At 43.7% G+C, this 255,747-nt stretch overlaps 5 protein-coding genes, 1 long non-coding RNA gene and 3 pseudogenes across 13 annotated transcripts; 4 read left to right on the forward strand and 5 right to left on the reverse strand.

Annotated features, from left to right (window-relative positions):
* Positions 1–45,898: 45,898 nt before the first annotated feature.
* Positions 45,899–129,405, reverse strand: NPHP1 (nephrocystin 1). Of its 6 annotated transcripts, XM_053664702.1 has the most exons (20): positions 129,299–129,405; positions 124,551–124,624; positions 120,783–120,843; positions 119,564–119,688; positions 109,898–110,090; positions 106,723–106,824; positions 100,066–100,163; positions 99,704–99,746; positions 98,153–98,249; positions 94,631–94,725; positions 88,862–88,990; positions 80,604–80,678; positions 77,278–77,388; positions 74,841–74,923; positions 72,472–72,548; positions 71,573–71,672; positions 53,165–53,277; positions 51,220–51,293; positions 48,030–48,074; positions 45,899–46,260 (listed from the first exon to the last, which is right to left on the reverse strand). In XM_053664702.1, exons 1-20 carry the CDS (start codon positions 129,365–129,367, stop codon positions 45,958–45,960), a joined length of 2,067 nt encoding a protein of 688 aa, XP_053520677.1. In that variant the 5' UTR covers positions 129,368–129,405; the 3' UTR covers positions 45,899–45,957. The 6 variants fall into 6 exon arrangements, with proteins under 6 accessions (XP_053520677.1, XP_053520678.1, XP_053520679.1 ...); XM_053664703.1 differs by lacking the exon at positions 88,862–88,990; XM_053664704.1 differs by lacking the exons at positions 120,783–120,843; positions 124,551–124,624.
* A 3,209-nt stretch (positions 129,406–132,614) lies between these two features.
* MTLN (mitoregulin) lies at positions 132,615–133,541 on the reverse strand. Its single transcript, XM_037166316.2, has 2 exons — positions 133,243–133,541; positions 132,615–132,701 (listed from the first exon to the last, which is right to left on the reverse strand). Exon 1 carries the CDS (start codon positions 133,539–133,541, stop codon positions 133,371–133,373), a length of 171 nt encoding a protein of 56 aa, XP_037022211.1. The 3' UTR covers positions 132,615–132,701; positions 133,243–133,370.
* Positions 133,542–140,067: 6,526 nt separating this feature from the next.
* Positions 140,068–154,209, reverse strand: LOC128627325 (uncharacterized). The gene is made up of 3 exons (XR_008391489.1): positions 153,595–154,209; positions 142,456–142,517; positions 140,068–141,010 (listed from the first exon to the last, which is right to left on the reverse strand). It is a non-coding gene; the product is annotated as an uncharacterized LOC128627325 (long non-coding RNA).
* Positions 154,210–167,491: 13,282 nt separating this feature from the next.
* On the forward strand, positions 167,492–168,389 carry LOC119064526 (40S ribosomal protein S2-like; annotated as a pseudogene).
* A 626-nt stretch (positions 168,390–169,015) lies between these two features.
* Positions 169,016–185,769, reverse strand: TMEM127 (transmembrane protein 127). Of its 2 annotated transcripts, none has more exons than XM_037166314.2 (4): positions 185,626–185,769; positions 184,924–185,235; positions 172,208–172,372; positions 169,016–171,369 (listed from the first exon to the last, which is right to left on the reverse strand). In XM_037166314.2, the coding sequence occupies exons 2-4, from the start codon at positions 185,165–185,167 to the stop codon at positions 171,062–171,064; spliced, it is 717 nt and encodes a 238-aa protein (XP_037022209.1). In that variant the 5' UTR covers positions 185,168–185,235; positions 185,626–185,769; the 3' UTR covers positions 169,016–171,061. The 2 variants fall into 2 exon arrangements, with proteins under 2 accessions (XP_037022209.1, XP_037022208.1); XM_037166313.2 differs by having other exon boundaries at positions 184,924–185,239.
* Positions 185,770–185,909: 140 nt separating this feature from the next.
* Positions 185,910–191,788, forward strand: CIAO1 (cytosolic iron-sulfur assembly component 1). Of its 2 annotated transcripts, none has more exons than XM_037166312.2 (7): positions 185,910–186,218; positions 186,762–186,910; positions 187,042–187,153; positions 187,254–187,342; positions 187,576–187,777; positions 188,693–188,726; positions 189,589–191,788. In XM_037166312.2, the coding sequence occupies exons 1-7, from the start codon at positions 186,080–186,082 to the stop codon at positions 189,827–189,829; spliced, it is 966 nt and encodes a 321-aa protein (XP_037022207.1). In that variant the 5' UTR covers positions 185,910–186,079; the 3' UTR covers positions 189,830–191,788. The 2 variants fall into 2 exon arrangements, with proteins under 2 accessions (XP_037022207.1, XP_037022206.2); XM_037166311.2 differs by having other exon boundaries at positions 185,916–186,218; positions 188,639–188,726.
* Positions 191,789–192,518: 730 nt separating this feature from the next.
* On the reverse strand, positions 192,519–222,740 carry SNRNP200 (small nuclear ribonucleoprotein U5 subunit 200). Its single transcript, XM_037166309.2, has 45 exons — positions 222,550–222,740; positions 222,000–222,163; positions 216,233–216,404; positions 215,308–215,500; positions 214,800–214,855; positions 213,434–213,532; positions 212,929–213,081; positions 212,720–212,819; positions 212,450–212,586; positions 211,816–211,899; positions 211,549–211,722; positions 211,128–211,265; positions 210,735–210,890; positions 210,006–210,176; positions 208,406–208,599; positions 208,084–208,207; positions 207,422–207,571; positions 207,068–207,178; positions 206,392–206,523; positions 206,036–206,224; positions 205,505–205,702; positions 204,988–205,140; positions 204,803–204,883; positions 204,455–204,538; positions 203,754–203,860; positions 203,289–203,407; positions 202,874–203,028; positions 202,566–202,755; positions 202,218–202,391; positions 201,165–201,325; positions 200,622–200,849; positions 200,106–200,297; positions 199,840–200,018; positions 199,486–199,637; positions 198,609–198,717; positions 197,052–197,160; positions 196,420–196,609; positions 196,160–196,324; positions 195,833–195,954; positions 195,474–195,617; positions 195,189–195,365; positions 194,751–194,911; positions 194,567–194,648; positions 193,060–193,152; positions 192,519–192,967 (listed from the first exon to the last, which is right to left on the reverse strand). Exons 1-45 carry the CDS (start codon positions 222,592–222,594, stop codon positions 192,824–192,826), a joined length of 6,411 nt encoding a protein of 2,136 aa, XP_037022204.1. The 5' UTR covers positions 222,595–222,740; the 3' UTR covers positions 192,519–192,823.
* On the forward strand, positions 218,209–218,911 carry LOC119064538 (solute carrier family 25 member 16-like; annotated as a pseudogene).
* A 23,543-nt stretch (positions 222,741–246,283) lies between the features above and the next one.
* Positions 246,284–247,037, forward strand: LOC119064525 (40S ribosomal protein S6-like; annotated as a pseudogene).
* Positions 247,038–255,747: the final 8,710 nt, after the last annotated feature.

The raw sequence follows: 255,747 nt of genomic DNA on the forward strand, positions 1-255,747 counted from the left end.
GGGGGCAGGGCTGGGACAGGCGAGGGAGGGTCCCCTGCAGCCCCCACTCGGGCTCCGGGCTCCGACGGGCCCCTTGTCCAGTCCTCTCTGCGTCATTCCCCTCCTGGCCCTGGAGCAGTGCTGAGACCCACCGCCTTGAGGACAGAGCCGATATCAAGGCAGGAAAACCGAGCAGTTTGCCACGGTCCTGGTCATTTGTCCGGTGCTGACATCCGTCCCCAGTCTGCCCACTGGCAGTTTCTTCCAGAATCCAGATACCGACTTTTCTAATCTGTCCTGAGCTCATGGTTGTCATCAGTAGGGGAACAACTTTGCTAGGGGAACAAGTTTGATTTTCTGACAGTTCTGGGTGTTATTTGTTTGCAGATTTAGTTGGAATTCTTTTTGTGATTGTGCGAGGAGGCAGAGCCTGTCTACCTATGCCTACATCTTGACCAGAAATCTGATGAGTCACTTTCTGTCTCTCAACTTTGTTTAAACCCTGCTGACTGGGGCGTGTTGATTTCAACCACCAGCATTACTTTTTCTTCTCGCAGGCAAGTCGAAAGATAAATTGAGCCTGGTAGGAGAGAGCATATGAAGACAGGTTATCATCATTACCATAATTTTAAGCACCTTCTGCCAAGTACACAGAGAAAAATTATTAATCATCCCTTACCTTTGACAGAGCATAATATCATTTCTGCATTTGGGGGTCTGCAGATAATTGAAAAGCACAAACTCCTGCCGAATGTGCCTCCTTCTCTCTGATCATTGTGAGTCCTTGAGTAGTGTCACTCACTGGCGCTGGGCCTGTGATAGTGCCAGACAAGGCCAAGGCACCAAGAGGGTCTTTTACATCCTTGGTTAAACTTATTCTCGGGCCTTTTATTTCTTTTTTTTTTTTTGATGCAATTGTAAATGGGATTGTTCTCTTAGTTTCCCTTTCTGATAGTTCATTATTGGTATATAAAAATGCAACTGATTTCTGGATATTTATTTTGTATCTTGCTTTTTTACTGAATTCATTTATCAGTTCTAGTAGCTTTTTGGTGGAATTTTTAGGGTTCTTTATATACTGTATCATGTCATCTGCAAATAATGACAGTTTTATTTCCTCCTTTCCAATTTGGGTGCCTTTTATTTCTTCTTTTTGTCTGATTGCTGTGGCTAGGACTTCTAGTAGTGCTGAAAGCAGACATGTCTTATTTCCAATCTTAAGGAAAACATTGGGTATCTGGCTGTGGGTTTGTTATAACTGGCCTTTATTATGTTATATGTTCCCACTGTTCTCACTCTGCTGAGAGGTTTTATCATAAATGGGGTCTGGAATTTATCGAATGCTTTCTCTGCATCTGTTGATATAATCATGTCATTTTTAATCTTTATTTTGTCTATATGTTGTATAACATTTATTGATTTGCAGATATTGTACCAACTTTGCATCCCTAGAATAAAGCTCACTTAATCATGTTTATAATCTTTTTAATGTGTTGCTAGAACTGGTTTGCTAAAATTTGGTTGAGAATTTTAGCATATATGTTTTTCAGGGAAATTGGCCTTTAATTTCCTTTCTTTGTAGTATCTTTATTTGGTTTTGGAATTAGGATAATGCTGGCCTTGTAAAATGAGCTTAGATGTATTTCTCCTCTTAAATTTTTTGGAATAGTTTGAGAAGAATAGTTGTTAGCTCCTCTTTGAATGTTTGGTAAAATTCACCTGTGAATTTATTTCATCCAGGATGTTTTCTTTTTGGGAGTTTTTTGATTACTGTTTCAATTTCATTAGCAGTATCTGTCTGTTGAGATTTTCTGCTTCTCCCTTACTGAATTGGAAAGATAATAATTTTCTAGAAGTTTATCTATTTTGGCCAGATTATCCAATTTTTTGATGTACAGGTGTTCATAATGTTTTCTTACCCTCCTTTGTATTTGTTTGGTGTCAGGTGTTATTTCTCTTTCATTATAGATTTTATTTATTTCTGTCTTCTACTTTTTCTTTTTTAAAATTGATTTTTAGATAGGAGGACAGGCAGGGAGGGAGGAGGGGTGGATCAGAGAGAAAGAGACATTGGTTTGTTGCTCCACTTATTTGTGCATTTATTAATTGATTCTAGTATGTGCCCATACCAGACACCAAACCCACAACGCTGGCATATCGGGACAACACTCTAACCAACTGAGGTACCCAGTGAGGACTCTCTTTTTTCTTGATGAGTCTGGATAAATGTTTGTCAGTTTTGTTCATCTTTTCAAAGAACCAGCTCTTAGTTTCATTAATCTTTCGTATTGTCCTTTTTTACCCCATTTTAAAAATTACTACTCTGATTGTTATTCTTTTATTCTATTCACTTTGAGCTTTGTTTATTGTTCCTTTACTAGTTTATTTTTTAAATTTTTTATTAACTTATTTTAGAAAGATAGAGGAAGGAAGAGAGAAACATCAGTTTCTTGTTTCACTTATTTATGCATTCTTTGGTTGATTCTTGTAAGTGCCCTGACCGGGAATCTAACCTGCAACTTTGGTGTATTTGGATGACACTCTAACCAACTGAACTGTTTGGCCCGGGCTTCTAGTTCTTTTAAGTGTAAAGTTAGATTGTTTGTTTGAGATATTTCAGTTCTTGATGTAGGTTTGCAATGTTATAAATTTCTCTCTTAGGACTGCTTTCTCTGTGTCCATAGATGCTGGGTTGTTGTACTTTCGTTTTTATTTGTTTCAAGGTACATTTTGATTTCTTCCTTGATCTCATTGTTAACCCAGTCATTGTTTTGTAATATGTTACTTAGCTTCCATGTCTTTTTGTGTTTTTCAGTGTTCTTCTTGTGATTGATTTCTAGTTTCATGAAATTGTAGTCAGAGAAGATGCTTGGCATGATTTCAATAATCTTAGATTTATTGAGACTTGTTTTGTGTCCTAACATGCAGTTTATTCTAAAAAAATTCCATGGGCACTTGAAGAGAATGTAAATTTGCTGCTTCAGGGTAAAATGCTTTTAAAGATATCAATTAACCACATGTGATCTAGTGTGTCATTTAAAGCTGCTCTTTCCTTTTTGATTTTCTGTCTGTAGGATTTATCCACTGATGTCAATGGGGTGCTGCAATCCCCTACTATGACTGCATTACTGTCGATCTCTCTTTTTATGTCCATCAAGATTTGCTTTACATAATTAGGTGCCCCTAATTAGGTACATAAAAATTTACACTGTTTATAGCCTTTTGTTGGATTGTTCCCTTTATCATTATTTAGTGTCCTTCTTTGTCTCTTATCACAGCCTTTGTTTTATTGTTTTACTTGTTGTCTGCATTTTCCCCCCACCACTCCTCTGTCACCCCAGCCATCACCACCTCCCTCCCCTGATCCCACTCCCCCTTGGTTTTGTCCATGCGTCCTTTATAATTGTTCCTGAAAACTCTTCCCCCTTTTCCCTCCATTATCCCCTGTCCCCTCTGGTTACTGTCAGATTGTTCTTAATTTCAGTGTCTCCAGTTATATTTTGCTTCTTTGATTGTTTTGTTGATTAGGTTCCACTCACAGCCTCTGTTTTAAACTATATTTTGTCAGATATAAGTATTGTTATACCAGTTATTTTTTATGTTCTTTTTAAAAAGATTTTATTTATTTATTTTTAGAGAGAGGGGAAGGGAGGGAGAAAGAGAGGGAGAGAAACATCAATGTGTGGTTGCATTTCTTTCATGTGCCCCCAACTGCAGACCTGACCCACAACCTAGGCATGTGCCCTGACTGGGAATTGAACTGGCCACTCTTTGGTTCACAGGGTGGCACTCAATCCACTAAGCCACACTAGCCAAGATCATTTCCATTTGTATAAAATATATTTTTCCATCCCCTTACTTTTTTTGTCTCTTTAGGCACATTACTTTTTTTCCTTTTCCCAACCATCCCTTTACTTTTAGTCTGTGTATCTTTCATTCTGAAGAGAGTCTCTTGAAGACTGCATATGAATATATATGGGTCTCATTTTCTTATTTATTTGGCTACCTTATATCTTTTGATTGGAGCATTTTAGCTACTTTCATTTAAACTGATTATGGATATGTAAGTATTTATTGCCATTTTATTCTTTAAACTATGTTCCTCTGATTTTCTTTTCTTCTTTTTCTTAAAGAAAGCCCTTTAACAGTTCCTGTAATACTGGTCTGATTGTAACAAACTTTTTAAGCTTTTTTCTTGTTTTGGAAGTTCTTTATTTCTTCTTGAATTTTATAAGATTTTATTCATTAATTTTAGAGAGAGGGAAATGAAGAAATAAAGGGAAGGAGAGAAGTATTGATGTATGAGAGAAACATCAGTGAGTTGCCTCTTGCCCACCCCAAACTAGGGACATGGCCTGCAACCCAGGCATGTGCCCTGATCAGGAATTGAACCAGTGACCTTTTGGTTTGCCATATGATGCCCAACTTCTTGAAGCACACTAGTCAGAGCTGTTCTTCAATTTTAAATTATAGCCTTGCTGGTAGAATAGTCCTGTTTGTAAGTCTTTGCTTTTAAGTACTTTGAATATTGTGCCAATCTCTTGTCACCTGAAATGTAACTAACAGTCTTATGGGCTCTCCCTTGCACGTAACTGTCTTTCTCTTGCTGCATTTATGATTCTCTCTTTGTCTTTTATCTTTGCTATTTTAATTATGATGTATTTTGGTCTGGACTTATTGGAATTCATCTTGTTTGGGACTCTCTCTACTTCCTGTACTTGTATGTCTTTCTTCCTTACCATGCGAGGGGTTTTCAGTCATTATTTCTTCTAGTAGGTTCTTGATCCTTTGCTCTTTTTCTTCTCCTTTTAGTACCCATATGATGTGGATGTCGTTACACTTCATGTTGTCCCAAAGGTCCTTTAAACTATCCTCATTTTTTTTCATTCTTTTTTATTTCTGCTGCTATGACTGGGTGTTTTCTGCTATGATTTCTTTCAAGTCACTTATTTGATACTCTGCTTCATCCAACCAACTATTTATTCCTACTAGTGTATTTTTCTTTTCAGATATGGTATTCTTCATTTCTGACTGGTTATTTTTAATATTTCTATGTCCTTTTTCATGCTTACTATCTTTTTCTTTAAGTTCTCACTTATTTCATCCATTCTTGCCTTAAGTTCCTTGAGCAGCCTTATACCATTGTTTAGAACTCTATATCTGGTAGATAGCTTGACTCCACTTTATTTAGCTTCCCCCCACCCACCCAAATTTCTCATTTCATTTTGGGCTTGTTTCTTCGTCTTTCCATTTTTGCTGTCTCGTTTTGTTTGTTTCTATGAATTAGGTAGATCTGCTATGATTCCCAGTCTTAGTGGGGTGTCCTTATACAGTAGGTGTCCTGTTGGATCCAGTGGCACTATCTCCTTGATCACCTGAGCTGGGTGCTTTAGCAATGTCTTTTGTGTGGGTTATGTGGGTCCTCCTGTTTTAATCAAGTCTTGATTGCTATTGCCCTATACTTGTTGACCCTCATGCTGGCTGACTGTGAGGATCAGCCATCAGTGTATGCGCTGCTGTGCTGGTGCTGCCCACAAAATGCAGAATTTCCCTCAGCAGGGTCTGGTGCCTGCCAAGATTTCTTTTTGGATATGCCACTTGTAAAAGTAATTGGATCTTGTTCTGATGTTGTCTGAAGCTGGGCACTGGTGCATAGGTTTTGAAACCTCTTGGGTAAGATCTTTTGCTGGCCAATATCAGACACTGCCTGTGAGTGGCCCTAGGCAACTTGTTTGGAGCTACAGAGTGATCCACAGTTTTTTTTCTGCCTCTGCTGGGCCTAGGTGAGTGCAGGAAGGCCCAAGCTGCATACCAACACTGGCTTTTACCAGTACCAGGGCCAGGGGCAGGTCAGCAAAATCTCAAGGTACCCTGAGATTCACCTCCACCGTCCTGCTTGTTAGGCTCAATCACTGAAACAGCCCCGGATGGTACTCAAATTGTGTGAGGTATGTTCTCAGTGAGTCACCAAGTAGGAGCAAGTGGTGTTTAAAGACTGATGTAAGTTCAAACTCAGTGTCAGTGCTGGGTCTGAGGACATTGAACAAATGTCCCAGGGTATACAAAGTTTAACTGCCACCTGCTTGGTGTTTGTACACTTTTGTGGTTCTGTGGAGGTCTCAGGTAGTTGTTGGGGTGAGCCTGGCAAAGTTTATCAGACCCAAATAGACCAAGATTTGGCTGTGTGATGTGCAGGGTCTGCACCAGTTGAACATACAAGAGAAAAATGGTTCCTATTCTATAGCCATACAATCAGTCTGTCATAGATTCTGCTGGGAGATTGAGCTTATCAGTATGGTGTGGCCAGCAGTTTGGAGAGTGGACCTAGTGATCTTTTGTGAGTGGGAGTTGCCAGTCATGCTGCGGGAAGTTCCTTGCCTCAGAGCCACACAACTTAGTACAACTTAGTCTGTCCCTTTTCATAGCTCCACCCTTCCTACCAGTCTCAATGTGGCTTCTTCTGTAAATCCTTGACTATAAGACCTGTCTTCAGCTAGTCTTAAGTTGATTATTTAGGTTTCTTGCTTTACGTTTTAGTTGTAATTCCAGTTTGGTCCTAGGAGGAGGTGAGTGTAACATCCACCTACTCCATTACCATCTTGTATCTCTCATGATGTCCTTCCTTTTAAGAAGGAATAATATTCTGTTGTACAGATGAACTGCATTGGGTTTATCCTTTCATTCATTAGTGGAACACTGGAGTTGCTTCTAAATTTTTGCTATTGTCTATGACACTGCTATAAACATGAATATGCACATATTTCTTCAAGACCCTGCCTCACCTAGGAGAGGGGTTGCTAGATCACATGGTATTTATGTGTGTGTGCATGTGTGTGGTTTGGTTTTTTTTTTTGGGGGGGGGAGAATCTCTGCACTGTTTTCCACAGCAGCTGTACCCTTTTACAATCCTACCAAAAGCTGGGTACAAGGGACCCAGACCTAGTTTTCTTTTTAAAGAGTAGAATTAAAAAGTCAAAACAAGCCATAGCTCAAGACTTAAGGTATCCAGGATTCATAGTCTGAGATCAGCCATAACAGCTCAAGGGCTCTGCAGAAGGTCCGTGGGTTCTCAGAGGCCAGGGAGCTGCTTCATGCTGTGGGCAATAAATGGTTTCCTAGTAGGGAGAGCATGATGGCGTCATGCAGCCACAATTCTATCACTGTGTCATGAAAATTTTAGTTCCCTTGTGCATAACTAATCCCAGCAGATTCCTCCCTCTCTTTTTTTCCTAAAAGAACTGCAGTTTTGTTCAGACATCCAACCAGATGCATATTCACTGACTGTCCAGGCACCAACATCCCAGCCTTCTTCCCCCATAGCTGGATGAGCCAAGCTGACTGGGGTACAAGGATAAGGCAGGCAGGCAGATGAAGTTCCCCCAAGTGAGTTGAAAATGTTATCAGAACCATTGAATCTTTCTTTTTTCTGTGTCTGGCCCTACACTAGAACTTAGTAGCCAAAGTGAATGCTTAGCATACTCTCAAGGAGCATGGTTCTGCTTTGCACCGGTGCTAGATGCCACCTGACCAGTGATGACAGCACCTGGAGGAGGAAGACAGGACATTCCTCTCCCAGCAGTGTCACATCATCACAGCAATGATTCTGTCTGGACAGCTGACTAGTGGTGGAGCCATTAAAGCTTTTAGATATGAGAATGACAATCGGATTTATATATTTTTAAGATCACTCTGTGATTTGAGATTTAAAATGACATTTGAGATGCATCTTTTTAATTAAATTTATTGGGGTTACACTGGATAGTAAGATTATATAGGTTTCAAGTGTAAATTTCTGTGATACATGATCTGCATATCACAAGGTATGCTCACCACCCAAAGTCAAATTTTGCATCACCATATACTTGGCCTCCATTACCCTTTATTATCACCTCTCCTTCCCTCTGGGAACCACCATACTATTGCCTGTGTCTGTAAGTTTCAATTTTGTATCCCACATATGAGTGAAATCATCCAGTTCTTAGCTTTTTATGACTTAAATAGTTTAGCATAATGTTCTCCAGGTCCATCCATGTTGTTGTAAACGTCAATATTTTGTCTTTTTATTTGACTTTAGATATTTCTTGAGAGCACAGATGTGATTTAGAAAGATGAGGAGGGTGAGATGTGATTCAGATACAGAGATTGAGCACTTGATCTGCAGGTACAATAGATGAAGACCAGAGACCAGACCACATGCCCCTCAGAGGCCTGTAAGAGAGGGGACAGGGCAGGGAAAAGAAGACCCTCCACAGAAAAGACAGGGCAGAGGAAAATAGAACTATACGTGAATGGGACAGTGCAGAGGGGACAGGGGGCCCTCAGAGGGGTATAACTGAGCAAACCAGACCTCATGCATGTGGCACCTTGATGCATGACCCAACAATTACTGTTGAGGGAAACAAGTTTTTATTTACAAGGTTGAAATCTCAGGGGGACTGGGAGCACTTCTTTTTGGAGCCCTCTTCTTCCATGAGACCCAGTACTTCCCTTGCTATAAGCCAAAAAGAAGCCAAATAATTCCCCAGATTCTTATCTGTTCTTAAGTTGGCTGTGCAAACAGTTCTCCATAAGTGGAGAGTAAGTGGAAAGTACACTTCAAAGGGTTTCAAAGTTGCCATCCTCTTGCAGCGACTCTGTCCTTCAGGATCGGGGGTATGTTGTCCTCAGCCTCCATGTAATAATCCGGGAAAATATATGCCATGTTACAGTGGATCATGGTAAAGTCCAGAAGGCACAAGTCCCAACAGAGTGGCCACTCCATATATCCCAAGTCCCAGGAGTCCGTACAGAGTCTGGATCTGCAAGGCAGCAGGTCAGAGTCTTGCAAGGCAAAATCCTTGGTAGCTTCAGGATCAGCTATAGTGAGCATGATCAGAGCAGCAGCATGCCATTCTCTCCCTCTTGGCTGCTGCTTCCTTATTCAGACCTCATGGTAGAATCCTGACTACAAACTGCATAGCTGCTTGCTACTTCCTTACTTAGATTTCATAGCCAGATCCCTCCTGGCTACTCCTCTTTCTTACTAGCCCAGGCCACATGCCAAAATCCTCAGAGGAACAGATGTAGCTTCTCTCTCACTTCAAGTAGTGTGGTAGAAATCTCTCACATGGCTGCCTTCTTCGCTACAGACCAGCACGGCTGCTACCCAACTCTCTCAGCCCTCATGGCAGATCAGCCTCCCTTTTTCTGCCCATCCTTAGTTTAAATCCTGATCTGGAGTTTCCTATGTGACTTCCTATCTGGCTCCTCCCACATTGTGCTACACTTGCCAGTTTCCTGTATCTCGTACCTTCTCTCGGCAGCCATCTTTTGCCAGGGCGGGCATTCACCTTGCCTGGCTATGTCACAAGTCACTGAGTGCTCTCAGGGTCACATACTCCTTTGCCTGGGGTTGATACAGGGTGCAGCCAGGGTGGGGGGCAGGCCAAAAAATGGTGGAATGGTGTCCAGAACTCAAGGTGTATAGGAATATTGGAGAGACATATAAGATGTCCTCACCCCTTCCCCCACAGGTGTGAGTTGTGGGGGAAGGGACACATGGAGCAGGAACATGCAGGGCTGTTTTGTACAGCCACAGCCTTGCAGCTAATCCCTGGCATGGTCATTTAACATATCTATAGCCTTTGGTGGATCACTTGGATATGTTAAATGGCTGTGGCCAGGCTTGGAGGCAGGGGGATGAAGTCACTTGCCCCCCAAGATGTAACTGAGGGGCAGGTCCCCCAAGTTACAGTGCCTGTGTGGGAGCTTGGAGAAGATTGGCTCTAGGACATGGGGCCATACCTGCCCAGACTCACTATGGCAGCCCAGTAAACTTGCAATAATACAGAAATACTGGCAGGTATAACTGATCATGGGAGGAGTCAGAAGTAGGGGTACAGAGGAAGATTGGCATGGGGATTTAAACCCAGACATGGCAGCCATTGAAGGGGAGAGCCATACAGTTTTAGCAGAGTGACAATCCCCTCTTGGCAAGGTGAAAGAGAGCCATGTGGCTTTGCCAGAGTGGGGACCCCTGCAGCTTTGGTAGAAGAGGCCCATGTGGCTTTGGGGTGCTCTATTTGGCTGCATGGCCTGGGAAGCAGGAGAGACTTTGCCTGGAAAAATGGGTACAAAGAACTCTTGCCAGTGGACCATGAGAAGGTGCCGCATGACTTTGGATTAATTGGAGATCCTGCCTAGATGGATCTGATGGCAACACAGCTGATGGTACCAGCATCTGGGAAAAACGGACATGTGCTCTTTTCCTGATTTATGGTACCTGGAGTTAGGACAGGAGGAGAAGGGAGCAGTGTGTGTGTATGTGTGTGTGTGTGTGTGTGTGTGTGTGTGTGTGTAGATGGATATCCTAAAGGACTTTGATATTTTAATGAAGATGTTAGGTCTGTATAGCATTAAATAAAACATTTTCTTTCCTTTTCACAAATCTCTGGCATTAAGAGATGTCTTTCCAATTGGCGATGGACAATCAGGCCCAGTAGGGGGTCTGGACGGTATTAGTATACCATCCTCTGTAGTCTGGGCCCTGGTATATCTGTTCTGTAATAGTTTTTGGCATCCCTGGGTGGGCCAGATATTATCCCCCCTTGGACCTCTGTTCTGTAACAGGGTGGTAGCATAGCTTCAGGAAAGACTTGCCATAGTTATGCAAAGTATCTTAAGTGCTGTATCCTCTCCTTCCCCCATCCCCCAACCATGGGCTATGGGAACTTTTGGGACCCCTCACTCTGAACCCCATTATGAGGGGACGGGGAAACCCTCCATGGAAAAGGCAGGTCACGGGGGACAGGGACCATCCATGGAGGGGGCAGGGCAGGGGCTCTGGTAAAAAAAAAAAATAGGCCACATACTAAATTTGACAAGATCAAGGGAGGCCGGCATGGTGGCCATACAAACTCAGAGGCCAAAAGTAACCACCTACGATGGTCTGAAATCAAACCTTTCTAACTAAAAGTGAGCCATGATGGGTAGTCACGTCCTATGCCTGTATCTTCCTTTACAAAGGTCAATCTTTGCCTAAACTGAGCCTATCTGTTGTCTTTGTACATCTACAATAACATACCTTTGCGATGTCAACATAACTTCCTTTTTCCCAAACCTCTCACTGCACCAGGGCAGAGACCACAAAACCTCTCTTTGTTGTTGTTATTATGTTGATCATTAACTGTTAACTATCCTATATGCACCAACGTAAAAGAAGTATGTGTCTATTCGTTTTATGGGATCCCAGGGATTTCCCACTTTGCTTTCTCCCGCCTTTCTAATGTATCATCAGTGCATTTTATATAACCCCTTATGCCTCCTACTTTGACTGTAATGTATACTACAAGGTGCAAAACTGCCATTCTCCAGAACATTTTCTTAATTTGTTGAGATTTTGATTCTCAGCAATTGCTACCAGTTTAGCTCAAATAAACCCATAAAAATTCTTAGAGATTTAGATGTTTCTTGCATTGACATTTACCTGGCATAGTACAAAGGACAGGATTCCTGTGTTGGGTACTAGCAGGGACCCATTGTACCCCACTGGCTCCCTTTTTTGCATCTGGTGAACTTGGGCCACCTGTTGTGCACACACACACACACACCCTCTATATTGTCAGTCAGGAAGCGAGAGTTATTTCCCAAGATGCATCAACCTGTAACCCTCTGAACACCATCAAATGCCATATTCAGGTTTCCACACTGTAATTTTCGTGCTGGTCATATTATTCCATTCCCTTCAGGGTCTCATTCCCTGCACTGACCTGTGCAAGGATTCAGGGTGGGGCTGATTAATGGGAGCACTGACCTGGACAGGGTCCCTAAGTAGATGCCTTTCATCTCTAAGAAAGTAGAAATACGTATCTTCTCATCTCCTTGCTCGACCCCCACCCCCAGCCTCACAAAAAATTCATAGTGGCTTTGACAACTAGTTGCAAGGCTTTATTTTCCAGGAGTTACCACAAATGATTGTCAGGCAGTTGAATGGAGCTTGCAATGTGCTGGAATAAAGTGACTGGGGAAATGCTGTGGCTGGCCTTCAGCACAGAGCCACTCCGCACACCCTCACCCCTGCTCCCCTGGCACATTCCACACTTGCAAATTAAAATGTCAGTTTGATAGGTGCCTCTCACATGCAAAGTGGCTTCCTCCCCAGTTAAGTCTCAGTTTGGGGTTTAGACTGCTGAGACCCAGTCTATGCAGGGCCGGCAGGATTCTTCTCAACACGACTAGAATGTGCTTAGACTTTGGCAGGAAATTTAGATTTAATCACAGGGTACTTCCTCTTAGGGTTCAATTCATGTCAAATGGCTAGTCAAATACCTTCTGGATATTCAGCACTGTCCTCAGCTGTTTGCATTTCTGTAAGTCTGAGCCATATGGAGTCCATCCATACTTGTCCAGGCCTCATTTTCTTAAAGTTTACTAATTGTTTTTGTTTTAGAATTTATATAAATAGTGTCTTGCTCATGTGAAAGTGGGGTTCTTGTGGTATCACCAGGAAAGCATCCCAGGAGACCCACATATTGTGGTGTGGTAAGATTTATTTGTGGCACTCAATTCAAAACCAAAAGGCTGCCCCTGGGTTCCCAATGTGTAATCTCCAACCACTGTGCCATGGAAAAAGTCCTATCTTGTCTTCATCAAACAAAAGACAAAGGCGAAGATCCAAAAGTTCTGTGCCATTGGTCTGGACAAACATGTGTTACCAGGCAAGAGAGAGAGCTTCTTTGTTAAACTGGGATTCCATTATCTCTAGACTGGGAAGGACCAGGCACTTTTTTCAAACTAGCCAATCAACCTCCCAAGATTTCACAGGCTTCTGATATGTCTACCTCCTAACCAATCTATTTCCTAGATCTTCTGGGGTTGTGTGTTTTATCCAATCCAATGCTTTCCCCAGGTTAGATTGACAGCCTCTGTGGTCACCATCATGGCTCCTACCTACTGCGCATGTGCTTACCTTCTCTTTTACTGTTTTATACCTTTCCCCAGTGATCTGAGGGAACAAAACAGCAGTTCCCTAGGGAGTGTGTTAAGCTGTAACTTCCCAAAGAAGCAAGCATGTTTATGCATCCTAGCTGATTATATTTAATAATGTCTGATTTCCTTTGCTTCCTTCCTTTATTAATATTTAGCTACCTATGCTAACATTGCTAACACAGCTGTTTCAGTGACCCGAGAGATAGAACATGAGAGCTCCATCTGAACCTATTTATCAAGGAGCCCAGAGGCTGAGGGACCAAAATGACTTTGTTAAAAATCCTCTCCTTCCCAAGAGGTAGTTTCATACCATAGATCTTACAGCAGCCTGACCACACATCCCAGAAGGGCTGTCCAGATGTTGGTATCTTCTAAACTGAAGCACACATTGCTTTCTCCTCAGAGCTAAAGCTCGTGGCCTTGAGCAAGATTTCTGGAAGGCTGAGATAAAGTTGGGTCATACAAATCCTAGAACAATGTGACTGGACATGGAGGAAGTTAGCTTGCTATTCTGCAAGAATAATATGCTTTCCACTCAAGAAAATATCTTTAGAAATGTCTAAAAATATTAAGTCAAAACACATGTTTTTTCAACTGGTCTTTTTCAAAGACTCTGACTTTGTCCTAGTTTTTCCATCTATAAATAAAAATAATGTTCCTTATAGATAGAGACTATGAGGTCATCTCCACATACTCCATTGTGCCTAAAGCGAGATACATTGAAATATTCAGAGTGAATGAATGAATGCACCTAAAGTCACACTTCTGTGGAGCAGTCCTCAGTAAATAAACTCTTCTCTTGTTCCTGGATTTCTCACCTAGAACAACCCTGAAGAACAACCAAAAGCCACACCTAGATGTCATTAGGGACTCAGAAGTTCAGCAGCTACTGCTAAGATACAGAATGGAAAGCAGGACATACCTAGAAGGAAGTGGGAATACAGACAAGGTTCATGTTCTCTTATTTCACCATTTTATCCATGGAGACAAAAGTTGATGGACTTTCATTCTCTCACTGAAAGCTTTTCTTAGGCTCCGCTGAGGAAGAAATGCCATTCAGCCACAAAGTTAGGCAGTATAGAGCTTTATTGGGGTTTGCGCACCCGGGCGAGGTTCTCCAGTCCACAAAGTGGGGCTGAAGAAGTTGCGCCCAAGCAGGGAATGTGGCGGGTTTTATTTTGGTTGGCTCTCTTCATGGGAGCTGGGGATTGGTCCCCTTTGAACAAAGCGGCAGTATATCATTGGTGGTTCTCTTCGGGCTCTGGTTGCTATGCAGATATCCATTTTGGTAAAGCCCACCCTTTCAGCTCCCTGGTTTGACGTCAGCCGTCTTTTCTCAGTTGTAGTTCAGCCACCATTTTGTCCTACCCTGCCCATCCTGACACTCACTTTATTTATTATTTTATCTTTTGTCATTCACATATTTCCTCAAATCTAACTGAAAAGGAAAGGCTCACTCCCCACTGATGGCTGCCTTCCATTCTGTGTCCCTACCCTTGGTGAAAATGTTGGTGAACATATGTCATATATCACAAGACAGGGACACCAGAAAGTCTAAGGAAGTAAGCACTATCTAAAGAAAGAATAATGCCAGTGTTTGCTATTATTATATGCCTGGCAATATTCAAAAAGCTTTGTATATATGAATGCTTTTAGTCCTACATATAAGTTACAACCCAAAGCTAAGTTATAATTATCATCTCCATTTTACAGATGAGAAAACTGAGGCACAGCAAGGTAAAGTGACTAGGTGGTTACACAGCTAACAAGTAGTAGAACTGGAATATGATCCCAGGCAATCTAGCTTCACAGTCTGAACTACTTCCTCGCACTCCCTTTTACAGGGAAAAACTAGAACTCAACTTTTACACTTAGTAAAATTATGTAATCATTTGTAGACCCCAAAGGGTTGTAACAGTGGGTTTACTTATTCATTTGGGTTTTGTACCTTTCGGGAAAACTTAACTTTAAAGAAAGTCTGAAGAAAAACATTGTATTGTTAAAATCTGGGTACGATGCATATTATACAGTTGAGATGTCACCTCATAAAATCCACAGTTAATTCCTGTCCCTAAAATTCTTTACACATGCAGTGCTAAGCTAGAGGTGCGCAACATGAACCCCGTTAGGCCACTGAGGAGCCATCACACCAGCAGCACAACCACTCCTGGAAGACACGGCGGTGCTGCACTTGTTCTCGGGTGCGTTGTCCCCAGGAGCGAGCCGAGGTCAGCATCCAGGCAAGCCTCTCCTCTGGGCTTCATTCTTACAAACAAGAGCAGGGCAGTAAAACCTGTAGAGCAGCCAGAGGGGCTGATAACTCCTGGGCCTTTCCTAAACGCAGAGACACCCTAATCCGAGTAAAGTCAGCACCTGCAAAACCAGCCGCCAACTGCAGGCATCTCACATTCGCTCCAGGGCCAAGCCTGCTCTGACCTTGATTTGTCTGAGAAACCCAAAGGCTTCAGGGAGCTTACCTCAGGGTTCCTGAGACCAACACCCGCGCCCCACCCCCACCGCACACACACACACACACACACACACACACACACACACACTGATAAGGATGAAAATTCTGTTGAGATGTTACCCTAAATCGGCTCCTCCCCTCCTCCGGGGCAGAGTAAACAAAGCCAGGGCAACCCCAAAAAGAGCCTGAAGAGGCCCAAAAATTCCTCTCTCAAGGAAGAGCAGGTACACACAGAGGACCTCAGGCAAGCAGGCCCTCTTCCCAGATCCATAGTGCTGGAGACAAACCGGGCAGGTGCCAAACCTGTGTCCCACTCCCCCACCCTTCTACCTTCCCACACCCACCATACCACACAAACCACATCCAGAAGACAGCTTAAGAACATACCTATTTGCTACACACCGTGGACAATTCCAGTTTCCAGCACTTATTCTGTAACAGGGTGCTGAACCAGAGCTTCCCCGCCCAAGTGGAGAAAAACCCCACTGCTATTGTTTGGGGGGTGAGGGAGGTATACCAGGGTCACTGAGAGCTACTTTGCATGTCTGAAGAACTTGGCCAGTGTTTTAATAACATTTAAAGGCTGTTCCTGGCTCAGAGCCAGGGATTGCGCACGACTCTAACCTGTGATGCAATGCAGCAGGAAGGGCTTCCTACACCTGCGAGAGCGGGCTTGGAGGCGACTTCTGCGTCATGGCCGCACTTGCCAGGACTAACAGTGGCAGCAGAGAAAGGCAGAGGAAACCAAACTACTGAGGTGTAACCCACTGTGGGAGGAGTCGGAAATGGGGTTACAGAGGAAGATCCATACCAGGATTTAAACCCAGGTGCGGCAGACATTCTGGGGGTTTAACCCTGGGGTTTAACCATGGGGTTTGGGAGCTGAGGGGGCTCTCTTGACCACACAGCTTAGAAAGAAGCAGAAAAACCGCATGTAGCAGCTGTACAGAGCTCTCTCTCAGCCACGCGGTTTGAAAGAATGCAGTAGGACTCCCACTGGCCCTCCATGAGGAAGATCCACACGGTTTAGGATTAAGAACAGGACCCTGGCTGAGCTACTGACTTGTGTTTTCTTTTCCTGAGGTGCAGTACCCCTGACTAGCCTGGTTTGGCAAGGCAGGGGGCAGGACTCTGTGGCTGTTTCCTTGTTCTAAAGAGAGTGAGATTTAACAGCAGAATTCTGCCATTATTGCAAACCTGTATAACTTCTAAATAAAAAGTTCCTTTCCTTTTTCCCAAACTCTGGCATTAAGAGTCACATTTTTATCAGTGGTGGGCAAAAAAATGCAGAACAGAAGATCCCCAGGGCGGGCGTGTGGGGAGATTCTGTAACAATTACACCAGAAAAAAACCGTATTAACCCCATCTTTTATTCCCTCTTCAGCCACTTCCTAGAGCTGTAAAATTATTATAAACATTATATTTTCAAAATTATTATAAACATTATAAAATTCACCAGCCTAGGTGCAAGGCAGGTACTGTGTCCACGTTACAGAAACACCCAGTGAAACTCAAAGCTGTACTTTACTAGTGTCCAGTGGCAATTTATCCAGAGAGCCCTCCTCCTTTTATCTCTGGCATGCACCTCACCATCTCCCCATTAAAAGATAAACTAAGAAATATTAAGAATTAATTTGAACAAAAACTGATTTGAATTGGGCAGCATCCAATATAGCAGATAGAAAGGAGTTCCAGTGAACTATACAACAGTGAAAGATTTTTATATACTTTCCTTCAAGGATTGGCAGGTCTGTCAGGCAGATTACTTAACTAGTGCTGATCGGGCAGTTCCTGACCTAAGTGCCCATCGGAAGACAATTGGATGAAGAAGGATTGGCACATATATACAATGGACAATACTCAACCATCAAAAGAATGAAATCTTACCATTTACAATAACATGGGTGGACCTAAAGGCTATATTATTCCAAGTGAAATAAGTCAGACAGAGGACAACATATATTATTTAACTTATATATGGAATATAAAGAACAATATAAATGAACAACAACAAAACAAACCCCAGACTCATAGATACAGAGAATAAACTGATGGCTGCCAGATGGGAGTGGGGCTGGGGGACTAGACAAGAAAGGAAAAGGATTAAGAAGCACAAATTGGTAGATACAAAATAGTAACAGGAATATAAAGGACAGCATAGGGAACATAGTCGATGATATTGTAATAACTATGTATATTGCCAAGTGGGTACTGGGATTATTGAAGATACCACTTCTTAAACTATATAAATGCCTAACTACTATGCTGTACACCTAAAACCAATATAAAATAGTATTGAATGTCAACTATAATTGAAAAAAATAGTGAGTTTCTTGTAGGCAACATAAAGATAGCTCTTGTTTTGTTTTATCTTTGTTTTTGATTTATTTTATCACTCTCTGTCTTTGATTGGAGCATTTGGTCCATTTACATTTAAAGTAATTATATAGGTATATGTTTATTGCCATTTTGTTTATTGTTTTTTTATTATTTTAGCTGTTATTTTCTGTGGTTTTTTTTTCAGTTGATAGCTTTGCTTTTGATCAGCTAGTTTTCTGTAGTGTTTTGATTGAGTTCCTTTTTTTTCTTTTTATTTTTTAGAATATATTTTATTAATTATGCCATTACAGTTGTTCTATTTCCCCCTTCATTTCCCTCCACCCTGCACACCTCCTCCCCCACCATTCCCCCCCACCATTCCTCCCCTTTAGTTCATGTTCACATGTCTCAAGTTCTTTAGATTCTGTATTTCCCTTACTATTCTTGCCCTCCCGTCTATTTTCTACCTACCCTCTATGCTACTTATTTTCTGTACCTTCTCCCCCCTTCTTCTCCCACTCCCCTGTTGCTAACCCTCCATGAGGTCTTCATTTCTATGGTTCTGCTCCTGATCTAGCTATACCTTTAGCTTGCTTTTGTTTTAGATGTGGTTGTTAATAACTGTGAGTTTGCTGTCCTTTCACTGTTCATATTTTTCATCTTCTTTTTCTTAGGCAAGTCTCTTTAACATTTCATATAATAAGGGCTTGGTGATGATGAACTCCTTGAATTTGATCTTATCTCAGAAGCACTTTATTTTTCCTTCCATTATAAATGAAAGCTTTGCTGGATAGAGCAATCTTGGTTGTAGGTCTTTGGTTTTCATGACTTGGAATATTTCTTTCCAGCCCCTTCTTGCCTATAAGGTCTCTTTTGAAAAATCCGCTGGCAGTCTGATGGGAACTCCTTTGTAGGTGACTGTCCCCTTATCTCTTGCTGCTTCTGGTATTCTCTCCTTCATTTTAATCTTGGCTAATGTAATGATGATGTACCTTAGTGTGTTCCTTCTTGGGTCCAACTTCTTTGGGGACCTCTAAGCTTCCTGGATTTCCTGGAAGTCTATTTCCTTTGCCAGATTGGGGAAGTTCTCCTTCATTATTAGTTCAAATAAGTTTCCCGCTTTTTGCTGTTCCTCTTCTCCTTCTGGTACCCCTATTATTCAGATGTTGGAACTTTTAAAGATGTCCTGGAGGTTCCTAAGCCTCTCCTCATTTTTTTGAATTCTTATTCTTCATTCTTTTCCATTTGGTTGTTTCTTTCTTCCTTCTGGTCCACTCCCTTGATTTGAGTCCCACTTTCCTTTCCATCACTATTGATTTCCTGTGCATTTAGCTTCATTTCACTTAGTTTAGCCTTCATTGGTCCCTCTAATTTGTGACTAAAATCAACCAGTTCTGTGAGCATCCTGATCACCAGTGTTTTGAACTGTGCATCTGATAGGTTGGCTATCTCTTGGTCACTTAGAAGTATTGGCTCTGGGGCTTTGAGCTCTTCTTCCTGAGTCTTAATGTTTTGATCTGTTCATGCCTGTTATGTATGAGGGGTGGAGCCTTAAGTGTTCACCAGGGCAGGGCAACCCAGTAGCTGGTTTGTGATGCTGTATGTGGGGGCGGAGTCAGAGAGGGAGCAATGGCTTTTGTTCTGCTCTCTCTCAGATTTTGGTCCCCTCTGCTCCTTCCCATAAGCAAATCGGGCCCTCTGGTGCCGGTTCCTGGGTGTGTGGGCTTGGGCACCCTCCAGGACCCTGTGGATCTCTCCAACGAACTCTCCGTGAACCTGGGAAACTCTCCTGGCACCTCAATCCCCGAAAGTTTTTTCAGTTGGTACTTTTAGGCTTTAATTCCCGGCGCTGGGGCCCTGGTTTGCATAGTCTGTCTCACTGCTCATTTTTTTGCCTGGTTTATCTGCGCACGAATGTGTGACTGCAGTCATCCAGCCACCTTGCACCCTCACTGGGTTCGCCTGTTGCCACCCCACACCTGGGATCTGCCAACTACCGCCTGCACACCTGTGTCGGTCTGGCCACTTTTTCCTGCTCAACCCGGCTCCACCAGCAGCTGACTCTGCCCCTCTTACCAGTCTGGCTGAATGGTTCATTATTGTCGGACTTCCGTTCAATTTTCTGTGTTTTGGTTGCATTTTTGTTACTAAAATTTGGTTTTCTTTAAATTTGGTTGTGCAAGGAGGCACAATGTTTCCACTTACACCTCCATCTTGGCCAGAAGTCCTCATTTTGCTCTTCTGATTTGATGATTTTTACTACTGTCTTCCAGGTAGCTAATCCCTTCTGTATTAAGTTATCTGCTATTGATTTTTCTAATATACTCTTTATTTCACTTATGATATTTCTCACCTCTGATTGGTTCTCTATTACATTTTCTACCTCTTTCTTGAAGTCCTTTCTGAGTTCTTCTACTCTCGTTTGTTGAGCATCCTATGACTATTTCTTCGAATTCTTATCCAGAAAATTACTTATCTTCATTTCATAAGAGTTTTTCTCCGTTTTTTTCTTGTTTCTTCACTTGGGGCATATTCTCCTGTTTCCCATTTTGATTGACTTTTCTGTGTTTGTTACTTTCAGTTGGATGAGATAGCTCTCTCTCCTAAACTTGAAAAAGTGTGGCCTCTGTGGTTTTGGCAGGGCACCTGTAGGTGGGGTGGGCCTGTGTGGTGCCACTTGTGCCACCAGTCTGGGGTATGAGTTCCAGGTGGGGCAGGCTGATATGTGTACACTTAGTTGCCCAGGCAGGTCTGCTCAGTGTGCACAGCATGCCCTGTTGTTTGAATTGTCTGTTGCCTGAGCCGGGGAGTGTGGGACTGCTCTGAGTGTGTGTATCACACTACCCTACTAGCTCCACACTTTCTCTAAATGGGGCAGCCCTATGTGCATGTACTGTGGCACTTTGATAATTCTGTTCCCTCTCTAGGCAAAGGAGCCCTGCCTGCATGCAGCCCAGTGGGTGCATGCTGCAGTGCCCTACTATGCCCACTGGATCGATCTCTAGGTGCAGGAGCCCCCTTGGATGTGCAGTAGAGTGCCTTCCTATTCCTGCTGGATGTACCCATGCAGGTTAGCCAGAGACCCTAGGTAGAGCTCCCACCCACTATCCCAGTGCTGGGGCTATGTAAACAATGGTGCTCCAGTTTCTTCTGTCCCAAAGAGTACCCTCGGCTCAGAGAGTTCTCATGGTTCCTCAACCTTCTCTATGCAGCCTCTCTTGTTCATTGTGCAGAAGATGTTCAGTTGGCTCTCAGTTGTCTGAGGAGGAATTGCTCTAAACATAGGTGTACATTCAGCGTGTTCTTGGGAGGAGGTGAGCTCAGGGTCTTCACATGCCACCATATTAGCCAATTTTTAAACTATAGTTCAACTTGCCCATTGTCATTAGTCCTTACTATTTTCTGGGGTTTATTAGAGCTCTCCTTGTTTTAAATATCCTTCCTACCCAACCCCAACCCTGGATTCTTTGGATAAAAATGTTACAGTGCAAGCATATTCAAAGAGTTTCACTATGTCAACTTTGCACAATAAATGAAAAACTCACAGGCTGCCTTCCATGCAGAGAATCCTGAGACCTCTTTGCATTATGTAGACTTAAGTTTTCTACTTTATAGAAGAAAAATAGAAAATCTAAATGAAACCACGATAGGTTTACATTTCACTGCTGCCCTGAGTTTGTGAAACCATTTTTTGAGACTATGTGTTTACTATGTATGTATGTTAATGACAATAAATTGTCCCCTGCATTGCAATACATATATGATATACTTTACATGCTACTTTACAAGTAGTGTAATCCTCACAGTGTTCTTCTGTGTTTGATGTATTGGTTTAATTTTGTAGAGGAGGAAACAGAAACTCAGAGAAATTAATTGCTTGAAGTCACAAACTGACTAGGAGATAAAGCTGGGATTGAACCAGGCTTGCCTGGCTCTACCCACTTCTTCCTGCTGTGGAGCCCTTCCCCATCTTGTCTGCACCTGCACAGCCTCAGGCTGTTCACCTCGTATAGCCAGTCTCAAACTTTACAGTCTTCCTTTACATTTTTTTAAAAAATCATGCCAAAGAATTTTTAAAGATGTATTTATTAATTCATTTAAAAAATGAGTGACCCTATTGTATGATAGTATAAACATATTTTTATGAAGAATAACTATATTCCAATACAAAAAATTAGTGGCATTGTTTTACATTTTTGAAAATCAATTTAATTTCTGCTTTAGTAGAACACAATTGAATTTTTTTATCTAATTCTGCATTTAATATGTTGCACTGTTGTTTTGGTTGAACTGTATGAAGAAAATCCAGACACATATGTACATAGTAGTTGGAAAAGGAAAAAGTATTTTAGTAGCCTTTTTAGATGTTATCATTTTTTATACTATACCAAAATAAGTGAAAGTTTCTTAAAGGTTGGTTGCACTATGAAATCTGAAGCCATTAAAGAACATTTTGTACTCTGTTACATTAACATCTATGGGTCTATCTTGCCTTTTACTCTTGCATGATTTTCTACCATCATTTGGAAAATATTGATTTACTGAGGTACAAAGATCTTCCAAATGTTGACATATTTCCTTCAAATTTTGTATGAAACTTGAACATTCCTATGCAGAAACTACTTGGATGATTCAGAAGGCCGCAACTATGGGTAGGTGGTGATTGGCAGCTTCATCACAATAAGGTGCCTGCTCATGCATCTTGCGCACAGTTTTTTGGTGAAGCATCAAATCACCCAAGAGACTCAGCTCCCCTACAGCCCAGATTTGGTGTTCTGTGACTTCAGGTTTCTCCCAAAATTGAAGTCACCTTTGAAAGGGAAGAGATTTCAACCGTCAATGAGATTCAGGAAAATACAACAGGTCAGCTGATGGCTATTTGGAAAACTGTGAGGTCCCAAGGTGCCCACTTTGAAGGGGACTGAGCATATGCAATGTTTCTTGTATCGTATCTTCTTCAACCAACTGAGCCACACCAGCCAGGGCTAGTAAACCCTTTTGAGTATTGCTTTATTAAAAGATCTGTAATCTCTTTTAAAAATTCTCAAACTCATACAGAAAGATGTCCAGTCATTTGGCAGTTTTTCGTTTGTACATAAACTAACATAATGTTCAGCCTGGCTGTCATCTGAAATGGTGGTTTACCAGGAAAAGTCATGTCAATCATGTAGCCAGCCAATATTTAAATAATTTCTTAGATTAATTGATTTTCTTTTAATTATAGAAATGAAGCCTTGCTTTGATTAAATTTTGTTGTTTTAATCTGTTAGCATGGCTGAAAGCAATGCTGTGAACCAAACCAATTTATTCCAGCATGCATGTTGCCAAGTGAAAAATTTATTTGGCCCAATTTTTTAAAAAATTGACTTCTTGTGCACATTGTTCATGTATTTCATGAATGTATATTAGTCTAAGTGAAGACAGAGACAGTTTCTAAAATTTCTGTTTTTCATCACGAATGTGAAAAGTATGCTTATAAATTGAGTCTGGTAATTTTCCTTGAGGTATTTTGTTTTGTAGGTTGACTATAGGTTAGGGAAAAAAGTGAAACAATTATTATCTACTTGGTGCCTTACTGCTCTTGGGCAGTAATTAACAATCTTTAGAGATAATAAATACTAAATCACTTGATGGTTTTTTTCTTCTGCCTGTATTTTTTAAAAATCTACATTTCTTTTTAAGCATGTCACATGGATGACTTCAACTAATATTCAGATTTACTGAAACATCTCATGGTCCCTTAGGCTACATCATCTTCCTTATTTCTGAGGTATGATTTCCCAGGGACATTTTTCTTTTAACAAATAAACTTCCTTTACTCTCCCTGACATGATAATTCAAATGTTTTCAGGAAAATTAAAAAAAACTATTTTCTCAATACAACAATGTTAGGTTTAAAAAAACAACAACTGCCAAATACATAATTCTATAGTAGTCTGGTCAGTTGCTCATTTTGGTTTATTAAGAGTTACCATTTTGTGTTCTGTGCATAATATATAATTTCAAAGAATTAAAATACACAAAAATATGCCTGTTAACTTCCTGAATGTAGTTTATTCTGTGATAAATAAAGTACTTTATAAGATCCTTCAGAATGTCTATGTTATAATCAAAGTGTTACCATAGGTAGTTAAGTGGTTATTAATAAAAGGGAGGAGCACCTGGCTGGTGTGGCTTAAGTGGACTGAGTGATGGCCTGTGAACCAAGGGGTCACCGGTTTAATTCCCAGTCAGGGCACATGCCTGGGTTGCCCACCAGGTCCCCAGTTGTGGGCATGCAAGAGTCAGCCACACATCGATGTTTCTCTTTCTCTTTTTCTCCCTTCCTTCCCTTCTCTCTAAATATAAATAAATAAAATCTAAAACAAAAAATAGAACCTCGGCATGTTAACATGCTGCTGATATTAACAATATTTTTTAAAGCGGGAGCAAAGGGAGTTAGACATTGAGCTTAATAAACTGGGGAGCATAAGCCTGCTTGCATGGCCAGAAAGCTACAGCTTCACACTCCAGGGCATTATAACATCACTCCACCAAGGGGATTAACACTTTTCCCTTTCCCCTTCTAGTATCAGATTGTTGGGGAGCACAAGAGAAGGTAGCTGCCCATAAATGCTGGTCAGTCTAACTAGGGTGTGGACCCATCAGAAAGCCCATGAAAGCTTGGGAAGTTGATTGGTTCTTTTGAAAAAGCACATAGTCTATCCCAAACCCAGGCTAATGTAATCCCGGAGGAACAAAGGAGTGCTGTCTCTCTCTCTCACTCACCCCCATTGGTTAGTGTGTTCTCTCTCTCTCTCCCAGGAGCACTCAACCCTGTGCATCTAACAGCTACTGGGGCCCACAGCAGACTATGTGTGTTCCAAAAAACTAAGCTTTAATATTAAGCAGAGACCCTGGACACTGACTTTTGTTTTTGGCCTTATTGAGGACACAGTTGGACCTTTTCCATGGTGGGACCAAGTGAGATGGGACTTCTACCAGAATAAATCATATTACACCACACCACACCACAATCTCCCATGCATGGGTTCCTGGAATTCTTTCCTCACAATCCTACAGAAGAGCTTGAATTCCACTGACAACATATGGCAACCAGCTGGGAGAGGGAGAAACTGGTGCTCCTGATAAGAATTGGGAACTTGTTCCCTTGGACAAGAAGGTGGGAAAGTCTTTTCTTCACTCATCTCTCCCCACCTCCCTGCTACTGCCTGAGTGTCTCCAGTTTATCTTCTCTCTGTTACAGCCTCATGCAGTTCAGACCTCAGTTTAGGAATGCCCCATTCTGTGTGTGCAGAATGACCTCAGCGCTGCGGTTCCCTGTTGGACAATGAGTAGATAGGTGCCATGGGAACACAGAATACAGGAAATGTGTATGCACCTGCTGCTGCCTTGGGTTTGACCCCTGGCATGGGAAACCCCAAATGCACCCACCTGCTCCAACTCCCACACAGCTCAAATCCCCTTTTGCCTTTTCCTGCCTTCTCTCCAGCACTCAGACTGCGCAGGGCCCCTGCCTCCCTCCTATGGCTCAGCAGCGCTTGCCCACTGTCAATGTGGCTCAGACCTCACTCAAGTCTACCACCCAGAAGATGGCTTGGGAATCCCACTTCTTCCAGCAGTTGCTCACACCTCCACCCATGGGCTTAGGCCACAGCTCCATGAGCACCTGGCATTCTGCACCCTGGGGCTGAGTGCCATGGAAAGAGAGCTGCAGAGAAAGCCACTGCCTGGAGATTCTGCTGTGGCATGGACCCAAAGTCCAACCTCCTAGTATTTGCACACTGCTAAGGAGGCAGGAGTCACAGCCTCCACTGTGCAAACTGGAGTCCAGTAAATCCTAATTTCTTCAAACACAGCTGCTTGGCTGTGTCTCCAGGGCACCATATTTCTAGTCCTTACTAACTCTCCTGCAGGTATACCTAATAAGTAAAAGGGTCTCAGATGCAAGTGCTAATAGAAATGAAAGGATATGTTAATTAACCTTGAAGACTAACTAAATATTTCTTAATCCCTCCCTACATAAGGCCAATGGGATTTACCCCAAGGGCCCAGGGTCTTAAATCTGCTTGATCAGCTAAACAGGGAATGCTTCCTGCCTTCCTAGGGTAGGCTGCCTCACTTTGCTAGTCCTCCTGAAGGACCATAACTGTTGGAAATGTGAAAGTCAGGGCAACAGTTTGCTTGCCCAACTACTAAAGTTCAGAGGCCATCAGAATTGCTCCTGTGGAGTTAAATAAACTCAACTACAGTGCTTGATCACCACTGACTGTTGGTAAGGCTCCACACCTGGACAACTGTGTTGCCACATCAGCAAGACACCTGCCCCCAGTGTAGGAAGGGAGAGTCATGGGTCCAGGAGAGACCCCACAGCCTGCACAAGGCAGTAGCGGGCTGTGGGATTCCAAGGCCAGCAAAGGAGTCACAGGCCACCCTGGGTTTTGTTCTGTGACCAGGACTAGGGAGCATGGAGGATGCTAATGCTTCCCTCAGGTACCCAATATCTTCTACTTTTAGAATGAGGTTTTTATCTCCCTGTTTTATGAGGATAAAATTTTCTCTTCCTGAAGACAATAGGCAGTTCAATTTCTACCCACAGTACCCTAAGAGAACCTATTTTTAGGGTACATACTTACCAACTTGCAAACAACTGAACTCCAGGTTTTTCAAGAAGAGCGTTTATAGATAATTGCCTATATGAAAGCAAAGTTTGCCATTGAAACACAAATACCTGGTCTCCAAGTTATTTTATCTAGACCATCTTTGGAATGAAAATTTCTGGAAATTTATCTTATCAAAAAAGAAAAGCCTTGGTCATCTGAGTAAATCAATTTAATTTATTTCAGATGTTCAAACTTTCTAAATCAGTGAGTTTTGCTGTTTAATATCCATCTCGTGGAAATATCTCTCTCTTAAAGTGTATGTTTGCCAATCAAGAATCCTATGTTTCTAAAAGTTATGAAACATGTTTGCTGCTCTAAGGAATGCTAATTGCCCACTTTTAGCTATCTAATACAGAGTTGGAGTTTGATCCTTTTCACTCTGTTAAAAGGACAAGGATTTTACTTTTGCTTTACATTTTTCTCCCTACCTCATTCCTCCAGAAACTGGAAATTCTATGAACCCTCCAGAAATTGTCAGTTCTTAATGACTGAGACATGGCAGCATGTTTCTTTGCATAAATCCAATAAAACCAATTTCCAATTGTGGTTTCATTAACCAAGACTTTGACTGGAATGTCATGTCTAGGCATGGTTGGACTCTGAATGTCATCAGAAAGCCTTGACAAATTAAGATTGACTTTCAAAGGTAATAAAAGCCCACTGCAGAAATAGCATGTTACCTTTCTTGGTCACATGATTCATAGCAGTCTTTCCAGGTAAAGAACAAAGGTTGCTTTCCTGAAAGACAGCAAGGAAGGAACCTCAAGACATTTGGGGGAACCTCAAGAATTTGAGGAATTTACCCGAAGATATAGGTGTTGCAGGCAAAACCTGATGACAGCTGTAACTTGGCTTCTATTCCCTTAGGGACTAACTAAAGTTCAGTTTGAAGATTTCTTATGAAATTTCAGCAAAGAAGATTTGCAAGGGTCTATATGATCTATTGATATTCTTCTTGTGTTTATGAAAATAATCAGGTCAAATTAAAACTGGACTTAATGCAGTCTCTTGGATGAAAATGAGGGTGATTTTTAGGGAGAGAAATTGTGTTTTAAAGGGAATCAAAATGCCCAGTTGGGGATATTGGACTCTAGTGCAGTTAACTGTCTTCAAAGTTTGGTTTTCACCTGTAAGCTAAACTGGTTCTTGAATTCTTACAGCTTTCTTTAATCCTCCAACTAATCTTTCATTTTTCCTCTCACCTTTTGATAGAAATTATTAGAAATGCAACTTTTTCCCAAGGCTGTGTATGCAGTATAGAGTTTACCTCAGCAACTAATGATATCACCAAAGGTGTTCACACTGAAGACAGAGGACCTGTCAAGTTGTCACTGCTTGCTTTCATTTCAGCAAAGGCCTTGCATTTGGATGTCTTCTCAACTGACAGTCTTGCATCTCAGAACCTGGTTTATGGTTTGATGTGTTCCTTAACCTTTGTGTTCTTTCTTGTTTTCATAGGGTGTATGCCTATGACATTATTTACATGGTTGCTTGTTTACGCAGTATAGGCCTTGCTTTAGAAGCTCATTTCCTAAAATAAGACTCAACGGTTTGGCTGGATTGACTTGTCAGGACTGTATGGTTGACTTGGTGAAGTATGGAGCTGTCAGCTTCACTTGAAATTGCTTCTCTTTTTCTGCCCAAATAGTTCAGACAGAAAAGGCCCACAGTTCTTCAGGGGAAAATCTTAGAAAATTTCCTTCAGCATAATATGAATAAAGTATGGTAAATGAGAGGACTTTGGAAAGGTGTGACCCACCTTCACACAGGGAAGCAACTTCTCTGACTTAATCTGAGACACTGTAGAGTTAGTTTCTTCCTCTGTCACATAGTTCTTACTTCTCACCAGACCTTTAGTTGCTGTAATTCTCCTCATTTTTGGACTACATCTTTTAACCTCCTTGTCAAGTTTGTCACCTCTAGAGTACAAGAAGGATGCCTACTTGTCCAGCAGTGCCATCCTTTAACAATACTATCCTCTGAACATCACATATGCCACCTCCCAGGAACAGCAGACTGATCTGGACTTTGCAAAATCCCTCTTTCTCATGTAAATATTCCTCTTCCTTTTTGCTCCTTTCTTCCTTTAGCAGATAGGAAGACCCTCTGAGCCTGGGGATAAGCAGGACTACATCATTTTGACAACAAGAAGCAGCTATAGAAGATGAGATCTTCATTTTACCCTTGTAAGATTACAAAGTGGAAGATCTTCAGGATAGAATATTACCATCAGTAATTAACTAGTTATTAATTTAAAAAGGCAGAAAAGTTAATTAGACATTGAGTTTAATAAACTGGGGAGCATAATCCTGCTGCCTTGCCCAGGAAACTATAGCGTCACACTCCAGGGGATTATAACATTACTTTACCAAGAGGATTAACACTCCTCCCTTTCCCTTTCAGGTACCAAATTGTTCGGCGGTACAGGGAGAGGTGCTTGACCATAAAGGCCTGTCATTCTAACTAGGATGTGGACTCCTCAGAAAGCCCTTGAAAGCTTGGGAAGTTGATTAGTTCTTTTGACAAAGCACCTGATCTATACCAAACTCAAGCGATTATCGTCCTAGAGAAACAGAAGCAGCTCCCTCCCTCTCTCTCTCACCCATCCGGAGGCTCTCACCCCATTTGTTCATGTGCCCTCTTACCCATAAGCATGTGACCATGTGGGTATAGCAGCTCTCAGGACCCGCAACAGACTAGGTGGGCTCCAAAGGACTAAGCTTTTTGTTTATTGATTTTAGAGAAAGGAAAGAAGAAGAAAAACATCAATGTGACAGAGAAACATCAGCCAATTGCCTCCCGTATACATCCCAACTATGTATCAAACCTGAAACCTTTTTGGTGTATGGGACAATGTTCCAACCAACTGAGCCATCCAGCCAGGGTAGGATTAAGGTTTAATCTGAAGCAAAAATTCTGGACACTGGCTCTTGTTTTCACCTTGCTAAGGATACAGTTGGACTATTTCCATGGAAGGACAGAGGAAGATGGGACTTTGGAAACCTAGGGGCAGACTTCCACACAAATAAACCATCTAGCCACACCACAGTCTGCCACGTATGGGTCCTTGGAATGCTTTCCTCATGATCCCAATTGCCACCACCAACAAAAGGAAAATGTCAGGGTTCATAGAGATTTGTGGTAAATTAAAGACTGGTGACAGTTTGATATATTTACTTCTTACACTGAACTCATCTTTGCTTTGTTTTGAGGCTTTATTTATAAATGCGTATTGTGGATCCAGGATTTGGAAAAAAAATTGCCATGCATAGTTTAGCTTTCTACTCTCTTCTTGAATTTACTTTTGGAGCAGCTTTTTTGGTTTGTGACGCTGTAGGTGGGGGCGGGGTCAGAGAGGGACAATGGCGGTCCCCTCTGCCACTTCCTGCCACTGGGGCCTGCATGGTCTGTCTCACTGCCCCCTCCTTCACCAGTTTATCTACACACAAATGTGTGACCATGGTCAGCCTTCAGTGAGTCCGCCCGCTTCTCCACACCTGGGATCCGCCTACTGCTGCCGGCGCGCCTGGGTCGGTCTGGTGGATCTTTCCTGCCCGACCCAGCTCTGCTGCTGGTTCTGCCCCTCTTACTGGTTTGGCTGAAGGGTTCATTGTTGTCAGACTTCCGTGAAGTTCAATTTTCTGTGGTTTTGGCTGCATTTCTGTTGCTAAAACTCTGTTATTTTAAACTTGGTTGTGGGAGGAGGCACAGTGCTTCCACCTACACCTCCATCTTGGCGGAAGTCTTGGAGCAGCTTTTTTAATGCTAAAGTCTTCTACTGAAATTTTTGAAACTTGGTGTCGATGACCCATCATTATCTTCTGAAGTTTTCTTATAGAGAATAAAAGAAGACTCCTGATAAATTTATATATTTTTGTTTCCAATAGTTCTCTTAATAAGCATATAATACACATACATTCATACACACACACGTTAATTACAGAAGAGGTTCAAAATGGCAGCCCTGGATTAATACATCAACATAACAGCTATAGTTTGCCAAGATTATAGCAAAGCCATTTGTATTTAATCCTTATTATAGCTTTATAGAATAAATATTCTTATTAAGCCCTATTTTTCAGATGAAAAAATCTGAATTCAAAATGGTTCAGAGATTTATCTGATGTAGTAAATATGGGACTCCACCCTAGACCTTTGGACTTTTTCATTGCTTTCTTTCTAATGTTTTATTTTTTAAATACCTTTATACTTACCAATGTACTTTTGTTTCCTATACTAATAACAATTCTTAATGTGATTCATCAAGAATAATTACTCAAAAGAATTATAGAAATAGCACGTTAATGTGAATACTTTATAATCTGTATAACTATAAATACTTCCACAATTAGATATAACTGGCTTATGATACAAATGCCTCACTAAGATGACCCCTTGATTCATTCCACAGTCTTGTTGAAAGTCTCACAGAAAAATATAATGTCAAAGGTGGATGGGGGTGTGGTGGGGTTAAAATGGAGACAACTATACTTGAACAACAATTAAAAAAGCCTTGTCTGTTTTGACTGTAGAGGAATTGGGGAAGCAGGGAAAGGGAGGGAAAAGCAGCAGACCAAGGTTATCACCAATATGATAGGAACATTAATCAGTAGTTGAGGGACCAAAAGACATACCTTTTAAAAGAGTTGTGAAGAGTGATTTGGAGGATCAAGCACAACAAGTTAATGTGAGGTATTTTGTAAAACAGTACAGTGTTAGACTTCATCCAAGGTTACATAGTGAATGTCTGGTGAATGCAGGGACACGGGAGGGGGACTGAATGGGGTGCAGTCATCCTGCTGTGGACACATCTTTATTTCATATATTGGATGCCTGCTGTTGCCTCAACCCCTCATTTTGTAAAACCTTTTAAAAATATATATTATTGATTATGCTATTACAGTTGTTCCATTTTCCCCCTTTATTCCCCTCTGCCTGTCACCCAACCCTCTCAAATTCTCCCACCTTAGTTCATGTCCATGGGTCATACATATAAGCTCTTTGGCTCCTACATTTCCCATACTATTCTTAACCTCCCACTGTCTACTTTGTACCTACCAATTATCCTTATTCCCTGTACCTTTTTCCCCATTCTCCCCCTCCCCCTTCTCACTGATAACCCTCCATGTGATATCCATTTCTGTGATTGTTCCTGTTGTAGTTGTTTGCTTAGTTTTGTTTTTAACAAAACTTTTAACTCTTACTGCTTCTTACTTTATAGTGAGGACTTGGCTTTTATCACTACCGAAGCCAGTGTGTTCCTTTTCCTCTTTCTTGGTTAGTGAACACTTCGGATTTGGAAGTGTCTAATGTCTGAGTGATTACCTGAGAAAATGCAAATCCAGCTTCCAAAGTTGAATGAGGGGAAGTTCTTTATAAAAAATTCCAGTTAATAAATGAAGAAGGAATGATAGAATCAGAAATCAGTATTTTATTCCTTCATTGAACTACTAACCATCAACTGACACTAAAACTGTGAAGAGCTGATGCGACATTTTAAAACAGTGACGAAGCTGACCACTAGTAACACATATGACATGTAATATAGGGGCTGTCAAACTTTTCTCTAAAGAGCTGGGTAGTAACTATCACAGGCTTTTGGGGCAACACAGTCTCTGTGGGTGTAGTGGGAAAGCAGGTGTAGACAATATATAAATTACATAGCATGACTGTGTTCCAGTGAAATTATACTTACCAAAACACAGTTGATTGGTTATGGTCTGTGAACTGCAGTGGATTGCTAATTACACTTTTCAGGAAATATGGGGGGTAAAGAAATAATGTAAATGGTCTGCAAGTCCAGACTGTAGGACACTGTGTAGAATGACTAAATTTAGTTTCTCAAGTAAATCAGTGCATGAAAGGGGCTCCTAAGGGGAAAGGAGAAGAATCAAATGTTATGTAGAGTTTGAATTTTTTTCTTGGAGCACACCAGTTGTATAGTATATCTTGGAGGCAATCAGAGAAATCTGAATATTGGATGATTTTTTTTAAATTACTCTTAACTCTGTTACATGTAATACTGCCATGATAGTTATTTCTTGGCAGTGAAGTATTTAGGTGAAATAACATGATGTCTGAGATTTACTTTAATATAAAATATTCCAGTAAACAAGTATATGTAGTGGGTGGGTGGAAAATAGTTGAAACAATTGGAAAATAGTTGAAACGATTGGCAAAATGTTGAAATTGGGTGATAGATACATGGGAGTTTATTGTTTTTATTTCCATTAAAGTAATTGTTATATTTTATATTGTTGCATGTTTCAAAATTTTTACGTTAACATAAAGTTAAATATACCCTGAAAAGTGTGTGTGGATGGTATCAGGGTGGGAGGAGGTAGTTGTGTAGAAAAGGAGAGATGAACCAAACGAAAAAATAATTTTTATATAGAGAGATTTTTGTTTCTATTGCTGGTTATATTCCTTTTAGCACTAGCACTTTCTATATTTTCTCCGTTGAAGTTCCTTCTGCCACTTGAAAATGAGAGTTCCTATTTTCACATTCTAACAGCAGTCCCTGATTATATGTGCCTCTAGAATTCACAAAGAGAAGAAAGATCAGAGAGCAAAGTTTTTACTTTACTTTCCCAAGAGAGGGAAAGGGCTGGGTGCAGAGACATGCACCAGCACTGCAGGGTGGGGCTGTGAGTTTTTATTGGGTAATAGAAGGGTGGTGGGTGCTGTTGTGTGGCACCTGGGCTGTTGGGAGTTTTACAACACAGAAGATTTCTGGTGGTTTTGCAAAAGCTGCAGTTTGCTACAATGTCATTTTTTGCCTGTGGCTGTGGGATGCTCCTAGTCATGTTCTGTTTTTGCTTTCCAGCAACTTCCAGTCCTGGGGACACAAGCTCAGAAGAGTAAAATGGCAGTCACGTTAACAAGGTCACAGCTCTACTCAACCATAGCAAATAGTGCCGGCTTTGTCCTATCACCTTTCCAAAGCTTAAATTTTAAAAGACTTTTTTAACCTGACTGGTGTGGCTCAGTGGATTGAGCTCTGGCTTGCGAACTGAAAGGTTGAACAGAGTCGAACAAGCCGGTTTGACTCTGCTGGCAAGGGCTAAGGCAGAGTTCTGATAAGCCGTGTGCAGCATTTTAAAATCTTGTGTATTATTTTTACTTTATATATTGAAATTGTGCTTTAAATCTAAAAATATGGGCTTTATATTGTTTTTCATGTCATTTTGTCACAGGTGGATGAAAGGTTTTCTTAGGCTCCCCAAAAAGGAAATGGTAATCAGCCACAAAGTTAGGCAGTATAGAGCTTTATTGGGGTTTGCATACCCAGGCGAGGTTCTCCAGCCTGCAGGGGCCAGGGAAGTTGTGCCTAAGCAGGGAATATGGCAGGATTTCATTTTGGTTGGCTCTCTTCATGGGAGCTGGGGATTGGTCCCCTTTGAACAAAGCGGCAGTATATCATTGGTGGTTCTCCTTGGGCTCAGGTTGCTATGCAGATATTCATTTTGGCAAAGCCTGCCATTTCAGCTCCCTGGTTTGACGTCAGCGGTCTTTTCTGGGTTGTAGTTCAGCCGCCATTTTGTCCTACCCCACCCATCCTGACAGTGGGCACAGGTAACCAGGTTCTTGGTAATCGGGACAAAGAATTGAACCAAACACCCAGAGTTTATAGCAGAGAACATGGGAGTAGGACAACTCCAAGCAGAGATTGACCTCATGGGCTGGAGGGACTCTATTCTTATAGGGAATATTCTTCCTGGCTAGTTTTGGCGGGCTTTTACGGCACATGTGCAAGTAGTTGTATTACTTTAATGCTACTGCCCATTTGGTCTCCCATGGTTTTCCTTGATTGGCCACCAGAGAAGGGGTCGCACAATGTTACCAAATGGACCCCCCTTCTCTGCAGGTCCCCCTGTACTATGTTCGCTTTGCCCGCTGCCTAGGAATTATAGCTCTCCATGTCAGAGATTAGTGGAAAGGAAAGGAATTATTTATTCAAAAGTTATACAGACTTAAGAGTAATGACTTAATGTCTTCATTAAAATCCCAAAGCCCCTTAAAACTCCCACAAACACACACAGTCCTTCCTTCCCCTCTTTGCCCAGTCTGGGGTACTGTATCTTAGGAACAGAAACAGAAGTCCATGGCTCAGGCAGCCCCCGGTTCTTCCCAGTAATCAATCCGTGCTTGGCTAGCAGGCCTCCCTTGGTTCCCAGCACCATCAGCTGTGTCAGCAGGATCTCCAGTTCTTCAACCAAAACCACAATGCACCTCCTCATGGCCCACCAGCAAGAGTCCTTTCACTCCTTTTCTTCCTGCAGCACCTCTCCTGCATTCTTCCAAACTGCTAAGATAGAGAGAGCTCTGCATCGCTGCTACATCTTGCTTTCCAGCTACCTAGACTGTGTGGCAAAGGGAGACCCAAAGCCAATGGGTCTTCTCTGGTGGTTCTCTGCTAAAGCCGAGTGGTGATTCTTGTCACGGCTGCCACTCCTGGGTTTAAATCCCAGTGCCAATCTTCCTCTGCAGACCCATTTCCAACTTCTCCCACAACTGGCTACATCTTCCAGCATTTCTGTATTTTTCCAGCTTTTCTGGGTTGCCATAGTAAATCTGGGCAGGTGGCCCTGTGGTGCGGAGCCAATCATCTCAGGCTCTGTAACCAGGGTGAGTTGCCTCCCAGTTACATGCTGGGTAGAAGTCACTCCCTTCTCCCTGGCTCAAAGCATGGCCACATCTATTTAACATATCTATGAAACCAGTTAAAGGTTATAGATATGTTAAATGACTGTTCTAGAGGTTAGCTGCAAAGCTGTTGCTATGCAAAACAACTCTCAATGGCCCTGCTCCATGGGTCCCATCCCCCAGTTCAGACTTGTGGGGGTGAGGACATCCCATATTTTTAATATTTCCCGGATACCCTGAGTTCTGGACCCCATTACAAATCCTTCTTTTGGGGGGCCCCCTGGCTGCATCCTCTTATAATTTTAAAATAACTATTATTTTCCAAGAAACTGTTATCTTAGAATGTTATATCTTACAGAAAAGTTTTATCAGTTGCATTATAATCAAATCTATAACCATGTTATTTTAAGTTTTATCATTTATACACATTGTTTTACTCTAATGCACTTGCAAATGTTACATCTTCACAAATATTGATGAAAAGAACCCTGACTTACTCTAAATTACAGTTTTCTAAGCAGGTCAAATCTTTGAACTAGATGATTTCAGAACTTTAAGAAATAACTGGATTCGTAAAAAATACTGGTGAAATATCAGTATAAACAAAATGGTTATGGTGATACAGGGTTGCAGCCAAGGGGGGGGCCCAAAAAAAGATTTGGAATGGTGTCCAGAATTCAAAGTGCATAGGAATATTGGAGAGACATATAAGATGTCCTCACCCTACCCACCCCCCAAGGGATGAATGGAGCAGGGCCATTGAGAGCTGTTTTGCATAGCAACAGTTCTGCAACTAACCTCTGGAATAATTATTTAACATATCTATAACCTTTAACTGGTTTCATAGATATGTTAAATAGCTGTGGCCAAGTTTTGAGCCAAGGAGAAGGGAGTGGCTTGGACCCAGGATGTAACTAGGGACTGCGCTCCTGAGTGGGAGCTTGGAAAAGATTGGCTCTGGAACATGAGGGGATAACTGCCCAGGTGAGGAGAGGGCCATGTGGTTTGGGGCAGAGTGAGGACCCGTGCAGACATGTAGGGGAGAGCCACATGGTTTCAGCAGAGTGAGGACTCCCTCTTGGCCAGGTGAAAGGGAGCCACGTGGTTTTGGCAGAGTGCAGACCCCCTTTCCCAGGTGAAAGGGAAAACCACGCAGCTTTTCCAGAATGGAAATCCCTGCAGCCAGGTGAAGAAGAAAGCCACATGCTTTTGGTGGAGTGTGAACCCCTGCAGCTTTGGTAGAAGAGGCCCACGCGGCTTTGGGGTGCCCCCTTTGGCCGAGTGGCCTGGAAAGCAAGAGAGACTTTGACTGGAACTGGGTACAAAGAACTCTTGCCAGTGGACCATGAGAGGGTACCATAATACTTTATATTAACTAGAAAGAGATCCTGCCTGCACGGTGACACAGATGATGGTGCCAGCGGCCTGCAACGCAGAAGTGTGCTCTTTTCCTGATTTACCGTACCCAGAGTTGGGACAATGAAATAAGGGAGCGCTGTGTGGGTGTAGGAGTATACCCTAAAGGACTTTGATATTTTAGTGGAAGCATTAGGCCTGAATAGCATTAAATAAACATTTCGTTTCCTTTTCACAAATCTCTGGCATTGAGAGATGTCTTTCCAATTGGCGGTGGACAGAAGAGCCCAGTAGATGTTAGTATTCTGTCCTTGGGAGGGGCCCCTGTTATGTAGCAATATTTGGCATCCCTAGGTGGGCCAGATATTGCCCCCCCTCCTGACCTCTTGTTCTGTAACAATGGGATGGAATAAACTAAAGATAATTATTATTATGATGATTTTATTAAAAATATTGCTGATTTTTAAATCTTTTTGTTTTCTAAATGTAAGGAAAACTAAAAGGAGACATTCTGCATTATTACTAAGAGCTCATTAACCAGATTATAGGGACTGATAAATTAGTAGCATTCATTTCACAGTGTTCTCCCAGAACACAAAGTCTTCAAAACCTTTGACTTACAACCAAGAAACTTTTGTTCCTTCGAAATGATACTAATTAAAAACTCTCCAACATCATTAGAAGGGAACTTATCAGGTGCCTAACCATGAATAGACATCTGCCCCCGTCTCTGACAATTGCCACCACCTACAGCAGAGATCAAAGACTCTTGGGGGTGAGAAGCGGCAGGCATCAGAGGCAGACAGCTATCCCAAGACACCAACAAGGCCTGTGTACCAACAAACTGATGTTGAACTTTACTTATTTGATTGTCTTTACCTGTCTACTAATATTAATAATAATTATTACAATTGTTCTTTACTCTTTTCTCAAACCTTGTGTATATAGCCCAACTATTAATAATTGCTGAAGGTATATACAATTTGTATTATCAATAATGAAAGGGTAAAGTCAGAGCCATTTGCCATCATGGCACCATTTACTGAGCAGGCCTGTGATCTTGTTAAATAAATATGACTGATATTTTTCTCTTCTGAGCTTATGTCCCTAGGACTAGAAATTGCTGCAAAGCAAGAACAGAACTAACTGCTCCCTACAGCCACAGGCGGAAGATAACGTGGGAACAAACTGCAGCCTCAGTTACAACACTCCGGCAGCCCAGGGGCCACACAACAGCAACCCCTTTTTTATCAGATCGGAATCCAATAAATCCAATAAGAGCTTGGAGCCCCACCCCTCCATGCCGGTATATCTCTCCACACCATGCCCTTCTCTTCTCCTGCAGAGTGAATAAAAACTTCATTTTCTATACATTCTTCTCTTTTGAATTCTTTCACAACCTATGTCACTGACCACCCTAACAAATAATACTTCTTTATGGTTTCTCTTTTGAAATTTAGAAAAAATGCTATTATAAAAAGGAAGGAATATATATATTTTTAAGAGAAGTTAAAAGGTAGTAGTGTATCATAATATGTTGGTTATTTCTGAATAAGTACAAAGAGACAAATTAAGAAAAACAAAGGCAGTTGTAGAAAGTTAATTAAAAAAAATATTAAGAAAGAAATTTTACATATATACAAATGCCAGAACCTAATTACGGGAATGTGCTTACACCCTAACCTAACAAATACTACTAACTATACTAATTCATACACAAGCTGAAATGGCTATAAAATCATGACCCCTCTATAACTGCTGCTGAGGCACTGGAAATTTACTTATGCAACTCATACTGTCCTTCTGGCCTCTGGAAATTTCAATGGTAATTGTAAAATTACCATTGAAACAGCACTATGTTCTTCAAGTCTTGGCCCCAATTAAAACTTCAAGTTACAACTTCCAATTGTACAACCAGCAGGAACCAGAATAACATCAGCACCTGAGTGCTTCCAATGGGAAGTAGATGGGCCACAGTGAATAGGTACCCACCTCGTGGTCAGATTATGAAAACTGAAGAGATGTATGATGCGCCCTCAAACTACAGGTAAATATTACATTAGATGCAAAATGTAGAAAAGTGAGACAAGCAACAAAACTTGAGCCATAGTAGCCCAAAGATTAGAAATAATCCAGAGAGATGCAAATTAAAACCACAGTGAGATTCCACTTCACACCAGTCAGAATGACCATCGTAAACAAAGCAACAAAGAACAAGTATTGGAGAGTTTGTAGAGAAAAGGGAACCCTAGTGCACTGTTGGTGGGATTGTAGAGTGGTACAACCACTGTGGAAAACAGTATGGAATTTTCTCAGAAAACTAAAAATGGATCTGCCTTTTGACCTAGCAATTCCATTGCTAGGATTATACCCTAAGAACCCTGAATCACCAATCCAAAAGAACCTATGCACCCCAATGTTCATAGCAGCACAATTTACAACAGCCAAGTGCTGGAAGCAACCTAGGTGCCCATCAGTAAATGAATGGATCAAAAAAAGTATGGTACATTTACACAATGGAATACTATGCAGCAGAAAGAAAGAAGGAGCTCATACCCTTTGTGACAGCATGGGTGGAACTGGAAAGCATTATGCTCAGTGAAATAAGCCAGGTGGTGAAAGACAAATACCATATGATCTCACCTTTAACAGGAACCTAAACAACAAAACAAATAAGCAAGCAAAATATAACTAAAGACACTGAAATAGAGAACAGTGTCCAGAGAGGGGAGGGGAGAGAATTTCAGGGGAAAAGGGGAAGGGTTTACAGGAACAAGTATAAAAGACACATGAACAAAAACTAAGGGGGGGTAGAAATGGGAGGGAGGTGGGGAGGTCTGGGTGGGTGAGCTGGGATGGGAGTAAAAGACAGAAAATTGTACTTGAACAACAAAATGTTAAAAAAAAAATTCAAAATATATTTAATAAGGACATATAGGGTCTGACTGCCTCCCATTCACAGTCTTTTTCTTTTGAATAATAATAGTAATTTGAGCTGAATATGTGGACAAAAAGCAGCCACATACAAAAGCTGACTGGCTCAGGGGAGGCCTGCATGGCGGCCATGCAAACTAAGACACCAACAGTAACCATGCAGGATGGTCTGAAATAAAAACTTTCTAATTAAAAGCAGGTCATGGCAGGAAGTCAAGTCCTAAGCTGGAATATTCCCTGACAAAAGTCAATCTTTACCTTTATTGAGCCTGTCTATTGTTTTTAACTTATTTTTTATTTATTTACTTTTTTACATCTATGATAACATATCTTTAGAATTTCAAGGTAACTTCCAGGCACCAAAACTACACCAGAGTAGAGACCACAAATTCCCTCGTTATTGTTATCAGGTTAATTGTTGACTGTGAACTACCCTTCACCTATTTGTGTAAAAGAAGTACATGTCTATCATTTCACTTTTTACTCAATCCCAGAAGTTCTGCCACTTTGCTTTCTTCTATCTCCCTAATATATCACTGATAGATTTCCTGTAACCTGTTTACCTATTCTTTTGATTTTAATATATAAAATAATGTGCAAAACTGCCATTCTCTGGAGCATTTTCTCAACTCGGAGGTATTACTTTCCAGCAATTGTCAGTTTGGTTCAAATAAACTCATAAAAATTCTCTACAGGTTTGAATGTTTCTTATGCCAACTACTCATTGTAGTAGACTGCTCTGCCTAGTTTTAGGAATTGTATCTCTACCCCTGTGGCTAAGAGCAAGAGATGACCTTTGGAATGCCAGCTGCAGGAGACAAAGCTTGTCTCTGGTATCAAATGCTGCCTCAGTTCCTCTCCCTGCCCCCAAAGCTTGGTTGGAAGTCAATGACGGGTAAGACCCCGAACAGTGGGGGGGCAACCTAAGCCAGACTCATCACTTGGGAGGCCTTCATGGAAGGACTGGGTGGGGGGGGCTGCAACAAAGAGCAATAGACTCTTGCCCCCCAGCTTTGACAAAGCCCGAGTCCCCATGTCCTCTGGGAGAAGCGCTTCCTGGCTCTAATCCCCTTAAGCCTGAATACCTGTTGGGGAGAGGTGCAGCTCCTTGCCTTGCTAGAGCGTGTCCTGGGAGAAAATCTGGCATCACAAAGACTTCCTGATAAACCTGTGAAATCTTCTCTGCTAAGAGTGCTTCCATTCTTATGATAAGGGTCCAAGAGGAAATGAGTATGTTTCCCAAAGTTTCTGCAACTCTCTTCCTGACAGACACTGATTCAGACTCTAAAGCCCTCAGATTTCTTTGTAATGTTATCTACTGTTTGATCCTTGCTGCCCTGTATTCCTGAGTATTACAACCCAATAAAAGTCTATGGATGAGGGCGCTCAGGGCCTTTTTCTCCTCAGAGAAACTGGCCACTGCTGGCCTTTGTCTCCCCTGAGAAACTGGCCACAACCCACTCCCTCCTCCCCTAAACAGATCTCATCATGTCTCGGCCATATTTACTCATTCACGCGTGTCTGTGTCACCGGGGGGACTCGCAGAGAGAAGTCGCCCCCACAACTCATAAGTGGTCAATTAATAGTAATTTAAAAAAAGGTGATTCAAGGGTGAACTTTTAAAATCATAATCCAGAAATACAATGTAGGGTAAATGGAGGCAGTCTGGCTTCCCCACCCAGGTATATGAGTAACTAAGGAAGCAGTTTCCCATAACCTTGAACAGGCCTGATAAGTAATGTTCCCACAGCCTTGAGACTGGATCTGATAAACGGTTCCCATAATATGAAGTAAGCTCGCATGTGCAGAATCATGTTATATTATATAATGTTTTGGCTTTCTGCTGGCTTTGTCTGTCTCTAGTACTTAAGAAGGCACCTTGTAACGTGCATGGCTTGCCCGCCTGTGAATAAAGGCATGTCAAGCATCCCCGTGGCTCCAAACATTTTCTTCCACCTCCCTGAACCTGGAGTGGACCTGCCAGGCCTTGACCAACTGCAACACATATGACATGATGATTCAGTACTGAATCATAACACTTATCTGCTGCTGGTTTGGGTTTTTCTATTTGTCTCACTGAGTTAATGCTACTGAAGACCTAACTTTTCAAATAACAGTTTTTTACAATATGGTCATTAATAGTAAGTTTGTTTTTTATTACACTAGTGATATTGGACTCATGAATTGGAGAATTTTAATTTAAGATAAATAGTTATAAGCCTAATAGGTAATGTGTATGTTAAAGCTACTGTTTCAGGAACTGAAGGTCTGAGCCACCCTGATTCCAGGAGACCACAAGCAATTCCTCCTTTGTGTCTCAGGACTGCAAGCAATCAAGGTGGTATCTGAGCCGTTGTGCTCCAGGGTGAGATGACCACCACCCAGGACACAGCTAAAGACCACCAGCCAGGGCAAGAATACTGCAGTTTTCTTAATCCAATTAACTTTTCCCTGAATTCCAAATCCCTTACCTACACTTTGTTTTCCTCATAAGAGGCCATTTTAAAGTAGAATTTAATAAATGGTAGGTAGAAAATAGACAAGGGGAGGGCAGGAATAGTATGGGAAATGTAAAAGCTAAAGAACTTAAGACACATGGACATGAACTAAGGGGGGGAATGGTGGAGGAGGGGGGTGTGCAGGGTGGAGGGGAATGAAGGGGGGAAATGGGGCAACTGTAATAGCAAAATCAATAAAATATATATTTTTTAAAAATGGAATTTAAGACAGTGTGTTAGAGTACAAACCCACCATCTTCTCAGATCATCAGGCATCTGAATAAAGCACCCATAAAGATTCAATCCCTGTCTCTGCTTATCAGGTTCAGTGTGTGACAGGCAGCATGAACACTGTTCTCTTCCAGTGTCACTAGGAGAAATACAGATACTTAAAACAATGATTAATTTTAAACCATATGATCAGTTTGATAGTTTTGGTTGATTTTTTCTATTTTTTCACCCAGGGCCATTGTGTTCCCTAAAGACCTGCTACCACTTTAGGGGAAAAGAGGTTGTTAATGAAAGAGAAAACAAGTAAAAATGAATGTTATCTTTTTACTACAGACCTATTCACTCCTCTTCCTTTTAGTGATTCCCATCTGCTTTTCCTGTTTTTACTTAACACCAACAGGACTGGACAACCTGAAATACCTATTCTTTTAACTTTCTCATAATTTGAATTTACTGGTCTGACAAATGAAACATGGAAAGCAGAGAACAATAAATACTGATTTTCTAACATGCCACTCAAAATGGGAGATTATATTGGCTAAATACTACCTATTATTATCATAGGGTATATATATTATGAACTATGTCTGTTCTTAGTGACAACTTCAAATTGGACATTCTACAAAAGAAAAAAGGTTTCAGCTTTTTAAAAATAAAATCTGGGCCCTGGCTGATGTGGCTTAGTGAATTAAGCACGAGCCTGTGAACAGAAAGGTTACCAGTTCAATTCCCAGTCAGGGTGCATATCTGGGTTGTGGATCGGGTCCCCATGGGGGGCATGCGACAGATAACTGATGTATCTCTCCCTCTCTTTCTCCCTCCCTTCCCCTCTCTCTATAAATAAGTAAAATCTTTTTTAAAAAATTCTTTTTAAAAATAAATAAAATCTGGCCCTGGCTGAGTGGCTCAGTTGGTTGGAGTGTTGTTCAGAGCACCAATAGGTTGCGGGTTTGATCCCTGGTCAGGGCACGCACAAGAGGCAACTGATCAATGTTTCTCTCTCACATCGATGTTTCTCACCTCGTTCTCACTTTCTCCCTCCCTTCCCTCTTCCTCTCTCTCTGAAATAAAAAACATACCTTTGACTTCTGGCCAAGCTGTAGCATAGGTACACACACTGTGCCTCCTCACATAACCAAAATAAGGACAACGAAAATTTATAAACGACCAGTACTGACAGAAAACTGAATTGTATGGAAGTCTGACAACCAAGGAGCTCAGTAGAAGGGGTGGAGTTGAGCAGCCAGGTGTAGAGGGGGTTCTCAGCAAAAAGAGCGGTGGCTGGCAGACCCAACAAGGGAACGGACTGTGGAGGGGCATGGTGCGAAAGGCAGCTGGTAGACCGGGTGATCCCACATTCTTGCACACATAAACCAAGCGAAACTGGGGAGTGAGACAACAAACCAAGCAATCCAGGGTTCCAGCACACTGAAATAAAGCCTCAAAACCCTAACTGAAAACACCTGTGGGCATTGAGGTGCTGGGAGAGATTCCAGCCTCACAGGATAGTTTGTTGAAGAGACCCATAGGGTCCTAGAACATACACAAACACACCCACACAGGAATCAGTACCAGAAGGGCCCAGTTTGCTTGGGGGAAATGGAGGAAGTGACTGAAATCCAGCAGAGAGAGGAGCAAGCACCATTGTTGCCTCTCAGGCCCCTGCCCCACATACAGTGTCACAACCCAGCAACTGGGTAGCTCCTGGGTAAGGCTCTACCCCTCACTACATAACAGTCGCATTAAGACAAAAGGAAATGGCCCCAATGAAAGAACTGATCAAAGTTCCAGAAAAAATACAACTAAGCAATGAAGAGATAGCCAACCTATCAGATGCACAGTTCAAAGCACTGGTGATCAGGATGCTCACAGAATTGGTTGAATTTGAGCAAATTAGATGAAAAAAATGAAGGCTACACTAAGTGAAATAAAGGAAAATGTACAGGGAACCAATAGTAATGAAAAGGAAATGGATCCAAATCAGTGGAGTGGACCAGAAGAAATAAACAACCAAACAAAAAAAAAGAAAGAAACAAGAATTCCAAAAAATGAAGAGAGGCTTAGGAACCTCCAGGACATCTTTAAACATTCCAACATCAGAATTATAATGGGTACCAGAAGGAGAAGAGGAAGAACAACAAGTGGAAAAGTTATCTGAACAAATAACAAAGAAGAACTTCCCCAATCTGGCAAAGGAAATAGACTTCCAAGAAGTCCAGGAAGCTCAGAGTCCCAAAGAAGTTGGACCCAAGGAGGAACACATCATAATTACATTAGCCAAGATTAAAATGAAGGAGAGAATACCAGAAGCAGCAAGAGATAAGGGGACAGTCACCTACAAAGGAGTTCCCATCAGACTGTCAGCTGATTTCTCAAAAGAGACCTTACAGGCAAGAAGAGGCTGGAAAGAAGTATTCCAAGTCATGAAAGGCAAAGACCTACATCCAAGATTGCTCTATCCAGCAAAGCTTTCATTTAGAATGGAAGGACAGATAAAGTGCTTCTCAGATAAGGTCAAATTCAAGGAGTTCATCATCACCAAGCCCTTATTATATGAAATGTGAAAGGGACTTACCTAAGAAAAAGAAGATAAAAAAGATGAACAGTGAAAGGACAGCAAACTCACAGTTATTAACAACCACACCTAAAACAAAAACAAAAACAAACTAAGCAAACAATACAACAGAAATAGAACCACAAAAATGGAGATCACCTGGAGGGTGAGCAACAGGGCAATCAGAGGAGGAGAGGGGGGAAAGGTACAGAGAATAAGTGAAATAGATGGTAGGTGGAAAATGGGGCAAGGGTAAGAATAGTATGGGAAATATAGAAGCTAAAGAACTTATAAGTATGACACATGGACATAAATTAAAGGGGGGAATGTGGGTGGGAGGGGTGTGCAGGGTGGAGGGGAATGAAGGGGGGAAATAGGACAACTGCAATAACATAATCAATAAAATATATTTAAAAATAAATAAAAACGAAAAAACATACTATTGGTTGAGGATTTACAAGTCTATCTGAAAGGCAGCAAAAGCTATATTCTTTTTAAATTTTTTATTTATTTATTTTTAGAGAGGGGGAAAGAGAGAGAAACAAAAGGAGGGAAATGACACGAGAGAGAAATATCAATTGGTTGCCACTCACCTACGCCCTGACAGGGGACCGAAACTACAACCCAGGCAAGTGTCCTGACAGGGAATCGAATCAGCAACCTTTTGCTTTGCAGAGCAACACCTAACCAACTGAGCCACAGCAGTCAGGGCAGCAGTCAGGATGCTCACAGAATTGGTTGAATTTGGTCGCAAATTAGAATTTGGTTGTAAATTAGATGGAGGTAAAACCTATATTCTTTTGACATAAAGGTGGGTTAATTCATTTCCCAATACCTGAACTTTTTTTTAAGAGCTCCTACTATATGGATACAAAAAGGCAAAACTAGATATTCTTCCTTTATATCTAATTAGGATAAATCGTATTCAAATATTAGACTTAATTGATAAACAACACAGCTTCCTCAAATAGGTTATGCTGATTTCCCCTTCATTTCACAACATAAGTTCTATTAGCAATAATCATATATTTACATATTCTGGATACTAGAGTGTTACAAGATATATGATTTGTAAATATCTTCTCCCATTCTGTGGATTGTATTTTCATTTTTTTGATAATCATAAATTGTTTTTAATAAAATATTGCTTTTATACAAATTTATAGGTACAGTCACCTTAAATTTACTTGGTTTTTAAAAACTTCTCTTTAAATTTAGATACAACAGTGTTTCTCAAAAAAACTTATTTTATTGCATAAACATTCTTACAGAATGTGGCCTGCACAAAGAAGAGGAAGGCTGAGTTCAATGTGGCAGGCACTTCTGGTTCTGTACCTGCATTCAGGGCAGCTGAGGGTCATGGCCACCATCGTCAAGCTGCTTTCTTCTCACTTCATCCAGGAAGTCATAGGTCTGCTCTGAAATGTCAAAAGGTTCATGGACTCCCTCTGATGACAGCAGAGCTTGGAGGGCGCCCTGGTTTTCTTGGTTTTGCTTCAGGAAATCAGTGATGACTTTCCACCGCGCAGCCTCACTCTCCTCTTCTGCCCACCTGAATGGGGGCAGGAGTGTGGAGTGGAGAAGGGGGACTGCGCAGTCGTGGTAGACCTGGAGAAACACAGCCTTCAGGAATTCTCTGTCTCTCTGGGAAAACACAACGAGTTGCTGTGAATGGATCTGCGTGATTATTTGCTAAATGTTAAATCAATTAACTCTGTTAACTAAAAGCCATTAGGGTTGGGCTGGAGGTGACACAGTGCCCGGCAGGTCATGGGCTCCGCACCAGGGACTCAGTCAGAGAGCAGCCCCTCTCAGTGGAAAAGAGACCCCAAGTCATGGTGGAGCAGAGAGGATCAGTTCTCTCTCGGTCGACAGGGGACTCTGAGGCCCGGGCTCTCCTGAGCCCCACTGAGGGTGTCTCACCACTTCCATCAAGGAGAATGGGGTGCTGAAGTCTAATCCTGATGACAGGGGTGTGCATCCAAGTACATGCAGCAATGCGAAGTCAGCTGTAACTGTGTAATTCAATTACAGCACATCAGAGAGTTGTCACATTTTTGTAAGGGAAAGGCAGCAAGTGTTCTGCATGCAATTCAGAGAAAGCAGACCCCAGGAGTAAGATTTGCTGTGAGACTCTCCACAGATAACTAGAGTCTGCAGTGTAGACACTGTCTCACTCAGCCCCTGACACTGAAAGGCCGAGAGGGATCACAGAGCTCGCAGCCCGAAGGTGGAAGCATCCAAACACAGCGGAGTCTGCACACAGATGCCACCCCTCCCAGCACACCCGTGTGTAGAGGGCAATTTCCACAGGCTCAGGTCCCACAGCTTATTCACAGCTGTTCCAGGATAGCCTTAACTCTGCCAATTCTAGCAAAGGTCAATGTAGAAGTGCTGGTCAGAGGGAGGCTCAAATAAAAATACAATATATATATCCCTCCCCGCCTTTCAGGATTTTTAGTTTGCAGACAAGTAACACTTTAGAAGTCAAAAAAACATGGGCCCAATGTGGCACACTCCTTCTTTTTATAAGTGAAGTTTTATCGACACCGTCATGCTCAGACATTTACATACTGTCTATAGCTGCTTCTGGGTTCCCATGGCTATGCTGAGTCACTGTTACAGACACCACAGGGCCTGCAAAGCCAAAAATATCTACTAGGTGGCCCTTCACAGAAAACATTTGCTGAATCCTAGACTGGAGCAGACAAGGCGCTGCTCACCGATAGTGCACGTGCTGCTGGTTTGCAGCGACCATGCTTCTGTGGAATGTGAGCACGAGCCATGCGTTTTCCAATGTATGACACAGATGAGAACAAATTTTTAATTTAATCTTTATTGTATTTTTTCTCATTATCATTTAGTCCCTTTATACCCTCCTCTCCTCAGAGGCCAACTTTATTTTTCCCTCTCCTTGCCTGATAATGACTTTGAGAGCGAGAAGAAAAAAAATTTTTTTAAGATTTTATTTATTTATTTATTTATTTATTTTTAGAGAGGAAGGGAAGGAGAGAAATATCAATGTATGGTTGCCTCTCGTGAGTCCACTGCTGGGAACTGGCATGTGCCCTGACTGGGAATCGAACTGCCATCATGTGGTTCAGAGGCCCGTACTCAATCCACTGAGCTACACCAGCCAGGGACAAAAAAAGTTTTTTAGTAAGAGAAATTTGATAGTCAACCAGGAGACTTTGGTTTTGAAACTTCCCCTCAGCTAAATGAAATTCAGTGATCTGACCCCCAGACCATTCTTGGAATGTGTCTTTGCAAGCATAATGACCCAGTTTAACAGACTCAGGATTATGACAACGGCTACTTTCACTAAAATAAGAAAAAGCCATTATTAGAATGGGCAAGCACACACCAACACTGCAAATGTGATTTGCAGTGGAAAAGTGGAAAAAGCGCATTACCTTCTCTGATCTTTTTAATGTACTTTCCTTCTCAGCCCACGAACACTAAAAAAGAAATAGAAATGTTATATTAATCTGAGGATTCACAAGTCTTTGCCACATGCCTGCAACTTTATTGTAACTGAACCTATGGATGGGGCTTAAAAGAGAACTGACACATCGGAACTGAATCTGTGGGCACCTAATGCTAACGACCTGAAACCATACTGGCCAGGGAGGGAGAGATGCCTCAGAAACCCATGTTTCTTACCAGTTAAAATTAATTTAAGAGCAGAATCAGTGAAACACTAACACATGTATTCAAACTGCACAAACACGGCACTTGAACAATTAAATACTAGCAAGTTTTGAAGGTGAGAGAGTAAAGATGGTAGGAAATTCATTTGTCTACAATTCTGTCTGCTGGGAGGATGACAACGGTCAGGTGACGTAAATGCAGCACAGCTTTGCAAGCGAATATTTTCAATCTGTCCACCAGGACAGATCAATGCTTTTTTAAGAATTTTTAAAAATCCCGGAGTTCCATTAGCCCCACACAAGTCTGGATGGAGCTTTCCAGCGCCAGCTCCACAAACAGTAAACAAGGCGGCACCTGGCTCTGAGCTGCTGGGTCCTGGGCTCACAAACATGTCCTCCCACGGGTGCCTGATTGCATGGGTTCTGTGGATGCATCAGCCCCTCCCCGGTAGGGAGGCCTTCCCTAGAAAGTCCTGTGACTCCCTGGAAGAGCCGCCTTTGGGGGTATTCTCCTAAACCTGCTGAGGCTGCACCCGGCATCCTAGAGAGTGTGAAGAGGACCCTTCGAGCCCAGAGTGCTTCACTCGACAAGCCAGGTGCCATCATCAGCAATCCAAGCACCAACAGCAAACTGGACTTCACTGAGCTAACAATAGGAAGCTCACACATGGCACAGCATGAACTTTGTGAGGAGTCTGGCTTAACACGAATAGCACTCAGCAACTTTAGGCCTATTACCAGCTGGTGACATTTGCCCATTGTTCTTAAGTGTCAAGGTCCCGGCTCACTTTTCACTGAGTTACCAGGAAGCAGTGGCGTGTTTCACCTACTGTAACTTGGTGGGAACAGAGAAAAACCTGGGAGGCCATTACTATGCACCAAGATCACTCCTTCCTCCTCTGGAGCAAACAGGAGGCCACCTCCCAGCTCCCTTCCAGTTCAGTGGGGCTGTGTGACTGGCTCTGGTCAATAAAATGCCAGCAGAGCTGCTCATGCCACCAGGGGGCACAGGCAGAGGGAGGCCCATGGACAAGTCCCCATTCTCTCTCTCTCTCTCTCTCTCTCTCCCTGAGGGAACACAGGGAGCCACTCGTGCAGGTGATGCTATCAGCCTGCACCTTTGGGTGACTGTGTAGCGGGACCTTCCACAGATCCATGCTTCAAGGCACCAGGAGTGGGAGCAGAACCTGAGCTAGCCACCTTGCACAGCCCAGCTTCTTCCACATCATACAGGGTGCCACCAAGAGAAGCCACAAGACTGACTGTAGGAACAAAACTACTCTTTTGTTTTATCATTTATTATACAAATAATTTGCTGTGGAAAAATTAAGAACATACAGAGGTAGTCACTGTTGCCTTTCTAGAGTCTATTCTCCCAACCTGTTCACAGGCAGCTATATAAATATAAATGTATATACTTAAACAGACTTCTACAACAAATGGACTTTATTGTTTTCCACATAATAGTATCTGTGAACAACTTCACGCTACTTGAAAAGCCGGTGGTGTATCTGGACACACCCAGAGCTGTGCTGCATGGCCAGCCAGGTCACGGCCCTTCTCTGCTGTCTGCTCATCAGAAAGTGCAGAATTTGGACTGGACCAGCCCTGCGGTTCCTGCTAACACCAACGCCCAGATTCTGTGACTGTTACACACCTAGAGAAACCTCCCAGTGCCCAGCACAGTACCTGAGCCACAGTGGGCTCTCGTGAAATCTTTACCAAATGAGTCAATGTATGTATGTCCTGTATAACGAATACACATTATGATACTAATGACTTTATAAGGGAAGAAGGAGAAATTCTGCATCATCTAACTACAGTGCCAAATGAATTTGTCTGCAACTATGGGTAATCATATGCCTTGAACATTTGAAGTGATTTTGCTGGAAACTTTATTGTTATTGTTGACACCCCCACACCAGCCACAGCAGCACATGAAATCAGTTTCAAAGTCTCATAAAAATCTCCATTTCTCTGTCAGGCTCAAATGACCTCCTTCCTTACCAATAGAAGTCGCCTTCCAACACAGCTCACCTTCCTCCTGCAAGCGTGCTCCTCAACCTCTCTTGCTGTCGGGAGTTTTCCTAACAAAACCTTCACGCGTCACCCGCCCCTCCCACCCTCCCTTCCTGGACACGAGACCCACACAGGCCGTGCCCATCCACCGGCAACACTCGACCTGCCCCACGGGTTACTGCTCTGCTCAAGAACACTCTGTAGTCCTTCCAGCCGCAGTGTTTGTTCGTACTGAGCCCTCCACCTGTAGTGTCTCCCACTCCCATCTCAGCTTGTCAAAATCCGATGTGGCCCCAGCCGGGTATCAGCCAGGACCTCTTTAATGGAACAATTCCTGGTCCTCATTTGCTGCCTTCTTCAAGTCTCCAAGGACCTGGGTCATACTTCCCCTGAGCCCCCTACCTTGGTATCTGAGCATCAGCCTGGTAGGCATGGAGGTTTTCTAATGGTCATTGACCTTGATAAAGCAAGTTTAACTTTTTATAAAACTGACATTTTGAAGATGAAAAAAATGGCTGAAAATTGGAGATTTCATCTGGTTCAACTAGCTGCTATTTATGCAGCAGACAGTATATATCGAATTAATCAAAAATGATAGGCGCCCTGACCCTCCCCTGAGAGCTCAGTTCATTTATCTAACGAACCGTTTTGGATCGTTGCTCTTGGGCCACAGCTGGTGGCCATCGTAAGTCAAGGGACAGACAAGAGATAAGAGATCGCCACGGTGTGTGCAGCATGCACTCCACCTGCTTACCGGGTGGTGGGCAGCCTGGGAAAGTTACACTCACACTAGGAAAGGAAGGATGGGACCAAGTGAGCTAGAAAGTGGACACAGATCAGGAGATGTCGTCCAAATAGGGGGAAAACCCTAGAGCAGGTGTTGGAACCTGCCAGTGCATGTGCCCAACTGCTTCCCCCGCACCAGGCCACCCACCCGGAGAGCATCCATCACGTCGGGCTGCTGCAGGAGCTGGGGGAAGGTAGCCAGTACGGGATTACTGATTAAATCTGAAATACAAAGACCGAAAAGGATTTTATACAAATTTATCCGATGTTTTACTGCAGCAGAAAAGCATTCATTCTGATTAGGATCGGTGTCACAATATTTGTTGACAACACATTCTAACATTTAATCCTCTAGAAGTCAACCTCCGTCCTCCCCTACACCCATACCCCACAGGGTTCTGGAACGAGTCTGTACCAAGTGGACTTAAGCTCGAGTCTGTAACAAGAGCTTTTAGGGTAGAAGTAAAGTGGCTCTGAACAGAATAAGACTAGAAAATTGTGCTCTTCAGTGTTTTTTCCAGGCTCGCTTTCCTCCTATGACGGTGGTGTGGTATGAGGAGTCAGGAAGCACCAGCAGAAAGGAGGCTGCTGGTGCCTGAGTCCAGTCCCCCTGCACTTGGCGAGGAACCCTGGTGTCTGGGGGTCACGGGATGGTGGTGAATGAAACTGGAACGCATTGGGGGCTGGGAATTTGGCCACATGCCTACATACTGTGTAGGAGAATAGTGGTATTCCACAATAATGGCATCTGAAAGACCTGTGTGAGGAAGTCCATGAGGAAGAACACTTTGGAGATGATCCTGTGTCTTTAGCGGAGAAAAAAAAATCCACTCTCCAGATTTTTCTAGGATTATTCTGATGGTCAGGTTCAAATGAAGCCAATAATCTGAGCAACCTTCTCCAGGACAACAAATAAGCTTTATCCTTTTTGAGAGGTCATGTCATCCATGAATTGTTTCTAGAGTCACTGAATTAAATTTAAAGGCCGGTGATGATTAAAAGGCTTGCCTTAACTGTCCTCTCTTAGAATGATAATTGCTCCCTGAGAAATGTCTGTACTTCTCAGACTTGGAGTTGCATTTCCAGTACCCATCTAGGCGTCAGGTCCCTGGCAGAGGAGCCCTGTCTCACCATGAACTCTACTCGTCCAGATCCTAAGGCACCACAGGGCTCTCCCTCCCACTCCCTCTCTCTAGCCCCACTGGCCTGCTTTCAACTCCAGTCCCCACCGCCCTCTTCATAACTCGAACTCCTCTATCAGGGCTTATCTTAACGTTACTTGCCCAGAGAAGGCTTCCCTCATCCTACACATTAATTCAGGCTTCCTACTGTGTACTTTCTTGTGCATTTTTCTTCAGAACACTGATTCCAAATTGTGAAAAGGGTTACTTGGGTGATTTTGTGTTTAAGGTACATCACTAGGGTAGGAATGGCCGTGCCTGTCTCACAAGGCCTGTCATGCAGGAGGCACTCAACACCCACCTGCTTACAGATCTACTGAATTCAAAGACTGTCCAGTAAAGTTAAACTTTTTTGAGGTAATCCTTGTAACATGTGCATTCCTTGTTGTAAGTTCAATCATGTATGACAACTCATGTTTAACATTTTACTGGAAAAAAATGTCAAGTTTAAATAAAATTGCAAAAATAAAAAAAGTACACAGAACTCCTGAATACCTCTCACATGGATATGCCAATTTTAACTAATCTATTGATATTTAAAGTTTGTACATCAAGAACCAGTTATTTTGGGTGATTTCAGTCTCTTTCCAAAAAGATGATGTGAATACCAAACATGGTAGAAACAGACTTATTCAGAGACAGTAAGGAAAAATATGATTATATCTGAGTTTTAGGATCTCAAATCTCCAGAACTGGAAATAAGAAAATATGTATATGGTAAAGAATTAAATATGTACTGAGCTCACACAGGATATACACTAAGTATAATGCTTTGTATCTATAGTAATTTATTGACTTTGATGCTATTTTAAAATTTTTATTTCAAATGTCACTTTTGAAAAAAGATATAGGTTATATTTACTCAAAGCATGATGCATTATTGTACAAAAGGAAATTGCAAAGACCCCTTACCAGCACTTTGCATGCTCATCCTGTCTTTCAGGAGTACATCTCCAAGAATTTGGCGATAAAATATCAATAAATGAATGTAGCACATACTTCCAATTAATGTTTCCGGCAGTAGACTATTAAAGAAGAAAAAAATGTATTAACTAAACAATCTCCTACATTCCAACCTGCAATATTTATTTATTTATTTATTACTTTTTGTTTCATTATTGGAAAAAGTGAGACAATTATAAGGAAAATTCCCACTCCAGGCTGGCCACATTAAACTTTAGATAATCTACTTTTTTATGTGTACACTTTCAAGTCTCCACTCTATTTTGTCATTCCTATGCTTCCATTCATCTATCACCCATGTTAAATGTCAAATTTTTAAAAGTCATGAATTACATGTTTGGGAAATAAAGAGACCAGTCTGCTACAAGTTTTAACAAAGCCACATGGCCACCCCAGCTGATGGGATGAATGCAGAGGAGACGTGAGTCCAGACTGTTCACAGTGAGTTCAGACTGTTCACAGTGTTGGGTGGAACGTGGGAGGGTGTGGCAGACTGGACTGAACCCTGACTTTCCTGCTTCCCAGTGATGCAACTTAGGGTCAATTAATTATTCACCTTGTGTTTTGCTTTCCTTATCGGTGAACCGCAGATAGTAATACCTGCATTTTAGGAGGTTAATAAAAGGATTAAAATGAGGTGAGTGTGGGTTTTTTAATGCAATGCCTGGTACACATTAAGGACTCAAAAACAGAAAATAAACTGAAATACTGAAGTTATTATCAGTTTAAAATAATTTTCTCTATGATGTTATATGCAATCCTCATAGTAACCACAAAAAAAATATAGAATGTACACAAAAGGAAGTGAAAAGGGAATTAATGAGTCACTACAAAAGATCAAGTGAACACAAAGGGAGGCAGTAGGGAAGAAATGAGGAACAAAAAATATCTATGAGTCATGCAAGCACTAAAAAAATGGCAATAGTAAGTCCTTCCTTATCAGTAATTGCTTTCAATGTAAATGGATTAAACTCCCCAATCAAATGTCAGGGACTGGAAGAATAGATTACAGGATCCAACTGTGTACTACCTACAAGAGACTCTAGATCTAAGGACACTCATAGGTCGAAAATGAAAGGATGGATGAAGAAATTTTATATAAAGAGTAAACAAAAGTGAGCAGGGATGGCTAAAAATAATGTGTCAGACAAAATAGTCCTTAAGTCAAAAAACTGTTACAAAAGACAAAGAAGGATATTATGTAATGAAAAAAAGGGGTCAATTCACCAAGAAGATGTATATAAGATATATAGATATAGATATAAAAAATATTACAACTTCTAAATATAAAGCAAGTAAAAGAGAGAAACAGATCTATAATAATAGTAAAAGACTTCAATAACCTACTTTCAATAAAGGACAGAAGAACCAGGCAGAAGATTAATAAGAATATAGAGGACTTGAACAACACTGTAGACCAATTGTAGCTAGCAGACACACAAAGAACACTCTGCCCAACAACAGCAGAATACACATTTTTCTCAAATGTACATGGAACATTCTATGGGCTAGACCACCTGTAAGTCTTAATGATTTAAAAACTGAAATCAGAGGTCTGGCCAGTGTGGCTCAGTTGGAATGTCATCTTGTAAATTGAAAGGTCATGGGTTTGATTCCTGGCCAGGGCCCATGCCTAGGTTGTGGGTTTGGTCCTAGGTTTGTGGTATGCACCCCATCAATCAATGTTTCTCTCTCACACCCATGTTTCTCTCCCTCCCTTCCCCTCTCTCTAAAATCAATAAACATGCCCTCAAATGAGTATTAAAAAATTAAAACTGAAATCATACAAAGTATCTTTTCTGATCACAATGGAATGGAACTAAAAATCAAGAGCAGAAGGAAAACTGGAAAACTCACACATGTGGAGATTAAACAACACACTCAAATAATCATGGATCAAAAAAGAAATCACAAGGAAAATTAGAAAATACCTACAGATCAATTAAAAAGAAAATATAACATACTAAAATTTATGGGACAAAGTGAAAGCAGTGTGAAGGGTGACATGTATAGTTACATTAAAAAATAAGACCCCAAATCAACAACCTGAACTAAAATGAAGAGCAGAGGAGCGACATATGTTATCCACAGAGTAATATAGATGATGGTGATTGTTATCCACTTAGTAAGTGATGCTGACTATATTATCGTAGGGTGAACAGCATGACATTTCTCTTCATACACTTTAGGCAGGTGAAATTATTGGAAAACCCCTTGGAAAATGTTAAAATGGTCTTCCTACACTGCAAACTTTAAGCTAAAAGTTATTAAATATGTTAAAAAGCATGGAAACAGGGCTACCAAGAGACGCTTTGGACCTCCTCCCACAGGGAGTGTCATCAGAATGTGAGGCAACAGGAAGAAAAGCCCCTTCAGATGCCAGGAGAGAAGAAGGCAATGCCAGGGAAACCTCCAAAGTGGCCAGAGGTGGGGCAGGAGGCAAAGACCAGGATTCGGGAGCAGCGTCAAACTGGGATCTCTGTTTCGATCAAGAAGACAGAAAAAGAAGGTAAAAGGATTACCTAAGAAAAAAACACTGATGATCTCTCAGGGATACCTATATGGTGCTTTAACTTTATAAAGAGAGAAGGTTTGAGCATGAGGACATAAATGAAACTTGCCCAAAAACTTCAGTAGCCAATGATAATCAAGTTTTGGAATTTCATTCTTATGTTATTATTCTTTGAAAGACTTACAACTTTGAGCTGTCCCAAATCTCCAACATGGATAAGGTCCCACTCACATGTGATGTGCCATCCAACGGAACTTTGGACATCAAAGGAGCAAAGACCATGCTGTCAAAACTAATGGTCATGAGAAAACACATTTCACTGTTGGTCTAGCCTGCTGTGCAGATGGGACGACGCTTCCACCCATGGACATCTTTCAGTGAAAAACTTTTCTGAAAGAAAAGATTCTAAGTGGAGTTACTGTGCACATGCATGAAAAAGGATGGAGGAATGAAGAAGACATGAAAATCTGGTTTAACCAAGTCTAGTCACAAAGGCTTGGGTGATTACTTAAAAAAACAGCTTTGCTTATTTTTGCTCACTTCAAGCTCATGTTACACAAAGTGTGAAAGCAATCGCAGTGGGCTTGAAAACCCAACTTGCTGTGATACCTGCTGGGCTAATCAGCCAACTGCAACCTCTTGATGTGTCAGTAAACAAGCCCATTAAAGCCATAATGAAGAAAGAGTAGATGTCCTCCTGGATGCAGTCAGCTGGTAAAGATTTAACGCCTACAGGCAGAGTCAAGGAAGCATCCATTGCCCAGGTTTGTGATTGGATCCTAAGATCGTGGAACAGTGACAAGAAGGAAGTGGTTGTAAAGTCATTTAAAAAGTGCAACATACGCAATGCTATGGATGGAACTGAGGACAGTGATATTTACCAGGATGAGGAAAGTGATTTTTCAGAAGACACAGTAATGTAGAAATTGAAGACAACGATACTTCTGATATTGACAGTGACAAGGAGTTCTTAGCCTTCTGTGATGTGTAAATATCATAAGTTTGTTATTGGTACATAAAATTTCTTATACCTTGTATCTCTTCTTGTGTTTTGTAATTATTTGTAACATAAAATTTCTTGTACCATAATATGTTCAGAAATAAATACTAAAATTTCTTTATAATATAAAAACCAAGTATCTAAACATAAATAAATAAATAAATAACTTAATTTAAAAATTCAAACAAAAAAATTTGTTTTCCTGAAAGTGTGGGCCAAAAACGCGGGTGCACATTATACATGGCAAAATATGGTAAATCACAAAGTAAGATAAAATTTGAGTAGACCTATTACTGGTAAGGAAATTGAATCAGCAATCAAAAATCTATCAACAAAGAAAAGTTCTGCACCTGATGGCTTCACTGGTGAATTCTGCTAAATATTTAAAGAAGAGCCAATCCTTCTCCAACTTTTTCAAAAAGTGGAAGAGGAGGGAATAGCTCCTAAATCATTCTATGAGGCCACCATTACCCTGATACCAAAATCAGACAAAGAACTTACAAGAAAAGAAAATTACAGACCAATATCTCTTATGAACATTGATGCAAAAGTCTTTAACAAAATACTAGCAAACAGAGTCCAGCAGCATAATAAAAGGATTATACGCCATGACCAAGTAAGATTTATTCCTGGAATACAAGGATGACTCGATGTAACAAAATCAATCAATGTAATACACTATATTAACAGAATGAAGGAGAAAGCCCACATAATCTTATCAATTGATGCCAAAAAGACATTTGAGAAAATTCAACTCATAATAAAAACACTCAACAAACTAGGAATACAAGGAAACCACCTTCACATACTAAAGGTCATATATGAAAATCCTACAGCTAACATCGTTTTTAATGGTGAAAAACAGAAAGCTTTTCATTTAAGATCAGGAACAAGAAAAGGATTCGTGCTTTCACCTCTTGTATTCAACAAATCACTGGAAGTCCTAGCTAGAGCAATCAGGCAAGAAAAAGGAATAAAGAGCATCCAAATTGGAAGGAAGAAGTAAAGTCACATCTGTTCATAGACATGATCTCATATGTAGAAAACCCCAAAGATGGCACAAAAACCAGTTAGATGAACAAATTCAGCAAAGTTAAAGAATATAAAATTAACATTAAAAAATCAGTCATGTTTCTATAAAGTAATCTGAAAAATAAATGTAAACAATTCCATTTACAACAGCATCAAAAAGAGGAAAATACTTAAGAATTAAAAATAGGAACAAAATTTCAGTACTGAGATTTCGAAACAATAATGTGGGAACATGACAAACAAACGATTTAAAACCCTGACACACACAGACTGAACACCTGGGGTAGAATGAGCACAAGCGTCAGCCTAAGAAGATACTCAAGAAAATGTCTGGAATCATTCTAAACATACATTTTCTAAATGTTGCTTTTAGAAAGAAATGGACTCTGTCAAGAAGCATAAAGAAAGACCATAGAGATAAATCTCAGAACCCCTGCATACAATGTCCTCTATTAAAAAGAAATATGTCTTTGTGCTAAGAAAACCACTAAAGGTTTTAAAAGACACATTAACTTTTATAAATTAATTGTTTTCTTTTATTTCTAAAATAAAAATTTTTGAAGAAAAAAAATAAGAATCACAGAGGTAACAGTCTCCCAGCCTGTTGACAGGGAACAATGAATGTGACCGACCCCATGATGGTGCAGGAGCAATGATCCCCTTGGTGATCAGTTTAATGGAATTTAAATAATTGTCTTTGACCACTTCCTAACCTCTGCATTTCTAGAAACATCCAAAAATGTAGGACAGGTTCTCTTTCCAAACTTACTACTTTCATATATAACCTTTGGTGTACAAAGTTGGAAATCATCTCTTTCCAACCCTGCTAAATTCTGGTCTTGGGGATATCGGACCCAAATTTCACATGCTGGCTGCAGGGGCCATTTAGGCGGCCCTGACGGCTCCTTGAGCCTTCCCAGGGTTCATGCTGTGATCCCAGGGGCTGTTCTACATCCCGCCCTCTGGTCCAGGGACCACATGGGTGGTGTTTTAGCTGCAAGCCCAAACTCCTGTCTCCAGCAGAAGAACAGCCATTGGCGTGGCTAGGGGAAGGGGTGGAACCTTCCTCCTCTCACAGACCTACCCTGCACCCCGCCCCTCCCCAGCCCCGAAGTAGACGACTTCACTCCTCCCACAGTGCAGGCACCTCCCCACAGCATGAAGCCATGCTGCTCACTCTGTTTTCTTTAGGGAAATCCTCTGATTTTCCCAAACCCAACATGACTAGAAATCTCTGAGTCCTAGAAGGTTGGCTGAGCTGAAGAAGTAAAAATGGACCAACAAACGGCTGGTGGTAGAAGTGCAACGAACATAATACTGGGCCGCAGAGAAGCAATGCTTTTGTTTCATTTACTTTTAACAACAATACAATGGAAGTGAGAAAGAAAAGAGGTGAAACGCATTAAAAAGGCAAAGGAAAATAAAGAGACCGAGAGCAAACCTACCCACAAGCACATGCCTGCTTGTACGGGCCAGTTTCCTGGTTCGAAACTCAGGCACTGGGAGTCTGAGTCTCAGTTCAGGGCTTTCCCTCATCAGGAGCCTCCGGACAAATCCTGCCCCTTAACTCCCTTTGGAAAACAGCCCCAGAATTAGAGGCGAGTCTTGGTGAAACTGGAGGCTCCGCTTGCTCCCTCCATCTGATGCTGACAGGTCACCATCATCACACTGTCTCCACAAAACAAGACCTGTGGGCAGGATTCTGCTGCCACTATTTGGTAAAGTAGGTACGCCTACACCAATCCACTGTATTTTCACAGGTCTCCCGACAACCAGGGGTCCTCACACGTACACCTGCTGGCTGAAGAGAGGGCAGTGGGAGGCCAGCCAACAAGGATGCCAGGTGAAAATGGGCACTAATGCAGACTCGAAATAGGCTGCCCGTCCATGGCCCCGACACCACTGTTGTATGTCCTCTGGCATAATGGACAAAGCCCCCCTGTCCTTTCTCCTTTAAGCACAAAAGTTTGGCAAAACCCAGGTGAGGTTCATAAGCACGGGAGGTGGGGACAGAGGTGGGAGTCACCTTTGCAGGAGAGGAGAAGGGCTGATGTTACATTTCCGGTATTTGCCTTCTTCTCCATTCACTGAAGGCCAGGGGAGAGGAGACTGAGAAGATCAGTCCTGCCTTGTCTCCACCTTCAGGGCTTACAGGCTCAGGGCACTGATGTGCGAGAGCACTCATGTTGGTGCCCAGCCTTTCGCCTGGAACCCACGCACAGCCCGTGGCCCTGCAGCCACCCCAGGGCTTCTGGCTTCACTGTGCCCAGGACGTGGTTTCTGGGAGAGCCAGCCTGAGCCTGGGCCACACCAGCAGGCGCCCCAACCCACACTTGACACTGTCAAGAGGGTATGTCTCTGGGCCATGCAGAGTGGCAATTTTAAGACAGAGCTCAAGTCTCCGTGTGGTCTAGGAGGAGAGAAGAGCCAAGGTGGGGCTGGGACCGGCAGGGGCAGCAAGAGGTAGAGCACAGCTCCTGAGACAGACACTGGTGCACTAGAAGGAAGATCTCTACCTTGAAATTCTTTTATGATTTTTGTCTTAATGATATAAAAGTTGAGTTCTGGCCAAGATGGACATGTAGGTAGAAACCCTTCACTCCCTCGCAGAACCAAAAGAAGGATAACAACCAACTTAAAAACAATAAACAAACAGAAGTGCCAGAAAAATCAAACTGCATAGAACCCCAACAACCAAAGAGTTAAAGAAACATCCACCCACACCAGGAAGAGACGCAAAGATGGGACAGGGGCAGCCGAGCAGAGAGGATGTGCAGCAAGGCAGGGCTGGCTGAACAGGAAACTAAAGACTCAACGCTACCTGTAAACTACTGTGGGGGTTGCCACGGCAGTCGAAACTCCCAGTCTCACAGGAGAGTTCATTGGATAGTGGGGCTAGAGTGGAGCAAGCAAGTGGCATTGTTCTCTCTCTGACCCCTCCCCCCCACACAGCACCACAATGCAGCAAAGAGGATTCCTGGCTAATAACTAAGGCTCCGCCCCTTATAAAATAATAGGTGCACCGAGACAGAGAAATATGGCCCAAATGAAAGACCAGATCAAAAATCCATAAAAAGAGCTAAGCAATGAGGAGATAGACTACCTATCTAATGCAGAATTCGGAACACTGGTAATCAGGATGCTCACAGAACTAATTGAGCTCAGTCAGAAAATGAAGGAAGAAATGAAGGCTATACAAAGTGAAATAAAGAAAAATATACAGGGAACCAAGAGTGAAGAGAAGGAAACTGGGGCTCAAATCAATGATCTGGAGCAGTAAGAAGAAATAAACATATATACTTAACGGGCACAAACAGACCAAAAATGGCTCAAGAAGATCTCAAAGCCCCAGAACCTACAGATCTAAGCGATGAAGAAATAGCAAAACTCTCAGACGCACAGTTTAAAACACTGGTGATCAGGATCCTCACAGAACTGGTTGATTATAGCCACAAATTAGACAAACATATGAAGGCGAAACTAATTGAAATGAATGGAATTGCACAGGAAACCAATAGCAATGAAAAGGAAACTGGGACTCAAATCAATGGAGTGGACCAGAAGAAAGCAAATAATGGCCAAACAGAAATGAGTGAAGAAGCAAGAATTCAAAGAAATGAGGAGAGGCTTAGGAACCTCCAGGACATCTTTAAACGCTCCAACATCCGAATTATAGGGGTACGAGAAGGGGGAAAGGCACAGCCACCAGTGGAAAACTTATTTGAACAAATAATAAAGGAGAATTTCCCCAATCTGGCAAAGGAAATTGACTTCCAGGAAATCCAGGAAGCTCAGAGAGTCCCAAAGAAGTTAGACCCAAGAAGAAACACACCAAGGCACATCATAATTACATCAGCCAAGATTAAAATGAAAGAGAGAATTCTAGAAGCAGCAAGAGATAAGGGGACAGTCACCTACAAAGGAGTCCCCATCAGACTGTCAGCAGATTTCTCAAAAGAGACCTTACAGGCAAGAAGGGGCTGGAAAGAGGTATTCCAAGTCATGAAAACCAAAGACCTACAACCAAGATTGCTCTATCCAGCAAAGCTTTCATTTAGAATGGAAGGACAGATAAAGTGCTTCTCAGATAAGATCAAATTCAAGGAGTTCATCATCACCAAGCCCTTATTATATGAAATGTTAAAGGGACTTACCTAAGAAAAAGAAGATAAAAAAACGAACAGTGAAAGGACAACAAACTCACAGTTATTAACAACCACACCTAAAACAAAAGCAAACTAAAAGGACAGCTAGATCAGGAGTGGAAACAAAGAAATGAAGATCTCAAGGAGGCTTAGCAACAGGGGAGTGGGAGGAGGAGAAGGGGGGAGAAGGTACAGAAAATAAGTACATAGACAGTAGATAGAAAATAGATGGGGGGGCAAGAATAGTATGGGAAATATAGAATCTAAAGAACTTGAGACACATGGTCATAAACTAAAGGGGGGTAGGGTGGAGGGGAATGAAGGGGGGGAATAGAACAACTGTAACAGCATAATCAATTAAAAAATAAATTAATTAATTAATTAAATTAAATTTAAAAAAGAAATAAACATTCAACCAGAACAGAATGAAGAAACAAGAATTCAAAAAAATGAGGAGAGGCTTAGGAACCTCTGAGACAATTTTAAGTGCTCTAACATCTGAATCATAGGGGTACCAGAAGGAGAATAACAGGAGCAAGAAATTGAAAATTTATTTGAAAAAATAATGAAGGAAAACGTCTCCAATCTGGTAAAGGAAATAGACTTCCAGGAAGTCCAGGAAGCTCAGAGTCCCAAAGAAGTTGGACCCAAGGAAGAACACACCAAGGTACATCATAATTATATTAGCCAAGACTAAAATAAGAAGAGAATCTTAAAAGCAGCAAGAGAAAAGGAGACAGTTACCTACAAAGGAGTTCTCATAAGGCTATCAGCTGATTTTTCAAAAGAAACCTTATAGGCAGGAAGGGCTGGAAAGACGTATTTAAAGTCATGAAAGGCAAAGACCTACATCTGAGATTATTCTATCCAGCAAAGCTATCATTTAGAAAAGAAGGGGTTCCCAGATAAGGTCAAGTTAAAGCAGTTCATCATCACCAAGCCCTTATTATATAAAATGTTAAAGGGACTTATCTAAGAAATAGAAGAAGATAAAAAACTCTGAACAGTAAGATGACAACAAACTCATAACTATCAACAACATGAATCTAAAAAACAGAAACAAATACAAACTAAGCAAACAACTAGAACAGGAACAGAACCAGAGAAATGGAGATCACATGGAGGGTTTTCAGCGGTGAGAGGGGAGGGGAATAATGGGGTAGAGGGGAAGGTACGGGAAATATGAAGCATAATTGGTAGGCATAAATTAGACAGGGGGAGGTTAAGAATAGTGACGGAAACAGAGAAGCCAAAGAACTGATATGTATGACCCATGAACATGAAATAAAGGGGAAGGGAAGCTGGAGGATGGGGTGGGTGGGGAATAAAGGGGAGGAAAAATGGGACAACCTTAATAACATAGTTAATCAATAAAATATATTTAAAAATAAATAAATAAAACAAAATTACAACTAAAATATAGAATACTCATCACTCAGAACCCTCAGAAATCAAGTTCAGTGCAAGTCTGACAACTACAGAATTAAAGAAACCACATCCATCCAGACTGAGCCAGCAGACTGGTGCTGTATCTGAGACTCAATCAACCTTGCTAACACTATCTGACCCACTTTGGAGATACCCAGACACTCTGTCCCATCCAGCTTAACAGCCAACCCAAGCTGCATTTCTATAAGAATGGCTGGTCTTGGCTCTAGCTTCACATCTTCTTAAATCCCTCAAACAAGGGGCAGCTGGCCTCAGTGAGCCCCAGGCTGGACACTAGCAGGAGCCAGACTAGATTCACAGCTTGGCTTTGCCTACAAATCTCCAAGCTCAGCACAAGTAGCAGCCTTCTCAGATTGCTTTACTTTTCAGGCAGGGTGCCCCAGGCAAAACAGAGATGGGAAATGATCTTGGCCTATACCACCTGGTAAACTCCAAAGGCCAGCACACCCAGTTGACAGCTACAGACCATGTTGGAGCACCACTGCCCTGCCCCTGAAGAGCTGATCCTGTAAGGAGGAGGAAGGTTGGGAGTATGTGGTCATAGCCAATCCTTGCAGCTGACTGGCCTGGGTAAATCCCTCCCATTGATCTGCCAACAGCAACTAAGGCTCGACTACACAAGGAGGGTGTACTCAACCCACACAAAAGGTACACCTCGAGTACTCAGCTTGGGTAATAGGGGAGGCTGTGCCACTGGACCCTACATTAGGCCATGTTACCAAGACACAGAGTCAGAGCAGCTCTCCCTAATACACAGAAACAAACACAGGGAGGCCGCCAAAACAAGAAGACAAAGAAACATGACCCAAATGAAAAACAGATCAAAACTCCAGAAAAAGAGCTAAACAAAATGGTGATAAGCTATCAGATGTAGAGTTCAAAACACTGGTTATAAGGATGCTCAAGGAACTTAGTGAGGACATCAATAGCATAAAAAATACCCAGTCGGAAACAAAGGACATACTAACTGAACTAAAGAGCAATTTACAGGGAAACAACAGTAGAACAGATGAAGCCGAGAATCAAATCAATGATTTGGAACATAAGGAAGCAAAAAACAACCAACCAGAATGACAAGAAGAAAAGAGAGTCCCCCCCCAAAATGAGGCTGGTGTAAGCAGCGTGTGGGATGCCTTTAAGCAATCCATCATGCACTTTATAGGGGTGCCAAAGGAGAAGAGAAAGAACAAGAAATTGGCCATCTATTTCAAAAAATAATAAAAGAAAACGTCCTTCATTTGACTCAGGAAATAGACATGCAAATCCAGGAAGCACAGAGAGTACCAAACAAGATGGATGCAAAGAGGCCCATCCCAAGACACATTGTAATTAAAATGCCCAAGCTTGAAGATAAAGAGAGAATCTTAAGCAAGGGAAAAAGAAGTTAGTTACCTACAGGGGAGTTCCCATGAGACTGTCAGCTGATTTCTCAAAAGAAACTTTGCAGGCTAGAAGGGGCTGGAAAGAAGTATTGAAAGTCACAAAAAGCAAGGATCTACAGCCAAGATTGCTCTACCCAGCAAAGCCATCATTTAGAATTGAAAGGCAGACAAAGAGGTTCTCAGACAAGAAATAACTTAAAGGAGTTCATAATCACCAGACCATTATTAGAAGAAACGTTAAAGGGATTTATTTAAGAAGAATAAGATCAAAATTATGAACAATGAAATAGTAATAAGTACATACCTATCAACAATTGAATCTAACAAATAAACTAAGCAAACAAGAACAGAGATAGAATCATGGATACGGAAAGCATTTTGATGGTTTCCAGATGGAGGGGAAGAGGAGAATGGGTGAAGAGGTAAAGGGATTAAGAAGTACAAATCGATAGTTACAGAATAGCCATGGGAATGGAAAGTACAGTATAGGAAATGGAGTAGGCAAAGAACTTACACACATGACTCTCGGACATGAACAATAGTGCGGGGATTGCCTGAGGGAGTGGGGCTTGGGAGTGGAGGGTGGGGCAAAGGGGGAAAAATCTGGACAACTGTAATAGCATAATCAACAAAATATAATTTTTTTTTTCTTTTTTTTTTTCTCTTTTTTTATTTTATTTTTTTTTATTTTTTTTTTCCCCCCCCCCCCCCCCCCCCCCCCCCCGTCCCCCCCCAGTCCTCATCTCTGTGATTAAAAAAGAAAAGAATAAAAGTCTCAATAGGTGTATTGCATCAAATGCATAGTACCTTGAAGGTGACTTAAGTTTAAACACTTAAGAATAAATACACAATTTTTTATACATAAATTCCAGGACTTTTTGCTGGTGAGAGTATAAAGTGGTGTCATTTTGGAAAACAGTTTGGCAGCTACTCATAAAATGAACGAACACTAGAAGCCTTAGCAACCTCACTCCCAGGTGTCTGTACCCATGAGAAATGAAAACATACATCCACATACAAAAAACTCATATGCAAATATTTAGAGCAGTTTTATCCATAACTTCCCAAAATTAAAAACAACACAGATGTCCATCAACTAGTGAATGAATAAATACACTATAGGACATCTAGCCAATGAAGACAGGCGTGCCTTAATTTTACTGCATTTTGTATAAATTGTATAAATTGAAGGTTTGTGACAACCCTGCATTGAGCAAATCTATTGACCTTTTGCCCAACAGACTCATATAATGGTTAGCATTTTGAAATTAAGGTATGTACATTGGTTTTTAGACATATGTTATCAAACACTTAATAGACTACAGTATTGTGTGAACATACCTTTTATATACACTGGGAAACCAAAAAAATCATGTGACTTGTTTTATTGCAATACATGCTTTATTGAGATGGTCTGGATCCTAGCCTGTGCTATTTAAACAAAAAAGAACAAACTACTAACACATGAATTGGCACGGATGAATCTGAAAAGCATGACACTGAGTGAAGGCCAGGCTCACAAAGCTACATACTGTATGATCTGACTTATAAGGTACTGCAGAAAAGGCAGAACTGTTGGGAAAGAAAACAAAGGAATGATGGGCTGGGGTGCTGACGACAAAGACAAGGAGGCAGACACAACTGCTTAGAGTAATGGACACATTCTCTATGTTGCCTGTGGTGATAGTTACATGACTGTATACATTTGTTAAAACTCAAAGGGGAATTGTAAACTAAAAGGAATAAACTTAATTATACCTCAGCAAGCAGAGCATTAAAAACTTCTCACCCTGACCAGTGTGGCTCAGTTGAACATTGTCCCACAAAGCAAAAGGTTGCCGGTTCAATTCCTGATCAGGGTACATGCCTGGGTTGCATGTTCAGTCCCTGAGCAGGGCACGTATGAGAGGCAATCTATCTATTTTTTTCTCTCACATCCATATTTCTCTCCTTATCTTCCTCCCTCCCTTCCCCAGTCTAAATAAATAAATAAACAAACAAATGCATGAATGAATGAATAAAATCTTTTTAAAAAATGTTCTCTGAAGATAAGCTCACAGATTGGTAAAGTCACTTAGCCAGAAGTTTTCTATACTGTTTCCGACCAAATCTATCCTTCGTGTTAATAGTAAGTAGAAGAGTAAGTTAATCTGCCCTGACTAGTGTGGCTCAGTAGGTTGGGTGTTATACCTCAAACCAAAAGGTCACATGTTCAATTCCCAGTCAGGGTATTTGCCTGGATTATGGCCCAGGTCCCCAGTTGGGGGCATTTGAGAGGCAGCTCATCCATGTTTCCTTCCCTCTCATTTGCCCTTCCTTCACCTCTCTCTAAAAATAAATGAATAGAATCTTTATTTTTTTTAATTGATTATGCCATTACATTTGCTCTATTCCCCCTCCCTTCCCCTCCACCCTGCATACCCCTCCCCCACCATTTCCCCCTTTAGTTCATGAACATGTGTCTCAAATTCTTTAGATTCTGTATTTCCCCCTACTATTCTTACCCTCCCCCCTATCTATTTTCTATCTACTGTCTGTGCTACTTATTTTCTGTACCTTCTCCCCCCTTCCCCTCCTCCCACTCCCCTGTTGCTAACCCTCCATGAGATCTTCATTTCTTGGTTCTGCTCCTGATTTAGCTATCCTCTTAGTTTGCTTTTGTTTTAGGTGTGGTTCTTAATAACTGTGAGATTGCTGACCTTTCACTGTTCATCTTTTTTATCTTCTTTTTCTTAGGTAAGTCCCTTTAACATTTCATATAATAAGGGCTTGGTGATGATGAACTCCTTGAATTTGGTCTTATCTGAGAAGCACTTTATCTGTCCTTCCATTCTAAATGAAAGTTTTGCTGGGTAGAGCAATCTTGGTTGTAGATCTTTGGTTTTCATGACTTGGAATACCTCTTTCCAGCCCCTTCTTGCCTGGAAGGTCTCTTTTGAGAAATCAGCTGACAGTCTGATGGGAACTCCTTTGTAGGTGACTGTCCCCTTATTTCTTGCTGCTTCTAGGATTCTCTCCTTCATTTTAATCTTGGCTAATGTAATTATGATGTGCCTTGGTGTGTTCCTTCTTGAGTCCAACTTCTTTGGGACTCTCTGAGCTTCCTGGATTTCTTGGAAATCTATTTCCTTTGCCAGATTGGGGAAATTCTCCTTTATTATTTGTTCAAATAATTTTTCAACTGGTGGTTGTGCCTTTCCCCCTTCTGGTACCCCTATAATTCGGATGTTGGAACGTTTAAAGATGTCCTGGAGGTTCCTAAGCTTCTCCTCATTTTTCTGAATTCTTATTTCTTCATTCTTTTCTGTTTGATCATTTTTTTCTTCCTTCTGGTCCACTCCCTTGGTTTGAGTCCCAATTTTCTTTCCATTACTATTGGTATCTTTTGTATCAGCATTCATTTCAATTAATTTAGCTTCCATATGTTTCTCTAATTTGTGACTAAAATCAACCAGTTCTGTAAGGATCCTTATAACCAGTGTTTTGAACTGTGCATCTGAAAGACTGGCTATTTCTTCATCACTTAGGTCTATCGGTTCTGGGGCTCTGAGTTGTCCTAGAGCCATTTTTGGTCTATTCGTGCTGTTAAGTGAGCGGAGCGAAGCCTTAGTTGTTTACCAGGACGGGGCGACCCAGGTCGCTGGTTTGTGACGCTGTGTGTGGGGGCGGGGTCAGAGAGGGAGCAATGGCGTTCCTCTCCGCTAGCCCAGCGCATCCAGTCACTCACACGCCTCGGGCTTGCTTATCCGATCCTAATTGTGCGAGCCTGCTGCACCACGCGGGTTTCCCTTCTCACTGGTTTCTCCGCACGTAAATGCGCGCGACCGACCCACCGCGCCTCTTCCCTGTGCGCTCCGGCAGCCAGCTGGCTGGCGATCAGCGCCCTCGGTTGCCTGCGCGCACCGCCCCGGGAATTTTTTCTTGCTAACCTGCTCTGCTGCTGGCCTCGCTCCTCGTACCGGTCCAGCCGAGTATCTAGTTGTCCTTTGGACTCCTTATTGTCGATTTTCCGTGTGGCTTGGTTGTGACTGCTGTTAAAAATAGTTGTTCTTAGATTTGGTTGTGCACAGAGGTGAGGTGGATCCTCCACCTACTTCTCCATCTTGGCGGAAGTGAATAGAATCTTTAAAAAAATGAGTAAGGTAATCTGAACTTTACTACTACGTATACTTCACTGGTGAGTACCCATATAGAATTTTATATGTTGTTAAAATTACGTAGGTTTGACTTCCGCCAAGATGGAGGCGTAGGTGGAAACACTTTGAATCCTCACACAACCAAATCTAAAAACAATAAAGTTTTAACAACAATAAATGCAATCAAACCACACAGAAAATCAACAATACAGAGTCAGAAAACAATGAACTGCTCAGCTAAATTGGTGAGAGAGGTGAAGCCAGCAGCGGAGCGGGTCAGGCAGAAAAGATCCCCCGACCCAGGCAGCTGAGGGCACGGATCCTAGGTGCGGGCTAGCTATGAGTGGACACAGGGAAGAGGTGTGGCTGGCTGTCTGTGGTCAGTCGCCCATTTGCGCGCAGATAAACCAGTGAAGAAGTGAGCATTGAGACCGCATGGTACAGGGCGGTGGGCTGGCACATTTGCACTCAGATAAACAGGCGGGGGCAAGCAGTGAGGTGGACTGGGAGAGCAGAAAGGACCGCCATTGCTCCCTCTGTGACCCCACCCCCACATACAGTGTCACAAACCAGCGACCTGGGTGGCCCCACCCTGGGGAACACCTAAGGCGCCTCTCCTCATATGTAATAGACACAAACAGATAAAAACATGGCTCAAGAACAACTCAGAACCCCAGAGCCAATAAACCTAAGCAATGAAGAAATAGCCAAACTTTCAGATGCACAGTTCAAAACACTGGTGATCAGGATGCTCACAGAACTGGTTGATTTTAGTCACAAATTAGAGGAACATATGAAGGCTAAACTAATTGAAATAAATGGTAGTGCACAGGAAACCAACAGTAATGGAAAGGAAACTGGGACTCAAATCAAGGGAGTAGACCAGAAGGAAGGAAAAAATGACCAAACAGAAAAATATGAAGAAACAAGAATTCAAAAAAATGAGGAGAGGCTTAGGAACTTCCAAGACATCTTTAAACGCTCCAACATCTGAATTATAGGGGTACCAGAAGGGGAAGAGGAACAGCCACCAGTGGAAAACTTACTTGAACAAATAATAAAGGAGAATTTCCCCAATCTGGCAAAGGAAATAGACTTCCAGGAAATCCAGGAAGCTCAGAGAGTCCCAAAGAAGCTGGACACCAAGGCACATCATCATTACATTAGCCAAGATTAAAATGAAAGAGAGAATTCTAGAAGCAGAAAGAGATAAGGGGACAGTCACCTACAAAGGAGTTCCCATCAGACTGTCAGCGGATTTCTCAAAAGAGACCTTACAGGCAAGAAGGGGCTGGAAAGAAGTATTCCAAGTCATGAAAACCAAAGACCTACAACCAAGATTGCTCTATCCAGCAAAACTTTCATTTAGAATGGAAGGACAGATAAACTGCTTCTCAGATAAGATTGAATTCAAGGAGTTCATCATCACCAAGCCCTTCTTATATGAAATGTTAAAGGGACTTACCTAAGAAAAAGAAGATAAAAAAGATGAACAGTGAAAGGACAGCAAACTCACAGTTATCAACAACCACACCTAAAACAAAAGCAAATTAAGAGGACAGCTAGATCAGGAGTGAACCATAGAAATGAAGATCACATGGAGGGTTAGCAACAGGGGAGTGGGAGGAGGAGAAAGGGGGAGAAGGTACAGAAAATAAGTAGCACAGACAGTAGATAGAAAATAGGGGGAGGGTAAGAATAGTAGGGGAAATACAGAATCTAAAGAACTTGAGACATGCGTTCATGAACTAAAGTGGGGGAAATGGTGGGGGAGGGGTATGCAGGGTGGAGGGGAACGGAGGGGGGAAATAGAACAATGTAATGGCGTAATCAATAAAATTTTAAAAATAAAAAAAGAAAAGAAAATCATAAGGAAAAGAAAATACATTTACAGAACCATATGTATTTATTGAAAAACTCCACAATTAACTGACCTGCATAGTTCTAACCCATGTTGTTCAAAGGAAAACTGTACTTAAAAAAAAATAGGAAAAATAAATAAATCATTAGATACTAATTTTTTCTAAATACTTTTTAGATGCTGTACTTGAAACTACCATGGACTCTGATGCATTTAATACAATGCTTTAAAAAACATTGGTTGGCTGTATTTGGATTAATTATGGAAAAGAACTTGCTTTTAACTGTTGAGAGCTTACATGAAAATCTCTGTACAGGTATGAATCTTTCATTTTATTTTTAGCTGTGTTTTATTAAAGTGAGACTAGTAAATATCGTCCATAGAATGTGAAGATAAATTAATAAAAATGTTATCAGTTTAAAAAATTAAATAAATAAATAAATAAATAAATAAATAAATAAAATTACGTTGGTTTAAGAGTGTAGAAAATGTTTAAGAGCATTTGAAGTGTTTATAAGACCGTGAGAAAGGTTAATAAGGGAGTGGGAAAGGTTTATAGGAGTGTGGGAAGGGTTTATAAAACCTTAAAATATATACAAATAATAAAATAAATATAACGCCACTACTTCACAGATTTTCATCTATCACAGGGGTCTCTGGAACGTAACTCCCGCAATAGGTGAGGGATCACTGTATTGTATTTCCCTTTCCCTACTGATCTTTGGCAGACGAGTTAATAAAGAAATATAACCAACAGCAGATAGCCATGTGGGAGGAGAAGCTGAAAGCGGAGATGGTCTCACACACTGTGTCCCCCAGACAGGTAGGAGCTTTACCAACCTCAGTAGGTCTCTTGATCTTCTGTTCAAAGACCTCAGTTTTACTAGAAGCTGCGGTTGCCTCCTCATTGTCATCATCTGGTAGAAAACACTCCCATGTGCTTAATAAAAGGTAATAAGTGTAAAAAGTTTTCAGTGCTAGGGACAGTGAGTGTAACAAAACAAAGTATTTTAATTTTAATTTAAAAAATACCCAAAGTATTATAATACAATAAAGTATTTCAGCACCAGTACCTGCTCCTGAAAGTTACATTGTTGTTGCTGGATTACAGAGAAAAAGGGGAAGTTTAAAAAGCATGTCTGACTTTAGGTCAAACCACCTGCATCCCAGGCCCCCAACTCCTTCCTGTCCCAAGAAGGGGAGACTGGCACGGCTGGGACAGCAGCAGCGTCCTGAGTCATGACACAAGGCGGGCAGGTCTGAGCACCGAACAGGGAGTTTCAGCACCGTCGGGCTCTGAGCTGCACAAGGCAAGGACCACATTGGTCAGACTCTCCACTCCCACTGTCTGGGACTGTGCCAGGTCAGTGAACACAATAAATGAAGGTGCTCGATATTTCTGGAGGGCAGCTTGGCATATACAACCCAACTTCAAATGTCTACACAATTTGACTAGTGATAGGCAATCTCTGAGTTAGCCTGCTTATTAACGTAGCTGAGTGTTCAATGAGAAGGAGCAAATGAGGGTCCTCATACTTCCTCATTACCTACAGCAGAGTCTCCTGTGTGCTACCAAGAAAATAGGCACACGGATAAAACAACCAAGATTTTAATGTTGAATGACATTTTTAAATGCAAATTTACTATTTACATATTAGAATATCGCTAACTTCTCTGATGCCTCTTGTGTTTGCTTGATCTCAAAGGAAAGGAAGGAAAGTGAACAATAAGAGCTGTACCTCTTCTGGATACTGACGGGTCCACTTCTACACCTTTTTCAGCAGGGGTGCCACCATTCAAGAAGAGCTCGTAAGTCCTAAAAAGAGTGGTAGGCTGTAACGAACACTTTGAAACACTGGAGTCACAAGTCAATTATTTTTTAGCACAGACGCACTCACAGATATTTTATTTCTTTCACTGATCATCGAGAATGAAAGTTAATCCTTCTGTGGGGCATCATCTCGGTAAATAAGGTCTCTTTCTTTTTTAACTATTAACAGTAGAAATATATCTTTCCACATTAACATGAGAAAGATTATTGATGTCATTAAAGTATTTTGCCTTCAATGACTTATTTTAAATGATTTTTAAAACATTTTAAATCATCATTTCAATTAAAGCCATTATGATTTCATACTATTTTTAAAATATAAAAGTTACATGTGTGGGTCAGTGTGTTTCAGTGGACTGAGTGCCAGCCTACAAGCCAAAAAGTTGCCAGTTTGATTCCCAGGCAGGGCACATGCCTGGGTTTCAGGCCACGTCCCCAGTTGGTTGCCTACAAGAGGCAACCAGTCGATGTATCTCTTGTACATTGATGTTTCTCTCCCTCTCCTTCTGCCTCCCTCCCCTCTCTAAAAGTGAATACATAAAATATTTTATTTATTTTTAAAGAGAGGGGAAAGGAGGGAGAGTGGGAGAGAAACATCAGTGTGTGCTTGCCTCTCGTGCGCCCTCTGCTGGGGCCACAACCCAGGCATGGGCCCTGACTGGGAATCGAATCAGTGACCCTTTGGTTCACAGGTCAGCACTCAATCCACTGAGCCACACCAGCCAAGGTTGAATAAATAAAATCTTTTTTAAACAAGTTACATGTTGATTGTTGTAACAAATTTGAATGGCATAGAAACTGTAAGTGAAAAATGAAAGCTACCTCCCTCCCATCCCCCTCTAGTTTGGTAGCCCCTGGCCCTATCTTTCTCTTATGCAAATGCAAACGAATACACACAGCAGTTAATCTCAAACTGAACACTGTCTTTTCAAGTTGCCAATGGCTGAAGTGTAGAAAACAGAAGGTGAAAGGCCTGTTTAACCCCCACTCCTTGCTGCTCAGGGGCAGGCCGGGGGACCCATTCACACAAACCCACCACATATGCACAGTTTCTCATGAACTGAAGTGGAGTCACAGTGTACATACTATTCTGCTACTCGCTTTTTTCATATAATAATATACACTGGAAATGTTTCTGTATCAACACACAGGCCTCTACCTCATTTAAGAAAATAGCTGTGACTTCACTTTAGAAAAGATTGAATAGACATACCTTTCCCTCCAACTAAGTACAACTAAAACTCTGAACATTATTCAAACCCCAAACCCCAAATCATAATTAGGTTGGGCTTCTACATCTTCTGGGGGGGGTACAGAATAGGGATGATAAAGTCCCCCACCCCCTTCTGCGGGGGGACATGGGAGGACTAGTGGAGTCAGGGTTTCCACCTCTGTCCTGTGGTAAGGGTGTCCTGTCCACCCTGTGGCTTCAGTAGAGGTGGAGGAGGAAGCATATCCTGACTTAAACCTTTGGCGTTAGAAACTATGACACACCCCCCCCATTCTAATACTGGAGGAAACTGTGACTTAATTACAAAGACACAGGGGAACTAGAGCCCCAAATTTTGTGCAAATCTGGGTCTTCTTCATCCTCCTCCTGACTGCCCAGCTGTATCTCTGTGTGAATTTCCTGTTTATATCCCAGGCTTGGATTTCTATGTGTATGGCCACTTTAAAATTTAAACTGTCTTCTCGATTTTTGAGAGCTCTTTTTATATTAGGGATAATAATCTCCTGTCATGTATACACAGAGTATGGCAAAAGTAGGTTTACAGTTGTTCATATATAAAATAATACAGTAATAAATAATACAAGAATAGTTCTGTTTCACACACTCACACTGTAAACTAATTTGCCCCGCCCTCCAGTCTGCCTTTGGTGCTGAGTCTGCAGCCTTCCTGCGTGGCTGCCCTGCCGGTCCCGCTGCGCCTCCTGTGGGAGGGAGGAGGAGCCACACAGGGCGGACGGGACTCCGCTGTCCCTCCGTGGAGGGACCGGGGCTCTATGTCAGCGCTGTGAAAATTGCTAATTCCAGAGGCAACTACTGAAGATCGTCCTCGGCAGACAGCGGGTACAAACGCACTTCAACATCCCTTTGCGACATGTCACATCTCCTGCCTAGCAGGAGACTGTTTTCACATGCTGCCTAAAGGAATATTAAAATCATTAAATCCCTCTCCCCACAGGTTTGTGAAATGCTAATAGATACACTCCACAAACCTGAGGTATCTAGATTCTAAAAATTACTCATTTGCAAGGAATATACAGCCAACTTACTTTGCTGGAATAGGAATTCCACTTGCATCAAAAAGTTTAAGAAATACCCAGCCACAGCTTAATTCTCCTCTTTCACCAGTTGACTAGGAAATAAAAAAAGGCAGATGAAACCATATCAGAAGCAGTCAAATTTATAAGCACATACCTTTTAAAGAAAAAACCTAGTATTCACTTTAAAGTTCTTCACAAGAAAATGAAGTGAAGCACAGCAGAGTCCCTGTGCCTGCAGCCCACCTGGTGATGCCAAGGCCTGTCAAGTTAAATTACTCTTGAAAATCCTTAGGACGATGTGGCAGCTGCTGCTCCAGTCTCTTGAGTGACGTGTGTGATAGAATGTGCTCAGATCACATCGACACCATATGAGACCATGAAGCCTTGTTTCCCTGACAGATAAAGTCAAATTATTCAAGGGTCTTTCTGCTCAGAACTTTGCCCAGCTGTCAACTGTCAGAGGCCACTAGGGCTCACACAGGGGACACACTCTCTCCTGTCCTACCCATACAACAGATACAGAGGAATCTGCCTTAGAGAAATGCAAGGACGGTGCAACACCATCAGTGTAAGAAGAGTGGGCTCATGACCACCAGTGTACATGGAACACCTTCAAGCTATTAGACTACAGGGGTGGATGATTAATATTACAGACCAACACTCACTGGTTCAGTGGTTTATATGATGTTAAGTTAATCCAAGTTTCTGGAGTTCCCTTTAAAAACCACCGCCCTCCCAGAGCCCTTAGTTTGAACCCACATGCACAAAGAATAAATGGCCCATTAAGACACAAACCGCTGTGGTGGAATGCCACCAAAAATTTTCTACCACTTCCTGCAGAGTCCCATCCTTTCCATATTTTCATTCTTTTTAAAGCACTGGAGTTCACTCAAGCTATAAATATAAACAAATACACTCTTATTTATTTTTATTTTCTCCTGCTCAATATTTCCCCCCCTTTTTCACTACTATGAGAACACTGATTTTTTTTTTCAAGAATGGAAGGGCAATATGCCCAGCTAAAAAATACTTCCTTTCCAGATATTTTTCAGCTAGAGGTGGCCATATGTCTCACCCAGCTATTCAGATACTGATGAATATTTCTGAGTGGGGCCTCACAAAAATCTTTTTAATGGAAATACATTGGTTTGTTTTACTTTTTTCACCTTCTAAGCTCTTAGTCATGTTTAGGATTATAGGTAATAGCTGCTGAATTGTGGCATACTTCATCTAGGTGTAAATTATATATTATTTGCAGATGTCCTCTAAAAATTGAGCTATGGCTTTGTTGCCACTGTTCTTTCAGTAAATATTGAGGCTATTTTGCTTGTTTAAAAAGGTTCTTTCTTTTGGTCACAAATCATTGGATAGTAAGCCTTTCTGGTGTTGCTCAGTAATGACATCACTTTTTTCCTTTCTACATTTTCACACACCACACCTGGCAACCATCAATCTGTTTGTCATCTGTACCTATGAGATTGGTTTTTGTTATTTTTAGATTCCACATATAAGTGAAATCATATGGTATTCGCCTTTCTCTGTGTTATTTCACTTAGCATAATGCCCCTGAGGACAATCTATGTTTTTGCAAATATCAAGATTTAATTCTTCTTTATGGCTGAATAACATTCCATTGTATATACAGGGTCTGACACAAATAACACCCCTTTTTTATTTCAAAATCTTTTATAACAAAATTATAAGAATGAAATTCTGTAATATAACAATACCCTACTCAAACACACCATGTGACATTTTAGGTGCAATGTTCAAGTTAAAATGATAAATTATTACATCCATATTACTACCCTACCAACCACACTCGGGCAGGCATTACTTCTGCCGGACCCTGTAAGTACCACATCTTCTTTATCTGGTCATCTACTGATGAACACCCAAGTTATTTCCATATCTTGACTATTGTAAATAATGCTGCAATAAACACAGGGATGCATTCATCTTTTCAAATTAGTGGGTTAGATTTCTTTGGATTAAATGCCCAGAAGTTAAAGTGCTGGGTTACATGGTAATTCGATTTTTAATTTTCTGAGGACCTTCCACATTGTTTTCCATAGTGGCTGCACCAATTTACAGTCCCACCAACGACAACTACACGCGGGTTCCCTTTTCTCCACAGCCTCACCAACACTGCCTACTTCTTGTCTTTTTTATAACAGCCACCCTGACAGTGTGAGGTGATAGTTTGTGGTTCTGATTTGCATTTCCCGTGATTAGTGACCATGAGCATCTTCTATACTTTAATATTAAATGCTACCGCACAAGCAACACATTTATAAAATTTAAATCACTACCATTCCCATTCCTCAAGAACTAAAATTCTATCACACACAAAAATATCAATTATTTTACTTATAAATACAGGCTTTAAAAAATCTTTTTTAACTAATATAATACATTAGAAAGCTTTTTCTTTCAACTGACATACATTGCGAATATAAGAAATTCCAAGTTCAAATAATATGCCAAGATCTGGAGATGAAGAATTGGACCTGATAAAACAATCACCATCAAGCAAGCATGGCAAGGTGCCAGTAACCTGAAACAATAAGAAAACCAATGTTACCAATAAAAATTAAAACTGGGAGGGAAGTTTTGGCCCCATTCACCTGTACGTGGCTTATGCTTTTGCACCACCGTAAAGGTCTTTTGAAGGAAACAAAAAGCAGATGGACTAGACTTATCTACACCAATGATTTGAAACTTAAAACTTTAACTTTGTTTTAAAGGGAAATACTTTTAACTTCACTTACCCTCTCCTTAGAGAGGTTAAGTAAAACAAGTACTATGCCTAGATCCTTGGAGGTGTGACAAAAATCATCTGCACATATAAGACCTTTATACTAACCATTGTTCTTTGTAAACAGAACTAAGGTCACCTTTCCTGAAGCGTGCCCTGTAAAATCCCCTTTCCCTTACCTTATGCTCATTCTATTCCCTCTCTCAGAACAACCACATCCCTCTTTCCTGCCTATAAAATCTCACCCATCCTTCAAGGTCTCGTTTCTCTTCTACAAAACCTTCCTGCACCTATAATTAAGTTCACCCTCTTCTGTGCTTCCACAGCACCTGGAATCCCACAACTGTTACACGTTGTCATGGAGACGGTTATCAATAGCACCTACCCCATGGGGTACCCCAAGGATTACATGAGATAATGCACACTGTTAGATCTCCATAAATAAAGGCACTCTTACTATATGTGTATAGGTTTCTTCTCTAGTACCATTTAAGTTCCCACAATACCTAGAAAGAGTGCCTTGCACCTAACAACAGATGCTTAATTTCATTCAACAAAATAATATATACTTACTATTTATCCTTCCAAAAAGTTCAACTTTATGGCCAAAAAAAACATTAGAAAATTCTACCCGAACACTTCACACACAGAAATGTCATATCAGAATGGTGAAGTTTTGTGCCAAAATACAAGCAGAAGGGTGCTCAGAGGATGACGGGGTTGCAGGAGCTGTGTGCTAGGCACACGTGGACACCCAGCCCACAGGCACGGTGCCCGGTGCCCTCTCACCGAACCTCTGTCTTGTTTTACGATCTTTTGATCTTTTTTTATTTTTAGTCTTTACCCTAGGATATGTTTATTGATTTTAGAGAGGGGGTGCAGAGAGAGAGAAAAACATGGATGTGAGAAACATCAATCAGCTGTCTCCTGTACACCTCCCAGCTGAAGATCAAACCTATAGCCGAGGTGTGCGTCCTGACCATGGATCAAACCCACAACATTTTTGGTGAGGGGGACAATGCCCCAACCAACTGAGCCACCCATACAGGGCTTGGTTTACAATCTGTTGATGCCACGAGAAGTTAATAACCATTCTTAGGGGCAGTGACACACAGGAACTAGAGTGGCAGGGGAGTAAACACTAAAGCAATGATAACTTGGAGGAAGAAAAAAATAAAGTAAAATAAACTACAGACAACTGATCAAAAGAACACAGACATTATAGAAAATAAACATGACAATAAGGCAACAGATGATCCTAAATATGGTTACAGACACATGTGCATATATTTAGAAAGAAAAAAAGGAAAAAGGAGGCCTGACAGCTGTCTGCTGGGAGCTGGGTTGGCCCCACAGCTATGCCAGGGCTTCTCCTACTGAATAGAAACCATTTCACAGAACATCAGCATCAGAAAAGACTTCTCTATGACTAGGATGGAGCAAGACAGAGACAGAACCACTTTATAACCATGTCTGAGCACAGATAAAACAGATACACACAGAAAACAAACCACAAAAATGATCAAATATGGCACTCTCCCAGCTAACATCAATGACTGCTGTTCCTTTATCAGAGTTTTAAGCTCACTTGTTCCTTCTGCATCCCAGATAAACTTATTAAGATATCAAATTATAGAATTGCTCCACTTTCTGAGAGCACACAATTCAAAGCTTCAGTAGACACTCAAAATTCTAACACAGCCCTCGCTGGTGTAGCTCAGTGGATTGAGCACCAGCCTGCTAATCAAAGGGTCACAGGTTCAATTCCCAGTCAGCGCACATGCCTGGGCTGCAGGCTAGGTCCCCAGTAGGGGGCGTGGAAAAGACAACCACACACTCGTAATTCTCTCCCTTTCTTTCACCCTCCCTTCACCTCTCTCTAAAAACAAGTAAATAGCCCTGGCTCGTGTGGCTCAGTGGACTGAGTGCCAACCTGCGAATCAGGGGATCACTGGTTCCGTCCTCAGTCTGGGGCACATGCCTGGGTTGTGGGCCAGATCCCCAGTGGGGGGCGCACGGGAGGCAACTGCATGCTGATGTTTTCTCCCCCCCTCTCTCCCTCCCTTCCTCTCTCTAAAAGGTAAAATCTTTTAATAATAAAAATAACTAAATAAAACCTTTTTTAAAAAACCCTAACACAAGGTCTAATCCCATAACGAGCCCTTCCTAACACCTCTTTCCTGATTCCCCGTGTTGACTAGTCTCTCTTACTGCAAGAAGCACCAATAAACACAACTTAAACTACAAGAAAAAAAAAGAACATAAGACATCTTTGTCTTCACTGGCCCCTGTGCATTGACTCAGTGCTCTGGAACCACCCAGCCTCGCCCTGGGCCTGTTTGTCCTAGTCTGGACCACCTCTGGGCCGACATCCCAGTCGCCTAGGTGTTGCCCTTGATTTTATCTGCAAAAAGCACAGCTCTCATTAACACAGTGGGAGACTTCATTTTTTAAAAACGTTTCCTAAATGTTATCCTATTTTTATTTTTCATCAGAGGACATTTTTTAGAAAGGAACCCTGAAATCCATTGAATGGATTGATTCATAGGAATTATAACTTTGCTGAGTCAGGAATTTAAGTAATTTTTCTCAAAATTTCAAAGAACATCAAATAACTTAATAATGCAAAGTGACTACATACCATATTTTTTGAACTATAAGACACACTTTTCCTTCCCCAAATTTGGAAGGAATAATGGTTGTTAATGCTGCTGTTGAGTTCTGTTTACATTTACATTGGTGAAATATTATGTTATTTGTGTTATTAAATATTAAATATTAAATATGTTATTAAACATGTTTTTTGCTTCAGAATTTTTTTCCTATTTTGCTTCTCTAAAACCTATATGCATCATATGGTCTGAAAAACATGATATATTCTGTGCTAAATATAACTATGTCATTTCATAAATACTCTTTGACTTAGAGTATCCCAAACTTAGAAATTAATTATATAACACTTAACGGGGAAAGGAAATTCATGTTTCATTCCATTCACTCAGCAGATGACTCACCTGGGGAGAAAAGGTCCATGTTTTGGGCTTTTTAGTTTGCCACGTGGCTCTGACTGTATGAATGTTGCTTAGAACCTGAAATGAGAGTTTGCCATTTGAAAGCACGTAGAAAGCTCTCTGAAACATCACCACTTCCACACCCTGAACACTTACCTGTGGCTGTGCTGTGTGGAGCAGGGGCAGAGGGGATCTTTCACCTCTTACTTTGTGGAATTCTGCCATTTTTTTAACATCAAGTACATACATAACTTTTTCAATGATTAACAAAAAACAAGACTTAAAGCACTTGTTTATAAAACAAAGTAGGAACTAATAAAATAAATTCAGACTCTGATCAAATTTGTATTACATTAAATTGATATCTGAGCTAGAAAAGTAGCTTTCACCAAAAAAGTATGAAATTTCAGGTACCAATGCCCTCTTAAGAAACATGACTGTAACAGCATTTCGCGTGTAGTCTACCCCCTTGCCCCTAACACAGACAGGGTGAATAACTCTCACACACATTTCTGTCTTCTTCAAGGTCTCTAGGCCCATAAATTATAATCTTCCTGCAATTTATCTCACAAAATGCTACTAGAGAAGTTAATCCCACAATATACATAAAACAATGAAACACAAAAGGAGCCAAAGCTATAAAGAAGAGTTCAAATCTGTAAAATTATGGCCAAAAATTGACATCTTCAAAGGGACAAGTGACAATTATTATTTTCAATAAAAATATTTTAGTATAGCACTTCTAAAACTAAGCATTAAAACTAATTAGAAATCATCCCAAACATCATCTTAGGTCAAATTTAATTCACTACCCTGTAAGTCCCTAGTGGTAGGCAGTTAGGAGTATCTTATGGGCAGCCAAGTGGTTTTTCCACATCAGAAAGTCCCCATTTCTTTCAACACCTAATATATATGAATTTATTTGAACTATCCCAAAAATAACATATTTTCAAACTGGACTCCTGGAATACAAACTCCTTCTGATCATTACCTAGTTTTCAATGTGAGACTGTATTTTATTTGCTATAATGTCCCAGAAGAAGGGAGAGTGTGAAGCTGAAAAGTATCAGAGAAAATAATGGCTGAAAAATCCCCAAATCTGTCAAAACATATCAACTACAGATTTAAGAAGAGGAATAAAGCCCAAACAAGATAAACCCAAGAAATTTGTGCCATGGTTTACTCATCACAAACTTTTGAAAACTAACCACAAATATCTCAAAAGCAGCAAGAAAGAAACACCAGCTCAATTGATTGATGAGGGAACAATTCTAATGACAGTGGATTCTTGTCAGAAATCACAGAAACCAGAAGAAAATGGTACAATATTTGCCAAGTGCCAAAGAAAAGAATCGCCAACCCAAAATTCCATCTCCAGTGACAAAATCCTTCAGAGATGAGGGGTAAACAGAAACATTCTCAGATAAAGGAAAACTGGGAGGGTCAGCGGCCAGAGGCTTGTCCAAAAAGATGGTTAAAGGAAGTTCTCTAAGCAGGAAAGACTCGATAAAAGAAGGAATCTTTGTTTATTAAGAAGGAAGGAAGAGTAACAGAAAGAGTGGAAATAAGAGTACAGAAGATTTTCTCTTGAGGTTTCTCAGTTATGCTTGATTGTTGAAACAAAAATTATAAAACTGTGTGATGTGGTTCTCAAGGTATGGAAGGGAAGTGGTTACAGCAACTACATTAGAAAGGAGACAGAGCAACGACAATTAAAGGGAGGTGAGGGTTCTATTCATGACTCACACTGGAATGGAGACACTCAGAGACTGTGGTGAGTTACCTGTGTACAACTAACACCCGGAGCAACCACTAAAACGCCGAACAGAGAGATCCGCTGCACAGCACTACAGATAATTCAGAAGAGATGGAGAAAGTATGTCCAAGAAATATGCATCAAGGAAGGAAAAAGACACAGATAAATGAAAAAGAGAAGAGTTAAAGAGAGAAAATCCCAGCAGACTAACAATTGCAGACTCTTCCATAGCATCTGCCTTCTTTTAGATGCTTTTTGGTGACTTCAGATAGTTGCTTTTTGTATATCACCCAGAATTTACAGTTGTCACCACTGAGCGAGTTGTTCTGAGAAAAGATTACTCAGCCATTGTTAGAAGCAAGCAGTGTCTTGCTAATTAGTTTCACAAAAACACTTTTTATTTGTAACTAGGCTTAGATTTACTAAAGAAGTACTCTTTTAAGTCAATAGCATCAGTATTTGTTCTAACTTCTCAATTTGGAAAGTTGACATAAATTAATTTCATAAATTCTATTATTTTGGGATAAAATAACTTCTATCATTCTGAATAAAATTCCAATCTTCATTGTAGGTTCTCACAGAGGAGAACAGGGAAAGGTATAGTGAAAAGTATGGAACCACACCTAAGGACAAGATGGCAGTCACATCTTTTCTTGGTCACTGGTGACACCTACTGGCTCATTTAATGGCAGCGGTAAGGACTGTGCAGAGTGTGGAAGTGAGGTAGGGTCCCTGGAACACAAGTTCACTTATTTACTCCAGGTTGAGGTGGAAGAAAGGACGGCACTTTTCTCGTGCTACCAGTTAGAAGACTACTCAGGGTAATCAAGCGAAACCCACAAACTCCTCCAGACCTGATGTGCTTTTAGCATTCCCGACCTGACCGAATGTCACTACCACAGACACCCCACTCTCCCTCCCCTGCCATATCTGATCCATCACCAAATAGTGTTGGTTTTACCTCTCTCAGCTCTACCTCCACTTCCCGAGAGTCATCATCATCATCTCTCACACACCTACCACACTCACTCAGTAAATCATACTCACGCTGACCCGAGGTGTGTGCCAGATGAAGAAAATGAGAGCAAGGTCAAGAACTTTGGTCAGCATTCCACACTTAGCAGCCAGTGGAGACAAGGTTAATCCCAGGCAGGCTGGCTCTGGTTTTGTTTTCCTGAAGGTGACACTTGCTGCCCATTCACCACCACACTGTGCCATAACCCCCAAATGGTCTACTCATGTCCCTTCTGCCCCTCGAATCCAGCTGGAGAGGAGCTAGACATCTTCCCAAAATATAAATATAAATTGTATCACTTCTCCTAGTAATTCTCCTGTTTTAGCATGAAGACAAAACTCCTACCCCAGCCACATTTTTTTATTTTTTAAGAAAAAAAATGCGGACAAAAAAACCGCCGCTGGCCTACAATGTTTTATATGATACTTCTTCCTGCCGTCTCCCATTTCACCCCAGCCTGTACTTCCCCTCACTCTCCGCTCAGCCACAGTGGCCACCTGCTTCCCAAGTCCTTTTCCACTGCAACCTTAACCTGCGCTGCTCCTTTGGCCAGGTGCACGCTTCCCTTTCGTTGCGCCTTGTTAAGGCCCGTTCACCCCTCAGATCTCCACCCAAGCATCACCTCCTCAGGAGAGCCCAGCCATGCATCTGGGAACTGCCTCAGTGCAATCAGCACAGCTTCAGCAACATCCCACAGATTACATGCTACATTTTCATGTTTTGCTCAGTTCAAAATCTTTTTTAGTTTCCCTTAAAATTTCCTTTTAAACCTTTGATTATTTAGAATCATTTTGTTGTTTCATTTCCAAATATTTAAGAATTTTTCCAGTTATCTTTCTGTTCCTGATTTCTAATTTAATTCTATAGGATCAAAGACCACACACTGCATGACTTGAATCCTTTTAACTGTTCAAAGTCATCTCTCTTGCTGAATGTTCCATATGCAATCAAGAGATGTGTATTTTACTATTTTGGGGTGCAGTGTTGTACAAGTGTCAAAGTCATTGACGGTGTTATTTAGTACTTTCATGTGCTTACTAAATTTCTGTCTGATTGTTGCATATTACTGAGAGAGAAGTGTTCAAGTTTCCAACTACAACTGTGGCTCTGCCCACGTCTCCTTTCAATTCTATCAATTTTATTTCACATATTTTGAAAGTCATGATGTTAGGTGAGCATACATTTAGGGCCATAGCATCTTCTTGAATTTTCTTTTACCATGCAGTGTACATCTTTATTCCTTGTAATTGTCCTTGTTCAAAAGTCTACTTTGTCTGATATTAATATATTTTGAGTGGTACATCTTTTACCACCCTTCCACTTTTAGCCTGCCTATATTATCATATTTAAGGTAGGTTTCTTGTACATAGCCTATGGTTGGATCTCTCTCACTGTGGTTTTACTTGTGTTTCCCTGATGAATATCATATGTTGAATATCTCTTAAATGCCTTTTGGTTTATCACATATTTTCTTTTTTTAAGTGATTTTGCCCTTTCATTTTTAATTATATTTTATTGATTATGCTTTTACAGTTGTCCTGAATTTCCCCTTTTGCCCCCTCACCTGCACTCCCCACCCCCTCAGGTAACCCTTGTTCATGTTCAGGGGTCACAAGTCTAAGTTCTTTGGCTACTTCCTTTCCTATACTGTAGTTAACATTCCCATGGCTACCCTGTAATTACCTGTTTGTACTGCTTAATTCCCTTACCTCTCACCCATTCTCTCACATCCACCCTCCCACCTCTTGATCTTTAAACTTTGGCATTTTAATTACAATGTGTCTTGGGATGGTCCTCTTTGCATCCATATTGTTTGGCACTCTCTGTGCTTCCTGGATTTGCATGTCTATTTCCTGAGTCAAATTAAGGACGTTTTCTTTCATTATTTTTTAAAATAGATGGCCAATTTATTGTTCTTTCTCTTCTCCTTTGGCACCCCTATAAAGTGCATGATGGATTGATTAAAGGCATCCCACACGCTGCTTACACCAGCCTCATTTTGGGGGACTCTGTTTTCTTCTTGTCATTCTGATTAGTTGTTTTTTGCTTCCTTACGTTCCAAATCATTGATTTGTTTGATTCTCGGCTTCATCTGTTCTACTGTTGTTTCCCTGTAAATTGCTCTTTAGTTCAGTTAGTATATCCTTTGTTTCTGACTGGGTCTTTTTTGTGCTATTGACGTCTTCACTAAGTTCCTTGAGCATTCTTAATACCAGTGTTTTGAACTCTACATCTGATAGCTCATCACCATTTTGTTTAGCTCTTTTTCTGGAGTTTTGATCTGTTTTTCATTTGGGTTATGTTTCTTTGTCTTCTTGTTTTGGCAGCCTCCCTGTGTTTGTTTCTGTGTATTAGGGAGAGCTGCTCTGACTCCCCGTGTTGGTAGCATGGCCTAATGTAGTAGGTGTCCTGTAGAATCCAGTGACACAGCCTTCCCTGTCACCCATGCTGGGTACTCAAGGTGTGCCCTTCGTGTGGGCTGAGTACACTCTTTTCTTGTAGTTGAGCCTTGGTTGCTGTTGGCAGATCAATGGGAAGAAGTTACCTAGGCCAGTCAGCTGCAAGGATTGGCTGTGACCACTTACCACCAACCTCCCTCCACAGAGGATCAGCACTGCAGGGGCAGGGTGGTGGTGCATCAACATGGTCTGTAGCTGTCCACTGGGTGTGCTGGCCCCCAGAGTTTATCAGGTGGTACTAGACCAAGATCAGCCCCCACCTGTGTTTTGTCGAGGGCTACCCTGAGTTATAAAGCAATCTGAGATGGCTGGTACTTGGGCTGGGCTTGGAGATTTGCGGGCAAAGCCAAGCTGTGAATCTAGGCTGCTAGTTCCAGGCCTGGGGCTCACAAGGCTAGCTGCTCCTTGTTTGAGAGGATTTAGGACATTGTAAAGCATGAGCCAAGGCCATTCATATGGAAGAGCAGCTTGGGTGGGCCCCATAAGTTGGGTGGAACAAAGTCTCTAGGGATCTCCAAGACCAATCAAACAGTGTTAGCCAGGTTGATAGAATCTTAGCTATGGTACCAGTGTGCAGGCTCTGTGGGAGGAGGGCCCAGAAAAGGGACAATGGCCTCTGTTCACCTTGATACCAGGCACCTCAGCCTCTCCCTCTATGCCACTGGTGCCCCTCAAGCCACCACCCTGTTGCCAGAGCCCAGAAAGAGTGAGCATGAGTAGGTGAATCCATGTGTGGGTTCTTTAAGAGGAATTGCTTGGGACTCCAGAAGTTTCTTCCACCAACTAAATCCCCGCTGCTTTTTGCAGCCTGAAGTTGTGGGGACTTATTTTCCTGGCACTGAAACCCTGGGCTGGGGGACCAGGTGTGGGGCTGTGTCTCCTCGCTCTCAATATATCCCTCCCAAATTTTTATCCACCACAAATGGGTGTTGTACCAGCCAGTTCCACATCTGCATCCCTCTTTCCAGTCTGGATGGCTGTGGTTTCTTTCATTCTGTAGTTGTCAGACTTCCATTCAATTTGATTTTTGTTGTTTCTGAGCAGTGGTTGTTTAATATCTTAGTTGCAATTTTGTTGTGGTTGTGCAAAGAGGCGAGCCATGTCTGCCTGTGCCACCATCTTGACAGGAAGTCTGCTTTTGCCCTTTTACAAAACTGAGTTATAATTTTTATTTCTTGGATATCATTGACTTGTTCCTGATTTTAGGGGACAAGTGTTCAATATTTCACCATTAAGTATGATTATGCTAGTTTTAGTTTTCTCTTGTTGACCTTTACCAATTTAAGGACACTCTCTTTTATTCTTAGTGTGTTAAGACGTTTTTTATTCATGAATGGTCAAATACTTTTTCTACATCTATTGAGATAACCACACAGTTTTCCTTCTTCTTTAGCTCTGTTAATATGGCAAATTACAATGATCTATTTTCAAATGTTAAATGTTGGTTACACAGGTGTGTACATTAGAATTCCTGGAATTCAAATCCAATATTCCCCAATTAATCATGATATTCAATCTGCTAATATTTTGTTAAGGATTTTAGTTTCAATATTCATGAGGGATACCAGTCTTACAATTTTTTGTCTTGTAATATCTTGTCATATTTTGGCATGTTTTTCCTGACCGTATAAAGTGCGTGAGAAGCATTTCTTCCTCATGTTTGGAAGAATTTGTCTACTGTTCATATTAATCCTCCTTAAATGTTTGGAGGAACTCACCAGTGAAGCCACCTGGGCCTAGCGTTTTCTTCATTGGAAGGTTTGTAATTAAAGTTTTGATATTTTTAACAAAGGTTATTTAAATTTTCTTTTTTTTTATGTCAGCTTCAGTAAATTGTGGTTTTCAAGGGATTTTCATGGTGTCAAATTTATTGGCATAAAGAGGTTTACAATATCTCCTTACTGTCCTTTTAATGCCTGCAGGATCTGGTGGGGTTCCATATTCAACAAATGATATTAATCATTTGTTTTCTTTCTCTCTCCCTTTTAAAAACATCTTCATCAGTTTTACTAGGTAGACATCTCTCAATTTTACCAATCTTTTCAAAGAATGAACTTTTGCTTCCCTAATTTTCTCTTCTGTTCATTTTCTACCTTATTTTTTGGACCATAAGACGTACCTAGGTTTTAGAGGAGGAAAATAGGAAAAAATGTTTTGAAGCAAAAAATGTGGTAAAATATTTAGTAACATAAATAACATAATATTTCACCAATGTAAATATAAACAGAACTCAACAGCAGCATTAACAACCATTATTCCTCCCAAACTGGCAGGGGGGGAGGTACATTTTATAGTCCAAAAAATATGGTATTTCATTATTTTCTACTCTTACCTTTATTATTTTCTCCATTCTACTTTCTTCTGATTTAACTCGCTCTTCCTTTTCTAGCCTCTTCATTTGGTAGCTTAGATCACTAATTTTAAATCTTTCTTCTTGTCTAGAAGTATATGCCATTAAAGCTATAAATTTCCATCTAAGTACTATTTAAGCTATTATTTCACAAGAAATCAATTCATTTTTTAGAAGTCATTCAAATTCTTTGGTACTGGGTATAAAATACTCTCTTAGGAATCAGGGAGGGGTCAAGTGGAGAAAGACACAAGGAAACTTTGGGAGGGTAATGTTCCACATCCTGACTGGGGTGTTGGCTATAACAAGGATATACATTTGTCAGAAATGCCACTCTGTGCACTGAAGACCTGAGCTATACAATAGTAGAAGACAGGCATCAATACCTTTTGTAGGTAAAAATCTAAGGCTTAGAGGAGTTAACTATGATACATAAGCAAACATCACATACCTAGCAATGGAAAGAGCCAGAAGTTCTATGTCATTAGAACTCATGTGGTTTGTGCTTTACCGTGTATTATTTTTATATGTGCATACACAGACACATTCATATGTACACATATACATACAGAGAAAAAGACACACAGGCAGACAGACCCCATGCAGTATATGTTTCATACATGGCATTAACAAACTGTTTTCCGTCCTGACGTAAACCAACGTGCTCCTCAGCAAGCTCACCTTACTACCATCAAACAGACAGAGGCGCACATGTCTGCTGAGAACCTGGATGCTCCCTCCGGGAACAGGAATCATTTTGCAGCTCCAGAGGGTCAGAATCAATGAAACACGGCTTGTCCTTGACCTAATCTGAGAGAAAAATTAGCTGTAAAATAGGTTTACTTTTGTGACTTAGAAAATGAATTTATTTTCAAAGTATCTTTTATAAATACTTAAGAAAATGTACATAAAATAAAAAGAATAAAAGAAAAAATTTAAATACAAATATATACCCATAAGTGTCAATAGTATAATTAATTTAAGTCAAATTAAATTAATTTAAATTTAATTCTGGGGGTACGCTTTTAGGTAATTTTTCAGGTACATTTTATTTTATTTTTTTTAAACTTTTTTATTGATTATGCCATTACATTTGTTCTATCCCCCCCTCCATTCCCCTCCACCCTGCATACCCCTCCCCCACCATTTCCCCCTTTAGTTCATGAACAAGTGTCTCAAATTCTTTAGATTCTGTATTTCCCCCTACTATTCTTACCCTCCCCCCTATCTATTTTCTATCTACTGTCTATGCTACTTATTTTCTGTACCTTCTCCCCCCTTCTCCTCCTCCCACTCCCCTGTTGCTAACCCTCCATGTGATCTTCATTTCTATGGTTCCGCTCCTGATCTAGCTGTCCTCTTAGTTTGCTTTTGTTTTAGATGTGGTTGTTAATAACTGTGAGTTTGCTGTCCTTTCACTGTTCATCTTTTTTATCTTCTTTTTATTAGGTAAGTCCCTTTAACATTTCATATAATAAGGGCTTGGTGATGATGAACTCCTTGAATTTGATCTTATCTGAGAAGCACTTTATCTGTCCTTCCTTTCTAAATGAAAACTTTGCTGGGTAGAGCAATCTTGGTTGTAGGTCTTTGGTTTTCATGACTTGGAATACCTCTTTCCAGCCCCTTCTTGCCTGTAAGGTCTCTTTTGAGAAATCAGGTGACAGTCTGATGGGGACTCCTTTGTAGGTGACTGTCCCCTTAGCTCTTGCTGCTTCTGGTATTCTCTCCTTCATTTTAATCTTGGCTAATGTAATGATGATGTGCCTTGGTGTGTTCCTTCTTGGGTCCAACTTCTTTGGGACTCTCTGAGCTTCCTGGATTTCCTGGAAGTCTATTTCCTCTGCCAGAATGGGGAAGTTCTCTGTTATTATTTGTTCAAATAAGGTTTCCACTCGTGACTCTTCCCCTTCTGGTACCCCTATAATTCGAATGCTGGAACGTTTAAAGATGTCCTGGAGGTTCCTAAGCTTCTCCTCATTTTTCTGAATTCTTATTTCTTCATTCTTTTCTGTTTGATCATTTTTTTCTTCCTTCTGGTCCACTCCCTTGATTTGAGTCCCAATCTCCTTTCCATTACTATTGGTTTCCTTTGTATCACCATTCATTTCAATTAGTTTAGCTTCCATATGTTTCTCTAATTTGTGACTAAAATCAACCAGTTCTGTAAGGATCCTGATAACCAGTGTTTTGAACTGTGCATCTGAAAGATGGGGTATTTCTTCATCACTTAGATCGATCGGTTCTGGGGCTCTGAGTTGTCCGAGAGCCATTTTTGGTCTATTCGTGCCGTTAAGTAAGCGGAGCGAAGCCTTAGTTGTTTACCAGGACGGAGCGACCCAGGTCGCTGGTTTGTGACGCTGTGTGTGGGGGCATGGTCAGAGAGGGAGCAATGGTGGTCCTCTCTCCTAGCCCAGTCCGTCCAGTCCCACCACTCGCCCCGGGCCTGTTTATCCAATCGGAATTGTGCGAGCCTGCTGCCCTGAGCAGGCTCCCCTCCTCACTGGTTTATCCGCACGCACCTGCGCAACCCACCGCAGACAGCCCGCCGCGCCTCTTCCCTGTGTGCTCCCGTAGTTAGTCTGAGATCTGAGCCTTCGGCTGCTCGCACACCACCACACCACCCGTTTGGGGATTTTTTCTTGCCAACCTGCTCCGCTGCTGGCTTCGGTCCTCTTACCAGTTTAGCTGAGCATTTCGTTGTCTTCAGACTTCGTATTGTCAATTTTCTGTGTGGCTTGGTTGTGTTTATTATTGTTAAAAATAGTTGTTCTTAGATTTGGTTGTACACAGAGGCAAGGTGGTTCCACCTACACCTCCATCTTGGCGGAAATCCTAGGTACATTTTAAATAAATATTTATATTTAAAGTATTTGCATTTGGAGGTAAATACATAAGAATTGTGATTTAAAAAAAAAAAAACAGTCCATACTATCAGATAAAATGTGTGACCTGGCCCTGGAATCATGTACTCCAGGTTCCTTCACACAGTCCCTCCTCCACAGTGTGGGTTCAAGTAGATGCTCACAGCAACATTCACAGTATCCAGCTCCTCCTTCCTTTGAAGCAAGCACTTATCTACTTTGTCCCTTGGCTTCTCATACAAATGTTTTGACAGAGAGAATGTAAGAATGCACTGACCACTGGATGTGACTGTTCAGTTCTACTTCACAAGTCTAGTTCAGAATGTCAATAAATAAATTGGCATTTTTGTTTCTAATATCATAACACCTTCAATTTTTTAAAAGATTTTATTTATACTTATTTTTTAAAAGATTTTATTTATTTACTTTTAGAGAAGGGGGAAGGGAGGGAGAAAGAGAGAGAGAGAAACAGCCCACAACCCAGACATGTGCCCTGACTGGGAATTAAACCCACAACCTTTTGGTTTATAGGCCAGTGCTCAATCCACTGAGCCACACAAGCCAGGGTTACTTATTTATTTTTAGAGAGAGAGGAAAGAAGGGAGCAAGAAAGGGAAAAAAACATGGATGTGCAAGAGAAACACCAATTGGTTGCCTCTCACATATCCCCAACCAAGCACCTGGCCCGCAACCCAGGTATGTGCCCCAACTGGGAATCAAACAAGAGACCTCTTTCATCTCTGGAATGATGCCCAACCCACTGACCCACACCAGTCAGGGCAAACATCTTCAATTCTTTACATTCTGCTTTATGGTCATGGGTACTTCCTTTTAAATGGCTTATAATATTAAAAATAATACAAAAATTAAGCCTTTTCAACTTAAGATATGAGAGATGAGTAATCAGCTCTCTGGGTACAAGTTCATAAAATTAAATGCCATTTATTCTAGTACTAGCACACTAAACAGATCAAATACACCACCTCTGTTGACTTACAATAAAAGATATTTAATACAAAAAAGGTTCTAGACAATGTTTAGCTTGAGAGGAAAAAGGGCACAGCAATTCTAATTCTGTACATACCCTCAGCACAAAACCTGACCACACTGGGTCCTTTTATTCTTCCCCTGAAGTTCTGGGGGAGGAAGGAAGAAAAAGTGGAAGGTACACAGGAAAAGGGAGTGATGTGCACCAATGCAGTGTAGATCTGCTAAAAAGTTTGAGAGTAGACTTAAATATCAAGAGTATTTCCTACTTCAAATACTGGGGATACAGCAATCCTTTACTCCAAGCTGTCCCCACAAAAGTATATTCAGAAAGTACTCCTTCCTACATAATTAAAATAATATTATTTCTACTACTACTACTAGTGTGATGATACTAGCTACTATTTCCTGAGTTATTATCATGAGCCAGGCATTGTTATCTGCTCTTCACACATATAATTCTCGAAATAACACTATGTGGGAAGTATTATTATTATTCGCTTTTCCAGATGAAGAAATTGAGACAAGTACTGATTCTGATACGTACAGTTTCCTTTGTAACAATGGGAGAAGAGAGCACTGGAGAAGAGGAACAAAGTCACAAACCCAAGTTTTGTCTTAATGATGAAACCGTCACTGAGTATTTCAAAATCACAAACAGAAACCATTTATTTGTTTTTCATAATGCATTAATCAATTTATATGCATTATAGGCCCTTATACCAATAAGATATACTTGCAATCTTGACACAATCTGGAAAAGTTATAACTAGAGGGCACTTCCAACCAAGATGGAGGGGTAGGGAGACACACTTTGCCTCCTGGCACAACCAAAAGAAAGACAACAACAAATTTAAAAACAAAAAATAACCAGAACTGCCAGAAAATCAAACTGTATGAAAGTCCAACAACAAAGGAGTTAAAGAAGAAACATTCATCCAGACAGGTATGAGGGGTGGAGAGGACGTGCGACAAGGTGGAGGCTGAAGGACTGGGGTGGGCAAAGCGGCAGCTGGCAGACTGGGCAGTCCCACATTTGCATGCATATAAACTGGAAGGAACAACTGGGGAGTGAGCACAACCCAGGGTTTCAGAAAAATAAAGCCTCAAAACCTCTGACTCTAAAAACCTGTGTGGTTTGTAGCAGTGGGAGAAAATCCCAGCCTCACAGGAGAGTTCGTTGGATAGACCCACAGGGACCTAGAACGTACACAAGCCCACCCGCAGGGAATCAGCACCAGAAGGGCCAAATTTGCTTGTGGGTTGTGGGAGAAGTGACTGAAAGCCAGTGAGAGCTGAGCAGGCAGCACTGTTCCCTCTTTGACCCCTGCCCCACACGCAGGGCCACAACTCAGCAAAGTGAATTGCCCTGCCCTGGTTGAATATGCAAGGCTCCACCACTTACTACATGAAAGGCATCAAAATTTGGGCCATATTTTTCTATATGGCCCAAATGAAAGAGCAGATCAAAGCCCCCAAAATAGATCTAAGCAATGAAGATAGCCATCCTATTAAATGCAGAGTTCAAAACACTGGTAATCAGGATGCTCACAGAAATGGTTGAGTATGGTTGCAAAATTGAGGAAAAAGTGAAGGCTATAAAAAGTGAAATAAAAGAAAATGTACAAAGAATCGGCAATAACAGTAAGGAAACTGGGACTCAAATCAATGATTTGGAACAGAAGGAAGAAATAAACACTCGACCAGAACAGAATGAAGAAACAAGAATTCAAAAAAGTGAGGAAAGGATTAGGAACGTCCAGGACAACAAGCACTCTAACGTCTGAATCGTAGGGGTACCAGAAGGAGAACAAAAGTAAGAAATTAAAAAATTATTTGAAAAAATAATGAAGAAGAACCTCCCCAATCTGGGAAAAGAAATAGACTTCCAGGAAGTCCAGGAAGCTCAAAGAGTCCCAAAGAAATTGGACACACCCAAGGAGGAACACACCAAGGCACATCATCATTAAGTTATCCAAGACTAAAGATAAAAAGAATGTAATTTTAACTCCTTAACAGTTAAGGAGTAGTTACATTTATACAGTCCTAAAATTATTTCAGCTCTTTGAAGGCAACAGCAAGACTGATGTGGCCCCCAGTGAAAATGAGTTTGACACCCCTGCCCTATTATATGAAATGTTAATGGGACTTATCTAAGAAAAAGAAGATGATCAAAACTACAAACAGTAAAATGACAACAAATACACAACTATCAACAACTGAACCTAAAAAAACAAAAACAAAAACAAACTAAGCAAACAACTAGAACAGGAACAGAATCACAGAAATGGAGATCAATGGAGGGTTATCAATGGGGAGGGGGAGGGGATACAATTGGGGAAAAAAGTACAGGGAATAAGAAGCATAAATGGTAGGTACAAAATAGACAAGGGGAGGTTAAGAATAGTGTGGGAAATGGAGAAGCCAAAGAACTTATATATACAACCCATGGAGATGAACTAAGGTGGGGGAATGCTGGTGAGAAGGGGTTGCATGGCAGAGGGAAATAAAGGGGAGAAATAAAATGGGACAACTGTAATAGCATAATCAATAAAATATATATATTTTTAAAAAGTTGTAACTTAGTTCTGGTACTTACTGTGCCTGTCTTAGCATCCCACATGAGATCTCTGAAGGCCAGCTGTGAAGGAGTGAGCTCTGGCTGTAAGAAGTAACTTGCTTGAAATTGATTCCCTGCAAAAATAATTTTCCTTTACTCTCTTACAAAAAAAGGAGGGGCCATAAAACTCAAAACCAAAAATCCATGATGTTATGCTATCAACTTAGGAAATAGAAATCTAAAAAGCTGGACGCTTCCTGGGAATAGACTTCCTAAGACAGAGGCACCAACAGAGATTTACACACAAAAACAAGACAGGAAACACAAAGAAGAAGCACATAAGAGCTGATCTCCAAGCAGCTTTAAGAAAGACCCAAAAGTGCCCTGGCTGGTGTGCTCAGTGGATTGAGCATGGGCTGTGAACCAAAGGGTCGCCAGTTCAATTCCCAGTTGGGGCACATACCTCTGTTGTGGACCTGGTCCCCAGTGGGGGCCACGTTAAAGGCAACCACACACTGATGTTTCTCTCCCTCTCTTTTTCCCTCCCTTCCCCTTCTCTAAAAAATAAATAAATAAAACCTTTAAAATTTTTAAAAATTCTTTTGGGGTCTTTCTTTAGACCCAAAAGGCTCTTAGGTCAATAACATGGCCTGTGATGAAGACGATCCATTCAAATATTTTTATAAAATGCAGAAATCTGTAAACACAATTTAGAAACTAAGAAAACTATGTAATTATTAACTTGACTTAACAGAAACCATTTTTATACTGTTCTCCCATGCCTTAGTCATGGAGAATACTTGTTACTAAACCATATATTCATTTGCAAAGTCACCTTTCAGTCCCTACTCTGTGCCAGGTACCACTCCAGGACCCACAATACAAATGTGAACTGAGACTTCTGCCAACATGGAGGCATAGGTGGAGACACCATGCTTTCTCTCACAATCAAGTTTAGAGACAACTAAATATTAGCAACAGAAAACACAGCCAGAACACAGAAAATTGAACTTGTCAGAAGTCTGATAACAACAAATTCTTCAGCCTGACCAGTAAGAGGGGCGAAACCAGCAGCTGTTGGAGCGGGGTTGCACAGAAAAACTCGGTCAGACGGACTCGGGCGCGCAGAACCTGGGTACAGGGTTGGACCTAGTAAGCAACTCAGCGAGCGACCTCGGGGAAACAGCGAGGGAGCAGGGCTGCGGGTTGACTGTGGTCCCGCATTCGTGCGTGGATAGACAAGCATGGGAGTGGGCGGTGAGACTACGGTACTGAGCAGGCCCCATGGTGAGCGTTACCAGAGGGCGCCGCCATTTCCCTGCTCTGACCCCGCCTCCACATACAACGAACGTCATAACCCAGCGACCTGAGTGGCCCGCCCTGGTGAACCACCTAAAGTTCTCCTCACCCAGCGGCTCGAAACAGCAGAGGGGGGTCTCCATTTCTCCACTCTGACCACGCCCCCACATACAGAGTCACAACCCAGCCACCTGGGAGTCCAAGGCTCCACTCCTCAGACTTAACGGGCGCGAACAGACCAAAAATGGCTCAAGAAGATCTCAAAGCCCCAGAGCCTATAAATCTAAGCGATGAAGAAATAGCAAAACTCTCAGACGCACAGTTTAAAACACTGGTGATCAGGATCCTCACAGAACTGGTGGATTATAGCCACAAATTAGAGAAACTTATGAAGGCGAAACTAATGGAAATGAATGGAATTGCACAGGGAACCAATAGCGATGAAAATGAAACTGGGACTCAAATCAATGGAGTGGACCAGAAGAAAGCAAATAATGGCCAAACAGAAAAGAGTCAAGAAGCAAGAATTCAAAGAAATGAGGAGAGTCTTAGGAACCTCCAGGACATCTTTAAACGCTCCAACATCCGAATTATAGGGGTACCAGAAGGGGGAAAGGAACAGCCACCAGTGGAAAACTTATTTGAACAAATAATAAAGGAGAATTTCCCCAATCTGGCAAAGAAAATAGGCTTCCAGGAAAACCAGGAAGCTCAGAGAGTCCCAAAGAAGCTGGACCCAAGAAGAAACACACCAAGACACATCATCATTACATTAGCCAAGATTAAAATGAAGGAGAGAATCCTAGAAGCAGCAAGAGATAAGGGGACAGTCACCTACAAAGGACTTCCTATCAGACTGTCAGCTGATTTCTCAAAAGAGACCTTACAGGCAAAAAGGGGCTGGAAAGAGATATTCCAAGTCATGAAATCCAAAGACCCACAACCAAGATTGCTCTATCCAGCAAAACTTTCATTTAGAATGGAAGGACAGGAGTTCATCATCACCAAGCCCTTATTATATGAAATGTTAAAGGGACTTATCTAAGAAAAAGAAGTTAAAAAACCTGAACAGTGAAAGGATAGCAAACTCACAGTTATTAACAACCACACCTAAAACAAAAGCAAACTAAAAGGACAGCTAGATCAGGAGTGGAAACATAGAAATGAAGTTCTCAAGGAGGGTTAGCAACAGGGGAGTAGAGAAGGGGGGAGAAGGTACAGAAAACAAGTAGCATAGACAGTAGATAGAAAATAGATGGGGGGGCAAGAATAGTATGGGAAATATAGAATCTAAAGAACTTGAGACACATGGTCATAAACTAAAGGAGGGGTAATGGTGGGGACGGGGGGTAGGGTGGAGGGGAATGAAGGGGGGAATAGAACTGTAATGGCATAATCAATAAAAAATAAATAATTAAATAAATAAATAAACAAATGTGATCTGAGAACTACAGCCCTGACCCCCTTCATTTATGATGGAGTGGGGGCATCATCATCATTTAAAAAATAAGTAGACAAGAGAATAAGTAAGATCATTATAAGCTGACTTAGACCCACAAAGGGTGCTCAGGTGGACAGGAATAGAGGGAACCTACATTACTTACGGAAAGTGTCTATAGGTAGGTGGAATTAACCAAGACCCAAAGGAAGAGGAGGAGCAGGCCTTCAAGGGAGCTGAGAAGAGCTTCCCAGCAGAGGAACCTCAAAGCAGCCTTTCCACAGATAACTCCACAACTCAGGGTATCAGAGCAGCTTCCCTCATCATCACCCTTCTTTAAAATAGGTTTATGGACAAATGTTGTCAAGTACTGGAAATCCAAGAGCAAGTAAGAAAACAGAAAAACTGAATGGAGGTAAGTCTTTGGAAAAGGGAAAAGGAAGCTTCACCTAGAAATGGATGGGGCTGGGGAGGCTGGTTCTCCAAGGTAGGAGGAATTAGGCATGTCAGTACCACTAATGAGGGAAGAAACAATGGGTACAGGGACAGGCTGAAGATACAAAAGGCTGGCAAGTAAGAGCCAAGTCTTTGAAATAAAGAAAAGGGGCTGGAGCCCAAAGCACAGGAAGACAGGCCAGCCTCGGACAGGATCAGGGGTCCTTCCTCCACTCTCACAGGAAAGATGAGGCAAAGATGAGCACCAGTGAGATGTGAGGTTTAACATCTTTTTAAACAAAACAACTTGTTTTGTCTAAAACAAAGAAACCAGAGGCAAAGATTGACTGTTTAACTGAAGGTCTGTGGTGAATGCAGACACCTGTTACCTTCCTCCAGAAGCTGGAAGAGCGTGGAAGGCCTGAACCCGGCAGGAATGGCTCCCATCGTTGTCAACACATCAACAGTGTTGATCTGCTGAACATGCTAAAAACAAATCAATGTGCTGTTTTCATTCATGTTTCCCTCACCTATTGTCTTTATCACTATAGCAACTGCAACCCCAAAAAGGAAAACACAAATGTACAGATATTAGTGGACTAACACAGCAATTTAACCCCAAATTCCTAAATGGAGGCCATCACTGAATCCTGGCGTCTCCCAAGGACCTAAGACCCGAGCCATGCCCAGTGGGCAGAGCTCTGTGCTCCTGCACATCCCTCATCAAATGTCCCTCCTCCTGTCCCAAGCCACAGTGTACTGTCATGTAACAGATGAGTTTATATCGTGAGTTGATATGCACTGACAATTTAATGGGTTTTTGTATACATATGTTATGGGTGTGTATATGTATACATACAAACACACACACATCTGTCCAGAAAAAGTCCAGACATCGTTAATATAACAATAAGGGTTTGCATGATGTCAATGTAACCTGGCAGGTAAGGACAGTGGACTGGAATGCACATGTGTAAACATGCATGAATAATGACGACTTCACTGTGCTAGTCAGTGGAGGTGGTAGATGCCATTGAGCATGTGTACTGTGTGGCCGTGACATTCAAAATGACTGAGCAAGTAGAGCAACAAATTTTGTGTTAAGCTTGAAGATTCCTCTGTGGAAACTATTCAGGTGATTCAGAAGGCTGCAGCTATGGGCAACTGGTGATTAGCAGCTTCATCATGACAATGCGCCTGCTCACGCGTCATGTCTTGTGTGGGGTTTTTTGGTGAAACATAAAATCACCAAGGTGACTCAGACCCTCTACAGCCCAGATCTGGCACCTTGCCAACTACTGGCTTTTTCCAAAACTAAAATCACCTTTGAAAGGGAAGAGATTTCAGACATTGCTGAGATTCAGGAAAATATGATGGGGCAGCTGATGGCAACTGGGAGAACTGTGTGAGGTCCCAAGGTGCCTACTTTGAAGGGGACTTGGGCACCACTGTCCTGTGTACAATGCTTCATATACACCTTCTGGTATATATATACATACACACACACACACTCATGAGCCCCAGGATAAAAAGTCAGAAAAACAGTTACCAAACTGTTAATGGTGGTTACTTATGCAGGGAGTAAATTTCATGTTATTATGTAATTTTTTTAATGTTAGGATTATGAATAATTTCTTACTTTTTGGAGATTTCTGGAATTTTTCATATTAACTAAAATTTAACAGCAGTGTTTACCCAAATGATAGAAAATTCAGGTAGAATCAGTGAGAGATATTACCAAGCCCTCAAATCTACTCTTCTTAGAGAAAAGACCTGATGGGAAATGCTACTTGGAGCACAGGCTTACTAAGCCACAAGTGCATGTTTTGTGCTCTGGACGATGCTATCTTCCAAAGTCCCTATCTGGTTTTGAATCTGAACTCTAGCAGAACTCTAAGGTAACAGAGCAAGACATCATTGACAAGTGAGGAGATACCAACCTCCGAGAGAGTTTTTCGAACAGTACTCCAATGAGAATCAGTTCTGGGAGACAAAACAGCAAGGTGAGTACACAGACAGGTTACACCTATTCACCTAGTTAGGGAACTTCATTAATCAAAGAACAAAGTACATAACTGTCAGTAAGTTCCGAAAACCTAACAGTATTCAAATGAACCAAAATAGAATAATCACAGAATTAAAGCGGTGATGATCTTTAAGCAAATAGTTATATGAAAAGCACTGTTCACAAACTGCAAGTTGTCTCCACTGCAAAAAATTCTTGAATTATTTACAATGGTAAAAATAAACAAAGTTCCCTAAATCTTTTATCTGACTTTGATATTCCCTCAGGCCTTTGTACCTTTGTTTAACTTGTGTTCCTTCTGCTGTCTCATCCCTCAACGCCACATCTCCTTCACTGCCTTCTTCACTTGATTCTGGGCCTTCTTTATGACAGGGCTGAAAAATGATTGAAATATGAGGTGCTTTTTCACATATTATAAAAATAAACCAATAAAAAAACTTTCAGAAAGACTCAAGTGTAGAGGGAAATTTACATGATGGGCACATCAAAACTCAGTGGGAACCCTGACCAACATGGCATGGCTGGTTAGAGGGTAATCCCACAAACCAAAAGGTCTCTGGTTGATTCCTGGTCAGGGCACATGCCTGGGTTGCAGATTTAGTCCCCAGCTGGGGCACATACAAGAGGCAACCAATTGATGTTTTTCTCTCACACTGATGTCTCTCTCTCTCCTCTCTCCCTTCTCCACTCTCTAAAATTAAAAATAAATAAAATCTTTTAAAAAAAATTAGTGGGGAAAAGATTTCAACACATGGTTGATCACTTCACTGTTTGAATAAATACATGGATAGAGACTGAGAGTAAGTTTAATCAAAATTAATTCCAGATGGAATATACTCAAATAAAAACAAAGAAGTAAAGGCAGAAATAAAAGAACTCTGAAAGCATTAGAAGAAAATAATCCTGAGATGGGGAAGTCCTTTCCAATTACAGATCTTTGTAGAGGTCTGTAAAAGTCCATATATGCTGTCTACTGATGAATCTCCACCTCTTCTTTTCTAACAGAATCCTTCATGTTAGCATGGAGCTGGTGAAAAGATTAGTTTCCAGTCCCTCCTTGCAGCTAGTTGTTGAAAAGAACTAAATTCTTTTTGTAAATTATATTTTATTGATTATGCTATTATAGTTGTCCCAATTTTTTCCCCTGTGCCCCCCTCCACCGACTACCCCCAGTCACTCAGGCCATCCCCACACTTCTATTCTTGTCCATGGGTCATGCACATAAGTTCTCTGGCTTCTCCATTTCCTATGCTGTACTTTACATCCCCATGACTATGCTGTAACCACCAATTTGTGCTTCTCAAACCCTTTGCCTTTTCACCTATTCTCCCAATCCTCCTCCCATCTGGCTGCCATCACCATTCTCCATATCTATGATTCTGTTTCTGTTCTGCTTGTTTGCTTAGTTTGTTTTTTAGATTCAATTGTTGATGGATATGTAATTATTGCCATTTTACTGTTCATAGTTTTGGTCTTCTTTTTCTTAAATAAGTTCCTTTAACATTTCATATAATAGTGGTTTGGTGATAATGAACTCTTTTAGCTTTTTCTTCTCTGGGAAGGTCTTTATCTGCCCTTTGATACTAAATGAAAGCTTGCTGGGTAGAGCAACCTTGGCTGTAGGCCTTTGCTTTTCATCATTTCAAATATTCCTTGCCAGTCCCTTTCTAGACTGCAAAGTTTCTTTTGAGAAATCAGCTGATGGTCTTATGGGAACTCCCTTGTGGGAAACTACCAGCTTTTCTCTTGCTGCTTAAAAATTTTTCTTTTAATTTATTTCTTTTTGAGGGAGAGAAACATCGATGTACAAGAGATACATTGATCAGTTGCCTCTCGCACACCCCCAACTGGGAGCCTGGCCCACAACCCAGACATGTTGCCCTGACTGGGAATCAAACCAGCAACCCCTCAGTAAGCAGGCTGGCGCTTAATCCACTCAGCCACACCAGCCAGGGCTCTCTTGCTGCTTTTAAGATGCTCTCTTTATCTTTAATCTTTGGCATTTTAATGTTGATGTGACTTGGTGTGGGCCCTTTTCCTGGACTTGTATGTCTGTTGTCTTCACCAAGTTAGAGAAGTTTTCTGTCATTATTTTTTCAAATAGATTTCCAATTTCTTGCTCTCTCTCTTCTCCTTCCAGCACTGCCCTGATGCAAATGTTGGTACACATGAAGTTGCCCCAGTGGCTCCTTACACTATCCTCGTTGTTTTGGCTTCTTTTTTCTTCTTGTTTTCTGATAGTTATTTTTTGGTTCTTTATGTTCCAAGTCACTGATTTCATTCTCAGCTTCATCCACTCTACTGCTGATTCCCTGTAAACTGTTCTTTATTTCAACTAGTATTTCCTTCATTTGTGACTAGACATTTTTTATGCGAAGGTTCTCACTAAGTTCCTTGAGCATCCTTATAACCAGTGTTTTGAACTCTGCATCTGATGGAGACTGCTTATCTCCATTTGCAGTTCTTTTTCTGGAGTTTTGATCTGTCCTTTCATTTGGGCCATGTTGCTTTGTCTCCTCATTTTGGCAGCCTCTCTATATTTGTTTCTATGTATTAGATAGAGCTGCTATGACTCCCTGTCTTGGTAGTGTGGACTAATGTAGAAAGTGTCCTATAGAGTCCAGTGGCACAGCCTCCCCTATCACCCAAGCTAGGTAGTTGAGGTGTGCCTTCTGTGCGGGTTGAGTACATACTCCTCTTATAGTTGAGCCTTGATTTCTGTTGCCACGCCAATGGGAGTGATTTACCCAGGCCAATGAGCTGCATGCAAGAACCGGCTGTGATCACTGACCACCAACCTCTACCCTCTGTAGAGAATCAGTTGTGCATGGGCTTCCTCCACAGAACAGGGCTTAATTCAGCAGGACTCACTTCAGCTGGACTCTGGTGCCCCTTGTGTTCTGTCTTGGGCCACTTGGCATAAGCTATAACACAAGCAGCAGCTGGCTGCTTCTTGTGGTGAGCTTGGAAGTGCCCGAGCAAGGACAGGCTGTGAATCAATGCCAGCTGCTGCTAGTGCAGGGCCTGGGACCACTTAGCAAAGTAGAGGGGCTTGCTGAGGCCAGCTGCTGCTTGTTTGAGAGGATTTAGGAAGATCAGAATCATGTGCCAAGACAAGTCACTTGTATGGAAAAGGCACTGTTAACCACTTAGGTGAGCAGGTAAGTTGGGTGGGGTGGAGACTTAGGAAATCCCCAGGGCAACACTAACAGTGTGAACCAGGTTGATGGAGTCTCTGATATGGTGCCCGCCATACTCTGTGCCTCTTTAGGGGGAGGGTTCAGACAGGAGCAATAGCCTCTGCCAGCAGTTCTGTCTTGGAGAAAGCTGGCCCCCAGCTCTCACCCTGATGCCAGACTTCAGTTCCTCCCTGTATACCACTGGTACCTTTCCATCTGCTGCCCAGGTGCTGGAGCTCAGTGGGAGTGAGTCTGAGTAACTCTGTGCACAGGCCCGTTAAGAGGAACTGCCTGGGAATCCAGCAGTTACTTCTACTGACACAATCTCCACTGGTTTTTACATCCAGAAGCCACAGGAACTTTTCTTCCAGGTACTGGAACCCTGGGCTGAGTGGCCTCATGTGGGGCTGGGACCCCTCACTCCTGAGATATCCCTCACAATTTTTATCTACCACATGATTTTTATCTGCCACACATGAGTGTGGGACCAGCCCAATCCACATCTCTGCGTGTCTGCCCCTCCTGCCAATCTGGATGGATGTGGTTTCTTCCTTAATTCCATGGTTGTGGGATCTCCATTCAACTTGATTTCTGCAAGTTCTGAGCGATGGTTGTTCTGTAGTTTAGTTGTAACTTTGATGTGTTTGTGTGATGAGGCCATCCATGTTTACCTAGGCTGCCATCTTGGAGATCTGGATCTTATATCCTTTATTAATTTCAATTTTGAGAAATTTCACACTCTGGCAGTAGCATTTTGCAAAGCACTTCCACCTCTGCCTCTGTCCTTACCTCCGCTCCAGGCACTCCAAACCAAAAAGAACTAAATTCTGATCAAGATATAATTGGAATTTTTTTGTGTAACTTCCAGGAAATGGTTTCAAAAAAGATGGCAGCTCAGGCCTTTTGACCTCATGTTCCCCTTTCCTTCTCTTTTGCTGCCTGGAATCATTTAAAGATCTAGCAGCCAACTTAAACCACAGAGTTACCCCTGGAAGAGCTGTCCCCCACCTAACCACAGAGTGAAACATTACATGGGGTCTCAGCACCCTTTGACTGCTGCCTCCACACTTCTGCCTTGTGCGACAGAAACGTGCTTCTACCTTATTTAAGCCACTATCTGGGGATCTCTTGTAACTCAGAGTGGAAGCTAATCACAGCTTCCTTGCCACATAATTGGTAGCCATTATAAGTTGGAAATAACCTAAAAGTCCATCTCTATGAAGCTGGAATACTGTTCTACCATCGACACAGCTGATATAGACCTGGACTATGCAATATAGCAGCTACTTGCCACCTGTGGCTGCTGACACTTGAAATGTGATTCCTTCAAACTGAGATGTGCCACTTAAGTATAAAATACACATTAGAATTTAAGGATGTAGCATAAAAGGGGAAGCATTTTTAGCATTAATTATATGTTGAAATGACAATATTTTTGATGTACTGAATAATATAAAATATATTATTAAAATCTCACCCATTTCTTTTTACTTTTTAAAATTGTGTAATATAATGCAAAATATACAGTTGGTCTTTATTGCCAGTTCTTGGCAACAGTCTTAAACCTCTCTGGAATTTCCTGAGTGACAGGAGTGTCTTTTGCTCTTCACAACACACCCTTTCAACCACATTCGAGGTTACGCTAATCAGGTGGTGAGATGCTGGCTGCCTTAAAAACCAACCCTGGGATTAAAGGTTTGAACATTTTTTTTTTCTGCTTGGGTGTGAGGTGGGGGAGCTTCAAATTCCTTGTAAGGATGCTTTATTATTTATTTATTTATTCCCATTTAGTCCCCTTATACCCCTCACCTCCCTCAATTACCACTCTGTTATCCGTGTCCATGAGTCCTTTTTCCTTTTGGCTCAATCCCTCCACCCTCAACCCTCCACTCCCACAGCTGTCATCCTGCTCTCTATCTATGATATGAGTCTGTCTCTGTTTTGCTTATTAGTTCAGTTTGTTCATTAGATTCTATATATGAATGAAATCATGGTATTTGTCTTTCTCTGACTGGCTTATTTCACTTAGCATGTTCTCCAGGTCCACCTACACTGTTGCAAAGGTAACATTTTCTTCTTTTTTACAACCAAGTAGTATTCCATTGTGTAAATATCCCATAGTTGTTTATCTACTCATCTACTGTTAAACACTTGGGCTGCTTTCATATCTTGGCAATTGTAAGTAACACCACAGTGAATATAGGGGTGCTTACATTCTTTAAAATTAGTGTTTTGGGTTCCTTTGGATATATTTTCAGAAGTGGGATCACTGGATTAAAAGGTGGATCCATTTTTAATTTTTTGAAGTCTCTCCATACTGCTTTCCACAGTTGCTGCACTAATCTGCACTCCCACCAACAGTGCACTGGGGTTCCCCTTTCCCCAGATCCTTGCCAGCACTTGTTGTTTGTTGATTTATTGATGATGGCCATTCTGACAGGTGTGAGATAATATCTCATTGTGGTTTTAATTTGCATTCTTCTGATGATTAGTGATGTTGAGCATCTTTTCATATGTCTGTTGGTCATCTGTATGTCCTCTTTGGAGAGTGTTTATTCAGGTCCTTTACCCATTTTTTAATTGGGTAAAGCACTGGAACTTTTATCACAGCCTCCCACCTTCAGATAGGGTAAAAAAGCTGGAATTAAACTCAAACACCAATGGTCAAGAATTTAATCTCATGCCTATGTAATAAAACCTCCATAAAAACTCCAAAAACAATAGGGTTTAAGGAGCTTCCAGTCTGGTGACCACTTTGAAGTGCTGGCAGGATGGCCCCAGAGCATCAGTGGAAGACCCAAGTCCTAATCCCTCCATCTCTCAATACCTCTCCCTACCTGCACCTATTCCATGTGGCTCTTCCTGAGTCGGGTCCTTCATAATAACATAATAAATACAAGTAAGGTGTTTTACTGGACTCTGTGAGTTCCTCTAGCAAATTATTGAACCTCAGGAAGGGTGTGGGAACCCCTGTATCTTGCTATGGCTGGTCACTTACAAATACAAGTGGTCCCTGGGACTCGTGACTGGCATCTAAAGTAGGGCAGTTTGTAGGATCGTGCCTGTAACTTAAGGAGCCTGCACTAACTCTAAGAGTTAGTGTCACCATTAAATTGAACTGTTGGAAACCTGGTTGGTTTTAGACAACTGGTATGGAAAACAACACATATTTGTTATCAGGAAAAAAACCCACATAGTTGGTATTAGAAGTGGTGTCAGAAAAAAAGACATTGCAGTGTTGGTTATGAGAAAATTTTAAATTACAATTTGTTGTTTGTATTAGAGATCTATTGGCCAGCACTGACCCAGACAGATTGATTATATATTTTGGCAAAGAAAATGACCATGTTATATCATAAAACACAAAAAACAATAAATTACAAACATGAGTGTATAGTATGTTCATATCCTATTACAGGATCACATATTTGTAGAAGTTAACACAAAGTTAACTGTAGTTTTGTTTTACAACAAATAATAAACATTTATTAATTTTTATGATCAGTACCAATCCACCAAGCATATTCATTGTGAAATAACATTCTAGGGCTTACCTGGATGACAGTAATCACAGGTCCCAGGACTATTAACACACAGTATTTTCCCCAAGCCCTACCTACCCCTCAAAAATTAAAGCAAATTCTGTACCTCAAGTCATTCACTAGTCAGTTAATCCAAGAATACAGGTTAATTTTTTTGAAAAATGAACAAATGTTGAAGAAGGAAAAGGAAAGAATAAACAACAAACACTAACCTCCAGGTAGGTTCTGGGAACAAGACCTTTGTCTCCTTTGGCATTCTTACCCATCCACCAACCATCAGGGTTTTTTTCAATTATATGGAGAATTTCCCCTTTCTTAAAGCAAAACAAAGTAAACAACATTTAAAATTCAATTTTACCCCTAAAATAAGAATTATCAATATTAAAACTATTTTAATATAATGAAGGATAAAAATCATATGACATCAAGAGATGCAAAAAAAAGCATTGACAAAATCTAATACCTATTTATGACAAAAACTCTCAGAAAAATGGGAATAGAGGGAAAGTACCTCAACATAATAAAGGCCGTATATGACAACCCACAACTAACACCACTCAATGGGGAAAAGCTAAAAGCACTTCCATTAAGATCAGAAAAAAGACAAAGATTCCACTTTTACCACTCTTACTCAACATAGTACTGGAAGTCCTAGCCACAGAAATCACATAAGAAGAAGAAATAAAAGGCATCCAGATTGGAAAGGAAGAAGGAAAACTGTCATTACTTGCAGATGACATGATACTTTACACAGAAAACCCAAAAGACTCCACCAAAAAACTACTAGAACTGATAAATGAATTCAGTAAAGTACCACAGTTTAAAATAAATATTCAAAAATCAGTTGCATTTTTATACACCGATAATGAACTATCAGAAAGAGAAACTAAGAAAATAATCCCATTCATAATTGCATCATAAAGGACCTAGGAAAAAATTTAACCAAGGGGATAAAAGGCCTATACTCAGAAAATTATAAGACATTGAAGAAAGAAAATGAAGAAGAGCCCTGGCCACGTAGCTCAGTTGGTTAGAGCACTGTCCCAATATGCTAAGGTTGAGGGTTTAATCGCTGATCAGGGCACATACAAGAATCAACCAATGAATGCATAAATAAGTGAAACAACAAATTAGAGTCTCTCTCTCTCTCTCTCTCTTTTTCTCTCTCTGAATTCCCCCTTCCTCCCTCCCCCTTCCTCTTGCTCTCTAACATCAATATATATTTTAAGAAATTAAAGAAAGTACAAATAAATAGAAGCATATACTGTGCTCATGGATAGGCAGAACTAACATCATTAAAATATCCATACTTCTCAAAGCAACCTATAGATTCAATGCAATCCCAATGAAAATGCCAATGGAGTTTTTCACAGAACTGGAAAAAATAATCCCAATATTAATATGGAAGCACAAAAGACCCCAAATACCCATAGCAATCTTAAGGAAGAAAATCAGAGATACCTGATATAAGCTGTACTATAAAGCTACAGCAATCAAAAACAGCATGGTACTGGTATAAGAACAGACACATAGATCAATGGGGCAGAGTAGAAAGCTCAGAAATAAACCCATGACTATATGGTCAATTGATATATGTAAAAGGAGGCAAGAACATACAATGGGGTAAAGACAATATATTCAATAAGTGGTGTTGGGAAAACTAGACAGATACATTAAAAAAAAATAGTCCACCTTCTTACACCAAACAGAAGGATAAACTCAAAACAGATTAAAGACTTAAATGTAAGACTTGAAACCAGAACCTCCTAGAAAAAAACACAGGCAGTAAAATCCCTGACATAGCTTGTAGCAATATTTTTTCTGCTATATCTCCTTGAGCAAGGAAAACAAAAGAAAAGATAAACATATGGGCCTACATAAAACTAAATGTTTTTTCACAGCAAAGGAAACCATCAATGAAAGGAAAAAACAACCATTTGAATAGGAGAAGATAACTGCCAATGGTACATCTGATAAGGGGTTAACATTCAAAATTTATAAAGAACTCCTAAAACTCAACACCAATAAAACAATCATATTAAAAAATGGGCAGAGGACCTGAATAGACACTTCTCCAAAGGGAATATACAGATGGCCAATGGACATATGAAAAGATACTCAATATCACTAATCATAAGAGAAAAGCAAATTAACATTACAATGAGATATCACCTCACACCTGTCAGAATGACTGTCATCAATAAATCAACAAATAACAAGTGTTGGTGAGAATGTGGAGAAATGGGAACCCTTATACACGGTTGGTGGGAATGCAGATTGGTACAGCCATTGTGGAAAACAGGATGGAGGGTCCTCAAAAAAATTAAAAATTTAACTGCCTTATGACCCAGTGATTCCACTTGTGGGAATATGTATTAAAAAATCCAAAACACTAGTTCAAAAGAATATATGCACTTTTATGTTCATTGCAGGATTATTTACAACAACCAAGATATGAAAGCAATCCAAGTGCCCACCAAAAGATGAATGGATAAAAAAGCTGTTATACATATGTATAACTCCTGGAATAATCCTCAGCCATAAAAAAGAACAAAATCTTACTATTTGCAATAGCATGGATAGACCTAGAAGGTATTATGCTAAGCGAAATAAGCCAGTAAGAGAAAGACAAATACCATATGATTTCACTTACAGGTGGAATCTAAAGAACAAAATAAATAAAACAAAATTGAAACAGATTCATACACACAGGGAACAGACTAATGATTTCCAGAGGGGAGGGGTTGGAGGACTGGGTGAAAAAGTCAAAGGGATAAAGAAGTACAAAGTGACAGTTACAAAATAGTCATGGGGCCCTGGTCACTTTGTAAAGTATATGATTGTCTAATCACTATGCTATCCCTCTCAAATAATAATACAAAATAGCCCTGGCTGCTGCGGCTCAGTATATTGAGTGCCAGCCTGCAAACCAAAGTGTCCCCCATTCAACTCCCAGTCAGAGCACATGCCTGGGTTGCAGGCCAGTTCCCTGGAGGGAGCATGACAGAGGCAACCACAAACTGATGTTTCTTTCCCTCTCCCTTCCCCTCTCTAAACATTAATTATTAATTAATCTTAAAAATACAAAATAATATTAAATATAAACTTTAACTGAAAAATAATATTTAAAAAATAAAGTCTTAAAGGAAATAAATAAATAAGTAGAAGAATATTGCTCTTTTACCATTTTACTACCATGTAAATTTGGTAAAAAATTCATGACTCTTCTTATTAAATCATTACTATTTCTTATTTTATTTAAAGACATTGAGTGTTCAAAAACTTATTATCAGGAATATGTAACATAGGCTTAAAGATAGAGTTTCCTTATCCTGTTAGATATGCAAACTGATTTTGAGGTTAAGTTCTGGTCTTGTTTCTACCTGCCTTAAATGTAAGATCCCCAGTCTGCTGACCAGTAAAATCTCCAACAGCAATGTATTCATTTTCTTGTTTCTCTTCCTCTCCCATTTCTTCTTCTTCCCCATCACTTTCTTCACTTTCTTCATCATCGTCGTCATCTTCTTCATCTTCTTCAGCAAAAGCATCATCTTCCTCTCTTTCAGTTAGTGCCTCAATTCTGCAAAAAAATAATCCTATGACAAGAGTCACGTGAAATGACACTTATAACAAGCATGAGTGTAACATATATATATATATATATATATATATATATATATATATATATATACACACACACACACACATGTAGAAGAACTGGCCTGTCTTTGGAACTGGCAAATAAAGGAAATAAGGGGAAAGCACAGCTAACGGTTCCTACTATCCAGCTAAGAATATGGGACTTGAGGGACTGCGTAGTGAAGGGATCATATCTGAGGAAGGTGACAGGGTAGGGCATATGCTGGACTAGAGGCCAAGAGACTTGTGCACCAGCCTTGGATTCATACGCTCAGCAAATGCTACTTGAGCATTACTACACAGTGCTTAGTGTGCAGGCTCTGAGTGTGCAGGCTTTAAATTCTGGCTCTGCCCTGCCTCACTGAGTAAGAACTATGAGTTACAGGCTTCTTTTGAGCTCTCCATTTCTCACTGGTAAAGTTGAGATAAATCCTTGCACTGCCTCAAGAGGATTAGATAAGTTACTGACTCCCAGTATTTTTGGAATAGTGTCTGCCCACTGCAAGCTTTTAATAAAAGTCAGCTCTGATGACAACGATCCATGTCAGACACCATGACACAAAGGTAAACCAGACACAATTCTCTGTAAATTCTCAAGGAGTTTACAGTGAGAATTTAGAAAATGGATAATTATGCTATAGCTTAATAGGTACTAGAATGGAGGTATACACAGAATACTATGGAACCTAACACAAGAGGGACCTAACTTAGACTGCATGGGTGGGGATCAGGAAAGACTTGGAATTAGGTCTTGATAGATGACTTGAAGTTAATCAGGCAAAAGGAAGTAGCAAGGAGGGGAAAGGAGCAGAGAAAGGAGGCTCAGGATCAGAAAGCTAAGGTCATGAATGGTAGGACAAGCCTTAAAGACAAAGAAAAAGGTGCCCTGGCTGTTGTAGCTCAGTGGATTGACTGCCAGCCTGCAAACCAAAGGATCACCAGTTTGATTCCCAGTCAGGACACATGCTTGGGTTGCAAGCCAAATTGTGCCCTCAGGAGGGGGCATGTGAGGGGCAACCACACATTGATGTTTCTCTCCCTCTCTTCCTCCTCCTCTTCCTCTCTCTCTAAAAATAAATAAAAGAAAAAGGTGGGGATGTGAAGAGGTGAGCTCTTCACATTCTGGAGCCCACTGAACATCATCTTTAAGGCACTCACTAAGAAAGAAGTAAGGGAAGGGAAGGATCTGCTCTGCACTTAGAAAGATGACTACAATATGGGGAACAGACTGGCGGAAGTGCTAAAGGGAAGATGGCTGTGAAGAGTAACACATGACATTTCGGAAAGATATGAAGGACGTAAAATGGAAGGTGAAGGAAGAGATGGGTTCAAATAATACTGGCTGGGATAAGTCACTAAATCTCTCTCAGCTTTGTCATTCAATACTCAGCAAAGTCATCAATCACAGGGCACCTACTGTGTGACAGATGCACTTAGGATACAAAAACAAAAAAGAGGTCTTTGCTCTCCTACAGCTTACATTACTGAAGCTTATCTTTAAAATGGAGCCATTTTGGCTTCTGGTCAGATGGCAGCATAGGTAAATACAATACTTGTCTCCTCCCACAATCTCATCAAAATTACTAAACTGCAGAACCATCACTCAGAACCACCTGAAATCTGGTTAAATGGAAGTCCTACAACCGGGGAATTAAAAAAAAGAAGCCACATCGAGACTGTGGCAGAGGTGTGGAACAGGCTGGACCCACACATGAGTGTGGTCCAGCAGATAAAAGCTGGAAGGGACATCTTGGCTATGGAGGTCCCCCTAAGGAACGAGGGGTCCAAGCCCCACACCATGCACTCCAGCCCCGGGTTTCAGTGGCAGGTAGAGAAGTCCGCATAACTTTTTGCTGTGGAAACCAGCAGGGATTGAGGCTGAGGGAGACAGAGGGCTTCTGGAGTCCCAGGCAGTTCCTCCTAACCCTGGAAAGGCCACAGCTGATCTGAGACATACAAACTTTTTTCTTAAATATTACTACATATACCAGGTGCACAGGTTCAAGGTCATGACTAGCTATGCATTTGTACTTGACTAATGTTTAAGCCATCAGTTTGATTATAACACGTGTTTCATAAGGATGTGTAATATTCTACAGTGAATTATACTTGAGATATTGCAAACTCCAAGTCAGTGTTGGTATTTGGCTTTTTTTCCCATGAACTTTGAAGTCAGTATTATGGTGTTTGTTTTTTCATCCACTACTGAAAATGGCTAGAAAAATATATCAATTCAATAATCCAAGAGATGTTGAAGAACTGCAACAAATGCTACTTGAGTCTGATGATGAGAATGATAGAGTCAAATGTGAAAATGAGAGTAATTTAGAAGATGATTATGTGGAAGTTCACTCAAAAGATTTAGATCCCGAGCAAGACATTTCTAGTAAAGAGAGTGAAGATAAATTAGATATGAATGAAGAGTATTTTTCGGAAAGAGTAAATGATGGAGGAAAAATCCAGTTAAGAAGACAAATTAGAAAACAGGCACAGAATATTTTGTGTCAACTTCCATTAGTTCAGCCAAATGCAAAAAATGCCAAGATAGAACTTGAAACTTGAACTGCTTTATCACAAAACATAATAAGATCTAATCTGATTATGTACAAATAAATACATTGATTGTATATGAAGCTGGTTTTCATGAGAAAAAATGCTAAACAGACAAAACCAGATTGAAGACATTTCTAGGCCTCTTATATCTAGCTAGTTTACATTGCAGCAATTGGCTAAATTTGCAGGATTTATGGGCTACAGATGGTAGCAGGATTGAACTTGTTAGACTTATGATATCTGTACCAACATTTACGTTTATGCATAATTGTATCAGGTTCGACAACAAACTGACCCACTTAGAACACCTGAAAAGTGGACGAATTAGTGACTATGAAAGACATTTTCTCAGCATTGGTAGAAAGCTGTAAATTATATTACTCTATGGAACAGAATGAACGACAGATGAAATGTTACCTGGATTTAGAGGCAAATGTGGGTTTAAACAATATATTCTATCCAAGCCCAGTAAATATGGCATAAAAATTTTTGCTATAGTCAATTCAAAAGTGTATTACACAGGTAATCTTGAAATAAATGCCAGTAAGCAACCTGAAGGTCCTTACTTGATTAGTAATAAACCTGCAGATGTAATCAAGAGAATTGCAGAACCCATGTACTCATCAGGTCATAAAAGTACAGCAGATAACTGATTCAGATATAAATCTTATCTCTGACTTGAAAGAGAAGCGACTTTCATTATAGGTGCTGTTTGTAAGAATGAATCCCAACTACCCCCTGAATTTGTGTCTTCTAAAATCAGGCTGAAAAAAATCCAACTTATTTCCTTTCAGTGTAGATTGCATACTTCTATCTCATACACCCAAAAAGGGAAAAAATGTAATTTTTGTTTCAAGTATGCATTTTGATGACATCATAAATTTAGATTCACAAAAGCCTGCTATAGTAGACTATTACAACCAAATGAAATCAGGAGTTGACACTGTGGACCCAATGACAGGTACATATAATGTGGCCAGGAACACCAGAAGATGCCTATGGTTATATTCTACACAATTTTGAATACTGCAGGAATAAAGGCTCAGACTACTCGTGTGTTGAACAGAAATGTAAAAATTAGGCACAGAATATTAGAAATCTCATTACACAGTGTCAGAACAAATCAATAGGCATTCAGAAATCTCTCCAGGTGTGCATAAGCCTTTACACCTGAAACTTTATCAATTTCAAACACAAATGGAAATTCTAATGATGACAGAGATGAGACTCCCCCAACAAGCAGAGAAAGATGTGTTAGGTGCCATGCATCCAAAATGAGTTGCTTATCAAAATATTTCTGCAAGTGTTGTGGAAAGTACTTCTTCTTTGAGCACAGCAGTATTGTTTGTGATGACTGTTACATTTTGTAAAGCCAGCTATTGAAGCTTCTGATTAATTAATGTTAAAGGCATTTTTTGCTTGTAATTTTTAGCAATATCCATGTTTCTGTTGAGAACATATTTCTTTGTTTAATAATTTCTAGATTGTAACTGCAAATAAAAATCATATATTTTATTATATAAATAAACACAAATTTGCAGCGGGGTTTTTTTTTTTTCACATTTCAGCACATACTAGTAATGAATGTATCTTTCAGATGCATGTGATCTACATTGTAAATTTTTTTACCATGATCTCTGCGGGGTTGAAGGGTCCATGCATGGACATTCTCAGATTCACTCCCTCTGAGGTCCAACAGCTTGAAAGACACCAGGGCAGATGGGGAGGAGCTGAATTATCTGGAATCATGGCAAGAGCTGAGGGGGCAGCTTTCTCCCAGACAGAACTGCTGGCAGAAGCCATTGTTCCTTTGATGAGCCCTCCCCACAGAGAGCAGCAGGCTGGCGTCATATCTGAGTCTCCACAAACCTGGCTCACACTGTTTGCCCTGCCCTGGTGATTCCCCAAGGCCCTTCCCCACCAAACTTTCAGGCCCACCCAAGCTGTTTCCAGGTGCATTTCCATATGAATGACCTGTCTTTGGCTCATGCTTTAGATTTTCTTAAAATCTCTCAAACAAGCAGCTCTAGCCTCAGTGTGCCCCATACCTCTCACTAAATGACCCCACGCTTGGCACTAGCAGCAGCTGACTTTGGTTCACATCTTGACCCTGCCTGAGCACCTCCAAGCCCAGCACAAGTAGCACCCCCAGCGAGGAATGCTGGCTGGGGACCCTGGGCGCCAAGAAGCTCTGCCCTCAATGAAACACTATCAAGCACCCTGAGACCTGCTGAGAATCTACTTATCAGCTAGCCACCTCAGGCAGACTCTGTCTCAAGCAGCCTCATCTTCCTGCCTCTGTGATGTGAGCCTATCCCTTATACATATATATGTGTGTTCACACATACACAAACACATACAGTCCTCTGGAGCCAGAGTGGAGGCTGAGGCCCAGGCCCTGCCTGCTGGCTCCCATCAAAACTGGGGACCATAATTAATCCAGGTTCTGTTCTGCAGGTGGGGCAGGCCGGTAGGTATAGGTGAAGAGGGTAGCAGCGCAAGAGTCCTGAGATCCTGCCCCCAGACAGACAGACATGCAAACACCAGACTGAAGCACATGTAATACAGACCATGTATGTTTACAATGTTGTATATAAATGGGATAACTTCTCACCCTCACCCTTCCTCTCCCCTTTGGTTGTATGATTTTTCTTTTCCTTTTAAGAATACCTGGAAGCAGTGCCTCCTTTAGGGCTGGCTGGGAGCTCAGCCCATCCACCTCTTGGGGTGCCTGCCTCTCCCTCTCCCATGGTGTCCCTTCCCTCTACCATGTGCTCAGTGTTCAGTGGTGTATAAATACATGGCTCAAGGGGCCAGATCCTCTCCTTAGTCTTAGCTCCTTGGGTTCTTTATAAGAAATTAGGGAGGGAAGAGCCACAGAAATGGGAACTGAGCTACAGCAAAGGCTCAGATTGGGGCTGGATGAGAGTGCTCCTCTGCCTAGCCTTCTGCTAAGAACCATTCCTGGGATTAGAGGTGCTATTCCCAGGGAATAGTGTTGTCTCCCTGCCCCTCCCCTGGCCCCATGGTGTGATGCTATGTCTATATATTCTATATGAAGGTACTGGTCCTTTCCCTTTGTAAACTACATTTGACATGCATTAAACCAATATAAATAAACAAAAAGCTAAATAAAATGGAGACAAGCAATCTACTAGATGCATAGTTCAAAATACTGGTTATAAGGATGCTCAATGAACTTAGGGAAAGAATTAATGAACTTAGTGAGAACTTCAACAAAGAGATAGGAAACATAAAAGTGCAACTAGAAAAAATAAAAATGAACCAGTCAGAAATGAAGAATACATTAACTGAAATGAAGAATGCATTAAAGGGAATCAACAGTGGAGTAGATGAAGCAGAGTACACAATCAGAGATTAGAAAGATAAGGAAGAAGAAAACACAGAATCAGAACAGCAAAAAGTTAAAAAAAAAAATTTTAATGAGGAAAGTGTAACGAGTCTCTGTGACCACTTCAAGCATACCAACATTCACATCAGGGGGGTGCCAGAAGGAGAAGAGAGAGAACAAGAAATTGAAAACCCAGTTGAAAAAATAATGATGGAAAACTTCCCTAACTTGGTGAAAGAAACAGACATACAAGTCTAGGAAAGGAAGAGAATCCAAAACAAGATGAATCCAAAGAGGCCCACACCAAGGACAAATATTGAAATTAAAATGTTACAGGTTAAAGGCAAAAAGAGAATCTTAAAAGCAGCAAGAGAAAGACAGTTAGTTACCTACAAGGGAGTTCCCATAAGACTGTTAGCTGATTACTCAAAAGGCCAGAAGGTATTGGCAAGAAATATTCAAAGTAATGAAAAGCAGATACCTACAGCCAAGATTACTCCACCCAGCAAAGCTATCATTTAGAATAAAAAAATAAAGAACTTTCAAGACAAGAAAAAGCTAAAGGAATTCATCTCCACTAAACTATTATTACATGAAATGTTAAAGGGCCTTCTTTAAGAAGAAAAAAGATAAAAAACAAGAATAGTAAAATGGCAATAAATACATACCTATCAACAACTGAATCTAAAAACAAAATGAACAAGCAGAGCAAAAACAGACTCATACAGAGAACATTTTGACAGTTGCCAGATGGGAGGGGAATTGGGGGATGGGTGAAAAAGGTGAAGGGAGTAGGAAGTACAAATTGGTTGTCACAGAATAGTAATGGGGATGTAAAGTACAGCTTAGGGAATAAAGTCAATAATATTCTAATAAGTAGGTATGGTGTCAAAGGGTATGAGATTTATCAGGATGATCACTTAGTAAGATATATAATGTCTAATCATTGGGGTGTACACCTGAAATTAATATAACAATGTATGTCAACTATAATTGAAAAAAATTTTTTTCATTAAAATTGAGTCATTTTTACCATTTCTTTTTATCATTTATGTAGGCTTTTTAAAGCTACTTCTTTATCTTATTTGGTAGTAATTGCTGTAGGTATTACAATATGCATCCCTTATCATAGTCTAATCTATATTAATATTACATTACACCAAAAATGAAAGAACTTTAAGATAATATTGTAACAGGGCGCAGTCAGGAGGGGGCCCTAAAAAAGGATTTGGAATGGGGTCCAGAACTCAAGGTTTCCAGGAAATATTAAGATGTCCTCACCCACCCCCAGGTGTCAGTTGGGGGAAGGGACAAATGGAACAGGGCCATTGAGAGTTGTTTTGCATAGCAACCGTTTTGCAGCTAACCTCTGGACTGGTCATTTAACATATCTATAACCTTTAACTGGTTTCATAGACATGTTAAATAGCTGTGGCCATGCTTTGAGCCAGGGAAAAGGGAGTAGCCTCTATCCAGGATGTAACTGGGGGCTGGTGCCCTGAGTTACAGCGCCTGCGTGAGAGCTTGGAGTTGATTGGCTCCACACCTGCCCAGACTCACTATGGCAGCCCAGTAGAGCTGGGAGGATACGGGAGTCCTGGCAGGTGTAATCGATTGTGGGAGAAGTTGCAAATGGGGCTGCAAAGGAGGAGTGGTGGGGGGATTTAAACACAGGCGCAGCAGCCATTGAGGAGAGAGCCATGAGGTTTTGGGCAGAGTTAGGATCCCCTGTTGCCCAGGGGAAAGAGAACCATGTGCTTTACCAGAATGGGGACCTCTGCAGCCAGGTGAAGAAGAAGGCCACATGCTTTTGGTCAGTGTTGACACCTGCAGCTTTGGTAGAAGAGACCCACACGGCTTTGGGATGCTCCCTTTGGCCACATGGCCTGGGAAGCAGGAGAGACTTTGCCTGGAAGAAGGGTGAAAGAACTCTTTTCCAGTAAGCCATGAGAAGGTGCCACATGACTTTGGAGTAATTGGAGATTCTGCCTGGATGGCAACACAGCTGATGGTGTCAGCAACCCAAAACACGGATGTGCGCTTCTTTTCCTGAGACACGGTACCCTGAATTAGGGTAGGGGAGAAGGAAGCACTCTGGGCATCTGTGATTATCCTAAAGGACTTTGATATTTTTATGGGGATATTGGGTCACTGCTTTAAGTCTGTATAGCTTTGAATAAACCTTTCCTTTCCTTTTCACAAATCTCTGGCATTGAGAGAGGTCTTTCCTCTGGTGGCGGACAGAAGAGCCCAGTAGGTATTAGTATACCATCCTTGGGAGGGGCCCCTGTGTTCTGGAACAGTTTTTGGCATCCCTGGGTGGGCCAAATATTGCCCCCCAGACCTCTGTTCTGTAGCACTGTCATCCCATGCACCCTGCCGGCTGTTTCAGCTATTCCTGTGCCTCTGCTGTCACATACCTACTTCTTCTTAGAATCGATCCTCGTTATTTGCAGATTTCATATTTGTAAATTCATCTACTCGCTAAAATTTATCTGTAACCCCCAAATCAACACTTACAGTTCTTTTGTGGTCATTCATGAATGTGTGCAAAGCAGCAAAAAATTTGAGTTGCCCAACGCACATGCTGAGGTCGAACAAAGCGACATTCTGCCTTTTTTCCCCAGCTCTCATACTGTAAACAAGCATCCTTTTTGTAGTCTATTTAGTGCCATGGATTTTGCCCTTTTGTGCTTTTTGTTGGTAATTTGGCCATTGAAAATGGCCCACAAACATACTACCAAAATGCAGTGCAGTGCCCCTAAAAAGATGTAAAGCAGAAAATGTAACATACCATGAGAGATGTAAAGAAGGAAAGGCATAACTGTCATAATTTTCTCTCAGGTAATTTATCACCTAGTTACAGAAACAAGCAGAGATCTGAAGAGCTAAATAAACAAATGTGCAAAAATGTGGGAAAATAAAATTGACATGTTATTCAATGTCAATATTCATATGTAAGAATAAAATTATTTGGATCATCTACTTACATATTTCCTCCTTTTACAAACATTCTTTAAAAATTGGAGGCAGAAACATGCACTGTCTTTCTGCTGGAATGGGTACTTTCTACTTTGCCTTTGCAAAATAGAAGAAAATACTGATGTTACACAGAAACCCAATTTGTGAAAAGCAGAAAGAAAAATATCAACTATTCAGACTCTTCAATGCTGTTTCCTTATTTTTATACTATATCCTGGGAAAATGTTAAGAATCTAGGTGCAAGGACTCTAGAATTTCCACTACTGAGTGGCTGGTACCAGATAACCTTCTAACCAGAAATAGCTATAAAATCTGGACTAATAATCAAAACAATTGTCTAAAGTCACTGAACCACAACCAACGAGGACTGAGATCCTTTACATCTCTCCTGGGTTCTCACACTTTCTACCATACTCGGTAAACCAATGCTGATTGATTATGCTGTTACAGCCATGTGTCTGTATCCTGAATGAAACATTAAAACTACTCATGACATAATATCTGAAAGAAAGCTGGAAGAAGCATACTCAGTTCTATTTTCCCTACTTATGGACATGGCAAGCCCCTGCAGTTGGTGAGTCAGCTTATCCAAGAGATGAAGCTCCTCCTCCTTTTTCTGATGATAGTTTCCGATAGGTGCAGGTTCATCAGCCTAGGAGAGAATATAAGTCCATGTTACTGAAAAATCTGTTTCCTTTATATATTTTTTCCTTTATATTTTTTAAAAGGGAAAAAACCTCCAATAAGTGGTAGGAGACAAAGTAAATTTCAGTATGAGTCTAAATCTCCCTTAGAGAAATAAGATGAAAAGAAATGCAGATGATTAGGTTGGAAAGTAAACCAAACAAAAAATTATGACTTGTTTTTTGTTGTGTTCCCTTGCTAGACATCACAGACCATCTAATTATGGGTGTACTTGGTAAGGGCGACATTCCAGGCAGAGAGTGGCTTTGGTTGTAAAGACAGGCTCCACCCCAGTGCTGCCAGTTCTTGTGAAAACTGTGCCACCTGTAGGAGCCTGTTCCCTCATCAGTGAAATAGAGGTAGTTTCCAAATGTACCCTGCCTCCTAAATTAAAGAATTCTGTGTCACTGTAGAAATTCAGAAGTGACACTCAGGGACACTTGTCTCAGCTGCAGTCATACCTTGGACGTGACTTTCAGCCTTCTGCCTGAACCCCTTGTGAGTGTCTGGCCCTGGCACCTACCTGAAGCTCAGGCTCATGTTCAAAGAACTCCTGAAGGGACTGACTGCCAAGAGTAAGTTCTAGTTCCCCCTGTTTCTGCAGAGTAGAGTCACTAACATCAGAGCTGCCCTTAACAAGCAGCTTCTTTACCACTTTCCCTCGGGGCCAGTTATACCTATTGTGTGTGTGTGTGTGTGTGTGTGTGTGTGTGTGTGTGTGTCCCGCCCTCCCCCATCCCTCTCTCCCACCATGTAATGCAGATTAAAACAATCCTGAACTATAAAACTTACACAGTGTGAAAATAAAAATAGCTTCTTCCTGGACTCTCTGAGTCCTCAGTGCTGACTGAGTTCATTGCAACTGCACTTTTATCAGCATTTGGAGCCCCGACTTCCTGCTCCCAAGCTCACACTCAGTGAATCTGTCAGGGAGTCAGCACTGAGCACAGTCAGACGTCAGCACTGACGCAGACTCAGAATTCCCCACTCTAATGAATTCCCACTCCCTGAAAATCTTTGTGAAAACAAATTTTCTCTAACATGATTAACCATAATACTTACTTTGTTTAATTTCTGAAGAGCATTTTTATTTTCATCGATTGCCTGTTTTAATTGGATACATCTAAATTTTTAAAAAGAGAGGAAAAAATTGATTTTTCTATTGTCAAAACCAGAAAGTTATTTTATAAAATCATATATAAGTCTTTAAGCAGGCCAGTTAGCGACTGTGTAGCTTATGTTTAAAAATCCACATGTAAATGCTTTTCCACCCATTAGTTCAGGATCTTCACGGCCCAGCTCTAAGGTACACAGATGTGAGAACCAAAGCTCAGAAAGCTTCAGTGACGCTGGGCTTCAGTGTCCTGACTCTAAAATAAAAAAAGCACTTGACTTGGAATGCTTCTCCCACTCTAAAATCCACAAAACTAGGACCTAGCCAAGAGGACACTCTAAGAATGATGATAACAGCTCAAAGGTATTGAGCCCCAAGCAGAATTCTAAATAGTTTACAGGCATCACCTCATTAGAGCCTCAGAACCACACTCCCTCCAAATGGAGAAAGGGAGGTGGTTCTAAAAGGTGAACACACTTCTGGCCAAGATGGAGGTGTAGGTAGGTATACGTTGCTTCCTCATATAACCAAAAAGACAGCCACCAATTTAAAAACAAAAAACAGCCAAAACTGCCAGAAAAATGAACTGTATGGAAGTCCGACAATCAAGGAGTTAAAGAAGAAACATTCATTCAGGCTGGTAGGAGGGGAGGAGACAGGCACCCAGGGCAGACAGGATGTGTGGTAAGGCGGCTGCCGGAGGACCAGGCAGTCCCACATTTGCAGGCAGATAAACCAGGAGGAACAACTGGGAAGCAAGAGAGACCACACAACCCAGAGTTCCAGCTCGGGGAAATAAAGTCTCAAAACCTCTGTCTGTAAAATCCTGTGGGGGTTATAACAGTGGGAGTAACTCTCAGCCTCACAGGAGAGTTTGTTGGAGAGACCCACAGGGTTCTAGAATGTACACAAACCTACCATCAAGGAATCAGCACCAGAAAGGTGCAATTCACTTGTGGGTAGCAGGGGGAAGTGACTGAAAGCAGAGAGAAAGCTGAGAAAGCAACACTCTTCCCTTTTTGACCCCTCCCCCACATACAGGACCACAAAGCTGCAGAGGGTGTTGCCCTACCCTGACAAATACCTAAGGCCCTGCCCCTTACCATGTAACAGGTGCACCAAGACAAAAAAAAGATATGGCCCAAATGAAAGAACAGATCAAAACTCCAGAAAAAAACCCTCAGGAACAAGGAGATAGCCAATCTATCTGCTGAAGAGTTCAAAACACTAGTAAGCAGGATACTCACAGAAATGATTGAGTATGGCCACAAACTAAAGGAAGAAGTGAAGGCTATACAAAGTGAAATAAAGAAAAACATACAGGGAACCAACGGTGAAGGGAAGGAAATTGGGACTCAAATCTACAATTTGGAACAAAAGAAGAAATAAATATTCAACCCGAACAGCATGAAGAAACAAGAATTCCAAAAAAAAAAATGAAAAGGCTTAGGAACCTTCGGGACAACTTTAAATGCTTAAACATTTGAATCATAGGGATGGCAGAAGGAGAAGAGGAAGAGCGAGACATTAAAAAATTATTTGAAAAAATAATGAAAGAAAATGTCTCCAATTTGGCGAAGAAATGAGACTTCCAGGAAATCCAGGAAGCTCGCAGAGTCCCAAAGAAATTGGACCCAAGGAGGAACACACCAAGGCACCTCATCATTAAGTTACCTAAGATTAAAGATAAAGAGAGAATCTTAAAAGCAGCAAGAGGAAAGGAGACAGTTACCTACAAAGGAGTTCCCATAACACTATCATCTGATTTCTCAAAAGAAACCTTATAGGCAAGGAGGGCTGGAAAAAAGTATTCCAACTCATGAAAGGCAAGGACCTCCATCGAAAATTACTCTAATCAGCAAAGCTATCATTTAGAATGGAAGGGCAGATAAAGTGCTTCCCAGATAAGGTCAAGTTAAAGGAGTTCATCATTACCAACCCCTAATTATATGAACTGTTAAAGGGACTTATCTAAGAAATAGAAGAAGATCAAAAACTCTGAACAGTAAGATGACAACAAACTCATAACTATCAACAACTGAACCTAAAAAAAAAAAGAAAACAAAAACCAAGCAAACAACTAGAACAGGAACAGAATCAAGAGAAATGGACATCACACAGAGGGTTATCAGTGGGGAGAGGGAGGGGGAGAGGGAGAAGGTACAGGGAAGAAGAAGCATAATTGGTAGGCATAAAATACAAGGGGGAGAAGTTAAGAATGGTATAGAAAACAAAGAAGTCAAAGAACTTATAGTACAACCCATGGAGAGAACTAAGTGGGGGGTGGGGAGAAGCTGGAGGGTTGGCAGGGACAGGGCAGAGGGAAGATAAAAGGAGAAAAAATTGGGAAAACTGTAATAGCCTAATCAATAAAATATACTTAAAAAAGTAAAATCTAGTAAAACAAGTAAAATCACCCACATTTTTTCTTTCATTATTGTTTAATTAATTCAACTTGACATAAATTCCTTTAAAAAAATCAATCCTGCTAACAAATGTAGTTAATTAAATTCCTTTAGACTTTTAAAATTTATATAAACTTAAATTTGCTTTTAATTACTTTGAATGCCTGACTTAAGTAAATGTTTTTCAAATAATTCTAATGAATCATTTAAACTAGTAGAATGACTCTCATGTTCTTTTGAATGTTACAAGCTCTTTAAATACCCCAAACACACAGATTACCTTAATGATGTCCTAAACTTAATACAAAAGTATTAATAATCTAATTCAATGTATTCCATTGTGACTATATAATTTTAAACTCTATTTAAACTCTTCCAGTGATTAAAAAAAAAGTCAAAAGAAAACAAAAACATGTATCCACCAGGAGCATTTGAAATCTTGGTTTTCAGCATTGTCTTCAGATTGGTTCAAATAAACACATAAAAATTCTCAAAAAAAAATACACAGACACAAACTTATCCACCAAGAGAGCAATTTTCCTACCTCAGAAATTGTTAATAGGCAGGTTTCTGACCAGGTCACAGGATCTGGGGCTACACAGGCCACGGACCTACCATAATCCTGCCCAAGCCACCAGTGTTCACTCTGAGCAGTTCTGTGTAGTTGCTATCACAACAGCAAGTCTACAACCTTCAGGTTTAGAGTGGTTTCTCCTAGATCCAAGTTATACCATGATGTAATTCTCCCACTGGATTCACACAGATCAAGGCCTGCATCTCCACTGCAACCCCAGTCACGTTCCTTCTCTTGCCGGACTGAATCCTGCATTCCTTAACAAACTTAAGACATCTTTATTGCCATCCTACTTTAATGTCTTATACAAAAGTATAGTTAGACAAATATGTCATATAGCAAAATAATGCTAGACAAAGTAACTAACCATCGTGAACTTTAATTTTCTTATGGCATTACTGTGAAAAATTAAGAAAAAGTTTTTAGAATGAGGACCACACTGCTTGGTTTATAAGAGTACAAAATAAATTTTCTCTTTTTAACATCTGTAATTCTCTAACCTTATCATTCCAATATTTAGACTTGACAGATATAGTTGCAAGTAATATTATAAAATACATTTTGAAAATTTTCATTGTTACCTCAGTATTATTTCTCATTATTACTTTATCCTTTAAAAATTTGTACTAATAAAAATAACAAAAGAAATAGCCTCAAACAGTTTCTATGCTATAAACACAGCTCATTTGAAATACAAAACAGCCCTGGAAAACTTAGGAAATTTAGTACGCTTTTACCTTTGGTAAATATCTCGTCTTTTACCGGCTTCTAGAGCTCCTTTTGATCGACTCTCAGAAAGCAAACTATCAACCTACAATAAACAGAAATTGTTTAAAATACCATATTCTCAAATACAATATTACCTTGGAAATAAAATTGTAATCTTTTCCCACTACTTTATGATAAACACATACAATAAAATGGAAAGAATTTCACAGTGAACACCCATATACCCACCAGTTACATTCTACCATTAACATTTTACTATACTTACACCCTTTTATTTGATCCATCTATTCATCAGTCGGTCTTATTTTTTATGCATTTCAAAATAAACTGCAATCATCAGTACATTTCCCCTAAATAATGTACCATGGGTATCACTAACTAGAGTTTGATTTTTGATGTAAAACTTACTTACAATGAAATGTACAAATCTTAAATAAGCATCTGTATACACCCATGTGACCCAATCCCATCAACATACAGAAAAGTATCGTTACCCCAGAATGTTCCCAGAAAGTATGTACTCTTTTAATATATATATAATTATTATTTATTAGTTATCTATAAACTTATTTTTCAGAGAGAGAGGAAGGGAGAGAAAAAAGAGGGGAACATTGATCCGTTTCCTCTTGTATGAGCCCAGACTGGGTATGAACCCGCAACCCAGGCATGTGCCCTGACCAGGAATCAAACAAGCAACCTTTCAATTTGCAAAACAATTCCCAACCAACTGAGCCACACAGGTCAGGGCTGTGTCCTTCTGTGTAATCCTTTCACACAACATATTTTTGAGATAATTCTGTATTGTTTGTTGTGTGTCGTTTGTTCCTTCTTATTGCTTAGTATTCACTGTATGATTATTAGTTTGTTTATCCTCATTCTTAGGTCTTATACCTTGACTTTGTGTTTTCAAACACTACATGTAACTTTGTCAATGTATCCAAAACAGAGCTATTTACTTCTGTTGGGTTCTTTTCTTTAAATGATGTGAAGACACAGTAGACAAAGAGAAATAGAAGTCTACTAGCTTCTCTACTTTTGCTATTTTTCATCTGAGTGTTATTTCCACCACCATACACCTGGTGACCATCATCACCTCAGGCATGAACCAGTTGTGCTCCTGTCTCCTGGACACCAAGTTGAAATCTGTTCTGTGTTTCACTTTAGGTGCCCTCTGTGGGGACAGAGAAGAATGAGCTCACACTATTGAAGAGCCCTTCCTAGACAACAAGGGTATCCAAGGCTCCTGAGCTAATTCTCCAGGTAGAATAATCCTTGTCAATAGTTTGTTTTGTTTCATCTTTATTTTAATAACAATTTTGGTAGTTTACACCTCAAAATTTTCCCGGTTCTCTCAATGTTCCACTAAATTACAATTAGATACAGAACTATATTAAACATCTAGCCAAAGGTCAGCTAAAGTCAACACCTCACCAAGTTTTAGATTTACCACAAGAGTATCGTGTTTTTCTTGCACCACTATAATCCCAGTAAAGTTACTTAAGAAATATTTATCCATCAAATCTTTGGTACTCTTTAATTGAGAGTCCCAAACTGGATAAAATATGAGCATTCAATAAATCTCTTGTCTGCCATAGATTATAAAATCATCTGATTTAGTGGAAAAACACTTGGTAATAGATGAAATGGAAAAAGTTAAATCAACAAAGTAAAATAAGAATTTCAGAAAATAAACAACTCACTTTTTTATTTTTTAAGCAATATACCTTTGGTATTCAAAATCATGACAATATCAAAATGGTTGGAGAGAAACATAATTATCCTGAGCACACCACCAGTCACCATTCTAGCATGTTTCCTCCATATGTGTATATATATCTACATCTTATTGAAATATTGTATATTCAAATTTACCTTTTTCTAAACTGACATTTTATCACAAATAGTTTCCCTAATACTGTACATTAAAATCTCTAACAAAATTTGGGACTTCCGGCCAAGATGAAAGCATAGGTAGACACACTGTGCCTCCTAGCACAACCAAAATAAGGAAAACAACAATTTAGAAACAAAAAACAACCAGTACTGACAGAAAACTGAACTGTATGGAAGTCCGACAACCAAGAAGTTAAAGTAGACACATTCACCCAGACCAGTAGAAGGAGTGGAGTCCAGAGGCCAGAGGGAGAGGGGTCGGGACAAAGTGGTGGCTGGCAAACCCAGATGTGCAAGGTGGCAGCGGACCCAGCAAGGTGGCAGACTGTGGAGGGGCACAGCATGCAAGGTGGCTGGCAGACCAGGGGTCCCACATTAGTGCGCAGATAAACCAGGCGAAACTGGGGAGCAAGACAGACAGAGCAACCCAGGGTCCCAGCGCAGGGAAATAAAGCCTCAAAACAGTAATTGAAAATACCTGTGGGGGTTGAGGTGCTGGGACAGACCCACAGGGTCCTGGAACATACACAAACATACCCACAAGGGAATCAGCACCAGAAGGGCCCAGTTTGCTTTGGGGAAGTGGGGGAAGTGACTGAAATCCAGCCGAGACTGGAACAAACGCCATTGTTCTCTCTCAGGCCCCTTCCCCACATACAATGTCACAATCCAGTGACTGGGTAGCCCTGCCCTAGTGAACACCTAAGGTTCCACCCCTCACTACGTAACAGGAGTGTCAAGACAAAAAAAAAATGGCCCAAATGAAAGAACAGATCAAAACTCCAGAAAAAATACAACTAAGTGACAAGAGATAGCCAACCTATCAGATGCACAGTTCAAAACACTGGTGATCAGGATGCTCACAGAATTGGTTGAATTTGGTCACAAATTAGATGAAAAAAATGAAGGCTACACTAAGTGAAATAAAGGAGAATGTATAGGGAACCAATAGTGATGGGAAGGAAACTGGGACTCAAATCAGCGGTGTGGACCAGAAATATTCACTAGAAAAGAATGAAGAAACAAGAATTCGAAAACATGAGGAGAGGCTTAGGAACCTCCAGGACATCTTTAAACGTTCCAACATCTGAATTATAGGAATACCACAAGGAGAAGAGGAAGAGTAACAAGTGGAAAACTTATTTGAACAAATAATAAAGGAGAACTTTCCCAATCTGGCAGAGGAAATAGACTTCCAGGAAGTCCAGGAAGCTCAGACAGTCCCAAAGAAGTTTGACCCAAGGAGGAACACACCAAGGCACATCATAATTACATTTGCCAAGATTAAAATGAAGGAGAGAATTCTAGAAGCAGCAAGAGATAAGGAGACAGTTACCTAAAAGGAGTTCCCATCAGACTGTCAGCTGATTCTCAAAAGAGACCTTATAGGCAAGAAGGGCTGGAAAGAAGCATCCCAAGTCATGAAAGGACTGGATTCATAGAGAAACCCAAGATTGCTCTATCCAGCAAAGCCATCATTTAGAATGGAAGGGCAGATAAAGTGCTTCTCAGATAAGGTCAAGTTAAAGGAATTCATCATTACCAAGCCCTTGTGGTATAAAATGTTAAAGGGACTTATCTAAGAAAAAGAAGATGAAAAACATGTACACTAAAATAACAGCAAACTCACAATAATTAACAACCACACCTAAAGCAAAAACAAAAACAAACTAACAAACAACTAGAACAGGAACAGAATCATAGAAGTGGAGATCACATTGAGGGTTATCAACAGGGGAGTGGGAGGAGGAGAAGGGGGGAAAAGATACAGAGAATAAGTAACATAGATGGTAGGTAGAAAATAGACAGGGGGAGGGTAAGAATAGTATGGGAAATGTAGAAGCCAAAGAACTTATATGGATGACCCATGGACATGAACTAAAGTGGGGGAATGTGGGTGGGAGGGGGTGTGCAGGGTGGAGAGGAGTGAAGGGGGGGGGAATGGGACAAATAGCATAATCAATAAAATATATATTTTTTAAATCTCTAGCAAAATTTTAATCACAGTACTATAGCCCCTCCCAAGTTATGTATCCATTCTCCATCACTGATCATTTCAGACTAGTTGTATCTAGTCTTTTCTATGATGAGTAATACTGTGATGAACACTTTTATGTATTAATATCTCCCAAATTTTAAAAACTATGTACGGTAAATTCCTGGAAATGTAATCAGCAGCCTAGGAGCATGAAAATTTGCCCCACCTCATCCACTGCTTTGCAGAGTTGCTGTACCTTATAGACCACAGCAGTGCATGCAGGTGCCTGTTCCATCAGCCTCCCCACTACTGAGGACTGTGATTTTTAAAAGGATTGTGGATCTTTCCTTTGCAATTGCTTATCTTTGAAGTTAACTTTTCTCATGTATCTTAATTACTTGCATTTCTCCTTTAGTTCAAGTCCTTTGTTCTTACTCGTTACTCTTTGACCATTCCCAGTTCGCTTGAGTTCAGGGGATTCCCACAGGAAAAGCCTCCATTGGAGAAAGGCTGGAGGGAAAGTGGTCTAGAGACCGCAGAGTGGTGGTGGGCGCAGAGGAGACTGGAAACGGTTACTGTTAAAAGGATAGATTCCGAGTTGAAGTGGGTAAGGGAGGTGCCAAGTTCGGAGAGGGAAATGTTAGGGTGAGGGTGCTCAGTTGAATGTCACCGCTTCGGGAGGCTAGGTCCCTGGGGTCGGGTTGGGAGGAAGAGGAGTCAGAACTCGGGTTAGGTGAGAGATGCTGAGATACGAGCATTATAGTTGGGAGTGTCGCCCGTGGATCTGGGCAGCTCCCAGGATTCAGACACCGAGCTTTCGAGCTTTCACCCTGCCAGAGCCCAGACAGCCCCACGGCTCAGGCCTCGAGGTACAGCCAGACGTACCTGCTGCTTCAGCTCCCGACCCTGGCGCTGCAAGGACTGCAGGGAATTGCGAGACCGCCACGCCAGCATCTCCTCCGTCTGCTGGTGGCGCGCTGGTCGTCAAGGAAACCGCCTCTGCGACCCCACAGTGACGTTGGTGGGTGACGCCATCAGCACGCGTCCTCCTCAGAGCCTCGCACTCACGAGCTGGCGTAAAATTTGCTGGCAGTGGTGCTCTGTCGCGTATCCCTGTCGTTGCAGGCCGGGAGCTCTCGGCGCCCGGCACAGGTGGTCTTTTTTTCCTGGACAACCCAAAGGCTGGTGGTAGAGGTAGGAGGATTCCCACAGTCTCCAAAACTGCACGACCCACAATACCACACTATTGTCGCATGCCTGCTGGATCCCTCTGTGATACGCCACTAATTTTCTGAATCCAGTTTTGCTTAAGATACCATGTAAGCATCTTAAACTTAAATTTACTGCAAGGACAGCTTCCTCTATGGCCCTCATGGAACACACGGTTCTGCTGCATAGTCTGTTTTCAAAAGGCAGTTATTCTTTGCAATTGGGGGTATTGCTGAAGTTTTCATTTCATTCTATTTGCATTTCTGTGAGGACGCTGATTCTGTCCTATAGCCAAGTTGTGAGCAAATTATGATCCGCATTTTACATCTCTCGGATTGTAATAACATTTCCCCCAAGTGGAACTGGATCCTATAAATCCAATTCCCAAACTCCACTACACTGAGTAAGAATATTAATCTAAGCTCACTTTTCAAATGATGAACCACCCTAATATAAATAAATGTCCTCCAGTACCATACACAACTTGATTCCACAGGCCCAACTGCCATGTTATTTATGTGTGGTTTTTATCTTCAAGTATACTATAAAGTGACAAATGTCCACCTCACTGAATTTTCACACTGAACACACCCCCATATAACATCACCCAGATTAGGATACGAAACATTACTAGCACCCCAGTAGTCCTTCCCTCCTGGGTCCTATCCACCTCCACCCCCACCACACACACACACATCAAAACATTACCCTAAGTGCTAAAAGCAAAAATTTTTTTGCCTTTTTGAACTGTGCAATGAATTGTAGTGTGTCCTGGTGGCTTGTCTGGCTTTTCACTCAACATGCTTATGAGATACACTTGTATCACTGTGTTGTAGTTTTCATCCTGGTATTTCACTGTGTGGTGTACTCAGACTCATTCCTGCTGCGGTTGCTGAGCATGTGGGTAGTTTCAGTTTATGGCTATTATAACTAGTGCTACTATTTATATATGTACATAGTGAGAACATATGTGCCCAAACAGTATTGGGCCACAGGGCATGTTTTATGTTCAAGTTGAGTAGATACTGCCTATTTCCCCAAAGTTTTACTGATAAATTAGTACTCCTAAGTGATCTTGTGAGAGGTAAGAAAAAAGAAAAAAAGTGCACTAAAGACAATTCATCATTTATGAAACCCTTGTTTATTTTAAAAATTGTATTTATTTTTAGACAGAGGGGAAGGGAGGAGAAAGGGAGAGAAATATCAATGTTATATGTGTCTCCTGCACCTCCTGCTGGGCATGTGCCCTACTGGGAATCTAACCAGCAACCCTTTGTTTCACAGGCCAGCACTCAGTCCACTGAACCATAGCAGCCAAAGCTAAATCCTTATTTATTTTAAATGTCTATAAATAAATTGAGGAAAAATATCCTCTATCTGATTTATAGAGATTTCCATATAATGGAAATGGAAAAGTTACAGGATCGTGAATATAATTTAACTCTATGTTGGGAAAAATAAATAAACCCCCAGTATATATGAGTATATATATGAACAATGAGAAGGATGCAAAAGACGGCTTTGATTTTACATGTTCTTGTACCATATTCAGAGTTACAAGAATTTATTCCCTGTGGGTCCTGGAACATCATCAGCATCAAAACGGTGGGGTTGGGGGCAGGGGTGGGAGGGGTCACGTACTTTGATGAGTGAAGTCTGTCATTTTAGGGTATATGACTGGCATCCTACCCCATCTCCCAACCTCTTCATTGCCAATTTTAGCTAACATGGGTAAAGTAACATGTCCAAGTGAGACAGCAGTTTTAGGAGGGAAAAACAATCACATTTAAGAAGGGTATGAGGTAGAGTGCTAGAGGAGAAATGGTGACGGACACGATATTAAGGGGAATTGCCCACCACAGAGCTGGGGACACAGAGCCACGGTGTAAAGAGGGAGCAAGCAGAAAACAAGGGAACAATTAAAAGTGGCATTGGGGTGGCTGAAAACCACATAAGCAGCTAGACAGGACTTGGGAGGTAGGGAGGGAAGAGTGGCAGATGCCCAGAGGGGCAGGGATGACAGAACACTGAGGTGAGACAGGAGAGGGAGATGAGTGTGTCAGCGGGCTACACATAACTAGTAGGAAAGGGAGCGACATTGGAACAATCAGATCCACCAGGAACATAGCACATGAAGAGGCCCAAAGAGGCTCAACTGGCCGTAACCTAGACGCTTAACTGGGCATAAACCAACAGTCTGGGAGCACCACATGCCTCAAGAAACCTACCTCATCTCAAAGAGCCTCCACTCCTGGAGCCCCAATGAGCAGTGGTGACTGGGATACTTCAGCAAACTGCAGCCCAGATGGAACAGAGCTGTAGAACCAGCATTTCAGTCCTTCAGTACTGCGTTCACAGAGTGAACTTAAGGTTGGAAGTAACGAAGGATAATGGCCCCAGTAAAATGGAAAACAATAAAGCTTTCTGTGGAAACAACTTTTCTAAATTTTCTAGTTAACATGGAGCTGCCATTACATTGGCTAAGACAAAATTAATCTTTACAGGAATGAACAAGGGTGGTGTTCTAGAAAACATGTCTTGCAGATCCAAAAATAACCAGGGACTTGGTCACTTGCTCTTGCTTTTAGATACAGTTGGGATTTATCACCAAACTCTATTCAAGAGAGTTTCTCCTTCAAATGCCTATTCCGTAATGATACAAATGAAACTTTTTGCCAATAAACGTATACTCTGTACTTAGATTAAGTTGTCACTCCTGGAAGTGCAAACGCCTTAAATATATCGCCATTACCTCGGTTATTTTTACACAGCCTATTACATTCCTCATCAGGTCCAGTAAAACAACGGACCAAAAGGACTCCTACTAGTGCCTTAGACAACTCTGTCTCACAGTTGTAGCAAGGAATTCGCATAGATTCCTTAAGAAACAAGGTATCTGCTCGACACTAACAGATTTTTGAAAATCCAGCTCTCCTGATGCAGGGAACTGCATGGCCAGCATATTCCTTTTCCTTTTAATAAAAAGTTCAAAGATGTTTAAATTTTTATTTTTTAAATAAAACATTCATAAATGCAAGAAGTAATGTCTGTCCAGTGCTCAATATCCATCTTCAACAAGCTATTGAAAACAGAAAAGAGAAAAAAAATGAGAAATACATAATCATTAACTTGAAATTATCCTCTTGTAGAGTTACCGAGACCCTGAACATTTGCACAGCTCCCATGAAAAAAGCCAGGACCAGATGCAAGACCGGACTTCCAGGCCATTGCCCTTTCCACTTTGCCAGGCTGCCAATAACCCAGGGATTCAAACTGGAGTTTACAAAACACCAATGCAAAGACTAGGGTGCTACCAAGGAAATTACTGGCAAGAATGAGAAGGGGGTAAAAGGTGGCAGGGACACCTAGGTCAGACCTCCTTTCTCCTTCCCTTCTTTCCAGTAATGGTATTTTATGATGAATGCGGTGGCACTGCACGTGGTAATTCCCAGTTAATATACGCACTTAACTGAACTAGGACACCACCGCAAGCTACCGGAGACACAGAAATTCCTCCTTTTCCTGGCGTCTGTGGGAGCCAGCCGGCTGCTGTGAGCTGTCGCCCGAAACCCAACCCCACGCCAGAGCCTCCCCGGGCGGCCGCTCTACGTGCTGCTCACCGACACTCTGGCGGCAGGAGCCTGGCTCGGTAGGCGAGGAGCGCGCGCGGCCCGCCTGGCTTCGGAGGCTGGACCCCGGCAGGCGAGACAACGTGGGCGCGCGTGGGCCGGCGCAGCAGACGCCCGGGTCAGGCCAGATCCAGCTTCTTCTGCGTCACCGCCAGCTTGTCCTGCAGTCTCCGCTTCCTCCAGTCCAGGTAGCGCCTCCGCAGCCGGTTCGCCTGCCAGCCCACTAGCACTCCGGAGGCGAAGGCCAACAGCACGAACAGTTGCACCTTCCTCTCGGACACGTCTGCCATCACGGCTCTCCGCCCGCAGGGCCTACGCGTCGGGTGAAGCCGGGAGCTCGTGCAGAGAGGAGGCGTGTCCAGTGCCCGGCACCGCCTTCCGCGGGGAGGGCGGGGGAGGAGGGAGAGGGGAGGAGGGAGCGGGGCAGGAGGGAGAAGGGAGGAGGGCGGGGCAGGAGGGAGAAGGGAGGAGGGCGGGGCAGGAGGGAGAGGGGAGGAGGGCGGGGCAGGAGGGAGAGGGGAGGAGGGAGGGCAGGGCAGGCCCTCTGCGAGCGGCTGGGTCTGTGGTTTGCTGGGGTGTCACTCCTGCGATCACTTTACATTACCCAAAACTTCTTAATAGACTGCAGACTCTCCTGTGGGCTTGATGAAGTAAGCAAGCATGTTGGGGAAGCCCGAATAGCAAAGCACTGATGTGGCCTCTAGGAATAGCGGCACCCTCAACCAACAGCAGCCGAAGTTGGAGCCCTTCGCCCAGCAACGACAAGGAAATTAACTGCCTGCGGCTGAGCAAGGTGGGAAGCAGATTCTTCCCAGCTCGTTCTCCAGCTGAAGATCTAGCCTGGCTGATGCCTTATGAGACCCTAGTAGAGGACCAGGGTGCCCGAACTCCTAACCCATGGGAGTTGTGGCAATCTAGTACACAGCAGGAGAACATTATTTCTCTGTTGTGAAATAATTTCTCTGGCTTCTCTAATCTACCACCAATGAATTTCATGTAACACCCCCACACACACACACTCGCATCTCCTTCTTTGAGTCTAATGTATAAAATAAGCTTCTCCAGAGCATTTTCTCAATCTGTTGAGATTTTGCTTCCTGGTAATTGTCATTAGTTTGGCTCAAATAAACTTCTGAAATTCTCTACAGATTAGGACCTTTCTTTCTTTCTTTTTTTTTTTTTTGATGTTTATTATGTCAACATTATTAATCAATGTTACCCCAATAAATTTAAATAAATAAAAGAAAGAAAACTAAGTCATGAAAGGAAGACCACATACAGAGTCTGAACTCTGAGGCTGGGGCCTCACTGTTCTGCTCACCTTACTGCTCACTGTTTGTTTTTCTCCTCACTGTTTCTTGAGCTCACCAGGCATGGCTAAGAACTTGACTGAGAACATTTGCATGTGTAGTCCTGCTGCCTGGCATACTGTCCTCTCATGTACCTGCATGACTAACTTCCTCACCTCCCTTAGGTTTTTATCAGTTGTCACCTTCTCCAGCAGGCCTACCTGAGTATTTCAAAATCACAAAGCCAGCCAACCCTGCTCTCTGGCACTCCTTAGCTCTGTTTTCCTGCTCTATTAACCTTTTCCATAGCACTTACTGCCTCCCACGTGCTGTAGAATTTTCTTACTCATCACATTTACTGTGTGTTGCCCAGTCCCCATAGTCACATAAACTCCTGGAGGCAGAAATGTTTGTCTCAGGTGAACACTGGCGTGTCCTCAGTGCCTGCAGCAGAGGCTGGCACTCGACAGATGCTTGGCAACTGTTCGGTGCTGAAGGCAGCACAGCACAGGCAGGGATGGCTTCTGGGTGGCTGGCTGAATGGACTCTTGGGAGATAACTAGGATAATCAGAAGACACTAAATATCCCTTGATTTCAGTTTTCTCATTTGTGAGTTTGGTATGATCCTATAGCTCTAAGACATATTTTTTTTCTAAGACATGTTTAAAAGCCAGTGTTGACAGCCTCAGTATGGTCAGTAGGTTCTGTTACTTTAAGCAAAACAATGTGCAATTGGTTACCACATGTTAACCGATGTAAACAAGAGTTAAGTTTCTGTGGCATCTCCTCAATGTAATAACAAAATGACTGAATGAAACAATGCTATTTGAGGACCTGCTGTACTTGGGCCACCGGTATTACTGCAAATCTGAACCTTGCTTGAAATTCTAAGTGGCCTTTGGGCTAAAAATAAAACAGATCATATACACTGGAGCCTTGGACATGGGAACACCTAGGTTGCATTTAGCTGGCAGAGAGACCTTATTTTAGCCGGAGGAAACTCTGGCCAGAAAGGAGAATAGAGCTGCCGGGAAGGAGGCAGGTGTGTAAGATTTCAAATCCCTCTTAAAGAGCCAGAGTGTCCCTGGCTTGACACTTTGGATTTTTTTCCTAGGCTTTGTATTGTTTCAATGGAACATTTCAATAGAATTGATAATGGTCAGCCAGTTTTGAGATGATGCTTAAATTGGGTTTAACAGGTTGAATAGTCAAGTATAATAATCGAATAGATTACAACAGAGCCTTTTCAGTGACTCATCAACTGCCACTGTTGAGTTTGCTATTTGAAGTGCTCGCCAAGGGAAAGATGTTACCATGCATAGTTCTAGATTTTTATTGGTTGTAAGTTTAATTAAGGCATGTAATAGAATCGGTTTCCTCTGCATCTCCAGGACCCAAAGCAACAGAGCACTCATTTTACAAAGCCCCCATAAAAGATGTAGCTTCACCATGATTAAAAGGGAGCATTCAACACAGTAGGCCCTTGAATTTTGGCTGGGAAGAACTCTTGTGGGGCCTGTGCCCACTCCGAGTCTGGGAGTCTAATCGCCAGAACCATTGCTTTGCAGCCTCTTCCCCCGGACTGTGGGAGGTGAGAAGCCCCGTGCGGTTGAGTGCTGGGCTGAGCTCGCTCGACTGCTGCACAGGGCACACTGTGGGAGGCTGGGACCAGGGGAGGTGGGCAAGCAGCACGAAGCAGATGTGTCTGGTTATGTGATCCACGTGTGAATCGTTTCCTCCCATGCTGTGGGGAGAGCTGAGCCTGGATTCTTCCCTTTGGCAGGATCCAAAAAACACTTCCTCCGCCTCTCCAGTCTGTCATTCCGGGGACGTGCACGGTAGAATGGCCCCCTGTAACCTTCTCAGAAGAAGCAGGAAAATCCCCCAGGTAAGACACCAGCCAGGCTCCTCCTAATTCTGAACTGTGTGGTCATCTATAATTCACTCATGATTTCAACAAGTACAGGTTTCCCCTCTATCCAAAAGTAGAGGTTCCTATGAAGTCTTTCTTAAGCCGGCTTGGTGTTCAGTGAAGTAATTACTATTCATTTCTACGGAAAAACCTTTGAGCACTCCCAGACCCAAAATTCAAAGCAGGCACAGTGGCTTTACTTTGTTCATTATGATCAAAATGTTTGCTTTTGTCCAGTTTTGCATTGAAGTGTAATGCCCTTATGAGATCTCTGAGGCTTTTTCGATACCCTAAGGACACAGCTTGCTAAGGGACACACAGAATCAGTGCATATAAAGCCCCAATGCTCCCAGACAGGGCTCCGAGCTGGAAGCTGAGGTGCTGAGGGTGGTTCTGGGGAAGGAGCTCAGTGGACCCGCCCTTGCTGCTCGGAGGCCGCTGCCTCTACCCAGACATGCTCAATGCTGTCTTTGCTCTTCCCCTTTTTGGTAAAAGCGAAAATCCTCCTCAGATTTCTTTCAGTTAGCGAAGACAGGTACTGATGTAGGTCCTTCACCAGTTTTTGCCTTCCTGTACGCCTAGTTACCTTACAGGAACTAGTTTTGTTCTCATTTGGTCAGACCCCTACTCTGGATACAGAGTCGCCTTCCCCTCACACAGTGTTTCTGCCGACTGCCATCTGCAGACTCGCACAGTCCCTCGTCCACCAGCATGGTGTTCCACTCCGAGTGGCTTCTAATCAAGGGACTCCCTGCTGCGGGGTCCAGCGTGGCCATCAGCCCAGGCTCCCGGATGTGCTGGTCTTTCCCGGTTCCCCATCATCTGAAGCAGCTGACCCGGCAGAATGGAGGAACCGGCTGCGACTCTGAGACAAAGCACCACTTGGTGGCCATAGCGCAGGGTCTGGGCAGTGTTCCCAGGAGGCTGCTGAGACTCTCAGTCAGGGTCCATTACATCGCACTGATCTCCGCATGGCCTGGATTCACACGTCCATCAGTCAAGGGTGGACATGGGTGTGGCCCCACCCACTACCACCCATGTTACTCCTAGGGATTTACTGGCATAATTTATACTTTGTGTCCATGTGACCCCATGGGCAGGGGGTCTTCATCCTAAGGGGAGAACTTCCACCAGGAAACACACTGATTTCGCTGGGCTGAAAACCGAGACAGCCGCCTGGCCGCGGAAGGCTCCTCACATTTCTGAATGAACGAGCAAAGAAGGGAGAGGCTGCGGGCTGGGTGAGCGATGCTCACGACCAGGGCAAGCTGGACTGCTGCTCCATAGTGAGGATGAAAGTACAGGAGGTTCCTCAGGGCTTTCTTGGAATTACCAGGCCCTGTGGCCAGAGTCAATTGAAAATGATAAGAAACCAATCCAGGCATGACCAGTGATGGCCCTGACCCTTCAGGAATGAAGCTTAGTGTCATCCATCAGGCAAGAGCCTCAACTGGCTGAGGTGCTCGCTGAGAATGAAGGGAATATGGAAGAAGTGGGCAGTAGAAGAAGGTAAATTTAAATCTCAGCTCTGAAGGGTGACCAGCTACAAAAGCGTGGATTTGACTGCCATGTTTGTTTCGTATTCACTTGTGAATAAGTTGGGATGCTTGTATATATTTTATATGTTAGTTAAGTTTACATAAATGTAAAAAATATAGATTGAGTGATATGTGACCCTCCTGCAAACATGGGTCTCTTCAGGGTGACAGGCAGGGTACTTGGACATTGGATGCCCAAAAATGTGATAAATTGTCCCTCCTCTGCTATACCATGAGGCACAAGAGCTATTAAATATTGTGACCTGCAGGATTGGCTCTCAGGAGCTTCCCAGCCCTGCAGCAGAAATCACTGGGGCACCCTTGCCTTCCCCCGGCCTCGATTAGCCCTGAACCTGGCACACCTCTCTCCCTATGGGGCTGTAGTCACACCTGTCTTCCCTTCAGCAGGTCATGTTCCTGGAGGGCTGCGTCATGTCAGGAAGGGCCCGGGCTGCTGGGAATCAGCACTGATGGTCACTCCATGACTGCACAGCAAAGGCCTCCCTGCAGAGCCAGCCTGCTGCCTCCGAGTGCCACTCCCACAATTCCAGTGGAGGGGGAGACCAGGAAGCCGGGGAGCTATCATGTTTAAAACACCAGGCGGTGACCCCTGGCTCCCAACCATGGCTCCCCTGGGCTGGGTCCTCTGGGTGAGCTCAGAGCAGTGTCTGTTACCCACTGAGATGGGAGCATTTTGGTACGTTATTGTAGTAGGTATGGCCGTGTGCATGCATGCACATAGGTCATCAGTTGCTGGCATCTCCCTGCTGGATCCCCCACTGCCGCGTGTCTCATCTTCGAAAGCTCATCACAGGAAAGGCTCAACCCCCAGCCTTGTGACACAACCACAGCACAAGACTGTGGAAAAGAACTCAGCAGTCCCAGAGGGACCCTGGGGGCCCACAACCTTTATAGCTCAGGCCCAGCTGCCCCTTCAGAAAGTCAGAAACAACACAGTGAGTGTGTCACCTGGTGATTGTCCAAGACCATGGACCTCAGAAGCACTTGGCCCAGAAGTCACCTTGGCCAGCAAGGAAGAGTGTGGGGGTTTTCCTTGGCCAAGTACACAGAGCCCTGTCCTAGCAAAGGAGAACCTGTCCCTGATCCATCAGGCCCCAGCCAGGGAGGAGTGGCCACGATGTAGCTGCCAGAGAGGCTGATGGCCTCTAGAGAGTGTCCGCCTTAAACAGAATTGTGTAAGGGCAGGGGTGCTGGACATCCTAGGTCACATGCAGCATGAATGTTCATGGAATGAGGCCCAGCTATAGTCTTAAAAGCTGCATTACAAACCTGTCCCCTGCAGAAGAAACCTGCAGGGAAAGGAATTGGGAGGTCATGAGCCAGGGCACCACGAGGATTCAAATTTCACTAAAGGGCAAACATGAAGCCTCCCAGGGGCCTGAGGAGGGAAAGTCCTGCCTGCGCTCAGTCCACTTGCACATGAGCTTCCTTATCTTTCCACATCCATGGGTTGATCCTTTACTTGTTTTTCCCTATATAGTGCTGATGCAATTCTTGCAGTTGAACTAAAAAACTACGAGTCCCTAATATTTGGGAAAAGAAACCTTGCCAAGAGAGGCAGAAGACGTTTCCCCTTTCCCTAAATCACAGCAGGCAGCCGCTGCCCTGGGGCAGGAAGGGGCCCTAGTCAGGGCCGTACTGAGACTCCCCATTTCAGTGGCGGTTGCTATGCCTGTGCAAGCACCTCCAGCCTCTCAGAGCCAGGTGTTCCAAGGGTCTGAGTCTGTTCCTGACCCAGGTTCATGACTGAAATGAACCTGTCCTTTGAGGAAGGGGGACTTCGACATGCCCCTCACTAGCCACGGAGGCAGGACCAGCCCTTCTGCCTTCTCACATACCTAATAAGCTGATGATACTGCAAGACTTCATAGTCCAAGGAGCAATGTAACAGTCTGTACCTTATTGAAAGGAGCATGGGAAGTGAATGAACCAAACCACAATGCCCAGGTTGTAATAGAACCAGGACTTTATAATAATATTGAATCTGGCCTTTACTATTGTCAACACAAGGTCATTGGCACTGATTCGATGTCATCAAGAATCCCCATTTTGGGGTGCAGTGAAGAGTAAAACTTTATTTGATACAAACAGCTCAGTTGTGATACAGTACAGCTGTGAAACAGCTGGAAAGTGTTTCAACTGTTATGAAGCAGCACAGCAAGCCTATGAGGCAGCCTTTGGGCCACAACCCTCTCCGGCTAGACAGCTGTGCTGTGCTCTGGTCTGTCCCACCTGTTCTGGTCCAGTCCTGTCTGTTCCACTCTGCTCCGGTGAGAGATCTTCAGTGTTTCAGCTCCAGCTGGGGAAATTCAGTCTTCAGTCCCTGGTGGAAAGGGGAAGTGTGTTCTCCTAGCAGTGGGAGGATGACTTATCTAGACAGAAGTCCCCATCCGTGGTCCCTGATTGTCCTCATGCAAATGAAGACTCCAAATTCTTGCAGTCTGGTCCAAAAAGCACTGTCCTGATTGGTCAGAATGGAGCCTCTGATTGGTTGGTGGAGATGCTGATGGGCTATAGCAGCACAGCTCCAACCGAGCAGGGAAACCCTCAATTTTATTGATTGAAACACTATTCCAGGAACTCATTTATAAAAGCTGGCTCAGTTGGCAGGAACACAATGCAGGTGGGAAGTTCAGTGTAGGAGACAGGCAGCTCAATGCAGGCTTCTCCCTGAAGTGTGGCTTGCTAGAAAGACTTCATGTCAGAATGACTGTTAGGCTCTACTCTTAAACTTGAGCCCAGTTAGCCACCAGGACCCCTTTTCTGAAGGTATGTCTTCTTTCTCAGGATCTACATTTTCCTCATTTGATCAGACCCTGTCAACAGTCAGCACTCATCAGCACTCAAGTAGGTCATTTTGTCCTGTGTCAGTGCCAGAGGGGCTTGGCTACCTTCTCTGGTTCCATCTAGTCCTTGGGCGAGACTCCTGTGGCAGGACAGTAGTCCCCAAAGCAACCAGAGCCATGGCGCCCAAGAGATCTCTCAGGCACCTGCCAAACTTGAAAAAAAAAATTACAGTCTCATAAAAGCATCCAGAACAACCTGGGAAAAGTTAAAGAACAAAGGCACTTAGTTCATAAGAGAAATTAGGGGTAACTGACAAAAGGTACTTGGCATCAATAGTAAAGGTTTTAACCATTACACATTATAAACAGAAGAGATACAGTGGCTTAATGAACCACTTATGTTGTTCATACAACCACTACTCAAGTTTTCATAGAAAGTCATAAACATTTGATTACACAGAACATCAATAGCTTGACAATGAAACATATTGGACAAATTAGAATAACAATAAGCAAAATAATTTGCAACTCAGACTTTAAAATAACTCTGAGGAGCCAACTGAAAATGTCAGAAAATTCAACTCGCCATTGGCACTTAGGAGCAAAACTGGGATGCCTCTTGAAGGATTTGGCAAGGTTAAGGAGTTCGGTTGTTTTTAATCTTACCTGGGAAGAAATATTTATCCAGGCACAGCAGGAGGTATTGGCTATGGCACAAACCCCTCCTTGGGCTGTGAGCACAACCAAGGGTGAGTGCCGTCAGAGACTGCTCATGCTAAGGAGTCTAAAGTTGTTTACTGGACTCAACTGGCTCTGGCAGTTGAGCAAGCAATTTGATAGACAGTTCTAGTTAAGTTTTACATCATTATGTCTAGTTGAGCTATACCAAGGACCCCGTGAAAATATAATTTTGGAACAGTGATTACCCCTTATCTCCTGAAAAACCTGCTGGAAATCATATCTCACAGAAAGGTCACCTGAGTTATGTTCATGAACAGAGGGCTTCTCACCAAGGCAGTAATCTACTATTGATTAGGCCTTCTTTTCCGGCTGATGAGAACTGGGAGGGGTGGCTGTTATCATGTTGAGGATTATAAAAAAGGATGTCAAGTGACCCAAAAGGCATTGTTCAGATAGCTACACAATCAAATGCCCAAGGCTGATTTTGTGCCACAGACAAAAATATAACCTGTGGGGGCACAAACGGTGCCTGCAAGGATTTACTCATTTATGAATTCATATAACAGGAAGGGAGATAAGAATGTTTTCCAACCAGGGCACTGTCTGTTTTGAACATTCTTCTAAAAGTGCTTCCCAGTACATTTGAACATTGTGGGTTGAACATTTAGGTTCTAGACAGTGTGGCTGTTTCCACTTATAATGGCATTACAAAGGGCAGTTTCCATAGCCATCAGGACTGACTGATACAGGTGTAACCAGATTGAAGGCATTTACAACTTCAGCTGTGAAAGATAGTTGGGTCTTACCTGGGCTGGGTATGACTGATACATAGGGTGCTTTCGGGCATTCACAGGGGAAAGCTAAAACTCATTTTTGCAATTTAACTCAATTAGTTACAGCAGGGGGATGTTTGGTGCAATCAGTAAAGTTAGGAACAGTTGAAAAAACAGCTAACAAAAAAAAAAATCGGTTTTACCAGAGGTAGTAGAGGCAAGCGTCGAATGGCAATTCAGCATTCAAATGGGTCCCATGAGGAAGCTAAGGTTTGAAAGCATCATGTTATAATACTGTTATGTGAAGGTTTCCCATTTACAAGGGTTACAACAAAAATCAGAAAGGACTGTGTAGTTGAGGGTTAATGATACAGAATAACTAAATAACAACCTAAAACATAGCGAAGGTGACTGGCTTGTTACAAGACAATTACGATCACTAATTTATCCAGAAAAATGACAACTATGAAATAAATATAAGCATTATTTATAGCAGGAGTTGACTTGATTGGCCCGGTCCCAGATTCTGGGCAAAGTCATTAGCTTCAATTACCATCTGTTTTTGTTTGAGTGTTTCTCTGCTCTGGATAACTTTCACCTGAGGTCTTCTATAGGCTGGGGCATTCAATCAGGTGAATGAGGTGCAAGTGTAGGAGCCTTTTAAAATAAAAAACATAGATGCATGTATCAATTCCTATTAACCTTGCAACTCAGGCCAGAGAAAGTCCTTGTGGAGATATCCTTTGTGAACAAACAATATATTCAGGTTATAAATGGTGTTCAATGTATTTGTCTCCTGGGGGTATGCTGTGGAAAGAGTGGTCCACCAGCTTGCATTAATTTTGAAAGCCTTTATAAGTCCTTTGCAATTAGTTAGAATGTCTCCTTAATAAGACAGTTTCATACATTCTTTGATCTAGTCTCATAGGCTTCCAGTAACAATTTTCGGAAAGGCAATTGACATTTACCGAATGATGTTAAGTTAAGCAATAACAAGAAAAGGACTTTAGGGCAAGGCAAATAAAAATTTCAACAAGTTTCACCAATTGAATTTTAACTGTCTTGTGAGTATGTTCTATAAGACCAGAGGACTGGGGATGATAAATGCAATGGAAATGGTATATCAGCCAAGTTTTGCACACCTGATATAGAATTTGTCTAGTAAAATTTCTCTGATCCCTATGGGACTCTGGGGGATTTTCCAAGCAGGAAAAAAAAAAAAACCTCTCTAGAAGTATTTTAGTAACTATTGCAGCTGTTGCCCTTTGACAGGGGAATGTTTCCACTCAATGAGAATGATACCGATACACAGCCTGTCCAGACCACTGGGAGCAGGCTGAGGTCAGGGAACAGGAGGGGCCGCTGGGAGAGGTAGAGCTAGGTGATGGGAATGGGACCTGGGAGCCATTCGTGCAATGAGCCAAGCTCCTCGGAGGAAAGAGGTGAAATGCTCAAGTACTGAGGGCATAAGCTGATCAATGCTTCTGCGGACCACCCAGGGCCCTGGCAAACACATTGAGTTTCGCAGCCAGCACCAGGCTGAACTTCCACAGGACTATGACGCGGAGTTGTCTGAAAAATTGAGCACATGCCTTGCAGATGCCCTGTCCCGCCCCTGGCTGCAGATGCCTTGCCCTTCCTGCTGAGGCTACCCTTGGTGCTGCCTGGGAGGCTGTGCAGGGTCCCAGGGTTCCTTCCTCTGCCAGTGGGCCCAAGTGCAGGTAACTGGCTGCATGTGGGAACTAGGGCATGGGACGTGCAAAGTTGATAGAGTACCATGGGAGTCTCCCTCCAGGCCATGATGGCAGCAGGGGGAGGGTTTTACTCTGAACATGCAAAAGGCTAGCAGGATAACTGAATAAGGGGTTTTGTCCAACCCTTTACCCCTACCCTTTCAGTACCAGATTGGAGGTAGGACCAGGGGAAGGCAGGCATGTGCCATTGAAGTCAAAATGGCAGCAGAGGAGGGGTTGGACAAAAGAGATGAAAGTTTGGAAAGTTGATTGGTCATTTTAGAAAAGCACCTGGTCCGTCCCATACACATAACTAATATAGTACCAGGAGAACAAAGAAATGTGCTTGTCACTCGTTTGATTCACAGTCAGGGCACATGCCTGGGTTTTGGGCCAGGTCCCCAGTAGAGAAGCAACCCCACATGGATGTTCCTCTCCCTCTCTTTCTCCCTCCCTTCCTTTGTCTAAAAATAAGTAAATAAAATCTTTTAACAAAATAAAAAATAAAAATAAAAACTTCACAAGCAAATATAGAAATTTAAATGGTTAGAAGCAAAAAGTAGCTCTTTATTTTTTTTAATTTTTTTTTATTGATTATGCTGTTACAGTTGTTCTATTCCCCCTTTATTTCCCTCCACCCTACCCCCCATCCCCACCATCACCCCCCCTTTAGTTTATGACCATGTGTCTCAAGTCCTTTAGATTCCATATTTCCCATGCTATTCTTGCCCCCCATCTATTTTCTATCTACTGTCTATGCTACTTATTTTCTGTACCTTCTCCCCCCTTCTCCTCCTCCCACTCCCCTATTGCTAACCCTCCTTGAGATCTTCATTTCTATGTTTCCACTCCTGATCTAGCTGTCCTTTTAGTTTGCTTTCGTTTTAGGTGTGGTTGTTAATAACTGAGTTTGTTGTCCTTTCACTGTTCATGTTTCTTTAACTTCTTTTTCTTAGATAAGTCCCTTTAACGTTTCATATAATAAGGGCTTGGTGATGATGAACTCCTTGAATTTGATCTTATCTGAGAAGCACCTTATCTGTCCTTCCATTTTAAATGAAAGTTTTGCTGGATAGAGCAATCTTGGTTGTAGGTCTTTAGATTTCATGACTTGGAATACCTCTTTCCAGCCCCTTCTTGCCTGTAAGGTCTCTTTTGAGAAATCCGCTGACAGTCTGATGGGGACTCCTTTGTAGGTGACTGTCCCCTTATCTCTTGCTGCTTCTAGGATTCTCTCCTTCATTTTAATCTTGGCTAATGTAATTACGATGTGCCTTGGTGTGTTCCTTCTTGGATCCAACTTCTTTGGTACTCTCTGAGCTTCCTGGATTTCCTGGAAGTCTATTTCCTTTGCCAGATTGGGGAAATTCTCCTTTATTATTTGTTCAAATAAGTTTTCCACTGGTGGCTGTGCCTTTCCCCCTTCTGGTACCCCTATAATTCGGATGTTGGAGCGTTTAAAGATGTCCTGGAGGTTCCTAAGACTCTCCTGATTTCTTTGAATTCTTGCTTCTTGACTCTTTTCTGTTTGGCCATTATTTGCTTTCTTCTGGTCCATTCCATTGATTTGAGTCCCAGTTTCCTTTTCATTGCTATTGGTGTCCTGTGCAATTCCATTCATTTCAATTAGTTTCGCCTTCATATATTTGTCTAATTTGTCCGTATAATCAACCAGTTCTGTGAGGACCCTGATCACCAATTTTTTAAACTGTGCGTCTGTGAGTTTTGCTATTTCTTCATCGCTTAGATTTATTTCTGGGGCTCTGAGATCCTCCTGCGCCATTCTTGGTCTGTTCGGGCCCTTTAAGTGTGAGAAGCGGCGGCTTGGATTCCCAGGTCGCTGGGTTGTGACGCTGTATGTGGGGGCGTGGCCAGAGTGGGGAAATGGCGACCCCCTCTGCCACTTCTCACAGCTGGGTGCTGAGGAGCAGTGCCTTAGGTGGTTCACCTGGGCCGGGCCACTCAGAGTCGCTGGGTTATGACGCTGTATGTGGAGGTGGGGTCAGAGCAGGGAAATGGCGGCGCCCTCCACTGCCGCTTGCCGTGGGGACCTGCCGGCCCAGTCCAACCGCCCACTCCCTCGCCTGTCCACCCTCGCACAAATGCGCGACCTCAGTCAACACGCAGCCCCGGGCCCGGCTGTCTCCCCCGAGGTCACTCGCCTGGTTGCTCGCTGGGTCGCTCACTAGGTCTGACCCTGCGCCTGGATTCCGCGGGCCTGAGTGTGTCTGGCCGAGTCCTCCTGTGCAACCCTGCTCCGCCAGCCGCTGGTTTCGCCCCTTACCGGTCAGGCTGAAGAATTTGTTGTTAACGGACTTCCGAAAAGTTCAATTTTCCGTGTTCTGGCTGTGTTTTCTGTTGCTAACATTTAGTTTTCTCTAATCTTGGTTGTGGGAGAAGGCACGGCACATCCACCTATGCCTCCATCTTGGCGGAAGTCCAAAAGTAGCTCTTTAAATGTTAAATTTTTGTTCACCTAAGCAATTAAAGATCTCATGATGCAGATGGAGCACATAAAATCTTTATTTTCCCTTCATAATTTCCTGTTAAGAGCATAACCAATAGTATATATTTTTGTCCTTTTAACAGAAAGATAAATCCAAAGTCTGATTCTGTGTCAGTTCCTTTAGAAAGTAAATAAATTCATTCCAATTTTAGTTTGACTGTACACCAGATTTTTAAAAATATTCCTTTCCCATAAGCTTTCTGCAACATACGCAAGCTTTCTGCAAATTTTAAAACCTTTAAGCTTTTTTCCTATTTTTTCTTTCTTATTCCAGAACAATTATTTACTTACGACAAAATTACTTTATTTTCCTTCAATAAAAATGTATTTCTGGGCTTCCAGCCAAGATGGAGGCATAGGTAGGTATACTTTGCCTCCTTGTACAACCAAAAGAAGGAGCACTATAAATTTAAAAACAAAAACTAACCAGAACTTCCATAAAATTGAACTGTATGGAAGTCCAACAACCAAGGAGTTAAAGAAGAAACATTCATTCAGACCAGCAGGACGGACAGGAAGCCAGGGAGGAGAGGACATGTGGCAAGGTGGCAGCTGGTGGACAGACTGGAATGGGCAAAGCAGCAACTGCAGGACCAGGTGGTCCCACGTTTGCATGTAGATAACCAAGAAGAACAACTGGGGAGTGAGACAGACCGCACAAGCCAGGGTTCTGGTACAAGGAAATAAAGTCTCAAAATCCCTGGCTGTAAAAACCCATGGGGGTTGTGGTAGCAAGAGAAACCAGCCTCACAGGAGTTCATTGGAGAGACTCACAGGGTCCTAAAACATTCACAAACCCACCCACTTGGGAATCAGCACAAGAAGGGCCCAGTTTGTTTGTGGGTATCAGAGAAGTGACTGAAAGCCAGCAGAGAGCCAAGAAAGTGGTTTTGTTCCCTCTCAGACCCCTCCCCCACATATAGCTCCAGGGTGGGTTGTCTCACCCTGGTGAATACCTAAGGCTCTGCCTCTTACAACATAACAGCTGCACCAAGACAAATATATATATATATATATCCCTAATGAAAGAACACATCAAAGCTGCAAAAATAGAACTAAGTGATGAAGGAATAGCCAAGCTATCAGATGCACAGTTCAAAACACTTGTAATCAGGATGCTCCCAGAAACAGTTGAATATGGCCACAAAATAAAAGAAGAAGTGAAGACTATACAAAGCAAAATAAAGAAAAATACACAGGGAACAAACAGTGAAGGGAAGGTAATGGACATAAATCATTGATTTGGAACAAAAGGAAGAAGTAAATGTTCAACCAGAACAGAATGAAGAAATAAGAATTCAAAAAAAAAAAATGAGGAGAGGACTTCCAGCCAAAATGGAGGCGTAGGTGGAAACACTGTACCTCCCTCCTCACACAACCAAATTTAAGGACAACAAAGATTAAGAAACAAAAACACAACCAAAACAGACAGAAAATTGAACTGTACCAAAGTCTGACAACAACGAACCATTCATCCAGACCAGTAAGAGGGATAGAGTCAGTAGCCGGCAGAGAGGGGTTGCAACAGGGGAAGGTGGTGGCTGCTGAGCCAACCCAGGCATGCAGGTGGTGGCTGGCAGATCCCAGGCGTGAGGTGGCAATGGGCAGACCCAGTGAGGGCACAAGGCAGCTGGCTGACCACAGTCACACATTCATACGCAGATAAACCAGGTGAAAAAAACAGTGAGACAGACTGCACAACCCAGGACCCCAGCAACTGGAATTAAAGCCTAAAAGCACTGATTGGAAAAACTTTTGGGGGTTGAGGTGCTGGGGGAGGCTCCCAGACTCACAGGAGAGTTTGTTGGAGAGACCCACAGGGTCCTAGAATATACACAAGCTCACACACCCAGACCAGCACCAGAAGGGCCCAATTTGCTTGTGGGAAGTGGCAGAAGGAACCAAAATCTGAAAGAAAGTGGAAGAAACGCCATTGCTCCCTCTCTGACCCTGTCCCCACATACAGCATCACAAACCAGTGACTGGGTTGACCTGCCCTGGTGAACATCTAAGGCTCTGCCTCTCATACATAACATGCACGAACAGACCAAAACATTATGGCTCAAGCAGAAGAACAGCTCAAAGCCCCAGAGCCAATACTTCTGAGCAACCAAGAGATAGCCAACCTATCAGATGCACAGTTCACAACACTGGTGATCAGGATGCTCACAGAACTGGTTAATTTTAGTCACAAATTAAATGAAAAAATGAAGGCTACACTAAGTGAAATGAAGGAAAATGCACAGGGAACTAATGGTGATGGACAGAAAACTGGGACTCAAATCAAGGGAGGGGACCAGAAGGAAGAAAGAAGCAACCAAATGGAAAAGAATGAAGGAATAAGAATTCAAAAAAATGAGGAGAAGTTTAGAAACCTCCAGAACATCTTTAAATGTTCCAACATCAGAATTATAGGGGTACTGGAAGAGGAAGAGCAACAAGTGGAAGAGTTATTTGAACAAATAATAAGGGAGAACTTACACATCCTGGCAAAGGAAATAGACTTGCAGGAAGCTCAGAGAGTCCCAAAGAAGTTGGACCCAAGGAGGAACACACCAAGGCACATCATAATTACATTTGCCAAGATTAAAATGAAGGAGAGAATTCTAGAAGCAGCAAGAGAAGAGGAGACCATTATCTACAAAGGAGTTCTCACCAGACTGTCAGCGGATTTCTCAAAAGAGACCTTATAGGCAAGAAGGGGCTGGAAAGAAGTACTCCAAGTCAGGAAATCCAAAGACCTACAACCAAGATTGCTCTATCCAGCAAAGCTTTCATTTAGAATGGAAGGACAGATAAAGTGCTTCTCAGATAAGGTGAAGTTGAAGGAGTTCATCATCACCAGGCCCTTATTATATGAAATGTTAAAGGGACTTACCTAAGAAAAAAAAAAGATAAAAAAACATGTATGTTTTTAGTAAAATGACAGCAAACTCATAATTGCTAACAACTACACCTAAAACAAAAACAAAAACAAACTATGCAAACAACTAGAACAGGAACAGAACCACAGAAATGGAGATCACATGGAGGGTTAGCAATAGGGGAGTGGGAGGAGGAGAGAGGGGGAAAAGGTACAGAGAATAAGTAGCATAGATGGTAGGTAGAAAATAGACAGGGGGAGAGGTAAGAATAGTATGGGAAATGTAGAAGCTAAAGAACTTGTCAGTATGACACAAGGACATGAACTAAAGGGGGGATGTTGGTGGGAGAGGGTGTGCAGAATAGACAGGAGTGAAGAGGGAAAATGGGACAACTGTAATAGCATAATCAATAAAATATATTTTTTTTAAAGTTAAAAAGATAAAAAACATCTGTAAAGGAATTTGGACAACATGCAGAACTTGGGCTATCTGAGTGAAACCTTAACCTAGTCCATGTGCCAGAAAATATTTGGATCTATAATTTTTTTGAATTTCATATACTCATACTGTCTGTGTGTTTATATGTGTCTATGTATGTCTGTTATACATATGGTTTATTTCTACTGCTAGACAGTATTGCCAAAATTGATTTGTAAATTCAAATTTAGACTGTAAAGTGGCCCTATTCAATTGGCTTAAAATAAATCAGTGCTCATACAAATTGGAGAAAAAGCAGAAACTAACACAAATGTATTTCAAGTGCATGTGATTTGGGATTAATCTTTAGTAAATAAAAATTAGCTAAAGGATGTTGGTTTAATAAAGACATGGACTCATCCACTGCTCTCTAGCTTTGGAGCTTGCAGACCAGATGGGGAACCGGCATAATAAGTTTGGAGACTTAACGTATCATTTCACAAGAATAGAAGGGTGCAAGATGCCTCAGTTTAAGGTCCAAACACTTGTGATAAAGTATGAAAATGATTGCATATAGAGAATAAGATGTGTGTTTGGTAAAATATGATATGAGACATGGAAATACATTTTTGAATATATTTTATTTTTAAAATATATTTTATTAATTATGCTGTTACAGTTGCCCCATTCCCCCCTCCTTTATTCTCCTCTGCCCTGCAACCTGCTACTACCCTCATTCCCTCCCATCCCCGCTTCCTGCCCCGCTTAGTTCATGTCCATGGGTCATACCTACAAGTTCTTGGGCTTCTCCATTTCCTATAGTATTCTTAATCTCCCCCTGTCTATTTTCTACTTACCATTTATGCTTCTTATTTCCTTAATTTTTCCCCCATTCTCCCCTCTCCCCATCCCTTCTGATAACCCCCCATGTGATCTCCATTCCTGTGATTCTGTTCCTGTTCTGGTTGTTTGCTTAGTTTGTTTTTGTTTCTGTTTTTTAGGTTCAGTTGTTGAGAGTTTTGAGTTTGTTGTCATTTTACTGTTCATATTTTTAATCATCTTCTTTTTCATAGATAAGTCCCTTTAACATCTTCTATAATAAGGACTTGGTGATGATGAACTCCTTTAACTTGACCTTCTCTGGAAAGTACTTTATCCACCCTTCCATTCTAAATGATAACTTTGCTGGATAAAGCAATCTTGGATGTAGGTCCTTGACTTTCATGACTTGGAATACTTTTTTCCATCCCCTTCCTGCCTGGAAGGTCTCTTTTGAGAAATCAGCTGACAGTCTGGTGGGAACTCCTTTGTAGATAATGGTCTCCTCTTCTCTTGCTGCTTCTAGGATTCTCTCCTTCATTTTAATCTTGGCAAATATAATTATGATGTGCCTTGGTGTGTTCCTCCTTGGGTCCAACTTCTTTGGGACTCTCTGAGCTTCCTGGACTTCCTGCAAGTCTATTTCCTTTGCCAGAATGGGGAAGTTCTCCTTTATTATTTGATCAAATAACTTTTCCACTTGTTGCTCTTCCTCTTCTCCTTTTGGCACCCCTATGATTCAGATGTTGGAAACATCTGATTTATAAAGGTGTCCTAAGCCTCTCTTCATTTTTTTCAATTCTTATTTCTTCATTCTTTTCTGTTTGGTTGTTTCTTTCTTCCTTCTGGTCCACACCATTGATTTGAGTTCCAGTTTCCTTCCCATCACTATTGGTTCCTGTACATTTTCCTTTATTTCACTTAGTGCAGCCTTCATTTTTTCATCTAATTTTTGACCAAATTCAACCAATTCTGTGAGCATCCTGATCACCAGTGCTTTGATCTGTCCGTCTGATAGGTCAGCTATTTCTTCTTCATTTAGTTATATTTTTTCTGGAGATTTGATCTTTTCTTCTGTTTGGGCCATTTTTTTTGTCTTGATGCACAAGTTACGTAGTGAGGGGTGGAGTCTTAGGTGTTCACCAGGGTGCGGTAACCCACATTGCTGTGTTGTGACGCTGTATGTAGGGTAGGGGTCTGAGAGGGAACAATGGCTCTTGCTCAGCTCTCTGCCAGATTTCAGTCACTTCCCACCCTTTCCCCAAGCAAATTGGGCCCTTCTGGTGCTGATTCCTGTGTGGGTGGATTTGTGTACACTTTAGGACCTTGTGGGTCTCTCCAACAAACTCTCCTGTGAGGCTGGTTGTCTCTCCTGGCACCTCAACCCACACAGGTATTTTCAATTAGTGTTTTGAGGCTTTATTTTCCCACACTGGAGCCCTGGGTTGCTCTGTCTGTCTTGCTCCCCAGTTTTGCCTGGTCTATCTGCATGCAAATGTGGGACCACCGGGTCCGCCAGCTGTCTTTCGCACCAAGCCCCTCCACAGTCCACCACCCCGCTGGGTCCACCTGCCACCTCCTTGCACACTGTGGTCTGCCAGCTACTTTTTTTCCCCAAAACCTTTTCCACCCCTCTTACCAGTCTGGATGAATGTGTATTCTTTTACTACTTGGTTGTGGGACTTCCATACAGTTCAATTTTTTTCCATACAATTCTGTCAGTACTGGTTGGTATTTTGTTTTTAAATATTTGTTGTCTTTATTTTGGTTGTGGGAGGAGGCACAGTGTGTCTACTGACGCCTCCATCTTGGCTGAAAGTCCCCTTTACAGATGTTTTTAAAATTAAAGAATGCATTCTGTTGTCTCTGAGAGGTTTCAATATCTCTTCTTTAAAGTTCCTTCTTCAGGTGGGCTTACCAACAAACACAAACATCAAATAGAAGGCAAGAGTGCCCTGTAAAGTTGGAAAGCTCAAAAAGTTAAGGCCTGAGTTTTGAAAGAAGGAGATTTTCCTGGAGAGGAAGATTAAAAGATGGCTTCCAAGGTGAAGCCTGAGGCTCCAATGGTGGCTGCCTGCCTAGAGACAAAGGTGGGGCGGGAAAGGAAAGGTGCGAGGGCAGGCAGTTGCTGTCAGTGAGGGGGCGCTGGTAGGGGATCTTCTGAAGTCTTGATTAGCAAACCCAGCTTCAGAGCTGCAAATCCACCAGTCAGAGGGCAAGTTTTCCTGTGACCCCCCCCTTTTGTTTCAGTTTCCTTGGCACCAGGGTCCTTTTTAATTTATCAAGGCATTTACCCAATTTTAGAATTATTTTTTTCTAGGGGAGGCAATAATAGTCTCTTGATTTTATTTATAGCGCTCAAATCACTAGTTTAACATAAAAAGCTCCCACTGTTTCTAGGAGTATGGTGTTTTCTTTGTTTTAATTGAGCACGCAAATAAACAAGCTTTGGGGTTTCAAAGAAACCCCATTTGGGGCAAAAAAGAAAAAAAACCTTGAGATCATCTTGTGTGATTATTGTCCACAGGCCTAGTTAATTAAATTCTCTGGACCATGATTATGGTTCATATAATCAACCAAAGTCTCAGACACTCACCGATTAGTGTGTGAAAATTTAGAGCATGGCTTACCCATTTTGTACTCCTCCTTATGAAAGCATCCTGTTGAGGGCCTGTTAGTGTGATTGTCCTCACAAATCTTATGGGCAAGTCCTAGTCCCCAGCCTAGACCTGGAGCATAGCTTTGCTGCTACCGAAAGCAACCAGGCAATAACCTTCCTAGGTACCAAACGCTACTGAGAAAAGCCCTCCGTGGGGGATGCTCTCTCAGTGCCAAGTACGACTGAGGGATACCTCTCCTCAGCACCAAAGCCAAATCATATGGAGGGGCCCTCTCTGTCTAAACTCATGAACCAAGGTCACCGGATCAGGGTCCCTTACCTTAACTGAATAAAGTCTTGGACCTCATCCATAAGAAGAGAGGCCTTGGATCCCAGAGACTTACCTGAGACACTCAGGTACAGCTGGGAAGACAATTGGAGCACAAGGGGTGTGTGCAAGTCCAGATAGGTTGGTTTCAGGACAGTGGCAGAAAATCGAGTGATCACTTCAGAGCCCCACTCTGGGTGTCCTGGACTGTCAGCTGATGTTCATTGGCACCAACTCAACACCAACAGGAATGCCCAGTTGGGTGCAGTGAAGAAAACTTTCTTCAGTGCAAACAGCTCAGCTGTCATACAGCACATCTGTGATAACAGCACGGCAGTTGGATGGCTCTGGAGTGTTACAGCTCAATTATGAAGCTGCCCAGCATGACCATGAAGGAGCCATGGCTACACCCCTCTCCCTGTGCACAGCTCTACTCTGCTCTCCCTACTTAGGTCTGGACCAGTCTGCTCTACTCTGCCCTGCTCCTCTCTGCTCCAGTGAGACGTGTTCGGGGTTTCGTCTTTGGTGTGTCAGCTCCAGCCAGAAGACAGTCTTCTGTGGAAAGGGACAGTACACGCCCCAAGCCAGAAGGAACCAGACTTGTAGATAAGGATAACTTCCTGGAGGAGGGAGGTGCTGCTGATGCTCATCTTGTCCATAAGGCCTTATCCTGCCCCTGAAACTTTTGCAAATGCAGACTCCAACTCCTACTTTTAATAAATAAACATTGTCCCTTCCATTGACAAATAGGTCTTGGGAAGATTTGTGAGGGAGACTTGGGGGTCATGCCCTCTCTCCTGGATTTCAGGGGTTACCAGAAAAAGCCTCCAATATGGTTCTTCATCTAGAGCAGAAAGAGCTGGCCCAGGGACCCTGAAGTCCCAGTTGCATCCCCACTGGTGATGATGAGGTTGCACTGCCCACCTGGACACTCACTCACGCCTGATGGTCTTGGCCTTGAGTGTTGTGCAGGCCAACTAGGACTGGGGCTCCAGCTGGCAGGACAGGGTGTAACTACAGGACAGAGCAGCACCTGAGAGCTCCTGGGAGCCACACCTCAGGTGTCCTGCCCAGTGTCAGGGGCCCCAGGAGATGCTACACCACAAGGTCTGAGGCTGAGCAGGGAGCCACGGACACAGGTTCTCTGGACTGGCAGGCAGGGAGAGTCCACCCCTGCCCTCGCCCACGTCCTGCCCAGCCTCACCTCCCCTTCTCGCTGAGCCGCTCCAGGGCCCAGAACCAGGCCCTGAATTGCTCCTCGGGCTCTATGCTGTAGAGTTGAGCAGCCTGCTGCAGGAGCACTATCTCCTCCAACACTTTGAGTTCCTGGGGCCCGAGGGAGGGGGAGGATGCAGACACCATCAGAGCAGGGGTGAGGGTGGGGCAGGGGTCTGGTCCTGGGCCTTTGCACACATAGTGCCCTCCTCCCCCTAATTGCACCCAGGCCCTACCTGTGCTCACACATGGGCATAACCTCCTGCTGGAAGTTATCCTTGATGCCCTCCTCCCACCCACAGCCACCAACTGGAAAGGTCTCCCACTTCCACTATTCAATTCTCCCAGGAAATGCCAGATGTGGGGATGGAGCCCAGCAGTGTGCTGACCAGGGTGGCTCTGACTGCCTCTTCCCTCCCCTGCCCCCCAGGGAGTGTCATAGCTGCTCACCTTCCTCTTCTTTGCTGCATATTTCACATGACCCTGCAAGGCAGACGGCCAAAGTTCATCAGAAAGAGTCCCCAGGCCATGACCGCCCCCATGCCACACTTTCTCAGGTGAAACTAGGTCAAGTCCAGGGAGGAGCAGGGACACACACAGACACAGGATTAGGACTCAGGACAGGCTCTGGGCTCCAGGGGAGGGGGACACGGTCCCTACGATGGGCATGCTGCCCCGCTCCCGGGGGTGGCTGCACACTCAGGACTCAGGACTGAGGCCGGGCACTCTCCTCCCAGATATCACTCCTGGTCACCCCAGACCAGGCCCCAGGCACAAACCTCAGGGTAGTCTTGTATGGCAGAGTGCAGCATCCCAAGGTCACTGACATATATTCCAAGGAAGGGAACACACTGGGCAATGGGGGTGAGAGGGCATGAGCTCCTGCTGTCAGGTGCCCCCACTCACCTTCCCTGACAGGCTGACTGCATTAGCCTCCTGGCCCACCCCCAGCTTTCCACAAACAAGAACCCATGACCAATTGGGCCTCCCCTCAATCCCCCTTCCCTCACTCTCCAACAACACCGGGCTGCTCTTAATCCAACCTCAGGACCCACTTTGGGAAAATCACAGGGTCTGTGGCCCCAGGCCCACCCCCAGGGCCAGCCTGCACCCATCTCTTCCGGGCCCTCCTTCTGGTCACTGCTAATGGAAGGTTTCAGGGTCTGTGGGAGCAGGAGGCGGGGCTGCAGGAGAAAGGCCTCCTCCTTTGACCTGGGGGCCTCCAGCTGGGAGGGCAGAGCCCCCTCTCCTCTGACCCCTTGGCACCTCCAGATGGGCTCACTCACTTTCTTCTGCGGCTTCTTCAGAGCTCCCCGGAGGTTCATCAGCAGAGTGGCAAACCTGGAGGGCCGCTTCTGCCAAGGTTCAGGACAGCGTCACTGAGGCCAACTGCCCTCACCCCATGGCACCCCAAAACTCTTGACCTCAGACCCTGAACAACTGACCCGAGTCGGCTGGTACTGATGCTGCTCTGGCCCCAGCACGCTCTGATTCCAGAACACTCCCAGACACAACACTCACTCCTGTGGGACCTGGGGCCTGGCCTCCCTGAGCCCATTCCAACCTCTGCAAAGTGTGAGAGCTCCACCTGGCTCAGGGGCTCTCTTGGGGACTCGGGGTCATGTTCCTGTCAGTGTTGTTCTCGCCCTCTGCCCTGCAGACAGAACGGGTCAGAGAGCTCTGCACAGTCCTTTCCTGCCCTGACCCTGGTGAGCACCCTGTGAGGCCTGCAGCCCAGGACGGTCACCCCCCATTTCACTGCCTAGGAGGCAGGGACCAACAGGGGTGGTGACTGCCTCAGAGGCCCACAGAGGAGAGGCCTCCCTGTCCCTCCCAGCAGAGGCCTTGTCCCACCTGCCCTCACCTCAGCCCCAGCCTCCCTGCCGACCAGAGCCCTGTCCTCAGGGCTCTCAGGTTGTGCCCAAGCCCCCATCTGGGCCACGCCTGGGATGCACAGGGGTCTCGGGAGCCTGGGTGAGCACATCCTGCCCCACCTCACGGGGTCTGTGCCCACCAGGCTGCAACCGAGGTCACACTGGCCTCCACCTCCCCAGGGAGCCCCGGACCTTCCCCTGCACAGCAGTCTTTCTGCATCCACTCAGGAATGGCGCCCTGAAGGTCTCCCAAGTGTCTGGCAGGGCAGGGGGTTACAGGACACTTGGACTCATCCTTGACAGGAAGCTTCTGAGGTCTGTTCAGGAAGGGTCCACTGAGAAGCCGTCAGTGCCCCCGACATCTCTCAGAAGCCATCTGGTCTGTGTTGCCACCCCCTGGACACTGGGGGAGAACCCTGACTCTGACTGACTAGCAGTGAGAGCTCTAGGGGCAGAGCAGGGAGTCACCAAGGACACTGCTCTCTGTCTCTGGTCCTGCAGTCGGGACTGAGGCTGAGCAGCCCTTTGGTTCGCCTGGCAGGTTGGAATCCCCCAAAGTGCCCCTCCCCAGGGCAGGCGGGGTGCCCTCCTCTTGGAGATTTGGTGCAGACTGAGGGGCACCAGGGGTGTGGCTTCCTGATGACGTACTGGGCTGGTTTAGGGAACCAGGTACCCCATCCACCCATTCACCCAACAGCCTGGAAGAAGCCAAGTGCCAGTGGATGGGCCGGCATGGAAGCCAGAGACCCGCTCAATCTGCTGGGTCAGCACCTTTGTGCTGGAGCTGCCCAGGCACCACCAATTTATGCTGTGACCCAGGTCTCTTGCCCCTTGAACTGCCCCCACCTGCCCATGGACCAAACAGCTCCCTCTTCCTGCTAATCAGATGCATAGGGTGACCACTTTCAGAGGATCTTGAAGTGACAAAGTAGCAAAGCCTCACCCCGCACAGTCCACCCCCTCACACCCTGCTCTCTTCCCACACCTCCAGACTGGGCTCTGTGTTCCTGAGCTGCTTGGTGGTCATTCCATCCACGTCTTGAAATAGTTTTCTCAGCACAGCTGAGCTCCTCCTGAGGGTGTGGGAGAGGGAAAGACAGGTTTAGGAAGACTGGGGGGGGGGGGAGTTACAGGCAACTCCTTTGGACAATGGAAGGTTTCACACTGCTCTGGTGAGGGTCCTGTGAGCAGGGAGGTCTTTGTGGGACTGGGGTGGGCCCCCCTATTGGCCATCTGGGCCTCCATCCCCATTTCTACTGGGCAGCTCAGCTTTGACAAGGTTTGGGTTCAACTGGGCACAGGATCGTGTTGCTAGAAAGGCTTGACAATCTCCAGTTGGTTCATGCTGTTCCTGGCATTTAAGGAAACACATTCCTGAAGCAGAGCTGGTGGCCTGAGGTGCCAGGGAAGCTTAGAGACATCATCCAACCCCACAGTCTGTGTCAGCAGGCTGGGCTGCCTCCCGGGAGGTGCCAGCTGCTGAGGGGACACTGGGAGACACCTCAGGGTCCATCCTCTAGTGGGGAGAGGCCTACTCACCGGGAAACTTTCTCCCAGGTGTTCTCTAACCTATGGAGTGGCACGCTCCTGAAGGCCGATATTATTCTGTGCAAGGAAGCCATATTTTTCAGGGTCTTGCACTTCTGGGGAGGGAAGAGATGAGCTGTGAGCTGGGGAGCTGAATTCCTCCCTTCAGTGCCCTCCAGGGACAGCGCTGCTGGGTGGGCCAGATGCTCAGGGGGCACCTTTAGGACCCAAAGGCCAACACTCCCTGAGAGGAGGGTCTTAGCTCAGCCCAAGGAAGGAGCCAGCTAGGAAGTGAGCCCCCCAGCACTGGGACCTGAGACCCAAGGTCAGCCTGCCCCTGGCACAAAGGACCTAGGAAGTGTGCGAGGCCTCAGACCTCAGACCTCAATCCTGAGAGCTGATTAAGCAGGAGGGGCACTCTCCTGGGCTGCCCATCACATACCTGGGCCACCTTAATCCAGTGCTCCACCACTTTGGCCCTGTCTCTGGCCTTCATGCCTGGGTCCCCGAGGCAGGTGGTGGTCACACAGGCGACCAGAGAGTTATACTGTGTGACGGTGGCGCTGACAGTGCGTGCCCGGGGCTGCCTGCCGGGCTTGTTCAGCGGCCAGACTGAGCCCAGGCACTGGTGGAATAGCACCTGCTTGAACAGCTCCTGGGAAGAAAGGAGAGTGTCACCCAGACCTGCCACATGCCAGCTCAGTGTCCCCAATCCCCTGCAGTACCAGGCAGGTGTCACTGGTCAGATCTAGAGCTATGGAAGCTGAGGGTGCAGCCTGAGCCTTGTAGGAGCCTTTGCAATTTATTCTCTGTCCATCAAGGGCACCCATCGGTTGATGACCCAGGACAGAAGGCTGGTGGGAGACAGGAGCATCTTCCCTAGCCCAACCTCAGTAACTCCAGGCTCCAGGATACAGCTCAAGTCTGCTCATCCCAAGGGGGCATCTTCCGGGATCCTGATCATCTGTCTCTTCTGAATCCCCACTCAGTGCACATTCCCCTGTGCCAGCTACAACCACGGGCTTGGTTTGTTTGTCTTCCTTGTGATTAAGTACACATCAGGTGCCTAATAAGTGCTGGTGGAGGGGCGACCCACATACCTGGTTACCCACAGTGAGCTCCCCTCCTCACCTAATGGGCCAGGACCCACCCGGCTTTCTGTGTCATGCTACACTCTGTGCAGCAGGTCCTGAGTGCCCACTGCACTGGGGATGGGGTCAGGTGAGATGGATGCAGAGAAAAGCAGGCAGAATGGGGTAAGTCTATGGTGCGGATGGGCTCTAGGGCACAACTCATCCCAGCCTCCCCTCTGGTCCTAGGGGGGCTGGGACTTCATCCACAATTCACTTTGACCCATGACCTCCTGGAGTGGAAACCACCAGAACTCAGCTCACCCTTGGGAATCAGCAGATGTGTAATATGAGGGTTCTGCCAGGTCCTGTATAACCACAGCTCCCACTTTGCAGAACCAGGAGGCCCTCCTTCTGGATCCCAAGCCACTCACTGCTCCATCTGGTCGGGTCGTGTGTCTCCCTGGTCATTATGAGGAGGTTGGCCTCCAGATGTCGAGAAGACTCGTATGCACTCAGGTCTGGATGGTGGAAAGGACCTGTGAATGATGACTATGTGTGACTCTCTCATTCCCTCCCTCGAACTGAGGACCAGGGATTGTGTCTGCTCCATTCATTCAGTTATGCTAAGTGTCTTCAAATGCACCTGGTGGGTGTTAGCACTTAATACACATTGCCAAGCAAAGGAACTTGGACCAGAACCACCCCAGAGATCTGAGTGGGCCTGGGGCCCCCCGCCACCCCAGAGAACCAGAATCTGGGTACAGCAGAGACAAGGACAAATGTCAGCGAAGTAAATGCCAAACTCCTTGACAGGTTGTTTTCCATGTGCCTTTCCAAACTCAGAAATGCCACAGGCCACTGATGGGTGAGGTTGCTGACTTTTCATGGAGGTGAGAGAAATAAGTGCCATGAACAACCACAGTGTGTCAGCTCCTAGGATCTGCCAGGGCTGTTTTCTAAAGCAGTCACTACAAACACCTGTAAGGTTTATTCTCTACCACGCCAGCTGTCAGAGGAGCACACTGAGGCTCAGACAGACGTGGTGACCTTTTCCAGACACACAGCTAGAGGTGGGCAGAGTCAGCACTGTGCCAAAGAGGGGGCGTGGGTTCACCCAGTAAGCAGCTGGTCCAGGAAGTGCTGGGCTCTGGAGAAGGCCGGGTGGACGGACATGAAGGTGGAGATGTGGCGGATGTATCCACCCAGGAAAACTGGCACCAGGGACGCCGTCACCTTCTCCAGTGTGTGTCCCTGGAGGGCCCGCATCCTGCAGGCCGCCCACAGGTCAGGTGTTAACTCAGGTGCACACTGAGGGGGGACAAAGGAGGGACAGACAGTCAGCAGCATCACTGTGAATCACCAGGAGGACTGAGCTCTGTCTCAAGCTCACCCAGGAACTCCCAGGCCCTCAGGGATGTGAAAAGAGGAGGGACAGGAGTGAAACAAAACAGTTCTAGGTTTTAATTTATTTACTTTTTTTTTTTTTTTTGCTTTGAGAGAGATGGGGGGAGGGAAGGAGAGAGAAAGGGAGAGAAACACCAGGGTACGAGAGACACATCTGTCAGCTACCTCTACCACACCCCCAGCTTGGGGCCTGGCTCGCAACCCAGGCACGTGTCCTGGGGGGGGTCAAACCAGGGCCTTTTGGTTCTCAGGCCCACATTCAGCCCACTCAGCCTCACTAGCAAGGGTACAGGTTCTAGATTTTCAAAGTACCATTTATGTTTGGTGGGGTGTGTATATTTATACCATTGTTACCTTCTAGGCATGTTTTCACTCTGGAACGTCAGACCTCCCTGTATTAATACTCTGTATTAAGAACAATGTCTCTGCAAGTCCTCGACAGACATCTCCATTATAGAGATGAGCACACAGAGGCTTTGGGATGCCAAATGGCTTCTCAGGGTCATGCAGGTCAGAACTAAGAATGGTCCTGCGTCACAATCCCTCCAGCTCGCTCAGACTTCTGACGTGGATGGACAGTGTCTGGGGAACCTTGCCCTCCCCAGTTTAGACTTAGAGCACTGGATAGACATGGCCCATGAAAGGAATGCACTTCAAAACAGACACTTCATTTCTCTTCCATTGACTTGAAAGGGTGTTTGAGACCCTCACTCTGAAGATCCCAAATTCCGTAAAAGAGGGAAACACCTGGGGAGTCTAGACTGGAGAGAGCCCATCACAGGCAGGTAGGCGTGTGGGCAGATAACTCAGGAAGGAACATTCCATGTGACAGGTGAAAAGCTGAGAGATGTATCAAAGTGCCTGGAAGGTGATTGCAAATCAAGGAATGCTGGGATTGCCTTAAACACCCTGACATCAGATTAATAAAAATCAAAATGAGTGAGAAATCCCTGGCCTAGGCTGGGCACAAGGCAGCGCCACCATCAGAAACTGCTGTTGGCACTGTCCCTGCTACGGGCTCTTCCGTTTGGAATCTGTCTGTGACTGTTAAATTTTACATGTGCTTGTCCTTCCACCAGCAGTCCCATCATCCCTGGTCACATATCTCCACCTGGGGACAGTGTATACTATGGCCTGAATTGTGTCACTCAAATTTGATGACTTTGTAACCCCTAGAACTTCAGAACATTACTGCTTTGGACTTATGGTCTTTAAGGAAGTAATATAGTTAAGTTCACTGGGGTGGGTCCTAATCCAATATGACTGGTGTTCTTTGAAGAGGAGGGAAGGCACATGTGGCACAGAGATGAAAAACAGCCATCTACAGCCAAGTAGAGACCCCTTTGGAGAAAGCAGCCCAGCCGACCCGCTCATCGCTAATGTTTAGCCTCCAGAACTGTGTGAAAATGAATGTGTGCTTCACAGCAGAGCACAAGCACATCTGCACGTTGCTGTTCTGCTGTGCTAGCTACCCGGCCCAGGGGTCCTGGGGAGCAGCCAGCCAGCTCCACCGTCAGAGCTCCCACAGGACATCACCCAGGAGCTGGTCTTCGGGTTCAACTACCCCACCTCCCCAGGCAAGGGAAAGGTGCCACCTGACGTGGCCCTGTGTCACGGCAGCCCGAGCAAACCGACACAGTCCCCTGGGAGACACTTCAGAGTTTCCCGCAGCACTGCTGAAATGGCACCTGAGTTGAATTACACTGAGGTCCAACAGCACTGAAAGGTTGCGTTGCTGAGGCCAATCTTATGGAATATAATGTCCTCCTTCATGGAAATATTATGAACACACGTGAGGCCACAGCTCCAGGCCTGGCAAGGCCTTGTGATATGTTGTGTGGATGACGAGTAGCAGAGAAACATAGAGAAGAGCGTCATGCCACCCTCCCCTTGTCCGTGAACAAACCATGATGATACGTGTGAGGATGTGTAGACTTGGAGACAGTTTGCAAGGACAGTGGAGCTGACTGCTCCCCTGGATCCCTGGGCTGGGCAGATAAGACAAGAAAACAGCAAAATGCAGATGTGCTCGTGCTCTGCTGTGAAGTGAAACAATGCACTCTTTTCTCTAATATTCCTAGGAATTCGAGAGGAGTGTCTCTACCACCCGTGGAGCTGGTGGGGGCAGCAGAGGTCCAGGCTGCATGTGCATGGGACTATGGAAAAGCTCTCGAGGCCCCTGGGGGGGGTCCCCAGATTTGAATCTGGGCTTTCAGCCACCCCAGTCATTTCAAGGTCAAGGGTGTGGAGACCCCTTTGGGCCAGCTCTCACTTCAGTGCACCAGATGATGCTGGTGGCCAGGAGCACCTTCCCCTTGCCCAGGGAGGTGGGATAGTTGAATCCGATGACCAGCTCCTGGATGATGTCCTGGGGGAGCTCTAAAAGACAGAGCCCAGCACTGGGCCAGGAAGCATTGGGGACCGTCCACACAATCTGCGGCCCCTTGTTACAGCAGACCAAACAAACTAGTGCACAGTCTGTCGGGAACATGGCTGGGGCATCCCCTGCAGCACCGCCAAAATGGCAGCCGAACTGAATCCTGTCAAGGTCCAACAGCAGTGAAAGGCTGAATCACTGAGGAAAATGACCTCCTTCATGGGATGGAGATGAGTAAGGCCACCGCTCCTTGCCTGGCCAGCCTACAATGGTTTGCTGTGCTCTGTTAGATGACAAGTTGCAGAGAAATGCATCCAATAACTTAATCCCACCCCATTTTTTGTACAAACCACCCTATCAAGTGTGATGATGTGTAAGCTTGGAGAAGGTCTGCAAGGACATGGAGCTGACTGGTCCACAGCATACCTGGGGCATGTTAAAGTCTAAACTAGCAAAATGCAAAGGAGCATAAAGGTTTTTCTCTTCTATTCCAACAAATATGTGAAGAGTCTATATTTCTACCCTATCAGGAACCATGTTATGGATGATGTATTCCTGCTTTCCACAATATTTTTCATTACAACCAACTTCCCGGAGCTGCCCAGATGTTGCAGTCACCCTGACACCCATCTGGAAGGACATGTGCTGGACCTCCCTTGGGGCTGGAACTCAGGCAGCCAGCTCTCACCCGTCGCCCTCCAGGGCATGGGAACTTGCCTAGTCTGCTCCAGGGGCCTGGGGCGGACTACGCTGAGGCTGGGTCTGCACCTGAGGACAGGGGAGAGGGTAGAAGTCCATGACGGCCTGGTAGGCACGGTTATATCGGGTGTTAGAACTGTGATCTGGAGAAAGCTGAGACCTGGCATCAACCAGCTATAGGACCTCTACCCCTAAGATTCAAAGATGCAGCCCCAGATCTCAGGAGAGTGCACCTTCTTGGTGGTTCAATGGAGTGTGACCCAGGGATCCCAGCTGAGGTCTTGGGAAAAAAGCCCAGTAAGTGACTCACCTGTTCTGGGACCCTGCCCCACTTGCTAACTTTCAGGGCAGTGGATCAGAGGACACTTAGGCTGCAGAACAGAGACAAACCCAGTCAGAACATCCAAACGCTTATCAAGCAACCCCTCCTCCCAAGCTTCAAAGCACACAGGCACCTTGGGCCCACACACCCCTCACACACGTTGTCACTGAACCCCAGATGGTGGCTGCTGGGAAGATAACCTAGCACCTTGAACACATCTGAAGACGGCAGAACAGCACGTGTCCACTGTGATGGGGCAGACGTGACAACGGGATTCCTCACACAGACTGCAGTGCCCACTTTGCTGGAGTTGCTGGCCCTCTCCTTTGTGGGCTGTGAAGGAGCAAGTAAGTGGTGATGCTGGGGAGCCCACAGGGCAAGGAGATACCTGCGGCCTTTTGGAGCTGAGGGTGGCCTGCAGCCCACAGCCAGCAAGAGATCCAACTTGTCAGTCCTACAGCTGCAGGGAACTGAATTCTGCTCACAACCAGAGGCTCGTGTCTCCTTCCCTCACAGACCCTCAGAGGAGACCACAACCTCAGCCAAACCCTTGTGAGACCTGAATCAGAGGAACTGCTTATGCCATGGCTTGTTCTGGCCTGTAGATGCTGTCCAACAGTCACAAATGTGTATCTTCACTAGGTTATAGTGATAGTAGCGCTCCACAGCAAGAAATGACTAACACACATCCTTTATGAAACTAGGTTCTGAGTCTTTAGTTGACTTTTACAGAGGAAACTTAATACTGGAGAGGAATGCTCAATCATAATACAATTTTCTGAAAATGAAAGGTATACATTTCCATGATGGGAGACAGTTCTCCAGGGGTCCCTCCCAGTTCTGCTTGTCTTGTCCCTCACTGCCTGCCCCTGTTCCTTTGTGTGGAGGCAGCACCCTTGAAAGACAGTGTCTGCCTCTGCAGCAAAGGGCAGGCTGGCTTATGGCCTCAAAGGATAGGGATGGTTTCTCCATTTCAACAAAGAGCAGACATTCTCACCGCCCATTACTAAAGATGTGAGTTTCCTAAGCTCACTGCTCCTTTGCTGTGATGCCACCCGGCGTGTATGCAAACGGCATCTGGCCTTATTCACATCACCCTGTGAGAATCGGGGCTCAGAGAACTGGCACCAAAATGGTGACCTCCATTCTGTGACATGAGTAATAAAAAATTCTCCTTTCTCTCTGACTGGAATGGGGCAGGAAGAATGGAGCAAGCAAAAGAAAAAAAAGAAAAGACAGAATTCTGGAGGCCAGGGCAGGTATAATCAAGGACCAGGTTGCATACTTAACAGTGGGCCCGAATCCAGGGCCCAGCCCTGGTCAAAGATAAGACGCAGAACTTCTCAGGAAGGCAGAGTTGTCCTGTGCCCACGAGCCTTGGTATCACAGTAAGGCAGGCTGAGGGAGAGACCATGGGCTGCTCATTTCTGCTTCATAGTCTCATGCCAGCAAGGATCTCTTGGCGTAGTTTTCCCCCTTGGGCTCACATATGCCAACTGCCATTAGTGGCTCCATCTCTGAATCCAAGATGGCACACGTGACCTTCCTCATCCTGGGCCATAGGGTGAAGCTCCAAGTCCTTGGCCACAGTTCAGGGAGGAGAGCTTGATCTATGTTGGGCAAAAGAGACTCGTCCGGTCTGTAAACAAGAGCTTAGTGTGAGCCTGAGGCTGCTGGTGACATAGAGAGAAATCACGGCTTCACACCATTGTTTGTGTCCCTGGATCCGGCCAAGGCACCTTGTCAGCTATGGGAACCAACACATTCTGCTGAATTAAGATATTTCCATTAAGAGTTCTGCACCTGGCAGCTGTGAGCACTCTGACAGTACCGTGGGATTGCAGGCCCTCCCAGGCAGGATCCATCCAATCCCCTCCAAAGGGGACTGTCACCTCTGCTCAAAACACCAACTCAGTGTTCCCCAAAGACTGTTTCTTTTCTGCTTTCACACCACTGATTACACTATTCTCTCATGAAAGCCTGCCCATTCCTCAAGGCCAAAATTATGTCTCTTCCCTCAGGAAGCTTTCCTGGACCATTAGTTTCAAGGGGCATCAAGTGCCATGTGTCAGGTTTCTACCTTGTCAGGTTTCCCTTCTGCGGACAGTGGGACTGGAAGGCCTTGGAAAGCAAGAACTATGTACCTTAATATCCACCGTGTCTACGAATCACATGTTCAGTGTGTCCGATGAACAAACGTTGCATAAGAAAGCATGATCCCCTGGCTATAATGAACTTATAAAGGAAAAAACAAGAAAAACAAAGCCTGTCGACACACTAGAAATGTTGTGTGTGAGTGCAAGGACGCATACGTGCACATTTCCCTCACCACTCTCATTAAAGCACAGGGAGGCAAACAGGGGAAAGACAAATATAGAACATCCTACACCTTATTAAAACAAAACCCACCCTCCACCCCAAGTTTATTCCAGAAGGAAACTCTCCACCAACAGCAGTTGCACTAGAAAGCTAAGTGAGAGAACCCCGAGAGTAAGGTCAAACCAAGGGGGTAACTGGGTCACAGGGTGTAGCCAGACACTGCCATGAAGCGGTCCCTCACAGAGCTAGCTGCAACTCTGCCACAGAGACAGAAAGGGAGAAAGCTTCCAAATGGGGTTGCCTGCCTGCCCGCCCTGCCCCGTTGGGCCCCATTCTCATAGAGCCCTACAGGCTTGAACAAAATGGAACCACGTATCTCTTTGAAAGTTCTTTCATTGGCAAACTCTTGAGAACATGTTTGGGCTCAGGGGCCTCTATGCCTCCTACTGCCCTTCACGTCCTGCCACTTCTCATGCCACGCCCTTCTCAGGCTGAGGTCCTGGCTCCACTTTCCATCTCCTGACAGGTCAGCAGGAACTGAGGCTGCGGGGCTCCTCCCTGCAACACCTGCAGAGACACCAGGCTGTGGGGCCAACTGTGACTGCTCTCTTCTCCCCCTTGTACCAGGTTCCAGGACTGCACACCATCTCCCACCCAGTCCCACCTCCCAGGCCCTCAGACTCTCACCAACACCAGGCTGACCCTCCTCACACTTCACCAGTCATTAGAAACACTTAGTCCTTCCTTTTCCTTCTCAGAAAACTTCCAAAGCTCCCCTGGCTTCAGTGGCTTCAACAGGCCCCACCCCTTGGGGACCTCTGGCCACATCCTGGCCACCAGTTGTGCTTTGATCCTACTAGCCCTTTGGCAGGAATGACCCCCACCCACCTCCAAACTCTCACTTTGAGCCTGGCCCCAGCTGCCACCATAAAACCTTTGGTACTTGCTCAGGGCAGAGCCCCTTTCCAGCCGTCCACTAGACCACTCACTTCATGCTGCCTGTCTGTGGGCAAGTCCATCTCCAGAAGTGAAAATACAGAGCCCTTGGAAACGGGACCCTGAGGGTTGTCGTTTCTCTCACAGTGCCTCACAGGCTTTGTACAAAACACAAGGCACCTTTTATAAACATCTGGAAAGGAATGAGCTTCCCCAGGGAACACCAAATGGCGGATGATGCCAGTACTGCGGAGGGGCCTAGAGGCCCTGGGGGCCCCGGGATGGGAGGCTGCTGCGGCTTCTGTGGAGGACTTGGCAGGGGCATCCAGGGGCGATGCTATGGCCAGGGTCAGGGCCAGGGCCATGGAGCTCATGGAGCTCTTGGAGGCAAGGCTGAGGACAAGGAGTGGATCCCTGCCACCAAGTTGGTCTACCTGATCAAGGACATGAAAATCAACTCCCTGGAGGAGACCCATCTCTTTCCTCTGTCCATCAAGGAATCTGAGATCACTGACTGTTTCTTGGGAGCATCCCTCAAGGATGAGATTCTGAAGATTCCCCGTGAAAAAGCAGACACGTGCCGGACAATGGACCTGGTTCAAGGCATCTGTCACTATTGGGGACTACAAGGACACCCTGGTCTGGGTATTAAGCACTCAAAGGAAGTAGCCACTGCCATCCGCGAGGCCATCATCCTGGCCAAGCTCTCCATTGTCCTTGGGCAGTGAGGTTACTGGGGGAACACAGTCAGGAAGCCCCAAACCGTCCCTTGCAAGGTGACTGGGCGCTGCGGCTCCACGCTGGTGCACCTCAGCCCTGCACCCAGAGGCACTGGCATCGTCTCAATCCCTGTGCCCAAGAAGCTGCTGCTGATGCAGTACTGACCTGCTACACCTCAGCCAGGGCCTGCACTGCCACCCTGGCAACTTTGCCAAGGCCACCTTTGATGCCATCTCTAAGACCCTCTGCTATCTCACCTCCGACTTCTGAAAAGTGACTGTTCACCAAGCATCCCTATCAGGAATCCCTCACCGTCTTGTAAAGACCCAGGGCAGGGTGTCTGTGCTGAGGACCCGGGCTCCAGATGTGACCACTACCTCATTTTACACAAGGAAAATAAAGTGAATTAAGCCTGTCAATATAAAAAGAGAAAACAATTCCTAGCTCCCAAGACATGTACCGTTCCAGAAATTCAAAAGAAAAAGGAAAGAAAAACCCAGGCTGTTCCTTAAAGGGTGTCCTAAGATCTTTCACTGTGCTGCACACCTTGGGGCCCGGCATGTCCGCTGAATGTAGAAATGAACAAATGAATGAAACATGGATAGCTAAGCAAGGCACTGACACTGAAGGCTCTCCTACAAGTTACATCCCTGATCACTGCCATTCACCCGACTCTCCCAGTCCCTACTGGGAAGTAACCATTACCTATGATTTCAAAAGTACAGTTTCTTTGGCAAGCCCTAGACCTGGGGTCTCTTTCTCTCCACGCAAAACAAGAGTTCTCTTCTGCAGGTCACCAGGGACTCTGACAGGAGGGTCTGCAGCCACCTGGGCTCCCCATGGGGGCCTGGCTGTGCATGGTGTCAGGTTAGAGGCACATCTGGGTGGAAGTGCCTTGCACGGCGCAGGCACCTGCAGTCCCTCTGACTTTTCTAATTACACACTTCATGAGTTTCTCCTGCTTCTCTCAGAGGAAGGGAACAAAGCAACTCAGGGAAACTGTCACACAAAAATGACAGGGAGTCATTGCGTTTATATTCTTACTTGTGGTTTCTGTTCATTTGTTTCGTTTTTGCTTTTTTATTTTTTTTCCGAAAAAGAAAAACAACACAACTGGAGAATTTATATGAGTGTCAGAATAGTAGGGGGAAGAGAAAGGTCAGAGGCATGGAAGGCTAATAAAAAAAATGGGTTTTGAATCACATGGAACGGTCCACAGAGTCGTGTCTGGGGCCTCATGAGACTGGTCCCTTTGGCTTGCGTGTTTGGTGCCTGGTCTCCTGATCTGCCCTGCAGACACCCAGAGTCAGTGAGAGCTGGACACACCCCAGATATCTGCCAAAGACAAATGAGGACTTGACAGAGAGACAAGAAAATGTGGTTCTTGGCTTTGTGTGCAGGTATCACACCGAAGTCTCTCTTGCCTAACAGAAGAGTCTAGAAGTGTGAGAGTCACATGGGACACACTTTGGCATCACAGTGAATTCCAGGCAGCCACTCACTCATGTGTAGACACGGCCTTCACTGCCCACACAGGCATATGTCCAGACACCCGAGGCAGTCGACGACGAGACATGGGACGGATCCTTCTTAGCCCCAGTTCAACAGCAGTGTCCATTCTCCAGTCTTGCTCTGTCGTCTGTAGCAGAAGATTGGGATCCATCTGCTTTTCAGCTCAGCACCAGACACTGATTCCAAAGCTTGGCCATCTGGATCCACACTGAAGGTCTCTCAAGTTTCTCCGACTTTTATGCCAATCTCAGAGCAGAAAATTCAGCCTGACCCAAGGCCATGTGTGGCAAACAGAAAAGCAGAGTGACGGCTGGGCAAGAAAGAGCCAGTAAGTAGCACACTGCAAGGCCAGAGTACATTCAAGAAGGGGAGAGGGCATGCAGCAAGCTGTTGCCCCAAGTCACAGTTTAGGGGAGGCACCAAGCCTGAAGGACACAACCAGGTTGCCAGTCTGACCTCACACAACGGGGCCCACTGGCTGTGGCTCCTCTGTGGAGAGTGGTGGTTTTCCTGACCTGCCGTGGCCCTGCCCCTGCACGGAGGCCAGGTTAGATCTCAGTGCCACAGTCCTGAGGAGCACCACGCTGGCCAGCCAGCCAGGCCATAGTCCTCAGCCCCTCTGCTGATGGGGTTCTGGGTTCCGTAGGAAGGCCACTGGGAGGGAGGGGACAAGGGAAGAGGGCTGCATTCTGCTGGGAGAGGTTCAGGGAGGAACTACTATGGGCTGGAAGGAGCTATGGCCCAAAACACTACAGAGCCCAAAAGAATGGGATAAATATCAGAAAAATGACAGACGTCTTTTCACTAGTTTAAAAACAGATTATTGTTGCTATTGTTTGGTTTTGTTTGTTTCTTCCTTTTAAAACCACTCAATTTTAAAAGGTGAAGGGGCTGGAAATTCAGACCCCTTCACTCTGATCCTTTCTGGGCACCAGGCGGCCTCAGGCCCACACCCTGTGCTCTCTCCTGGCCTGGGCTCCTGCCACCCAAGCCAGGGCGAAGCGGAGAGAAAATTGGTTCTGCTTCCCAACAGCAATTCTTTCGCCCTGTCAAACCAGAACCAGGGGATGGGAAGTCCAAAGACTAAAGTGCAGAGAGAGCCGCAGAGTGGAAGGCCTGGCACTGAGCACTCTGGGAAGGAACGGGGCAGGGTCAGCTCACAGCTGCAGCTGTGGGCAAACGCGACCATCCGGATGGAAGCCCTCAGGGCACAGTCCCCTTTCCTTTGGGCCCTGCTGACACTGTCAGCAGCTTCCCAAGGAAAGTTCTGGTCTGAAAGATATGGCCCATGGAGAAAACCTGTTATGAGGGTCCCTGGTTGGTAATGACTAGTGACCTCAGGGACACAGGAAGGTGGCAAGAGGGGGAAAGTGCATGATATAAAATCTGTGAACCCCAGGTTTCAAGAGCAGGGATACGTGAACAACCCAAAAGGAAGAGTCTCTCCTGGGGAGGGTTTGGTGAAGAGGGTCAGGATCCTACCAGCGACGCCTTCTGGGGGAAGGCGCTCCTCTGGGTGTGGGAGGAGCTGTGGAGGAGGAGGAGGAAGAAAGCCTGGGCTGGCATTAGGGCGTGTAGGCTGGGGGTGGCTGGAATTGGTTGATGACCTCATATTCCGAGGGGTAGGGCTCGGTCTCCTCCATCTCAGAGAGCAGCTCCAGGGCCTGCTCCTCCTCCTCCGTGGGGTAGTGGCGCAAGAGGTTGGCTGCCGTGGCCAGGATTGAAGCTCCGCCAGCTCCTGCCACCAGGTAGAAACTAACAGCAAAGGTGACATACACTTGGGAACCATGGTACTTCTTATGTTGCTGCTGCAGGGCCAGGATGAGTTCGGAAGCCCAGTAGGAAAAGCCAATGACAGTAGCACACTGCAGGACTGGGGGACGGAAGGAGAGTGCAGAAAGGGGTTAGCAGGCACACTGCAACTGGGGTGCTTGAGGAACCAGCTGCAGCCCTCTACCCGAACCCCGAACCTCTCTACCCAACTGCATCCTCTATACCCAAACCCACATCTGTCAGAGAACCTGCCAGCCCTGGGATACTGGAAGGGGGAGCTCTCCATGGTCATGGGGTTCTTAGGCTCAGGCTGGGGACAGATGCCTGACCCCCTCTGGGCTAGCCAGAGTCTCTCAGTCTTAAGAATCTGGAATTGGAATATGAGGGCTGCTAGAAATCAGTGGGTGCTTGAAAGGAGCAGACAAGGTCATGCAGTCTGGGAGCTGAGTTGGCACCACCACCAATCAAATCAGCACCCAGCCTGGCCATGGCAGAGGCTAGTCTGTGGGAAAACAAAGGGGGAGGAAAGAATCTGATGAGACCATACTCTCCAGGGAGACACAGTGAGACACTCTGCTCCCTTCCTTGCTCATTCCAGGTCCTGGGAGCCTGGCTGAACTTTAAGCCCATGGAGAGCTATGAGATTTCTTCGGGAATTCTAACACTATTCCCTCCCAACAGCTGAGCCGGGTATATAGGCAAATGATGAAAGCAAGCTGCCATCACACCCTAGTGCTCTAGGAAAGGCTAGAGTGGAAATAAGCATCTGGGCTGGTATCTGCTCAGAGAACCCGCCACTCCCACCTGCAATTCCAGATAGTTGCCCCCACCCTGTGGCAGTTCCTCCCCCACTGGGAGCAGTGCTTCCTTTTGGAATGTTTTGGAATACTTCTTTTTAATGTTGTCTAGACAACACTGTCAGACCCCTTTGGGCTTACCTGTGAGGATGTGGGCAAAAGCATAGCGACGGGTAATTTTCAGGGCTGGATGCTTGGGCCCAAAGACGTCCAGAAGGAACGCAGACAGACTGCACAGGATGCCCAGGAAGCAGAAGGCGGCAATGACCCGCAGGAGCAGTACTGTCTGGAGATTCATGCAAAAGTCTGTAGGGGGAGAACCAAATTTTCAGGATCCCAAGGAGCACCCTGGAGCAGAAGTCCCAACCTGGTAGTCTGTCCCTCTCAGTCAGTCGTGGAGACCCAGGGGAGTCCTGGAGAGGACAGTCATAACTCCGGTCCCAGCTGGCCCACAGAGGAGGCTGAACGGCACCTGAATTAGCAGACAGGAACCCTGATCACTGCTCCCATGCACTCACTTTCCTCCCTTCCAACAAAGCCAGTCTAAGTGCACACCTCCATTTCGTTGTACTTGCCACGGTCTTCTAACCATTTTTAAAGTCCCTGACAATCCAACACATCAGCCCATTGTGCTAAAGCATGCTCCCAGCTGCAGGAACTGCCTACTAACTACAGAGCTGAGACAGCCAGAGAGGCAAGGCCCGAGGTTAATCAATGTCAGTTCTCTATCCAGCCACTCATTCATCCCCTTTTGGTTAGTAATTTGGAAAAATGTACCCTTACAAGAAAGTATTAAATAAGTTAGGAAAGATGGTAGCCTGGAACTTAACATTTATTTTTGTTCACTCCCTGAACCCTACCTAAAACAAAACAAAACAAAACAAAACAAAATAAAACAAAACAAAACAAAACAAAAAATTTTAAAGGCATAAACCCACACAAAGGGGAGAGGGGCAAAACCCAATTCTGGAACCTGGAAAGTAAAGGGACTTAGAACTGACTTAGAAGACTGGGTAAGCTGAAATATCAGCTCAAAGTGGGAAAGCTAAAACATGACTAGATTTACACCACAAAAGCCTGAAAGGCTCAGAAACTGACAGAACCAAATACGAGGGCAAAGCCATTAGGGGTGCACACTCAACCAAAAGAGGGAGTAAACCAAGGAAGATGATGCTGAAAAAGGAGGCCCCGCATTCAGAGTCCCTGGGGTCACGGTGAAGGGAGAGCCCAGGACGACTACTGCACACCAGACGTGTAGAGCAAGCCGGACTTCCTTCTAGGACCACAACACCATTCTTAATTCTTTTCAATGTTGTCTAGACAACACTGTCAGACCCCTTTGATATCTATGCAAACTGCCATAGCTCCCAGAAACACACGGACAGAATAAAGGCTAATCTAAAAAGAAGCCATTTAAAGCTTCAATAAAAAGTAGGAAATGTGCTTTAACCTCCTCTCCCTCCTCTATTCCAGCCACCGGCAAGCTCTTCTCTTTCATTTAGGTCATGGGCCGTCAAATGATTTAGAAAAATCTGAAAAGGGCTGGCAGGACTTAGCTTACAGGCTCCTTTCCCGAGTCCTGTCCACTGGCTGAGGCTGGGAGATGGCGGTCATCACTCTCCCGTGCCCATCACAGTCACCAGGGTTCTGGCTGAAAGCACGTTCCCAGGCCTCAGGAATTCTGAGCTCTCTGTCTAGAGCAAGGCCTAGGAATCTGGATTTTAACAAGCAGCCCAGGTAATTCACATGCAGGTAGCCTAAGACTTACACTCCCAGAAACACAAATCCTGGGCCTAGAAGAAGAGGAACTGAGAAATAAAGTCCAAGAACCTGGGTAGGAGACATGAAGCCAACAAAGCAGACTCAAACGAAGAGACACTGGCATCATGGGGTCTTGGACAGACCCCAGACCCAAAGCAGATACCAGGAGACCCTGGGCCTTTGTGACAGCACACATGCCTGCCTCAGGCCTACACTTTGCTAGGCAGACAGTGGCTGAGCCCACGCCAGACTCATGCCCCCATGGTATGGCTGTAGGTCATCCACCAGGCTGCCCTCAGAGCTACCTGTCACTCTGGTCAGCTGACCATCTGTTTTGGGCCCAACCACCCAGTCTGGTGTTTGCTTACTCCCAGAAGGCTTGCCTGTGTGATAGGGCTGCCAGAACCAGGCCCAGCCTCCACTTCGTTCAGCTCTTAGTTAGCTTAGAGATCATGCTGTGGGCATGCAGAGGCTTCGGTAAAGGAGAAGCTCCTGTAGACAGCGACTGTCTCCTAGCTTCACTCTGAATATTGTTTAAAGCTCCCCGAGGTAGTTCTTCTCAGTCCACATGGCATGAGGCAGAGATGGGGCAGGATGAAAGTGTGAGTAGCAGGGTGCAAGGGACTACAGCACACTCTGCAGCAGGCTGTGTTCAGATTACTTAATGTGGCTAGGCACTTGGAGTAGAGCTTTAATTGTGGTTCTCATAAAAATCCACTAAGTTTTAACTTAACCACCAGTCTTAACTGAAAAAAGGTAATACTGAGTGACTTCAAAGATACTTTCTTAGACTGCATACTAAGTACAGGAGGTTCATTTTATTATTGTCCTTAAAAATGTATATCTAGCCCTGGCTGGTGTGGCTCAGTGGATTGAGCACGGGCCTGCGAACCACACGATCGCAGTTCAATTCCCAGTCAGGGCACATGCCTGGGTTGCAGGCCAGCTCCCAGCAGGGGACACACGAGGGGCAACCATACATTGATATTTCTCTCCTTCTCTCCTTCCCTTCCCCTCTAAAGATAAATAAATAAAATCTTAAAAAAAAAAAGGCAGGTATGACCTCCAAAAAAATAAATAAATAAAAATAAAATAAAAATTAAAAAGCATGTATTTATTCTTACATTATTTATATTCCAGTCACCTTCAAAGTACTAAAGTACATTTGATGCAAAACACCTACTCACACTTCTTTTCCCTGCTCAATACAGTTTCAGAACTCGTCAACTTTAATGCCTTTTAGTGCTTTTACCATTTTTGTTTCACCTCTTCCAAATCAGCAAAACATTTCCCTTTGGGGACTCTTCACCCAGGGAAACAGAAAAAAAGAAAGTCACTCAGGGTGAGATTGGGTGAATAGGGAGTGTGGGGCACAAGGATAATACAGTTCTGGGTCAAAGACTGCTGAACACTCAGCACAGTGTGGGCAGGTGCGCTCATAAATCACCCATCATGAAATGGGCAAACACACTGAAAGTCTTCAAAATAATTTCAATGAAGCCCAACACAGCCTCTCACAACAACGCCAGCTGGTACACTGACACAGATGGGTTCCCAGAACACTCACTTACTGGGGAAAGCCTGTACTACAAGGGGCCCATCCTCCAGAACATAATTCCAGTTTTTGGGGGGTCCCCCCTCGAATACTCCCCCATGTTCCTTGTGTTTCATAATACACTTATTTTAATAATAAGGAAGAATAGCACATGATAAAAAGCTCCAGAGGAGACATCCCTCTCTTCCAGTGTCGAACTGCCCTTCCCAAGAGACAAATATTGTTGGCAGTTTCTATTGTCTCCTCCAGGAACAGCCTGTGCACACTGACTAGTCAAACGTTACCTTTAAGATTTTATTTATTTACTTTTTTAGAGAGATGGGAAGGGAGGGAGAAAAAGAGAGAAACATCAATGTGAGAGAGAAACATCGACTGGTTGACTCTCATACATGCCTTGACTGGGGACACACAACCCACAATCCAGGCATATGCCCTGACCAGGCTGTGGCCTTCCGGCTTGCAGAATGACACCCAACCAACTGAGCCACATGGGTCAGTTATCACTTTGCACAGCTCAGATGAGAGAGGAAATTAAGTGACTTCTTTCAGGTCTCATATTACAGAGCTAGTCTCCAAACTAAAGCTGGACTCCAAACCAGGGCAGGCTCCCTTGCACTGTGATGCTCAGAATCACCAAGTCCCGGACGTTTTATCTTTCCCCGATGGGGATAATCCATCAAGTTCTAAAACATTTGGGACAAAAGTTAGTATAAATGCTCTCAGAGCCACCTGCAAAGGTGCTAAGTGCAAGAGGGGAATAGCTGGAAGCACAAAATCCCTTCCAGGCAAAATTGGTTTGGGCCGTTAAGGAATGAAAAGTGTTCATACTGGGAATTATTGAGCGAAAACTGGTTGGTGCGATCTAAACTTCCATAGCCACCAGAGTCTGGCTCTGGGAAGCAGTAGGAAAACCACAAAGGCGCTGGACTTGGCACCAAATCCTAGACCGTCCGCAGACCGTGTTACCACAGACCAGATGGCACTTAACTGCACTGGACTGCCCTTGGTCTCTGCTCTCTCATCTGTCACATGAAGGCTCAGCATTGTTAACTGCCCCGGTCCCTCCTCACTGGCTGCAGCAGTGTCAGTCCTGGCGTGTCCTTCCTGTTCACAGCCAGTGTGAGCCACAGAAAGAACCCCTAAAAGCCAGGGTAAGGATGTGCCCCATCAGAAGGTGATGGGGTACACAAAGGGGCTTCTGACCCAAATTCAAATAAGGGTGTTTTTTTTTTAATCCCCACCTGAGGGACAAATTTTTTTCATTTCTTTATAGAGAGGGAGGGAGGGAAGAAGGAAGGGAAAGATATCAATGTGAGAGAGAAGCATGGATTGGTTGTCTCCCAGACAGGGAACCCTATGTGCAGGGACCGGAGATCGAACCTGCAACCTGGACATGTGTGTGTCCCGACTGGGAACTGAAACCACAAGCTTTCTGTTACTGTGATGACGCTCCAATGAACTCAGCCACGCTGGCCAGGTCCAAACCGGTTTGGTCTCAATGTGACTGTCTTACCCCACTCCAAAACTGTGAATAAACCCTTGGGCTTAATGGGGAAGCCAAGTGTGAACTTCCCTAGAGTGATGCTAATAGATACCCTGGGAGCCTGCCTCACAGCCCAGGTGGTCTGTCATGAGACAGAGAAGCTTAGTGCACAGAGAACACAGACAGAGGATCCCGGACAGACATGCTTAGAACTGAGCTCATCCTTTCCTGCCAGACATCAGAGGACCACAAATATCTGCTCCCTCGAGAAGAAAGAATCCTTCAGTGTTGTGCAGGTATTATTTCACTTGTGGGGAGAAAAGGCACGTGGGACAAGGTCCTCCTTTTAAATTCAAACCATAAAGGGACTTCTGGCCAAGATGGAGGAGTAGGCAGATAAGCTTCGCTTCCTGGCACAACCAAAAGAAGGCTTACAAACAATTTAAAAACAAAAATCAATGAGAACTGCCAGAAAATTGAACTCTATGGAAGTCTGACAACCAAGGAGTTAAAGAAAAAACATTCATACAGACCAGTAGGAGAGGTGGAGATGGGTAGCCAGGGCAGAGAAGATGCTGGGCAAGGCAGTGGCTAGTGCAGCAGGCTGGTGAGGCAGTAGCTGAAGGACGGGGCGGTCCCACATTCAGGTGCGGATAAGCCAAGAGGAACAACTGGGAAGCGGGACAGACCATGCAACCCAGGGTTCCTGCACTGGGCAACATAAAGCCTCAGAACCTCTGGCTGTTAAAACCTGTGGGGTTGCAGTGGCAAGAGAAACTGCCTGTCTCACAGGAGAGTCTGCTGGAAGGGTGCACAGGGTCCTCGAACATACACAAGCCCGCCCACCCAGGAATCAGCACCTGAAAGTGCACAATCTGATAGTGGGTAGCAGGGGAAGTGACTGAAAACTGAAAACAGGGCAAGAGACGAGAAAGCTGCACTGTTCTATTATGGCCCTTCTCCCATACACAGCATCACAACGCAGTTTAGTGGGTTGCCCCACACTGGTGAATACCTAAGGCTTGGCCCCTAACTACGTAACAGGTATGCCAAGATTTTAAAAAATGGCCCGAATGAAGAACAGACCAAAGCTCCAGAAAAAAATGCAACTAAACGACAGAGATAGCCAACCTATCAGACGCAGAGTTCAAAACACTGGGAATGAGAATGCTCCCAGAAATGGTTGAGTATGGCCACAAAATAAAGGAAGAAGTGAAGGCTATGCAAAGTGAAATAAAGAAAAATACATAGGGAACAAACAGTGAAGGGAAGGAAATGGACTCAAATCAATGATTTGGAACAAAAGGAAGCAATAAATGTTTGATTAGAACAGAATAAAGAAACAAGAATTCAAAAAAATGAGGAGAAGCTTAGGAACATCTGGGCAACTTTAAATATTCCAACATCCAAATCATAGGGGTGCCAGAAGGAGAAGAGGAAAACCAATAAATTGAAAATGTATTTGAAAACATAATGAAGGAAAATTTCCCCAATCTGGCAAAGGAAATAGACATGCAAGTCCAGGAAGCTCAGAGAGCCCCATATAAGTTGGACCCAAGGAAGCACATGCCAAGACACATCATAATTAAATTACCCAAGATTAAGCATAAGGAGAGAATCTTAAAAGCAGGAAGAGGAAAGGAGACTTAGCTATAAAGGAGTTCCTATAAGACTATCAACTGATTTCTCAAAAAAAAAAAAAAAAAAACAACCTAAGGTAAGAAGTATTCAGAACTTCCACCAAGATGGAGGCGTAGGTGGAAGCACTGCACCTTCTCACACAACCAAGTTTACAACAAAGTTTTAGCAACAAAAACGCAGCCAAACCACAGAAAATTGAACTATACAGAAGTCTGACAACAATGAACCCTTCAGCCAAACCGGTAAGAGGGGCAGAGCCAGCAGCAGAGCGGGGTCAGGCAGGAAAGATCCACCAGACCGACCCAGGTGTGCAACCCAGGCACACCGGCAGTCGTGGGCGGATCCCAGGTGTGGAGTAGCAGTGGGCAGACCCACTGAGGGCTGACCACGGTCACACATTCAAGCGCAGATAAACCGGTGAAGGAGCGAGTGGTGATACAGACTGTGCAGGCCCCAGTGGCGGAAAGTGGCAGAGGGGACCGCCATTGTCCCTCTCTGACCCCGCCCCCACTTACAGCATCACAAACCAGCGACATGGGTGGCTTCTCTCTGACCCGCCCCCACATACAGTGTCACAAACCAGCGGCCCCGCCCTGGTGAACACCTCCTCGTACGTAACAGGCACGAACAGATCGAAACATGGCTCAAGAACAACTCAGGGCCCCAGAGCTGATAAATCTAAGCGAACAAGAAATTGCCAACCTATCAGACACACAGTTCAAAACACTGGTGATCAGGATGCTCACAGAACTGGTTGATTACAGTCACAAATTAGATGAACATATGAAGGCTAAACTCATTAAAATGAAGGGAAATGCACAGGAAACCAATAGTAATGGAAAGGAAACTGGGACTCAAATCAACAGAGTGGACCAGAAAGAGAAAAAAAATGACCAAACAGAAAAGGATGAAGAAACAAGAATTCAAAAAAATGAGGAGAGGCTTAGGAACCTCCAGGACATCTTTAAACATTCCAACATCTGAATTATGGGGGTACCAGAAGGGGGAAAGGAACAGCCACCAGTGGAAAACTTATTTGAACAAATAATAAAGGAGAACTTCCCCAACCTGGCAAAGGCAATAGACTTCCAGGAAATCCAGGAAGCTCAGAGAGTCCCAAAGAAGTTGGACCCAAGGAGGAACACATCCAGGCACATCATAATTACATTAGCCAAGATTAAAATGAAGGAGAAAATTCTAGAAGCAGCAAGAGATAAGGGGACAGTCACCAACAAAGGAGTTTCCATCAGACTGTCAGCTGATTTCTCAAAAGAGACCTTACAGGCAAGAAGGGGCTGGAAAGAAGTATTCCAGGTCATGAAAACCAAAGACCTACAACCAACATTGCTCTATCCAGCAAAGCTTTCATTTAGAATGGAAGGACAGATAAAGTGCTTCTCAGATAAGATCAAATTCAAGGAGTTCATCATCACCAAGCCTTTATTATATGAAATGTTAAAGGGACTTACCTAAGAAAAAGAAGATAAAAAAGATGAACAGTGAAAGGACAGCAAACTCACACTTATTAACAACCACACCTAAAATAAAAGCAAATTAAGAGGACAGCTAGATCAGGAGCAGAACCACAGAAATGAAGATCACAGGGAGGGTTAGCAACAGGGGAGTGGGAGGAGGAGAAGTGGGGAGAAGGTACAGAAAATAAGTAGCACAGACAGTAGATAGAAAATAGGGGGAGGGTAAGAATTGTAGGGGAAATACAGAATCTAAAGAACTTGAGACAGGTGGGCATAAACTAAAGGGGGGGAATGTTGGGGGAGGGGGTGCAGCAGGGTGGAGGGGAATGAAGGGGGAAATAGAACAACTGTAATGGCATAATCAATAAAATATATTTAAAAAAACAAGTATTCAAAGCCATGAATTACACTATGCAGCAAAGCTATCATTTAGACTGGAAGGGCAGATAAAGTGCTTCCCGGGTAAGGTCAAGTTAAAGGAGTTCATCATCACCAAGCCCTTATTTTATGAAATGTTAAAGGGACTTATCTAAGAAAAAGAAGATCAAAACTATGAACAGTAAAATGACAACAAATTCACAACTATCAAGAACTAAACCTAAAAAACAAAAACCAACCAAGCACACAACTAGAACAGGAACAGAATCACAGAAATGAGATCACATGGAGGGTTATCAGTGAGGAGGGAGAGGGGGGGAATGTGGGAAAAGGCACAGGGAATAAGAAGCATAATTGGTAGGTGCAAAATAGACAGAGGGAGGTTAAGAATAGTATAGGAACTAGAGAAGCCCAAGAACATATATGTACAACCCAAGGACCTGAACTAAGGGCAGGGGAGGAGGATGCTGGAGGAAAGGTGGGTACAGGGTGGAATGGGATAAAGGGGAAAAAAATGGGACAACTGTAGTAGCATAATAAAATATACTTTTAACAATTAGTGAATTAATTAATTTGAACCAGTGGTGCAGTCCACTACACTGTGATAAGAGAGAGCACACATCCTACCTTCCAGTTGTGCTGTTTATTTTCCTAACTACTGCTTGGCTGTCCCCTCCAGTCAACAGGAAAAAAGGAAGCCGCTGTGTAGTAAGATCCCAAGACACTGACTTTGCCCAAGGTCATTAGTGAGTCATGGGGCTGGATTTGTTTTGAAGGCCTGGCTCTTCCTGTCTACCTGCCCACTGCTCTCACCCCTTCCCAACCCAAACAGGCTGCAGGCAGGAAGATTAAAGCGGCTCCTGGCCAGGTTCCTTTTTCTGTCCCATCCCCCTTCTCTTCCCCTCACTTGAGTCCTTGTGAGTTAGAGGCACTTCCCCACCACCCAGGACTTCTCAGCACTCATCCTCCCCACCCGCATAGCCTCTCCCTACTGTGACTTCAGCTTCTAGCCAGGCTTCTGATATTCAAGTCCAACAGGGTCCCCTAGTGCCTGGCTGGCCCATCACCACAGATACCAATGGTCCTAGGCAAGCTGCCTCAAAGGACAGGCCCCACAAGACTTGGGAGCACCAGCTGCATCAGTCACCACTCCTCAGGCATACTGACTGGTCCTCTGGTTGCCTTTGAACTTCCAGTGGCCTGCCCCACAGCCCAGGTGGTCTGTCATGAGAGAGAGGAGCTTAGTGCACAGAGAAGACAGACAGGATGCTGGACATGCTTAGAACTGAGCTCATCCTTTCCTGCCAGACATCAGTATGGCAGAGAGGACCACAAATATCTACTCCCTTAAGAAGACAGAATTCTTCAGTGTTGAGTCTCCTTCAGGAGAATCATGATTCTCCTGACCTCAAATCCCAGACCTCCTCATTCCTCAAAGGTGCTTCCCAAGGCTGCTGTCAGTGCTGCCCTTCACTGGCCACACTTAAGAGGCCGAGAGGGAATAATGTGCAGAAGAAACGATTATCTGGGGTCCCACGATTTGGGGCTACTGGAGGCCTGGGTGTATCTGTGCACCTGAGCCCAGGTTGAAGAGCAGAGTGAGAAGCAGGAACCCCGCGGGAGTGGGAGAATTCAGGACACAATTATTTGAGCCAGTCTGCATTTGCTAAAGCCTAGAGGGCTCTGCAGGAGAGTGAGTGGCTTTGCCTCCAGATCACCAACCTGAGCTAAACACTGATGGTGATGAAGGACTTGCACAGCTCTGATAAAAGGAAAAGATGCTGGAGATCACTGAGGTGTGCGGGTAAGAGTAGAGGCCACGCCACATTAATCAGCTGTGTGGCCTTAAGCAAGTCACCTGACCTCCCTGAGCCTAAGACCACTGTGAAGTAGTGGTCATGACAGCACCTACCAAATGAAGGTGTCATTTAGGAGAAACTAAAGAGGGCAGGAAGTGTACTGAGCACCAGGCCTGGCACTCAGGCAGGGGTCAGAGAAACAGGAAGGTACCGCTGCGAAGCCTGCTGACCCGGCACGCTTCCGGTCACCTGCAGAGACCTGACAGGGTCTGCTCTCCCTCTGGAAGCATCTGTAGGCACCAGACACAGCTGTCATTCTAAGACATCTGTTAGGCCCCGAGGATCAGCATCATCACACAGGAGATCATGTTTAAAAGCCCACTGGGTACCCAAAACTCAATCACTACAGAGCAAAAGCAGAGAAGCAATCAAGACCTCCTGATTCCTTGCCACCTTCTGTGATAGCTCATGAGGTGCCACTGTCAACTCTCTTATGAATGGACACCAAGTATTCCTAGCTTGCAATGCCCAAGCAGATGGCCACAGGTCAAAACTGTCCATGGGTTAAGATCTCTAAACAGATGAGCAAACATAAAGGTTAAGGCAACATGCTTTATGTATATATAAAAATATGTATGTGGGCCCTAACTGGGTAGCTCAGTTGATGGAGCGTCATCCCAATACACTAAGGTTGCATGTTCAATCATCAGTCTGGGCATTTAAAGTAGAAAAAAGTTCCACAAAATACATGTGAACAAAGAAGAACCTATACCATGAATTTATTCTGTTACATGATTTTGAGAAGGATACGCACCAAAGTAGAATAACCCTGAGATCATTCCTATGACAGGTGAAGTAAAACTAAGGATAAAAAACATCAGTTTCTATTGGGTCAGTAGATGAGGCAGATGCAGCCATGCCACCCCCAGGTGTGTGGGCCTGGAGAGATGTGACTTCACTTCTCTGAAACGCGGTTTCCCGGACTTCGGAAATATGGACCAGGGACCACACTGCCTCTCCCCGAGTAGGATGAATTTCATGAGCCTCCCTGGGAATGATCTGAATGGGAGAAACATCGGGAACTCTCTCCTGGTTTGTAGGTGCAACAAGCCCTTGAAACACTGAAATACCAAGGGGTCTAGATGAAGTGATGGTGGCAGCTGTGCTTCAAAGAAGGCAAGTAAGGGGAATGTGCTAAGAGAAAAGCCATCCAGACTCAAACCCCAGCTTGATGGCCTTTCTGCGATCACCTACACGCCAGAGAAAAAACTGCAGGTCACAAAGCCTTCTGTCTTAATGAATCAGGGAACAGACTGGGAACAAACCAGAAGTCCCCATCCTGTTCTCTAAATCATCCTAATCCTAATCCCTCAAAAACTCAATGAAGTTGCAAAAGTCAGAGAACTCTCAGAAAAATATATTAGGCCACAAGGATACAGCTTTTCAGCCTAGACCTGTAGAGGTGGTATAAGGTCCAAGGCACAGAGGAGAACTTGACCTTCTCACCAAACCCCAGTGCCTGAATCCTTAAAGAGGCGACATGAAGACATCTAACATTAAAGCTTTCTGAGGGGCAGCAAACACCTGAAACACATCACAGCCAGAGAGTGGCACAGGGAGAAAATACAAAATGGTTCAAAGGACCAGGGGGTGAAATCAGTCAGTGAGAAAAAGGTAAGAACCATGTGATTGCACTGATATGTGGGACAGTAAACAAACTCATGGACACAGACAGCAATGTGGCAGTTACCAGACAGAAAGGGATGGGGGCTTGAGGAAGCCTAATATATGGTGGGAAAGATGGTTTGACTTTAGGTGGTGGGCACACAGTGCAATATACAGATTATGTATCACAGAAATGTACACTTGAAACCTGTATGACCCTACCAGCCAAAGTCACCTCAATAACTTTTTTTTAAAAAGACAATAGGGGTGGTGAACTGTGCTGGTACTAAGGGCTATGGTGGGTCCACTGACCATTTTTCAGGTAAAAGCAAGGTAGCACAATCCTGAACTCACACCACATAGGCTGTATCTTCACTGCTGGAGAAAGGGGTGGGCAGGAGCAACTATGGGGCTCCCCGGGACTGCAGTCGCTGCCCCCCCCACTGCCCTGCGTGGCCTCCCCTGTGTCCAGTAAGTTGACCAGTCCCTAGTTCCTTTCCCCTCTTCTCTGCCCACCAGGCTGGAAAACACGAAGAGCATAGAAACCTCACCTTAGTAGGGCACAGATGTAAGGTTCCGAGAGCCAAACTCCAACTGTTTTTACTGTGGCTGGAACTGAATCCAAATTAACTAAAATGCCACAGACTCCCCTTTTCTATAATGAAAATCCAACTACTGTAGAAATAAAGCTATTTTAAAATCTAGCTTTATTAAAAGTTCCGTTTTCTCATCAATCAGCTGCCCTAAAGAAATCCCCCTACATCCCAGAGGTTCCTTAAAAGGAGACAGCTAATTGCAATGCCCAGCACCCTTATCTTCTCTCGGTATACAGCGCCCTTCCTCAGGCAGAATCCTAAAATAGCAGCAGTCCAGATTAGTGTGGCATGAAGAGTAGGTGCGTGGTTGAATAACATCTAATTAATGAGAAGCCGGACCCCCAAGAGCCAGCTGGTGGGCACGAACGCCAGGCAACAATGGGGCTGTTGCCTTCAACCGAATCTTGCCCTAGTTACCACAGCTCCAGGCCGCACTACATTCTACCCCCCACCGAGGAGCCCGGGTTGCCCAGGCGGAAGAGGGCCGGCGAGCGGTGGTCTTACCTTTCAGCAGGTCCGACTGCACGTAGCCCAGCACATCGGAAACTCCCAGCTCCTGGCGGGAACAGGTGCCACCGTGAATGTGCAGCCAGGCAGGCTCGGCGAGGGCAGTGCACAGCGCTGTGATGGACAAGGCGCCGGGCAAGGCCGAGGCCAGGCTACGCTCCGGCTGCTTGGGCAGAGCGCTGCCTCCCGGGCTCCTCCGCCGGCGCCCGCCGGGCACCCCTGCGCCTCCCGGGGCGTACATGCCCGGGGCCGCCCGCCGTCGCTCCGGAGTCGCTGATGCTCGCCGCCGATCTCCGCGGAGCGCAGAGTCTGCCTGTTCCAAGGAGGAAGCAGGTAAGGAAGGCGCAGGACTGCCAGGGCCGACACCGGAGGCTGGGCAGGTTGGGACCAGGGGCGGGGAGGAGACAAGAGGACTGCAGAGATTCAGGGGGCGGGGACGGTGACTGGGTCCCTGGAGTGGAGATGCAGAATGACGACCCGGAGAGAGCTAGGAACTGCCTGGGAAATGGGAAGAACGGGGCGGAGACATGGGTTACTGGTGGAAGAGAGACCCGGACCCGGAGTCTCAGCCAAAGGCTGTCAAGGGAAGGAGGACTAGGCTGGGCCGCAGGGATCCGGGTCCCAGGATCCAGGAACGGCGCTCTGGGACGCAACCTCTGCCCGGAGAAGACCCTTCCCACACCAATAGCTATTCCTCACCAGTCAGCAGGCCTCGGGGATGGCGCCGTTCCGGCGGTCACAGGCTCCTCAGCAGCCCGAGGTCGAGGGATCCCAGGCCCTAAAACCCAAACACCCGGACCAACCCGGGCCGACACACTTCCGCTTCCTCTTCCTCTGCCTCCGCCTCCTCCCGCTCCCCGCCCAGTCTCGGCAACCGCCACAAGCTGACGCACCACCGCCTCCCTTCGTGGGGCCTCACGGTACTAGTAGTTCCATGTTGTCCCACTACGCTTGTCGCCGGGCCGGGGGTCGACTACAACTCCCAGGAGGGAACGCGGCGGTATAGAGGATACTTCACTTCCCAGGTCCACCAAGGTCCTGAGGTGTAAGTGGCCGACTCGCGGCCCCGGAGGCCGAGGAAGGTCGCGGGAATCTGCGCGTTGGCATTATCCGCCTGTGCTCTTCCCCTCTTCTCATCCTGCGTCACGTCGCCATGAAGGACTCGCTGGTGCTGCTGGGCCGTGTTCCGGCGCACCCAGACTCGCGCTGCTGGTTCTTGGCCTGGAACCCCGCAGGAACTCTGCTGGCTTCGTGCGGGGGCGACCGCAGAGTCCGCATCTGGGGCATGGAGGGTAAGGCCCGGTCTGGGCGCGCGACCCCGCTGCCGGGAGTTCCACGTGCTTGCAGTGCGGGTGCCTTGCACTGCGGGTGCAGGGCTAGGGGTGCGCCCAGGGAGAGTGGGAAGAGGCCACCTCGACGTGGACTCGAGCCACTCCAAGAAGACTTTTCGGACAAGAACTAGAAGCAAAAACCACAGGAGACAGCCTAGAACTGTAGAGGAAATTGTGATAGTTGCTGAGGCAGGAAAACGAGGAGAGAAGAGCAGTGGAGAGTAACCTACAGAGTAATTTGCGACGATGGCGAAGTTTAAATTTTATCCCGAGAGCATTTGGGAGCCACTGACTTTTTTAAATTAGGAGGGTGACTCCCCATAGGATGCCTCCAGAGGAAGTAGGGTCAATTACTTCTTCCTAAAAGCATGTTGTTAAATATGCCTATTGGACTTGGCCTCCAGCTTGGCTCCAGTACTAGCTCCAGTTGTCAGATGGCATTGATAGTGTTATGTGTCTTCCGGTGCACCCAGCCCCAATGCCTGGCCTGGCCTCTGCTTTTAGGTGACAACTGGATCTGCAAATCTGTCCTTTCTGAAGGCCACCAGCGCACTGTGAGGAAGGTGGCTTGGTCTCCCTGTGGCAATTACTTGGCCTCTGCCAGCTTTGATGCTACCACTTGCATTTGGAAGAAGAATCAGGATGACTTTGAGGTAACCAGGCTGGACGGGACCAGGATTGTTGGCCATTTGCTCTCCAGGGCGGATAAGGGAACTTGAGCCAACCTGGGTCAGTGGGCTGTCGGGAGTCTCTGTTGATTTTTGTCCCTCTTCCTTTTTCACAGTGTGTGACCACCCTGGAAGGCCATGAAAATGAAGTCAAGTCAGTGGCCTGGGCCCCATCTGGCAACCTCCTTGCTACCTGCAGTCGAGATAAGAGTGTGTGGGTCTGGGAAGGTAAGTCCAGGTCCCTCTAGGTGCAATTGGGAGCCATTGGACAGACTATGTGACCCTGACAGGGTCAGCTCATGGGCTCTTTTCTGTTTTCTTCCCACAGTTGATGAAGAAGATGAGTACGAATGTGTCAGTGTCCTCAACTCCCATACACAGGATGTCAAGCATGTGGTCTGGCACCCAAGCCAGGAGGTAAAAGTCTGGCAGATTATCTCTCTGGGAAGGAATTCTGGTATGGAGTGTTGTCCCCGGCCCCCTTTTGCCCCTCAGCGTTAGCCTAGTTTTTCTAGGGAATGCTATCTGTGGCCAAAAGACATTAATCCCTGTTACAAAGCTTCCTGGGACTGTCCTGTCCTGGCAGGGAGAGGTTTTGGAACCACAGGCAATTCTCGGGCCATAAGTGCTGCGTTTTCTTACGTCCCCAGCTGTTAGCTTCTGCAAGCTATGATGACACAGTGAAGCTCTATCGGGAGGAAGAGGATGACTGGGTATGCTGTGCCACCCTTGAGGGCCACGAATCCACTGTATGGAGCTTGGCCTTTGACCCCAGCGGCCAGCGTCTAGCGTCTTGCAGTGATGACCGTACCGTGCGCATCTGGCACCAGTATCTGCCAGGCAATGAGCAAGGTGAGGGAACAGGTGTAGAGCTAAGAAAGACTTTTCTACAAGACGTTGATAGTCTGCTCAGGGGCTGAGACACCGATGAAGCACAGCAAACTGGGTGGGGTAGAAAGGGAGATGGGCCATGGGAGGGCGCCAGAGTACTAGAAGAATCAAGGAAGGCTATGTACAAAGGCCATTTTCATTGGAACTTGAAAGGGTGTATAGGATTTGGGGATTTTTTTTTTTAATCCTCACCTGAGGATGTTTTTATTGTTTGTAGAGAGAGGGAGAGAAACATTAATGTGAGTAAAACATATATCAGTTACCTCTTAGGTGCTCCCCGACCAGACAGACACCAAACCCACCTTTTGGTGCAGGGATGAGGCTCCAACCAACTGAGCTACCTGGGCAGGCCAGGGTGTGTAGGATTTCAACACAAGAAGAGAACTCCAGGTGAAAACAACAGCATGAACAAAGGCATTAAAGATGGGAAAGCCTAGGTCTACTCCAGAAGTGGTGATTCCTTTAGGTGAAACATAGTATAGGTATATAAAAGATCTGGGGAGAAATAAGGTGAGTCAGGCTGGCTGTTGGGTGGCCTTTGAAGGCAGGCTACCTAGTCAGAAATAGTCTGCAGCAAAAGGGTTTTTCTCTTGTTGTTTGTTTTCAAGAACAGGACATTTCCTTCTCAGAATTCTGTAAAAATGCGTCTGGCCACAGTATGTAAGACAGATGGGTGAAGATGGGGACAGGAGAATGAAGATAGGGACTGGTGATGGAGGGTTGGAGTGAGGGAGGGCGAATTAGGATCTCCTCTACAGTGCGGCATTTAGTCCTCTGCGGTGCCCGGGACACAGATGTGTCTCGGACTCATCTTTTGTGCAGGGGTGGCATGCAGCAGCTCTGATCCCAGCTGGAAATGTGTCTGTACTTTGTCAGGCTTCCACTCCAGGACCATTTACGACATTGCTTGGTAAGACCTCCATCTCCTTTCCCCATCTCCACTCACCCCTCCACAATTTGGGGACATTTTAGAAAAGTCAGACCTCTGTGCCCGCTTGGAGAGTGCACAGGAATAGAGAGCAGCACCTTTATTTCTTCAGAACAGGCCAGACTGTCCACCGTGCTGGCTTAGAGCTGGCTGGTCCAGGTTCACAGGAGTCCACAACAGACTCAGACCCAGGTTTGCACCTGCATTAAGTTCCCAGACAGTGAGGGCAGCACTGGCCTTTGCAGGAGATCACACAGCATTGTACCATTCAGCAGTCCTCATTAATGAAAGCAGATTCATGGCCAGGATTTTTATGGTTTGGTAAAACTGATTCTACCCTTATGGAGTCTATAAAAGCCAAGGCTATTCATATAAGAGAGCCAGTCGGGCAGTTCTGACCCGAAGAATCTCTCCCTAGGAAATAATCCTAAATAATGAAAAAAGTTAATGTGCCTCTAAGCCTTACATATATTAGCAAACATTTGGGAATAACAAATAGACATAAAATTCAGTGGCCCAATATATCACTTTAAAAAAATGCTTACACAAACTTCATGACAAAGGGAATTGCTTATGTTAAGTGACAAAAGTGTAAATCAGAATCTTAGGTAGTTTTTTAGGTTAATTAATTTGGGTGGTAAACCTAGATGGCAGCACTGGAATGCTTATGGGGTGATGTCTGTGGCTGTATATTAATTAGAGAAGTTCTTCAGTAAGAGATGTTAGCTGAAGCCTGGGAAGAAAGGCAGCCCAAGGACTCTAGGATCGATATCTCAATACTAACTTGCTGGGTTGGGGAGAGAGCAGCCACCAGCATATGTGCCAATGCATGTGTTCTTCTCAGGTGTTCGCTGACCGGGGCCCTGGCTACAGCTTGTGGGGATGATGCCATCCGAGTGTTTGAGGAGGACCCTGGCTCAGATCCGCAGCAGCCCACCTTCTCCTTGACAGCCCACTTGCCTCAGGCCCATTCCCAGGATGTCAACTGCGTGGCCTGGAACCCCAAGCAGCAGGGACTCCTGGCCTCTTGCAGTGATGATGGGGAGGTGGCCTTCTGGAAGTATCAGCAGCCTGAAGTCCTCTGAGCCACCGCTACTTAGGACAGAATCATAAGACTTTCCTAGCCCAAGAGGACTTGAAGGAGCAGCCTGGCCTTCATTTAACGTGGCTCTCTCCCAGTCAGAGCTGGGTAGATGTGCAGGGCCACAGGACCACACACTGTTTCCCTCCTTCAACGTGGGGCCCTTTGTGAACAACTACAGAACAGCAGTACTTTGTAGTTATGCCACAGATTTTGCTTCCCTTTAGGTCAAAGTTATGGGGGTGGGGTGAGTGTGATACTTATAATCACCATGTCTATATGTAGGAGGGTTGTATCTCAGAACTTTTTGAAATTGTAAGCCTTATAAAAATAATCCCTGAGTCCCAAGTCATGTTTATATTATGACATTCACAATTTAAAACATTTCCATGATGAGTCCTTTTCTGAAATAGGTCCTGCCTTCTTGATTTCTAATTCCTTGCATTTAAGACATTTGATAAATATTGAAGGATGATATATTTTTTTAGTGTAGACTAGTTTGAAGACACCTCTGCTTTCCTTTAGAAACCCTCGTGTATCTTCTGTGCCTACAGGGAATGCCAAAAAAATTAATGGGGAAGGGTGTGAACCCTAAAAGGTAGAGTTACTGGCCTCAGGCCATACATTCTCAGTGGGGCTGCAAATTGGTACTTGGGTGGAGGACAAAAGAAACCTTAGAGATAATAGCTTGTGGTCATCCAAGGGACCGCAGTACATCTGTGGTATTAAATTTTCATGGTGTGGGCAAGTAGGATTTTGGTTTCCGATACAGCTCCTTAGAATGATAATGAAAAAAGGTAGAGAATTACTGCCATAGGCGGTCACTTCTGCCATCTCACTAAAGTTCCCTTGTGTCACCAGATAGGGGTTTTGCCTTGAGGACTGTTCCCCAAATCAGTGAGGACTTCACTGATTTTTATACTACAGAAGTAATGACCATAGAGGAGATAGCGGGGGCAATACAAAGGCAGTGTTTCTCAAATGTGCTCTAGATCTCTGGGAGTCCGGAGTGCCTGAGGGCCAAGGGGCAGGGAGGTGAGCTGTTGCCCTGTTGGCAGGAGCCATGGCAGCAGCACCAGCTAGTGGTGGTAGTCTTCACTGCCTCGCTTACAGCAAAAGTACTGCCAACTCCACTTAGAAATGTCTGAGAACAAATACAAATCAATTGTATAAAACCTTGACCTTTGGGAACACCGCCATGTTGTGACAATGGCAGCATGCAGACAGCACAGTGAAGTGCATCTTGAGGAAAAGTGGTTATGTAGCTAAATTGCAGGCTGAATGAGGTATGTACCATTTATACTTGTAGCAAATTACAGGATTAAAACCTGACTACTTGGTAGAGGGTTTCTGGGAAATGAGCCTTTCACACCAAGGGTAACTAAACAGCACTGCCAACAATCAAGCATTCAAGCAAAACTTAGAATTTTGGAAAACTCCGATAGACACCTCAGTACGCATCAGCTCCAGACTCATCCAACTCTGTAGTGCTCACATTTTCCAGGAAAATACATTTCAGCACTCAGCACTTGCTAGAACTTGTATGAGTCAGCCAATGCCCACCAAGAGAAAATGCTTCATTGTTCAGCACTCATCAGTTTCAGCATTCATCATGAGTTCTGGAACAAATTAATGACGAGTACCAAGGTACCACTGTACTTAGATTCTTCTGAGATTGGTGGTGATACTAACGAATGTGATTTGTATGATGAAATGTGTTGACATTTGAAAGATCTGCATGATTCAGTAAATCAGCATTTTCCAAATGATTAATGTGTGATGTTACAGAATCATTCATGGACAAGAGATAAGAGACCTGTGGACTTAATGTAACAGTATAGGAAGCTCATTGATAAAGTCTCAGATTCCACATTGCACTTGAGAAACTATCATTTGTAGAGTGTCACTATTAGCATCAAGTAGCCAGTTTCCAAAGCTATTAAAAACTTCCTTTCCAACTGTTTGTATGTGCATAGTCAGTTTTACTTCAACTTAAGTAACATACACAATTATAGAAGCAACTACAAGAATCAGTCTTTTAAATCAGGAACAAGATTTATAAAAACATCACAGGCCGCTTTTCTGCCTGTATTGTTTTTATAGAAAGTCAATGTAAATTACTTTTAATGCAGTTTTAATTTTAATACATTAAGTATCAGTGGATAATAAGTTCTTTGGGGCCCTTAATTTTTATAGTGTAAAGGGTTCCTGAGACCAAATCATTTGCAAACAGCTGATCCAAGGAAGTTACCCTTGAGAATCTTTCAGTTTTATGTAGTTACTCCTATGGAACAGGAGGCAAAAATTTGAAGAGGAAATTTTACAGATCAAGATCACAGTATCAGTGTACCAAACGTGGGCCACGCCCAGCTGGAGCCCTTCAGTCCCTCCTGTGCCGCCTCCTTGTTGGAATGGTGGGGGGCCAAACTATAGATCTTGAGGAACTTCTAGTCTGTGCTCTCTCCCTGAAGCCCAGTCCCTGCAGTGGTGGTGATACTGGGTAACGAGGTGGGGGCCCAGGTATACTGACTAAAAAGAAGCTACCTAACCCTTCCTTCATACCTGCTGAATGGGTGCCTGTGACAGCCCAAAGAACAGCCTTGTCCTCCAGAAGTATTAATCCTAAATTCAGTGGTTAAATCTTTTTCACCAAAAGCCTCAGGTTAAAGAAAAGAAACTTGATTTGCAATCACTGCAAAGACAAATGGTTTCTCCAATTTATTTCAGAATGTCTAGCTCTATTTAAAGAACCACCAACAGCATACCTAAAAATGCTGTACAGTTTATGCTCAACAGCTACATGACACCTGCACACACTGGATCCAAAGCCTGGATGGCAGAGCAGCAAGAGGGAAATGGGGTGGAAGTGGGCTGGGGCAGCACCTGCACTGACTGGCAGTTCTCCCTGCCCACGGACCTGGTCCCCACAGCTGTGATCCCACAGAACTGTCCAAGTTCCTGACTCAGGTTCAGCTCCTCTTTGCCAAGGCCTCTGCACTCAATCCGAGTCACTGTCTGTCTCAGCTTCTTTCACATCCACACTGAATTTGTATTCCTGGTCACATCCCATATAAGCATCACTCATGAAGTACAGAGTGTAGTTGTGGGCGCCGGTGGCCGGGGCCACAAAGTCGAGCTTCACCTACAGAAAACAGGAAGGAATTAGGGGAGTAGGACACAGGGAGAGCACCCTGCCCCTGTCTCAGAACAAATGCTGGGCCACTGGATACTCACCTTGGCCTTCTGCTGCAGGGTAAGCCTCTTGATAGAGATGAGACTGTTGGACTTGGCATCTCCAATCACCACCCACCAGCCCTCTTCACGTTTCTGCAGTGACCAGAAACCAAAAATTTCATCACATGACACTACTTGACATTCATATGCGACCATGAGAATGGTTACAAAAGCAGGAAAACAAACCAGAAAGGAAGCTTTTTAAAATTTCCTTCTGAAATTTAATTTAATAAAACTAAGATTTTGAAACTATTATAAAGCATCTCAAATGAATTCAGTGTTTAAGTAGCAGGCAGACTCGTATTTTGGTTCAGGCTTACTTCTTTTCCCGAAGTACCTTCTCCATTCACTACTTGCCACTGTTTCTGAGATTCCACTGTTAGAAATCTAGACTATTTGGCCCAACAGCTCTGAGTTCTTCAGACACCTTTTTAAGGCAACTCTGCCAGATTTAAAACAAAGGTAGAGCCCAGCCTACCCACAGACAGGATCCAAGGTGGGCCTTGCCTCTATCAAGAAACTTTTACTGGCCACTCCACTCTGAGAAAGTCCAAGAATTCCAAATCAAAGCATTTCTCAGAATGTATTTAACCAGATTGTAAAATTAAACTTAGTGTATCTGGTTTCAACCTTCGATTACTCTCCCAAATAAGGAATCAGCTTTTCTTTCTGGTGTTAAAAAACAAGCAACTGGAAGCACAGTAAGTGGCAGAGAAGAAACACCTAGAAAAGTCCAACTGTCCTGAAGCCATTTAAGTAACTTGTGTTTTAATAGTCACAGACTGACAATACATTCAACTGCTATTTTTAACAATGACCAGTCATCTAAACTTTTTATAAAGAAAAAAGGTTTTTTAAAGATTTTATTCATTGACTTTTAGAGGGGAAAGGAGGAAGAGAAACATCAATGTGTGAGAGACACATGGAACCGCTGTCTTTCACTCGCCCCCAACTGGGGACCTAGCCCGCAACCCAGGCATGTGGCCTGACCAGGAATCGAACCAGTGACCTCTTGGTTCAAAGGTCAGTGCTCAATCCACTGGCCACACCAGCCAGGGCCTAAACTGTTTTAAGGCAGCCCTGGCCGGTGTGGGTCAGTTGGTTAGCACATCGCTCTGTAACCAAAAGGTTTGCAGTTCAATTCCTGGTCAAGGATCATGCCTAGGTTGCAGGTTCAATCCCTGTACAGGCACCACATGAGGCCTGGTCTGGGCACATATGAGAGCTAAGTAAATGACTGACCTTTTCTCTCACATTGATGTTTCTTTCTCTTCCTTCCTCTCTCTCTGAAACTAATGGAAAAATGTCCTTGGGTGCAGATTTTTTTAAAAAGTTTAAGACAAAAAAACCAATAGCCACAAGATTACTTTTCACTCTATGACTCATGACTGAGTTATTACTCTAAACCTCCACCTTAGTGACAATGCACCCTTGCACTCAGACTCTACCAATGGATAAAAGGCCTCCAGCAGACACCTGGAAAAGCCAGCCTCCACGACATACACACCTGTGGGAAGAGAGGTGCTATCACAGGACCCGTGACCTCCTCCTCCCGCTCCAGCTGTACCAGCACCACAACAGGCCCGCCACTGATGGGGAGAAAAGCAGGGCAGCACATCAATGCCAGGGCGGTGGAGTCACAGCACACCAACAGGACCCCACCGCAGGGGACCCGGCCCCCTCTGGCTCACCTGCGAATGATGTCCTTGTCCACCACTTCGTAAGACAGCTCAATATTAGGGTAGCGGTTACAGAACCGGGCCACGTCTGCCATCTGGCTGTCAGACAGCTGAAGCAGTGCATTTCGCTCTTCATCCTCCATCTCCATGATGTCGAAAACACTCTCCACTCCCTGCAGAGGATATTCAGAGGTCAGGGGAGGAGCAACCACAAATGAAACGGGCTCTACGTGGCTGCTGATTTCCAGCCTTCACAGCCAGCCACCTGAAGACATGGCTTCAGAGAGAATATGGCCCACATTCGTAAGGCTCTCTAGCACCTCAAAGTGTAACACCTTCACAGGAACCAGACAGAACCAGGAGTCTCCCCCGCTGTGCCTCTCCCCCCAACACCACTCCAAGTCCAGGAAACTCAACTCTCAGGTTCAGCCAGGTCTGGACCCAGCTCACCTTGTCGGTGCAACGTTTGATGTGCTCTGAGGTGAAGTGTGGCAGCTGTTTCAGGTATGAGTCCTTGGACCACATGGCTTGGGTGACCATCTGGGCCAGTTCCATGGCTGCCAGAGCAGGACTTAGCCACCCATTGCTAGAGAGGACATCCACACAGGCCTGGATAAGCCGGATCGCCTGAGTGGGGTCGGAGTACAAGAGTGGGGGATGAGAGGGGTTAGAACTGCTACCTCACAGGCCCCTGTGGGTGCTCCCACCCGTGCCCACACTGTACCCACACTCTACCTTGCTAAGGATCTCCTCTGTATCTGACTGCAGTTCAGCACTCAACTGCATTCGGGACAGGTGAGCCTGCAGGAGCAGGTTAGTCTTGACGTGTGGGTCATTGAATTTAGGGTTGTTCAGCTTGTGAGGGACCTTCTGAGCCAACTGGAAAGCACAAGAAAAATAGCTGGTGATGAAAACAGGTGATGCAGCCTGAGATCAGCTCTCAGGCCCAAAGTACCATCCACCCCAGACTCACAACCCTTCAAAACTCAGAGGTGGGTGGGGTGGGTGACAGGGGCATGCTGGGATTTTTCTGTGGTGACAGATCCCATGCTCTGGACACACAAGCCATTCTCCTGAAGCCAAGTTGTCCTCACTTGCCGCAGGAGGTTATCCTCATGGTGCCGGATGGGAATGTTCTCGTACTCAGCAGCATTGGAGATGATCTCGATGAGCCCTCGCACCTTAGTCTTGGCATTCAGGGACATGCTGAAGAGCTCTGACAGACACACAAGATTTGGGAGGAGTCAAAAGCAGCAGAATGGAGCGGGGGAAGAGTTAACTGTCTGGGCACCCCTGCCCTCCCCTGCAGTCTGTCCCTCTAAGAGACACGGGCACCAGAAGCCCATCGTCGAGTCCCAGAAAGCTGTACCCCTTCAGAGAAAGGCTCCCCACAGATTCAGCAGCTCTTGCCAGCCCCTCACCAATGGTGGTGTAGTTGATATAATAGTAGGCAGCGATCATGCCCAGGTTCAGAGGTGCCACGTCCATCTCGTCCTCTATGCTGATACACTTGGACTGCTCCAAGTCACTCAGGGTCTGCTCCACCAACTCTGACAAGTGATCAGACAGGTGACGGTGGGAGATGCCTGTGAAGGAGAGTGGTGAGTGAGGAGTCAGAGGGACATGGCCAGCAAGAACTGTGAAAACCACACAAGGACAGTGTGATCCAAGGTTTGCTGACCTTGCAGGTTGTAGTAGTTGGGGTTCTGTGTCATGCGGCGGTACAGGAAGGTCCAGGTGAGGTAGTCCACGGCGTCCTGTTTATTCTCGATGGTCTTGGTGACAATCTCAGCATTGAAGTGGTCATGCATGCAGTGATCCAGGTGAGACTCTACTGGCAAGGGCTCATATAAAAACTTCTTAAAGAAATCCTGTGGATTGGGGAGGGGAGGCAGTAATAGCCAGTGACACCACTGTCACAAAGAGCCAAGGGCTAGTCAATAGGAGAATGCCCTTGTGTGACAGACACAGCCAAAACAAAAATGGGGAAATGCAGCTGCAAACAAATGAGGTGGGGTCAGACCTGGCATGCTGGGTTTGTGCGCCTGTCCTCACTGGCACCACTTTCACAGAGGGAACAGAGGGTGCCCAGAGTCACACGGAAAGAGCAGCGCAGGAAGAAGATGGAACTAGCCAGAGGATGAAGACCTCAACAACAGCAAAAAACCCCACAAAGGCTCATTACAAAGCAACATGGAAAATGAAGGAAGCAGATGACAGAAAGGATGTAAACTAACGAAAACCTCTATAAAAAGACAAAAGCCTGTGTTCCAAGGCTCAGGACCTCCAGATGCCACAAAGGCCAAGACTGACCTTTTTGGAGCCCTGGCACATGATGACACAACGCCCCTCATCATCCTGCAGAGGTCGGTTGGCATGCCCCACCATCTGAAGCACATCATAGATGGGATAGTCCACATACCTAGTAACAGAGAGAGGAAAGAGGCAGTGTATCAACGCAGGCTGTGACTCCCTAACGTCAGAATAAATTACAAACGTGGGGAGATATGGACACATTACAGCAAACTCTGGATTTCTGAGTCCTTGTGTTGAGGAATTACTTTCACTTGCATATCTAAACAACATTGCAGTTTTTGAGTTTAAGAATTGTGATTCTGTTGCTCAGGGTCCTTGAATAAAAGCTAAAAATCCAGCCCTGACTGGTACAGCTCAATGGATTGAGCATGGGCCTGTGAAGCAAAGGGTTTCTGGTTCGATTCCCAGTCAGGGCACATGCCTGGGTTGCAGGCCAGGTCCCCAGTAGGGGACACATGAGAGGCAATCACACATTAATGTTTCTCTCTCTCTCTTTCTCCCTCCCTTCCCCTCTCTCTAAAGATAAATAAATAAAATATTTTTTTAAAAAAAGCTAAAAATCCACCCTTGCTTGTGTGGCTCAGTGGACTAAATGCCTGCCTGTGGACAGAAAGGTCGCCAGTTCAATTCCTGGTCAGAGCAGATGCCTATGTTGTGGGCCAGGTCCCCGGCTGGGAGTGAGCGAGAGGCAACCGACTGATGTATGTATGCACATCGATGTTTCTCTGCCTCTTTCTCCCGCCTTCCCTTTCTACTTAAAATAAACATTTAAAAAAATAAAAAGCTACAAATCCATCTAATGCCAAAAGCCAAGTGACTCCCTAATAAAAGATCACATATGTAAATAAAGCTGCCCAAACCTGTTTTCATATTATTGATTTTTTAATTGATTCTTTTAGCAAGGGAGAGAGAGAAAAACACCGATTTGTTGTCCCACTCAGCTGTGCATCCACTGGCTGATTCCTGCATGTGCCTCACTGAGAACCAAGCCCACAACTTTGGTGCATTGCGACAGCGCTCCAACCAACCCGGCCACTCAGCCGGGGCAACAGCTGCCCAAACTTAATAGTTGTTATTTTGTGAATTATCAAGTCACCTGACTTAAATCCAAACCTACAGGTAGATTCAGACATTAGAAATAAGACTCATTTCAAAAATAACCTGCATTTTGGGAAAAATTATTATTAAGAGTTAAATTATGTGAGCTATTTCTGAGAAAAATCAAATTTTCCTGCTTCTTGTCAATCCAAGGGTGTGTGACATGGACCAAGTCAGTTTCCCAATTTACGAAACAAGTTAACTACACAAATCCTAAGGTTCCTTCTAGCTTGAACTCCCCGGTTCTCTACTCAGTGAAACACAGGACAACTACAGAAGCCAATGTGAGCCTAGGTCCTGAGACTGAAAACCCTCCCCACAACGAGGCTGCGCTGGAACCTCAGCTGACTGGTGACTGCTCGAACACCTTTCCTCCTAGAGCTGGTTTCTGAGTTTGCAGGTGTAACGTCCACTTTAGGAAAGGCTCCCCTTAGCACACAGCACAGCTGGACTCACGCGTGAATCTTGCCATTGTAGTACTGGGTATCCATGATGATCACCAGGTGGGCGGCCACGCTCATACCCCAGCAGAGACTCCGAGAAGCTACCACCACCTGGATGGCCCCTGAGCAGCAGAGTGGAGAAAACGATGAGTGCAGGGCCCCTTGGCCGAGGCAGGGTTTACTGCTCCTGAGCAGGCAGAGGCTTACCTTGTTTCAGAACCCAGAGCAAAGCTTGCTGGAACAAGGTCTGATACGACTAAGAGGGCAACTGCAGTACTGTGAGAGGTGTCACCTGCTTGAGGGACTATCCTGGAGGCAATGAGGTCATCCTGGAACAAAATTCTCACCCCATGGAAAGCTAGGCTTCCTGCCTGACAGACTGGCCCTGCTCACTGGAAAGTACCAGCTCAGCCATGGGCTGGCTCAGTCTATGGCAGCAAAACTGAGCTCTCTGAGTGTGCCCCAAAGCAGACAGACTCAATGGTCTAAAACTGACAGGAAGTGATTCTGGAAGAACCATCTCCACTATGGCTCTACCACTGCCAAAATGGTAATACCATTTAGACATCTGTGAGGTCTCACAACCTTGGCAAGTCGGGCATACATAGAAAACCAGGTATAGAGGCTAAAGATGCTGGTCTAGAAAACCAGGTTCTGAAATGATACAGCCTCGTGTGTCTTGCTAGCAAATAAAGATAACACTTGTTCCATCAAACTCACAAGATTATTGGGAGAAAAAAAATGCAGTAACAGATTCAACGATTGGTAAAGTACTTTGAAAATGACTAGTGTGCTGCAGAGAACTAGCACCCGCACCCTAAAGTTTAAGGCCTATCACAAGCAATAGCCCTGGATACAATGACCTCACTCTGTGCCACAAGGCTTTTTACCTGAGCTGAAGAGCTGTTCCACCAGGCGTCGCTCCATGGGGCTGAGACCCTCGTGCAGGTAGCCTACCCCATTTAACAGTGTTTCCTTCAGTGTGCTGTCGCTCAGCTTCTCCAGGTATGGGATCAGATCCTTCTCAGTGCAATGTAAGAACCTGAGCAGCAGAGGCACCAATTCAGCTCAGAGAGGTTCCTGCCCCGGCAAACACCCTCCAACTGTGCAGTCACCCAGCCCCTCCCTCATAAACAGACCACCTTTCAGGATGGACCAACTTCACTTGACCCAACTCCCCTCAGTCCCACCCCCAGAAGCCAGACCAGACAAGAGGAAGTGGACAGAGCCGGGCCGCTCCCTACCTCTGCCGCTGGATGTCCGCTGCACACGTGGTGAGGATGTCAATTGCAGTGAGGCGGGTCTGCTTGCGAGACGGCACAAAAACAATGACAGGCTTCTTGGGAGAGTGCTTGGTGATAGCATGGTACACGGGCTTGGCCATGGATAGCAGGCGAGTCTGTGTGTGACTGATATTGAAGCCCTGGGCACCAAGGAGAAAAAAGGCAGAGATTACAAGATCTGGTACTATTGAGAGAAGGCCGAGAGGAATGTGACGAGCAGGTCCTACCTGGATGTGCAGCTCCAAAGGCACAGGGCGCACATTCGGGTGGAAGTTGAAAGTGGAGGTGGCACTGCACCCCAGCCAGTGGGCCACATCCTTAGCATTCGAGAGTGAGGAGCTAAGTGCCACAATACGAATGGGCCGCTCAATCTGGGAGGAGATATAGCGCATCCGAGAGCAGATCACTTCCAAGACAGGCTGGGAGAGAACAGAAGGAAGCGAAGTCACCACTGGCCCAGGTACCACCCTCAGCCCTGAGTTACCCTTTGTGCACAGGCCAAAGCGCTCAAAATGATCCCCTAGTTCCTCCTCTGATTAAAAGCTCCAACTCGTCACAGAAGTCAATCTCTACTATGAGCAGCTTAAAAAGTCTCACATCATCCCTTTGGAATAAGTTGACAAGAAGAGTCCTCCTGGGAAAATACCCTAGTCCCTGGCCTCAGACTCAAACATGAGGACCAATGCCAAGGTCATCCTAGCCTGTTGCAGCCCCCCCTTCTTTGCCATGCACTCAGACCATACCCCATTCTCGCCCCCAATGAGGTGGACCTCGTCCACCACAAAGAGGTTGATGTTCTGAACGTTCTTGCGCTGCTTCCAACGCCGAGAAAGGATGTCCCACTTCTCGGGGGTGCTGATGATGATGTTGCCTTTGCCCAGGAGCTTTAGGTCCGTGCTGGTCTCGCCTGTCAGCAGCACGACCTTCTTGCTGAGCCTGTCTTGGAACTTCTCATACCAGTCCATGTACACCTGGCAGGCGGGGAGAAGGAGGGCAGAAACTGTCAAGCCAGGCCAGGCAATGTTTTCTTTATTACGAGAAAAAGCAAAGAAGCCAGAGACAGAGCTGTTTCTCTGTAGCTTCTGGGCTACTTCATAACCCACATGAACTTTTAAGCAATAGCAGGCTTCTCTTTAGGTCACGAACTCAAGGAAAGACCCAGAAACAGCAAACAGTCCTGCCCCAAGTGACCCTGCAAATTTGGGGGCTTGGTGAAGCTTAACCTGAACTCACAGATGGAAACAGCCCTTGTGAAGGCGCAGAGGTGTCAGCACCCCATTGCTTACCTGCTCTGCCAGCGCCTCCATGGGGGTGATGTAGACACAGCGCCCCTCCGAGCTCTGCAGCAACATGCGTAGGATGGCGAACTCTGCACAGATGGTCTTCCCGCTGCCAGTGGGTGCCCCCACAAACACGTTGTCATCACTGTTGTACACCGTGTTAAACACTGCAAACCGACAGGGCAGCAGCGTGAGACTGAGGGAGAGACTCGGGGCACTCATCACACAGAGACAGCGGTGCCAGCACCCAGGGGGCGATGGATGTGGCCTCGCCCCACAGTAGGGCTGGCCCAGCTGTCCCCTCCTTTGTCTCTCTCCCACACAGAAGGAAGGAGGGGACCAACATCAAGAGTTCCAGTCCCATGGAGACTTGTAGGACAACAACAGAAGCAAAGGAGGTCAACTCTCCTTCTCTGCTTCTTAGCTGGTCTTCTCAGGGACCAGGACGCAGAGCAAGGGCCCTGGCTGCCTTTCGCTGCTTCCAGTGCTCTCACGTTTCCTAGAAAGAGTCTAATGAGAAAGAAAGGAACAGCCTAACCCCAGCTTTGAGACCAAGTCAAAGTCCAAGTCCTATTAGTTTGTTCAATTGGGTGCTTCTCTGCCTCAGTTCCCCACCTATCAAATAGGACACTGATAGTAGTACCTCATATTAAATGCCTCCTAGTGTTGGTGGCAGGAATAAAAGAGAAAACACCCACGATGTCCTCAGCATACCGCACTCAGAACACCAGTCAGTGTGCTATGTAGATGCAACTATTATCTAAAGGATGAGGGGAGGCCTCAGTCAATGCTGGACACTGTCCAACACTTGAGTTGTCAGGGGCCAGCAGCCTCCTGAGCCTGAGAAACAATAATGCCCCACTAACCCTCCTCAGCAAGACAGGCAAAGCAATGCAGATCTAACCCTATCCAAGGACCTGAGAGGAAATGACCAGGTGCACTCTTTCAGTTGGCCCTGATGGACTGCCATGCCTGCAGGACCTGAGCACCCTACTTCCCTTCTGTTGCAGAAAACATCTGGTGACCTGACATGGCCACCAGGAAAACTGACACACCTACCTTGGGTCTGGATGGGGTTAAAGAAAGGAAATTTATCTTGGTAAAGGCTCTCGAAGGCACTGTTTCTCAAGGCAGACACAGGCAAGGGCTGCAGATCCAGAAGTTCAGTGGGAGGTGGGTACTTCTCTGGCAGGATCAGGTGTCGGAAAGAGACAGGAAGCTGGGTCTCACAAGCTGCCAGAAGAGAAACGGTAGGCAGTCCTCCTTACCTAACAGCTCCCAGAACCCCACTGTGCACACCCTGGGACCCTGAGGCAGCAAATGTATTGCTCTCCTCCACGAGGTCACTTGTATAACTGCCCCGGCAGGACCTGTCCCTAAGGGGCTGTGCAGAGGAGACACACTCACAGAGCCAGCGGTCAGACACCACTCGGATGAAGTACTGAGGGGGCAGTGGTTCAAAGACAGGCACAAAGAACGTAATGAGGTGCTCGTCCTGGGCGTACTTGGCCTTGAGTAGAAAATACTCATGGTGCAGTATCACCTCACTGTCCACATCCTCCACGAGAATCCAGAATGCTTCCGACGAACCATGGACCTGAAAACATGAACAAGCAGGAGAAACAAGCATGAACCCCTGTGGGCATGCAACGCCTCCAGCCCAGCTCCCCTCAAAATTATACTGAAGCCAGTGCGTCCACCAAGCAAAGGTTTACCTTTTCATCCCACTGGAAGTCTGGTGTGATGGTCAGCTCCACTTTCAGAGTGGAACGGGTGATGGGCTGCAGGTGCACAGACAGCTCCAACTTGGGGAACAGATGGACATATTTGTGGATGGTCTTGCCCATCTTCGGCATACGGATGAGCTCCCCTGTGAGGACACAAGAGGGTACAGGGGCTACCACCCAAACTGCCAAACATGTCTGCCCACTGGGGGTCACCGGGCAAGTGGCAGATTCTACTCCAGTGTGTTCAGTAGAACACTCTCAGTAGAGCCCAAAGGAGTCAAAGGCCAAGACCAGGAGCTGGCCTAGTGCTTGAGAGGGCATGAGAGGTGACCAGGATATTAGGGCTCAAGGCTTACAAAGACACCTGGATATACACCCAGAAAGATGATGACTTCCCACACACCTATCTCATTATGATTCAGGTCATACAGACGCTCAAAAGGGAAGTTTTTCTTCTCAATCTTCTTCACTACTTCCTCAGGGAGTTTCCGGAACTGACGCAGCGGACACATGGACTGCCACCTACCAGCAAAGAAAACAAAACGGTTTAGTCCCTTGTGCATGTCCTATAACAAACTGCCCTCATCATGGCTTCCAAGAGATCACCGTGACCACACAAGACACGGCTATTAAACAAGGACATCCGGAACTGTGCCAGCTGTGGGACCTGAGGGCCAACCCTCACCACCACCATGTGCCCACTCCCCAGCTCCACCCCTCAAGGCCTAGTGGCTTCTCAACTTGCCCCAGATGCATGTCCCATCTCACGCATCAGGACAGGAGGTCAAGTGCACTCTATGGCTTTCCCACCACCCTCCTCCTGGGGACCCCAACACAGTGATGAGCTGCCAGCGCCCAAGGCCCTTACATGCGTTTATCGATCATCTTGCAGAGGTTCAGGGTCTTATCTGTAAGCTGTGCCCAACCTCGGTTCAGAACAATTTCAAAGATGGCCCGCATCAACCGGCCTGCTGACTGGAGAAAGACAAAGCATTCCCTCTGTTAAGTCCCCGCTGTCCCCAGACTAATGAAGCCACTTTCCATACACTTTCTGATGTAATCAGCTTCACCACTCAAAAACAAAGTCCCTCTGTAATTATTCTTCCCCCTTCATACAGTAGGTGCTTGCTAAACACATTATTAAAAAAAGGTAGCTTGAGTTCACCACACATTTTAATCTGAAGCTCACTGTGTGATTTTAAAGCTTTCTGGCTCATTCAGTATTCAAAGCTCTAATAGTTAAAAAGACCTTTGCCAATTCTGGATTATTTTTGAGCCAGGGGCCACAGTGGGAAGTCACTCTCTAGGGAAGTCAATGCTGTGACCTGTGACTCTCTCTATGGAGCCCTCTGGGCACTCTCTTGAGGCCTTACTTTGTCACAAGCTCAACAGCAATAAACCAGAGTGGCTGTACCACACACGCGTCAACTAATGAGCCAGCCGGGGAAACAAACCTCAGCATTTCCCACACCCTTACGAGCATTCAGCCGACTTCGTCCAAGATGCACACAGCACACAGGGTAGTGAACTGTGAGGCCCCCTCTCCATGTGACACAACTCTGCCCTCACCTGCGTGACATACACCATGTCTGCCATCAGTGCAAAGCCCTCCAATTTCAGCTGTGAGATGAAGGCTTGAAGAAGCACATTGATCTGGAAAAGGCAAGGTCAGCCGGAAGGCAGCCAATCATGAACAGTCCAAGGAAATAAATCACACTTCTGCTCTGGGCATCTCTTGATTCAGACATTAAGTAACTGCTATTTCTCATAAAAAGAACACACGGGAAGGATGCTGGGAGGACCAAGCAGGTTAGCAAGCACAAACCCCAATCCAAGGTCCATCTTTCACAAGATTCTGTAAACCACCTCTCCTTATCCCAAGCAGCAGTGCTGGGCTCACCTTTGCGCTGGGCTCACCTTTGCACTGGGCTCCTCGATGCTCTCCTTTACAGGAATGGGCACCCTCTCCAGCAGCTTCTGCAGCTCCAGTTTCTCTTCCTACCACACAAAGGAAACAGGTCAAAAAAACGCCAGATGGCCAAAGAGAGAACCCACCCAGCAACTTGGTGCCAGCTACCTGTCCCAACATACTGTGGACTCACCTCTCTCACGGTGATGTTCTTAAACTCTGAAGACAACGAGAAGACTCTAAAAAGCTCAATCTCACTCAGAGTAGGCTTCAGCAGCTGGTTGTAGGTCTGCACTGTGTCATTGGTGATGTAGTAGTGGCTGGCTATACGACCCAGTTCCGTCACCTATGAAGAAGGAAGATGCAATCCAACACAAGCATTAACAGGCTGCAACCTCTCACTGTAGACAACAGGAACCCACTGGGTGAACGCATCATAATATAAGTGTCTGGCCCAGGCACATGAAGAAAGATGGCACAATAATCCAACCTACAGTGTACTGACACCCACATAAAACATAGATAAATTAGCTACCTCCACTCAAGTTCCAGAAAGGAGGTACTGTCAATCAGCACAGTGTAACCCCACCTGCTCTCCACAGTTTCAAGCAATAGGCATTAGGCAGGGCTCAAATTTAAGTGATTTGAAAATGCCTCCTGGGACAATGACTTTTGTTGAGACCTCTATTTTCATCCCTTGGCCTACTCACCTGGAAGTTGCCTGTCTTCTTGTCATACTTGACCAGATTGTTCTTATCCAGCATTAAGGCAGCAGTATGAACCAGATCCAGTCGGCGCTGGTCCAGCAGGGGGTCTCCCTTGAGATCGTCGTGAGAGATGCCGTACAGGGTTGGGGATCGGAGCATTCGGATATACAAGTAGGCATAGCCCAGCCAGTTCACCGCATCCTACGAGAGACAGCTCCTGGGTCTTAGCATGGAGAACTGGTGTCCAAATGAAAACTTCCTCAGAATCACTCAAAATTAACTTCCAATTATAAGAATGTGTATTGTATTATCTTCTGAAGATTTACGCCATTTCATTGTTAAAAAAAGGAGTCCTTTCTAAGATCTTTTAACAAGGGAAACTGTCAGTCAAACCCAAGCAGTTTGGGACTGTTTATACTGACACTGGAGGACCCTGGGTGCTGGTGGCCCGCAGCACTGCAGAGACCGTCCCGCTCCTGGTACCCTGGCTTCTCTAGAAAAGGTCAGGGGTGCCAAGAGCAGCACCCTCCCTACCTTTGCATTCTGCACATTGCCCAGGACGATTTCTGCATTGAGCATGTCAGGCAGCTTTGACACCATCTGGCTCTCAATAGGAAGCTGCTGGTTGAGGAGAGATAGGTAGTACTGAAGCTCCCCGTGAGAGGTGATGAGTATTCCTTCACCCTTGGTGTCATACTGGGGTCTTCCAGCACGTCCCAGCATCTAGAGCGGAGAGAGCAAATAAGAGGGCTGTGGCCACAGGGCTGCTGGGTGGGCTTCCAGGTTCCTCCTTTATAGACCCTCGCCTCCATCTGCCCTATTATCAGCACCCTTGCATCCTGTACACAGGGTGCTCTTCCTCACAAAGAACAGACTCAAAGGATCTATACCTGGAGAATGTCCAGCGCCCCCAGTTCTGTCCAGCGCCCCTTCTCTGGACTATACACCTGGGTGCCTTTGATGATGACTGTATGTGCGGGGAGATTCACACCCCAAGCCAGAGTTGCTGTGGAAACCAAAACCTACAGAGGCAAAGCAAGGTGAAAAGGAAAACACATTTTACCACCAGAGGGTCACTACCCTCAGCTTCTCCAGGCGCCTGGTCCCAGAGCTTCTAGCAATACCAAGGCGGGTCCCATCCTTGCCAGTAACAACAAAATAAAGAGGAAAGGCATCCTTGAACACCTCATCTATTTAAGAAGGAACCTTTCAAGGTCCTACAGATACCTAAGCAGCAGAAGTACAGACCCATGTTAATCAACTTCGGGTCACCAAACACACAGGCTCTCCCAGGAGAGAATGTGAACAAGGCAGGCCCTGACGATGTGAGGCCTTATTTGGCACTATCTGGAGTCACAGACATGCTATTCCTCTAGACACTTTCTTAAACTCACGCACCTTCCCCCGGCAGTACGTGAAAACCTAGGAAAGGTGGGATCACAACTGTGCCTGCCACACTCTCTGACACGGGCTCCCTGAGCCAGAAACAACAAAGCACCAGGCACAAACATACGGCACGATCTTGGACATTCTGGGTCTTCTGAACTCTGCTTCATCCACCCTCACCTGAATGTGTTTATCAGCAAAAAGATCCTCTACAAGTGTTCTGTCAACTCTGGTCATGCCTGCATGATGAATAGCAAAGCCATAGGGCAGAAGATCCTTCAGCTCCAGATTCTATGAAACCAGAAAAAAATAGATGATGAGGTAAGCCTTCCTGTGGGAACTCTCCCAGAGAGGAAATAAATCTCTTCATACGAGACCCTCCCATTACCTGCTCTATAAGCCCACATGCAGACGATCAGCCTTAACTGGTGTGAAACAGCAGCATGAGGGTACAGCCCTGAAGGACCATCTGGACAACCCTGGATTGAGGCAGTTCCCACGTAGGAATGGGAGAACTGGCCTGTGTCTCCTTACCTTGCACTGCTCAGCTTCCGTCCGAAGGACTTCTGTGGAGGCAGAGCCCTCTCTCAGAAACAGACCCAGGGTGTCCTTCTCTAGGCACATGTCCCGGATGGCCCTGGCTGTCTTCCCAGTCTCCTTCCGGGAGTGGACAAACACTAACACCTAAGTAGAAACCAGGTTTGCCACAGTCAATAGACACAGCTCCCACAGTCCCTCCCATAGCACCAGCAGCAAGAAAACAGACTGGCACAATCTTAAGGCCAAAAGCAGCAGTCTTGAAGAAGAGCCATGGCAGAAATGGACTCTCTCAGACGCCTAAACAGGGCTTTCTTTTTTGGAAGTTTTTAAATTACAAACTCAATTTCTTTATTGGTTTATAGGACTATTCAGGTTCTCTGTCTCATCTAGGCTGAACTTTGGTAGTTGACAGTTTTTGAAAAAATGGTCCATTTCTTCTAGGTTGTCAAATTTATGTGTAAAAAGTTGTTCAGAGTATTCCTTTATTATCCTTGCAATGGCTACAGCTTCTGTAACATCCACTTCATTCCTGATATTGGTGGTTTGGGTTGTGTCTTCTCTATCCTTGTCAATCTTGCCTAATTATTAGTAAACCAAGAATTCAACAGAACAGAGTTCAAGAATGGTAAGAACCCACAGACAGACCACGGACAGACCTGATTTTTTCCTGCATGTTCCATGATCTTCTCATAGACTATTTCATTCATGATCTGGAAACGCTTGATAGCTTTTTTCTCTGTGATGCCTACATAAGTCTGTTCCAGAGGCACTGGGCGGAAGCTGGAAGTTCAATAGTTAGACAAATGAGGTTTTTGGCATAGAATATCAGGGAAATAAATGGTCCTTTTCACTGTCCAGGAGCAATATTCCTATTTTTGGAGTCATACCACATCAAAATCCTCTGCAACCGAGCTCCATGGCAAAAGGGAAAGACAATAGGAAGGTCACCCCATTCCATTTCTCCCTGTCTCCTCATACCTATTGTCGAAGTAGAAGAGGCCCTTGGCAGGATCAACACGCAGAAAGGTGGCCACATCTTCATAGTTGGGGAGGGTGGCACTAAGCCCAATGAGTCTTACATCCTCTTGGGTCATCTCAATGTTTCGAATGGCCCTGGCCACCAAAGCTTCTAAGACAGGGCCTCTGTCATCGTGGAGAAGATGGATCTCATCCTAAGAAATGGAGAGTAGCAAATTACCTCCAGGACTAGAGAAATGGAGCCCCCTTTCCTGACAATAGTTGCATTTTGTAGGCACGTGCCTAATATGTCAAATAAATAAGAAAAGGGATCCCAAGACACAGAAACCAAATGATGAGACAAAATTCACCATCAACACCCCTACTCCCCACTCCAGGAAATAACATGCTCTGCAATGAGCTGCCTCGCTACAGTTTAGTAAAACAATGTTTTACAGGAAGAAAATCTGATATTTCAGGTTAAGTGGTTCATAACTTAACACAAAGGTTATTTTCTTTATTGAAAATGAAACTTCTGATAAAACCACATTTATATCAAATAAAGGCTTCACTTCTGGGCTGATACCTTCACCAAGAACAAAAGATACTGTGCATCAAATGGCAAGTTCACAGGGCCTAAGGCTGTGCTGCCCAAATTTTAGCATGGCAACAAAGCAGCAGGGGACCTCATTAAAATGCACACTGTATTTCCATAGCTGCGGGGTGGGGCCAGGGACTGTGTGTTTCTACCAAGACTTTGGGTAGCAAAGCTCTAAAGCAGGAGTTAGCAAACCTTTTCTTTTTTTTTTTTTTTAAGATTTTTATTTTTTTAGAGAGAGAAAGGGAGGGAGAAAGAAAAACATCAATGTAAAAGATAAACATCAACTGGTCACCTCTCACACACCTGAACTAAGGACCTGGCCTGCCATCCAGGCATGTACCCTGACAGAGAATTGAACTAGCAACCTCTCAGTTCGCAGGCCAGTGCTCAATCCATCCACTAAGCCACACTAGCCAGGGCAGCAAACTTTTTCTTAAAGTGCTAGGTAGTCAATACTTTAGGTCTGTGGGCCACAGTCTCTGTTACAAACATTCAATTCAGTCATTGTAGCACAAATCAGCTGTAAACAATATCTGAACAACAGGTATGGCTGTGATCCAAAACAAAAACCGCTAGCCATAGCCTGCCAGCCCATGTTCTAGAACACCGACAACCAACAGGTGAGCTCTTCTGCTTTCTCAGACAACTTCCACTATACTCAGACTGCGTGACTGGTCAGCAGGCACTTCTGCTTCTATGGGATGCAATATGCTGCCTCCTCACTCATTCCCTCTGAGAACTGACTATTTATATTTATAAATCCCGTTGATGTTCTGGGAGGACACAATTAGTTTTTTGTTTGTCTGTTTACATCTATTTCAAAATATTTCAGACACAAAAAAAGACATAAAGAATAACAGCAATCACTGTGCACCTAATGGAAAATTTTCAATGAAGTGCAGGTTATCCTTTAATGGTAAAAGCAATGCTGACAACAAGGGTCATTACAAAGGCCAATAACTGGAGAAAAGTTCCTGGACCAGACTGATCTCTGTGCCCCAACAAGTGCCCGCCGCTCACCAGAATGATGAGCCGCACGAGCTGGGTGTAGGTGCGCTCCCCACCCTTGCGAGTAATGATGTCCCACTTCTCAGGGGTACAGACGATGATCTGAGTGGCACTGATCTCCTCCTTGCACAGCTGGTGGTCACCAGTCAGTTCTGCCACAGTGATGCCATACGTGGCCAAGCGCTGGGTGGAGGAAAGGCATTGTCAGGTAAGAATGCTTGCAGAGGGCCTTGGTACCAAACTCTGAAAAGTGTGAGCACAGGGAATTGGAAGCAAGTACGAACCCATTAGAGAAATACCAGATGAATGAGATCGACCATATGAACAAATCCAAGTCTACACTTGAGAAAATGTAGCAAAGGCTCCCCGGGAGCTCCGCACAAGAGGGGGAAATGGAAATGTGTAGATCACAGGACATAGACTATCACCAGCAGGTCTACTATCAACCCCAGCTGTGTGAGGGCTTCCTAACTACTCCAACAATGCCCATGAGAACTGGAGAAAACGGCTATGCAGAGGGTGACAGAAAGATGATAAACCCTTGCAAAGGCCAAGACAGGTCAAACACATTCTTGGTTCAGAACCACTCTGTACCTGCGTCAAGTACCATCTCTGAAATGGAAAAAACACCATCTGCGGCATCGCAGAAATGCCCTGATACAAGAAGCAGTGAAGCACTGGGCCTGCCCCCGACCTGTGATAGGGCCCCCAACATCTTCTGGAGGAGAGTTCTTCCCCTACCTTTCCAAAGCTGCCCACCATCTCCTGCACCAAGGACCGCATGGGAGCAATGTAGATGATCTTGAAGTCATCCACGTTGATAGTGCCGTCCATGTTAATGTGCTTCCCAATCTCCCGGAGCATGCACATCAGGGCCACGTTGGTCTTACCAGCACCCTGAAACACAGGTCAAGGATGAGCAGGCCTGTTTACCTGGGAATGCTCACTGCCCTAACTCCCATGAGCTCACCATCAATAAAGAGACTAGAGCACATCCCGAAAATTTTATTCAACATTTACCATCTCTTTAATCAAAGAATGAAGATTTGGTGTATACAGGTAGATACGAGCCCTCCTGCCACCAAAAACACACACCACATTCTGCAAGAAAGCAACAGCCAGGGTCGTGCTTACAGTGGGAGCACACAGCAGCAGGTTCTCATCTGTCTCCAGGGCGGCCCGGTAGAGCTTACTCTGGATTCGGTTCAGCGTTTTGAAGCCCTCAAATCCAGCCTGTGCATACTTGGGCAGCTTCTCCACGGGGAGCAGTTGCTGAAAGGAAGAGGCATTCGTATTATCCTGGCAGCACCCTGAGCAGACTGTTCTTGAGTGATCTCCAGGACTCCATTTCCTAGCAAGCTCCCTGTGTACTCTCCACTAAAGACCAGACCAGAGAGATCAGTATTATCCTCTGGGATCAAAATCAAGAGAAAAAAATTTTCCACTTCTGAAATAAACTGTGTACAAGATGAGGCCAAATTGTGGTCAATGGGTTGAAATCCAAACTGGAAGGGCGGTAACCTGGGGAGAAAATCGAGAGAAGCAACCAACTCACTTCCTCTGAACCAAAGGGCTTGGGCTTCAGTGCAGGCACATGCACCTCTTCGTAGCCCTTGCGCTGGCGACGAAAGGATCCATCTGGAAGCTGACAGCGTTTGTTGGCCATGAAGTGGCTCCCTTGGGTGAAAACCAGGTCCTCTAAGTCCAGAACCTGTCTTGGAGCCAATGCCTGAGATGAGAAAAAACAAATACAAAGAAAGTCAGGAGGCTGAGCAAATGAGCTTCTATCCATCACGGCCTTAGAAAGGGCCCTGACACTGACCTCCCCACCCTGGTCCAGATCCATGGTTTCCAGGTCAGTGTCCATTCGGGACTGCCGCACTCGCTCCCTCCGGGACCGCTCCTCCTGTAGTGGGGAGGAACAAAAAGGATGATGACTTATCACCATCCTAGGCTCCTGTCCTTCTCAGTCCCTCCTTAGCTGAGCTTGACTCATGGCTGCTCACCAGTTTGGGACTCACCAGTTAAGTCCCAAAACAGAAAGACAGCCACTTATGTTCAGACACTTCCTGACATGATGAAAACAAAGGAACAGACTTTAATGGGACAATGCGTAGTGCAAGGGTTTCAAACACAGATGGTCAACAGTTCAGTGTCAAGGGCTCTCCCTCTATTCAGCAAGCACATGTTCTTTCCTCTATTTTCAGGATACCATGATGTTGTATGTAAACAAACAGCAAAAGGCCCACAGTGAGGGCAAAGACAGCAGGTCAGAGGCCTCCCAGCCACACCAATGTGAATTTGTAAATTCTAATATGTACCACTGACAAATCTCAAAACACGTAGAGAAACACTTTACTTCTTCGCCTTCCTAAAAATAGGCATTTAATTAATGTCTCTTCTAAAGCAAACACTCTAGCTCCGGAATCAGACAGAATAAGCAGCCTAGCCCTTACGCGGATCAGATCCTCCTTCTCTGTTTCATGGAGCTGGTAGAGAAACTTTGACAGCTCTGGATCAGCTTCCATCTTTCCCATGATCCTTTCCTTTTCAGCTTCACTCTGTGCACTCGCCAGCAAGGTGCAGTATAAAACTGACAACAAAAGGAGAAAGAGATGAGGAGGCAGTGAATGAAAAATGAATGAAACATGTACAGAAGTTATGAAGGCAACAGTCTCCACCACACACATGCGCACACACTACAGAGGGGGCCACTGTATACTCACTCATCATCCTGTGCTGCCGGAGCACTTTAATAAAATCGAAAGTGTTGAAACCAAGGAGCAGCACCAGCTGGTTTTCACACTCCCGATCATCACTGGCTGTCTGCAGAGAAGGTAACACCAGGATTGAAGACACAGCCGTCTGCTTCATGCACTGTCCCACCCCATCTCCTAAGATAACACTGCATGCAAAAATATGACCTTGGCCATACCTTTAAGATTTCCAACACTTCATCTGCCTTCTTCTGAGATACAATGGCATCATCATAAAAACGACTGAGCTGCCGCTGTAGCCAAAACGCATCGATGTCCCGAGGGTGCAAATCCTTCTTCTTAGAACTCATCAGCTCACCAGAGGCCACAAGCTGCACAAATAACAGGCACTAAGCTCACCATGTCCTTGTCTGCCCCAATTACATTCCCATCACCCATCAATGAAGCTCTACTCACCACCTGTAACCCACCTTCTATTGAAGGGCTTTTCTTTTCCAGAGAAAAGAAAAGTCTGCTATACTGAATTCAGGAGCACGTCAAACTAAGATCTCATCAACACATGCCTTTGGGAGGGAGGATAACTGACTGAAATCTTAAGAAAACTAAGACACTAAATGTTTATTATGGCGTATCCTACAAGGGACCTCAATAAATGATATCGCAGGACCTCCATATGGGAAAGAACCTGGCCTGCAGCCATGGGCAAAAGCAGACTTTACTCACATTAGCAGAGAGTGTGCAGCGCACCACAGCTTCATCCCCTTCCATGTCGTCATCAGACGCTTCTTCTCGAACCTCCCCATACACATCTTCATCACCTTCCTGTGGAGAGAACCCCCACCCCAATCCGTGACTTGGAGCTGATCCTGACATCCCCGGATTCTCTCCCGTGAATCACCTGGTCAGAACAATGGCTTCGGGGTGAAACCAATAGCCTATTGAGACCAGGGTCAGCCTCAGCCAGAGTACATTTAATGACCTGACCTCACTACTCTCAGTCCACATGGCACGGCTTCACTAGGTGCTTCTACTCTCTCTTCTGCTTCTCACCTAAGGATGCCACAAAGGCAATCAATGGGACTACAATCTTTCTCATACATGTACAATCAATGCGTGTTAAAAAAAAAAAGAGCTCACAGCAAGCAGGAGAGACAGAGTTATGCAGGAGAAACATGCTTGGATCCAAAAGTGCAGACCACACTGGGCTTGCCTACCAATCTACTACACACTGGCTCACACTATTCCGTGGACTCAGCACAGTATTATTAAAGCAGGAACTTAATAATAAGCACTTGTTATATGAATGAGTTCTTTGGGCAAAGCCTCCTTTAAGGTTCCTGCTGCTTAAAATCTACAATTCTATTAACTATACCACAGGCACGGGCTTAGCAGTCAACTATTTCACTCATTTGCTGGATGGCCAAACTGAAGCAAAATGACCTGCCCAAGACACAGGACCAAAATTCAGACCTCCTGGCTGCCAGCCTGGTGCTCTCTCCTGACTCTCCTGTACTGCCCCTTCTTCCCGTCCTAGCATACGGAATTCCAAGGCCAACATTTTACCTTTCGGAGGCACACTCACACACCAAGAATTCTAGGGCAACTTTGCAAAGATTTTTCAAAAGCCCCATTTGTTCCTATTTAGTTATATTCAAGAAATTATGATTAGGTGGCAAACCTCAGTGGATGCTGCAACCATTATTTACACATCTACATGGCAAACATGCCTATGCTCTTGGGCAAATGTACATTCTGTTGGAACTGGCAGTGCGACACAGCACCAACCAGTGGGACATTATCACAGTAAGGTTAAAATGCAGTAAAACACGGTAGCATACACCTTCACTAAAGGTATACACTGTACTTATCTTTTTCTTTTTGCTGATGCACTTAGTTTAAATTGTTAATTTATAATTATGTTTAATTTGCTTTATAAAACCTGAAGATGACCATAATAATTTTCCAGCAAAATAATGCTTATGCCCAAGTTTGACACCATCAAGTTTATCTGGTTTCAGTTGGGAAGCTTCCTTACACTAGAACAATCTCAAAAAACTAGAATAAACTAGGTCCACTCGTTTTAACTCACCTCCTCATCAGACTCAAACTGCACATTCACACCATATGTCTCATCAATGTTGTCATCTGAAACAATGAGATTCGAGAAAGGACAGTGAACAGTTAGTGAACTGAGGCACTATGGAGCACATTTCCTTGCCAACTGCCTGACTTGCCTCTCCTCAGGACGGATCTCAGGTCCAAGGACTCAGACACTCAAGGATCAACATGAAGAATCATCTGTACTGCTAGCAGCGAGGCCTCCTCCGACCTGCCAAGCTTGGGTACAACCACACTCTGCTTGCCCAACCACTTGCATCCCCCAGGCTCTGCCCAAGTTTTCCCCATGTTCTGTACAAGAAAAGGGTCCAGAAATAAATGGTCTCTATTCTAAGGATTCTGGTATCCATCAATAAACACCTACAGAATATGGGACCTGACACATTCAGCTGTTATTTAATGACTGAAGCTAGAAGATCACATTTAGGGGCCAAGTGACCAGTTAATACGATCAGGACGTAAATAAATAGCTCAGTTACCCATATTCTGGATTTCCTTGTCTCCACCGTAGTCTGTGATCTTTTTACCCAAGTTCACTAGCACATGGTATCTGGTATCATCTGTCTGCCCCAGCAATAGGTCAATCTCCTTTCTCCTTTCCTTGTCACGAAGTTTTTCATTCTTTAGGACTGCTAGAACTTCATCAGCTGCTCCACAAAGAATATCACGTGGCTGGTGGCCAAAAAAAAAAGAAGAGGAAAATTTAGAACAACGACAGGCAGAATGTCACTGACCAACATTATGTGACAACTGGATATGAAGGGTCACACGGCTTTAAAATCGGCATCCCAGGTTCTGATTATCTCATTAATGTAAATTAAAAATGCCACCAAGTTACATAATTGAAAGAAAACCCATTTTAAAAAGATTAGGTAGGTGGTCTTAGGAAGCAGGACACGAATTCCACTCCAGCCTGCCACATTTCTCCAGGCAGGAAAGGCACTCCAGCCTTCTCTAGCCTGCCCAATTTTTGGTAATTCTCTGTCCTCACCTCCTCTGGAACCCACCTCAACCAGAGCCTCTCTGGGATGCATAAAGGTCACATGTAATGGTTAAAGCCAACTCTGGATACTGACTACCTGGTTGTTATCCTGGCTCCGCCAAATACAACCTTTGTGACTTGGGAAAATTATGAGCGATTCTATTCTTTGCTTCTTAGCACTCTTCAACAAAACTGAAAATGAGTACTAATAGCACTTCATCATGGAACTAACATGAGAACTGTTTAAGGAGAAAACATGTAAGGTACTATCTCAGATAAAGTAACTGCTCAGGGAACATTAGCCACTTCTGCAAATTGGCATGGCCCACAGAGGAACCTCCGCAAACAAGGTTCTTCTGGTGCCTTCTAGCTGTGACTCTCTCCCTCCCCTAAACCATGACATCTCCCTCTGGCTGCCTCACCTGGTCCCCAAGAGCAGCCTGGATGAAGCTGAGCAACACTTCATAGGTCTCCCGGGTCTCTTTGGTTTTGGGCTTATAGATGATGCCCACCATCTCATCGATGCCCTCTGAGAGCAAAGTGTACCCCTTCATCTTGTTGATGTCATGTCGGTCCTCATCACGCTTTCTTCGCCTAACAGAAATGTAATATGACAGTGAACTGGCAGAACCTTCCCTCCCAGAGGCAAGACTAAATCAAGCCCACCCTTCTTTCCTGCATAGCTGCATGGCATAAAGGTAGTTTTCAAAAACATAAATCTGTACCTCAAAACATAATTCTCATTTGGCCTTACTCACATCCAGGAGTTATTATTATGGGAACACAATAACAGAAAAAAGAGTCCTCTGTCATTCTCTCACTAGATGCACTGAACACAATTACAATGAGACATCCCATTCATTTGAAAAGAACAATCCTTTTTGCCCTGGCAGGGGTGGCTCAGGTAGGTGGGAACATTGTCCTGAGACCCAAAACATCACAAGTTTGATTCCCAGTCCGGGCACATGCTGAGGTTGAGGGTCTGGACCATGGTCAAGGGCACAAAAGAGAGGCAACTGTTTCTCTCTCACATTCATGTTTTTCTCTCTCTAAAAGCAATGAAAAACTGTCCTTGAGTAAGGATAAAAAAATAAAAATTAAATTTAAAAAACCTTTTTCTTTTGTGTGACATTATACAATAGGATTTTGACTTGTTTTTCAAATACATTTTCTTTTTCCAGCCAGAGAAACTATAGCATCAAAGTAATCTACTGCCATCAATTTCCAAATTATAACAGAACTGGGAAAAAAGTCATACTTTATAAAGTGAAAGACCAATGATGTGTTAACTCATTTCGAATGCAACTATTTTAATCAAAACTAGGACTAGGAATCTTTGAGACATCATCATGGGAGGAAAAGAACAGATAATCAAGGTCAAAAAATAATAGGAAGATGAAGCTGAATTATTTTTAAGTTTTAAAACGTATCTCCTAAAAAGTAAAAAAATAACAAAAACCCTGTCATTTATACCATGGATGCCTGAATATTATTAGTTCATAAAAACAAAAGTAAAAAATGGGCAACAGGGGAGGAAAGAGGTAGGGATGGGATGTTAACAATGGAAGAAAAATAATTACTGAGACAAAGGAACAGCAAGGGTTGTGAAAATATCATGAAAAAAATTACACTCTCGCCCTGGCTGGTGTAGCTCAGTGGATTGAGTGCGGGCCTGCGAACCAAAAGATCACGGTTCGATTCCCAGTCAGGGCACATGCCTGTGTTTCAGGCCAGTTCCAAGCAGGGGACACACGAGAGGCAACCACACATTGATGTTTCTCTCCCTTTCTCCTTCACTCCTCCTCTAAAGATAAATAAATAAAATCTTTAAAAAAACATTAAACTCTCTCTATGGACCAGAAACACGTATGTTAGAAAGAGGTCTAGAGAGGTCTAGCCCTGCCCAGTGGCTCAGTTGGTTGGACAAGCCCCCAGACACCAAAAGGTTGAGGGTTTGATTCCTGGTCAGGGCATATATGGGAGACAACAGATAAATGTTTCTGTCTCTTTCATCCTTCCTGTCTCTATAATCAGTAAGTTATTTTTTAAAAAAGAAAAAGGTCTAAAAGTTGGACTCCACCCTACACACACCAACAGGTGCCCTGTCTGTGCCAGCAATGGCCATGGCCCTATCCCTGGTGGCACCCAACCTCCTCCCCACAGTGCCGCAGGCAGAGGGCCCACCACCAGCTCAGCACTGGCTTCTCCTTCTCCTACTGGAAGGATCCTGGTCACTGGTAATGCAGGGTGCTGCACTGTAACAGATGCTCATTTGGATTGAGTACAGATTTTATTACAAGTTCAAAATCAGCCTTACAAACATTTAGGAGTATTTTCTGCATTGTGCGCTATTCACCAAAAAGAGGGAGAGCTTGGATTGTATAAAAGGAATGGTACAATGATTCAAATCTTTCCCTATGGCATTTGAGCATTATAAAATGTTAATTACTACAAAGCTGGGATTTCTCTGGTCACGTGCACAGATTGATGGATGGATCCATGGCAGCTATGACAGCAGTTTTCTGTACTCAGCCTCTTGTCATGGTCAGAGTGGTCTAGCATTCCAAATAAAAGGGGAACACACTTACACAGAATTATTCATGCAGTCAAAAGAATTTATGCAAAGGAAGGTGGTTTCCTTGGATTTTTACAGAGGCCTAATGCCTATTAGGAATGGTTCCACATGCAGGTGTTTCATTTTTTTATTTTTGCTGCCTGAAAGAGTATCAGGCTTGCCCACGCTCCTCTCCTTGGCAGACCTTCATCAGAAAAATCACAAAAACTTACTTTGTGGTAGTATGGCTGGAGCAATAGCACAGACTATGTCCTACCCATGTGATGTAACTTGTAAGCAAATGCAATTAGGAACTGTTCTTCCAATTTGAAAAGTACCTTACCATGAAGGAGACTACGCGTACATCTATGGATAGCACGGAGTTCGGAAATGACTATGTCGTAGTTTATCTCTGAACTACACTTGCTGCATTCCCTCTCAAGCGGTGGCTTTTACAACACATGAATTCATGAAACAGTTTTTTCATCTCAATTTAAAAAAGGAATGTGATTTCCTTTCCTTAATAAATTCTCAGAGAGAGAAATAAAATGTTACTGTAATTTTGGGCGGAACATACTTGAAGAGGGATATTTCCCATCACAGAACCACTGGTGTTATTTTAGTACTTGATTATTTTATTCACCACAAACTGAAACGGCACATTATACCTTTTAGTGCCACAAGTTACAACGCAAACCAATGAAAAAAGTCCTAAACTGATGCTGGCAATTCAGTTACAGGATTTGAAAACATTTAAAGGTGTTACTTGGAAGTACAACTAACTTAAAATGGGAATCCATAGGTTGCCATTAATTTTACCATGCTGTTCTAAGCTTTTAAATATAATAACAATTTTCAAAGACTCTAACATTGGTTATTATTATTGTAACAAATATACCTTGCAGCAGAATGGGAACTTAACTTTTAAGTTATATATAAACCATACCTTAGAAGTCATTATTTAAGTATTATTCTTATCATGTGTTCATAAAATTCTGTTCCACTGGATTAAAAAACACCTTTTTTCTTCATTTTTAAAAAAAATAAACATTGTATTTAAAAAGTAGTCATACAGAGCTTCTGGCCAAGATGGAGGTGCAGGTGGAAACACTGCCTCCTTGCACAACCAAGTTTAAAGACAACAAAGTTTTAGTAACAAAATGTAACCAAAACACAGAAAATTGAACTATACTGAAGTCCGACAACAATGAACCCTTCAGCCAGACTGGTAAGAGGGGCAGAGACAGCAGCTGAGTGGAGGATGGGCAGGAAAGATCCACCAGACTGACCCAAGCCCGCGACCCAAGCCCGCGACCCAGGCGCACAGGCAGCCATCGGCGGATCCCAGGTGTGGAGTAGCAATGGGTGAACCCACTGAGGGCACACACAAGGCGGCAGGCTGATCTCGGTCACACATTCGCCCACAGATGAACCAGGTGAAGAAGTGAGCAGTGAGACTGACCACGCAGGCCCCAGTGGCAGGAAGCAGCAGAGGGGGCCACTAGTATTAACCCTCTTTGACCCCATCCCCACATACAGTGTCACAACTCAGAAACTGAGTTGCCCCACCCTGGTGAACACCTAGGGCTCTGCCCCTCATACGTAACAGGCGTGAACAGACCAAAACATTATGGCTCAAGAACTCAAAGCCCCAGAGCCGATAAATCTAAGCAAACAAGAAATTGCCAACCTATCAGATGCACAGTTCAAAACACTGGTGATCAGGATGCTCACAGAACTGGCTGATTTTAGCCACAAATTAGAGGAACACATCAAGGCTAAACTAATTGAAATGAAGGGAAATGCACAAGAAACCAACAGTGATGGAAAGGAAACTGGGACTCAAATCAAGGGAGAGGACCAGAAGGAAGAAAAAAATGACCAAACAGAAAAGGATGAAGAAACAAGAATTCAAAAAAATGAGGAGAGGATTAGGAACCTTCAGGACATCTTTAAACATTCCAACATCCAAATTATAAGGGTACCAGAAGGGGAAGAGGAAGAGCCACAAGTGGAAAACATATTTGAACAAATAATAAAGGAGAACTTCCCCAATCTGGCAAAGGCAATAGACTTCCAGGAAATCCAGGAAGCTCAGAGAGTCCCAAAGAAGTTGGACCTAAGGAGGAACACACCAAGGCACATCACAATTACATTAGCCAAGATTAAAATGAAGGAGAGAATCCTAGAAGCAGCAAGAGATAAGGGGACAGTCACCTACAAAGGAGTTCCCATCAGACTGTCAGCAGATTTCTCAAAAGAGACCTTCCAGGCAAGAAGGGGCTGGAAAGAGGTATTCCAAGTCATGAAAACCAAAGACCTACAACCAAGATTGCTCTATCCAGCAAAGCTTTCATTTAGAATGGAAGGGCAGATAAAGTGCTTCTCAGATAAGATCAAGTTCAAGGAGTTCATCATCACCAAGCCCTTATTCTATGAAATGTTAAAGGGACTTACCTAAAAAAAAGAAGATAAAAAAGATGAACAGTGAAAGGACAGGAAACTCACAGTTATTAACAACTACACCTAAAACAAAAGCAAACTAAGAGGACAGCTAGATAAGGAGCGAACCATAGTAATGAAGATCTCATGGAGGGTTAGCAACAGGGGAGTGGGAGAAGGGGGGAGAAGGTACAGAAAATAAGTAGCACAGACGGTAGGCAGAAAATTGATAGGCAGGAGGGGAAGAGTAGTATGGGAAATATAGAATCTAAAGAACTTGAGACATGTGGACATAAACGAAAGGAGGGGAGTGGTGGGGGAGGGTGTGTGCAGGGTAGAGGGGAATGAAGGGGGAATAGGACAACTGTAATGGCATAATCAATAAAATATTTTTTAAAAAAAAGATAAAGGAAATGGAAAAAAGTAGTCATACAAAGACTCAACAATAAATGAAGAATTTTGTTATTGCTCAAATGTTGTTAGTAGATATTATGACAGATTTAAGTATTTTTAAGTAAGTCAATGTATTTCCCAAAGATAGTAATAGTAAATACTGACTATATTCCTTCAAAATAGATTAGCATAATAGATTTACTTTGTTAGGTGATTTGGTGTGTACTAGAAAATTTATTTAAGTGGACTGTGAAATATCCATTAATATAGATGAGGATGTCAAAACCTGTTTCTCAAGTATCCTCACGATACATCTAGTTCTTTCATGTAAAATAGTTGTAGTGCAACATAAGAACAAAAGAAATGTAAAAATTTAAATTGCTATCCTTCTTATTAAAATGGCTTAGTAAAATGCCACTTAATGTATTTAGAGTGCTTTTTATGTTTTATTACAAGCATGACAAAAATGGAAGGGGAATAGTTACAACCTTGTCCTCCCAAACAGCGATTTATAGAACTGATATTTTTCTCTCCCTCTCTTCTTCCTCTCGCTTAAAATCGATGAACGTATCCTCCAGGGAGGATTTTAAAAAAAGACTAAAAGCTGTTTTCCATTTCAGGTACACTTGTTAAGGCCAAAGAACCTTTTAACTCCCATGTTATTTTTACCTTCATTAAGTTGTTTTAATGCCACTGATGTCTCATTTTGCACTCAGCAGCTCAGCAAAAACGCTGCTCAAATGCTCAAGAGAAGGTGGGCTTTGCATCTGAAGAAAAATCATTCTCCCTTTGGTACTCACTTGGCTCTTCTTTCCTCCTGCATCTGTGGTTTGGTCCGTTGAGCCTTATCTCCCATCCGGGTGCCCTCCAGCTTTCCAACCAGGGATAGCACCTCTCCTGTGGGTTCATCCCGGCGGGTCCGGTCAATGAGAGAACGGTCAGCTTGGAGGACAAGATTCGAGTTCTGAAACAGATCACATTATGGAAGTACTGACGTGAGCAGGGCCAATTCCTGTATCACAAGGACACTAGAGGATGATACCAAAAAAAGTAAAAATCGGAGTAACTAAGCGCTGATAATAAAAAAGATGTTTTCCTCAAGAAGAAACAGCACTGCATAATTGCGAGTTATCAAGGCGTAAGCAAATCCGTAGGCCAGTGCCGCTCCTAACACTGCCCATTAAAACTCACATAGAGGAAAGCGGGTACGTTGAGGGTAACATCTTAGGAAGGGGTGGGTATACCGCTTCCACGGTTCCCCAACAGGCCTCCAGTCTTAAATCACCTGCCCCAGCCTCCCGCTCCCAACCCGGCTCCGGAGCCTGGAGTACTCCCCAAATCCACACGCACCGCTTTGTACTCGTACTGCAGGCTTCGGGCGGTCACATCCGCCATGGCTGCGGCCGCTCCGGGATCTCAGCGACCCGCTCCCCTAACCCTTCCGCTACGATCGTCCACACCTCAGCGATCCCGCGAGGCTAGAAAAACGCTGGAGAGACGAACGGGAGGCAGGGACGAATCTGCTCCCCTCCACTTCCGCTTCCGGGTCGCGCGCCGGACGTACGGGGGTGTTTCTGGGCGTGCGCCGGCGGGCGGTGTTGCCGCTTGGCCTTCTGGGTGAGGCTGGTCCGCAATTCGGACATTGGCCCCCGACCCTGGACTTTGACACCACCTGCTGCTTAGGACACACAACACATACTGTCCCTACAACTCGGACTCCAGCCTTCGATTCCTGGGACTCAGCTTCAACACTTTCTTACCCCCGTTCTACCCGCTTCCGAAACTCTGACAACCTTCCTGTGAGCTCTGCAGGGAGGGAGGAGCTAATTTCCTGCTGGAAGCTGAAGAACCAGCGAGTGGGGGGGGGGGGGTGTGTGTGTGTGTGTGTGTGTGTGTTTCGTGTGTGGTTCGTGTGTGTTAGCTTCCTTCGGATTTCTCTTCTATGTTTAAAAAAGGAAAGAAAACTCTGCTCCCCCATCTGCCCTACCTAAAGTCCTAGGCCAGCTGGGTCCCTCAATTTGCTCCCCAACACTTGTCAGGTACCGCAGCAGGGTCCTCTCTGGGACCCTTGGTGAAGGCAGCCCTCCTGGCACGGATTAACTCTTTAAAGACAATGAACTTAGTATTTTTAATTTTTTTAAAGTTGTATTTATTTCACTGTTAGAGGGAAAAGGAGGGAGAAAGAAAGGGAGAGAAACATCAATGTGAGAGGGAAACATCTGTCGATTGCTTCTTGCATGCTCCCAAACAAGGACCTGGCCCACAACCCAGACATGTGCCCTGACCAGGAATCGAACAGGACCCACCTTTCAGTTTGCAGGCCAATGCTCAACCCACTGAGCCACATCAGTCAGGGCTTGAACTTAATTGATTACCCTACAGGTGTGTCCAATATGCAGGCCACATGAGGCCCAGAATGGCTATGATTGTAGCCCAATACAAAATTGTTTCCTTAAAACCTTTTCTTTGCTCATCAGTTTTTGTTAGTGTTTGTGTATTTCATATGTGGTGCAAGACAACTCTTCCAGTGTGGCCTAGAGGCGCCAAAAGGTTGGACACTTCCTGCATGACAAAGCCCCTGCCCTCCCACTCACAACCATTTCTCACCTGTGACATGGCAACTAACAACTGAATGAGTACCTTACTTAGAGAATGTTTGCTTTTAAAAAATAATGCTTTTAAAAAATAAATGAATTATCGTCAATAACAGTTTCCTGTAAAAGGATAAAGTCAGTCCCATTTGCTAATATGGCACTGTCTGCCTAGCAGGCCTGTGCCCTTGTTAAACATGGCTATTTTACTCTTCTGAGCTTTTGTGCCCAGGCTGGAAATTACTGGAAAGCAAGAGCAGAGCTAACCACTCCCTACAGCCACAAGTGGAAAATAACATTGGAATAAACTGCAGCCTCCATGTTACAATGCCCCAGTAGCCCAGGGGCCACACAACAGCAACCCCCCCCCAACCCTTTTTAAAAGTCAGTTATAATCCCATAAAAGTTCAAAGCTCCACCCTTCAGTGCTGATGTGTCTCTTCACACCACGCTCCTCTCCTTTCTTGGAGAGTCGATGAAAACTCTACTCTCTACACTTTGTGATTCTTTCACAGCCAGTGTCACCGACCACCCTAACATTTTGGTGGCACATACGGGGACATTCTCTATTTCTCTCCCTCCTCCAGCTTCCTGAGACTTGGGACTAGGGGAGCAGTGGGCAGCAGGAGCTTGACCCAGGCTAACCCCCTAACCCTGTTTCTGTGAGATTCAGAGAGAGGATTCTAAACCTTCTCCCTCTCTCTGGACTCTGTGGACAGCCTCCTCCTCACTCATCTTCACAGCCAGCAATCAGTCAGTCTCTCTGAATCTCAGGATGAAAACATCCTATAGAAAGTGATAGTTTATCCCCTCATCTCGTCATAAACCACAATACTGGGTCTATCAGTTTCTCAGAGTTTCAACTAGAAGGGACACCTCCAACCATTTCCCTGCTGTTTGCTCTCAGGGCCCAGGGAGGCCTAGCTCTGAGACAAGCTTGTGTTTGGTCTGCCCTCAGTTCTGGCTACAGACCTCTAGTTCATTTGAGTTGGGGACACCCTCCCCAAACCTTCCCCCCACTTTGGTTGTTCTTGTTCCTGAGATATCCTTTCCTTTTCACCAAGGACAATACTTTCCTGCCCAAGTACGCCCTCTTGGGTTGTCTAATTAAGAACTTGAAGGCCTGGCCTCAATACAAACTGGGTGACTAGGAAGTCTGGCCCATGAACGGATCTTTTAACTATAATACTATCCTCCAACTCGACCTTGACTGTCACCATCTGAATCCCCTCCTTGGGTTTAGTTTTTGAGGGGGAACAAGATTTTAACCTTCAGTTGGGAGTCCAGGCCTCTTTCTCCTAACTATGCTTTTTCATTCAAATTTGCCTCTCCCTACTACCCCCCACCTCCTGTATTTGTTTCCAGCTGAGTAGTACTCTACCCCTTAAGGCCATGCTCTTTAATCAATATTACCCAGCAGAGATGATGCTGTTTCTCAACTGCTTAACCCAAGTAATGCATTCAACTCCTATTTGGAATTAGGCTTGGCTCCACTGGGCCCACTTGAGTAAAAACAGGTGTAGAAAGAGGGAGACATTCTCACCACCTTCCCCCTCCAGATGTAAAATACTCTATATTGTCTTCCTGGAGACCTGGGATCTACTAAATCCTGGGGAAAATCGGGCCTGCATCTCAATGCAGAGAAAAAAGTGGCATTTTAAACTGAAGCTGCTTTTCCTCTCCTTTGCCTGATGAAACCAAAGTCCTACTAGGACAAGCTTGCTTTTCTTTCCCTACTTTTTCAAAGTGCAAACACTTGGTTTTCTTCAAGAACTCTTGTCTAAGCCATCTTTTAAAATACAAATTTTGGGGAGATAATTATTATCAAATGGGGGAAAACCTTAGCTATATCTGAGCAAATCAATTTAATTTATATCAGCCATTCCTTTCTAAATCAAATTCTGATAAAAGATATTGAACATCTAGATGTTTTGAAATAAAACATGAAATACCGAAACACAGATTGCTAGACCTGCTTTTGACATTCTGTTACAAAGACGCTGCGAAGCAGACTTGGAGCTGTGGATGAGTGTCTGGTGCTGTATCGGAGGTGCGCTCCTGAAAGAGTGTGTTTGCCAGCAGAGGAACATGTTTCTAACAACCTTGAGATGTGTTCACAAGTCAGTCTAGGGAAAGCCATTGGTTACTTTTTAATCATTATGTGAAATTGAGGCTTCCAAAAGTTAAGTTCAAATTAGGTAGGAAAGAAATTTTATGGTGTTAATAATAGAAGGCATAAGGCATGGAGAAGCAATTTTGAAAGACAGGAATTAAAAATGAGTTGTTCTTAAAATGGTTATTTCTAAAGGGATAAGAAAGTTTGTGAAAGTTGCAGGAAGGTTTGTGAAGATTGTGAAAGTTTTAAATTTGTGAAACAAATAAAGCTCAGGCTCCAGTACCCCTTCTTCCACCTCATTTCTCCCTGGTGACATTCATTGATGACTCTGGTGGCACCTGAAGTGGTTTCCATTACACTTTCTCTTGTTCTCATCAGTTTGGGGAAACCAGCCTGTCAGCTGTGGAATAAATCCTTCATCAAGATGCATTTTGTCAATGCTGAGATAGAAGGTAAGGACATGGAGTCACCCTCCATGACTAGGACATGGGGTCCAGTGAATCAGGAAATGATCACCCCTGACATCCGAAAGGACTCATTTCCTTCCCCTTTGTTTGGTGCTCTGGTCATTGGTAAGGCCACCCTCAGGGCATGGGGTAAATACATCCACAGGCAGGTTGAGCCTGTGGAATTGAGCCCCCTGTTTGAGTGGAGGAAACCCATTCCCACAGCATCTGGCTGCTGCTCTCGTCATTAGTAACATCACCCTCAGGCAGAGGGTAAACACATCCATCTCTATTTCTCTGCTAGTGTGAAGTGGAACTCCCAGTCCTCCTTCTGGCACATACCAGGTTTCTGACCACTCAGGGGCCAAAGCAGTCCTGCCCAGGCTCTTCCCTGCTGCTAGACACTTTGGAGCTGAGACTATTACCACCACCCATTAACAGTCCTTAAAGCTTCTACTGAGAGTCTCAACAGGTCTTCTTACTTGGTATTTAGGACCTTCTGTCCCTTTCCCAGTCTTCTTGAAAGTTGTCAAAAGCAAATCAAAGAAATCTTGTACTTCTTTTACTAAAGTTAGTAATTCAAATTATGTGTAGGTCTTTGTGTTCAGTCTTCATGCATGTAGCCTTTATGTAATATGTATTTGTGTGTTACGTGTGGTGCATTTTCTGCCTCCATATGGCATAATTAGGGTATAATGCTTTAGTAGTCAAAGGAATTTAAATACTAGCATAAATTAAACGGGATCCTGTGTTTTGGACAAAATATTTTATTTTAAAACTGGTTTTAGGTTTGATTAATGTCTTTTAGGGTTATTACCAAAATGTGTTGCTTTACAAAAAGTTTATGTTATAATCTTTTGACTAAATATGACTACCTTTCCAAAGTTTACATTTTATTTATTTATTTATTTATATTTTTTAAATATATATTTTATTGATTATGCCATTACAGTTGTTCTATTCCCCCCTTCATTCCTTTCCACCCTGCACACCCCTCCCCTACCATCCCCCCCTTTAGTTTATGTCCACATGTCTCAAGTTCTTTAGATTCTATATTTCCCATATTATTCTTGCCCTCCCCTCTATCTGTTTTCTGCCTACCGTCTGTGCTACTTATTTTCTGTACCTTCTCCCTCTTTCTCCTCCTCCCACTCCCCTGTTGCTACCCCTCCATGTGATCTCCATTTCTATGCTTCTGCTCCTGATCTAGCTGTCCTCTTAGTTTGCTTTTGTTTTAGGTGGGTCCTTAATAACTGTGAGTTTGCTGTCCTTTCACTGTTCATCTTTTTTATCTTCTTTTTCTTAGATAAGCCCCTTTCACATTTCATAGAATAAGGGCTGGGTGATGATGAACTCCTTGAACTTGATCTTATCTGAGAAGCACTTTATCTGCCCTTCCATTGTAAATAAAAGCGTTGCTGGATAGAGCAATCTTGGTTGTAGGTCTTTGGATTTCATGACTTGGAATACTTCTTTCCAGCCCCTTCTTGCCTGGAAGGTCTCTTTTGAGAAATCCACTGACAGTCTGATGGGAACTCCTTTGTAGGTGACTGTCCCCTTATCTCTTGCTGCTTCTAGGATTCTCTCCTTCATTTTAATTTTGGCTAATGTAATTGTGATGTGCCTTGGTATGTTCCTCCTTAGGTCCAACTTCTTTGGGACTCTCTGAGCTTCCTGGATTTCCTGGAAGTCTATTGCCTTTGCCAGATTGGGGAAGTTCTCCTTTATTATTTGTTCAAATATGTTTTCCACTTGTTGTTCTTCCTCTTCCCCTTCTGGTACCCTTATAATTTGGATGTTGGAATGTTTAAAGATGTCCTGGAGGTTCCTAAGCCTCTCCTCATTTTTTTGAATTCTTGTTTCTTCATTCTTTTCTGTTTGGTCATTTTTTTCTTCCTTCTGGTCCTCTCCCTTGATTTGAGTCCCAGTTTCCTTTCCATCACTGTTGGTTTCTTGTGCATTTCCCTTCATTTCAATTAGTTTAGCCTTGATGTGTTCCTCTAATTTGTGGCTAAAATCAGCCAGTTCTGTGAGCATCCTGATCACCAGTGTTTTGAACTGTGCATCTGATAGGTTGGCAATTTCTTGTTTGCTTAGATTTATCATCTCTGGGGCTTTGAGTTCTTGAGCCATAATGTTTTGGTCTGTTCACGCCTGTTATGTATAAGGGGCAGAGCCCTAGGTGTTCACCAGGGTGGGGCAACTCAGTTTCTGAGTTGTGACACTGTATGTGGGGATGGGGTCAAAGAGGGTTAATACTAGTGGCCCCCTCTGCTGCTTCCTGCCACTGGGGCCTGCGTGGTCAGTCTCACTGCTCACTTCTTCACCTGGTTCATCTGTGGGCGAATGTGTGACCGAGATCAGCCTGCCGCCTTGTGTGTGCCCTCAGTGGGTTCACCCATTGCTACTCCACACCTGGGATCCGCCGATGGCTGCCTGTGCGCCTGGGTCGCGGGCTTGGGTCAGTCTGGTGGATCTTTCCTGCCCATCCTCCACTCAGCTGCTGTCTCTGCCCCTCTTACCAGTCTGGCTGAAGGGTTCATTGTTGTCGGACTTCAGTATAGTTCAATTTTCTGTGTTTTGGTTACATTTTTGTTACTAAAACTTTGTTGTCTTTAAACTTGATTGTGCAAGGAGGCACAGTGTTTCCACCTACACCTCCATCTTGGCGAAAGTGTCCAAAAGTTTAAATTTTAAAAAGTAGTTAATGACTTTGAGTTATTCCAATGGGCCCCTGGAATACCTCAAGGATTTGTTTTCTCCTCACAAAAAAAGAGAAATTTTGGAACTAATTAGGCCAATATAATATGCTCAAATTACATGGGAAGCTTTACCAAACAGAATAATAATAACTATTTTATTTGCATGCTGGGGACTGCTCTGCCTGGTTTCAGGAATTGCATCCATTTAAGGCTGAGTGTGCGATCTGCAGAATACAAGCCACTGAGGAGACAAGGCTTGTCTCTGGCAGCAGATGCTGCCCCTGCCTTCATCTCCATGCCCCAAAGCATGGTCGGATGATCAGAGACATGGGAGACCCCTCAGAGCAGGGGCAACCTAGGCCAGACATGATCACTTGGGAGGCCATCATGGAAGGACTGGGAGTGGGAGGCTGCGACAAACAGGGAGTGACTCACAAATTCCAATGTGTGGATTACAAACACCCAGAACACCACTGCTTGATGTCCCCATAGGGAACATCACTCTTGGCTTGTCTAGCGTCATTGACAGGACACCCTCTCCCCCAGCTATGATGAAGCCCGACACCCCATGTCCTCTGGGAGAAGTGCTTCCTGGCTCTAATCTCTGTAAGCCTACAACCTATTATTGGGAAGGTGGCATAAGCCTTGTGCTGGGAATGGCAGGCTCCCTGGGTAATTATGCCTGCGAAGGAATATATGAAACCCTATGATACCTGCTTTGTTTAAGAATGCTTTTAGTTAGATGATAAGGGCCCAAGCGGAAGAAGAGTTTATGTTCCCAAAGTTCTGTAGCTGTTTAGCTGGCAGGCCCTGATTTAGAAGAAACCCTAATGGTTCTTTGTATACCATCTACTGTTTACTGCTTGACAATGAATAATAAGCTATACCTGAACTCCTGTGCAAAAATCCCAATAAAAGCCTGACTGGGCAAGGCTCGAGGTGCTCTCTCTTTCCTGGTGAGAGAGTTGCCCGGCCGCTCCACGCCCCTTGAGAGGGTAGCGAGGCCCTTCGGAGGCCCTCTCCCCTTGAGGGAGTAGCCTTGCTGGCCCTTTTCCTCCACAGTACTCGGTAGTCTGTGTGAATTCATCTCATGTCTCATCCATGATGCCTTGGGCAGTGCTTGTCAGTGCACCCATCATTTGCATACATATATTTTTATCAAAATAGATTTTCTAGAAATTTTATCCTGCCCCAGGGAGGCATTCGCAAGGATTTAAAATCAAGTTCAAACAGGAAGCTCTCAGGGGTAACAGGTGTCCTGTCAGTAACACTAGAAAAGCCAAGAGTGACGTTCCCTGTGGGGACATCAAGCAGTGGTGTTCTCGGTGTTTGTAATCCACACATTGGAATTTGTGAATTGTTTCCAATTCGTAATGCACACTTCTAGTAAGTCCTGTACAGTGTTTTAAACCTTGCATACTCTTAGGTCTTTACATATATTAAGATTGCATGTTAAATCTAAAAAATGAGCTTTATATTGTCCTTTTATTTTATTTCATAGTAATTATTTTGTATCAGGAAATTGTTATCCTGAAATATTATACTTTACAAGAAAGCAAGTACTTTATCAATTACATTTTAATCAAATTTATAACCATGTCATTTTGAATTTGGTAATTTATAAACAGTCGCTGTTTTATTCTAATGCATTTGCAAATGTATCTTTAAACAGGTTTATGAAAAAGACTCTAATCTACTCTACATGACAGATATCTAAGTAGGTCATATCTTTGAAGTAAATAAAGACTTAAATAACCATTAGAATAACTAAATTCATGGAAATACTGGTAAATAATCAAGACAAACAATATTGACCCTGACTGATGTAGCTCAGTGGATTGAAAACAGGCCTTACAACCCAAAGGGCTACCAGTTCATTCCAAGTCAGGGCATATACCTTGGTTACAAACCAGGCCCCCGCTTGGGGGTGTGCAAGAGGCAACTGCACATTAATGTTTCTCTCCCTCTTTCTCCTTCCCTTCCCCTCTATAAAAATTAAAATCTTTAAAAAGTTTTTAAAGAAATAATATTGGTTATATGGGGACTAAATGAACTAAAGATAATTTGTTATTCTCATGACTTTGTTCAAAATATTGCTAATTTTAAATATTGCATCTCTAGTCTGTTCTGTACCTGCTTTGCCAGATCCTAGGAGTTCCAGCCAAGATGGAGGCATAGGTAGAAACCCTTTGCTTCCTCCCATAACCAAAAGGAGGATAACGAACAATCTAAAAACAATAAACAAATAGAAGTGCCAGAAAAATCAAATTGCATGGAACTCCAACAATCAAGGAATTAAAGAAACAGTCGACCAGACCAACCACACCAGTAAGACGGTTGGACACAAAGACCCTGTGGTGAGGTGGGGGGACTGTGTGGGCAGGACTAACTGAACGGGGAAACTAAGACTCAGAGCTGACTGTGGCCTACAGCAGGGGTTGCCACCGTGGGAGAAACTCCCAATCTCACACGAGAGTTTGTGGAAAGTGGGGCTAGAACTGAACAGGTGAGCTGCATTGTCTCCTCTCTGGTCCCTCCCCCACAGGCAGCTCCATAGCACAGCAAGGAGGGTTGCCCTGCTCTGGTGAATACCTAAGGCCCGGCCCCCTACAACTTAACAGTTGTGCCAAGACAAAGAAATATGGCCCAAATGAAAGAACAGAGCAAAACTCCAGAAAGAGAGCTAAGCAATGAGGAGTTAGCCAACCTATCTGATGAAGAGTTCAAAGCCCTGATAATCAAAATGTTCACAAAACTGATTAAGTGTGGTCACAAAATGAAAGAACAAATAAAAGATACCCAAAGTGAAAGAAAGCAAAATATTCAGGGAATCAACAGTGACAGGAAGGAAACCAGAACTCAAATTAATGATTTGAAACAAAAGGAAGAAATAAACATCCAACCGGAACAGAATGAAGAAACAAGGATTCAAAAAAAATGAAGAGAAGCTTAGGAACCTCTGGGACAATTTTAAATGTTCCAATATCCAATTTATAGGGGTGCCAGAAGAAGAAGAACAAGAGCAAGAAATTGAAAACTTATTTGGACAAATAATGGAGGAAAACATTCCCAATTTGGTGAAAGAAATAAACTTCCAGGAAGTCCAGGAAGCTCAGAGAGTCCCAAAGAAGTTGGACCCAAAGAGGAACATGCTGAGGCACATCATTATTAAGTTACCCAAGATAAAAGATAAAGAGAAAATCTTAAAAGCAGCAAGAGATAAGGAGACAGTTACCTACAAAGGAGTGCCCATAAGACTATCAGTTGATTTCTCCAAAGAAACCTTGTAGGCAAGAGGGGCTAGAAAGAAGTATTTGAAGTCATGAAAGGCAAGGACCTACATCCAAGATTGCTCTATCCAGCAAAGCTATCATTTAGAATGGAAGGGCAGATAAAGTGCTTCCCAGATAATTCAAGTGAAAGGAGTTCATCATCACCAAGCCCTTATTATATGAAATGTTAAAGGGACTTATCTAAGAAATTAAAGAAGACCAAAAACTATGAACAATAAAATGACAATAAACTCACAACTATCAACAAATGAACCTAGAAAAAAAGAAAAACAATGAAAACAAAAACTAAGCAAATAGAACAGGAACAGAATCAGAAAATGGACATCACATGGAGGGTTTTCAATAGAGGAGGAGGGGAAGAATAGGAGGGAAAAGGTACAGGGGAAAAGAAGCATAATTGGTAGGCATAAAATAGAAGGGGAGAGGTCAAAAATGGTATAGGAAACAGAGAACTCAAAGAACTTATATGTACAACCCATGGACATGAACTAAGTTGAGGGGGATGCTGGAGTGTTAGGGGGTGCAGAGCGGAAGGGGGATAAAGGCAATTTACCACCTGGTGGTAAACTGGGAAAACTGTAATAGCATAATCAATAAAATACACTTTTTAAAAAGGAATTAAGATCGACTTTTGAAGCCAGTAAGAGCCCTTAGAGAAACAGCCTGGTACTTTGGTTGGTCATGTGGTTCATGGCACTCTTTCCAGGTAAGGAGCGAAGGTTGCTTTCTTGAAAGATGGCAAGGAAGGAACCTCAAGACGTTTTGGGGACCTCAAGAAATTGAGAAATCTGCTCAAACTAATAGATATTTCTGACAAAGCCACATGACAACTGTGGCTTGGCTTCCTTGCCTTGTAAGGCTGACTAAAACTCAATCTGAAGGTTCCTTGTGAAAATTCCAGCAAAGCAGATTTTGAAAAGCCCATGTAATTAATTGCTGTTCTTGTCATGTTCATGCAAATAATAAGGCCAAGTTGAAACTAAACATATACAGTCTTAGTAAAATGAAGATTTTAGGGATAGAAATTGTGTTTCAGTAGAAATCACAATGTCCAGTTGTCACCCACAAATTAATTGAATCCTAGTTTTCTTCCAAGCTAATGTTTTATTTCTTTCCTTCATCCTTTGACTTGTAGACCACTCGGCCATGGTTCTAGAAATTGTATCTCAACCCCGTGTGGCTAAGGGCGAGGGATGACCTTTGGAATGTGAGCTGCAGGAGACAAAGCTTGTCTCTGGTAGCAAACACTGCCTCAGTTTCCTCTCCCTGCCCCCAAAGCTTGGTCGGAAGTCAATGATGGGTAAGACCCCTCACAGCGGGGGGCAACCTAAGCTAGACTCGATCACTTGAGGGGCATTCATGGAAGGACTGGGGGTGGGGCTGCAACAAAGACCAATGGACTCGTTCCCTGGCTTTGACATAGCCCAAGTCCCCATGTTCTCTGGGAGAAGCGCTTCCTGGCTCTAATCCCCTTCAGCCTGAATACCTGATGGGGAGAGGTACAGCTCCTTGATTGCTAGAGTGTGTCCTGGGGGAAAATCTGGCATCACAAAGACTTTCTGATGAACCTGTGAACTGCTCTGCTAAGAGTGCTTTCATTCATATGTTAAGGGTTTGAGTGGGGAAACCCTAAAACTCTGTTCCTGACAGACTCGGAGTCATAGTAAGCCCTCAGATTTCTTTGAAATGTTATCTACTGTTCGATCCTTGCCACCCTGTATTCCTGTGTATTAGAACCCAAGAAAAGGCCCTGGAGGAGGAGGCTGGGGCCCTTTTTGTCCTCAGAGAAACTGGCCGCTGCTGGCCTTTTTCCCCTGAGAAACTGGCCACTGCTCACTTTTCCTCCCCAAGCAGATCACATCATGACTCGGTCATATTTACTCCTCATCTGTGGCACTTGGGGGGACTTGTGAGGAAAGTTTCCCCCACAGACTTGGAGTTATGGAGAACTATTGATGCAGTGTCAGCCATACATAATTCACCTACGACTCTGCCTCTCCCTTTCTGGGATTTTAAGTCCAATATCTGGTCTTGGTTTTCTTGACTAATTTCCTTCCTAGGACCTATAGCAGTTTTTTTTTCTTTATTCTTGTTTTCAGGCCATGTCTCCTCAAATATCTCATATCCTTCATTCAACAGAGCATCCAGGTTCTGGAAGTTCCCTCCACAAGTGGCCTCCAGCCACAGCTCTCACTTTTTTGGCTGCCCAATTCCACCTTCTTCTACTTAATAACCCTTACCTGGACCCATAGTCAGGGACTGCTCTACATCCCTAGCCCACCTGAAGTAGTTACAGAAGAAGAGACCTTCATCCCTACTCCCCAAAACCAGAACCTGGCCAGGTCATGAAGAATAAACCATTTTAAAACCAGAGAAGGGAATAAAAGGATAAAGTCAGCCCCATTTTCCATTGTGGCATCATTTGTCTAGCAGGCATATGACCTTGTTAAACATGACTGCCATTTTACTCTTCTGAGTCTGTCCCCAGGACTGGAAATTACTGGAAAGCAAGAACAGAACTAACCTCTCCCTACAGCCACAAGTGGAAGGTAACATGGGAACAAATTGCAGCCTCAAGTTACAACACCCCAACAGTCCAGGGGCCACACAATAGCAACCCCCCATCCTTTTTAATCCAATTATAATACAATAGAATCTCAAAGCCCCCACCCCTCAGTGCCAGTGTATTTCTTTACACCATGCCCCTCCCATTTCTTGGAGAGTCAATAAGAACTTTATTCTCTACACTTTCTTTTTGTGAATTCTTTCACAGACTGAGTCACAGACCACCCTAACACCTGGGCCCAGTTTGACCTCCTGCAGGGGTATTTTGTTTGGCTCGAACAAAATTATTGGGGTAATTATTGGGAATGATTGAGATAGTTCACACAAAGTCTGGATTTCCAGCATCTAGGGAGAAATCAACACTGGCCAAAGGAGACCTACATTCCTATATGGCATACCTTCTGGTGCTAATCAGCATTTGCCAGCCTTGAAGGATGTGTGCTCCTCACACTGCTCCTGTTCTCATACCTGCCCCCCCTCATTTCCTGGTGTTGCCTGCCTAGTGCCTGTAGGCATGGAGTTTATAGACCTGACCAGATTTTTGTCTCTGACTGGGCCTTCCAAAAGACAGTCATCATTGTGGCAGCTCTGCTTCCCAGTGGCTGTAGCACCTTGAGGTAGCCACCTGATATCCCTGTATGAGCTTCATTTTTTTCATCCTTAAAATTGAAGCAATAAAACTTTCCTCATAGTGAGACATGATGTTAAGAAGCTAGGAAATTTTTTGGCAAGTGGAATAGGAAAATTGAGACAGATAGCTAAAAGCAATGCCCAAGCAATTTATAGCCAGATGCAAAAGGTCACCTTCCTAGAGATAACAACCAGGCCTCAATTGTATTTTATTTTCAGGCGCATAAAAGCAGCAAGAAGGAGGGGGGGTCAACCCCAGAACCAAAGGCAATGACCATACACCCCCTGCTCTGTCACTCATTAATCTGTAGATCATGAGCCTGAAAGGGCCCACCTGGAGAACTGATGAATATGCTACAGAAATCCTCCGTGAGACCTTCCCTAAGATTCCTGCCTGCAAAAAAGAGATAAAACCCTCAAGACAAAGGATGCACTGTGCGTGCTTTCCCTTCCTTTCCCCTCTCTCTTAAAAGAGAAAAAAACCACCAGCAAACTTCCCAGTTCAAGATGGGGGATCACTGAAAGTTACTGCAATCGGAATCTTCAAGACTGACTTTTATCACATAGTCACACTGTAGCTCACCCACCTAACACAAAATGGTTTCACAAGTATTTTCACGATTCTGTTCTACGTTTCTAAGGAATGATAATCATGTTCACAATCAAGCCTGGGCCACAGGGACATCTGAAGCAGGGAAAAAAGGAAAACCCTGTTTTTCCTTTTCTCTAAGCAGTCTCTACAAAATTTAATCCTCCGTTTAGTAATTTAGATGGATTTGGACATTTCCATAGGACACAAGAACTGGAAGGAGCATTAGGAATAGAGTAATTCCTTCTGACTTGAGTCTGCAGCCAAGAAAAGATTATCACACAGAGAAGTATGTACATGTGGGGGGGGGGAAATGACAGCCACGCTTTTTTGCTCTAGGGAAAGGGCAATGCTTATATCGGAGGTGGGAATTCTGTTGGGAGAACCAGTTCCAGGAAACTTCACGGGCCTTCTTATTGAAAAGTGTGAGGCTGGGGGCCTTGGTGAAAGCAAGTCAAGGAAAGAACTGAATAAGAAAGGGGAGAGGAGTAGAGGCTGGAGGGTGGCACAAAGAGAAAACAAAGGTATCCAGGAGGCAAGAGAGCCCAAGAAGATGACAATCAGCCAGGAACTAAAGAAGCCACAAGCAAAGAAAAATTTTCTGGCACAGAGATTGGGTGATGCACTTTTAGACAGTGATGTTCAAATTGTTTTAGATGCTACCCACTTAAACTTTGCAGCATTCTCCATTTACTCAAATCCTGAGTGGGAATTTGCCACACACTCTTTTTTTCTATCCTCCCCCCTCCTTCCTTTTCTCTTCTGTTTCCTTATTCTTATATTTCCTACTTGTATTCCTCTTCCACTCCCTATCCTACTTCTATGTCTCTCGGCTCTGCATTGCTGATTTGTAGAGAAAGAAAGAGAGCAATCTTGGTTGTAGATCTTTGGTTTTCATGACTTGGAATACCTCTTTCCAGCCCCTTCTTGCCTGGAAGGTCTCTTTTGAGAAATCAGCTGACAGTCTGATGGGAACTCCTTTGTAGGTGACTGTCCCCTTAGCTCTTGCTGCTTCTAAGATTCTCTCCTTCATTTTAATCTTGGCTAATGTAATTATGATGTGCCTTGGTGTGTTCCTTCTGAGTCCAACTTCTTTGGGACTCTCTGAGCTTCCTGGATTTCCTGGAAGTCTATTTCCTTTGCCATCTTGGGGAAATTCTCCTTTATTATTTGTTCAAATAATTTTTCAACTGGTGGTTGTGCCTTTCCCCCTTCTGGTACCCCTATAATTCGGATGTTGGAACGTTTAAAGATGTCCTGGAGGTTCCTAAGCTTCCTCCTCATTTTTCTGAATTCTTATTTCTTCATTCCTTTCTGTTTGACCATTTTTTTCTTCCTTCTGGTTCTCTCCCTTGATTTGAGTCCCAATTTTCTTTCCATTACTATTGGAATCTTTTGTATCCCCATTCATTTCAATTAATTTAGCTTCCATATGTTTCTCTAATTTGTGGCTAAAGTCAACCAGTTCTGTAAGGATCCTTATAACCAGTGTTTTGAACTGTGCATCTGAAAGACTGGCTATTTCTTCATCACTTAGGTCTATCGGTTCTGGGGCTCTGAGTTGTCCTAGAGCCATTTTTGGTCTGTTCGCGCTGTTAAGTGAGCGGAGCGAAGCCTTAGTTGTTTACCAGGACGGGGCGACCCAGGTCGCTGGTTTGTGACGCTGTGTGTGGGGGCAGGGTCAGAGAGGGAGTAATGGCGTCTCCTCCGCTAGCCCAGCGTTTCCAGTCACTCCGCACGCCTGGGGTTTATCCGATCGGAATTGCGCGAGCCTGCTGCCCCTGCGCCGGCTTCCCTTCTCACTGGCTTCTCCGCACGTAAATGCGCGCGATGAGCGACCCACGCGCCCTTTTGTGCGCTCCGGCGCCGCCGCCGGCGCCGGAGGCGGATTTTGGCGGGGGATAGGGTGGCCACACACTCCTGTGTTCATGGTACTGTAGGGGATGAAGGATTGAAAGTGGTGTCCTGGGAAAGTTGAAATGGAAAGGGAAAGATCATAGAAGACAAGACCCAGATCTGAGAGAGAACTGAGTGAAAGCAAGAATTTAGTACAAGAGATAATGGAAGGAAAATATGTCCCTGAGAATGTCCCAGGCTTCTGGCAGTGGAGAGATTGTTTTCCTCAAAACCTATAGAATTAAGCTTTAGCCAATTTGTTGTTAGACTAAAGGAGAGCTAAATATATATGTCAACAGAATAGAATTGAGAGTCCAGAAATAAACCAATAAATTTATGGGAAAATGATTTTCGAGAAGGGTACCAAGACAGTACACTGAGGAAGGAAGAGTGTTTTTCACCAAATGGTGTTGGGACAACTGGATATTCACATGCAAAGGGATAAATTTATACCCCTGCCACATACCATACACAAAAAGTAAGTCAAAATGGATAATGAATCTAAGTGTGATAACTAAAACTGTAGAATTCTTACAAGAAGGCATAGGGGTTAATCATGCTTTTGGGTTAGGAATAGTTTCTTAGATATGACACCAAAAACACCAACAACAAAAGGAAAATAAATAAGACTTCATCAAAATTTAAAATACTTGTGCTTTAAAAGACACCATCAGGAAACTGAACATGTTGATTAGAGACTAGTATTCAGAATATGTAAAGAACTCTTGTAAGATATGTAAAGAACTTGTAAGATATGTAATATGTAAAGAACTTGTAAGTTAATAATAAGACAAACAACCCAATTATAAAAATGGACAAAGGATGTGAATATTCCTCCAAAGAAAATATACAAATGGTCAATAAGCACATGAAAAGATGCTCAACATCACTAGTCATTAGGGAAATGCAAGTCAAAACCATATTCAATACGAATGATAAAATGGCAATAAATACATAATCTTGTAATAGTAGAAAATTGTACCTGGGAATTGTAACTCAGCCCATGATTCTTTCGACATTGTTTCTGTAAGTGCTGACTCTTAACTAATATGTAGCTTGTAGATAAACAGCATGTTTGTATAAAAATCCTAGGAAATAACTTCAAAAGAACAAACTTAATGACTTCTGGCCAAGATGGAGGCATTGGTAGAAATGCTTCACTTCCTTGAACAACAAAAAGTATGATAACAATCACTTTAAAAACAAAAAACAACCAGAACTTCCAGAAAAAGCAAATTGTATGGAAGTCCAACAATCAGAGTTAATGAAGAAACGCTCATTCAGACTGGTAGGAGGGGTGGAAATTGGGAGCTCGGGTGGGGAGGATGCAGGGCAAGGCAGCAGTTCATGAACCGGGCAGTCCCACATTTGCATGTATATAAACCAGGAGGAACAACTGGGGAGTGACACAGATTGCACAACCCGGGGTTCCAGTGCCAGACAAATAAAGCCTCAAAACCTCTGGCTATAAAAATTTGTAGGGGTTGTGGTGGTGGAAGAAACTACCAGTCTCACAGGAGAATCCATTGGAGGGGCCCATAGGGTCCTAGAATGTACACAAGCCCACCCACCTGAGAATCAGCACCTGAAAGTACACAATCCACTTGAGGGAAGTGAGGGAAGTGACTGAAAGTGGAGCAAGAGCCAACAAAGTGGCATTGTTCCCTCTCTGACCCCTCCCCCACATACAGTACCATAACACAGCCACATGGGTTGCCCCTCCCTGGTGAATAACTAAGGCTCCACCCCTTACAGTGTGACAGGTTCACCAAGACAAAGAAATATGGCCTAAATGAAAGAACAGATCAAAATGACAGAAAACTAAGCAATGAGGATATAGCCATCCTATCAGATGCAGAGTTCAAAACATTGATAATCAGGAAGGATTTCTGCCAAGATGGAGGCATAGGTGGAGACACCATGCTTTCTCACACAACCAAGTTTAGAGACAACAAAATATTAGCAACAGAAAACACAGCCAGAACACAGAAAATTGAACTTTTTGGAAGTCTGATAACGAATTAATTCTTCAGCCTGACCAGTAAGAGGGGTGAAGCCAGCAGCTGGCAGAGCGGGGTTGCACAGGAAAACTCGGTCAGATGGACTGAGGTGCGCAGATCCCAGGGGTGGGGTTGCAGTGGGCGGACCCACTAAGCGACCCAGCGAGGGCGCAGGGCAGCAGGTTGACTGTGGTCGTGCATTCGTGCACAGATAGACCAACAAGGGAGTGGGCAGAGAGACAGGACGGAGCAGGCCCCAGTGGTGGGAGGCAGCAGAGGGGGCTGCTATTGTCCCTCTCTGACCCTGCCCCCATATACAGTGTCACAACTCAGAAACTGAGTTGCCCCACCCTGGTGAACACCTAGGGCTCTGCCCCTCATACGTAACAGGCGTGAACAGACCAAAACATTATGGCTCAAGAACTCAAAGCCCCAGAGCCGATAAATCTAAGCAAACAAGAAATTGCCAACCTATCAGATGCACAGTTCAAAACACTGGTGATCAGGATGCTCACAGAACTGGTTGATTTTAGCCACAAAATTAGAGCAATACATCAAGGCTAAACTAATTAAAATGAAGGGAAATGCACAAGAAACCAACAGTGATGGAAAGGAAACTGGGACTCAAATCGATGGAGTGGACCAGAAGAAAGCAAATAATGGCCAAACAGAAAAGAGTCAAGAAGCAAGAATTCAAAGAAATGAGGAGAGTCTTAGGAACCTCCAGGACATCTTTAAATGCTCCAACATCCGAATTATAGGGGGTACCAGAAGGGGGAAAGGAACAGCCACCAGTGGAAAACTTATTTAAACAAATAATAAAGGAGAATTTCCCCAATCTGGCAAAGGAAATAGACTTCCAGGAAGTCCAGGAAGCTCAGAGAGTCCCAAAGAAGTTGGACCCAAGAAGAAACACACCAAGGCACATCATAATTACATTAGCCAAGATTAAAATGAAGGAGAGAATCCTAGAAGCAGCAAGAGCTAAGGGGACAGTCACCTACAAAGGAGTCCCCATCAGACTGTCAGCAGATTTCTCAAAAGAGACCTTCCAGGCAAGAAGGGGCTGGAAAGAGGTATTCCAAGTCATGAAATCCAAAGACCTACAACCAAGATTGCTCTATCCAGCAAAACTTTCATTTAGAATGGAAGGACAGATAAAGTGCTTCTCAGATAAGATCAAATTCAAGGAGTTCATCATCACCAAGCCCTTATTATATGAAATGTTAAAGGGACTTATCTAAGAAAAAGAAGTTAAAAAAACATGAACAGTGAAAGGACAACAAACTCACAGTTATTAACAACCACACCTAAAACAAAAGCAAACTAAAAGGACAGCTAGATCAGGAGTGGAAACGTAGAAATGAAGATCTCAAGGAGGGTTAGCAACAGGGGAGTGGGAGGAGGAGAAGGTACAGAAAATAAGTAGCACAGACAGTAGATAGAAAATAGATGGGGGGGCAAGAATAGCATGGGAAATATAGAATCTAAAGAACTTGAGACACATGGTCATAAACTAAAAGGGGGGGTAATGGTGGGGACGGGGGGTAGGGTGGAGGGGAATAAAGAGGGGGGAATAGAACAACTGTAACAACATAATCAGTAAAAAAATAAATTTAAAAAAATGTTCTAAATTAGACTCTGATAATTCGGGCACAATTCTGAATGCAGGTTAAAAATCCTTGACCTTGCCCTGGCCAGGTGGCTCAGCTGGCAAGAGTGTTATCCCATACACCAAAGGTTGCCAGTTTGAATCCCCATTAGGGGCGCATATTTAGGTTTGGGGTTTGATCTCTAATCGGGATACATATGGGAGGCAACTGATCACTGTTTCTCTCTCACATCCATGCTTCTCTCTCTCCCTCTGCCCCATCAAACCAATAAAAAAAACATATCCTTGGGTGAGGATTGGAAAAAAGAATCCTTGAACTGTACATTTTATTTTTTTAATTCTATTTATTTATTTTTAAAGAAAGAGGAAGGGAAGGAGAAAGAGAGGGAGAGAAACATCCAACAAGAGAGCCTCTTGCCTCCAGCCAGGGGCCCAGCCCACAACCTAGGCATGTACCCCAGCCAGGAATCGAACTGGTGAACTTTCAGTTTGCAGGACGACATCCAACCCACTGAGCCATGCCAGTCATGGTTTAACTGTACATTTTAAATAGTAGATTTGTATGGTATATACTTTATATCTCAATAAAGTTGTTTAAATTCTTTTAAAGATTTTATTTTTATAGAGGGGAAGGGAGAAAGAAAGAAACATTGATTGGTTGCCTTTAACACATGCCCCAACAGAAGTGTATGCCCAGGTGTATGCCCCGATCTGGAATTGAAACGAAGACCTTTAGCTTTGTGGGACAATGCTCAACCAACTGAGCCATGCCAGTCGGTACTGTTTAAAGTTTAAAACCAAAAAAAAAAAAAAAAAAAACAGAATTGCTCTGGCTGGTATAGCTCAGTCGATTGAGTGCGGGCCTCCAAACCACATGATCGCGGTTTGATTCCCAGTCAGGGCACATGCCTGGGTTGCAGGCCAGTTCCCAGCAGGGAACTCACGAGAGGCAACCATACATTGATATTTCTCTCCTTCTCTCCTTCCCTTCCCTTCTAAAGATAAATAAATAAAATCTTAAAAAAAAACAAAAACAAAAACCAGGATTATCCCCAGAAAACTGGGCACACTAACAAAGAGAACATTCGTTACCAAATTGGGCTCAGACTTAACTTCGTCCCCCTGTGCTTCACTGTGTTGCCTCTCTGCAAAGGTGGGCTTCAGAATTCACTGCTCCCCAGCCCCAGCCCTGGACATAGGGCTACTCAGGCTCCTAGGCCTTGCATTTCTATACCTGAAGTCTTGTCATTTCATTTAGTTTCCTCTCAAAAATTTATATGCGCACTAAACTCCATGAGCACTTTTAGAGACTCAGAGGAAAACAAGGTGCAGTTAGAACCCTTGAGAAGTTTCAGTCTCACAAGAGAAATAAAACATACAAATAACTACAGTTAAAGAGCAGAATGCAGTCAATGCCACAAGGAAGCATTGTGGGAGATCAGAGAAGTCACTGAGGAGATGGAGTATAGTTTTGCAGTTGTACCAAATAACGTAAAGGCTGGCTAGGATTTCAGTAGAGGCAGGGGATGGGGGCGAGAGGTTTCAGGGGAGTACAGAAAAAAACAAAAAAATGAAGGTGGGAAGACAGAGACATTTCCCCAATTAAGAGCTCAATTTAGCTGAGTGTGGAGCAATGAAAAAAAAATGGAATAATGGTGCCCTGGCTGGTGTGGCTCAGTGAATTGAGTGCCACCCTGTGAACCCGAAGGTCACCGGTTCAATTCCCAGTCAGGGCACATGCCTGGATTGCAGGCCAGGTCCCCAGTAGGGGGTGTGTGAGAGGCAAAAGATCAATGTATCTCTCGCACATTGATGTTTCTCTACCTCTCTTTCTCTCTCCCTTCCTCTCTCTCTAAAGTTATTAAATAAAATCTTTAAAAAAAAATCTGAAGAGGCCCTGGCTGGGTAGCTCAGTTGGTTAGAGCATTGTCCCAATGCTCCAAGGTTTCAGGTTCAATTCCTGGTCAGGGAACATAAGGAGCAAACAATGAATTAGTAAGCAAGGGAAAAAACAAATCAATGTCTCTATCTTTCTTCCTTTCTCCCTCTGTAAATGCAATGAAAAAATATCCTTGGGTGAGAATAAATGCAATGAAAAAATATCCTTGGGTGAGAATAAAAAAATTAAAATCAATCAATAAAAAACTTTTAAGAATGGAATAATAGGATATAATTTTAAATCACTTGAAAAAATGCCATTATAAAGAGTTTTTACTTCATCCTAGGAAATAGTAGGTAGGAAGTCATAGAAGGTTTCTGTCTTATCTATCCTTTCTGTCTTGTTGAATCCTGTTTGCTTGCTTTTTGTAGCTTTATAGTGGCTTATTTGATTCAGGGGACCGACATTTAGATTAAGCAAAAACATACTATTTGTCATGTGGCAAACATTTGCAAACTACCAGTTCAGTATACATTATCTCATTGAATTCCCATAAAGCCCTATGATATATATTTCCCCCATTTTACCAATGAGGAAATCAAGTCCCAGAGAAGATAACTGACTTGTCTGGTGTCACCAGCCTCAATGCCAGGCCTTCTCATTCTGGACCCTCAGTACAGGGGCTTCCTCACAGAGTTGGGAATTGGGAAGATAAGACAGATGTTGGGAGAGTCCAGGCTGGGGGACCACACACAGGAAGTGCATCTTGGAGGCTATTTCAGGAGGCAAAGCAAGAGGTGAGGTATACCTGCTGGAAGCACTGTAGGCAGGCATTAAGGAACATTAGAAATGAGAGTGAAACTCAAAGGACTTGGTCATTGTCTTGGTGTGTCCAGGAAGTTCTTAGGTTGCATGAACTCTTGAGGTTAGGAAAGAGGAGTGCTGGGTCATCCAAGAGCCCTTTGGTAACTTACATATTGGATAGTTAAATGCCTCTTGACCTACACCTTATAGGGTTAGAGTGAGACTAAGTCAAATGACTCCAGTAGACACATGGGGTCAAGAACATAAGGAGAAGGGATTCAATAAATGGTAGTTCCCTCTATGTTTGCCCATAACACATACTTTTAAACTACCTTGTTCATTTATTCACTCCATCACTTAGCAAAATTTTATTGTCTCCTATGTGCTAGTCACTGCACTAGGTTCTAGGGCTGCTCCATAAATCAGACAGGTATTATATGCAGATATATGTAAAATCTAACTATGTACCAACAAAAGTGATTTTCTGATCAATTCATCTGGTGTATGTTTGTAAACAAGCATTGTTCCCCTCCAGGTGTTCCCCTTAGGAGGCAAAGCCCTCCTTTTAACCAAGAGGCAGTCTGATGTGGTGATTAGAAGCATGGACTCTTGTGTCACACTGCCTGGCTCAAATTTCTGCTTTACTCCTTACTAGCTGTACAATCTTAAGTAAGTTCTCAGTGACTCCATGCCTCGGGCACATCAACTATATAATGGGGATAGTCTTACCTACTCCATAAGGTCCCTGGGCACCTATAACTAAGTCAGGAAATAGTAAGTGTAAAGTATTATCCAACAGAGCTGCATTTCTCAAAACCATTTATCAAAAACTTTGTGTTTGAAAACAATTTGTGACTAAAGCACAAAAGTACTGCCTCAGTCTTTGTCATATCCTTCCAAATAGTCTCACAGAATTGTTCACTTGGGTAGTGGGGCTGTGGGTGATTTTTGTTTTCTTCCTTTTGTTTGCCTGTATTCATATGATCAGTCACCTCCAGCAAAGAGCATGAAAGCATCCAGCATCACATGAGAACCATGTCTGCGTCTGTCAGTTGAAGGATGTCAAGACAGGGGAGTGAGAGGCAGGAAGTGACCATGCTTGAAATTAAGCATAGACTTTCTCCAAAGTGTAACATGTTTGCTCTATGTTTTGAAATTAATAGAATACTTTAAGATGTTAAAAAATATGAAATTCGTCTTTTTAAAATTTTTGTTTTGAAGTAATTTCAAACTTATATGTACCCTTTACCCATTTGACTGATTATAAACATTTTGCCACATGTTTTTACCATCCCCTATTTCTCTTTCTAATGTTTTCTCTAAAATAGTTTAAAATTGCATATATCATGCCCCTTTATTCCTTAATGCTTCTGTGTAAATTTTCAAGGAATAAGGACATTTTCTTAACTAACAGTGATACTATTTCCACATTCCAATTTTGACAATTATCTCAATATCTTTTATAGCATTTCTTAAATTGTCTTATGTCTTCAGTCTTTTTAAATCTAGAGCTCTTCCCCCCCTACCTTTTAATTAATTTATTTATATTTGGTCTTCCTTGACACTGTTATTTGGAAGGCTATACACCAGTTACTTTGTAAAATATCTTTCAATTTGATTTTTTTCTCCAAGTTGTGGGCTATACAGGTTATGCATTTAGGGCAAGAATATTTTATGAGTGATGTTGTGTACTCAGTTCATCATACCAGGAAGCACATAATGACGATGTGAATTTTGGTCTGTTAGATAAGATGGTGACCCCCAGATTTCTCTCCTGTGAAGTGACTCTTTTTCCCTTTATAATTAATAATTAATTTGTGGTCCTGGCTAGGTGGCTCAGTTGGTTAGAGTGTCATCCCTATATGCCAAGGTTGTGGGTTCAATCTCTGGCTCAGGACATGTACAATTATCAACCAATGGCTCTTTTTCATGGCATCTCAAAGGTGGTTGGCTGTTTCAGAATGAAGCTGAACATTTCTTTCCCAGCCACTGGCTGCCAGAAACTCATTGAAGTAGATGATGAATGCAAACTTTGTACCTTTTATGAGAAGTGTGTGGCCACAGAAGTTGCTGCTGATACTCTGAGTGAAGAAAGGAAGGGTTGTGTGTTTTGAATCACTGGTGAGAACAACAAACAAGGTTTCCCAATGGAGCAGGGTGTTTTGACCAATGGCTTTGTCTGCCTGCTGCTGATTAAGGAACATTCCTGTTGTAGACCAAGGAGGACTGGAGAAAAAAAGCACAAATCTATTCAGGGTTGCACTGTGGATGCCAATCTCAGTGTTCTCAACTTAGTTATGGTAAAAAAAAAAAAGGGAGAAGGCTATTCCTAGTCTCACCGATACTACTACATCTCATCACCTGGGGTCCACAAGTGTTAGCAGAATTTGCAGAGTTTTCAATCTCTCTAAAAAAGACACTGTCCACCAATATGTTTGGGGTAAGTTCCTAAACAAAGAAGGTAAGAAACCTACTACCAAAGCACCCAAGATTCAGCATCTTGTTACTCCACGTGTCCTGCAACACAAACACTGGTGGATTACTCTGAAGAAAAACATGATAAAAAAAAATAAGGAAAAGGCCACAGGATATACTAAACTTTTGTCTAAGAGAATAAAGGAGGCCAAAGAAAGATGCCAGAAACAGATTGCTAAGAGACATAGGTTGTCCTCCCTGAGAGCTTCTACCTTTAAGTCTGCATCAAGTCAAAAATGAGATTTTCTAAGAATAACAAATAAAAAGAAAAATCAATCAACTGATGAATGCATAAGTGGAATTACAAATTAATGTTCCTTTCTCTCTTCCTTCCCCTCTCTCTAAATCAATAAATTTCTTTTTTTATTATTTTATTGTAATAAATTTCTTTTAAATAATCAATTTGTGAAGAGATAGAATGCCTTTCTGACCATGTTTTTGTTGGATAAATATGTTTATGCATTTTTGAATGTTTACTTTATTCGAAGGCTTAAATATTTAAGAAATATATAAATGGCTAAAAATCTGTGAAAAACTCTAAAAACTTTGGCAGAAAATACTATACACACAAGAAGTAAATAGACATAATATGGAAAGAAAAATCCATATGAAGAACAAAATATTACAGAGAGAGAAAAATGTTAGTCAGCAAACTAAGAACAAAGCAGGAGAAAAAATGGGGGAAATGTGTGTCTAGCATTGTGATCTTTGCCAAAAACTTTGATCCTGTCCTCATACCTTTCATGGTCCTAGTCAAAATATGCCTTTCATAGCTATAAAAATGCATAGTTATAGAAAAGGGTAAATATTTGTGTATAACCAAACAATTCATAATGACAGAACATGGAGAGAATCTGTTTACATTTTTCAAGTACCTATTTACTCATAAGCATCTATTTTGTTGTCCTACCCACAGTACAAGTGCTACATCTGAGGAGAAAGAGGCCGTTTATTGTTTTTTCTGGAGAAATACATGAGAAATAAAGATGCTATTCAGATTGATGACTTCTGTGTACAGGTAACAGCGCTTCTATCAATAATCCTCCATCCCCCTCCACAAAGCTCCCCTGGATAATTGAGAATAAAGCAACAATTTTTCTACTTTCCTTTTATGTTCAGAAGCATCAGCAACACACAAGTCTGTTGTCTACACAAGCAAGCTTCACAAATGTTTGTCACCAGAGATACATTTTTGAGCTTGTGATAACAAGAAATTAGTTCAATATAAATCTTGCAGATATAAAAAACATAATTTTTGAAACTTATGGTTGAGAAAAATGGCTTGTCCTGTGGTTGTTTATCATGTTATTTTGCCAAGTTACCCTGATCTCCCACCACTAGCCCCAAACCTAAACATTTTATTTAAGATCTAAATGTATATTTATTATTTATCTGATTTATGGCTATAGACCTAATTTCTGCACCCTCTTGGTCAGAAGTCTGCATGGATCCTCAGCTTTCTTCCTGTAAGTTATCCCCAACTTCTGAACAGCCTATACAAACAAAGATGGTACAATCCCTATCCAATCCCAAACACTCTCCAATTCTTCATGGCTCTAACACCCTGTGTCATTCATTCATTCATTCAAAAACATTTAGCAGTTGCACAAGAGGAATTGAGCTAGGTCCAATTTTGGTCTTTGCCCTTAAGAGTCTCAGATTTACATTAGAGAAACCAACAGATAACTAATTACCAGGGTGCAATTTTCTGTGGTAACTGCTATATTTCATAATGTGAACACGGATGACAGATATCAAGCTGAGGAGGGTGGGTGACTAATCTGTGAGCCAGGTGCTCTAAAGGTATAATTAGAGTCTTGATATTTGCCTTTTAGTATGTCATTACATTGTAGATTAATCACTTCTAATTGGAAGTTATGTAGAAGGTGCTCAGTTGCAAAGTTAAATGGATTTTGAAATATGGAACTGTCCTTTCCATTTATGATGATGTCTGGTAAACTCTGCTGGAACTGTAGTTTGAGCTCAGAAAATATGTCTGCAGCAAAATTTATGTGGGAATGGTCATCTTACTCTTTGTTTTGTCATTTGACAGCACAAACATCTACTACTTTTGATTTAAAGTTAGTTGTTGAATGGAATTCTATGCTGCAGAGAGAAAGAAGGAGCTACTACCTTTTGCAACGACATGGATGGAACTGGAAAGCATTATGCTGAGTGAAATAGGCCAGGTGCTGAAAGAAAAATATCATATGATCTCACCTTTAACAGGAAGCTAAACAACAAAACAAACAAGCAAGCAGAAAAAAAAAACAAAGACACTGAAATAGAGAACAAGGGGACAGTGACCAGAGGGGAGAAGGAAGGGAAGTTAAGGGGAAAAAGGGGGAGAGATTTGGAGGAACAAATAGGAAGGACACAGGGACGAGAACTAAGGGGGGTGGAAATGGGAGGGAGGTGGGAGCAAGGGGCGGGGGAGGCTGGGATGGGAGAAATAGACAAAAAACTGTACTTGAAAAATAACTAAATAAAATTAATTAAAAATTAAAAAATAAAGTTAGTTGTTGAAATGATGATTACAGTATGAATTTCCCATATAAATGCCATTTTGCCTTGTGATTTTAGGTTAATTCATTAAGAAACAGTATCAAGTCTGCAACAAAAGTTAATTTCTAAAGTCATTCAGTGTTTGGTAATAGTAGTTGAGGACAGTTCTCATTTAGAAAAAAATTAATCTCAGCTCTGAGCTAACAAAAAATATCAGTAAGACTTTTCTACTGCCAAGCCACCAAACTGATGCATGGAAAGGCAAGTCAGGATATTTAGCTTCTATTTCTGACCAAAACTGACCAGACTGATGATTTTTAAGTCCAGAAGAGTGAACAAAGTTCACTATTGACACTATTGTTCACTAATACATGACAGATTCAAATATTTCCCACAAAGTATCTGTTGATGACTAATACAACCAATAACCATAGGCTTTAATCATCTCACATTTTCACAAACTTTGTAAATTTGTCCACCTCATCCTCTTTCTGTTCCACATATATTTTTACCACCATCAACTATAACAGTGCAGCTTTACTGCAAGTTTCCATTTAAGGTTGCACTCAATTAGTGATTTCTCAACTTCTTTGAAATATTATTGCCTGTGGTTGTTATATGCAGATTTTTCAGTTCTTCGGTAACTGCAAAGTTTGCACTGGCTTCTGGAATAAACAACAACAACAACTGAGTAGTATCAGTAACTTCTGCCAATTCATTAAGAGCCAAAAAAAAAAAACCACTCAAAAATCACTTGCCTTTAAAAAAATTGATTATTGATGTTTCTCACAACTTTCTCAAGTCTTTAAATGTGTTCTCTCTAAAAGGCTAATAGTCTTTTTAAAAAGATTTTATTTATTTATTTTCAGAGAGAGAGGGGAAAGGAGGGACAAAGAAAGAGAAACATCAATGTGCAAGACAAACATCAATCAGTTGCCTCTCAAATGACCCCAACCAGGGACCTTGCCCACAACTCAGGCATGTGCCCTGACAGGGAGTTGAACAGGCGACCTTTTGGTTCACAGGCTGGCAGTGCTCGATTCACTGAGCCACATCAATCAGGGCTAAAAGGGTAGTAGTCTTAAACAAACTTTAGATTTTGAGGCCAGGGTAGAATTCAGTACATTATGTAGGTACTACTTTCTGTGTCCTTTATAGTGCACTTTTTAAAATAATAAAAATAATTTTATTTTGTGGGAAAAGTACCATGTTTCATGGCTTGACAAGTTCCACCACAGTGGAGTCTAACTGCTGCTACAATTTACCCACATGTCATCTGTGCACAGTCACCAACTAATATGTGACAAAGGTGTCCCAGTCACTCGATTTCTTAGTAGTCCCATCAACTAAACTGACAGTCATTTCACATCATTCTGAGGAAGAAACGTCACCAAAAAACAGGTTAACCAATGCCCACTATTTGGGGTTTTTCTGTGATTGAAATATGAGGGCTTTAAATGATTAATAGTCCCTTAGCTTGGGGTCTCTATTTCTGTTTAGCAACCAACTTCACTTCTGTGCAGATCATGAATTAACAAATGTCTCCTAGCCAATAATCACTCTTAAAACAAACCTTTACTTGACCGTGAACACACATCTTTAAACACTTGATTTTAAACATTTGACTTTAAACACCACTGGTGTTTAAAATATGTTTGTTCTGAAATGTGTTTTTTCACCCCATTGTCATGTCATAAGTTAAAAAATAGTAGACGATTTTAGCCCTGGCTGGTGTAGCTCAGTGGATTGAGTGTGGGCCTTCGAACCAAAGAATCACAGTTCAATTCCCAGTCAGGGCACATGCCTGGGTTGTAGGCCTATTCCCAGTGGGGGACACACGAGAGGCAACTATACATTGATATTTCTCTCCCTCTCTCCTTTTCCCCTCTTTAGATAAATAAATAAATTTTTTAATAAAATAAAATAAATAAAAATAGAGAATTTCATTTTCACAACGTCAATGCTTAGTAGCAGCCTGTGGTATGTTTTTTGTCATGCAAGTTTATAAAGAGGAGCTTTGAAACATCAGTCACAGCCACCCAGAAGACCATCTACCCCACCCACCCATGCCCTGAGATTAAGCCAATATTTTTGGAAGTACAGCCAAAGTTGTTTGGCCTACCCCCTCTTTATTACCACTAGATAAGGAGGCCTGGAACTTGTCTTTCAGCTGAAGAACTTTAGTTAGTATCAAGAGATCACCCCTTCCTTTTCTCCTTAGGTGGCCAACACAGGACAGAAATCTGGGGCTCTTCTTGGTACTCTGAAGATCCTTTTCAGAAAATCCACTCTGCCCCTGATGGATGTGGCTCAATGGGTTGGGTGTCCAACAGTAAACCAAAAGGTCAGCAGTTCAGTTCCCAGTCAGGACATACGTCTGGGTTGTAGCCAGGTTCCCCTGTGAACCTGGACAGGGCACATGACCATTGGGTTGGTACCATGACTGAAAACATCAATGTCTCTCTTACTCTCTTTCCCCTTCCTTTCCCCCCCCACTCTAAAAATAAATAAAATCTTTAAAAAAATAATTACTGGGGAGGGAAGTATAAAAAGACTAAAAAGTAATGTAAAAAAAATACAATGAAGATTAAGTTTTAGGCCCAGCTGGTGTGACTCAGTGGATCGAGTGCTGTCCTGCTAACCAAAAGGTCACCAGTTTATTTCCCAGACAGTGCATGTGCCTGGGTTGAGGGCCAGGTCCCCAGTAGGGAGCACACGAGAAGCAACCACACATTGACGTTTCTCTCCCTTTCTTCCTCCCTTCCTTCCTCTCACTCTAAAAATAAGTAAAGAAAATCTTTTTTAAAAAACTGTAAAAAAAAGAAAAAGGTTAACGTTTAAACCCTGGCTGGTGTGGCTCAGTGGATTTAGCCCATGAACTGAAAGGTCCCCAATTGGGTGCATGTGAGAGGCAACCTATCAATGTTTCTCTAGCACATCGATGTATCTCTCCCTCTCTTTCAAATAAATAAATACAATCTTTAAAAAGTTAATATTTTTCTTTTTAAATAATATATTTTATTCATCATGCTGTTACAGTTGTCCCATTGTTTGCTACTCTTTATTCCCCTCTGCCCTGTACCTGCCCTCCCACTATCATTCCCCCACCTTAATTCATGTTCATGGATTATAAATACAAGTTCTTTGGCTTTTCCATTTCCTATACTATTCTTAACCTTCCCCTGTCTATTTTGTACCTACCATGTATGACTCTTATACCCTGTACCTTTATCCCCCTTCTTCCCCCTCCCCCTTCCCATTGATAACTCTCCATGTGAACTCTATTTCTGTGAATCGGTTCCTGTTCTAGGTGTTTGCTTAGTTTGTTTTTGTTTCACCTTTTTTAGGTGTGGTTGTTGATAGTTGTGAGTTTGTTGATCTTCTTTTTCTTAGATAAGTCCCTTTAACATTGCCTATAATAAGGCCTTGGTGATGATGAACTCTTTAACTTGCCCTTATCTGGGAAGCACTTTATTTACCCTTCTACTCTAAATAATAGCTTCGCTGGATAGAGTAATCTTGGATGTAGGTCCTTGCCTTTCATGACTTGGAATACTTCTTTCCAGCCCCTTCTTGCCTGTAAGGTTTCTTTTGAAAAATCACAAATAGGAAGCTGATAGTCTTATGAGAAAGGTAACTGTCTCTTTTTCTCTTGCTGCTTTTAAAATTTTCTCCTTATCTTTAATCTTAGGTAATGTAATTATGATGTGCTTTGCTGTGTGTTTCATTGGGTCCAACTTCTTTGGAACTCTCTGAACTTCCTGGACTTCCTGGAAGTCTTTTTCCTGTGCCAGAATGGGGAAGTTTTTCTTCATTATTTTTTCAAATAAATTTTCCATTTCTTGCTCTTGTTCTTCTCTTTCTGGCACCCCTATGATTCAGATGTTGGAATATTTAAAGTTGTCCCACAAGTTCCCCATCCTCTCCTCATTTTTTAAAAATATATTTTATTGATTATGCCATTACCGTTGTTCTATTTCCCCCTCATTCCCCTTCACCCTGCACACCCCTCCCCCACCATTCTCCCCCTTTAGTTTATGACCATGTGTCTCAAGTTCTTTAGATTCTATATTTCTCATACTATTCTTGCCCTCCCCCCTACTTATTTTCTGCCTACATTCTATGTTACTTATTTTATGTACCTTCTCCCCCCTTCTCATTTTCCCACTCCCCTGTTGCTAACCCTCCATGTGATCTTCATTTCTATGTTTCCGCTCCTAATCTAGCTGTCCTCTTAGTTTGCTTTTGTTTTAGGTGTGGTTGTTGATAACTGTGAGTTTGCTGTCCTTTCACTGTTCATCTTTTTTATCTTCTTTTTCTTAGGTAAGTGCCTTTAACATTTCATATAACAAGGTCTTGGTGATGATGAACTCCTTGAATTTGATCTTATCTGAGAACCACTTTATCTGCCCTTCCATTCTAAATGAAAGCTTTGCTGGATAGAGCAATCTTGGTTGTAGGTCTTTGGATTTCATGAGTTGGAATACTTCTTTCCAGCCCCTTCTTGCCTGGAAGGTCTCTTTTGAGAAATCTGCTGACAGTCTGATGGAAACTCCTTTGTAGGTGACTGTCCCCTTATCTCTTGCTGCTTCTAGGATTCTCTCCTTCATTTTAATCTTGGCTAATGTAATGATAATGTGCCTTGGTGTGTTTCTTCTTGGGTCCAACTTCTTTGGGACTCTCTGAGCTTCCTGGATTTCCTGGAAGTCTATTTCCTTTGCCAGATTGGGGAAGTTCTCCTTTATTATTTGTTCAAATAAGTTTTCCACTGGTGGCTGTTCCTCTTCCCCTTTGGTACCCCTATAATTTGGATGTTGGAACATTTAAAGATGTCCTGAAGGTTCCTAAGCCTCTCCTCATTTTTTTAAATTCTTGTTTCTTCATCCTTTTGTGTTTGGTCATTTTTTTCCTCCTTCTGGTTCACTCCTTTGATGTGAGATTCAGTTTCCTTTCCATTGCTATTGGTTTCTTGTGCATTTCCCTTCATTTTAATTAGTTTAGCCTTCATATGTTCCTCTAATTTGTGGCTATAATCAACCAGTTCTGTGAGCATCCTGATCACCAGTGTTTTGAACTGTGCATATGAAAGTTTAGCTATTTCTTCATCGCCTTGATTTATTGGCTATGGGGCTCTGAGTTGTTCTTGAACCATGTTTTGATCTGTTTGTGCCTGTTACATATGAGGAGCTGAACCTTATATGTTCACCAGGGCAGGGCAACCCAGTCACTGGGATGTGACGATATATGTGGGGAAATGGTCAGAGAGGGGCCACCCAGGTCGCTGGTTTGTGATGCTGTATGTGGGGTGGGGTCAGAGAGGGACAATAGCAGTCCCCTCTGCCACTTCCCGCTGCTGGGGCCTGCGCAGTCTGTCTCACTGCTCGCTCCTTCACTGGTTTATTTGCGGGAATGTGTGACCCCAGTCGGCCCTCAGTGAGTTCACCGCCTTGTGCCCTCAGTGGGTCCGCCCGCTACTCCACACCTGGGATCCACCTACCGCTGCGGGCACGCCTGGGTCACATGCCCGGGTCAGTCCAGTGGATCTTTCCTGCCCGACCCTGCTCTGCTGGTGGCTCTGCCCCTCTTACCCATTTGGCTGAAGGGTTCATTGTTGTCAGACTTACATATAGTTAAATTTTCTGTGGTTTGGCTGTGTTTTCGTTGCTAAAACTTTGTTGTTTTTAAACTTGGTTGTGCGAGAAGGCTCAGTGTGTCCACCTATGCCTCCATCTTGGCAGAAGTCCCCTCATTTTTTTTTTAATTGTTTCATCATTCTGTTCTGGTTGAATGTTTATTTCTTCCTTCTATTCCAAACTGTTGATTTGAATCCCAGTTTCTTTCCCTTCACTGTTGGTGCCTGTACATTTTCCTTTATTTTTTTCATAGTTTCACTCTTTCCTCTATTTTGTGACCATACTCAAACATTTCTGTGAGCATCCTGATTACCAGTGTTTTGAACCCGGCATCTGATAAGTTAGCTATCTCTTCATTGCTTAGTTGTATTTTTTCAGGAGCTTTGATCTGTTATTTCATTTGGGCCATATTTTTGTCTGGGTGTGCATACTTCATAGTAAGGGGTGGAGCCTTAGGTATTTACCAGGACAGGGCAACCCACCTTGCTGCATGGTGGCACTGGATGTGGGGCAGGGGTCACAGAGGGAACAATGTATCTTGTTTGGCTGGTGGCCAGCTTTGAGTAACTTCTTTCACTGCCCACAAGCAAACTGTATTCTTCTGGTACTGATTCCTGGGTGGGTGGGTTGGTTTGTGCACTTTCTAGCACCGGATGCTGGGATCCAGCTTTGGCAGGTCTCTGAGTCCCTGAATGATGGACAGTGCAGGTGACAAATGAAGAGTCAGACACCCACTTAAATGTGGGAGAACAGCCAGCCTCTGTGGGTCTGACTGAATTCTCAGAGTTTGATTTAGGTTTCATTTTTATAGA

This window comes from Artibeus jamaicensis, unplaced genomic scaffold, assembly GCF_021234435.1.
Source record: "Artibeus jamaicensis isolate MK-2021 breed Jamaican fruit bat unplaced genomic scaffold, CSHL_Jam_final contig_384, whole genome shotgun sequence".
In the NCBI taxonomy this organism is placed as follows: Eukaryota; Metazoa; Chordata; class Mammalia; order Chiroptera; family Phyllostomidae; genus Artibeus; species Artibeus jamaicensis.

Excerpts from the sequence above, each read along its gene's own strand:
- CIAO1 (XM_037166311.2), top strand. The coding sequence starts at position 186,080 with ATGAAGGACTCGCTGGTGCTGCTGGGCCGTGTTCCGGCGCACCCAGAC. Across the intron at positions 186,911-187,041 it reads AGAATCAGGATGACTTTGAG|TGTGTGACCACCCTGGAAGG; the intron begins GTAACCAGGCTG and ends CCTTTTTCACAG. Across the intron at positions 188,727-189,588 it reads ACCATTTACGACATTGCTTG|GTGTTCGCTGACCGGGGCCC; the intron begins GTAAGACCTCCA and ends TGTTCTTCTCAG.
- SNRNP200 (XM_037166309.2), bottom strand. The coding sequence starts at position 222,594 with ATGGCGGATGTGACCGCCCGAAGCCTGCAGTACGAGTACAAAGCG. Across the intron at positions 211,900-212,449 it reads AGAAGGAGGATCTGATCCGC|GAGGAGCGGTCCCGGAGGGA; the intron begins GTAAGGGCTAGG and ends TCCCCACTACAG. Across the intron at positions 206,524-207,067 it reads TTGCTGATAAACACATTCAG|GTTTTGGTTTCCACAGCAAC; the intron begins GTGAGGGTGGAT and ends TTGCCTCTGTAG.
- MTLN (XM_037166316.2), bottom strand. The coding sequence starts at position 133,541 with ATGGCAGACGTGTCCGAGAGGAAGGTGCAACTGTTCGTGCTGTTGGCC.
- TMEM127 (XM_037166314.2), bottom strand. The coding sequence starts at position 185,167 with ATGTACGCCCCGGGAGGCGCAGGGGTGCCCGGCGGGCGCCGGCGGAGG. Across the intron at positions 172,373-184,923 it reads GCAGTCGGACCTGCTGAAAG|ACTTTTGCATGAATCTCCAG; the intron begins GTAAGACCACCG and ends CTCCCCCTACAG. Across the intron at positions 171,370-172,207 it reads TTTTGCCCACATCCTCACAG|TCCTGCAGTGTGCTACTGTC; the intron begins GTAAGCCCAAAG and ends TCCGTCCCCCAG.
- NPHP1 (XM_053664702.1), bottom strand. The coding sequence starts at position 129,367 with ATGCTGGCGTGGCGGTCTCGCAATTCCCTGCAGTCCTTGCAGCGCCAG. Across the intron at positions 94,726-98,152 it reads CTTCCAGCTTCTGGAGGAAG|GGAATCAATTTCAAGCAAGT; the intron begins GTAACAGGTGTC and ends TTATTTTTGCAG. Across the intron at positions 48,075-51,219 it reads ACGTGATGGATGCTCTCCGG|TGTTCGTGGGCTGAGAAGGA; the intron begins GTGGGTGGCCTG and ends TTTCTTTTTTAG.